The 288,358-nt window shown below is 40.2% G+C and overlaps 1 protein-coding gene, 1 long non-coding RNA gene and 1 other non-coding gene across 4 annotated transcripts; 1 reads left to right on the top strand and 2 right to left on the bottom strand.

Moving 5' to 3' along the window:
* Positions 1-13,807: 13,807 nt before the first annotated feature.
* On the bottom strand, positions 13,808-210,362 carry LOC132538571 (uncharacterized). 2 transcript variants are annotated; one of them, XR_009549908.1, is made up of 8 exons: positions 209,831-210,362; positions 209,403-209,454; positions 208,379-208,440; positions 162,345-162,464; positions 143,350-143,463; positions 61,114-61,377; positions 16,132-16,284; positions 13,808-15,886 (listed from the first exon to the last, which is right to left on the bottom strand). It is a non-coding gene; the product is annotated as an uncharacterized LOC132538571 (long non-coding RNA). The 2 variants fall into 2 exon arrangements; XR_009549909.1 differs by lacking the exons at positions 13,808-15,886; positions 16,132-16,284; positions 61,114-61,377 and adding an exon at positions 93,058-93,523.
* Positions 156,298-156,404, bottom strand: LOC132538803 (U6 spliceosomal RNA). The gene has a single exon (XR_009550126.1). It is a non-coding gene; the product is annotated as a U6 spliceosomal RNA (small nuclear RNA).
* Positions 210,355-219,919, top strand: MRPS30 (mitochondrial ribosomal protein S30). The gene is made up of 5 exons (XM_007517646.3): positions 210,355-210,934; positions 213,509-213,654; positions 215,216-215,321; positions 217,160-217,336; positions 219,476-219,919. Exons 1-5 carry the CDS (start codon positions 210,355-210,357, stop codon positions 219,784-219,786), a joined length of 1,320 nt encoding a protein of 439 aa, XP_007517708.1. The 3' UTR covers positions 219,787-219,919.
* The last annotated feature ends 68,439 nt before the right edge of the window (positions 219,920-288,358 follow it).

Here is a 288,358-nt window from a genome sequence, read left to right on the forward strand (position 1 = left end):
CTCTGGGCAGACGACCTCAACCAATGAGTCCTGGACCCTCACCTCTCCAGAGCTCTGGTCCACAAGGGAAAGACAGAAACAGGCTGGGGGTATGGATCCACCTGTCAACATCCATTATCAGTGGAGAAGCAATTACAGAAGCCAGAACTCCTACCTTCTGTACCCCCAAAACAACCCTGATCCACACTTCCAGTGGGGGAGAAGTGATAGGATGAAGATAAGAGGACTCTGCACTCCAATCCCACCAGCACCCAGAGAGAGAGGAGGAAAAGGAGAGGGACATATGGAGGTAGTTATGAGTGGCTAGGAGGGGAAGAGAGGATTGGATCAGGGAAAAAAGGGGACAATTATATATAAATGTGGACAGATATTTGTAGAGATGACAGTTGGCCCATGTCTACAACCTGAGGGGGAACTGTGGTGAATTGCAGTGGGGAGACTGAAGATTCAGAACTCTGGTGGTGGGAATGCTGCGAATTTAAATTAAACCCCTGTTGACATGTAATTTTATAAAATAAAAAACTAAAAAAGAAGAAGAAAACAAAGCAGTGAGGTTTCCCTTGATTAGCAATAATTCTCTATTTTAATGATTACAAAAGAACTCATCTAAATTATTTAACTCTCCCCATTTTACATGACTACACAATTTGGAAGCTCTAACTCTTCTTAATTAACTCTTCAAGTGCATTTTAAAATAAACCTTTGACAATTATCTTAAAAATGGATCATTTATTTAAAATTGATGCAGGCCAGTGAAATAGCTCACCAGGGAATATGCCTGGTTCGCCATTTCTGGGACCAAAGTTCAAGGTCCCAGCTCCCATGGCACTAGGGAAAGCTTCAGGCTTGTACTATCTCCACCTCTTTCTGTCTCTGTATTTATATTTTAAAAAGTCATCCTAGAGAGGCAGTCTCCTGGAGACAGATAAAAAATGGTAGTGAGGGCAACTTATTTGCTGAGGAATTTCTGTAAGTCTGACCATGAGCAAAGTTCTGTGTAAACATTACCTCTTAATATTTCACAAGTACCTATGAGGTAAATGTTAATCTCCTGTTTTATATGCTCAGGGGTATAATAACTGATACTAGGCAGAGTTTGAACACTGGACTGACCTATTCAGAGCCTGTGTTCTTCACTTAGATATTAGTGATATGTGAAAGAATGTTTTACAATTTTATTTTAATTTTTTCTTTTTCTTTTATTGAGGGATTAATGTTTTGTATTCAACAGTAGATACAATAGTTAGTACATGCATAACATTTCCCAGTTTTCCACAGAACAATGCAACTCCCACTGGGTCCTTTGCCATCATGTTCCAGGACCTGAATCCTTCCCCCTACCCACCCCAGAGTCTTTTACTTTGGTGCAATACACCAACTCCAGTCCAGGTTCTGCTTAGTGTTTTCCCTTCTGATTTTGTTTTTCAACTTTTGTCTATGAGTGATATCATCCCATATTCATTCTTCTGTTTCTGACTTATGTCACTTAACAGGGTTTCTTTAAGCTCTATCCAAGATGGGCTGAAAAGGGTGAAATCACCATTTTCAATAGCTTAGGAGTATTCCATTGTGTATCTAGACCACAACTTCCTCAGCCTCTCCTCTGTTGTTGGACACCTGGGTTGCTTCCAGGTTTTGGCTATTACAAATTGTGCTGCTATGAACATAGGTCAACATGAATCTTTTTGGATGGATGTGTTGGGTTCCTTAGGATCTATCCCCAGGAGGGGAATTGCAGGGTCATAGGGTAGGTCCATTTCTAGCCTTCTGAGAGTCTCCAGACTATTCTCCACAGAGGTTGGACCAATTGACATTCCCACCAGCAGTGCAGGAGGGTTCCTTTGTCCCCACAACAATTCTAAAGTAGTTGCCAAGTTGCTGTACAGACAGGTTGAGCCAATTTGTATACTCTGTGTGTATCGCCACCACTGTTAATTTATGTCATAGGAAAAAAAATCAGGGACTCTAGAAGTGGAATGGACTTAAAAGCATGTGATCTCGAGTCTTGTTCATTGCTCATGTATCCACAGCACTTTGTAACTGGGTTGTGTGTGTGGAGGGGAGGGAGTCTCCCATTGTGGCATTTTGGAATCTGTTATTTTTAATGATCTTTTGGATTTACAGAACAATTATTTTATGAAACTAGCAACTCTTGATTTTTATCTGTAGTTGATAGATCTTATGTTTAGTAGACACTTCCCCTCCCAAAATGCACCCTAAATTATATTTTTGTTTTTCACTTTTCACATTTGAGTCTTTATCCACTACGTATTTTGATATGTAAATACTGAATGACAAGTATTAATTTCTTTCTTTTATTCATTCATAAGTTTGTGGACTTATTGTAAAGCATCTGCTCTGGGAGCCAGGTGGTGGTGCACCTGGTAAAGCCCCCTGGCCCAGGAATTTGGTTCCTGTCCCTAGTTCCCACCTGCAGGGGGAAATCTTTGCAAGTGGTGAGGTAGGGCTGGAGGTGTCTCTCTGTCTCTCTCCCTGTCACCCTCATCTCTCAACTTTTGGCTGTCTCTATCCATTAAATTAATCAGTATAATACAAAGAATAATAATAATAAAGAAACTTTAAAAAATAATAAAACATCTACTCTGCGAATAGCATTTTATGTCCTCCTTTCCAAGATTTTAATAGATCTTTCTTTCTTCTTTTTTTCTGTGCCTCCAGGGTTATCTCTGGGGCTTGGTGCCTGTCCACTGCTCCTGTGCCCATCTTTTTCCCATTGTTGTTGGATAGGACTGAGATAAACTGAGAGAGGAGGGCAACACAGAGACAGGGAGAGAAAACAGATACCTGCGGATCTGCTTCACTGCTTGTGAAGCGACCCCCCTGCAAGTGGGGAGCTAAGGGCTGGAACTGGGATCTGTGGGTCTTTAGCTCAATGTGTGCTTAACACTGTGCCTTCCCTTCCTCCCTTCCTTCCTCCTTCCTCCTTTCCTCTCCTCCCCCCTCCCCTCCCCTCCCCTCCCCTCCCCTCCCCTCCCCTCCCCTCCCCTCCCCTCCCCTCCCCTCCCCTCCCCTCCCCTCCCGGGTTATTGCTGGGACTCAGTGCCTGCACTATGAATCCACTGCTCCTGGAAGCCATTTTTTCCCTTTTTTGTTGTCCTTGTTGAGTATCGTCGTCGTTGTTATTATTATTGTTATTCCTGACATTGCTGGATAGGACAGAGAGAAATAGAGAGTGGAGGAGAAGACAGAGAGGGAGAGAAAGACAGACACCTGCAGACCTGCTTCACCGCCTGTGAAGCGACTCCCCTGTAGGTGGGGAGCCGGGGGCTCGAACCGGGATCCTTACGCTGGTTTTTGAGCTTGGCGCCCTGTGCGCTTAACCTGCTGCGCTACTGCCCGGCCCTCTATATTTGCATTTCTAATTGTACTTGGTAAGACTTGCTAGATAGAGCATAACTGAAATACTGCTAGTGTCTCCACCTTGCTCCTCAATTTACTACTTCTCACGAGGGGAGGGAGAGTTCTAACAGCCACAGACTCCACAAATATTTATTTATAAGTATTTAGTGAACACCAGTAGTTGCCAGGTCCCTATATGTGACAGGAATATGACTACATATAAAATAAAATTCTTATCCAGCAAGAATTCACTGTTGTTGATTACAGATTTTTTTTTTTTTGCCAGGTAAAGTAGAAATTATATTCAATTAATCCAAAGTTTACTAAGTGGTTTTTTTTTTATGGGCAAGATGAAATTTGTTAATTTGTTTTTTTCTTTCTAAGTCTTAGAGATGGTCTTGTTTTCTTGTCTTAATTTTTTTCTATTTTTATCCTGTATTACTTTTATATTTATTTTTTAAAAATCCTGGGGTAAAGAATAAATAAACAAAGCTGAGGATTTTGGGGGCAGTAATTATGCTAGAACCAGGCCTTAATTACTCTGGGGTAAGCTTCAGTGCTGGGATTTTTTTCCTTTTTTCCTCTCTCTCTTCTCATATCTGGAAAAAAAAAACCCAAAATACTTGGCAATAGTGAAGCCCTAGAAACCACAATTAAATAAAGTAAAATAAAATGTCTGTACCAAATTACTATGTGTACAGTATATTCTAAAAGTTATCTGGGGGGCGGCTAGCTGGTGTTGCACCTGGTTAAGGGCACAAGTTACCATGTACAAGGACTGGGTTTGAGCCCTGGCTCCCTCCTAAAGAGGGGGATTTTCAAGAGCAGGGAAGCAAGTACTGCAGGTCTCTCTCTCTATATATATGTCTCTCCCTCTCTGTAAGCCTCTCTCTTCTCAATTTCTCTCTTCTGCATCAAATAAATAGAAAAAGAAAGAAAATAGTGAAAAGACAATGACTTGGAGTGGTGGTTTTGTCATGCAGGCAATAACCCCAGTGAAATAAATAAATAAATAAAAGATAGAAGGAGAGAGCAAGCGAGGGAAGGAGGAAGGAAGGAAGGGAGGAAGTTATCTGGGAGGTGGTCCAGTCAAGCATGAGTTCCTGAGTTTGACCCCTGGCATTGCACATGCAAGAGTGACTCTCAGACTTCCGGAGGCGGAGCTACGAGCAGCAGATCGCTTTCTCTCCTCTCCTCTCCTCTCCTGGATCAACTAGGAATACCAAAGGAGACCACCCGGACCGAAACAAGACAGGACTAGAATGACCACAGGAACCCAGTAAATCACCCGTGAGTACAAACACGCGTGGCTGGTGACAGAGAGGAGAGAGGGGCCTAAGGAGAGATTAAGTGGCTGCTAACAGTTCAACAGTTTATCAGTGGAGACACCACCTCCAGTCTGCTCCACAACAAGGGGACAGCTGAAGGGAGGAGGGGACTCCCCAGAGACTCACCAAGTGCAACTCTGAGTCTCCATTGCTACTACCCTCAGAATCTGGAACAGCAACAGGGAGGGACACCAGGGGACAGAGATCTAACCGGGAAACTCAGGAGAAGACCTATACCTCGGTGGCATAGCTGAGGGGCTGTGAAAGTCTCTTTGCATAACCACTAGATTATCTCTGCCACACCCTGCTCTATCTCTTGGTCAGGAGTCAGTGATTAAGCTAAGAAGCCTATTGATAGTTTAAAAGCCCTCAGGCTCCCATAGCCTACAGGGAAGAAAAAAAAAGAGGCTTTTACACCACTGAGCTCCAACTCAGGGATTGAAAAAACTGTTAACATATATAAAATGGTTAAAACAATAAGAAAAAATATTGGAGACTCGAACCAGGACAAGAGTCCAGCTAAAAGTCCTCCAGAGGGTGAAGCACAAAACAACGAGTTCAACATCCAAACATTAGCTAAGGAAATAATAATGGGAGTGAGTAAAGAATTTGAAAAAATTGTAATCAGAAATGCAGGAACAACAAATGAGAAAATGGAAGAAAATTCTAATTATCTCATGGTTATTAGAGAGCTGAAAGCTGAAATTGCTGAGCTAAGAAGGCAACTAGCTGAACAAGCTAAAACAGTATCAGAGCAGGGCAACAAAATAGATGAACTCCAGAAAGCAGTAGAGGGCAGAGAGAATAGAATCTATGAGGCTGAAAACAGAATTAGCAAGATTGAGGATGAATTAGAGACAACTAAAAAAGAAGTAAGAGATCTCAAAAAGAGATTAAGAGATGCTGAAAACAACAACAGAGTCCTATGGGATGACTTCAAAAGAAACAATATACGCATTATTGGCTTACCAGAGGAAGAAAGAGAAGGAGAGGAAGAAAGCATTCTCCAGGCCATAATAGCTGAAAATTTCTCTAGTCTAGACAACACCAAAGACATAAAGATTCAAGAAGCCCAGAGGGTGCCAAACAGAATTAACCCAGACTTAAAGACACGAAGACATGTCATACTTAGATTGGAAAGGAATAAGGATAAAGAAAGGATCCTCAAGGCTGCAAGAGAAAAACAAAGAGTCACCTACAAAGGAAAACCCATAAGATTAGCAGCAGACTTCTCCATACAAACACTACAGGTCAGAAGAGAATGGCAAGATATCTATCGAGTGCTCAATGAGAAAGGCTTTCAGCCAAGAATACTATATCCTGCTAGACTGTCATTCAGACTAGATGGAAGCATCAAAACCTTCTCAGAAAAGCAACAGTTGAAGGAAGCAACCATCACCAAGCCTGCCCTGAAAGAAGTTCTGAAAGTTCTCCTATAAACAACCAGACCACCACAAATAGGACATATATCAAAACACTCTAAAACTCTTCAAGAATGGAGTTAAAATATCTTCAATCTTTGATATCAATAAATGTCAATGGCCTGAATTCACCTATTAAAAGATACAGAGTAGGAAGATGGATCAGAAAACACAACCCAACAATATGCTCTCTACAGGAAACTCACCTAACTCAACAAGACAAACACAGACTTAAAGTGAAAGGATGGAAAACTGTCACACAAGCCAATGGCCCACAAAAAAGGGCAGGAACAGCTATTCTCATATCTGACATGATAGACTTTAAAATAGATAAGATTAAAAAAGATAGGAATGGACAGTACTTAATGCTCAGAGGATCAGTCAATCAAGAGGACTTAACAATTATTAATATCTATGCACCCAATGAGAAGCCATCTAAATACATCAAACTTCTACTGAAAGAACTACAGCAATATATTAACAGTAACAATCATAGTAGGGGACTTCAACACCCCACCATCTCAACTTGACAGATCATCCAGGAAGAAAATCAGTAAAGACATAAGGGAGCTAAATGAAGAGATAGATAAACTAGAACTATTGCACATTTTCAGAGTCATTCATCCCAAGAAACTGGAATACATATTTTACTCAAATCCACATGGATCATTCTCAAGGATAGACCATATGTTAGGCCACAAAGACAGCATCAGCCAATTCAAGAGCACTGAAATCATTCCAAGCATCTTCTCAGACCACAGTGGAATTAAACTAACACTTAATAATCAACAAAAGATTAGTAACAGTCCCAAAATGTGGAAGCTCAACAGTACACTTCTTAACAACTTCTGGGTCAAAGAGGAAATCAAGGAAGAAATCAAAATGTTTTGAGAGTTCAATGAAAATGAAGACACAAGCTATCAAAATATTTGGGACACAGCTAAAGCAGTCCTAAGAGGGAAGTTCATAGCTATACAAGCATACATTAGGAAACAAGAAAAGGCACAAATAAACAGCCTGATTGCACATCTTAAAGACCTAGAAGAAGAACAACAAAGGAATCCTAAAGCAACCAGAAGGACAGAAATCACTAAAGTTAGGGCAGAAATAAATAACATTGAGAATAGGAAAACCATACAAAAGATCAATGAAAGTAAATGTTGGTTCTTCGAAAGAGTAAACAAAATCGACAAACCTTTAGCCAGACTCACAAAACAAAAAAGGGAGAAGACCCAAATAAATCGGATAGTAAATGAAAGAGGAGATATCACAACAGACACTGCAGAAATTCAACATATCATGCGAGGCTTCTATGAACAACTATATGCCACCAAACTAGAGAACCTGGAAGAAATGAATGATTTCCTAGATATCTACCAACTTCCAAAACTAAGTAAAGAGGAAGTGGATAACATGAACAGGCTCATCACAGCTAATGAAATTGAAACAGTTATCAAAAATCTTCCCAAAAGTAAAAGTCCTGGACCAGATGGTTTTACAAATGAATTCTACAAAACTTTCAAAGAAGAACTAATACCTCTACTTTTAAAAGTCTTCCAGAAGATTGAAGACACTGGAATACTCCCTGCCAGCTTCTATGAAGCCAACATCACCCTGATACCAAAAGCAGACAGGGACACGACCAAAAAAGAAAATTACAGACCAATATCTCTGATAAACATAGATGCGAAAATATTGAACAAAATTCTAGCCAACCGGATACAGCAGTATATCAAAAAGATTGTTCATCATGACCAAGTGGGGTTTATCCCAGGCATGCAAGGTTGGTTTAATATACGTAAATCAATCAATGTGATCCACCATATCAACAAAAGCAAGACCAAAAACCACATGGTCATATCAATAGATGCAGAGAAAGCCTTTGACAAAATACAACATCCCTTTATGATCAAAACACTACAAAAAATGGGAATAGATGGAAAATTCCTCAAGATAGTGGAGTCTATATATAGCAAACCTACAGCCAACATCATACTCAATGGTGAAAAACTGGAAGCATTTCCCCTCAGATCAGGTACTAGACAGGGCTGCCCACTATCACCATTACTATTCAACATAGTGTTGGAAGTTCTTGCCATAGCAATCAGGCAGGAGCAAGGAATTAAAGGCATCCAGATTGGAAGAGAAGAAGTCAAACTCTCCTTATTTGCAGATGACATGATAGTATACATGGAAAAACCTAAGGAATCCAGCAAGAAGCTTTTGGAAATCATCAGGCAATACAGTAAGGTGTCAGGCTATAAAATTAACATTCAAAAGTCAGTGGCATTCCTCTATGCAAACACTAAGTTAGAAGAAATTGAAATCCAGAAATCAGTTCCTTTTTCTATAGCAACAAAAACAATAAAATATCTAGGAGTAAACCTAACCAAAGAAGTGAAAGACTTGTATACTGAAAATTATGAGTCACTACTCAAAGAAATTGAAAAAGACACAAAAAAGTGGAAAGATATTCCATGTTCATGGGCTGGAAGAATTAACATCATCAAAATGAATATATTACCCAGAGCCATCTACAAATTTAATGCTATCCCCATCAAGATCCCAAGCACATTTTTTAGGAGAATAGAAAGAATGCTACAAATGTTTATCTGGAACCAGAAAAGACCTAGAATTGCCAAAACAATCTTGAGAAAAAAGAACAGAACCAGAGGCATCACACTGCCAGATCTCAAACTGTATTATAGAGCCATTGTCATCAAAACTGCTTGGTACTGGAACATGAACAGACACACTGACCAGTGGAATAGAATTGAGAGCCCAGAAATGAGGCCCCACACGTATGGACATCTAATCTTTGACAAAGTGGCCCAGACTATTACATGGGGAAAGCAGAGTCTCTTTAACAAATGGTGTTGGAAACAATGGGTTGAAACATGCAGAAGAATGAAACTGAATCACTGTATTTCACCAAATACAAAAGTAAATTCCAAGTGGATCAAGGACTTGGATGTTAGACCAGAAACTATCAGATACTTAGAGGAAAATATTGGCAGAACTTTTTTCCGCATAAATTTTAAAGACATTTTCAATGAAATGAATCCAATTACAACGAAGACTAAGGCAAGTATAAACCTATGGGACTACATCAAATTAAAAAGCTTCTTCACAGCAAAAGAAACCATTACCCAAACCAAGAGACCCCTCACAGAATGGGAGAAGATCTTTACATGCCATACATCAGATAAGAGTTTAATAACCAACATATATAAAGAGCTTGCCAGACTCAACAACAAGACAACAAATAACCCCATCCAAAAATGGGGGGAGGACTTGGACAGAATATTCACCACAGAAGAGATCCAAAAGGCCGAGAAACACATGAAAAAATGCTCCAAGTCTCTGATTGTCAGAGAAATGCAAATCAAGACAACAATGAGATATCACTTCACTCCTGTGAGAATGTCATACATCAGAAAAGGTAACAGCAGCAAATGCTGGAGAGGGTGTGGGGTCAAAGGAACCCTCCTGCACTGCTGGTGGGAATGTCAATTGGTCCAACCTCTGTGGAGAACAGTCTGGAGAACTCTCAGAAGGCTAGAAATGGACCTACCCTATGACCCTGCAATTCCCCTCCTGGGGATATATCCTAAGGAACCCAACACATCCATCCAAAAAGATCTGTGTACACATATGTTCTTGGCAGCACAATTTGTAATAGCCAAAACCTGGAAGCAACCCAGGTGTCCAACAACAGATGAGTGGCTGAGCAAGTTGTGGTATATATACACAATGGAATACTACTCAGCTGTAAAAAATGGTGTCTTCACCGTTTTCAGCCGATCTTGGATGGACCTTGAAAAAATCATGTTGAGTGAAATAAGTCAGAAACAGAAGGATGAATGTGGGATGACCTCACTCTCAGGCCGAAGTTGAAAAACAAGATTAGAAAAGAAAACACAAGTCGAACCTGAAATGGAATTGGAGTATTACACCAAAGTAAAAGACTCTGGGGTGGGTGGGTGGGTGGGTGGGGAGAATACAGGTCCATGAAAAATGATGAATGAAACAGTGGGGGTTGTATTGTTAAATGGGAATCTGGGGAATGTTATGCATGTACAAACTATTATATTTACTATTGAATGTAAAGCATTAATTCCCCAATTAAAAAAAAACTGTAGACTGAACACTGAAAACAGATATCACCAACATTTGTACTGCATCATCTCTTTTTATTCTGGAAGGAGGAGAGCTGGAGGGAGTGGGATTTAACAATTTAGCAGCTTCAAAGCACTTTAAATTTGGAAACAGTTGCCTAGCATTTTGCTTTCACGGTTAGTGTTCAATTTACCTAGTTTTTCTGGTAAGTGCTTCAACCAAATGTAAATGCTTTATGAATACAACTCATAAGATGTACGGGAGAGTGGGGGTGCTCTATATTAAAATAACCTCAACTGGAAAGGGTTCTAAAAGCAAAGGATATTCCTTTCAATTTGATTGGTTTCATAGAAAAATAAAATACAAGCAGCTGTGAATAATTCCAATCACTAAATGGCACGAATGGATTAATCTTTTAAGGTTACAGTTACCTTTTATCCATACACAACTATGATGATAATAAATTAAGTTTTAGAAATGAAATTCTTGAAATTCTGTTTTTTTTAGGTATGTATAATTAAATTTATCTTTGAAGGCTCCTGAAGGTTGCAGAGGGCAGAAGAAATGTATTTCTATGAAAATAAGTCAATCTGTGGGAGGCCTGTACAGTTTCCTACACTGAAACTTAAAGGGAGATTTGAGGAAGCAAAAGCACTAAAACTAGGTTACCAAAAGAGAAAACTATTGTGAATAAGAAAATTCCTCCTATAAGATACCAGAAGAGAAGGAAATGTTGAGGCAAATGACAAGCATCTGGTGTTCTTCCCTTTATGTCCTCCTCCAGTTTTTCATAGATAAATCAGATTATATATCACCCATATCCCCCCCCCCCAAAAAAAAGAGTGACTCTCAGGTTCTTTTGTGCTTCCTCTTTTCTACATTCTCTTCCATAAATCAATCAATTAATTAATCCTTAAAAAAATATCTAGCCTTGGAGGCTGGGCAGTAGCGCAGCGGGTTAAGTGCACATGGCGCCAAGAGCAAAATCCAGTGTAAGGATCCCGGTTCAAGCCTCTGGCTCCCCACCTGCAGGGGTTCACTTCACAAGCGGTGAAGCAGGTCTGCAGGTGTCTGTCTTTCTCTCCCCCTCTCCTCCTCTCTCCATTTCTCTGATATATATATATATATATATATTTATATACATACATACATACATACATACATTCTCTGGGTTACTACATGAATTGCTTTCAGGCTTTTTAAAATATTATAGTGAGCAGAATCAAAATTGAAGAATTATAAGTAATAAAGTATTAGCCTTTTAGAATCTTGTATTTACAAAGTTCTTCATGGGATGCAGTGGGTGAGCAGGTAAGTAACTCTGACCACCACATAAAGGAGGAAGTTAAGTTTCAGGAAGAGAGGGAATTGGATAAGGTAACGGAATTATATGGCTCTGAAACGTATTTTTTTCTTTTTAACTAAACAGCATTTCTCCCTTTAAAACACAGCCATGTTATGTTTAGTCTAAAGTGAGTTTAGAAATTTGTTTATGGGGGGAGCAGGAGTAGATAGCATAATCTTTATGCAAAGAGGCTCTCATGCCTGTGGCTCTGAAGTCCCAGGTTCAATCTCCCACATTCCAGATCTTTTCACTAAAAGAACACGTTATTAAAATGTCCCAAAGTCTGACTTTTATGCCACCATTCACATTTATTTGTTAAGTAGCCTAAGTCTGTGATAAAGTTTATTGTTTTAATGGTACTTAATAATCACATAAATACAAGGATTGTGTTTTCACTATAATTGTTGAAAAATTTAGAAAGCTTTTCTTAGTTGTTACCTTGCAGTTGGTAGTGAACCAGATAATTTCTACCCTTGATCTCTCTCTGCTCCTCTTCCTCTTTGCCCCTTTCCTCTGATACTCTTGCTCAAAAACCTTTCATGCCTTGATATGATTATTCGCTTAAGCCCAAGATCCAGCACTCATGGTTCCGTGCAATCCAAGCCTATCCTGCCCATTTAACAGGATGCCAGTATTCTCTATGACATCTGACTAACCAGTTTTCTCAGTGTTCTTTTCTGTATGTAGTAGTTATTAATGGTGAATGAGCCATCTTACCCTCAAGAGTGGAGTTTTCGTGTAATAACAAGTGATCGGCACAGCGCTAGAAGTGTAAGCACAATGTCTGCCACAGGCTTGGCACAGGATACACGTGTGTCTTCTAAATTGGTAACTAGTATTTACAGAAAGGAAAAATTGAGGTAACTGGTTTGTTAATGGCAGAAGCTTTTTATCCATTCTTTTCTGTGCTATTTTTATCTCAATATAAATTAAAATATAAAGAGTAAAAATCCCAAAGGCACTTCTTAGCACATGTAAACCAATCACCACACATTTCCAAATATACAAAATATACAAAAATCTCTGGTGAGATATAGAATGGGTTAAAAGGGAGGTCGGGCGGTGGCACAGCGGGTTAGGCACATGTGGCGCAAAGCACAAGGACCGGCATAAGGATCCCGGTTCGAGTCCCGGCTCCCCACCTGTAGGGGAGTCGCTTCACAGGCGGTGAAGCAGGTCTGCAGGTGTCTGTCTTTCTCTCCCCCTCTCTGTCTTCCCCTCCTCTCTCCATTTCTCTCTGTCAACAACGAACAGCATCAACAATGGCAATGATAATAACCACAAAGAGGCTACAACAACAAGGGCAACAAAAGGGGGAAATAATGGCCTCCAGGAGCAGTGGATTCATGGTGCAGGCACCGAGCCCAGCAATAACCCTGGAGGAAAAAAAAAAAAAAAGAATGGGTTAAAAGAATTAGGATCTAGCTTTTTTATTTTATATGTTTATTTATTTTCCCATTTGTTGCCCTTGTTTTTTTTTACTGTTGTTGTAGCTATTATTGTTGTTATTGATATTGTCATTGTTAGGACAGAGAGAAATGGAGAGAGGAGGGGAAGACAGAGAGGGGGAGAGAAAGACAGACACCTGCAGACCTGCTTCACCGCCTGTGAAGCAACTTCCCTGCAGGTGGAGAACCGGGAGCTCAAACCAGGATCCTTATGTCAGTCCTTGCGCTTCGCGCCATCTGCGTTTAACCCGCTGCGCTACCGACTCCCAGGATCTAGTTTCTTCACTTGTAGTCGTGTCTGCTCAAGGTCCTAAGATAGATTTAATAATTTTTTATTATCTTTATTTATGTATTAGACAGAGACAGCCAGGAAACAAGGAAGAGATAGAGAGAGTAGAGACAGAGAGACACCTGCAGCCCTGCTTCACCATTCGCAAAGATTTCCCCCTGCAGGTGGTGGGGGCTTGAACCCGGGTCCTTGAATGTTGTAGTGTGTGTGCTCAACCAAGTGTGCCACCACCTGGGCCCCCTAAGATAGATTTACAGAGAAAAGGTAACACAAGGAATATCAGCCATCTAGCTTGGTTTACCCCCTAAAAAAGCAGATCCTATTATTAGGACTTGAATGCAGTTAACTTTTTTTTTTTCCCTCCAGGGTTATTGCTGGGCTCGGTGTCTACACCATGAATCCACCGCTACTGGAGGCCATTTTTTCCCCCTTCTGTTGCCCTTGTTGTAGCCTCGTTGTGGTTATTATTATTGCCATTGTTGCTGTTGTTCGTTGTTGGATAGGACAGAGAGAAATGGAGAGCGGAGGGGAAGACAGAGAGGGGGAGAGAAAGACAGACACCTGCAGACCTGCTTCACCGCCTGTGAAGCGACTTCCCTGCAGGTGGGGAGCCGGGGGCTCCAACCGGGATTCTTACACTGGTCCTTGCGCTTTGAGCCACATGCGCTTAACCCGCTGCGCCACCGCCCGACTCCCTAATTCTTTATAATTCTTCTAGTGCCTGATCTAAGCATGATCACTCACACCAATGCATAGGTCATCACTGACTTCTTACTCCTTGTCTGGACAAATTACTCTAGCGTAAGAGCCATTAGAGAGAGACTCAGTGAAATGTGTGGATGACTTTTAGAAAGACTTATAGCAGTTGTCCTTATCCAAGTGCATTTCACTCAGGAACATTTTTACTTATGTCTCCCCACCATCACCACCACCACGTTTTGTTTAAAATTTTTGTACTTTGGACTATTTGACTAACTTGGACTACAGTTTTATTTTTTTCCACCTTAAGTAATCACTTCGTTGGCTCTAGTCTCTTTGAGGAGACTGAAGGAGGGTGACATTTACAGGGTTAATAATCTACTAGAGTTCAGTTACTGGTTGTTCCAGTAAGTGTCCAAGAATTCAGAAACAGATCTAAGTTTCTTTGGTGCCTGAATTGTTGCTGTATTTGGGCTGATAACTTGAGCGTGAAGTCCTCTGAGGACTATTATGTTTGCCTAGTATTTTTGGTTGTTTGTTTGATTTTTATTTGTTGTTAGACCATATTTTGATCCTTTGAACTTGTGGTTTGGATAGAATCCATTAAATTAGGAGGATTGTTGGTGTTTTTTTTGTTTGTGAAAGTCATCTGGAGTATTTGAAATATGATTTGTGTTGATGATTCTTGCACTGTGTGTTAATATAATGGTTTCTGATTATCTGCTTTCCGCTTTTTCATATGTGTTCAAAAAAGATACAGATGATTCTAGTAATGGTTGTGTTTTTCAAACTTATTGCATGCATACAGATTTGAAAGTCACTAAAGCAGAAGTCAGAAATTCAGCCAGTTCTTCACTGGGCTCTCGCTCTTTGTGCTTAACTGCACACAAATAAAAGGGAAATGAACTTTTTAAAATCTCAGTTTCTTCATTTCTTAAACATGCAAATATAGCACTAGTTGACCTCACGGAGCCTTTTATTACTCCCACCTCTGTGAACATTTTCATGTTGATGATTTTCTGTGTTTCATGTTTAAAAACATGCTTTCATGCTGATGAGGGCAGATCCTGAATGAATCTAACGTCTAATGAGCAAGATAAGGTCAGACACTCTTGTGATCTCATTGTAGAGATGCGACCTTGGACATCTCGACTTGAAGAGCAGTTAATCTCATGGCAATGCAAAGGCTGAGACTGACTCCTGTTTTGCAGCTAAGACATCTGCAACTCCAAGTCTTCTGTGGGTAAGAGGAGAAAGAAAGGAATGAAAGGCAGGAACTGCAAGAAAATATGTTCCCACTACTCTCCTCATCCGGGAATATATATAATTTGTCACAGCAGAAACTCATCTATTTGTGCCAAGGTGGAGAGGGGTCAGGCTTGAACCTGAGTCGTGTCATATAGCACAGTAGGTACACTGTCACATTGATTTATTCTGCCTGCTGCTGTTCCAGGAAACTGAGCCCAGGAAGTAGAGATTATTAGCGTAGTGAAGCTACTGACCCTGTTTTAGCCTCAGTGACCACAGGAACCAGACTATATAGATGAACTCCGGATATGGAAAGTGTTAGATAATGGCCGCCAGGTGGCCCTGACTGCATTTAAGAGCCGGGTAAATTTGAATCATTTATTCTTTTTATATCATGTAGTCCATTCCATTAGTGAAACTTGCAGTCGGTAGACATGGTAATTCTTGGAAACTTTTCATTTAAACTGCCAATCCACTACAAATAAACACTGATAGCTTTAGAAATTCTTCCTCGTTGCACATAGACGTAAAGGAGAGATTTCCAGTATCGCCTAAAACAAAGTCTGTCTTCTTTTCCATTGTCACCTCTTTCCTCTTTCCCGACTCTTCAGGTAACAGGATCTAGTTGCCTGCGAACAGAAAACATTGACTAAGCTTCCAGTTCCCCGCACCTGTGCAAATGCTGTCTGCCTGTGACGTCCTTCCATCATGCTCTGTGCAGTAGAAATAGACACTTTGCTCTGGAAAGAGTCAAACCTGAACTTACCCACAGGGGCTGCAGGCTGTCCTCTTCCTCCAAGTCTCTTAGGTGACTCCCATCCCTTAAAAAGGTAGGCCAGCTGGAGACCCCACATTTCATCTGCTCTATTCTTACCTTTAGGTTTCTGATTATTAAACTATCTGTTCTGCATTATATCTTAATGCTTTTTCAGCCAGGTTGCAGATGCTACGACGCCAACATGACTTCCCTGGGCAGACGACCTCACCAATGTGTCCTGGAACTCCACTTCTCCGGAGCCCTGCCCCACTAGGAAAAGATAGAAACAGGCTGGGAGTGTGGATCGATTTCCCGATGCTCATGTCCAGTGGAGAAGCAATTAGAGAAACCAACATTCCCACCTTCTGCACCCCATAATCATCCTGAGTCCATGCTCCCAGAGGGATAAAGAATAGGAAAGCTTCCAGTGGAAGGGATGGGATATGGAACTCTGGCATTGGGAATTGTACCCCTCTTATCCTATTGTCTTGTCAATCATTACTAAGTCAATTTAAAAAAAGGTAGCTGATTTCTAGCTCTCTGGTTTTCCAAAATTTTGCTAAGACTTGTTGCACTTTTTCTTTTCTTTTAAAATATTTTTATTTTATTTTAAATAGAAAGAGTAGACACAGAAGGAATGATACTGATGAAGAAAGAGACCAGAACACAGCTCAGTTCTGGCTTAGGGTGGTACTGAGGATTGAGCCTAGGACTTCAGAGCCTCAGGCTTGAAAGGCTTTTGCAGAATCATTATGCTGTCTCCCCAGCCTTCTTTTTAAATTTTTTTTATTATTTATTTTCCCTTTTGTTGCCCTTAGTGTTTTTTTTTAATTGTTGTTGTAGTTATTATCATTGTTGTTGATGTCCTTGTTGTTGGATAGGACAGAGAGAACTGGAGAGAGGAGGAGAAGACAGAGAGGGGGAGAGAAAGACAGACACCTGCAGGCCTGCTTCACCACCTGTGAAATGACTCCTCTGCAGGTGGGGAACCCCCGGGATCTTTATGCCGGTCCTTGCGCTTTGCGCCACATGTGCTTAACCAGCTGAGCTACTGCCTGACTCCCCCCAGCCCTCTTATACTTACTTTTCCTACACTAAAATATCACTGTTGGTGGGCCAGGCAGATACCTCAACCTCAGAGCAGAAGACCCCGGGTCTCTCTCTGGCAATACTGTTCACCAGATCTGAGTGGTGCTCTGACCATCCCCATCCCTTTTCATTGGTGAGAGTGTTTTGCAAACATCTGTCTTGGAAAGAAATTGCACCCATGTACCAACAACTGAACTGTAAACCATTAACCTCCCAATAAAGAAATGAGTATTTCATGGGTGAGGGCACACAGGCCCCTGATGGAGAACATGGTAACTCGCACACACCATGAATGTGCATGAAACTATTTCCCCATAATCTAATAACAATATTCTGACGATACTCATCAGCACTGGCCAGTTTGTTTCTTAGAATACGAATCAGCCAAACCCAGCGTTTCACGTTTGTGCCGTCAGCAACTACTACAACCTCTTAATTGTGTCTTGAGATTCAATTGTATACCGGTTTCTCTTATATGTGAAAGGAGAGCCTTCAATTTTCTGTGACTTGGGGGGGGGGGAGGTAGAAAAATGTTCAATTCATTTCCATGTAAATAGGATGGTTGTAGCATTCTCAGATGCCCCAAATTATTAAAAATCAGTCTTACCATGCTGGAGTCTTTTACTTTGAAGTGGGCATAGAGGGTGGAGCTTGTATCCGAGTCTATAAACTGGATTAAGTTTAAACTAAGAAAAGGGCAGCTGAGACTCTGAAGCAGCAACTAAATGGCGCTATCCCTTACAAACTAAACGCTTTTTATCTAATGTAAATGACGGCCCCATGGCTTGTTCCCTTGGCTCCTTTGCTATTTCTTTACAACAAAATACTCATGAGTTTTATTTTATTGATTTGTATTATTATTTTTCTGTTTGTTTTTCCAGAGCACTGCTCAGCTCTGGTTTATGGTGGTGCTGGGGATTGAACCTGGGATTTTTGCTGGCTCTTTCTGCATAGTCACTCTGCTATCTTCCCAGCCCTCCGGAGTTTTATATCATGCTATACTATTTGAAAAATGTTTTGTTCTTCCTGGAGTTCTTAGACTTATAAACACAATAAACTCACTTGATAATAGACAGTTTCTCTCATTGTGCTCTTACTGCAAAAGAGACTATCTTACACTAGCTCCCTAATTCTGGTTTGTGTTTTCCTTTCTGGTTCAAATCTTAGTTCTGATGATGACCATTAAATATCCAATGGCATAAAGTTACTTAATGACACTTAAAATTCTCCAGTGGCATTTAAGGTGGGAAGGGAGTCGAAGTCTAGAATCGGCAAAGATCTTTGTATATCTGCCACTTTGTCTTTTCTTACAGATGAAGGGATACACTAGAAGAGAGTCTGATGGATTTCTCTGCAAATTGCTGACAGGAGGGTAGCCACCAGAACCCCACTTCCTAAATGTTTTAAGTTTCTTTTCTCCAACTCTCAGAATTAACAGATCATGAGGAATTTTTTTTGTCTCCAGGGTTACTGCTGGGGCTCAGTGCCTGTGCTATGAATCCACTGCTCCTGGAGGCCATTTTTTTCCCCTTTGTTGCCCTTGTTGTTTATCGTTGTTATTGCTGTCATTATTGTTGGAGAGGACAGAGAAATGGAGAAAAGGGAAGACAGAGAGGGGAGAGAAAGACACCTGCAGATCTGCTTTACCACCTGTGAAGTGATACCCCCCCACCCCCCCACAGGTGAGGAGCTGGGCACTTGAACCGGGATCCGATTTTTTTTTTTTTTAGTGGACAGATGTCAGAAAAACAAGACAGGAAAAAAAAAAAAAAGTCCAGGAATAGCATATTCACTTACAAACTCTAAGCTAAGCCTTCTCTCAGCAGCCTTCCTGCTGGGAACCAATCTTATTGTCAACATTATTCCAGTGGTTTCCTTCGTGTGCTTTTTCTACTCCGTCTCTGCACTGAGAAGCATTTACAGAGACACTTGAATCCTTTCTACCTTTGGATCAGGTCGGAGGCTTTATTTTGGCACTTCAAGCAGCCATACTATCTCAAAAGGGGGTGTTTGCTTTCTTATCTCATCTTCAGTGCTTCTAGCAGCAGAGCAATCCAGCCCCTTTCACGGTTTCCCTCTGAAAGAAGAAGGTTGTTTAAGGATACACAGCAACTCCTGTCACTTTTATTGTGTGGTCAAGGAACTAATCTGTGGCATTTCCATCTTCTGACTACATCATGTATTTGTAATTTTCTTTTTACAGCTCTAGTTTGCTTCCTTGTTTTGGGACTAGGTTCCAGGTCAGAAGATCCCTGTGAATGTTTCCTGAAGAGGTGTGTTGGCCTTCCTTGGCTTGGGCAATACAGATTAAGGAGCCTGGAAAACGCGATTTGATGTTGTTTTCTGAATTCTCTGCTTGGAACAGCAGTTCGCTTGGCCCTAACTTTTCACCCGTTTCCTCTTTTTGGCTCTTTCCTGTGAATGGAGTAAGCAAGGATCCTATTTTCAAATTGTCTCCCCTCTTGGTCATACTGGAGGTGTTTCAGTGAAACCATAGGGCCCTGTGGTATGTGTCTGTGCCCCTGCGCGGCCCTCTATGTCTCCTTGAGACTCCGAAATGTGCATCAAGACTGATAACCGAATTTGGAACGAGGTTCAACCCTGGGGAGAATCCAATACCGTGAGTTCTTTCTTGGTAGCCCAGACTACCTGCTAGCAAACCAGAAACACACAGGGAGGGAGTTTACAATCACTAGTCAGAAAGAAAATAAAGCTGTGGATGCCAGGAGCTTCATAAATTATAGCTCAGTCTCAGGGAATGGGATTAAAAGGGGAGAAAGTGGTCAAGGCAGGAACACCTGAATCTAATAACACACTGGAGTGTATTCAACTGGCAGGCAACATGAACATGGGAAAAGAGTAACACTTCCATTTGCCTCTGGTGAGTGAATAAACGCTACTCTATGATGCTACTAATCAGAATTGGATCCTGACCTCTCCCCAGAGCCAAGAAGACTCTCTGACTCGTCCCAGTGACAGGACAGCAGGTGCCCAAGGGACCATGACTGTGCTGTGTGTGTCTGGCCCTTCTCTTCCATCTTCAAGGGTAGCTAATTCCTGGATGCAGACAGGGTGCAAATCCTCTTCGAGGAAGTTCTAGTGTTAGATGTTTTGTCAATCGGGTCAACTGGGAGACCTAATAAACCTGCCACAACCTTTCCTTGATTCTACGTAAACAATGCTGTTCCCGTGGGAAAAAAATGAGTTTTTTCTACTTTTATTTGCCATTTAAATGTCTGCTTCTTTGTGAAATGGTGGAGAAAGTTGAGAATCAATGATGAATTTTTTATTTAAATGTCCCTACTGGCAAACCTAAGTCATTTTTCAGAGTTTAGTGGTTCTAAAATAAAATAAAATAAGCCAAGGAATGGTTGCATTTCAGTTTAGTAGTTTAACTTAGCACGGCTGATCAAAGAGCTCAGATATTATGATCCCTTCTGCGCCAGCTTTGATTTGAATTCATAACCTCTGAGAAAGGGAAGGTGGGTTTTATTTTACCTTAGATGATTAAGGATAGCATCCCCGTTTCTGTAGTCTGTTTGTTTCTCCTTGCATGTCCTAATCCCTGAAATGAAGTGTGTTAAAATCTCTGTTCTCAGAATCCGCTACCTCCAGCTCTCACGTGTCCTTTCCTGTCACAAGCAGGAAACCAAGGACCAGTGCTGACTTGACCAAGATGCTAAGTCTGGCTGATCATGTGCCATATTGCTATTTCCACCTGCAGTTCTCCTCTGATTCTCTTTACCACCATCCACGCCCCAAGTGGTTTGCTATCTTTTAAGTCTGAAATTATTTTTTTCTTTTGCCACCAGAGTTTGATAGGGTTTTGGACATGGCACAGGACTCTACCCTATTTGGCAATACACACACACACACACACACACACACACACACACACACAGAGAGCGCAAGAGAAAGGAACAGAGAGAAAGAGAGACAGCTGCAGCACTACCCCCATCACTGGGCACAGGGGGCCTGATCCCATAACCTTGTATTTGCCAATGTCTGGGGTCCACAGGGTGTTTTACCACCTGGTCCCTATGTCTGAAACTCTAATTTCAATGCTAGCTGCTTGCGAATTCTCTACTGTGAAAGTCCCTCAAAGACCCGCCTTCGGTGCCCCACCAGAGAGCAGAGAGCAGACTACTCCTGAGTCTACTCTTCAGTAGACTTTTGGACCCATCTCTGTACCTAGAAACCCTGAAACCCAGCTTCTCATGATGGCCAGTGTCATGAAACAGGTCCCAGACTGGCGATAAACTAATTTCTAAGTATTCTAAGGAGCATTTGCTCATGGAGATATAGTTCCTAGACTGGGGAAAAATATATATAATTTGTTTTATTTTAATAATACAGAGAGAGAGAGACAACGAGAGAAGTATCATAATTACAAAATAAAATCAGCATCAGCTGAGCTGGAGGTTTAACAAAGTGGCAGTTCTAATACAACACAGGTTTGTTCAGGGACATAAAAATCACAATGGAAAACCGGCAAGTGGGGGCAGGGTAGTAGCATAAAGTTCTGCAAAGAGACTCTCATGCTTGAGGCTCCCAAGTCCCAGGTTCCCAATCCCTAGCACCACCATAAGCCAGAACTGAGCAGTGCTCTGGAAAAAGAGAGAGAGAGAGAGACAGAGAGAGAGAGAGAGAGAGAGAGAGAACATGGGCAAGCAGAAAAGTCTAACTAAGAGAAATGGAGGGAGCAATGAGTTCTTCACACAGGCTACCAGAGTACCAGGCACAAGGCAGTCAGGAAGTTCAATCAGGATGGGCACTAGTCCACAGGAAAATGCAACAGAGCCTTTCTCTCTCTCCTTCTCTGTCGCTATAAAATAAATTAATTAAATACGTGTATATACTTGCCACCAGGGTTATCACTGGGACTCAGTGCCAGCACAGCTCCAATATTTCTGGCAAACTGTATTTTCCTTTCGTTTTGATCAAGGGTGAAAAAAATGGGGTTGAGACTGGGAGACAGCAAGACAGAGTGGAGAGACACTTGCAGAAACGGTTCCACTGCTCCTGGAGCTGGTCCTCATGCAGGTGGGAATGAGGTGTGAAGGAATAAGACCCCCAAGCTGATTCAGCTAGAAATCCCCCATGCAGAAAGCTAGGTGATTTTAACGATTAAGAGCAAACCTTTAGAGGACTAGATTGTGACGGAATTTCCCCCCTTTCCCTACCCAAGGACAGCAGAGAATTTCTGACTAAGAATGTTCCTGAAACTCATCTGTCTTGTAACCCTTGTGCCGTGATGGTTGTCACTCCCCTGCCCGCTTGTTTCAGGGTGCCGCATGGTAGTTTCGGAACGTTTATTCTAGGGATGTACTCATGTGAGCCCCTTGAAGCCCCCCACTCGCTTTCCCTTTAAAAGGAGATGAGCTCCCAGCATCTGGGTCTCTCTCCCAAACAATGGGGCCACTGCTGGCACTCTGGCTTGCGGGAGGGGGGACCCCTCAGGTCTCCCGAGGTCCCCATGTTCTGTGTCTGTTCTGTGTCTGTACATGTGTATGTTTGTAATAATGGCTATGCTATGTGTTTGTGTGAATAAATAATTCAACTTCCCCTATTTCTTGTGTCAGCCTCAGTCTGTCTCAGTGTGTAGTGGGTACTACGGTCAGAAGCAAAATACTTAACAGAGGGTTTGAGCCATGCTTGGCACACACAGTAGTGTGTGTACTTTTCTAACTGTGCCAAATATTTAAGATTTCAAATACTATGAAATGACTGAGGCTGAAACCCAGTTTCTAGTTTCAGCTGTGTCACTATTTATGTAACAAGTTACTTAATTTCTCAAGATCTTTCTTATTTGTAAACTCTTAAGAGTCCAAATCTTTGGACTCTAAATGCACTGAGGACAATTTATTTCCTCCCATAATTAACATACTATCAGTCAATCAAGCATGAAGGGAAATGCTACAGGAATTAATCCTTTGATGAGGAATATTAGAAGACATTTAAAGAAAAGGAACGGTCTTAAGATCAATTACTGAACTAATAGCATTAAGGGGCTAGGTTGGAAATGGAACCAACCAAGTCCAGGTGAATGAAGTCAGCATGGATAGGCTTGTTGAGTTCTTTACTGTCTCCATCAAGGAACTGAATTGAACTGAACTGAAATGAATTGAATTGAATCATATTGAATCGAATTGAATTGCTTTGCCAGCTGTCTTGATATAGAAGCAGAGAGCTATGACCCTCACAGCAAGGGGAGATAGAGCGCGATGCATTACACAGGCAGGTAAGAGCACTCTGGTGTAAACATATTACACTAAAGGCCAAGAGAAGGCTGAGGGGTAATAGCAAATCTTCCCACTGGGATTTATACCTTCAAAAGTCTCTTTCCTAACACCAACAGCTACTAAGGTTTTCAGCCATGTATTGCTCTCTGCCTCACCACCATGTCATATAAACAAAGGCGAATCCCTTCACTTTGTCAGTTGGTGCGCTATCTCTCTCTCTCCCTCCCTTCCTCTGCTAGCCCCTCCCCCCCATACACACACACACACACACACACACACACACACACACACACCAGAATTACATACACATAGATGTGAAACTGAAATATTATACTTTTGTGGGATGCTGTTCAATCATTAATAATGATATTGAAATTTAAGTGTAAAGAAATGAATTAGGGGGGTCTGAGTGGCGCACACCTGGTTGAGTTCCCATAATACCATGCTCAAGGACTCTCAAGCCCCTACTCCCCACCTGTAGGGGGCAAGCTTCATGAATGGTGAAACTGGTCTGTAAGTGTCTCTCTATCTCTCTCCCCCCCTCACCTCTCAATTTAACTTTATCCAATAAAATTAAAATAAATGATATAGAAGCCAAAATGATGTGTGGAAAATCAATTCAGGGACTGGGTGGTGGCACACCTGGCAGCGTTACACGTTACCATAAATGAGAGATTGAGTTCAAACCCCCAGGCCCCAGCTGAAAAGAAGTTTCATGAATGGTGGAGCCGTTTTGCAGATGTTTCCCCTTTTCCTTCTAACTCATCTTTCTCTCTTTCTGACTTTCACCCCCCCATGAGGAAAAAAAAGGGGGTCACCTGAGACAACAGAGCCATCAGACGGGGTGACACAACACTAACTCTAGTAGTAAAACGGAAGGAAGAAGGAGATAAGAAAAAGTAGGAGGAGAAGAAAGGAGAAAGAGGGAGGGAAGGAGGGAGAGAGAGAGAGATAGGGAGAGAGAGAGAGAGAGAGAGAGATCATCCAGGCTGGAATGACTCGATTCAAGTCCGTATTCCCACCTATAGGGGAAAAAGCTCGAGGAACACTAAAGTCCTGCAGCAAGTCTGCCTGTCTGTCTGTCTGTCTGTCTATCATCTATAATCTATCTCTCCCCTCACTTGCAATTTCAGTCTCTGTCCAATAAACAAAAATATATTTAAAATTTATAAATAAATCAATTCAGCCAATAACTCTTTCACTGAAAATATAATTTAGGGAGATGAACTTCTTACTAATATCACCAAGAAAAAGATAGCAGATAAGGAAAACTTTTTTTTTTTTTTGCCTCCATGTTTATTGCTGGGGCTCAATGCCAGCACTATGAATCCACTGCTCCGAGAGGCCATTTTTTTCCATTTTATTGAATAGGACAGAAAAAATTTTGAGAGAGGGAGGGGAGATAGAGTCACAGAGAGAAAGATAGATACCTGCACCCTGTTTCATCATTTGTGAAGTGACCCTCCCCCCAGGTGGGGAGCTGGGGGCTCGAACTGGGATCCTTGTATGGGTCCTTACACCTTATACCATATGCACTTACAAAAACACTATACGTAATACATACGTATATATACATATATGTATGCACACATATAATTATATTTACCAATTTTATAACAAAGAAGAAAAGAGACACTTTCTTAGAATCATACAATCATACGATTGTCTAACACTGAACCAGAAAGAAATAAATAACTAGAGTGGGCCAGTTACAAATACAACCAAGTCACAGTGAAATGCCTCCCTAACAACAAAAGCTGAGGGACAGATAACTTCATGAGCGAATTATGTAAATCTTTTAAGGAAGAATCAGTGCCCTTCCTGCTCAAATGTTTCCAAATACTGAAGAAAAAAACATCCAAATGCATGAGTAAAGCCAGTATCACTTTAATCCCCAAAGCAGAAGAAGGCAACACAAAAAATAAAGAAAATTATACACTGATAACTTTGATGAATATTGATACAAAAATGCCTAACAATATCTTGGCAAAACAAATCCAACAACACATCAAGAGATTTATTCATGAGGAACAAGCAGAATCCATCCTGGGGGGACAGAATGTTTGAACACATGCAAAAAGCTAATGTAATACACATGTACGAATCAACCCAGCAATATACTATATCTACAAAAACAAAAGTAAAAAGCACAGAAACACATCACTAAGTACTGAAAATCAACACCCACTGATGATAAAAAAAAAAACCCTTTACTAACCTGTGATTAAAAAGAACCTACTTCAACATGATAAAGGTCATATATGATAATTCATGCACAATGGTGAAAAATGAAAATTTCCTTAAGGTCTGGAACAATACAGAAATGTTTGCTTTTACCACTACTGCCCTGCATGGTTTTGAAGTCTTCGATTAATTAGGCAATACAAAGATAGAAGGGGAGTCCAATGCCATTGGAAGAAAAACTATTGTGGTATCGCAGCGGGTTAAGGGTATGTGGCACAAAGCACAAGGAGCAGCGTAAGGATCCCGGTTCAAGCCCCCGGCTCCCCACCTGCAAGGGGGGCCGCTTCACAAGTGGTGAAACAGGTCTGTAGGTGTCTTTCGTTCCTCCTCTCTGTCTTTCCCATCTCTCTCCATTTCTCTCTGTTCTATGCAACAACAGCAATGACAACAATAACGATAAATACAACAACAAGGGCAACAAAATGGGGAAAAAAATGGCCTCCAAGAGCAGTGGATTCGTAGTGCAGGCACAGAACCCCAGCGATAACCCTGGTGGCAAAAGAAAAAAATAATTAAAAGGAGTAAAACTGTTATTTGTGGATAGCATGATTTGATACATGGAAAATCCTGAAGCCCCCCCCCCAAAAAAAAAAAAACTATAAGGAATTACTAATGACTACAGTATATTGGTGGCATTAAAGTTCTTAAATAGTTATCAGTTGCAGTTTTTTTTTTTTTTTCTTCTTTTCCTCCTCCAGGGTTATTGCTGGGCTCGGTGCCTGCACCATGAATCCACCGCTCCTGGAGGCCATTTTTCCCCCCCTTTTGTTGCCCTTGTTGTAGCTTCGTTGTGGTTATTATTATTGCCCTTGTTGACGCAATTCGTTGTTGGGCAGGACAGAGAGAAATGGAGAGAGGAGGGGAAGACAGAGAGGGGGAGAGAAAGACAGACGCCTGCAGACCTGCTTCACCGCCTGGGAAGCGACTCCCCTGCAGGTGGGGAGCCGGGGGCTCGAACCGGGATCCTTAACGCCGGTCCCTGCGCTTTGCGCCACATGCGCTTAACCCGCTGCGCCACCGCCCGACCCCCTCAGTTGCAGTTTTTTGAGAAGTCAATTTACAGACTAGTTTTTGTGTTTTCAAGGACACAGAGCTGCAGTTTCATGATGCACCAGGACTCTCAAGTTCTCCCTCCCGACCCTCCCCAGAGGCATAGGCTTGGGTGGGATACACCTTACCTAGTGGTCCATGTTTCTCTTTGTGTGTTCCCTCCTTGCTTACCATTTGCTATTTGTCCTTCTTTGGGGCTTATTTCAGTTGACATGGTACCTTTCAGTTTCATCCAAGATGATGCAAAGCAGGTAAGTTCATCATGTTAACACCTGAGCAGGATTCCAGCAGCTGAGTAGCATTCCATCACAGTTCCTTTAGCCATGGGAGCAGGGTACAAGCTGATGGGATCCCAATGGAGATGACCACACAGCAATGGGAGCCCCTGGACAGTCCCCCAGCCACCCCCCCACCCCTGCCGCCCCAAGACAATATATTCTCGCCTGATACGGCCTGCAGGGCCTGGGGTCATGGAACAAGACAACCACAGAGCATTGAAGTCCTTCAATGACACCTGACTTTTCTGGTATGGTATTCGGGGGACGGGGTGGGGAGTGGAAGGAGAGGAGGGGGTGGGTACTTGCACTGGTACCTGCAGAGATGAGAGTCTCCAAATAGGCTCACAGAAATCAGTCTCTCCCCAAGCTGGCAGGGAACTATGCCTGTGAAGGAGTCCTGGCTTGAACTTAAAGCAGCAGTGCTATCTCCTGGCAGGGCCTGAGAACTGGTGGGTGTGCGATGGAGGACAGCAATGCTACAGAGCCTGGGCATTCTGGGCAGTGTCCTCAGGGTTGGAGAGCCATCAGGGCCTAGGGCTTCCTGAGGAGCTGCGGATCCAGGCTGTGGGGATCCAGCCCAGGCAACAGCAAAGACTTAATTGGTTTGGTTTTGCAAGCAGTTAAAATGGCTGCCTGTGTTTTTTGTAGCTCTTTGTTCTCAGTATAAGGCCCGCCAGAAACTGTGTGGGAGGGATCTGTATCTTAGTAGTCTTTGTCTCCTCTATGTCTATAAATGGAAAAAAAGAACAAGCTTATTCTGAAGTGCACCAAGATGAAATAGCCTGAGGTAAATAAACCTAACCAAAAAAAAAATAAATAAAAGAAGAAGTGAACCACAAATGAAAGCTACAAGGCATTGGTAAAAAGAAATAAAAGGAAAGAAGTGAAAACACACCTCATGCTCACGGACAAAAAATAAAAACTCTATTAAAGTGGTAGGCTTACCTAGAATCATTTCTAGAGTCAGTACAGTTCCGGTTGAAAACACCAGTGAAACTTCATGGAGAGTGAACTATTCTATAATTTTTTTCATATATATATATATATATATATATATATATATATATATATTTCCCCCTTTTGTTGCCCTTGTTTTTTATTGTTGTTGTAGTTATTGTTGTTGTTATTGATGTTTTCATTGTTAGGTAAGACAGAGAGAAATGGAGAGAGGAGGGGAAGACAGAGAGGGGGAGAGAAAGACAGACACCTGCAGACCTGCTTCACCGCCTATGAAGCAACTCCCCTGCAGGTGGGGAGCCAGGGCTTGAACCGGGATGCTTACTCTGGTCCTTGTGCTTTGCGCCATGTGTGCTTAACCCGTAGCACTACTGTCCAACTCCCTCTATAATTTGTATAGAACCCCAAAATACAATTCCAAGAGGAAAGAAAAGCAAAGAAGGGAAAGTTTCCTGAGTGGTGACGCAGTACTGAATGTGTCTCCCCATCCCTCCTGATTTTTCTGTCTCTATCCAAAAAAATGAAAAGTAAGTATGAAAAGTGGAAACATTATGCTCCCTATTTTCAAACTATGCTGCAAAGGAACAGTAATTGCATGATATAATATAGAAATGCATGCAGACACACAGCTAAGTGGAGTAGAATATGAAGCCAAGAATAAATCTACATGTATATGGACATCTGATCTATCATAAAGAAGTCAAGACCATACAAAGGAGAAAACCCATTGAACAAATCGTGATGGGGAAAACGAACCAGCCTATGAAATTAAAAATTAGAATAAAGGGGGCCGGGTGGTGGGGCACCTGGTTGAGCGCACATGTTACAATGTGCAAGGACCCAGGTTCAAGTCCCTGGTCCCCACCTGCAGGGGGAAAGCTTCATAAGTGGTGAAGCAGGGCTGCAGGTGTCTCTCTGCCTCTCTCTCTCTCTATCGCCCCCTCCCTCCTCAATTGCTGGCTGTCTCTGTCCAATAAAAAAAGTTTAAAAAATAGGATAAAATTTAACATTTGAGGCCTCAGTACCCCTATGGTGGAGGAAGGTAGCAAGTTGGTGGAAGCTGTGGCCTGGTGACACATACTATGGAAAGAGAAACAGAACACATGTCTCAACAGCCTTATTGCCCAATAGAGTAATTCAGGTCAAAATCCTTTCTGCATGGCAAAGAAAACTTTCCAAATATCAAAATGTAAACCACTGCATGACAGAAGACATTGTAAGTCGTCACCTGATAAGGGTTTCACAGTCACTATACATAAAGAACCCATGCAACTAAATGGCAAGAAAACTCTCCAGGATGAAGATAAGAGCCTAAGTAATCTGATTAAAAAATCTCTCCATCGACATTGTTCCAAGGAAGCCATGCGGACAGTCAACAATTACACGGAAAGATACGCAACATCGCTCATCACCAGGGAGACACAATGAGATACTGCTTCAGTCACATTAGAATTACTATTACCCAACATTCAGAAAAAATAGTATGTGTAAAGATAGGGTGAAAGGGACTTGTACTTGTGGGGATATAAATTACTTCAGCTTCTGCAGAAAATAGTATGAAATCTCCTCTAAACACTAAAAAATAGAAATATCAAATGACCCAGCTTCCCTATTCCTGGGTTTGTGTACAAAGGATGTACATATCCTAACTCAGAAAGTTAATATGCCACTCCATCTTCGTTGAAGCATCCTTTCCTATAAGCAAAACGTGAGGCAATAAACATGTCCGTTTGTACAGGAGTGGGTACTGAAAATGTGACATACGTGTGACATACGATGGAATATTAGTCATGAGAAGGGACCCTTGCCCTCTGTGACACAGATGACTCACTCCTGAGGGCGTTACAGGGAGCAAAAATGTTCTTGTATTCACAACCCCCCCCTCCTCCAAAACCAAGCCTAACAAAACAAAGAACCCTAAGCTTGTTGATCCAGATGAGATATTGATGGTTACTGAAGCAAAAGTTGGGGGAAAAAGCAGGAAAAATGAATGAAGAGGGAGATTTATGTGAGTTTCTGTCTGATTTTAGGATGCCTGCCTGCCTGCCTGCCTTTCTTCCTTTGCTTCCTTCCTTCCTTTTTTATTTTTGCCTCCAGGGTTATCTCTGGGGCTTGGTGCTTGTATTACAAATCCAATCCCCTGCTCCTGTGGCCATTTTTTCTTTTTTTTTGATAGGTCAGGGAAACTGAGAGGGGAGGGAGAGAGAGAGAGAGACGGGACACCTGCAGACTGGCTTCACAGCTTGTGAAGCGAGCCCCCTTCCCCTTGCAGGTCCCCCCCCCCCCCCCCGGGATCCCTTTCTCTCTCTCCCTCTGTCTCTCTTTTTCCCAGAGCACTGCTCAGCTCTGGTTTATGGTGGTGTGGGGGATTGAACCTGAGACTTTGGAGCCTCAGGCAAGAGAGCCTCTTTACATAACCATTATGCTGTCTACCTTCTGCACTGACCTCTTTCTCCAAGGTTCTTCTGAGGTACTTGATAAAGATAATTGACAAGGTCATGACTGAATTGAAATAAACAAGTTTACTTTATGTTTTTGTCTCTTCAGGTTTCTTTCCTTGATCCAAATGTCACTGTCTTGGTACTAAAAGCTTACCCAGCACAACTTACATTTCACCACGTTCCAGGATGTGGGTTTGAACCCGCCACCACGTAGGAGCAAGCATGGTGGGTACTCTGCTGCTTCATGTTCTTTTTCTGTCTTTCTATTATACTCAATTTCTCTCCCTTTCTGTATGTCCCTATCTTACTTTTTAAATATTTATTTATTCCCTTTTGTTGCCCTTGTTTTATTGTTGTAGTTATATTGTTGTTGATGATGATGTTGTTGTTGTTGGATAGGACAGAGAGAAATGGAGAGAGGAGGGGAAGACAGAGAGGGGGAGAGAAAGACAGACACCTGCAGACCTGCTTTACTGCCTGTGAAGCGACTCCCCTGCAGGTGGGGAGCTGGGGGCTCGAACCGGGATCCTTACGCCGGTCCTTGCGCTTTGCACTACCTGGCTTAACCAGCTGTGCTACCACCCGATTCCCATCCCTGTCTTACTTTTTTAAAAAATGAATTTAGCATAAACAGTGTAGTGACACAGATTCAAATTCCTTGTGTGTAAAAATAAATTAAGAAATAAATTCATTAATAAACAAACCATCATCTCTGTATTTTGCTTCTGTAGAATGGACTATGGTTAAGAAGGTCACTTATATTAGATCTATTATAAACATGTTCTACTTAATACGATATGGTAGGTGCTCTATTTGGAAGAGAATACTAAGGACCTGCCTTTTCAGTTGAACTTACAGTCTGTTGCTATCTAGTGGAGGATACTGCTATAAATTATTTGTTTATTTGCCTCCAGGATTATTGTCGGGGCTCATTGCCTGCACCACGAATTCATTCCTTCCGGAGACCATTTTTTTTCCCTTTTGTTGCCCTTGTTGTTTTATCATTGTTGTGGTTATTATTATTATTGTTGTTGCTGTCGTTGGATAGGACAGAGAGAAATTGAGAGAAGAGGGAAGACAGAGAGGGGGAGACAAAGAGAGACACCTGCAGACCTGCTTCACCGCCTGTGATGTGAATCCCCTACAGGTGGGGCTCTGGAGACGAACCGGATCCTCACTCTGGTCCTTGCGCTTCGCATCACGTGCGCTTAACCCGCTGCCAGACTCCCCACTCCTATAAATTATTAATGGAGAAAGAAATCAGATAACTCAAGGAGCTATGGCAGGTAAACATAGCCACAGTATTAAGACATGACAGAAGCTGTTACTGTTTTTTTGTTGTTGTTCTTTTCTTTTTACAACTATATATTGTGTGCTAATATCTAAGACTCAAGTTTGTAGGAAACAAGTGTTTGTGTAACAAATAAGTATTGTAACTATCTGTTCATCTGATTCCACGTTCTCTTTTTATTTATTTATTTATCTATCTATTTATTTATTCCACTGGCGTTATCCTTGGGGCTCTGTGCTGGCACTACAAATCCACCATTCAGGTGGCCTTTTTTTTTTTTTTCTTATTTTTATTTTTTTATAGACTAGAGAGAAACTGAGAGGGTAGAGGTAGGGAGTCAGGTGGTAGCACAGAGGCTACCAGGGAAGTGTCTTCACAGGCGGTGAAGCAGGTCTGCAGGTGTCTGTCTTTCTCTCCCCCTCTCTGTCTTCCCCTCCTCTTTCCATTTCTCTCTGTCCTATCCAACAACGACGACATCAGTAACAACAACAATAAAAAAACAAGGGCAACATTCTATTCTCTGAGAACAATGGTGCTTAGTAATCCATAGAAAAAACTGTACCCAAATATATCTACCCAAACTTTATAATCACTTCCCCCATTTCGAATTAAATTTATGCACAACTTTCACATCAATGGCACATAACAACTCTTCAGACAAACTTGAGTATACAGCATTGATAGTCTCTCAGGTGCGTTTGCTAGAGATTTTAGATATCTTGATCCTTCTTACCCTGAGAAGTATTCCTGTATTTTGAACAGTCTACTTGCTATCCTCTGGACGGGGAAACACTGTGCTGCAGAGTAAGGGTTTTCCATTAATAGCATACAACCATCAGAAACTAAATTTGGAAATTTTGGGTTAATCGATACTGCTTCTCTGAACTCTGTGGAAGTCTTCATTTATAGACACCTGCTTATCTCGACTGCAAGGAGACCACAGACGAGTGATTAAAGTTGAGATGTTTCAGTCATAGCATGAGATTTCTTCTTACTGTAAGAAAATAAGGAACATTTCTGAGTCATTGCAGTCTTGGAATGTAATACCAATAAATGAGAACCAGACCACAAACAGTGGGGCCAAGTACATCATTACTGAGTGAGTAATGTGAACAACTTACATAAACTGTGGCTGAGACTGAGTTTTTAGCAGACGACCATAACCTTTTGATTGCATCAAGAACAGTCAAAAGCTCTGTAATCGACATGTTGTCCTCCAGGAAAAGAAAAACTCATCAATCCAATTCAGAATCTCTCAGACCTGCAATTTTTCATTAAGATTTACCCTCGTTTCTTCTTTCTGATTCTTCTTCTAAACAGCAGCTGAGGAAGCTATAGAGAACTAGTTGGAGTCCAAATGTGTTGCCTATATTGAACAGGGAACCCTGTTTATCTAATCATCTTTCCTTATAGCACTACGGGTGACCTCCTTCAATAGTTTAACTAGTGGGGTATCTTGAGTCCTTTTTTTTTTTTCCCTTCCCCTATTTTATTCAACAAAACAAAGAGAACTTGAGAGGGAAGGGGAAGATAGAAAGGAGAAGACAGACACCTGCAGACCTGCTTCACTGCAGCAGTTAGAGATCCACACTGCAGTTGGGGAGCAGGGGCTTGAACCTGGGTCCTTGTGCTTGGTAATATGTGCGCTTAACCGGGTACACCACTGCCTGGCCTTTCTTTAGTAAATAGAATTTCTTTAGTAAATAGAATTCCTGTTTCTATTTCTATTCTAAATTTCTTTAGAATACCTATGTTGGATCCCAAGTTTCTTACCCTGCAGGAAATAAAGACTTGTATTGGTATCAATATCACTGACCTCTTTTTTCTTTTTTGGTGGTGGTGGTGGTGGGGGCAGTGTTTGCAGGAGCCTCATGCTTATGCAGTTGAATTATCTCAGATTGATTTTTGAATTTTTTCTTTCAGATAGTTAGAGAAAGGGGTAGAAAGCATAGCCTTGAAATGGCCCCCTGAGGCCATGGGGGTCACCATCTAGAGTGTGGGGGCTGGAACCTGGGCAGGCATCCTCACCAGCAAGCTAGCTCTCTTATCCCAGATCACCGATTCTTAGTCATGAGTAACCACATAACCCAACCATTTCATTTCCTTAAATCGATTTTTTGTCAGACAACCAAAAGGCAACACAACTTCTTAACAAATAATTTTTCATGAAAGTAAAGTTCACTCACTTTCGCTCACTTGAATTTTCTCAATGTATTTCCCACTCATTACGGTTTCCACTGGCACCAGATTTATTGCTGGGTCCAGCGCCTCAACAATGAATCCACTACTCCGGTAGCCATTTTTCCTTTCTAATTTCTTCTTCGTCTCCTCCTCCTCCTCTTCTCCTCATCCTTGTTCTTTTTTCTTTTTATTTAATGGGACAGAGAGAAATTGAAAGGGGAGGGAGCAATGGAGGAGAGAGAAATACAAGTACGCCCAGATCTGCTTTACCACTTGAGAAGCTTCCACCTTGTACATAGCGACTGGAGGCATAAGCCCAGTTACTTACGCTTGGCACTGTGTGTGCTCAGCTCTGGGGACCACCACCTGGTCCACATATGATTTTTTTTTAAAAAACAACCAGGGAAATAATCAGGTGTTACAGTGCAAGGATTGTATGCCCAAGGCTTCGAATGCAATCCCTGGCATGTCATGTACCAGAGAGATGCAATGACTTCTCTCTTTCTCACATGACACTCTTCATGTATATGAAAAAAATAAAATAAATATTTAAAATAAAAGAAAGAACATTTGCAAGGCCTCTTGGTAGGGATTAATTCCTTTCTTTTCTGGGTTGACTCTCTAAGTACAGTACTAATATAAAAAAATTAGACATATATTCAAAATACCTATTGATGTATCAGAATTCGCTAGTCACTATTTCATATCTGAGACTGTTTTAATCTTTTGATAATTTTCTTATTTTCTGTTCACATTTGAAATAAGAATTTGGTTTTTTTCTTTGTACTTGAAAAGGAAGGAAGAGGAGGGGAAAAAGGGAAGAAAACAAAAACCTAAGTTTCTCTGAAACATATTTGGCATTTTCTAAACTGACACCTTGGTCCAATCTCCCCTCCTTCCACTTCTTTTTCTAAGTGTGCGCCTGTCTCTCCTCTGTAATCCACATTCTTTACTATTGTTGAAGAATTTTAGCCCTGTATCCCAGAATAACTACATTTGAAAAATATTTTCAGTATGATTCCTAAGTGATGCATGGGTGCACTGTAATTAGTTAAGGCTGTTTTACAACTCATCGAATCTAAAGTTATGACTAAAGTTTAACATTCTCACCTAGAAACTCCTATTAAACTAGTTCACACACACTCCTCCTCTTTTTCCCTTTCCTCTACCTCCTCCTTCCCTTCCTCCTCCTCCTGTTCTCTGCTTTCTTGGCTAAATCATTAATTCACTTTTATTCACAGCTCTTGGGGGAAAAACTATGTAATTTCAACATTCATGCATTAAATCATTTCAACATTGTGCCTCTCCAGCTTTTCTCTTCTTGTCATCTTAGAAGTCTCCCTTTCTAACATTTCTCCCCATGATCTCAAGACTCCAAGTTCTTGCCTTCACAGAGAGCTGCTAATTCACCATAAAATCAGTTTTGTTCATTCCACTCATCAATTAGTATCCTTCAATTTTGTTTCCTCTGGTATTCAAACTTTAATAAAACTTTATCCCGCTAGGATATATACTCCATTTGGTTTTCTAACTCCTTCTTTGTCATTCTTCTTCTTATTATTATTATTGTTCTTCTTCTTATTATTATTATTTTGACACTATGGTTTATGCTGAGGCTCAGTCCCTGTGAGACTAGTTACTAAAGACCACAGTTATCCACCCCCTCCCTTTCTCTTTCCTTTTCTTCTTTTTTCCCTTTCTTCCTTTTTCTCTTCCTTTCTTTCTTTCTTTCTTTCTTTCTTTCTTTCTTTCTTTTTGCCTCCAGGGTGATCGCTGGGGCTTGGTATTTGCACTATGAATCCACTGTTCATGGAGGCCATTTTTTTTCTTTTACCATTTTTGTTGCCATTGTTGTTGTTATTATTGTTATTGCTGTTGTTGGATAGGAAGAGAGAAATCAAGAGGGGAGGAGAAGACAGAGAGGGGGAGAGAAAGACAGACACCTCCAGACCTGCTTCACTACTTGTGAAGTGACCTCCCTGCAGGTGGGGAGCCGGGGGCTCAAACCAGGATCCTTACGCAGGTCCTTGTGCTTTGCACCATGTGCACTTAACCTGCTACCATCTTCTTTCTTTCTTTCTTTCTTTCTTTCTTTCTTTCTTTCTTTCTTTCTTTCTTTCTTCCCTTCTCTCTCTTCCCCTCCTTCCCTCCTTCCTTCCTCTCATCATTTTGAAAGAGAGAGAAAGTGAAAGGAAAAGAAGGATGCTTCCAGTATTACTCCACTGCTCATGGTGCTCTCCCACCCCCACACATGGGTATCATGGGCTAGACCCTGGGTCCTTGCACATGGTAATCTGTGCACTCTACCCAATGAACCATTACTTGGGCTCTTTTTGTCACTATTCTCATTGGATTCTGATGTTCTACTTACTTGTCCTAAATTTCATGGCCCATCAATAACTGAATCTTTGAATCGACATTACCTTCTTACATTGCCTTGCTTTCTCATGTTTACCCTTCAGAAGCTTATCATTGGTTCAACTAAGCACTTTTCTTTTTTTCTTTTTCTTTTCTTAATTTCTTTATTGGAGAATTAATGTTTTACATTCGACAGTAAATACAGTCGTTTGTATATGCATAACATTCCTCAGTTTTCCACATAACAATACAACCCCCACTAGGTCCTCTGTCATCCTTCTTGAATCTGTATTTTCCCCCCACTCACCCACCCTAGAATCTTTTACTTTGGTGCAATACGCCAATTCCAGTTCAGGTTCTACTTGTGTTGTCTCTTTTGATCTTGTTTTTCAACTTCTGCCTGAGAGTGAGATCATCCCATATTCATTCTTCTGTTTCTGACTTATTTCACTTAACATGAATTTTTCAAGGTTCATCCAACTAAGCACTTTTCCTATTCCCTTTGAAACATCTAGGAAAAAAATATATATATCTCACCTCCGTACACATGTTAACTTAGAATTAGGTATCTCTTTGGTTCTTAGAAAATATGAACATTTTCAATACCAGTAAGACCAGCCTCTCTATTCAGTCAGATACCCTCTTTTAGCTCAGGAAGATCTCTTCTTTCACTCACGCCATCAATTTCTTCTCTGTACTATCAACAAGCACATGTGGATGGTTGTAATTTCTCTCATGAATATCCCTCCCATTTCCTTCTTGAGGCTCATGCCTTGAAAGCTACTGTCTTAATTTCTCCCCTTCACAGAAAAACACCAAAAGGGATTGTTTTGATATTTGCTTCCTCTATCTTTCCTGTTTTTACTAAATGCACTCTACAAAGCATTTGCCTCTAGATAGCCAGTAAAATTTGCTTGTGGTCAAAGCCATCTACTATTTTAGTGTTTCAAACTGTTCAAGGGAATATTCACTTTTTATTTTTCTTGGTCTCCCAGCAGCCTTTCACACTTGATAACTGAATGTCTCTTTCTTGAAGCAACTTCTTCAATGAACTTCCTAGAACCCTCTCTACCCTAGGCTTCTTAGCGGCTATTGTTTCTCAATATGCCTCACTGGCGTTTCATTTCCCCCTAGGTTTCTAAATAGTGTGTCCCGGGGCTCAGTCTTTGGTCCTTTCCTTGTCTGTGTTTCCTTTCTTGGCGATACCATTCACTCCTAATTTTCTATCTCCAGTCTTGAATCTTCCCTGAACTCTGTGCTCTTCTAGGGAACTGTTTAGTAGATGTCCATAGTTGAGTGCTGAATAGGCTTTTCATGCTTAATAGGCCCCAAGTGGAACACAGTCTTCTTCCCAAAACCTACTTCCTCCTCAACCTTCTGTATTTCAGTCAAGGGTAATTGCATTTGCCTACTTGCTCAAGCCAAAAAACCAAGTCATCCTTGACTCCCTCACCAGCAAATCTTGTCAACACTATCTTGAAACATGGCCTGAATCTAATCACCTTTTCACGACTACCTCCCACGCCCAAACCACCATTTCTCACTGGTGTTACTGAAAGTCCTCCTGTTCCATTTGCCTAATGTTAACCTTGGTTTATCCACCCACTACCGTTCCAGTGGCTACAAATTAAATCAGATCCTCTTTCAAAACCCTTTAACATATCTATGTAACTCAGAAAAAAGCCAAACTCAATACAGTGTGACCCCAAATGACCTACATATTGCTACCTTCCACCTCATTTCCACTGACCTTCTTTTTAAGCCTAATCTGGATACGGTGCTCTTGCCTCAGGATCTTTGTACTTGCTATTTCTTCTTGAAATGTTTTCCTCTCAAGTTGCATAACCTTTTTGGAGACCCCATTCTCTCTCTCTCTCTTAATTTTTTTGTATTATCTTTATTTATTTGATAGAGGTGGCCAGAAATCAAGAGGGAAGGAGGAGATAGAGAGGGAGAGAGATAGAGAGACACCTGCAGCCCTGCTTTACCACTTGTGAAGCTTTCCCTACAGGTGGAAACTGGGGGCTTGAACCCAGGTCCTTGGCATTGTAACATGTGGGCTCAACCAGGTGCACCATTACCAGGCCCTAAAGTTCCCATTTCTCTACTTTGCATGATTTCTCGTCACTTTATCATTTTGACGTCTTCATCTTCATGTATATCCATATATCATCTTTATCTACTTATTTATAATCTGTCTGTCTATCTCTCTAGATAGCTATCTACATCCATTTCAAGATTTATATCTTATCTAAAAATTATCTCTATTGACAGAATCCAACTTCCACAGAGGCTACAACTGTTGACATTAAAACATTTTATTTTTATTATCTTTATCTACTGGATAAAGACAGCCAGAAATCCAGAGGGGAGGGGAGGATAGAAAGGAAGAGAGACACCTTCAGTCCTGATTCAAACTTGTGAAGCTTCCCCCCACCACCACAGGTAGGGGTTAGGGGCTTGAACCCGGGTCCTTGTGCACTGTAATATGTGTGCTCAACCAAGTGTGCCACCACCCGGCCGGCCCCTAATTGTCAACGTTTCGTTCACTGCTCTACTCTCAGTGCTTAGTTCAGTGGTAGGTATGTATCTGGGTCTAGCTTACATTTTCTGGTTGCCTGAATAAGTAAATTTCCCATAAGCCAGTAATGAGTTGTAGGAATCAAATGTTGTTCATATTTTGAAAGTTATCCTAGAATTTCACCAAGTCATTTGCTGGGCTAGCGTCGCCAGAGAGAGAGAGAGAGAGACTCTGGAACTCGTGGCGGAGTGGGAACACAATGCAATGCCTTTATTGATCAGAGACAACGCCTTCATATTTTTAGAAATGGAAGTGGCAGGTCGGACAAGGAAATGGCTAAGAGAGGGGGTGGAGAAAAGAAAAGAGCGTCAAGGTGGAAAGCTTCCATAGCAGCTGTTGTGAAGGTTCTAACCAGTGGGGATGAAACCAATACCCTGCAGGCAGGGCGGGTCTCAGGCAAAACAGTGATTATGTAAATAGACCACAGCATCAAGCAATGCAGGGGAGCTGGCGTCATGACCAACAGTCATTGATGAACATATTTTAAATTTAAATTTAAAGTATCGAATGTGATCCCCTCTGCAGTAATGAACAGTGTCCAGGTCGATCTTTAACTACAAAGTGTCAGAGCCATTCAGTGGGTGCTCACTGGGGCTGTACTTTTGTGCCTGCACTCAGCACTGATAAGCCACAGGAAACCCTGTTTTTATTAAAAACTCCATTGCCAGTTGAATACCATTGTTGTGGAAAACATCTCTGTTATTAATATCCTTAGGGATTTTTAACAAGAACCCAGTGAACTGTTGTGTACAATGTGGGTGCTTAATAAATAGTTGAGTAGTTGTGACTGACTACAGTAATTGGATCCCCTTAAAATTAAATCATTTTTATCTTGATCACTTTTTTCCTGAGAGCCAGGCAAGTCTGTTGTGATTTGTTTTTGGTTGTATATAGGGGACCCCTGGAGATGCCACGTGCATGTTAATTGCTGATAAAGGGGGTCATCCCTTTGCTGGCATCTGTTCTGCATTTTCAGAGAAATCGCCTTAGTATATTATCATAAAATTTATTAAATCTAGAAATATTTCCAAAACATATGTTTATAGTTTTATATTTTAACTGTTCCAAGAATGAGTTTTCCTCACTGGTGCTCCAGCCTCCTGCCTGCCTCCCCTCTAACTCATCCTTACACCGATGTTAAGTTACATTCCCTAGTCACGACTCTGATCAAGCCATCTTCCCAGTGGAGCAGTGTTGATGGCTCCCTACTGAATTCCAAGTGAAGTCTAGATTCATCAAAATATATGTGAAGTGACAAGCCTAGTAGCTACTTCATTCTGTATAGCCAAGTGCTGAAACTGGGTTTTGTGAAACACTTGAATCACATGGGATATGAATAGTTATTCTGTGACACACACACACACACACACACACACACACACACCACTAGAAGTGAGATAAGTTAGAGGAATGCTAGGTTAACACAAAGCCAGTTTCTTGATTTTCATGTGTTTTCATAGCCTTTAAGATTTTCAATGTGAATATCTGAAAGGGAGATCATTTTGACGACAGAACTTCTTTTTTCCCAAGAAAATTGACTATACAGGATTCCAGTCTTCCCCTACAGTTTGGTTGATGTTAACTGTAACTTGATTCTCAGCTTGTTGTGACAGAAAATGCTATTCACAATCTGACTTGCTGGACCCAGTGCTTAGAACTAACTCACGGGCAGTGAAAGGAGACTGTGCCTCTCTCTGCTAGTGTGTCTTACTGAGGTGCATCCAGTTAACTTGTACTCATCTTCGAGAATGTGTCATGATGAATGAATTCACCACGGAAACCTTTCTTACACCAGTGTGTCCTAATACTACTAGTCAGACCATTTCCCATAATATTTGGACCTTACTTCATTAGGAATACTGCTTCTATTGTCTCAAGTGGACTCATTTTAGGGGCCTCTGGTCATCAGTATTTATTGCCCACTATGTCATCTAAAGAGTGTCAGGTACTTCATTTGTTTAGCTAGAGATGGCAAATGACTTACAATTGGGGAAGCAAGTCATTTTGAATTTACAAATATGTATTTTCGGTTTAGACTAACTCAACTCTCTGTGAAAATGGAGAAAGTCAAGATCAACTAAATCACTGCTAGAAAAATGTCATCCTTTGGAAGACAGGCAGACTGCACAGTAATTGTCTTCATTTCTGTCCTTTTTTGACATGCAGTCGGGACACGGATGACTGGAAAGTGTTTGAGCTGCTCCACAAACCCCATGGTCACTATTTTCAGGTTGCAGTTTCATCAAGTTTTTTTTTTTTTTGGCAGATGATAGTAGAGAGAAGACCAATGGTGATAGCTGATAACACTACTTGTTTATTGGCTGTGGAATTTAACTAATGTCAAGGAGGAACCTGGAGACAAGAGTTCCTCCAAATCCAACTCTTTTCTCCCTATCAGCCCTGGTGAAATGATTTGCAATATACCCAAGCCAAAGGTACCTGCTGTGTGTTAAAAGTAATTCTTGTATCCCAGGAAAGTATTATGTTTCCTATCAGAAAACCAAAAAGTCACTGCTTAACTTGATGCCAGTTGATTTCAGCTGTTATATTCCTGAAAAATTATTAGTTTCCATAATGCTTTCTAAGTGACCCTGTGCTTACTGATGTGGGAGAGTCTAATATGTGTCAAGTGTCTCTTGCCTCAAAGAACATATGATATAATTAGAGAAATAGGGTAAAAGCCCCAAAGAACTGCAAAGCAATGCAACATTCAAGATACCTGCATTTGGAATAATATAAAATGTTTAAGAATTCAGCACATAGGAATTATTTCCATATGTGCTTGTCTGGGAGGTCTTTGAGAGGGGACAAAGGTGCATTTGCACCAGATTGTGGTTCAGTTTGGTTACAGAACAGATTTGAAAACTAAGGAGAGAGTTCAATACAGAAGTAAATAGCAGACAATGGCATAGAGATGGTAACTGGTGGAACCTATCTAGAAAATGCTCCCGAATTCTCTTTGTCTGAACTGTGCATTTTAAATAGGAAGATAGTGAAAGGTCTGACTACATTGGATTAATACTGATTACACATTAGACTAAATCCATGTTTTTATTGTAAGTATGAAGTCATTAAAACTAGTAAGGGAAAATATGACTTAAAAACAGATATTTGAGTTTATATTAAGGTAAAATTTCCATTGCTTTTGAAAAGGCTCACAGACAGAACACATGCTGAAAATTCTACTTGTCACAGTTTATGTCAAAATGATGAATGTAATTGCTGGGGCTAGTGGGGTAGCAGCTGGTATAGCTAAGTAAACTAGTGCAAAAATTCTCCACACCTTTGAAAAGGAAATGTTGGAAATTTTTAGTATGTACTTTTAGAAGTGTATGTAGGGGCCTGGGTGATGGCACATCTGGTTGAGTACAAATGTTATAGTGTATAGGGACCCAGGTTCAAGCCCCCAGTCCCCACCTACAGGGGGAAAGCTTTGCAAGTGGTGAAGCAGGGCTACAGGTGTCTCTCTCCCTGTCTCCCCTCAATTTCTGGCTGTCTCTATCCAATAAATAAATAAGTATAAGTTTTAAAAATTTAAAAAAGAATATATATGATAATTAGTATCTGTAGATATTGGCTGGTAGAAAAAGAACTAGATTGGTGGAGGGAAGTGTGGTTAATTAGATGGAAATAATGAAATTCTGAATAAGGGCAACAGAATGATCTGTGCAGAACAATGTAAGCTAGTGGAGTAAGTTAAATGCAGAAATAATATATGTGCATATATATTTATACATCTCAGAGTAAACTCACTAGCTAAAGGTAAATTGAATTTTAAAAACGAAAACAGCTGAAAAGTTCTAAACAACTTACATAAATCAATGCATAAATGCCTGAACAGAAATTTAACAAGGAAAGACATTTTTGCAGCATTTGGATGACTATACTTGGTCTTGTTTCTGTTTACACACTTAAAATTTACCAAGAACCAAAACAAGCTTTTGTTTACATGGTTTGTATCTTATTAGCTTTAACCTTACTGAAATTAAAACAGAAAGTGAAGGGAAGTGATGGGAATATTTATCATTGCATTTGAAAATAATAGTAATCCGAGTATGTGTTGGCATATAGGTTTTTTGAAAGAGGACTCTATTTTCCCAAACATAAATTTCTGGTTTGAAAATCTCCAGTGTCTCACTTACTATAGCACAGCTCGATTCTCATTTCTGTGTCTAGATTTAATATGCTGTCATATCGCATGTCATGTAATCTCTGGAAAATGACAGTTACTTGTGAGACACTGAGAGTGAGAAAAACAAAGAAAATTCTAGTGTTATGAGCAAACCAGTTTTGCCCTCACAGAACCTCTGAGCCCTGGGAATCTTTGGATCACACTTTAGATACTAATTTTTAAAAAGCTGACATTGATATCAAGCAAAACAAATGGAATGTGGAAAAAACAACAACAATAACCAAAGGACATGGGGGGGAGCTTTCTTACATAAATAGTTAATCAAGAGGATGTAATCACTACAGGCATTCACGGACTTAACAACAACATTTGGAACTATGTCATATACAATTTGACAGGCTCACAGAGATTAGGCAATCTTAATAATTTTTCCAGGAAACTGTCACTTAATAGAGTTGGCAGATAAGAAACACTGACAGCAATGAGTAGTTCAATGATATAGCGAGTACAACTTGGAGCTAATATAATGACATGGATATTTTTAGGACCCAAACAGAGCACACACTGGTTGAAAACACACACAAGAAATATATATATATTATGTTTATATATTTGAAAACCTAGATGAAACTGACAATTCCCTTGAAATACGTGCATTTCAAAATTGATCAGCATACTTAGACATCAAAGGGGACACTGCATCAGGAAGTCTGAAGTTTTGACATGATAGAATTCTACAGATAACATTTTCTGAACATACTGCTCCACTATTCAATACTAACAGTGAAGAGATAGTACAAAATTTCTCCTGAATTTGGAAAATTAAAAATGGGCATTTTGTTGAGGGACAGGAGGTTCCTGGAGGAGTGATAGGTGTGGCTTGGCTAGGAAGAGGCAAGCCTTGGGTATTAAAAGGGAGACCTGTGGGCTTCTCTCACTCTGTCCAGGTCATCATGTAAGTATTAACTCTCTCTCTCTCTCTCTCTCTCTCTCTCTCTCTCTTTCTCCCTCTTCCTCCCCCCTCCCTCTCTCTCTCTCTTCCTTTCTCTCCTTCATGTCCTAACACGTGAATGTTTTCAATGTTCCCAAATAAAATTTAAAATCTCTGAAAAATCATGCTCTCTTAATTCTTTGTTGAAATAATGCATGACAAACTTTTTTTTTTCTGCCTCCAGGGTTATTGCTGGGGCTTGGTGCCAGCACTACAAATCCACTCACTGCTCCTGGAGGCCATTTTTTTCCCCATTCTTGTTGCCCTTGTTGTTATTGTTGGCATTGCTGTCAATGTTGATGGATAGGACAGAGAGAAATGGAGAGAGGAGGGGAAGACAGAGAGGGGGGAGAGAAAGACAGACACCTGCAGACCTGCTTCACCGCCTGGGAAGCGACTCCCCTGCAGGTGGGGAGCCGGGGGCTCGAACTTGGATTCTTGTGCTTCGAGCCATGTGTGCTTAACCTACTGCGCTACTGCCGACCCCACATAACAAACTTTTTAAATGTTGGGGAAACAATTGTTGGCCCCTTTTCCACAAAAAACAATTTTACTAGTGTGCAATACAAAGAAAATCATTGCAACAAATATCAATTTAGAATAAAATGACATGTTCTGGGAGGCAGCACAAATAAAGCACTGGGCTCTCAAGCATGAGGTCCAGAGTTCAGTCCTCAGCAGCACGTGTACCAGAGCAATGTCTGGTTCTTTTCCCCATCTCCTCCTATCTTTCTCATTGATAAATAAAATCTTAAAAAAAAAAGAACAAAATTACTACCTTAATTTTTTTCCTTAGGAATTAGAAACCACGATGAATCAACACTATAAACTAAAATAAATATTATCAAAAAAGAACACAAGAGGGGTGAACTCTTGTTAGGGGTCTGCTTAGAGAAGGCACCCCCTACCCCAGAACCCTGCAACTAGCCAGGAAGAGGAAGCCAAAAGGGTTTCCTACACCAGCTACCGGTGAGCGCTCCGTCCAGACCTGACCTCAAAGGTCATGAGATGCAGCTGCAGCAGATGTGAGCGCCTGAACACAAGGCTGGAGGACACCACCCCAGGACCGCTAGCATCTCCAGAAAGAACTGTAAAACCAGGAAGACCAGGGACCCTTTCACCACCCTTTGCCTCTGTGGTGTGCACTTTCCTCTCTTTCCCTATTCTTACTTTCTCTCAACTAAAGCTCATTGTTCTGAAACCTGGCTGTCTCTCCTGACTTGTCCATGTAGAGGAGAGGCAGATCTAAAACCTTTGCAAGGGAACTTGGAGGGAAGCTTTCCTGTCCCCTCTCACTCCCCTGCAACACAGCAGACAATGAACAAACTTGAAAACACACTAACAAGGGGCCAGAGGCTGCACACCAGGTAGAACAAATAATAGCAAGAGTAAAATGGGGGCGCGGGCGGAAGGTGAGTTGGGTGGTGGAGAACCTGGTTCTTCATCCATGTGACAATGACAAGGACTTGGGCTCAGTCTTTCCAGTTTCCATCTGCAGGAAGGAAGGTTAATGAGTGGTGAAGGGAGGCTGCTGGTATCTCTCTCTCCCCCCCCATCTCTTCTTTCCTTCTTGATTTCTCTCCATTTTTATCTAATCAATCAATCAATCCATCAATCAATAAGGGCCAGGATGTGAAGCACCCAATTTAGCATACTTGGCACTATGCTTAAAGACCCAGGTTCGAGCCTCCAGCCCCCACTCACAGGGGGGAAGCTTTATGAGAGCTGAAGCAGTCTTAAGGTGTCTCTCTTGTCCTTCTCTATCCCTCTTTCCCCTTTTAATTTCTCTCTGTCCTAAAAAAAAAAAAAAAAAGGGAGGGGGATGAGAATCACAGCTAGGGGGATATTTTTTGTGTGGCACTGAGCTCTGACAATAACCTTGATGACAAAGATAACTAAATAAACAAATAAAGCTTTTAAAAAGAATATAATGAGTTGCATATATGAAGGAAAAATTTATAGAGAATTTTACACACAGCTTTATATTTATGCATGTGAAAAGCTAGATGATAGAAACCATTTTTAAAAATATGTGCATTCACAACACTGGCAAACATATCTAACACATCTCAATGAACAAAATAACCTCAGAGAATTGAATCAGAAGAAAAGAAAAGAAAATGAAAAAACAAAACAAACAAAAATCCAAAAAACAACAAAACAAAAAAACCAAACAAACATGGTCCGGGAGGTGGCGTAGTAATGAATAAAGCATTGGACTCTCAAGTATGAGATCCTGAGTTTGATCCCCAGCAGCACATGTACCAGACGATGTCTGGTTCTTTCTTACTCTCTTATCTTTCTCATGAATAAATAAACAAATTCTAAAAGAGGAAGAAGAAGGAGAAAGAGGAGAAGGAAGAGGAGGAGGAGAAGGAGGAGAAGGAAGAGGAGGAGGAGGAAGAGGAGAAGAGGAGGAGGAGGAGGAGGAGGAGGAGGAGGAGGAGAAGACAGAGCTGCAGTATTTCTCCCAAATATGGATTGACTATTACTAAGGAAAAAAAAAAAACCCTTTCAATTCTGTGGCTGCCAATACCAAATGATATTCTGAGTATTTTTTGGTAAAATCTCAAAGAATGGAATTTCGCCTTTATATACATTTTGTCTTATAAGAAGAGTGATATGAGGGGCCAGGTGGTGGCGTACCTAGTTTAGTGCACACATCACAGTGCATAAAGACCCAGGTTCAAGCCCTTGGTCCCCACCTGCAAGGGGGGAAAGCTTTGCAAGTTGTGAAGCAGTGTTGCAGGTGTTTCTCTGTCTCTCTCCCTCTCTATCACCCCCTTCCCTCTTGATTTCTGGCTGTCTATCAAATAAAATAAAGATGATAAAAAAATTAAAAAAGAAGAGTGATATGAGAATTATAGATGAATCTAGCAAAAGAACCCTATTTTCAATCCAGGCAAAATTATTAGCTAATTTTATTTAAGAAAAACCCTAACTAAAATTTCATTAAATATCACTGTATGTTAACACATATATTCAGTAATAACACTACCTGTATGATAAATGTATATAGCCTCAGAATAAATGATTATATATTATAGAAATCTATCAACATAACTCAATACAAAGATTATCAGAAAAATTATCAGATTATCTAGCCTTAGATCATAACTTCAAAAAAATCAAACAATTACCTGTTAAATAAATTCATAACAGTTCAGAGTACTAAGCAGATTTTGTTAGCCTTATAAAAGGTGTCAAGAACAAGCCACATTTCCTGGTGAAACTTAAAAAGCATTTCCATTAAGGTGAGAAACAGAAGAGATTGGGGGAAAATTAAGCATATGAAAGAAATAGACAAAAATGATCTTGTTTTGGGGTAATACTATTTGCATAGAAAATAAGATTGTTAGTGAATAAGGCTTTACAAAGCACAAGAATGTTTAGGATTGAGCAACTGAAACATGAACATGAGAACAAAAACAAGGGGGAGGGGGGAGGTCTGTAAGGTAGCTTACCAGGGCTGAGGTTCAAGTTCTAGCACCACACGGAAACACCATCCATGGCACCAGCGAAGTTTTGTTTTTTTAATTTTTTATTCATAAAAAGGAAACACTGACAAGACCATAGGATAAGAGGGGTACAACTTCGCACAATTCCCACCACCAGAGCTCCGTCTCCCCTCCCCTCCCCTGACAGCTTTCCTATTCTTTATCCCTCTGGGAGCATGGACCCAGGGTCACTGTGGGATGCAGAAGGTGGAAGGTCTGGCTTCTGGAATTGCTTCCCCGCTGAACATGGGTGTTGACAGGTGGATCCATCCTCCCAGCCTGTCTCTCTCTTTCCCTAGTGGGGCGGGGCTCTGGAGAAGTGGAGCTCTAAGACACATTGGTGGGGTTGTCTGTGCAGGGAAGTCTGGTTGGCATCATGCTAGCATCTGGAACCTGGTGGTTGACAAGAGAGTTAACATACAAAGCCAAACAAGTTGTTGACCAGTCATGGACCTAAAGGCTGGAATAGTGCAGAGGAAGTGTTGGAGGGAAGCAGTCCCGGAACCCTTGGATAGGGCCGACTTTCCCGTATGCATCTCCCAATCCAAACCAAATAATATTGCATCCGCCGATCACAACTTAACCAACACAACGATTGCCACCTCAATATGCTTCACCTCAGACTGTATCCAGAGACTTCACGTGTGGAATGACAACCCTTCAACTTCATTACTCGGGTGAGACCTTTCCTTTTATAGTACACTCTAATTTCATCTCAGGTAGTTCACCTTCTAACAAAATCCCATAATCTAGATATACACCAGTTTCTGAGAGAGAGAGCTTATGTGCACACGTATCCATAAACTACTGCAAAATATATACCTGAAAGCAGAAGTACACTAGAGTTTGCAGTGAGTACCCCCCTAACACTTCCTCTCCACTATTCCAAGCTTGGCATCCATGATTGCTCAACAAATTGTTTGGCCTCATATGTTAACTCTCTTTTCAATCACCAGGTTCCAGATGCCACCAGGATGCTGGCCAGGCTTCCCTGGATTGAAGACCCCACCAATGTGTCCTGGAGCTCAGCTTCCCCAGAGACCCACCTTACTAGGGAAAGAGAGAGGCAGACTGGGAGTATGGACCGACCAGTCAACGCCCATGTTCAGCGGGGAAGCAATTACAGAAGCCAGACCTTCTACCTTCTGCAACCCACAATGACCCTGGGTCCATGCTCCCAGAGGGCTAGAGAATGGGAAAGCTACCATGGGAGGGGGTGGGTTATGGGGATTGGGTGGTGGGAATTGTGTGGAGTTGTACCCCTTCTACCTTATATTTTTGTTCACTAATCCTTTCTTAAATAAAAAATTAAAAAAAAAAAAGAATGATAGAGTCTCAAGCCCCCAGCTCCCCACTTGCAGGGGAGTCGCTTCACAAGCAGTGAAGCAGGTCTGCAGGTGTCTCTCTTTCTCTCCCCCTCTCTGTCTTCCCCTCCTCTCTCCATTTCTCTCTGTCCTATCCAACAACAACAGCTATGACAACAATAACTACAACAAAGGCAACAAAACGGGGAAAATGGCCTCCAGGAGTAATGGATTTGTAGTACAGGTACCTAGTCCCAGTGATAAGCCTGGAGACAAAAAAAAAAAAAAAAAAAGATGGAGTCATGTTATGTGTTTCTATTTGCCTCTTTCTACTGGTATGTCTGAAACTAAAAGGAATATGAACGTCTGCGGGGAGCAATGGCATGGCAGAGGTATGAAGCCACAGAGCTGGGTCCCAACCATAACCCTAAGAGTCATCATAGCAGCTCTTCCACATCGACATTATTCAAGCATAGTGCTGCTCCTTTCCATGCTGGGCAACAAAGAAGTTTACTTCCTTAACTTAATTACAGGTGAACAGAGAAATCTGGCTAGGTCTTCTGGATTATTTTACCTAGAAATATATTCTGGAAGGATTGGTTTTATTTCTGAAAGACAAATGTGGCATGCTACTGAATATTCCAACTCTGTCTTCAAGACGAGTTTCCCATACCTTGCTCAGCCCTTTAGGAATGGTTCTCTCTGGTTAAGGAACTTGGTCTGAAGCAAAAGAAATTATATATAGACTTTTAACTAGCTCACAAATTAAAATTCAGATAGACTTAATCCCAATAGTCGATATAGCTTGTTCCATCTACTAAACGTGATACCAACTTGTTTTTAATATTTCCACCTAAGTAAGAAAGACTCTAAATCAGACAAGAAATCCACAGTATGAGTGTTCCCTTCAATTAACTTTTCAGACACCAGGGCATACTTTTTTTTTTTTTTTGCAAAACTCAGTTATGAGGCTAGATATTGAGTAATTGTCCTCAAGTGACAAACACATGTTCACCTTCAATGACTACAAATGGCCATGGTGCAATGTGAATCAAAACCAAAAGTTTATTTTAAAATCCTGCCATTATTAAACGCAAATATTTATAACATTTGGTGTTGGTATGTTTTCTCTCTTCATTCTACAATTTTAGTCTACTTTTCCCTCTGTATTCTATAAATTCAAGGTGTTTAATTGCAATAGTTAATTGAAATTTCTTAATAAGTCCATGGCACAAAGTTTATTTTCTTAGCCATTACTTTTGATTGCTGGAAAGGGAAGACCATTTTTCCATATGGACAAGCCAGGCTTGAGCTCTTGGCACATCACCTGGGAGTGCTCTGACGTGGGGATGTGTCAGTGCTGTGGTGTCTCTCCCTCTTTCTCTATATCTTTTTATTTCATTTTTAAAAATTACCTTTATTTATTAGATAGGGATATCCAGAAATAGTGAGGTTGGAGGAGATAGGGAAGAAGAAAGTTAGACACCTGTAGCCACGCTTTACCACTTGAATCCTCACCCCCATCCCAAGCAAATGGGGACCAGGGACTTAAACTTGAGCCCTTGTGAATCATAGTATGTGCACTCAACCAGGTGCGCCACCACCTGGCCCCTCTCTGTATCTCTATCTGAAAATATCTCAGAGCTTCAAAACCCAGCTAATGTAAAGGAAAGAAAGAAAGAAAGAAAGGGAGGAAGGAAGGAAGGAAGGAATAAGGGAAGGAAGGAAGGATGGAATAAGGGAAGGAAGGAAGGATGGAAGGATGAAGGAAGGAAAAATGAGAGAGAGAGAGAGAGAGAGAGATAAAAGATATGTACTACTGCTATAAGTAAACCACACTGATGAACCATTAGTTAGCATGGTGGAGGCAGAGTAGTAACAGACTTCTACTTCCCAAGATTCCCGTCCACTGGTAACTGACTCAAAATCTAAATACGGCTAAGAAAACAGACTTTGATGATGTAGTTCAGGTTATACTAATCACAAGACTATGATAAAGAGCCTAAACTGGATTACCTGGTCATCTCAGTCATTTATAAGAGTCTGTAGAAGCATCAGCTGGGGGTGGAGGGAGGGGTGTGCAGTGGTGTGGTTTTGAACTTGCAGGCATGTGGTCCCAGGTTTGAGTCTCAGCATTGTGTGTGCCAGTGTAATAGGTCTCGGTCTCTCTCTCTCTCTCTCTCTCTCTCTCTCTCTCTCTCTCACACACACACACACACATTTATTTGTGAAATGAATAGAAACATCTTTTTATTTTTTTATATATTTTTAAATAGAAGATGAAGACAGTCAAAGAGATGTGTCTAGGGGAAAGTCAGAAAGTTTCCAAGGGCGAGAAGGAGCCGGTTTCTGGCTGTTGAATCGAAGGGGCCGTCTGCAAGACTGCAAGAATTGGAGAGAGGCCTCTTGTAGCTGAGGGTGGCCCCTAGCAGACAGCCAGCAGAAAAACAAGATGTTAGTTCCACACCTGGGAGAACTCAAGTTGGCCAGAAAGCTGAAGGAGCTTGGAAAGAGATTCTTTTCAGAACCTCTCAAAGGAGAGCCTAAACTGACAACTTGAAGACATCGCGGTGGGATCCAGAGGAGTGGAGCCCGGGAGCCAGCCCAGTTTTCTGACCCATGTAACAATGAGGTCATTAGTGGGTGGTGTTTAAGCCTCCTATGTTGATGGTAATTTATTACAGCAGCTGTAGGAAACTAATTCAATTAGCATGACATCATGAGACAAATGAAGTCACTTCAGGAGAACTATAACAAGCTTTTATTTTACTGAATAACATACAAGTGGGCTTGTAGTTGACAAATAACGTATGACTAAGTGCATAAATAGAACTCAACTTTGTGTATCATTTGAGTACGTCTCAATTTGATATTTAGAAGCCAGATACAAATAAAACTGTTCGAAAAGTATGGAGGTTTTATTTGATATAAGTTTAGTTAAGTATATATCAGTTAGTTTTTAAAATCAACTTTAATTCCCTGAGACCCCTTACAACATTTGATGTGATTCCCTGTACAGGGTTTCTATTTGTTCATAGCTCTCTGGAACACATCTATCACATATGGCTTGACAATATTTAGAGTACCTAGCTCGAATAGAATATCTATTTCTAAAAAAAATAAAAATAAAAAATAAACTCACAAGTTTTGAAAATTAGTTGCTTATTATTGCCAACTCCAAAACACATTATAAAGAAGCAAGTAAATCTATTCCTTTTCCTGATTTCTGAATCATGTGACACTCTACCTGGAGTTAGTCATTGAAACAAAGTTAAAATATTTGCATTATTATCTTAATACAACTCTTTTTACCTAAAGGGTAAAGGTCTGCTATACCTACATTTTTTTTAAGTATGAACTTCAAACGGACTGATTATAAAAACAGACTAGAGACACTATGTGAATCTCTCCTGATGAAAACGCAAATAAAGGAGGTTACTCAGACCATATAGCTTAGTGACTATTTCAGCTAGGTCCTTAAGTCAAGTGAAACAAATGCATGTGTCACTAAGAATTACATGGGTGGACTCCTTCAACTGTGTTGAACTACCCGGGGGAGTAATTGACAGACTTGTTTGTTGCCCTGTGGGATAACCTGCACTTTCTGACTTCCCTCCATTTCCTATACCTCAAAAGGAAATATGACCTGACGTGTTTGGAAACTCTGCCTACTGAATATGTCCTTGTATAATGTGAGTTTGCTGGGCCTGCTTTGAAGAGGTGGCCTGACTCTGAGCAGATACCCCTGACTTAAAAAAAGAAAGCTAATTGGGCACTAAGAAAAGTCCCATTCTTTTGAAACCGAAAGCACTCCATTTGGTTTGTCCACATTTAAAATGTGTGAAGAAAAAAAAAAGTTTCTCTTTTCCTTTTCTATTCTTCTCTTTCTTTACTTCTCTCTCTTTCTCTTTCTTTCTTTCCTTCTTTCTTCTTCCTCTTTTTCTTCTTCTCCTTCTTCTAATGTTTTATTGGAAACTAGTAAAGACCATTGTGCTTGTCTGGATTATTATTAGAAGTAATTTTTATTTCCTAGTAGAAACTCACATCTGTCAAGTCCACTATCCCAACATCAATCACTTTCTTAGTAAATGTGTCAGGTTTTTCTGCCTAAACTAATCTGTGAATGAATCACTGATTTAATTAATATGTGTAGCTTGACTTTGCTTTGCATCATTTAACATTGCTTAGAAAAAATAGGCAACATTCTCTATCTAATAGCCTGGGGGTAGAAGGCTTTTTCAGAAATTACCTTATAAAAGAGATTAGCAACAAAAAGTGTTCATGTTAACAATGACTTGTTTTTCTTCACAGGAACTTGACAGATTTCATAAGAAGAATCTTACTTAAAGTCCCTGTGAGCCTTTTAATAAGTAAAGGAAGACTACTTACATGTCATTCTAAAGGTATGAAAACTTAGATATTGAGTACTTTCTGTGATTTAAATTATACAATAGGTGCTTTCTTGACCCACTCTGAAGAGAGGAACTCTTGGTTCAATTGCAAATTGTAGCCTGTTTCTCCATGAGGTAACTTAGTGAAATCTGATCAAAGGTTTTCACTGGACCTGTTAGTATTCCCTTCCTCTACAGACTTCTGTTTACTTCAACTTAAAACTAATGTCAAGCTCTTCCTCTCTGAATACACAGATACCTCTGAAGATGAAGTCTCTGTTCTATTCTTCTTGGTGTGTTTCCCTGATTAGCTGTGGACCCTGGTTCTAATTACCAGAGTGGTGTTCTGTCTTTATCTACATCAGAGTTCGAGTGCCTAGAAAGACAAGCATAGGAAAAACCATTTTGACCTGCTGCATTTGTTTTCAATTTTCTATAGCAATTTTATTAGCATCATGTTTTTTCTTCCTTCCTTTGCATAAGTGGAAGCTCTATAGTCAGCCCTGTGAGCTTTTGTGACCTACAATGAACTAGAGCTAAACTAAGAATCACTTGGAGACATGACTTCTTAACACTTGGGAGCAGAAGCTGAACTGACTGCATGATGGCTTAAGTCAAGGTGTCAAATATCTTAGCTTATAGAAAGTTTCTGTATAGCATTAAGACCCTATGTAAATTGGCAGAGAACATTACGCTTCCTACAATCCCTTACTGAAGGGGCATGCTGCCAGCTGATCTCCCATACCAGAAGAACAGGTCCTGTCTTCTCTTCAAATCCAAGTGATAATATTATAACACAGAAACTCTAACTTGGAACAGGTTAATTCAAGATTTTCCGGGGCTATGTACTCTGTTCCTTAAAGACACCAGGACATAAGGAGTCGTTTTTCATTCTCCATACTGCTAACCTTATTTCTAAAGAACCATTTTCTTTTTCCAGATTTACTTTCCCTTTGAATTTCCCTATAATTTCAATAGTTCAGCTTTTTTCTGTAGCCTGTGCTCGGAATACAGTTGTTGTTGAAGTGTGGAGTGAAAACATGGTGGGGTCTAACAGATTAGGGTTCAGATTACAAAGAATAAGTGAAGTGAAAGCTTTTTAGGATGGTTTAACTGAGAACATGGCATCTAAAGACAACCTGACATTCAATGTTAAAACATTTACACCAGGCTTAACCTAACTATAAAAACTCATGTCTGGAACCTACAAAATAGCTCTCCTGGGAAGGTTTCCTCTTTGACACACTGGTAACCCAGGTTCAAATACAGTTCCCACCACACTGAGAGAAGCTTTGGATTTGTGGTGGTGTTTTTTTATTGTTGTTATTGATTGTTTTTGTTTATTCCTCTTTTTCTATTTCTTTTTCTTTTCTTTCTTTCTTTCTTTCTTTTCTTTTTTTTTTTTTTTGCTACCAGAGTTATCTCTGGGGTTTGGTGCCTACAAAATGTATCCAGTGGCCTTTCAGTTATTTATTTTTATTTGATAAGACAGAAATTGAGAGGGAGAGACAGAGAAATCGAGGGAGAGAGAAAGAAGAAAGAGAGGAGATAGGTAGCCATTTGTGTACTATGCCAACTTGATCATCTTCATTTTGGCCAAGAGAAAGCTATTCATTAGTGACAGTTCAAAATCTGTGTCTACCTTTAACCACCATCTTTCCTGAGATTATAAACACGCACAATAAAAGCCACCTTTAATTTTTGGACCTAGAGGTGACAGTCAAAACATTTAGTCCCCAGGAAGCCACAGCAACTCCACACTGGCTGGATACAAGCTTAACAAGAGGTGTCTCTCTTGTTGTTTCACTATTTTAATTTTCTTCCCAGGAAGTGAAACCAAAATTAAGGTCACATTTTGCTCTGAGATTCATTTCATTAGCGGTCAGAGCTAGGGAAATCTTCAGAGTGTGTCTATAAAAAGTGTCTTGATCTTCACATAACAGAGGACTGAGTTTGGCATCACGAGGTCTGATTCCCAACTTGACTAGACACTATTAGCAGCTGCCTGCTACCAGTCGTGGTGAATATTTGAGCGAGCGTCATAGGCAAGGCATCCTTCCAACAGATAAAATGATCCCCATTTCACAAATTCCAAAACCTTAAATGAAATCAAAGTGCTGGATAGTGAAGCCATTTCTGTTTGAAGCAGAGTATATTATAAAACTCTATGCCAGCTCTTATTAATAGAAACACACACACACACACACACACACACACACCTTTTTTCTTAAATGTCCTCCCCTCCCCTCCCCTCCCCTCCCCTCCCCTCCCCTCCCCTCTCCTCTCCTCTCCTCCCCTCCCCTCCCCTCCCCTCCCCTCCCCTCCCCTCCCCTCCCCTCCCCTCCCCTCCCCTCCCCTCCTCTCCTCTCCTCTCCTCTCCTCTCCTCTCCTCTCCTCTCCTCTCCTCTCCTCTCCTCTCCTCTCCTCTCCCACTAGGCTTGATTTTTAAAAATTGTTTCTCCAAAGGGCCAGGTGGTGGCATGCTAAGTAGAGGGCCAGTTACTATAACCAGAGACCTGGGTTGAAGTCCCTGATCCCCATGTACGGTAAGGAAGATTCAAGAGCAATGGAGCATTACTATAAGGCCTTCTCTCTCTCTCTCTCTCTCTCTCCCTCTCCATTCCTTTTCTGTCTCTATCAAGTAAAAAAATGGAGGAGAAATGAAACAAATGACTTCCAGGAGACAAATATTTTCTGTATGAACAGATGAATTTTTTGGTGACACTTAGAATTTTTTTTTAAATGGAGGACCCCCCCCAACTCTTTTTTCTTACTACTATCTTTATTTATTTATTGGATAGAGACAGTCAGAAATCGAGAGAAGGGGGAGACAGAGAGGGAAAGAGACAGAGAGACACCTGCAACTCTGCTTCACCACTCGCAAAGCTTTCCCCCTGCAGGTGGGGGCCGGGGGCTCGAACCTGGGTCCTCGTGCATTGCAACATGTGTGTTCAACCAGGTGCGCTACCACCCGGCTCCGGTAACACTTAAATTTTTGAACCTGAGCTAAGAGTCTCATCAACTTCATTCCTCTTACTCTTGTTTATTCCAGACTCTGTTACTGATTTAGACAGGAAGCTAGTCTTCCATAATGAAGATCACCTCAGCTCCTTCAACATGCTAATCTGTATGCTAATACACCCAGAAAGGGAAAGAATAAACAACAGCTCTCATACATGGTTTAATTTGGAGTCTTTCACTAGGGAAATTTTTGTGAAGCTTAGAAACATTTACCTTTCAAATGAGAAATCTCTGTTATTCTGTTCAAATTATAAGTCTTAAAAATATCTATAATGGGGAGTCGGGCCGTAGCGCAGCGGGTTAAGCGCAGGTGGCGCAAAGCACAAGGACTGGCATAAGGATCCCAGTTCAAGCCCCCGGCTCCCCACCTGCAGGGGAGTCGCTTCCCAGGCGGTGAAGCAGGTCTGCAGGTGTCTGTCTTTCTCTCCCCCTCTCTGTCTTCCCCTCCTCTCTCCATTTCTCTCTGTCCTATCCAACAACAACAACATCAGTAAAAACAAGGGCAACAAAAGAGAATATATATATGTGTGTGTGTGTGTGTGTGTGTGTGTGTGTGTGTGAGAGAGGCTGGACAGTGGTTCACTCAGTAGAGTGCGCACATTACCCTACACAAAGACCCAGGTTCAAGCCCACAGCTCCCACCTGCAGTGGTGGTGGGGCTGCTTCATGAGTAGTGAAGTGATTTTATAGGTGCGTCTCTTTCTCCCTCTCTATCTCCCTTCCCTCTCAATTTCTCTCTATCTTTATAGAGAACAAAAAGAAAAGAAAAAGAAGGTTGAAAGAGAGAGAAATGAAGAAATGAAGGGAAAAAGGAAAGAAGGAAGGAAAGGAGGGAGGGAGGAAGGAAGGAAAGAATATAGCTGCTGGGAGTAGTGGATTCTTCCTTCAGGCCAAGAGTTCCAAGGATAACCCTAGTAGCAATTAAAAAACACAAACAAAACTCAAGATATCATACATAAAGCTGAGTAGTAACAGATTCAGAAAAATGTAGAAGTAACACAAGCTCACTATTGAGAGTTTTGAAATATTTTTTTCAAAATTTCTTCCTAGCTGGAGCAAACCTCCATACTCCTGGGACTAGTGTCTTCTCCCTCGGCTCAGTACACAGCAGAGCAGCATTCAGATTACACAAATTATTCTGAAGCCCACACAGAAAGGAGCCTCTCGTACTCAACTGTAAACACACTTAGAAATGTGAAAGAGTGATAATATACAGAAGTGAAAGACACATTGGAAATTAGCTTTGGTGGCCCGGTGGTGGCACACCTGCTTAAGCACACACACTACAGTGTGAAATGACTTAGCTTCAAACCCCTGGTCCCCAACTGAAGGGGAAAGCTTCATAAGTGGTGAAGTAGAGCTGTGGGTGTCTCTCTGTTTTCCTGCCTCTCTATCTCCCCTCCGTCTCAATTTCTCTCTGTCTTTACTCACTAATAAGCAAATAAATAAGCAAATGAGAAAGGAGGACAATCAGCTTTTCTGCAAAGTAGAATGTTGCTGGGCTTCTAACCTGTGCAACTGTAAGGTGACTTCATCGGTGTTGCTTTAACATTTTCAGTTGATGAGAATAGCAACTGAATGCTAAGACACCAGGGTCTGCATCTGGCTTTACACTTAGTGCTACTCCATGGATTCTGAGCTGGCTCTTGCCCCAGCACTGAACACCTGTGAAGTTGGATAGTGTCTAACAATTGCTATCATCAAGGAAGCATTCATCATCCTACCCAATCCATATTATTCTTCAGGATGCTTGTCAGTAACTTGGAGTAACATTGAACGTATACATCTATTTGTTTTAAAGATTTCTTTATTCGTTTATTTATTTTATGAGAGAGAACACAGCATTATTCTAGCAGATGCAATGCAGCAGTTAAGCCAAGGGCTTTGCAATGGAAGGAATGCACTCTGCTTACTGAACCACTCCACAACAACGGTGCTATATTACCAAAAACAAACAGATGAAAAAAGCTTCATCACTCATGCTCTGGGTGGAACCGAAAACAATGCACAATTATTGATAATTCTGGATAGAGAGGTGATTCTGAGATTGGACTTGAAATGCAAACGTGCTATAGTGAAGACCTTAGTTCTTTCACATATATATTTTAGTAATTTTTATTCACTTTTAATTCAATTCAATTCATTTATTTATTTATTGAATAGAGATGAGGGGTTGAGAGGAAAGGGGAGGCAGAGAGAGAGAGAGAGAGAGAGAGGGACATCTGTAGCTCTGCTTCACTGTTGAAGAAGCTTCCCCCCTGGAAATAGAGAGCAGGAGGCTTGAACCTAGGTCCTTGCACATGATAATGTGCATGGTCTACCAGGCACGCCACCACCAGGCCCCACCCATGTATATTTCTAAAAATGTGCAAAGCACATCTATGTAAGTCTAAATGAACATTTTGCCAAGTATTAATTTAAGATCTTAAATATTCCAACATTTAAGTGTGTTTATATTTGATAGTTTTTGGTTTCTGTTAATAACTATAAAATTTATTCCCATAGTATGAGTTAAATTATGCCCCCATTCATATATAGAAGTTGTAATCCCTAATCTCAGAATGTGACCGTCTTTAGAAACAGACCAATGACAGAAGCATTTAAGCTAAGAGATTAGAATGGAGTGGAGTGGGTCCCTAATTCAGCCTGACTGACTTCCTTTTAAAAAGAGGGCATCTGACACACACACTGCTCTTCTCAAATCTTCTGTCTCTGTTCAATGTTACTCCAAGTCACTAACAAACATCCTGAAGACTGCTATAGATCTGGCAGGACGATTCAAATCATGAATCCTTCCCGAGGATAACAACTGTAAGACTCTATTCAGTTTTCAGAGCTGGGGGAAGAGCCATCTCAGCATGCATGAGAGGACCTACGTGTAAACTCAGAGGCGGACCCTGTGTCTTAGCTTTCAGTCGCTATCATTCTCTTACTGGTGGACCTAAGGGAACAAACTGAGAGTCCCCTTTTTCATCACCTGATGCAGAGAATACCAACTCCCATGTGTTCCTGGCCAAGTAGTGTCTCGTTGAATAGATTCTGTCCCTGTGCCAGCTAAGTATCACTTATGTAGTATACATGTAACTAAATGGGGTATTGCCAATGGGTTTTGACACACATAGAAAACGGAGTGCTATTTATGACCTTACTGATCATCTGTGCAGACCCTTCTGCACAGAGTGCAGAAGAAAGATAAATGCACCCACAGAATATAACCCAAGACAGAAATACATGGAAGGAACAAAGAGGTATGAATGAAGGAAGTGGGGGTGAACACTCATCTGGGGAAAGAAAGACAGAAGGTGACATTTGACACTAGAACAGTGACTGGAAAGTCTGACTGAGAAAAGGGGCTTGTGTTATCTAGAGTGATTGAAGAAAACACAAGATGTCATCAGAGACCACTTTGGACCACAACAAGACAGGACGAGAATGATTTCAGGAACCCACCCAATCACTGATGCGCTTCCATTTCATTGGTTGTATACAGGAACCCACCCAATCACCGATGCGCTTCCATTTCATTGGTTGTATAAAAACAAGATTCCTGTTGAAAAAAAGCTTCCTGGTGGCATGGAAGGTACAGATCCCTTTGGATTACTTCAGCTATAATTTGCCCCTCTGGGGAGTATGGACCAAAAATCTCTTTGGGGGTGCAGAAGGTGGGAATCCTGGTTTTTGTAATTGCTTCTCCACTGGACATGGGTGTTGGCAGATTGATCCACACCTCCAGCCTGTGTCTCTCTTTCTCTAGTGGAGTAGGGCTCTGGAGAGATGTGGGACCAGAAAGCACTGGTGAGGTCATTTGCATGGGGGATTCAGGATGGAATCATAGGAACAACTGGTTTATGGGATCTGGCCTCAAGTTAGGATAGAAAAAGACCTAGAGTTTTAGTGGGATCTTAGCCTTGAGTTTTTCTGCATTTACTTGTTTGATTATTTTAATAAAGGTTGTCATAAAGACAAAAAAAAAAAAGGATGTCATCGTGAACACACACAGCTCAGATGCAGTCAGCCATCTTCAGAGGTTATGAGAATTTATCTGTTGTGACGCAAACCTCAGATGAGTTAGAGTTGGCACAGGGCAGGAGAAAGCAGAAAGGCAAACCTAAGACATTTTAAGTATTTTAGAATAAGAAAAAACAACATTAAATTTATATTACAGCTAGAATGCTCTAGCAGCAATGGCTACTTGCAGGAGACAAGGGAAAGAGCCTTGTGTGAGAGACGCCCTAGTGCATTCGCTGCTGCTGACTTGCATATCATAACAGAGGTTATGATATATAACAACCTCCTCAGATTACTTGATTTATTTTAAAGTATTTTTAAAATATTTATTTATTTTTTCCCCTTTTGTTGTCCTTATTGTTCTATTGTGGTTATTATTATTGTTGTTATTGATGTTGTTGTTGGATAGGACAGAGAGAAATTGAAAGAGGAGGAGAAGAAAGAGAGGGGGAAGAGAAAGACACTTGCAGACGGGCCACAAAAGATCACTTTTAAGAAGAAAAATTACTGGGATATGGAATTCTGGTGGTGGGAATTGTGTGGGGTTGTACCCCTCTTATCCTATGGTTCTTGTCAGTGTTTCCTTGTTATAAATAAAATTATTAAAAAAATTAAAAAATAAAAAAAATTAAAAAGAAGAAAAACTACTTAAAGGACTGTACTGTGAGTGGATATGTTGAAATCCATGAAAACACTCAAAAAGTAGTTCAGTCTAGAGATAGTAAGGGTTTCTTTTCTCTCTTTTTTTTTTTTTTATTAATGACAATAATGATTCACAAGATGGTGGGCTAAGAGGGGTAGTTCCATACAATTCAATTCCCACCACCGGAGTTATCCCTCCCCCATAGGAAGTTATCCTACTCTTTGTCCCTCTGGGAGTAAGGACCAAAGATCTTTATGGGCTGCAGAAGGTGGGAGTTCTGGCATTTGTAATTGCTTCTCCTCTAGTCCTGGGTGTTGGCAGGTTGATTCTTACCCCCAGACCATTTCTATCTTTCCTTAGTAGGGGCAGGGCTCTAGGGAGGGGAGGTTCCTGGACACACTGCCGAGGTCGTCTTCCCAGGGAAGTCAGGTTGGCATCATGGTAGCACCTGCAACTTGGTGGCTGCATATTGGAGCTGGAGGGTTGACATCCCAGGCCTTGGGTCTCTGGACACAGTCCGAAGTGAAACATGTTGAGTTTCATGGGTTGCACTGATTTAGTTGAGACCAGTAGATGCCGTATCAAATGGCATAGATCAAGAGAAGCATGGAGGCAACAAGCAAAGTCCCAGAGGTTCCAGGGCTGGGAGAAATACAGGTTCTATCTGGGAGAGGATGAGACAGAAGCAGGTCAGGCCACACTGAGAAGGGAGATGGAGAAACAATGGGGATTTACATCTCTTGAACCTTAGAGCCCTAAGAATGTCCAGTCTTCAACAATGAAACAAGTAACTGTTGGGTTTAAAATTAACAACGACTGGTGAACTATTTATGGAGTGCTGACTCAAAAAATAGTTATTTAAATAAATATTGGCATATCCAACCCAACCATCAACTCTACTCTAGGAAATGTCAATACAGACCTACTGAAAGACGGGGTTGAGTCATGATCTTACGTAAACAGTCAATGTGGCTTATTTTGACCCATATCCCTACATCTTACTTTAACAGTGTAGACAGTTACAGGCAGTGGTTTGCCGTCTGAAGTACTCAGAGTTCTTTGCTTAGATGATGACTCTTCTGGAAACTATTCCAAATTCATCTACTTTAAACATAAGGAACCATTTCCAGGAAATGACGGTCTTTTTGGCAGGAATTTTTATCACCAGAAATGCAGACATTTTACAGAATGTAACAAATAAGTAGCATAAATATTGCATGCTTGGAGGGAATTATAATTTTAATTAAAGTCCATTCCCCATTGAAAAACAAAGCTTGTTAAAAATATCTCCTCCCTTCTAAGATGGTTGTACTTTTAGGGTGATGTCTTCTAACAAAAGCCAGAAGTAACTGTGATTCAGTGTGAAAGTACAGATAAAAAGAAAAATCCAATAAATAATAATATTTTAGAACTGAAAATGATCTAAAGAATTTTAGTGAATAGAGTTATTATTTTTTTTCTCTCTGAGAAATTAGTTGAAAAAGAATGTCCACAATATTCTTGGGGTTTTACTGAAATAAAGGAACAACACAACATGAAGTCATCTTGAACTTATTTGCACATCTGGATGAACTGGAGGAAATATAGTCTACCTTCTGTTTATAAACTCTGTCATCTCATTACCACGATCCACGCAGCTTTCCTTTTCCAGAACTTTTTGGAAGCTTAGGCATAAAATACCAATTTTTACTATTATTGTTCCCAAATTCATACTGAATATGCCTTCTTTGCTTTAGAAAATGTCTCCACAGCTATCGACAGGCACCCTGGATATCCCAGAAAGCTGCCAAAGAAACTTCTGCTAGTGTGTGTGGTCTCTCTGTCTTCCAGGTGGGAAGCATATCACCTCTCCTTGTGTCATATCCTGGGAATCTACATTTCAGTTTGGACATTGTGACTGCTGATTACATGTGTCTAATTAATCGGGCTCCAAGGACAGAATGTATGGAGCGCAATCAGCAGAATATGATTTCTAGATGTATCTGTGAGTATATTTTTGCATGAGATAAGCATGTGAGTAAGTAAAGCAGCGAAGATAACCCTCTCTCTTCATTGTAGGAGGTAAATGTCCAATCCATAAAACACAATAATAGAATGAAACAGAGAGAGAGGGAGAGAGGACAAATTCTGTTTTTTCTTCACCCGTCCACTCTCATATAGCTGGTTTCTCAGGTCCTCTGGTCTTCAGGACTTAATCTGGTGTCTTCCCAGATTTGAGGTCACTGGCCTCATATTTGGGGTTAAACCAGGTTTTTCAGCTTGCAAAAGCAGGATGTGGGCCTTCCCATCCACCATTACCATGGAATAAATTCTTATAATGAATATCCTTTCACATGTCTGTAGGCATACACCCGATTGCTTCTGATTCTCTGAAGACCCTGGATGCACCTTTAGTTAAACTATGAGATAATGTTTTCAATGTCACCTTTTTTGGGTGTCATGACACAGTCTAGAATGTCCTGCCCAGTGGCTGCCAAAACCTTATTTCCTCTTTATCCTCTCCAATGCCTTCTGGTTCTTTAGCTTTGTTGATTATTAAGGTTTGTTCCAACACCTCCCCCACTGTATATCTCTACAAAGTCTACAATTCAACAGCTACCAAAATACAATATATAATATACTTTTGTTGACTTATTCTGTTGGGCCCTCACAATGTTCATCATCCATCACCAGCCAAAACTACATCATTTCAAAAATATATGAGATAAGAAATGTCTAACTTTTTAATGTAGTTTTCAGCCAGTCAATTCCTTCTTGTATGCTTTGAATAGTTTATATTTTGTAGCACTGAAATGATAGATGTGTTACTGACAGATCCACTATAATAAAGCTTTAAAAAGTAATCTTGTTCTCATGGCTGGGTGGTGAAATATTCAGTTGAATACACAAGTGACCATGCTTAAGTACCTGAGTTCAAGTCCCCTGTCACCATTTGCCGGGGCGGGGGAGTTTCACCAGCAGCGCTCCAGGTGTTTCTTTTTCACTCCCTCTCTATCCGTTTTCTCTCAATTTCTGTCTACCTCAGAAGCAAAACAAAACAAAGAAAGAAAGGAAGGAAGGAAGAAGGAAAAAATAAATGAAAGAAAGGAGAAAGATAAAGAGGAACAGGAAGAGAAAAAAAGAAATAGCTTACAGGAGTAGTGGTTTTGTTGTGCAGGTGCTGAGAACTCCAGCAATAACACTGGTGGTAAATAAATAAATACACAGATAAAATTTGCTTGCCCCCTGTCTTTTAAAAGTATTTTTACTTCTGAGTACATTATCTAAATATATCCAAAGTATCATTTTTCTTGGAGAAATATTGCATCTTAGTTTTAATATTCCTTAGCTTGCATTAAAATTTACCACATAAACCACCCAATAAAACACTAACACTTTCCAAGATGCTTCATCATATATAGTTATTCTGTAGTTTTAGTAAACTTCCAGAACAAGAAATGGTTTCCTTTAAAAAAAAAAAAAAGATGTCTGAGACCTACGAGTTCCATCTGTCAATGATGATCAAACACAAAGGGAAAAATGTTTTGATGGCAGGAAGTACAAGAGTACTGTTGGGTCAAGGTGCATGGTAGTGGAAATGGACCTGACCTGAGGGTGGAAGCGTTTTACAGACATTTCTCAAGAGGAGATGAGAAACTGTACCTATAGTCAACAACTGCACTATAAACCATCAACAACCCCCTCAAAAAATGGACTTAAAAAAAGGAAGTGAAGGAATGCTGGCAGATTCATTATGTCATTGAGACCAACTGAAGACTGTAAGTTGTACTTTAACAAAAGTTATTGATGTTATTACATGTACATGTTGTTTCTTTTACATGTGCTGGTTCAAGGATCTTTTAGCTTTTCCCTTCAGGCCTAACATGCTCTGCTTTGTTTGAAGTACGATTACCCCAAAATTCTCCTGCAGTTTCACTTACATAGTCCTGAATCACTCTTTGCTATGTATTGTCAAAATGTTCATATATTACATGGTGCTGTAATATGAAACAGGAAAGAGGCTAAAGGATATTTTTTTGCTACAGAAGGCAGAGACTTTGGCATGTCTTTGTAATCTCAGATGTTATATGTTTGTTTAGAGATTATTATCTTTTAATGGTTTGTAGGGCAAGTCATTGGAATTCCATTGGCTTTTCTACTTTAATTTACCACTTTGAATGTGGGCAATTACACATAAGAACATTGCGCTTAATCTCATTTCTACTTTCAGTGTTTAGGCAATATCACTTTTAGTGCTTAGGGCAAATCACTTAGCATCTCTAAACTTCAGTTATCTTATTTGTCAACTGAGACAAACCCTCCTAAACAGGCCTATTAGTTTTAAAAAATCATTCATGCAGTTTACATTGATGACCAAAACAGTAAAAAACTAAGGTCAAAAATCACTTTCAAGATTTTCTTAAAAAGAACAACAAAATAGGAATGGGGTGGGGGGGGGGTGGACAGAACAGTACTAACAAATACAATTAGTCCAAGAGACTTAGAAAAGCCTTTTTAAGATACAAAATTAATTACTACCCTGATGGTAACCACAATTTTGTATTGACAAAACAAGGACCAGAAAGCAACAGAAAGTACTAGGGAAATTAATGAGGAAATCACCAGAGAAAGCCATTCACACAAACTGACAGAAGCAAAGAGGAAAAGAAAAAACAACCTGAAAACAAAAAACCAGAACGGACAAAAGTAAACCATATATACCAATAATCACCATCAGGAAAATTAATGAAAGAGCTGGTTCTTTGGAACGATAAATAAAACAGATAACCAAATTGTTTCACTCATTAAGAGAAAAAGGGAGAAAGCTTTGGTAAAATCACTCAGAAATGAAGAAAGAAATATTAAAACAGATGAAGCAGAGTTCAAAGGGTCATGTAAGACTATTATGGACACCTGCATTGGATCGACCTTCCCGTGGTGCATCCCGTGAGTACCCATTCATTGGGGAAACTGACGATCCTTCCTAGCTGACTGAATCCACATGGATCCCAGTCACTTTCAAAGCCAGCAACAAGCAGCTCCTGACGCTGTTGACTGGCTACGGAAGAAGGGCAAACGCTCGAAGAAGAAGAATGGACACCTGCATGGAAATAAATTGGGCAACTTAGGAGAAATGGACACATTCTTAGAGTCATACCAACTGCCAAACCTGACACAAGAGAAAGTAAATAAACTTAAACAGGCCCATCACTAGTGATGAAATGGAAAGAATAATCAAAATCCTTCCCATGAACAAAAAGCCCAGGTCCAGTTGGCTATACAAAAGAATTCTATAAAACATTCACAGAACTAGCACCCATTCTCCTCAAACTCTTCCAGAAAATAGAGAAGAAAGAAGACTCCCCAACACATTCTAGGGGGGGAATATCACTCTGGTCCCAAAGCAGGAAAGGAATCCACCAAAAAAGAAAAGTGTAGACCTATATCCCTGATGGACACTGATGCAAAGATCCTCAGCAAAATCTTGGCTAATTAAATCCAACAATATATTAGGGGGATAATCCACCAAAACTAAGTGGGATTCATCCCTGGGGAAGCAGGGATGGCTCAACACTCACAAGTCAACCAATGTAATCTATCATATTGATAAAAGCAAAGATGAAAATTACATCATCTTATCCATTGATGCAGAAAAAGCATTTAATTTGCTCCAATGCCTATTTATGATAAAGACCCTCAAAATTGGGATTGGAAGGAAAATTCCTCAACAAAATAAAGGTAATATATGACAAACCCATGGCTAACATCATATGTAATGAGGAAAAATTGAAACCTTTTCCCTGAAAATCAGGAACTAGGCAAAAATGTCCACTCTCACCACTTCTATTCAATGTAGTCCTAGAATGTAGTCCTTACCATTGCAATCAGGCAGGAAAGAGATCTCAAAGAAATTCAAGCTGGAAAGTAGGAGCTTAAACTATCATCATTTGTAGATAATGTGTTACTATACCTAGAGAACCCCCAACACTGCCAAAAAACTACTGGAAATTATCAATAAATTCAGTAAGTAGCAGGCTACAAAATCGGCACTCACAAATATGTGGCATTTCTATGTACAAAAGATGGGCCAGAGGAAAGGGAACTCAAGGAAGCAAGCCTATTTGTAAATGAATCCAAAAAAAATAAAATGCCTAGGAATAAGCCTAAGAAAGGAGGTGAAGGACCTTTTTAAGGAAAAAATACAAGACATTATTAAAAGAAATAGAGGCGGGGCTGGGCGGTAGCACAGCGGGTTAAGCGTACATGGTGCAAAGCGGCAAAGCACCAGGATCCTGGTTTGGACCCCTGGTTTGCCACCTGCAGGGGGGTTGCTTCACTGGTGGTGAAGCAGATCTGTAAGTGTCTGTCTTTCTTTCCCCTTCTCTGTCTTCCCCATCTCTCTCAATTTCTCTCTGTCCTATCCAACAACAACAACAACAACAACAACAATGGCAACAATAACAATAAGGACAACAAAATGGGGGGAAAATGGCCTCCAGAAGCAGTAGATTCATAGTTTAGGCATTGAACCCAGTGATAACCCCTGGAAGCAATAATAATAATAATAATAATAAATAATAATCCCATCAAAAGCAATCTATAGATTTAATGCAGCCCCTGGTAAATTCCCAGTGACATGAACAACTTATTCAGAAATTTCTGTGGAACTATAAGAAGAAGGAATAGCAGGGACACCCCTGGGAACAAAGGAGAAAAAATGGAAGCATCACCATGCCTGACTTCAGTTTCTATTACAAAGCAATAGTAGTTAAACTTGTGTGATATCAGAATCAAAAAAGGACCAGTGGAATAGGATAGAGAGGCCGGAACTACACCCACACATGTACAGACATACTATATACTAGGCAAACGAGCCCGCAAACTTCCCAATGGGATAAAGAAAGTCTCTTTAACAAATGATGTTGGGTTAATAGGACAACCACATGTAGCACAATGAAATCAGACCATCACCTAACACCATGCACCAAATTTAACTCAAAATGGATCAAAGATCTGGATATGAGGCGTGAAACTACGAAACACTTTGCAGCGCTTTCTGCTGCTGTTGCTGATTGGTCCTAGTGGTTCCCCAGGACAAGGAGGATTTGGCAGCTGCCAGGCAGATTTTCTGTATGGTTTCAACAGCTGGTTGACAAGGGGCTGGGAATGGACTTCTAGTAATGTGACTGAGAGGACTAAACTGTCAACATGTATGACTGACTGCTCATGGCTGATTTACCAAAACCTGGCACCAAATGAAAGACTTCCTCATCTCTCAAAATGCCAGCTAGCCACAAGTCCAGGTTTGGTGCATGGAAAACAAGTAAACTTCAGGCCACTAGCAGAAACCCAAAAGTAATAAACATGTATTTTTTTCTTGCTTACAGGGTTATCGCTGGAGCTCGGTGCCTGCAATATGCAAAATCCACTGCTTCTGGAGGCCATTTTCCCCATTTTGTTATTACCCTCGTTGTTGTTATTACTATTGTTGTCATTGCTGTTGTTGGATAGGACAGAGAGAAGGGCTGACAAAGAGGAGGAGAGAAAGACAGACACCTGCAGACCTGTTTCACAGCCTATGAAGTGACCTCCCCTGCAGGTGGGGAGCCGGGGGCTGGAAGTGGGAACCCTACGCCTGGTCCTTGCGCTTCGCGCCATGTGCACTACCGCCCAACCCCCTAAACTTATATCTTAAAGAACCATTTCATTCTGAGGCTAGTCAAGTAAAAACAAAAACAAAACAAACAAACAAAAAAGAACCATAATCTTAGTTCTAGCTTACCAAGATTGACTATATCTAACAATTGACTATGTATAAATATATTTTCCAAATAACTGAAACTTAACAGAACCTTAACCTTGTGTAACAAGGACCCAGGTTCAAGCCCCTAGTCCCCACCTGCAGGGGGATAGCTTTACAAGTGAAGCAGGTCTGCAGGTATCTTTCTCCTTACCGTCCCTTTCCTCTCAAATTCTGGCTGCTCTATCTAATAAATAAATTCTGGCTGCTCTATCTAATAAATAAATAAAGCTAAAAAAAAGCTAAAACGAGAGAAAATGATGAAGTGAAAGCATAATATATATTTCTTAAAATGAATCATCTATCTTACAATACATGCTGTGGCATAAATGCAGGCTTTTGCCAGGCTGATGAAATAAAATAATTCAAAGAGAGCTGAGGCAGTCAAAAACCTCAGTCCGTAGACTTTCACTTAAGACAAGAGCAAGTCAAAGGGATGGAAAGCTAATTGCCAGTCGCATTAATTAAGAATGTTAATTAGAGGCAGTCAGGCCCTAGCGCAGCGGGTTAAGCGCACATGGCACAAAGCGCAAGGACCTGCTTAAGGATCCTGGTTTGAGCCCCCGACTCCCCACCTGCAGGGGAGTCGCTTCCCAGGTGGTGAAGCAGGTCTGCAGGTGTCTGTTTTTCTCTCCCCCTCTCTGTCTTCCCCTCCTCTCTCCATTTCTCTCTGTTCTACCCAACGACAGCAGCAGCAACAATAATAATAATAACTACAACAATGATATATATATATATATATATATATATATATATATATATATATATATATATATACAAAAGGGGAAAAAATGGCCTCCAGGAGCCGTGGATTCGTGGTGCAGGCACCGAGCCCAGCAATAACCCTGGAGGCAAAAAAAAAAAAAAAAAAAGGAAAAGAAAAAGAATGTTAATAGAGATGTTTCCCGCCCTTAGCCCAGCTAGTAGACCTAAGGAAACTTCTGCCTCTGCATCTAATAACTGAACAAAAGGACCTATTAGCAAGTGACAACCTTGCCCTTTGCTTCATAACAGGTACTTGAGAGGTAGTTTTAATAATTTTCTGTTGAAGTCAGTCACTTGAATTAAGAGTGCCTGTAGAGAAAGTCCCTGCCCTTTCTTCAGATGAAAAGCTAGCACTGGACACAACTCGCCTCTGTACTTTCTGTACCCCGTAATGATCCTGGGCTCATGCTCCCAGAGGGATAAAGAATAAGGGGGCCCGGTGATAGCGCAACGGGTTAATCAAGGATAGCGAAGCGGAAGGATTGGCATAAGGATCCGGGTTCGAGCCCCGGGATCCCCGGCTCCCCACCTGCAGGGGGTGGGTGGGGTGGAGTCACTGCAGGGGCAGTGAAACAGGTCTGCAGGTGTCTTTCTCTCTCCCCGTCTTTCCTTCTTCTCTCTGTCCTATTCAACAACAACAACAATGGTAACAATAATAATAATGGTAACCAAAAGGGCAACAAAATGGGAAAAATAGCCTCCAGGAGCAATGGATTCATAGTGCAGGCACTGAGCCCCAGAAAATAAAAAATAAAAAAGAATAGGAAAGCGGAGGGGAGGAGAGGGGAGGAGAGGGGAGGAGAGGGGAGGAGAGGGGAGGAGAGGGGAGGGGACACAGAACTCTGCTGGTGGGAACTGTACCCTTCTTTTCCTATGGTCTTGTCGATCATTATGAAATCACTAATTTTAAAAAAGTGGGCAGTCGGCTTCCTCTTTGATTTCACTTCTTTACAATCTCCCTGTCATCTATCTCTCCTAGCAACTAGCTCTTCATGTGTCCATTGTAATAAACCTTACCCTTTTCTGAAATGTTGATGCCTGCTGATTTATTCTTTCGGATGCTCAACACAGGCCAAGGACTGCCCAAAGTAGATTTTCAACACATCTCCAGGGAATGGCTCTCACAGGAAATGCTCACGGCTCATGGTACAGTGACCTTATACCACAAAACAATAATAGATTATAGACACTTGTAGTCTCTGCTCTCAGGCGACCTGCCCAAACTCTTCATATCATCTTTCCAGAAATTTTTCTGAGAGTTTTGCATCGTGCCTTTATAAAGCTAATGCTTACGAATCATTGGAGAAAATGTTAGCAACCAGGATGATTTGGACTAATTAAAATTCAAGATTTCCCCAGATGTTCCAGTATCAGAAAACTGATTGAGTTAATAAATAATTCTGGTAATTTGAACACAACTAGGTGGTTAATCATTTCTTCTTTTTTAAAAAATTATTTTTACTTATTTATTAGATACAGAGAGAAATTGAGAAGGCAGAGGGAAATAGAGAGGGAAAGAGACAGAGAGATACCTGCAGCCCTACTTCACCACTCAAGAAGCTTTCCCCGTGTAGGTGGGGACCAGGGACTTGAACCTGGGTCCTTGTGCACTGTAATGTACGTGATTAACCAGGTGTGCCACTGCCTGGCCCCTGGTGGTTAATAATTTCTAACTGCCTCTATCAGTGCAGGTGATTGCAGGATAGATGTATGCCTTTTAGTTGTCATTAATTACTAGTTTAACATTGTTTTACTGGCTAATGTTTCTCATAGACAACTTTTTAATTACCTCCTGTTAAGAATTAGCCCTTGTTGCAGGATTCTGATACACATTAAACATCATGTGCATTTTCTTACAGTATTTAATTTCTTTTTTTAATGCTTTTTTATTGTTGTAGTTATAGTTGTTGTTATGGATGCCGTTGTTGTTGGATAGGACAGAGAGAAATGGAGAGAGGAAGGGAAGACAGAGAAGGGGAGAGAAAGACAGACACCTGCAGACCTGCTTCACCGCCTGTGAAGCGAGTCCCCTGCCAGTGGGGAGCCGGGGACTCAAACCCGGATCCTTATGCCGGTCCTTGCGCTTTGCGCCACCTGCACTTAACTCGCTGTGCTACCACCCAACTCCCCATTATTTAACTTCTACAAAGACTATCAAATAGTGCCTTATGCATGACATTTATGTAGCTGTCTTCAAATGACAGGAAAGCTACAAGAAATTCAAATTGATTAAAGTTTGATTACATACTCTTCTGTACCTTTTAAAATAAAATTAGCTGAATGAAAATTAAATAACACCGATGACTATTCATTACTAAACTTTTAGCTTTTTTTTCTCTTTATTTGATAAGACAGAGAAGAATTAAGAAACCAGAGAGAGAAAGACAGATGGAGAAAGACAAGAGACACCTACAGTACTTGCTTGACTGCTTGTGAGGCTTCCCCCTTGCAGGGCACCCTGTGTGTGGGCTTGAACCCAGTACCTTGTGCTTGGTAACAAGTGAGCTTAGCTAGGTGCACCACTACCTGGCCCATCCCTCCATTTATAAACTTTTAAGTAGTAGGATTTGGGTCTTTTATGTTTTTCTGCATCATTCCTTTATGTAAGATTGTTAGCATTGCTTTACCTGGTGCCATTAGGCCTGCTTCATGCATTATGAACAAACAAAAAAAAAAAAAAAGGAAGAAACTCTTTCAGCATAAGTAATAGAAAAAATAAAAACAAACCACTGGGACTAAACCAAACATAAATGTTTCTTCATAGCAAAAGGAACCATTACCAAAACAGAGAGACAGCTTAGAGAGTAAGAAAATAATAATATATCCTATGTCACACAAAAGGCTAATAACCAAGATATCAAAAGAATTCACAAAACTCAGCTATAACAAAAGCTACTAAAATGAAGGAAATAATTGAACAGATTTTTCACCAAAGAAGACATTCATATGGTTAACAGGTATATGGGAAAAAAATGTTCAAAATCACTGATAGAGATGCAAATCAAGAAACAATGAGATATTTTTTTATCTCACCCTAAGTGGTCAGAAAAGTAACATGCTGGAGTAGATGTGGAAAAAAGGGAACCCTTCTATACTGTTAGTGGAAATTCAAGGTGATGCATTGATGAGGAAAACAATTTGGAAATTCCTAAAAACATAAAAAACACATCTACTATATATAACTCAGCAATTCTTGTCTTTGGCTTTTATCCAGACAACATGGAAAGACCTATCTGAAAAGATATGTGCACACCCATGTTAAAAACAATGCTATTTGTAATAACTAATACTTGGAAACAACCCAAATATCCAACAACAGATGAGTTTAAGGATGTTGTGGCATCTATACTCAAAGAAATACTGCATAGCTACAAGAAGCAATCTCATATTCTCCTCTGCTACAACATGGAAGAGATTATAGGGAATCATGTTGAGTAAAATATGCCAGGAGAAGGATTATCTCATTCACCAATTGTATCTAAGAGACAAAATAAAAGACAATCTCAAGCAAATCCTCCACGGACTGTAATCTATCAAGGCAGACTTGAGGACTCAGAAGGAGAGAGCAAGGAGCCCTCCGGCAAGGTTGGGGCATAAACTCCAATTTTATTTCTTTTAAAGTCTATCGTGTCAGATATGAGAATAGCTGTTCCTGCCCTTTTTTTGTGGGCCATTGACTTGTATGATAGTTTTCCATCCTTTCACTTTGAGTTTGTGTTTGTCTTATTGAGTTAGATGGGTTTCCTGCAGACAGCATATAGTTGAGTTATGTTTTCTGATCCATCTTCCTACTCTGTGCCTTTTAATAGGTGAATTCAGGCCACTGACATTTATTGATATCATAGATTGGAGATATTTTAACTCCATTATTGTAGATTTTTAGAGTGTTCTGATATATGGCATATTTATGGTGGTCTGTTTATAGGAAAACTTTCAGAACTTCTTTCAAGGCAGGCTTGGTGATGGTTGATTCTTTCAACTGTTGTTTGTCTGAGAAGGTTTTTATGACAGTCTAGCAGGATATAGTAGTTTTGGTTGAAAGTCTTTCTCATTGAGTACTCGATAGATATCCTGCCATTCTCTTCTGGCCTGTAGTGTTTGTGTGGAGAAGTCTGCTGCTTATCTTATGGGTTTTCCTCTGTAGGTGACTCTTTGTTTTTTTCTTGCAGCCTTCAGGATCCTTTTTTTATCCTTATTCCTTTCTATTCTAAATATTATGTGTCTTGGTGTCTTTAAGTCTGGGTTAATTCTGCTAGGGACCCTCTGGGCTTCTTGAACCTTTATGTCTTTGATGTTGTCTAGACTGGGGAAGTTCTCAGCTATTATGTCCTGTAGAATGCTTTCTTGTCCTCCCTCTCTTCCTCTGGTAAGCCAATAATGCATATATTATTCCTTTTGATGTCATCCCATATGTCTCTGTTGTTGTTTTCAGTATCTCTTAATCTCTTTTTGAGATTTCTTACTTCTTTTTTAGTTGCCGCCAATTTTTCCTCCATCCTGCTAATTCTGTCATCTGCCTTATTTATTCTATTCTCTCTCCCCTCTACTGTTTTTCTGTAGATCTTCTATTTTGCTACCCTGTTGTGGTACTGTATTAGCTTGTTCATCTAGTTGTGTTCTTAGCTCAGCTATTTCATCTTTCAGCTCTCTAATAACCTTGAGATAATTAGTGCTGTCTTCAGAGTCTGATTTGTTGTTTCTGCATTCTGCTGACAATTCTCTCAAAATATTTACTCACTCCTGTGACTATTTCCTTAACTAGCATTTGGATGTTGACCTCATTATTTTGTGCTTCAACCTTTGGGGGGGCTTTTAGCTGGACTTTTGTCCTAGTTCATTTCTTCAATATTTTTTCTTGTTGGTTTAACCATTCTATATAGAATATTATGAGGTCCCTCTCTCAGTACTTTTCAAATTACTGATCACTTGTGCCTGGATTGAGTTGTACTTAAATAGTTCATAGCACCAGAGTAAAAGATTCTGGGGTGGGTGGGGTGTCCAAAAAGGATGACAGAGGACCTAGTGGGGGTTGTTTTGTTATGGGGAAAACTTAGAAATGTTATGCATGTACAAACTATTGTATTTACTGTCAAATGTAAAGCATTAATCCTCTAATAAAGAAATTTTAAAAAAAGAGTTCACAATTGTAGAAATTAACAGTTGTTTCAATATTATTTCAATTCCTGAGTTGGAACACAGTGGCTGTTTAAGCCTCCTTTGTTCTTTTTCTTCCCTGTAGGTTATGACAGCCTGAGGGCTTTTAAATTGTAAGTAGGCTTCTTGGGTTAATCACTCACCCCTGACCAAGAGATCAAGCAGGATGGGAGAGAGATAGCACAGTTATTATGCAAAGAGACTCTCACACCCCAAGGATCCAAAGCTACAGGCTCAATTCAGCTTCTCTGCCAAGCTGGGCAGCACTGCTGAGCCTTGTGAGTTTCTAAAAAAGTTATGTTTATTGTCCATAGGTTCTGAGGCAATTATTAACCATGTTCTCATCAGGAGAACAATATGGAGTGGCTCCCACTATACAGACCCACTGCTAGGCCACTGAGGTGAAGCTCCTCTCCTGAGGTTCCTAGTCAGTTCTGTGTCCCCAGATGTCAGCACAGGGTCTCCCCACTGCTGCTCCAGCCTCTGAGGGAAGTAGAAATGGAGATTCACAGTGGCATCTGGTGAGTCTTAGGGGAGTCCTCTCCTCCCTTCAGCAGTCTTTTTGTTGGTAAAAGAGACTGGAGGTGGTGACTCAACTGGTAAACTGCCGGAATGTTACCAGCTGCTCAATCTCTCCTTAGGCTCCTCTCTGTCCACGAGCCACATGTGTTTTCACTCACCATTGGTTTGGTGGGTTCCTGATGTCATTCTAGTCCTGCCTTGTTGTGGTTCCAGGTGATCTCCCTGGGCCTAAATTCTTATTGGTGGAACAAGATGATGGTTTGGTTGAGGGTGAAATGTACTAATACTTATCTTGGTGAAATGTACCCTTGTTACAACAACAATCCTGTCAATAAATTACTTCCTTAATAAGGCAACACTGGCGAGAGATAGCCAGAAATTGAGAGGAAGGGGGAGATAGACAGACAGATAGGTAGATAGATACACCATCAGCACTGCTTCACCACTTGCAAAGTTCCCCCCTGTAGTTGGGGACTGGGAGCTTGAACCCTCATCCTTGCACATTGTAATGTGTGCTCAACCAGGTGTGCCACCACCTGGCCACCTCATATTGTCTTTAATCATCTATATTTACTGAAGTCATTAGCATTCCTACATCATGAAACCAATAAAAGTGGAAATAAATTTCAAGTTCTTTAAATTCAAATGAAGAGTCATTGATATTACTGTTAATGCTTATTCGCTATCTTGAGATGCTCTAGGTAGGGATAAGCCTTAAGCTTTCTCTTCTCTCAGTACATAAAACTTTCAATAGTTATGCAGAACCACACCCTTTATATAAAACACACATTCTATAGTCCTTAGACAGAGATTATAAAAGCATATAGCACAAATTTGATTTAGATAAGCCAAGGCATTCTCACATTATCCAATAGTTTGGGAGGGCCATGATAAAAACCTGAACTAGGTTTATGCACCTAAAATCTGTGTCTGCCTGTCCTTTGCTATTACCACAGGGGATTAGGGATGGGTGAACCCGGCCATGTTTTGGGTTCGTCAAACATCTTGAACTACTTTTCCAATGTTCTGGGTTAGGCAAAACCCAAAATGTGTTTTGCCAAGCACATTTTCTCTTAATTCTTAAACCCAAGAGTATTTTAAGGTAAATTTAATCCATATGCTTCTGATTCATTTATACTAAACTCATCAAAATGTTCTGTCTTAAGAACTATTTGATGTTCAAGAAGTTTTTTTGAATATTTTATAAGCCTTTTAGAGTCTAACTCATTGGGCTTTTACATTCAGCTAGGCCAAGAGCAAGTGAACTTGAACCCCAGATTGATCAACGCTAGATGCAAAGTCCTAATAGCAATGTTTGTGGAAGTTGTGAACTGAGTTGCATGTAGTCCAACGCTTGGTAAGAATATATATTGACATTATTTTTGCAAAATGTAGATTGTGTAACACAATAAGTAGTGAACAAAATGCAAAATAGGGCATGGAAATATAAAGAGGCCAAGTGACAAGTAATTCAAAGCAGACTGAATGTCTGTTCTTTAGCGAGAACCAGGCACGAGCTAACATAATGGAGGATGACACTGCATCTGTTTTCATTTTTCTTTCTTTTGAGAAGACTTTCTTCTTTTTGGACTGCATTTAGATTTCTCTACAAGTTCTCTCCCATTTCTATCTTTTGGACATTCACAGAATATGCAACTAGCATTGTAACACTCATGAAATACAAAGAAATTATGTTAATGGCATACAAAAGGGTTATTTTTGTTATGAAAAAAACTGAAGTATACTACAGCTTGCTAAGATATCACCATAACTTTTAGGTTTACTAAGGAGATTTACTATAAAATTCTTTATCAATTTTCAACTCATAAAGTTAGGTTGGATAATACTTATTAAAATTTATAATAAATAGTATTCCATTTGACTATATTTGAAAGCTTTGTTTTATTTCTCTCACTGTTATTTTTATATGACTGAAAAGATAAGGCTATGTGTAAGGTAGGCTTAAATATCTAATATAATGGTAGTCAAGTTTATAGAAATAAAAAAAGCTCAGTAGTAAGGCAGAGGAGAGAAAGTAGAAATATTTTAATGTCACAGAGAAAATATTTATCACATACTAAACAATGAAATACTGCTTTTACTTTTCAGCTCTGAAAATAAATTAAAAACCAAACCCAAACACTAAATAAAGTAAAAATCAATAATAATTTTAGCACAAGCTTTGACAGTTACACATGAAAAAAAAAGTTTGTTTTCCCTACTGTTGTTAGTTTAAAAAGCACTTTACTGGCTTTCAAAAACAGACTGTTGAAATAAGACACGGATGATAATAAAATGTCTTTAGAATCATTATCTGAATTTTTCTATATTCTTTTTCAATACATTTTTCAATGAACATACCCAGGAAAATGAGGAGGCAGAAACAAGTGTATAGCAATTGAAGTTTTTGCTAAAATGACATGCTTGAAAATTTCCCCTTTTTCTTTTACCTTCTTTTACCTTCTTCTCAATTTCTGCTTACGAATGTCAGCATAGGATTTGAGTCTTTAAGAATTAAGACTTCAGGGGGACACAAAACAGCTTACTCTGATAGTTTGCTGCTTTGCTCTGTTGCATTACTTAGCCTTGAGCCTGGCCCTCACCACACTGAAGGAATATTTGGTCTCTCTCTCCTCTCTCTCCCCTTTTCTGTTTCTAAGTAAAATAAATGAATATGTAAATAAGAGTTAAGATTTCAGAGTTAATGTATTTTAGTTTTTTTAAATATTTATTTATTCCATTTTGTTGTTCTTGTTTTATTGTTGTAGTTATTATTGTTGTTGTTGTTATTGATGTTGTTGTTGGATACGGCACAGAGAAATGGAGAGAGGAGGGGAAGACAGAGAGGGGGAAAGATAGACACCTGCAGACCTGCTTCACCACTTGTGAAGTGACTTCCTTGCAGGTGGGGAGCCAGGGGCTCGAACCAGGATCTTTATGCCGGTCCTTGTGCTTTGCGCCACATGTGCTTTGTATTTTAGTTTTTAACCCTGTTAGCCCTATTGAGTTGCATGATTTTGTCATTTAATCTTTCTTTGATCTCAAGTTTCTCCTCTGTAAAATGAGAACAAAATACAGAAAAATTGAACAGAATTAATAATAATAAAAATATATGAAAAACATTAAATCAATTGGACTATAAGACATGGTAAGTGCCAAATAAGCCTGCTTCTGCTTATATTGTCAGCAATGGATTATTCACCACAAGAAAAAGCAAAGCATGCTTTACTGCCTCAGGTTCTGGTTGTTGCATCAAACCCACAATTTTTCAATCAAACATTAATTAAGGAGTTTCCGTGAAGTCACTTTATAGACGTGATGGAGGTTCATATTCTGTTTGTTGTGTTAGGTAAAACAAATCATCGTAAATAATCTGAATGACCCTGATTCGGTCTGTTGGAAGACTTAAAGAGATGTGTTATTATTCCCTTAAAGAAGAATTTCTGCTCTGAACACTAGCTCCTGACCAAGAGTTGTAGTGTTCTCTTCTTAACACCCTGAACTCTGGATTTTGGACAGGCCAAGACACTCCCCATAAGTACACAGGTCAATTTCTTGCAGTGAATCTCATAATAAAAACCTCTGGATTTTGCTTCTCTGTTTGAACTCTGGCTGAAAACAAGACTCGAATAAATTCATTCAGAAAATACTCACCAAGGATATTCAATATTATTAAAGAATTGATCTAGATGCCAAGGCCTCTATAGAGAAAATACTAAAATAGTGTCCCAGTCATTACTGAACCAATATAGAATATTTCCTAAAACAATAAAGTGCATAATTCCTAAATGAACTGAAATACATACAAACCCAACTGAAGTAAAAGTCAAATGAGGCTGAACATTAGATTTAAATTTTCTAGATTTCATATGGGAACAGCTACATTTTTAACCAAATTTCAGTCAGATACATGTTGATGTAGTGAATGCTTTCTTTTTTTTCTGTTAGCTTCCGCAGTATTGAGAATACAGATTCTGTCATTTTATCTAGTGAAAACCACACAGTAACCACACAGTGCACTTCCTTAGTTCTTTGTATTCATTCAACAAGTAGAGATTCACTGCTTTGCCTTTAGGTACATAAACTGGGAGGAAGCAGGCACAAAAGGGCCATTTTACCTGATTTCTGGCCTCTTGTATTGTGCAAATGAGTACTACTGACAATGCAGATTGCTTGGTTATGTATGTAGCTCCTCATTCACGTGACGAACATAAATAGTTCACATACTTGGTGGAAGTGTTTAATCACTAGTTGCGCTTATCAGAACAAGAATCATACGCTTTAAAAGCTTTTTTTTTAATTAAGTTTTTATTTATTTATTTATTTATTTTCCTTTTGGTTGCCCTTGTTGTTTAACATTGTTGTGGTTATTAATGTCGTCGTTGTTGGATAGGACAGAGAGAAATGGAGAGAGGAGGGGAAGACAGAGAGGAGGAGAGAAAGACAGACACCTGCAGACCTGCTTCACCGCCTGTGAAGCGACTCCCCTGCAGGTGGGGAGCTGGGGGCTCGAACTGGGATCCTTACGCAGGTCCTGGAGATTTGGGCCAAGTGCGCTTAACCCGCTGTGCCACCGCCCGACTCCCTTTTTTTTTTTTTTTTTTTTTTACCAAGGAACATTTAAAAGAAGTGCTAAAATGTTGGGACCGATGACACCCTTTTGTGTATGTTTTAAAATTTTAAATCCTGAAGGAAATTAGCATTAAGTGGGCACATCTGAAAAGGACATACCCTTCCAAATTGAAAATGCTGCCACAGTTTATTCTATTAAAACTATTACTGTCTGTTTGTTCTGCCTTATTCCAGTAGTAGACTGTAGTCAACCTTTAAATGATGAGTATTTAAATTCACAAAAGTTTGTTCTGATTTCTCATTTGTAATTTAAAATTCTCTAAGAATTGGCTCTTGGATTGGAAAGAAATCAGATGAGCTTTTCCATGACTTTGTCTCCTCAAGTCCACTCCTTTCCCCACAAGCAATTTATAGAACCATTTCACACATGTCTGGTTGCCAGCTCTTTGGCAGTCAGTACTCTCCTGGAATTTGATAAAGGATTAATTAGATTTTTTCAGTAAGAGTTTCCTTCAATTATAAATGGGAATGCCCTTTTACTGAATTGCGTCAGGACAAGACAAAAAATATCTTTGCTTTAATTTTTTAAGTTGTCATTTAGGTGACAGAAGGTCTGCAGGAGCCTTTTAAACATGAATGCTATCTATATTTCCATACACTTAAAAAAAAAGAAAACTTGTAAAAACAATTTTGATAACATTAAGCAGAAAGTGGATTATGAAATCCTTAATATCTCAGACTTTAATAATTTGAAAGCTTGAAAACAATTGCTGTTTTGTGGATTTCCTTTCTTTTTTTAAATCTTTTTGTTTTCATTGTATTTATTTATCGGATAGTCAGAAATAGAGAGGGATCGAAGGAAAGAGGGGGTGGGAGGAAAGGAGGGAGAGAGAGAGAAGAGAGAGAGCGAGAGAGAGAGAGGAGAGACCTGCAGTCCTGCTTCACCACTTGTGAAGCTTCCTCCTGCAGGTGCGGACTGGGGACTTGAACCCGGGTCCTTGAGCAATGCAACATGTGCACTCAACCAGGTGCGCTACCATCTGCCCCCTAGATTTCCTTTCTTTTTAAAGAAAAATACGTTTGTAGAATGATTGGCAAATATAAATAGATATCCAGGGAAGATACTACAGGAAACTTTTCTACATTTTAATAGTATCCATGTAAAATCGAAGGACACAGGAAGCGAGCCAATCCTCAATCTGATACCATCAAAACAACTGTTTGTTGCAGAACTTAGTATTACTTTCCACAAATGGAATGCTGGCGTGTACCAAAAAGCCTTTTTAAGACTGGATTTTCCCGGCTCCCCACCTGCAGGGGCGTCGCTTCACAGGCGGTGAAGCAGGTCTGCAGGTGTCTATTTTTCTCTCCCCCTCTCTGTCTTCCCCTCCTCTCTCCATTTCTCTCTGTCCTATTCAACAACAACATCAATAATAACTACAACAATAAAACAAGGGCAACAAAAGGGAATAAATAAAATACGGATCTTCTACTGTTAGTTTAATGTTACAGTCACTGAAATGATTTTCAACACTAAAGCATCCACATTGAGTTTTATATTATAGTAAATGTTAAGAATTTAGAGTTAGGCCCTGCAAACTACCTCACTCAGGAGTCAAGCCCCGCCCCCACCACACTGAAAGAAACTTAGGTACTATAATCTCTTTCGCTCTCTCTTTGCCAGTCTCACTTCCTCTTTGTCTCTATTGGAAAGAAAGAAAGAAAAAAAAAAGAATAATTGTTATCACGTTTCCTGGGCATTCTTTTTCTCTTCAATTAGTCCACTGTAGCTAAGTGTAGGCACTTAGCTCATTTTTTGAGTCATAATGGAACACTCTGTCTTATTGCTTGAACTCCATAAACACCCTTCACTAATTAGTCTAGTTTTATTATGCTGAGAAAATAGAAGTACCACAAGTTAATCACGTCTTATGACTTATCATGGAAAGGATTCATGTAAAACTAAAGAAGCATAAAGAAAAGACAAAAGATCTTGATATCACCTCATTTAAAAAGTTACATAGTTTGCAAAAAAAAAAAAAAAGTCAAATAGAATGAATCTTCAATGTAGTTTTCTCTAGGTTTCCACTGGGAAAAGTGTTCAGAGGAATAGAATGTTTACACACAACCAAACAATAGGTCAATTCAAAGTTAGGTACAGCGGAAAATATTGAAGGACAATCTGTAAGCAGTTAGAAGACAATGGAACTTTGAACTGTAAGCAGTTATGTGCTATCGTGAACGAGTCATGCCAGACTACGATAATGGACTCGTTTGATAGTTCCACAACTAACTGGATGAAGAAGAGGGGACCAACGTCATATAGCTGGGCTCCAGTGAAGCATTTGAAACAGTGGATCATGAACTTTTACTTGCGAATTAATTATAGTTGCTTTGCATGAGAACAGAGACACATGTACTAGCAGCTGGCTGAAAGATCATAAACAAAAGTAAGAATCGATGGTGTCAAATCCAGCAGGAGGCTGACTGTAGTGGGATTTCCCAGCGGTCAGAGTTTTGTAACACTCTACGCAGTCGCGAGGAAACAGTTTTCCCTCCATGCATTTGCAGTCCAAGTGTTTTCAGAGGTACAAAGAAAGTAATTAGACCTGAAAATAATATATCAATTGAATCCATACGCAGTTTAGAATTTGTAAACCTGATTTAAGCTAACTTTAAAAATGTTATACAAGGACTCTGGTGGTAGTGCAGCGGGCTAAGCGCACGTGAGCAAAGCGCAAGGTAATGTTAGGATTCTGGTTTGAGCCCCGGGCTCCCCACCTGCAGGGGAGTCGCTTCACAGGCGGTGAAGCAGGTCTGCAGGTGTCTCTCTTCCTCTCTGTCTTACCCTCCTCTTTCAATTTCTCTCTGTCTCTACCCAATAACTAATAAATGAATAAATAAAAATGTTATACAAAAGTGTATGCGCATATAATAGGGAGCAGAGACACAATAGATCAGTTACTTTTTTAAAAAAGATTTTAAAAAATATTTATTTGTTTATTCAATTATTTCCTTTTGTTGCCCTTGTTGTTTTTATAGTAATTATTGTTGTTGTTATTGATATCGTCATTGTTGGATAGGACAGAGAGAAATGGAGAGAGGAGGGGAAGACAGAGAGGGGGAGAGAAAGACACCTGGACTACTTTAGGTGTTCAGTGTTGGAAGAGAAGAAGTTAAACTGTCCCAATCTGTGGACAACATGAAAAAATATTTATACATATAATATCCTTGAGTGTCCAGTAGAGAAGTCCTGGATATTACTGAACAATATAGCAAAATGGCAGGCTACAAATAAGTATACAAAAATCAATGGCATTCCTCTATGCAAACACTGGATTATCATCAGAAGAAATAAAGACATCAATCCCCTTTACCACAGCAGCAAAAATAATAAAATATTTGGTAATGAAAGTTAACGAAGGAAGTGAAGGACTTATACAGTGAAAATTACGAATCACTCCTCAAAGAAATAGGAAGAGACAAAAAAATGGAAACACCCCATGCTCATGACTTGGCTGACTCAACATTATAATACAGATTTTTAACAGGAGTAGTTCTCAAAATTAATCTTATATAAAAGAGTGATTTTATATATAAATTCACAATGGAATATGCTAAGTCTATTTTCCAAAATGTGGCTTACGTGTTTTAGGAGGTATGCAATTATATTTATGTTTTTGTATATACTGGTGGAAAGAAGCTATTAAGTCCATAACATAAATATGATCTATAATATTTTTACTTAGCTTATAGTAAGTAAGTCATCTAAAGAATAAGATTCAGAAAAAATAAAGCTTCACATTTCAGGTATATGTAAGTATTACACAAGGAAAAAACATACTGTTTGCCATTGAAACTATGATATTTTAAATTATATTACAGAGTGACCTATTTAGATAACACAGGTAAGAGTTTTAAGGAAAAGATTAAAACTGTAAGCGAACAATCAAACAGAAATAACTTTTGGGAGTCAGGTGGTTAGCTCAGCAGGTTAAGCGCAGGTGGCGCAAAGTGCAAGGACCTGAGTAAGGATCCTGGTTCATGCCCCCGGCTCCCCACCTGCAGGGGAGTCGCTTCACAGGCGGTGAAGCAGGTCTGCAGGTGTCTATCTTTCTCTTCCCCTCTCTGTCTTCCCCTCCTCTCTCCATTTCTCTCTGTCCTATCCAACAGCAACGACATCAATAACAACAACAATAATAACTACAACAATAAAACAAGGGCAACAAAAGGGAAGAAATAAGTAAATATTAAAAAATAAATAATTTTTGTGGTTTCCTGTATAGTCCCCAAATTTCTGAACTCTAGAAAGTAGCTCTTGAACATTTCTTTTCTCCTGTCCCTTCCCCTCTCCTCCCCCCGCTTCCCTTCCTTTTTCTCCCTTTTGTTTCCTTTACTCTCTCATTTCTTTCTTCCATTCTTTTTCTTTCTCTTACTTTCTTTTTTCTTTATTTCTTCCTTTTTTTTTTCTTTCTTCTTCTTCCTCCTCCTCCTCCTTCATTGAGTGAAAGAGACCACAGTACATTACTGTGGCACTGGGCTTGAACTTGGGTTACCCACATGGCCAAGCAGCGTGCTAGCCAAGTGAACTATTTTGGCAGTCCAGCACTTTAAACTTCACCAAAAACCAAAATTGTAACATAGCAAAATAAACTGAAGAATATCTTGGTTTATTCCACAAAATTTAACTTTATAAAATGATGTATCTCAACTTATGTATCCCTTCCAATTTTTAAACATTGATAGTATAAAGTAAAAAACACTATACTTACAGTGGAAAAAATTATTCTTCTTTTTTTTTTTTCCTCCAGGGTCATTGCTGGGCTCGGTGCCTGCACCATGAATCCACCGCTCCTGGAGGCCACTTTCCCCCCTTTTGTTGCCCTTGTTGTTGTAGCCTCCTTGTGGTTATTATTATTACCATTGTTGATGTTGTTCGTTGTTGGATAGGACAGAGAGAAATGGAGAGGAGGGGAAGACAGAGAGGGGGAGAGAAAGACAGACACCTGCAGACCTGCTTCACCACCTGTGAAGCGACTCCCCTGCAGGTGGGGAGCTGGGAACTTGAACCAGGATCCTTACGCAGGTCCTTGCGCTTTGTGCCACGTGTGCCTAACCCAGTGCACCACCGCCTGACCCCCAAAATTATTGTTCTTATAAGACATGGGAACTATAGCTATATCACAAATATAGTTTGATATATTATAGAAAGCAGGTATATAAAGAGCACATTTTCTGCTTAAAGCATGACTCATTCAGAAGCAAGTTGCTGTTCTAAGATGACACCACCTTTTACTTTGATTTATAGAAGCTAAAGAAATAAAGTCATCAGATAGGACGGCGCTATAGTAAAATGCACACATTAAGAAAAGGCAGATTTAAAAACTATTTATCCAAGAAATTTTGGGATTGCACAACAACCTCCCAAGGGTAAAGGGGGGATTTACATCAATGGTTGCACTGAAAATTCACCCTGATGAGAACTGAGGCCAATAGTTAAGAGAGTATTCTCACAGGAGAAATTAGATGACCTGCCATGCCCTTTCCGGTTCTTATTTATACGATTCTGTTGTCCTCATAATCATGATTCTGGAAAACAAACTGCTGGCAACTTAACTGTTTTTAGTTATATCCTTGGGAGTTGCCTGGCTGTGTTCAGCTAGTGTTAAGTTGAACTGTCATTTCCAAACATGGTGAAATAAGGAACTAGAATGCCCGGATCCTAGCCTTTCCTTGAATATTTCTTCGCATTGAGGCAGCGTTACTAATTCTCAAACTTTTTTTTTTTAGTAAAGAATAAATAAGCACTACCGTTAGCATTCTAGATGGAATTATAATAACAACAATAACTCTGTCTACAAATAGCAGCTTTGCCGTAATTTTCAGTTTGAATAAGGATCATAAGACCCTCACCTTATATTACCAACCATAATTGCAGCACGCTTTTACTCATTGATCCATTAATCCTTTCATGTGAGGACAAGAAAGGAGAACACAATGTGAAATGAGGACTAGACAACATGTACTGCCATCAAAGCAAAAGTCTCTGGGGAATGTAGGGCAGGAAGAAGTGCAGGAGAAGGAGGGATCCTGACTCTTAGTGAGACGGTGCCCATGTGGCAACAGACACACTGTAAACCATTAACCCCCCACTTAAAAAAAAATGACGACATTAAAGAGAAAGAAACATTTCCTAAATGTCTGATCCTACTGTGGGAATGATAATGAATAACAAAAATGTCATATTGCTGACAAGTGCTAAAATTATGAATGTGGTTATTATATCCTGAGTAAGTGATAACTATTGACTTTGAATTTCTATTGCTTTGGGTACCCTGGAAAAGTGGGTACCCAAGAAAGAGTGACTTGAGTAGGCATATTGTTCTACATAACAGATTGCTATGAACAATACAATGTGGTCTTGTTCCTTACCCTGAAGTTAAAGCTGATGCCTTTTTTTTATCACTAGCATATGGCTATGTATATAAAAATCCAAAACAAGTAAAGCAATCAGCCCATCAATTGGTTATTTTGTTTATACAAAATCAAGAGTCAATTGGACTGACCCCCCCCCCCATCTTGGATGTTTAGGCATCAAATATGTAACCCAGATGCCGGCTGGGTCAACTGTCCTGCTTGCCATCAAGATAATGTTGCCCTGAAGCTTGATACCCACCTTGTGAAAGGCTGAAACAAATCAGACTGTCATGGAGATTCAGGTAGTTTGAACTCTAGTGGTCATTCCTGCTGTGAACACTTTCTGGGTTTCTGTCCTTTTTTTCTACCTTGTCCTTCCAGATTTGGATTTCAGAATTTTATTTTTCCTTCACACAACTAAAATGCAGCCCATTTGCATGAAGCATTCATGCATATAGAGAATATTTTAGGAAGACTGTAAAAAGTGAGGATTAAGAGGGAGAAATGTCTATCTATTGCAGAAGGAATAGCTTCACATTTATTCAGCGGCCACATGATTCTCTCAGACCGACTTCTGGATGTATTTTGCACCATCTTTCTGCTGCTCTGGAACTGCGCTTTTGGCAAAAATTTGTAATTTATATGCAGATCACAGGATTTAAATAATAAGGTTGTTCATAGTAGGAAAATTAATGAAGAAAAAAACCCCAAAGTTTCTTAATGTGCATGATTACATCAATAAGGATTGTCTATATGATACTGAACAGTGTTGAATATATATACTTGAAAGGAAAGGTCTCTCATAAAGTCAAAGAAGTAAACAAAGCATACCAAAATGCTATCTGTGGTTCGAGCCCTCGGCTCCCCACCTGCAGGGGGGATCTCTTCACAGGCGGTGAAGCAGGTCTGCAGGTGTCTGTCTTCCTCTCCCCCCTCTGTCTTCCCTTCCTCTCTCAGTGTCTCTCTGTCCTATTCAACAATGACAACAATGACAATCACAACAACAACAATAAGACAACAAGGGCAACAAAAGGGGGAAAAATAGCCTCCTTTGCTGTATCATACACACCGTCACCATATTTTATGTTCTTTGACGTATTTGCATATAGCTATGCCACCGGTTGCTTTTGTTCTCCCTGGACTATGGAGGACCCTCCAACAATTCAGCTGCACTATTCCAGCCCTTAGGTCCATGACTGTTCAACAATTTCTTCGGCTTTGTATGTTAACTCTCTTTTCAGCCACCAAGTTCTACATGCTAGCAGGACGCCAACCAGACTTCCCTAGATAGAGAACCCCACCAATATGCCTTGGAGCTCCGCTTCCCCAGAGCCCTTCCCCACTAGGGAAAGAGAGAGGCAGGCTGGGAGTATGGATCCACCTGTCAACGCCCATGTTCAGCAGGGAAGTCATTATAGAAGCCGGACCTTCCACCTTCTGCATCCCACAGTGACCTTGGGTCCATACTCCCAGAGGGATAAAGAATAGGAAAACTATCAGGGGAGGGGATGGGATACGGAGATCTGGTGGTGGGAATTATGCGAAGTTGTACCCCTCTTATCCTATGCTTTTGTCAATGCTTCCTTTTGATAAATAAAAAATTTAAAAAAGAAAAAAATAAAAATAGCCTCCGGGAGCAATGAATTTGTGGTATGGGCACTGACCTCAGTGATAACCCTGGAGGCAAAATAAATAATTAAAATAAATAAAAATTCAAAAATGATATCTGTGATATGTGTCCATTTTGGGAAGTAAATAAATATATTTTGAACTGGGTGTATACTGCAAAATGATGACACCAGTTCTTTTTTAGAGCAAGGTCAGACTAGTGGGGAAGTTTTCCGTTTTAGTTTTATAGTTTAGTAATTTAGATGTCTAAAGAAATGTCTAGTGACCAGCTGAGCCGCCGTGTATTTAGTATTTAGAAGTTCTTACTATACTTTCCTCCTTTATGCTTCAGGTTCTGTCACCGAAGAACCCGTCTATGCTCTTGCCACACGCCAAGCGGGGTTCCCAGTGAGACCCTTTCCGCTTCCCGCCGCTGCAGCTGCTTTTCCTGTTGCCTCACTTGAGTCTTGATTGGGACACCACCTCTTCAAAGATGCCTCCTGTGGCCACTTTACAAAATCAAGCTAACCCGCCTAGCCGCTCTGTCTCTGATGTCCTGTTTTATGTGCTTCACGGCACAGAACAGTCTGGAATTAGGTGTGTGGGGGTGTCCACTAGAACAGTCGCTTTATGAGAACAATTTTTTTTTTTTAATGTATGAATGAAAGACTGAACTCCTTTAGGTGATCCGTGCTGTCCTCTTGGTTTGCAACAATCCATGAATTTATAAAGAGGAATGCACTTCTTTCCTTTCCTACATTTTTGTTTCTTTACTTTTCTTATCTTTATTATTATACATAGTACCTTGACTTCCTTTGATTTGGTATTTATTCTTTAAATTATTTTGTCCTGGTTTTGTACTTCTTTACAGAACTGTACCTCCAGTGTTAAGGGTAGGCTGACCCAGTTTCCCTTCAGGAACTAGGGGCAGTCCCTGCCATTGCTACTTTATAGTGAGAGCAAGGTCCTGGAGAGGCCCTTGAAAGGGATTATGGAGACATCACTGGAAGTGACCAGTGATGGTGGACAGAGGAGTCTGTCAGAGGTCTCAGCCCACAGTCTATACAGGAGAATCCCAGGGTACCTTGACTTGGGCCCCAGGTGATGGGGTGGCCTTGTAGTGACCAAAGAGGCCGTCCTTAAGTAAGCCGGTCTCTTGCTCTTTTCCAGTTTTTGTACTCCCTTACTTATCTGGCGAGCTCAGTATTCTCTCAGCTTTTAAAACACTAAGGATCATTTGTTGTAAACAAACTGCTCTATGTGGTCTGGCCTCAAGGTGAGGACAAAATACCCCTAGGATTTTAGAGGGGTCTAAGTTAGCGATGTTATTACATTTACCTATTTGATGATTCTAATAAAGGTTGTCACAGAGACAATTATTGTCCTTTAGTGTGATATATATATATATATGTCATTGGCCACTATAGCTCTTGGCAAACTGTATACTTTTTTACTTGTAAATATTATAAAGGGGTGGCAATCAGGCTGATGCTATCAGAGAGATTAGTAGCTGCATGGATGCATTGGATCGACCTTCTCGTGGTGCATCCCATGAGTACCCATTCATTGGGGAAACTGACGATCCTTCCTAGCCGACTGAATCCACATGGATCCCAGTCACTTTCAAAGCCAGCGACAAGCAGCTCCTGACAGCTTTCAACCTGACCTGTTGACTGGCTACGGAAGAAGGGCAAATGCTAGAAGAAGAAGTAGCTACATCTTACTTTCTTTTGTATAGTTAGTTGAGTGGATAGGTTGAGGGGTATGAGGTAAGGGTTATGAAAAGAGAAGGTCTAGACCTAAGTAGTAAATGTCTGACAAAAAATTTACAGTGCCTTCTTTGAGCCATACTAGCAGGTTGCCAAGCTTCTTATGTCTAAGTGTAATCACAGAGCACTATCAAGCACTTTTACTTTGGGGTAAAAAATAGTCGCCCCTAACTTAGGTAGACATGTACCCCCTGAGGCCTTACCCTATATTTAGGATCTGTAACTTTGTTAGAGAGTGTGATAGACTTTAAAAAAAAAAAACTGAATTGTTTTCTTTCAACATGACATTTCAATTGCTGAGTCTGTAAAACTGTTTAGCCAAATTTTTATTGTGTAAAAGGTGAATCCCAAATGAATTACTAGTACTACTTTTTGTTATCTAATTTTTAGAAATTAGCCTAGTATTCTGACTAGGCAAAGTAATTTGTGATGTTAAAGCCTACTCCTTCAAGATCTGGCTCACTGCCTGTGCTTAGGTGGTTGTTCAACCCTGTTGCACTTCAATTTCCTTCTCTATAGAATAGAAAACAAAAGTATCCACCACTATTACCACTGTAAGACTTCACCTACATGTGAACTACTGACATCTTCAGAAAATGGAACAAAAATTCAAAGATACACATAGCATATTTTAAATTTTTTTAGAATTACTAAAGTAATAATAAACTATGAAATAAAAATGTCTTCTTTTCTACATTACAAATGTATTTAAAGTTAAAATTCTGAAATTCTTTATGTTCTGTTCTGGTGCATGTGGACACCAGAAAAAGTATAGACCATCTTTTCCACCCATCTTTTTTTTTTTTTCCCCCACCCATCCTTGATCCCACTCCATACCCTGGGGGGTTTTCAAGAATGTGTGAAGCTACTTCAGTTACATTCCTAAGCTGGATAGACACTCAGTAGATAATCATCACTGGGCCATTCCTCCTCAGTCAAATGAATTTATAGGCCAGAAGCACAAGATTATTTCAGAAGGATGGACCCAGGGACAATCCCCGTGTAGATACTGAAAGTAAGCTGGAAGATAAAGGATTCTAGAAATGTGGACAGGCTGAAAAAAATTACAGGTGAAATCTTACTCTCTGTAACAACATGAGTGAAACTGGGGAGGGGAAAGTTAAATGAAATGAGAACAAGAAAGTCAAATATCAGGTGATCTTATTCATGTGTGAGATATAGAGAAATAAAAGAAATGACTGGCAAATCCAAACCAGAATTCTTACTATGGAGAACTAATTTTACCATAAAGAGACATAGGATTTGAAGCAAAATGGCGTATGTGAAGGAGGGAAATCTTATGGATTATGGTGGAAAGATATCGGTATTTTTGGTGGTGGGTTTGACAGACTCACATAGATCTGAAGAGGAATAAACCTGTTTCATCAAAACATATAAAGTGTAGGAGTTGTGTGGTGATGTGCCTGGTGGAATGCAGCTGTCACCATGTGGCTCTTTCTTCCCTCTCAATTTGCCTCTGTCTCTTATCAAAAACCAAAAATAAATAAATAAAGTGAAAAAAAACAAACATAGAAAACAGTGAAGTAAAGTCATTCCAAAATAGAAATATTATTTAAAAATCAATAGAAAGTATTTTCACTTGATTGTGAATGATTCAAATAGTGGTAATTATTAACAGAAGATTGTAATGGGTTTACTTTGGTGATTTCCTGTAATAGACCCTGATGTGCAGAGTAAGACAGTCTTTACCTCTTAGCAAGCACCTATGATACTGTCGACAATACCTTACTATTTTTTGCTAAGAAAAAAAAAAAAAAAGGATGTTGCAATTTTCTTCAATAGTGTGGGGAAAGCTCATAAAACTCATGCCTTGCTTAATAAAGAAAAGCTGTGGGGATTCATGAGTCTTTTGGGAATACAAAGTTAGCAACTACTGTTGTCTGATTTGAACAGTTCTTTTTCTCACCTATCTGGAACACCATCATGGATTTTTAGAGGATTTAAAAGGATACCTATGACAATGCATGTATATCACACAGAGTAATGGTTCACTTTTTAAAAGATCTTTATTATTTGATCAAGTTCATCAAAATGTATTCCAAATCTTAAACCCGAGAAATTATGTAGTATAAGTTAACATATACTGCAAACAAAATAAGTTTAATTTACCTGATTTTTAAATTCTTCTTAGGAAATACACCAATACTTACATTATTTTCATGAGTAATTCAATAATTATTTACAAGATACAAAGGTTATAGGAGTCGAGTTACACATACCCCCACCATACATAGCTCTGTGCCCTCCCCACCTCCTCTCCTAGTTCTTCCCCCTCTCCATCAAGGACAGCCCTCATAGTCCTCATAAAGTCTTAGCAGAAGTTTGACTAATTTTTTCAGACATTCATTTTTCACTTCTTTATATTATATTCTGAGTGAATGATACCCTCTTATAGCTGTTCTTCAGAGAAATGGAAGTTACTTAGTAACAGATATAAACAATAGCAATAATAGAACTTGAACACAAAAATCTGAAGAATAAAATACCTTGATTTTTACCTTACCCACATATTTTTTAAAAAAAAAAAAATGCAGAGTCAGAGGATGGAAGTTAACAGAGTCAATATGTAAAAGACTTCCACACCTGAGGCTCCAGGATTTCATTTTAAATCTAGGCACCACTATAAACCAGAATTGAAGAGTGCGCCAGTGAAAAGAAGAAAAGTAAAAGGAAGAAAGAAAGGAGAAAGACAGGAAGAAAGAAAGAAAGAAAGAAAGAAAGAAAGAAAGAAAGAAAGAAAGAAAGAAAGAGGGAAAGACAAAGGCAAAGAGGATTAGGGAGTGAACAAGGCCTCTTGATACAGGATACCATTGCACTGTCTTACGGACGCTCCAACTTTTCTTTTTCCTTTCTTTCTTTCTTTCTTTCTTTCTTTCTTTCTTTCTTTCTTTCTTTCTTTCTTTCTTTCTTTCTTTCCTTTTTTCCCCTTTTTTAAAGAAAAAGGTAGAGAGAAGAAGAGGGGGCCAACAGACACCACAGCACTGCTCCACAATCCACCTAAAATCCCTATTCTCACCTGCTCTGTTCAAACTTCCTGGTTCCTACTTACTAATTATTTTGCCATGCCACATAACTTTGTCAGGGAATAAGTTGAAGTTCTCTATCCATCTGGGTTATTCTTGGAAAAGAAAAAGATAAAAAAAAAAAATAACAACATTATACAATGTTATAGACATTAGCCCTCCAGTCTAAGATTTTGACCCAGAACTGATTCATAATCCCCTGGAGGGGAAAAAAAAAATCACCAGACAACTTTTAATTTGTAAAGTCAGGTAAGGTATTTTCTTTAAGAAAGACTCCCTCCCATTCAAGAATGGTAGGGAGGGGCAGACAGTGGTGCCCTCGTTAGGGTGCACACATTGCCATGCACAGGTCCTGTTCTCCAGTGTCTGGTCTCCAACTGCAGCAGGGAAAGCTTCACAAGCAGATGAAGCAGTGCTGCAGGTATCTCTCTTTCTCCAACCTTCTCTTCCTCCGCATCCCCTTGTAGTTTATGTCTCTATCCATAAGAGAAAGAAAAATGTGGTAGTCAGAAGCAAGCAGTGGCTTAGTGTGCAGGCACTGAGTCCCAGAAATAACCCTGGTTAAAAAGAAAGAAAGAGAAAAAGGGAGAGAGAGAGAGAGAGAGAGAGAGAGAGAGAGAAGAAAGAAAGAAAGAAAGAAAGAAAGAAAGGAAAAAGGGAGAAAAGGGGGGGCCTTGGAGGTAACACACGAGGTTGAACTGTGGTTCTTGAGTACAAGAACCACAGTCCCCACCAGCATAGCAAAAGCTTTGTGAGTATGAAGCATTGTTTCAAGTCACTCTCTCTCCCTCTCCCTCTCCCTCTCTCTCCCCCTTCCCTCATTATTTCTGGCTATCTCCATCCAATAAGTAAACATAATTTTTTTTAAAAGCATGACAGAGAGTGAGGACTCAGTCTGTATGAGAAAATAAAATTGCTCTCTGAACAACCTGCATGTGCAGCTTTTACAGAAAAAAAAGAAAGAAGCATTCTTAAGGAAGCAAAAGAAACATATGATGATTGATCGATGGAGGAAGAATCTACAGGAGAGCTAAGGTCTTGCACCAGGAACCCACCAGTTTGGAGTCAGGAGTTAACTAAAAGAAAGGACTGAGTCTTCTTGCTTGCTTCACAGACCTTGGTCTTCTGTGCTGAGAGGCGAATGTAGTTTCAGTGACAACATTACCTCAATCTGGTTACCTGAAACTGTAACAGATGATTTGCTAACTGGTGTTTCATTCTTGGTTCACTAGCTTTGTAAGTTAGCCTGCCAATCTTTCACTTGCTTTGTTGTCCTTCTGAGGTCTCTGAAACCTCCTGCATAGGAAGTCAGTTCAATGACCCTTATCTTGAACAATCACGGAGAGAATTACCACGTTCACGGGAACACCAAGTAGCATATACATTAGACATACATTCCAGTGCCCAACAATTAGAACGTTGTAGAATTACAGCAAGGGAAACAGGCTCATTGTCACTTTGATGACCAGAGATGTCTGTTACTATCATGTCTTCATTTATCTTTCTTTTTATAATTTTTATTTTTATACCTCTATTACCCTGCATGATTTCCAATACTTGCCCTTTTTTCCCTTTCACCTTTTTCCCCACCCCCACCTCTTCCACTGACAAATACTAGTCTGTTTTCTGTGAGTTTATTTTCATTTTGTTTGGAGATTTAAAACAGAAAAGATATTTTAGGGTATTTTTTTTTCTGTCTGACTTATCTCTAGCACAAAACATTTAAAATTCCATCCATGTCTTCAGAAATAGCAAAATTTTGTTTTTCTCCTGGCCGAATAATGGCATTTTGTATAGCCTCTGCTTCACCTGCTCTACACAGTCAAGCACTGGTGAATATTCATGTCTAAGTCTGCCATGCCTTGGCCATTGTAACTATGTTACAGTGAACGCTGAGGTGCATATTTTTTTTAGTTAGTTCTTTTGTTTCCTTCAGGTAAACAGTGAAATTCACGAGGCATATAGTAACTCTCTTCTTCATGTTTGAGGAAATTGCATATTGTTTTCCATAATGTCTGTACCAACTTACATACCACCAACGATGTATAAGGATGTACTTTTGGGAGTTGGGCAGTAGCACAGCAAGTTAAGTGCACTTGGCACAAAGACCAGGGCAAGGACCCCAGTTCGAGCCCCTGGGTCCCCACTTGCAGGGGAGTCGCTTTACAGGTGGTCAAGCAGGTCTGCAGGTGTCTATCTTTCTCTCCACCTCTGTCTTCCCCTCTTCTCTCCATTTCTCTCTATCTAACAACGATGACATCAATAACAACAATAATAACTACAATAACAATAAAAAACAAGGGCAACAAAAAGGAAAATAAATACATATAAAAAATTAAAAATAAAAAGAATGTACTTTTTTTCACAGCCTTGTCAACAGTTCCAGTATTTTTTGTTATTGGCTTGGTCATTAGTGCATGATCACCACATAGGTAAAGTGACATCTGATTGTAGCTTTGATTTGAATTTCTTTGTTGATTATACTGAGCATCTCCGTGTACTAGTTTGTCATTGTACCTACGTATTTGGAAAGAGGTCTATGCAGATCTTCTGTCCATTTTTAGTCAGAATTTTTGCTATTATGCTGTCTGGATCCTTTATATAGTTTGGCTATAAGTCTCTATAATATATATGATTTTCAAATAATTTATATTTAATAAGTAATCTTTTATTATGTTGCTATCTTTAGGTGCAGGATTATTTTAGTTTAATATAATTTCACTTGTTTTATTTTTACTTCTGTTTGTTATTCCCTTAAAGTTAGATCAGAAGATCATCACTGCAACCTGTCTCAGAGTTGTCACATATTCTTTCTTCTAGGAGTTTCATGTTTTGCATTCCAAGTTTTTAATCTATTTTGAATGAATTTTATATGGGCAAGATAATGGATTATTCTTTTTTTTCTCTCTTTTGCATTTTGCTGCACATTTTTTCCAAATGTCATTGGTTGATTAAACTATTCTTTCCTTATTGTGCATTTTTTATTCCTTTGCTGTAAATTCATGGACTATATATGAGTTTATTACTATTTAGTAATTTTCAGCATGCATGTTTATTCTTACCACCTTAGTAAGCCGATTCCTAGATGATCTGGATGCTGATGTAAATGGGATTATTTTCTTAATTTCTATTTCTGATAACTCCTTACTAGAACACAGAGAGAGGTGCAGTAGGTTATTATATGTTGACTTCTTTTTAAAATTTCTTTTAAAATTTATCTTTATTATTGGATACAGTCAGAAATTGAGAGAGGTAGGGGGAGATAGAGAGGGAGAGATAAAGAGAGACACCTACAGCCCTGCTTCACCACTTGCAAGCTTTCCCCCTGTAGGTGGGGACCAGTGGCTCGAACCTGGGTCTTTACACATTGTAACACGTGCACTTAACCAGGTGCGCCACCAACTGGCCCATATGTTAACTTTTTTGTTCTTTAACTTTACTGAATTTATGATTGGGCCCTCCTCAATCGCTATCGAACAGGCCATGGCCGGTGCGCCGCTGTGTTCCATCGCTGGGGAGCCAGAGACGACCCGAACTGCCCCTGCGGCTCCAGACAGACTATGACCCACATAGTCAACGACTGCCACCTCTCCAGATTCAAAGGAGGTCTCGAAACTTGACATCAGGCTCAACCTGACGCTGTTGACTGGCTACGGAAGAAGGGCAAACGCTAGAAGAAGAACTGAATTTATAAGTTACTTGTAACAATTTTTTATGATCTTTCAAGGTTTTCTAGATAATATGTCTGTCTGTAAACAATGAATTTTACTTCTTGCTTCTAACTTGAATACATTTTATTTCTTAATTGTGTTGGCTAGCACTTCAATCTTAAATTGAGTAAAAGCAACAAGGACAGGTATCCTTTTCTAGTTCCCCGTTTTGGAGGGAAAGTCCGGAGTAAGGATCCCGGTTCGAGCCCCCAGTTCCCCACCTGCAGGGGAGTCGCTTCACAGGCGGTGAACCAGTGCTGCAGGTGTCTGTCTTTCTCTCCTCCTCTCTGTCTTCCCCTTCTCTCTCCATTTCTGTCTGTCCTATCTGGCAGCAACAACATCAATAACAACATCAATAACAACCATAATAATAACCACACAAATGATAAAAACAACATGGGTAACAAAAGAGAAAAATAAATAAATAAAATATTTAAAACAAAAAAGTAAAAGACAATTACATATGTATTCAACACTTGCACATCAAGCAAGCTGCTCTCTTTTCTACATTAATAGAGAGGGTGCAAATATCCAACAAAGATACTGTTCTGAAGATTTAAAATGAAAGAAAAAGGCATTGTTCCTATGGCTTCATACCTCCAGATTTATATGATCACTGACTCCAGCTATTTCCCATGAGGACAGTGCCCTTGTGCTCAATCCGTAGCAAATTGTCAGCATCACTAAGCATCCCATTTTCATTTTGATAAGAATGAAAGCCAGGGGCTGGGGTTGGGGTTGGGGTTGGGGCCAGGGGGCTGGCTGCCTTTCCTCGGCTTTTACTCTGGTTACATCTACATACAGGATGTGAAGCAGAAAGCTGAAATGGTGTTTTGATAATCTTACAATCCCACTTTGCCTGACTTTCAAAAATAATTAACCAAAGGTGGTGGAGGACAACATTTAGCCAGGTAAAAAATTATGATGATGATTATCTGTTTATTTACTTACAGATGGCCTTTGTGGATCACAGCACAGAGCATATACATCTTCATTTTTACAGATGGGTTTATTGATCAGCCTTTTGCGGATCTTATTTTCCTGCCTTAGGAAGTGAGGTATTACCTGGGGCAAAGCAGCTTAAAGAATGTTTATTCACCAGATGGGAAAGATAAGGCAGCCAGGACCCCATCCCTAAATTGACATGAGTAGTGTGTGCTGTGCTCTTTCCTTTGGTACTCTGGCAGCTACTAAATCCTCCTTCGCTTCCTATTGCTGGCTGACAAGAAACAGAAGCTTCTTTCCACAAGTGACTGGTGGCAGATGGATACGTCGCTGAAATGTCACAGCTCAGACTTTCATCTGCCCAGCTGAACTGAATCATTCTGGAGTGTGCTTTCACACATCACTTCTCTTCAGGCTGCAATTTATGTGTGGTGTGGGCACTGGTTTAATTGAGCAAGTCTGTGTGAAACGTTTACTACATATGCCTGGAAGTGGGCTGTTTCCTAAAGGTTAAGAAAGATATTCGACTACCCATTAGCAAAGTGGACTTCAGTTTTTAAGAGAATGCTGAATGCAAGGCAAGGCAGTGACAGCACTAAAATCAGTCAAGATCACTTGATTTGTAACCTTCCTGTAGGTTAATAGTCTTACGACTAGTGATATGAAAAGACAAGTGAATGAAATGAAAAGAAGTAGCACCATGGTTGAGGGACAGAATAATACATTTTTATTTTATTTTATTTATTTATTTTCCCTTTTGTTGCCCTTGTTGAGTATAATACATTTTTATTTTATTTTATTTATTTATTTTCCCTTTTGTTGCCCTTGTTGAGTATAATACATTTTTATTTTATTTTATTTATTTATTTTCCCTTTTGTTGCCCTTGTTGAGAATAATACATTTTTAAGTCTTGAAACTTTTGAATGAACATCTTGAAATATAAATAATAGATAATGTTTATGTTATGGGCTTTGACAGTCTATCATACAGACAGTTTTTTTTATTTCATCTAAGTTTATTTATACGCACCTTCCCAGCATTTATCCCTCCATATAGCTACATAGGTCACAATCCTGATTTCTCCCTGTCTTTATCCAATAAATAAGTAATAAATACTATTTTTTCACCTAAATTCGATGGTCTTAAAAAATATCTCCAAATCGAGCATATGGTTTAACATTTCTATTCTAGGGGAATCTCCAGGGCTGGGGAGACATCCTAATGGGCCATGCAAATAGCTCTCATGTGTGAGGTCTGAGGTCCCAGGTTCCAGGTTCAATCCCCAGCACTAACCTTAGCCAGAGCTGATCAGAGTTCTGGTTTCTCTCTCTCTGTATCTTTCTCTCTCTTATTAAAATAAATAACATGTTAAAAGAAAGAAAATCTATGGAGGTTGGAGGAGGTAGTGAAAACACAGCAGAGCACAGGGGACCTGCATGTGAGAGGTCCCAGGTGTAATATCCGGAACCAATATTTGGTGGACTTAAGCAGTCTCTGGTCAAAACAACAAGAACAGACGAGCAAACAACAAAATTCAGCAGCTAGAGAGGCTGTGCAGTGACAGAGCCCAAGACTTGTCAGTGTGAGATCTGAGGTTCAATCCTAGCCTCAATATATGTGCGTGTGCGTGTGCTGATTCCCTCTTTATCTCTCTCTCATTAATAACCTTATTTAAAAAAAAGAAATAAAACCTTCTGACAGGCATCACTGTCTCAAAAGAATACTGGCAAAGAGTACCTAAAATACCAAAGAAAAACTTATTCTGCAACTTTCATGAGTGCTTGAAGTGTTTTTTCTATTTAAAAAGAATGTTCGAAAAAAAAAAAAAAAAGCCAGGAGGTGGCGCACCTGGTTGAGTGCGCATGTTAAAAAGAATGTTCACTTACGTGTTACGGTGGTCTTTTCCTCAAGCACTTGGGGGGCATGGACTGGGAAGAATGATTTTATTTCGGGTTTCACCATAGCTTAAGGAAAGAAGAAATGTGGAAACAGCTCTGTGGACCAATTTTCCAGACTCAAGTGGGAACCACATGCTACATCCAACCCAGAGTTAGCTGAGAGTATTTATTTCAGAAAACCCAACAAATGGATAAATTAGGTGGACAAATGGAGTGAAACTCAGGCTGTGTTTACTATTTCACAGATCATTACCTGTTCAAATACTCAGCGACCAAATAAATGGTCTGTCTTCTTAGTTTTAGAATAAAGACACACAAGGCCAGTCTACTTGAAACTTACTATAAATATATGCCAAGTGCCATTCATTTGAAGATGGGCACAGACTTTAATTAATATGTAAGTATGCGTTTCCAAAAATCCAATACACTGACAGAGTTTTGTAAAAAAATAAAGCAAGCAAGCAAACAAACAAACAAAAAAACAACCCAGAATGAATATAGGCAGGGACATTTAAAATACAAATTTTAAAATTATCTTTATTTATTGGATAGAGACAGCCAGAAATTGAGAGGAAGAAGGAGAGAAGGAGAGAGACAAAACACCTACAGCCCCACATCACCACTTCGGAAGTTTTTCCACTGCAGTTGGGGACTGGGAGCTTGAACCCCAGCCCTTGCGCACTGTAACATGGGCGCTCAACCAGGTGCGCTGCCAACTGGCCCCTCAGTGGGCACATCTGGCTCAGCTGTGCATTTTGTTTCCAAGTTAGTAATTTTTTAAGTTGTAGTTATTATTTTTTATTGAGGGATTAGTGGTTCACAGTAAATACAGTTGTTGGTACATGTGTAAAACTCCCACCTGCAGGGGAGTCGCTTCACAGGCGGTGAAGCAGGTCTGCAGGTGTCTGTCTTCTCTCCCCCTCTCTGTCTTCCCCTCCTTTACATTTCTTTCGGTCCTATCCAACAACAACAACATAAATAATAACTACAACAACAATTTAAAATAAAATCACAGGCAACAAAAGGGAATATATATATATAGAGAGAGAAGAAGATGGTGATGGGGACCCACTTTCATTCTTTTAAAAAAATATTTATTGATTGATTCCCTTTTGTTGCCCATGTTGTTTTATTATTGTAGTTATTGTTGTTGTTGATATCATCATTGTTGGATAGGACAGAAAGAATTGGAGAGGGGAGGGGAAGACAGAGGGGGGAGAGAAAGATAGACACCTGCAGATCTGCTTCACCGCCTGTGAAGTGACTCCCCTGCAGGTGGGGACCCGGGGGCTCGAACCAGGATCCTTACACCGCTCCTTGCGCTTTGTTTCACCTGCACTTAACCCTTTGTGTTACCTCCCGACTCCCCCCACATTCATTCTGACACCACTTTCAGTGGAGTGTTACTTTGGCCTACCATAAATAGCGATTTACTTATTAAGACACTTTATTTATTTATCTATCTATTTATGTATTTGTATACAGACAGAGAGAAACCAAGTGGGGAAGGGGGGGTAGAGAGGGAAAGAAAGAGAGAGGCGCTGGCAGGAATTCTTCCCTGCTCCTGAAGCTTCACCTCTGCACGTGGTGACCAGGTGCTTGAACCCTACTCCTTGACCATGGGCCATGTATGTTCTACCAGGTATGCTACCAACAAGCCCCAGTAATTTACTTTTTTATGATAGATATAGTGAATGGCAGAGAGAGAGAGAGAGAGAGAGAGAGAGAGAGGCTCCTGACAGAACACTGTTCAGCTCTGGCCTATGGAAATTCCAGGGATTGAACCTGGGGGTCACTAGCGTCTCATGCTCTGATGCTGAGAAGGCTTCCTGGCCCTTTTTTTTTCCCAAAAAATGTTGTAATAGTCATAGATTGGTTTTTAAAATTCTTGTGTTTAGTGACGTAGCGCTGACAAAATATATTTCTATTAGAAATGGATGGACAATTCCTTAACTTGTTTGCACTGGGAAGTATATTGATTTTTGGAATCTTAAGATTTCACCCAGGTATTTGGTCTCAGAGAATCCGGCATGAAGCCCAGCCAGTCTATCTTGGCGTTACTCTCCATCGCACCCTGTCATTTCACGAACATCTCATAAAAACTGCAGCAAAGGTGGGCGCGAGAAACAACATCATTGCAAGACTGGCCAGCTCCTCATGGGGCGCGAGCGCTTCCACACTACGATCATCCTCTCTGGCATTATGCTATTCCACTGCAGAATACTGTGCCCCAGGATGGTTCCGTAGCCCCCATGTCCACTTGGTCGATTCCAAATTATATTCCTCCATGAGGATCATTTCTGGAAGCATCCGTTCCACCCCAGTTCCATGGCTGCCAGTTCTTAGCAGCATCGCCCCGCCAGATATTCGTCGGGATGCGGCATCATCTAAGTTCATTTCCCACGTCTACGCTCGACCGGACCTGCCAATATACGCGGAGATCTTCGCCCACCCTGTCCAACGCTTGACGTCTCGTCACCCAATCTGGTCCCCTACGCCTACACTGAACTTCTCTGTTCCAGACTCTTGGAAACAGAGCTGGCAGTCAGCTGAGGTCAAGAACAAACACCTCATCACAGACCCCTGCAAGCGTCAACCCGGCTTTGACCTGGCACATTATGATTGGGCCCTCCTCAATCGCTATTGAACAGGCCATGGCCGGTGCGCCGCGTGCGCCGCTATGTTCCATCGCTGGGGAGCCAGAGACGACCCGAACTGCCCCTGCGGCTCCAGACAGACTATGACCCACATAGTCAACGACTGCCACCTCTCCAGATTCAAAGGAGGTCTCGAAACTTTACATCAGGCTCAACCTGATGCTGTTGACTGGCTACGGAAGAAGGGCAAACGCTAGAAGAAGAAGTGGATCTGACAGTGTCTGAGAATCTATGTTGTTAAGAGCTGTAGATGTCTGGGATGTTTCTGGGATGTATATGTGATTTGAGGCTAGTTTGTGAATTGAAACATGATTGTTTTTATGTACAGACCCGGTTTCCTTAAGGTTTTGACATCTCCTCACATTCAAGTCTTAGTGCCTGTTTTAAAAAAAAATACTGATGGGACGGGGGTAGACAGCATAATAATTATGCAAAGAGACTCTCGTGCCTGAGGCTCCAAGTCCCAGGTTCAATCCCCTGCACCATCATAAGCCACAGCTGAGCAGTGCTCTGGTAAAAAGAAAAAAAAGACAAAAACTAACTAGGGCCAGAAAGATAATTCACCTGAATAGTGTACCTGCTTTGCCACACCCATGACCCAGGTTGGAGTCCAGCCCCCAACACAGAAGAGAAGGCTTTGATGCCATGATGGCTTTCTCTGTCTCCCTGTCTCTGGCTCAGGAAAGTCAGCTTGACGTAGTCATGATCCAGTGAGGAATATATATATATATCTATCTCCTCTAAGGACAATTTGTTTCTTCCTTATACCATACACTTCTAGAAACCTATGTGTGCTTTGGGAGTAACCCAAATTCTGCACGTTAGGGGACCTTTCCTGATCATCACATTTAAAAGTAACCTCTTCATACACTGACAAGAAGTATCCTTTGATATATGATTTTTCACTACGCTTTCTTGTGCGCTCTGAGTGTCTTTTTGAAAGACATCTTTCAAATCACTGTAGCATCTACTATAAGGATTTACTTCAACAACATTAAGATAACATCATCACAAGATAAAGAACATTTTTTTCCATATGAAAAATTACATTTTCTTCTTCAGGTGGTATAGAAGAGCAATTAAGGACAGGGACCTTGAAAGAGAGATTGCATTTATTAATACTACAACATCCTTCTTTACAAGCTATGTGGTCATAGATGTGTTATTTAATCTCTTGTCTATCAATATATTCATCTAGAAAGTGGACATAGACATCATGCTTACCTAGGAGGGCTCTGCACAACACAATAATACCTGGCATTTTACAGCTGCTATTCTAGACATTTTCGACTATGTTTTTGAACTTATGAGTTCTGAAAATCAGTTGTGTGTGTTCTCTCTTGGCACTGACACATTAGTCAAATCTGCAGCCTAAATTAATAAGGGAGGGAGTATTTTTCAGCCCTTTGAGGCTCTTCTGTTTTTTTTTTTTTCCTCCAGGGTTATTGCTGGGCTCGGTGCCTGCACCATGAATCCACCGCTCCTGGAGGCCATTTTCCCCCCTTTTGTTGCCCTTGTTGTTGTAGCCTCCTTGTGGTCATTATTATTAACATTGTTGATGTTGTTCGTTGTTGGATAGGACAGAGAGAAACGGAGAGAGGAGGGGAAGACAGAGAGGGGGAGAGAAAGACAGACACCTGCAGACCTGCTTCACCGCCTGTGAAGCGACTCCCCTGCAGGTGGGGAGCCGGGGGCTCAAACCAGGATCCTTACGCCCATCCCTGAGCTTTGCGCCACATGCGCTTAACCCACTGCACCACCGCGCGACCCCCCAGGCTCTTCTGTTTAATTATTTATCTATTTGCTTACTTATTTTTTATTATTGGCATATGAATTACCACTGGGGCTGGGTGATAACAAAGAAGCCACTGATATTGTTGCCATTTTTCCTCCCCCTCCCTTTCTTTTATTTGATAGGGAGAAATGGGGGGGGGATAGAAAGTAAGACAGAAAGAGAGACCTGTATCACTGTCTCACTGTATCACTGTGATACAGAGACCTGTATCACTGTTGAGATGGGGACCAGGGATTTGAACTCAGGTCTTTGTGCATGATAATTTGTATGTTCAACTGGATATGCCATCACTCAGCCCCTTCATTTATTATTTTAAAAAACTGCTAGTTTTATAATAAACCAGAGCCCTGTACTCTGTCATATACGGGGCTTGGAATTGAATCCAGGTCCTCACATGTACAATTCCTGCATTCTGCCACTGAATCACATCCCCAGCTGTTCTATTATGCATTTCATTTCCTATTCGATGTACACAATCTTATATAATTGCATGAAAACTTGGCATTCTTTCTGGAAAATGGTAAGTCATATAAAAATAAATATTCACATATTTTTCTTCATCCTGTAAGTTGAGCTCTATAAAGATTTTAAAAAATTAAAGGCTGGCCTTATTCTAGAACATAGTAAAACACAGAAAGTTGTCATCTAAACCAAAAAGTTTGAGGGGGATATATATATATATATATATATATATATATATATATCACTCCTAGAAGGAAGATTGTTCTATGGCAATAAACAATTTTCTTCTCAATTTGCTTTGTTGCCATTTGGAGAAATACATAACGCAGCTATCGAATGTGAATTTTCCATACCATTTCCAGTGAGTGCATGTTCCTTTTGTGACAGGGAATGAGATGTCAGCATCCTTAAATGACATTGTGCTAAGCTAACCTGACAGTCTGATGGTCTCATGCCATAATATTCAAAGAGCCTCTGGGCATTTACAACACAGCTATGTATAAAAAAAAAGGATTATTTTTAAATTTAAGTGCCTTTTGTAAACTGCTGTCTTATGGTGAAAATTTCAACCATAAGAACAACAAAAACAATCCTCTCAGGCCCATTTATAAATAGCACTGGGTGGATGCTGAGGGTTAGATTTCCAAGCCTTGAGATCTCTCAAAGACGCAAAATGGTTTTGAAAACCGCAAGGGCATTGCTTCTCCACAAGAGCATTATGTCTGTGGTTTATAATGTCATCTAGATGTCTTGATTGATTTATAGCAGTTATCCAGACATTTCAATTCATTAAGCTAAGTATTTTTCTCGGCTTAGACCATGTGCTCAGTCAAATGAACACTCTTCAGTTCCCAGTAATGACCTGTTGCTAGAATCCAGCAAAATGCAGATTAGGGAAAGATTTCTCAACTCCAGTGAGTCACTTCTCTAACTTTCATTGAACAAAACTATTTACCTAGGAGACATTCATTGTGTGGAAAGAGGTTAAGAGCAGAAGGCTATCAGACACGCAAAGATCAACTACCTGAACTGAGTGCAACAAGTTAGCTCCACACAGAGATAACTTGTATGTCTGGAACCTCAGAGATGCAGTGAGAACATCACAGAAAACTTCACCTGCTTACTATGTAACTCTACTAACATTGTGTTTTTTACATGTTGACCCTATGTTTTCTGGCCATTAGAAACCAATAAAGCCCACCAGTTTAAAATGTGTTACTATTAAATAATAGATTGCAAGCGGTAGAAGAAACTTCGTAACTTTTATTCTGGCCCACAGATAAGTAGATCAAGATAACTGTGCATAATAAGCAATGCAGTGCAACAAAGACGCTGGCGCTTGGAGTGAAAATTCCAGCAAAGCATCAGCAGTGTTCCTAGAGGCTCACGGTAGACACTGACATAAATGTGTAGAACAGCAATGACAACAACTACAGAACAAGGGTCCTGGGTCCCGCAGTATCGCACATAGTGAAATGCTAGTTACTGTACCATTTCATCCTATGTTTTAATTTCATGACCTTTTATACTTTTTTATTTGCATCAGGGTTCTTCTGTGATTTGATGCCTGTGTGATACCACTGTTCCCTGCTGGCCTATTTTTTCCCCTTTTTCTTTTATTATTTACTTATTTGTTTATTTATTTTTATTATCTTTCTTGGATAGAGACATCCAGAAATTGAGAGAGAAAGAGGTGACAGAAAGGGAGAGGTGAGGGGGGCCTGGAAGTGGCACACCAGGCGAAGTGCACATAGTACAAAGTGCAAGGATTCACACAAGGATTCCAGTTCGAGTCCCAGCTCCCCACCTGTGTGTGAGTAGGGGGTCAGTTCACAAGCAGTGAAACAGGTCTGTAGTTCTGCTGTTCTGCATGTGTCTATCTTTCTCTCTTCTCTTCCTCTCTTCTTAATTTCTCTGTGTCCTATCCAATAAATTTAAAGAAAAAAAGGAAAGAGTGGCCACGAGGAGCAGTGTATTCATAGTATAGGCACCAAACCCCAGTGGTTTTCCCCCCGGAGGGGGAAAGAAAAAAAGAAAAAGAAAGGGAGACAGAGAAGCATTTGCAACACTGCTTCCCCACTCCTATAACTCACCACAAAGCTTCCCCTCTTATAGGTGGGGACCAGGGCCTCGAACCTGGGTCCTTGAACGTTGTAACCAGGTGTGCTATTGACCAGCCTCCTGTTTTCACTTTTTCTCCCCTCCCCCATTATTTGATAGAGAGAGACAAACAGAGAGATAGAGAGAGTGAAAGGGGGGGCTGCACCTGGTTAAGTGTTCACATTACAGTATGCAAGGACCCAGGTTCAAGCCCCTGCTCCCCACCTGCAGGGGGAAAGCTTAAGGAGTGGTAAAGCAGGGCTGCAAGTGTCTCTCTTCCTCTCTACCTCCCCCTCCCCTCTCAGTTTCTCTCTGTATCTGTCCAATAATAAATAAATGAATGAAGTATTTTTTGTGAAAGCGGGTGTAGAGGAGAGATATCTTCATACTGTTCCACTGGTTTTGAAACTTAGCCCCTGCCCAGTGACTGATGGTTTGAACCTGGGTCTTCATTAATGGTAATGTATGTTCTCAAATAGGTGTGTCATGGCCTAGGACGTTAGATAAATTATATTAACAAGCATGCATAAATCTTACACATATACTCTTTCTTAGAAGAATAGCTTGTAAACAAAAAAAACCTACAGTTATGCTATAGGGAGGAAAGATATCTTGGTCAGAAAACCAGTGACTGTCTTTTGATTTTACGTCAGAACCTAAACATGCTCCCTCTGAAATCTGGGAGAGAATTATTATCTGCAAATGTCAGTGGGATTGTGATATATCTTACTGTGTATATAAATTTCGGTCTTCTGCCCTGTGTTTTGCTGAGCAAGTGTAATAAATGCAGACTCTTGAAAAAAATGTTTTCCAAGATTAAAATTTGGAGAAAAATAAGTCATACTTGCCATTCTTCCCAGTGTTCATACATGAAGATATTTCTTTGATTCCTGCCATCATTTTCTCAAAGAACTGATGGAAATACATATGCTATTTATTTCTTAATTTCAGATAGAGATACAGAGGGAGAGAGATAAAGGAAAGAGTGAGAGGACACATCCCTAAAGCACTGCACTGGGGCTGAAGCCTCAGATTAGCCAGATATGTCTTCTAACAAAGTGTTATTTTCCCTCCTCTGTTTTTAAATTACTTATTTATTTATTCGTCTCTGGCTCCCCAGCGATGGAACATAGCGGCACACCGGCCATGGCCTGTTCCATAGCGATTGAGGAGGGCCCAGTCATAATGTGCTAGGTCAAAGCCGGGTTGACGCTTGCAGGGGTCTGTGATGAGGTGTTTGTTCTTTACCTCGGCTGACTGCCAACTCTGTTTCCAAGAGTTTGGACCAGAGAAGTTCAGTGTAGGACTAAATCGAATCCACTGAAGGTGAATCGAGCAGCTTCATCGACTGCTATAAGTGTTTCTTGTAGGCAAATGACATCTGCCTGATGCTGTATCGCCAATTGACCAATAAGAATGCGTTTGGCAAAGCACAGCCCCTCAACATTAAGTTGGAGGACTCCAAGAGCAGGACCAACAGCTTGAAAGCTGTCAGGAGCTGCTTGTTTCTGGCTTTGAAAGTGACTGGGATCCATGTGGATTCAGTCGGCTAGGAAGGATCCTCAGTTTCCCCAATGAATGGGTACTCACGGGATGCACCACGGGAAGGTCGATCCAATGCATCCCAGGAGTAATGGGATATCAGGAGTAATGAATTCTCTTTGTCGTCATGGGTGCTTCACTGATCTGGCCTGACTCTTCTCAGATGAAAGAAAAACAGAGATGGGGTTGGGTAGAGACCCACAGTACTAGCTGCTCTTCCAATGTGGAGGGGGCCAGGCTAAAATTGATGTATTATAAAGATGTATATATCAGATTATAGTAACCTTTAGCTTTCCTCCCCAAGTTATCCATCTAATAATTGCAGACCTGTTGTATATAGATTATATGTGGCTTCCAAATAGGAGATACTCTTAAATATCATTTTGTTTTCTCACAGAAAGTGGTGGGTTTTTTTTTTTTTTTTTTTGCCTCCAGGGTTATTGCTGGGCTCAGTGCCTGCACCATGAATCCACTGCTCCTGGAAGCCATTTTACCCCCTTTTGTTGTCCTTGTTGTTGTAGCCTTGTTGTGATTATTATTGTTACTGCTGATGTCATTCCTTGTTGGATAGGACAGAGAGAAATGGAGAGAGGAGGGGAAGACAGAGAGGAGGAGAGAAAGACACCTGCAGACCTGCTTCACTGCCTGTGAAGCGATTCCCCTGCAGGTGGGGAGCCAGGGGCCTCGAACCGGGATTCTTAAGCCGGTCCTTGTGCTTTGCACCATGTGCGCTTAACCCGCTGCGCTACCGCCTGACTCCCTGAAAGTGTTTTTTTATCCACTCGACTTCAAAATGTAGTATACACATTATCCATTAACAAGGCCAGGAATGGTAAGTGTATATTGCAATCTATTAATAATAAGAAAATTCATAGAAGACAACTTTTGTAATTGGTTTTATGTCTGCCAATAGTATTGTTAAAAGTTAGTGTAAACTTCAGGGTCAGACTTGCCTATGACATGTTGGAAAGAGGACTCTGGAACATTTCAAAGGTAAAAGAAAATCAAACTTGACAGACTAAAGGGCCCCTAAATTGTGCTCCCCTTCTTCAAATTGCCTTTTATCAGATGGATTAATGAATTCCTACCACTGGGAAAGACAGACTGCTACCTATTATAGTAACCAAAGATCTTGTTGAGTATGGCCTGACATTAGTTGAGGAAGAGTGGAAAATGTTTATTTCTCCTGTCACCATACTGGGGGAAAAATAGACAGCTTTTGAGCAGTGGTGTATCTTGAAAAGCTTCATTACACAAAGAGCAAAGTTGGAAAATAACAAAGAAACTGGAAACTAAATCTTTGAAAAGGGGTAACTCTCACCCAAGGTTACATTTACTGGATAAGTGTGAATGACTTTGAATTTTTGTAGTATTTGCATCTTCTTTATTTTTATTAGAACATTATTCAGTATAATGTCCCAAAAGTATCAGGAGTTTTGAAAAAAAACATGAAAACAGATGAGAAATAGGAGAATTCTAGATTGGGCTAAGATTGATTTCATCTTTTTTATCATTACTACTTTTGGTTTCTTATTAATATATATTTCCTTACTCTGAAACTACAAGTATTTTTTGCTATGTTTACTTCTAGAATGCCTATAGTTTTAGGATCTGCATTTAAATGAAGGATAGAGTTAAAGTTAAATTTTGCATATGTTTCAATATAGATTTGAGTTTAATTCATTTTTCTTTGACATTATTTTGGTATTTTCTGTTTAAAAAAAAACTATCCTTTAAAAATTAGGCCTACTATGCCATTATTTAAACAATAATCTACTGACTACTATGAAATTCTTTATCTGGGATGTCTCTTTTACCTTTCCATTGTAAACTTTATGACATAGATTTAAATAAGGCAGTGGAATTTCCCTAAACTTGTACTTCTGAAGCAGGCTGTTCTGTCTTTTGCATTTCTATATAATTTTTGCAACTCTGTTTCGACTTCTATAACAGCAACCTGATGACACTATGATGGGCACGTGTTGAATTTGAGAAGAACTGAGTTTAAAAATGTTAACTAAATTATTTCACTTGGTATACTATTCCAATGTGATCTTATTTATTTCTTAGTTTAACATATTAGGAATGGGTTTTTCAATGGCTTTAATTCTAATTCTCTACTATCTATCATGTATCCAAATTCATTTTTTCCCCTTTCCTTACTGCACTAGCAAGGAACTAGTAAAGTACTGAGTGATAATGGAAACTATAGACAGCCTTGTTTTATTACTAATCTTAGAGAATCTAATCATTTCACCATTAATTACACACCATAAATATCTGGGGTTTTTTTTGATATTTTATATTTATGAGAAAGATAGGAGGAGAGAGAAAGAACCAGGCATCACTCTGGCACATGTGCTGCCGGGGGATCGAACTTGGGACCTCATGCTTGAGAGTCCAAAGCTTTACCACTGCGCCACCTCCCGGACCACACGTACCATAAATATATGTAATTTATATTCTACATATATCATTATGATCACATGTTGTTTGATAATTTTGCTAATATAGAGAATTGCTTTGATCATCAAATGCAAGGGTCAACCATCCCTAGATTTCTGTGATAACTCCATTTTGCACTTTAAATATAAAAATAGAATCAATTTGTTAGTGTTTTCTTAGGAGCCTACATGATCAATGTAGTGAGGACTGTTTGTAATTTTCTTCTCTTGTCATCTCTTTTCTGACTCTGATTTCAAGACAATTTTGAATTCATAATGTGAATTTGGAAGAATCTCAGCTTTATTTATATTTGGCAAGGATCTTTAGAAAATTAGAATTTTTATAGTAAATATTTGATAGAATTTTCCATGTCAATACAGTCCTTTTTTTTTTTTTTTTTTTTTTTTTTTTTACCCAAGCACCGCTTATCTCTGGTTTATGGAGATTGAACTTGGGACCTTGGAGTCTCAGACAGTCCTGTCTCTTTGCATAATCATTATGCTATCTACCCCCACCTGAGAATTTTCTTGGAGAGATTTTTCTTTGTAAAATCTGTTTCTGTCAATATAAAGCTATTCATTTTTGAAATACTGCATGCTTGCTTGAAAATTAGTGTCTCAAGGAATTTGTCCACTCCAACTTGAAATTCTTGATATAATTTATTATAAGCCCTCATTACTTTAACCATGTTTGAAATATGTATTAGTAATCATGTTTTCATTCCTGATACTCAAAACTTGGACTTCTCTTTCTGTTCTAGTTCCATATTTAAAATGTTAAGTGATTTTAAAGAATCAGCTCATGGTTTAACTTATTTTCTCTTTTGTTTATTTTTAAACTTTCTTGAGTTCCACTCTTTTCTTCGTCCTCCCTCGCATTTATTTTGTTTTTAATCCTCCCTTTATGTAATAATTCTGTGACTTGTTTTACTTGTGAATTATTCAAGGTATATTGTTTAATTTAGAAGTATTTTAGGATTTTCGATTTGTATTGATTTCTCAATAGATTCATGATAGTAAAAGAACACACTCAGTATTCTAGCCCGAGACAGAAATCAGGAAATCATTACAGGTAGAGGATTGCTTGAAGTTTGTTACAAGGAAAAATAAAAAAATCTCTAGGTTCAATTCTCAGCACTACATATGCTGCTGGGGTATGCTCCGTGTTCAGTCTCTTGCTCTCTCATAATTTAACACAGAAATCTTTTTTTTTTTTTATAGGACAGAGACAGCTACAGCACATGAAGTTCCACCCTCCCAGCCCCAGCCACCCACACCCAGCCTCAGGTGGGGACCTGGGCTTAAAGCCGGGTCCTTTCATATGCAACATGTGTGCTAAACTGGGTGTGTTTCCACCTGGCCCCCATCATCTTTCCTTTCTTAGTAGCCCCTGTGACCTGTTTGAAGACAAAACTGCTTAAAGGCTCAAGTCACTGCCAACTATATTGGAGGGAAAAAAAGGAAATGTGAAGCATCATAATAATTATTATTCTTTTTTAAATAAAGGGATCATCTTATAAAGCATGGGTGGCGATGCACCCAGTAGAGTGCACCTAGAGTGAGTCACCATGCTTGAGGACACAGGTTAAAGCCCCTCCTCCACCTGCTAGTGGTAAGATTCAACATTGGTAGAGTAAGGCTTCACGTACCTCCCCCTTTGTTTCTATCAAGAAGGGAAAGGAAAAATAAAACAAGCCAATAATAATAATAATAATAAGGCTGTCAGAAAGAAAAGAGAAAGCCTCTTGTAGTGTAGAACAATGTCTTTTATTTAGTATTCAAAGGTTAACTAAGGTCAAATAACATTCAGGTATAAAAAGATCCTAGTGGCTACTTTGGAAATGTCTCTATATATTCATTTTCTCTTCCTCAGAATATTCAGTCCATTTTCATTTTTTCAAATAGAATTTTGTCTCTTGACCAAAGAAATAAATAAGATTCTGATTTCTTCATCCTGACCACTGTGATGTCAGGTTATTGAAGTTGTTCCTGTAGGTGCAATTGTATGTGTTCGTGTGCTCAGTGGAACAATTACCAAGTCCTGGGCTTGGGTAAGGTGAGGCAAAATGCTTTAACTGACCCATAAAGTAGCTGCAGAACAACAGCAGCGTGCATTCCAAGACGTTAATTAGAGGGAAAGACTAGGCAAGAAAGACTGTTTTGGACAAGTATTACTTGTTTTGAAGTTACATCCATTAAACCAGTATAGCGTGGTCTCCCCAGCATAACTTCATAGTCAAGGAAGAGGAATGTAAAAAAGAAAAAAAAAAAAAGGGCAACATCTCATCACCAATCTTTGCTTCACTGATTCTCTCCCCCTTTTGCATCTCATAAGAATGGAAAAGATCCCTTTCTAGTATGAGAACGGCATGCCTAGTCGCCACTGTGCAATGTTTAGTGCTTAAGGATATTATTCAGAGTTATTCAATTGTCCAGACTTTTACTAAGAAAATAATCAAGAAAATGTAGGAGGTCTAGATATTTCAGGTGAGAGCTCTGCCACAAAATCCCAACATATTTCTCATGAAATTGCTCAGTGAAGTCGTACTGTTTTACTCCAGACAGCTCTGAATGAACTCTCACTAATTACTTCAAAGAGTCAAGCTGCATTTCATTGTGATTCCTTACACAGAGCCTCTACTTGTTATATAACATTTGAAATTTGCCTCTGTAAGAAATCTTGGACTGAATCTACTTCTCTACTATGAACTATTCAATATTTTTGCAGCCTCAAGCAAGTTCAATTTCCCAGTTCTTTGGGGCTTGACTTTTATAAAGATTAAATAGCATTTGCCTGAGGGAAAGTCCATTATCTTTTCTGATATCAATGACTGAGCACTGATTATAACCACTTTTTATTTAGGGATTAAGTCGTGATTATATTCTAGGAACTGTGCTAAGCAGTGTTCATCTCTATGAAATCGAAATCATAAAAAGAGCAACTCTTGAGATGAAACTATAATCAAAAGGTATGAAAAGTAAACAGCCAAGCTACAGAGTCAATCTAGGCTAAAAATAAAACACTAGAAACAAGACTCTAATTAGAAAATACGAGAACTGTAACAGATGCTATGAACATTTGAATAATGTCAAGTTTGAATGCAGAGGAAAGAATAGAGTAAGTATATCAATGAAGACCACAGGTGTGTGACAAAGAGAAAATTGTAAATGATCCTTAAGAAGAACTGTAAAGATATAGTGGTAGATCACACAGTTTGTCTGCCAACAGCTCAGGCCCCAGAGCTGGCCTCTGGCACCACCAGTAGCCAGAGATGAGCAATGCTTTGGTCAAAATAAGATAAAATGAAAAACAAGGAAGAGGAGGAAGAGGAAGGGGGGTGGGGAAAAGGAGAGGGAGGAAGAGGGAGAGAAGGAGGGAGAGAAAGGAGACTAAAAGTTGGAAGAAAATTAATGATCAAAATAATTAAAACAAAACTGTCTCAATTTAAACATGGTTCTGTTTTTAAGACTTGAAAAAGTGAATATAGATTCGCATGTCAACAGATATTTGCAACTATTTTCATTTCCGGCACAAGTAAATATGCAGTAAGAATAAATAAACAACCAAGCAATGTTCAGGTTAAAAATCCAGAATGTTTTTGTAATATTTAAAGTCAAAATAAGAATCCGTGAACTTTTGAAGTTAAGCTTGAATAAAGAGTGTTCTCCTTGAACAAATCATGGTTTATGTTAAACACACACACACACACCATCTAACTGGTAGTCGTTTTCTCCCTAAAATAATCACTCCACTTGGATTTTGAAATTAACTAGACCTCAGTGACAAAAGCTACTGAACAGACGCAGGCCTGCGCATTGCACAGATGCTGCATCCGTCCAAACTCATGTTGGTGAACTGGCCACATGTCGGCTTTGTTTACTGTCACAATTTTACTGGAACGTCATACCTGCATGAGTTTACTACTTACAGCAGAGTCTTTATTTCCTTTTGCTCCAGTTAGTGGTGAAGGACAAGGAGGCAAGGAAGGAGAGACAGAGGAGGACACACACCATACCATGGCTTCATACAAGTCTCCCATTGGCTTCATGCTCCTTTTTGGTAGTTTAGAACAGAAGCCGGGACGTACACCCATAAGAATGTGTGCCTGCTGTCAGAGGAGTCATCTCTCACCCCCTAAGTATTGTTCTAGAAACACCTGATCACCAACTTATTCATCTGAAAAAAGGACAGTTTCTCAGACCTATCCATTCATACCATGTTTACTCACCTTTCATTTCATTACACCTCTCATTGCGGTCCAGGTGGACTAGCAGATCAGTAAACAGATAGCAGTTCCATGGTGGTGCTCTGATGGAGGGAGGCAAGGGTGAGCAAGAAGGCATCACAGGCTTCAACCTGGAAACCAGGGAGGCTTACTGGGGCACATAAGCTAAGAGCATCCAAGAGAGGAGTTATGAAAAACCTCAGTCGGGAGATTTTTTTGTTGCTAGAGCACACAGCAAATGAAGGCCTGGTAACAAGGCAAAGACTGCCATGTTTCTGGGGCACATACATCCACAGTGAGTGAAGGTGGTGAGTCAAGGGATGAGGAAAGATGTGGCTTCTCTTCCTGGGCCCTGCAGGATCCTTGGATGACTGAGATGGTTTAAACTCACATCTGAGTATTCCAGTGACTGGAAAAAGCCTTCTATTAAGGATGAGAAAAAGGAACACACACACACACACACACACACACACACACACACACACACACACACACACACACCAAAAAGATAAAAACAAAATCACCATGGAAAATTGAAAAAGAAACAGCAGAGATCCTCTATATGTTTTTTAGCCCAGAAACGAGCTACCATTTCATGCCGCTCAGTACCTCAGGACCAAAAGCAAACATACAAGCAAACTAACTGGCAAAGCAGGGGTGGGCAGGCCTTTGGATCTGCTGCTTCTAAGAGTGACACTGGGGAACCTGGATTTTCTGTGCTTCTCCACTGTTACCATTTTTCAGATGGTGCTGCTGCTATTCTAGTTTTATCAGGGCGTCTGACTGTCCCGAGGATAGCCACTCCAATTAATTCTTCTTCTTCTAGCGTTTGCCCTTCTTCTGTAGCCAGTCAACAGCGTCAGGTTGAGCCTGATGTCAAGTTTCGAGACCTCCTTTGAATCTGGAGAGGTGGCAGTCGTGGACTATGTGGGTCATAGTCTGTCTGGAGCCGCAGGGGCAGTTCGGGTCGTCTCTGGCTCCCCAGCGATGGAACATAGCGGCGCACCGGCCATGGCCTGTTCGATAGCGATTGAGGAGGGCCCGATCCTAACGTGCTAGGTCAAAGCCGGGTTGACACTTGCAGGGGTCTGTGATGAGGTGTTTGTTCTTTACCTCAGCTGACTGCCAGCTCTGTTTCCAAGAGACTGGAACAGAGAAGTTCAGTGTAGGCGTAGGGGACCAGATTGGGTGACGAGACGTCAAGCATTGAACAGGGTGGGCGAAGATCTCCGCGTATATTGGCAGGTCCGGTCGAGCGTAGACGTGGGAAATGAACTTAGATGATGCCACATCCCGACGAATATCTGGCGGGGTGATGTTGCTAAGAACTGGCAGCCATGGGACCGGGGTGGAACGGATGGTTCCAGAAATGATCCTCATGGAGGAATATAATTTGGAATCGACCAAGTGGACATGGGGGCTATGGAACCATCCTGGGGCACAGTATTCTGCAGTGGAATAGCATAACGCCAGAGAGGATGATCGTAGTGTGGAAGCACTCGCGCCCCATGAGGAGCTGGCCAGTCTTGCAATGATGTGATTCCTCGCGCCCACCTTTGCTGCATTGGATCGACCTTCCCGTGGTGCATCTCGTGAGTACCCATTCATTGGGGAAACTGACGATCCTTCCTAGCTGACTGAATCCACATGGATCCCAGTCACTTTCAAAACCAGCAACAAGCAGCTCCTGCCAGCTTTCAAGCTGTTGGTCCTGCTCTTCGAGTCCTCCAACTTAATGTTGAGGGGCTGTCCTTTGCCAAACGCGTTCTTATTGGTCAATTGGCGATTCAGCATCAGGCAGATAACATCTGCCTACAAGAAACACATACAGCAGTCGATGAAGCTGCTCGATTCCAATTAATTAATGTTATTTTTCCAACTTCCAGTGATCTTATTGGTCTGATAATCTTATCCTAGACTGCAAAAGCTCTCCTATGGCAATTTCTGTTGATTCACAGACTTCATGTGCTTTCTTTCTCAGCAATGTAGGAGCTACTTAGAAAAGAACCTTCCCAAATTATTTCTTTTCGTCACTGTTGGAGTTTAAACATTCTAAGTCAGTATTTTTAGGTAGAAAGAAAGAGACAGAGATAGAGGCAGAGGGAGGGAAGGAAAGATGCCACGTCATAGAAATTTTCCTCTGTGCAGTGGGTAGGTTAGAAGCAAAGTTGAGCACATGAAAAAACAGAAGCACTAGCCAGGTGAACTATCTTGCCAGTTGCTCAAATTATTTGAAGACATTCTAACACTGCTGTAATAAACAAAAGGGATACGTGTTCTCTGGCAAATGTGATGTTCTGGAGTGCTCACTGAAGTTAGACAGCTGTGATAGAGTTCTTTGCTTCCTTCAAGTCCCAGCCTCAATGAAGAGGCTACCTGTTTCATATGTTGCAAATGGGAAGCTAGATGTAGGTAGGATGTCTGTCACCTAGTATCAGATGAGTAAAAAGCTATCTGCATTAGTGTGAAAAGTGAGCTTGGGCTAAGACTAAACCATTTGAGGAACTCATGGGTTACTGACTGTGAGTTTCTTCCCAGAACATCAGCTGCTATTCAGAGACTGGAATCTCCAGAGGAATAAATAGTCTTGGAAAGGCATCAGTGATGAAACTGTAGAGAGACCCAATTCCAACTCTATATAACTGGCAAGATGTCCATGTATTAAATCACCTCTAAGGGTGATTTAATAAAAGAGGAGTAATGAAAACGTCATTTTCTGATTAGAGTTTTGGAGGAGAAAATTATGCTAGAGTGATTTGATTTGGAAAACGAAAGTAAAAACAGATAAAATACAAGTCAGAATTTGAACTTTGACTGAATTTTTTTTCCTTCAGTACCATGTTGTTGAGGGAATGTTAATTTACAGGACAATTATTGTGAGGTCATATTTCCACATCCCCCCCTAAGATAGATATTAACATTTTTTCACCCTCCACTACACCATCATCTTGTTCCAGCTTTGGGACTTAGGGCCCCAGCCTCACCTTTGTACTCCTTTCTTCCCACAGCCGAGTCCCCAGATCTGTTCCAGTAAGCTACAGGGATTCACTCTGTATTATCCTTTGCTCTGTTGTTTTAGTATGAGCACTTATTATTTATTTATTGCCTCCAGGGTTATTGTTGGGGCTCGGTGCCACTACCACGAATCCACTGCTGCTGGAAGCCATTTTTTCCCCAATTTATTGGATAGGATTGAGAGAGGAGGGGAGATAGAGAGGGAAGGAGACAGAGAGACATCTGCAAGACCAGCTTCACTGCTTGTGAAGTGACCCCCATGCAGGTGGGGAGCCTGGGGTTCGATCCCAGATCCTTGCACAGGTCCTTATGCTTAACCCAGTGTACCGCTGCCAAACCCTGCTCTGCTTTTTAGATATTATCTGAGTAAGGTCATCCAGTATTATTCTTTATTCTGGATTTAGTTCAATGTGATTCCCTCCAGTTCCATCCATGATGATGTAGCAAGAGAATATTTTGACATTTCTTTTTTTAAAATTAAAAAAAAACATATTTATTTATTTTCCCTTTTGTTGCCCTTGTTGTCTTTGTATTGTTGTTGTAGTTATTATTATTGTTACTGATGTCATTGTTGTTGGTTAGGGCAGAGAGAAATGGAGAGAGGAGGGGAAGACAGAGAGGGGGAGAGAAAGACAGACACCTGCAGACCTGCTTCACCGCCTGTGAAGCGACTCCCCTGCAAGTGGGGAGCTGGGGGCTCGAACCGGGATCCTGATGCCGGTCCTTGTGCTTTGCGCCACCTGCGCTTAACCTGCTGCGCTACTGCCTGACTCCCTATTTTGTCATTTCTTATAGCTCTGTAGTCTTTCTTTCTTTTTTTTTTTGTATATATGCCACTACTTACTTCTTCAATAATTCTTGTTGTTGGACACTGAATTTATTTCCAAATGTTAGCTATTACAAACAGCACTGCCACCAAGATGGGAGTACATAGATTATTTCAAATAAGCGGTGTGTGTTGTGTATGTGTGTTTCTTTGAATAGATGCCTTGGAGAGGAACTACTATGTTACATGGCTCTGACTAAAATTTTAAATAAATATCCTCGTTCTATGAAATGATTGGTGAGGAACACTTTTCATAAAGGATGGTATGTAGAATCTTCTTCTTCTTCTAGCGTTTGCCCTTCTTCCGTAGCCAGTCAACAGCGCATGTAGAATAAAACCCTGTTATGACTCTGTATTGCTCCCAACTAATAGGCTTACCCGACCACCGGTGAATTCCGTGGCATGTAAGTGTGGTGGCCTAAGTTCTGAGCACGTCTGAACTGCAAGAGGCAACAGCCAGCTCCAACAAGGATTATAGATGGTCTTGGCGTGATTCCTCCCCATCTTCTAGCTTTCTGTCACAGCTAATACTGTCAGGCCTTACCTCCTGGTTTTTCTTGTAACAGAACAGGCAACTCAAGCCTTGCAAGACGTGCACTCACTTAAGTTTGCTCTGCCTTTTTTTTTTTAACATTTCTTTTTTTATTTATTATTGGATAGAGGCAGAGAGACTCTGAGAGGAGGACTATATAGAGGGAGATAGAGATGGAAAGGCACCTGCAGCCCTGCTTCACCACTTGAGAAGCTTTCCCCCTGCAGGTGAGGACCAGGGACTTGAACCCTGGTCCTTGTACACTGTAACTTGTGCGCTTAACCAGGTTTGCCACGGCCTGAACCTGAGTTTGCTCTGTCTTAACCATCTTTGAACCCGACACACCTTACAACTTTCTCCATCCTCTAAGCCACCTTTTCTGTGTCTCCTGAAATACCACGTAGGACCCACCGTGTGGAGTTTCCTGCCTTTTCATTCTCTTCCGTATCTTTATCTTTACTCCTGTCCCTCCATCCCCCACCCCTGCCTTGGACTGAAACCAACTGAAGCTACCTCCTTTAAATGGAGATCATCTGATCTGTGTCCTTGTTGCTTTGGCCAGAAGTAGGGATCTTGTACAGTCATCACTTGCTGCCCCTGGTTGTTTTGAAACCGCTTTATCTGCATCCTCCCTCTTTTGGAATGCTCAGTTTGGGGAGGCCATGCCTTATCCTTCAGTTTGTCCAAGGCTCTCCACAGGGCTCATTTCCTGACCTCTTACTCACGAGTGTTTATTCTCTATGCCTCTGACCCCATGGCATTGCTGACTTTAGCATTCAGGGAGGGTCACATGAAACACGAGTCAATTGTTTCTTTACTTGTTTCACACGTTGCAATCGTTAATTCCAGCAAGTAAAACCACGTTTCCCCATAGCCATGACCTGAATCATTAGGAACTGAGGCACATCTAAGACCTTAGCCTCTAGTGTCTTCCCATTTGAACATTATTATTGTTGTTGTTAAAAATATTTTAGGGGCCAGACGGTGGTACAAAGTACACATATCACCATGCACAAGGATGCAAGTTCTAACCCCCATTCCCCACCTGCAGGGAGGACACTTCATGAGCAGTGAAGTAGGCCTGCAGGTGTATATCTTTCTCTTTTCCTCTCTATCTCCATACCCTCTCAGTTTCTCTCTGTCCTGCCTAATAAAAAAAAAATAGAAAGAAAAAAATGGGGGGAAATGGCTGCCAAAAAGAAAAAAAAAAAAAGCAAAGATTTTATTTTATTTTATTTATTTTCAGGAGAGAGAGAGAGAAGCGGGCACTGTTCAGCTCTGGCATGCGTTGGTGCTAGGAACTGAACTTTGGAATTCTGGGGCCTCCGGGATGAAAGTCTGATGCCTACCTCTGTGCTGATTCCCCAACCACTGACTGCTTCTTTCTTTTCTTTTGTCTGACTGCAATAATTTTCCACTGCATTAAGACCTCAAATCTAATTGTCTCATTTCACTACTTTTCCATTATCCATCACTCCCTCCTGTCTTCACATTCATCCATTTTCCTGATTCACTGCTGTGACATTCAGTAGTGTACACACTAAGGTCCCTTACTGAGATCACTCTAACTCTTTTTTGGATCCAATTTCCTTCCTTATTTTTGTTGTGAATATCAGGGAATAAAATGACCAAAATGGCTTGACTGATTTTATTTTAAATTTTCACTTACAAGTTTGAAAGACTACTTTTAAATTTTTCATTTCTTAGTAAATCTCTTCTCCCTTCCCAAGTAAACAACTTCATACCTATTTGCTTCATCAAATTCCTTCCCAGAAACCCACGTACAAACCCAACTAATAATCTTCACACTCCTTTGCTTCACTGAAAAACTAGAAATTACCATTTACTTGATATGAATTCAACAACTTTCATCAGAGGGGAAACTACACTGTTTTCATGGCACTAAATTTATCTTCTTATTCTAACAGAAAAAAAATACTTGTTCCTGATCGATGGAACCTTTACTGTTGTTGCTATGAATCTTGGCCCGTCTCACTCTTTAGTAAAAGAATTTTATTCTCTACACATTTATTATATTGTCTGTATGATCAACATTGCTTTCTTTTTTGTTGGGTTATTCCTATAAGTTTTTAAAAACATTTTATATTCTCTATCCTTAAAAAAATTAATCTGGGGCCAGGCTATATAGCTCACCTGCTCACTGTACCATGAGTGAAAACTCGGGCCTCAATTCCCATCACGGCCTGGGACTACCATGCACAACACAGTTCCCATCACTGCCTGGGAGTACCATGCACAACACAGTTCCCATCACTGCCTGGGACTACCATGCACAACACAGTTCCCATCACTGCCTGGGACTACCATGCACAACACAGTTCCCATCACGGCCTGGGACTACCATGCACAACACAGTTCCCATCACTGCCTGGGACTACCATGCACAACACAGTTCCCATCACTGCCTGGGACTACCATGCACAACACAGTTCCCATCACTGCCTGGGAGTACCATGCACAACACAGTTCCCATCACTGCCTGGGACTACCATGCACAACACAGTTCCCATCACTGCCTGGGACTACCATGCACAACACAGTTCCCATCACTGCCTGGGAGTACCATGCACAACACAGTTCCCATCACTGCCTGGGACTACCATGCACAACACAGTTCCCATCACTGCCTGGGACTACCATGCACAACACAGTTCCCATCACTGCCTGGGAGTACCATGCACAACACAGTTCCCATCACGGCCTGGGACTACCATGCACAACACAGTTCCCATCACGGCCTGGGACTACCATGCACAACACAGTTCCCATCACGGCCTGGGAGTACCATGCACAACACAGTTCCCATCACTGCCTGGGAGTACCATGCACAACACAGTTCCCATCACGGCCTGGGAGTACCATGCACAACACAGTTCCCATCACTGCCTGGGACTACCATGCACAACACAGTTCCCATCACGGCCTGGGACTACCATGCACAACACAGTTCCCATCACTGCCTGGGAGTACCATGCACAACACAGTTCCCATCACTGCCTGGGAGTACCATGCACAACACAGTTCCCATCACTGCCTGGGAGTACCATGCACAACACAGAGGGGCGCTCCAGGAATATTGTAGCAGTGCTGTGGTGTCTTTCCTTCTCTCTCTGATTCTCTTTCTATATCTCTCTGTCTGAAATTTAAAGAAAAAAAAATGTTTGGAATCAGTACGATCATGTAGGTATTAAGAATGGGAAGCAAAAAAAATAATGCAAAATAAACCTACTGTTAATGCTATTTTCTCCTCTAGTCCCTACTTGTTCATCTGCTGACTTCAGCAAAGTCTCTTAATAAAGGATCAATGCTTGCAATATCTACATCCATCCTCTGCTCCCATTTACATTTGGATCCAAGATGAATTCATATCTGTCCTGACTACCACTGAAACTTTTCTTCTTCTTCTCTTCCTCCTCCTCCTTCTTCCTTTTCTTCTTCTCTTCCTACTTCTCCTCCTCCCCCTTTCTCCTCCTCTTTGTTCTTATATATATTCAATTTCTTGTTACCACACTGACTTTTCATTCTTTTTTGTTACCACACTTATTTTTCATTCTTTCTTATTTCAGATGGAGAGAGAGGGAGGGAAAGAGGGAGGAAGGGAGAGAGAGAGAAAAAGAGAGAGAGGAGAGAGAGAGAGAAGAAGAGAGGAGAGGAGAGGAGAGGAGAGGAGAGGAGAGGAGAGGAGAGGAGAGGAGAGGAGAGGAGAGAGAGAGAGAGAGAGATGTCAGCACCATTAGTTGAATATCCCTGGTGCAGTGTCACCCCTATGGCATCAGGGCTCAAAGCTGGGTATGGAAAGATATGCACACTGCCACATAAGCTAGTTCTGACTACACAGCTTCTCTTTTCCAGATCACCAAAACCATCTATTACCAACTGCAGTGAATATGTATTGGGCTTTGTATCACTTGAGTGAAGGTACATACTGTCAACTACCTAAGGTCAATTCCTTAAGGCATTCTCTTACCAACATTGGCACCACTGAGTCCTGTTTCTCTTCTTTCTTATAGCCCAAGTGTCTCCTTTTAATCTCTTTTACAACTAATCTTAATCTTCCTTTATCTAAATACACTTCTGCTTCCTTTTTTTATGTTAAAGTCCTTCAATTTTCTTTCCTGAGCTCTTTTTTTCATCTATATTCTTTCCCTAGGTGATATCATCCAGTTTCTTGACTCTAAACACAATCTAACACTGGTAACTTCCTGCTTTATGCTGATAATTCTAAACCAGATCATTCATTCATATATATATATATGAATATATATATATATTTATATATATATATATATGACTCAAAGTTATCTTGACTAAAATGTGCTAACCTACAAACTTTGTCCCTTATTCAATTACCCTCACCTCACTTAATGACATCTCCATCTATCCAAGTGAACAAGCCAGAAAGTTTAGAGTCCTCCTTCTCCTCTTATAATCTTTCATCAACAGCATTTGACTTTTAGTAAGTACTTTGGTGTCTACATTCAGAATATATCTGAAATCCTTCTCCAGTTATTTCCACTGTCATCAATATAACCAAGTCACTGGTACCTCTCATTTGAACAACTGATATGCACATTGTCCTGGTTATAAGCACACCTTTGGCATCTCCATCAAGCCTGAAGAATAAAACAACTCATACTGAAGAAGGGGAAGAAACTAATAGATTTAGAAAAAAAATGAAACAACTCTATGAAAAATGATCCGATCCCATTGAAAAGTACATTCAGAGTGTGGGATTGTGGGGAGTCCAGAAAGGGGAGAGAGAACAAGGGAGCTGAGATCATACTTAATAATATAAGAGATTAAAAAAACATCTTAACACCAAGAAACAGTTAGTTTCTAAGGATCATGAAATCTCCCAAGACTAGTTATAAGAAATCTATATAGGACCTTGCCCTCAACTTGGATCAACAATGGTAGAGAATCCTCCAAAGGGAGGATGGACAACATACTCTATGCTACACCTGAGGAAGATGGGTCCTGATATGGGGGCAGCTTAGAATGTTCCTACTTATGACCACAGAATGTGAGCTCAGATCTACAGGGATGCAGAGGTCACATAGGCTCCTAAGCTGAATGTGGGCTTCAGATCAGACCAAATTGATGGGGGTTACAGTTAACAATATTTATATACCTTTCCCATATTTGGGAGCTACTCTATTCCCTGACCCAGCTTTCTGGTCTTTCTTCCAGCCATGACATCATCTCTCCAGACAATAATTAGGATCCATCTGCATATTAGATTTCAGGCTCAGGGAGAAAAAAAAAAAACACTAGTATAGCCACAGGCCCTTTGGAATATAACTAAAATATGCCTACTAGCTATCTACAAAATGGAGAACCCCTCCCCCAACTCTTCATCTGCACTATTCCAGCCTTTAGGTTCATGATTGGTCAACAATTTGTTTGTTAACTCTCTTTTCAACCATCGGGTTCCAGATGCCAGCATTATGCCGACCAGACTTCCCTGGAAAGACAACCCCACCAATGTGTCCTGGAGTTCCGCTTCCCCAGAGCCTTTCCCCACTAGGGATAGAGAGAGACAGGCTGGGAGTATGAATCAACCTGTCAATGCCCACGTTCAGCGGGGAAGCAATTACAGAAGCCAGACCTTCTACCTTCTGTATCCCACAATGACCTTGGATCCATACTCCCAGAGGGATAAAGAATAGGAAAGCTATCAGGGGAGGGGATAAGATACACAGTTCTAGTGGTGGGAATTGTGTGGAGTTGTACCCCTCTTATCCTATGGTTTAGTAAATGTTTCCTTTTTATAAATAAACAATTTTTAAAAAAGAACTGGTATATTGAGTCCCAACCCCAAAGGGGAGCCACGTTGTCTAAGCAGATACTTTCAGAGAGAAGTAAAGAACAGGAAAGTGTGACTTGTTACTGAAAACCATACTTCAGGCTTTCAGCTACAGTGAGTCTGGCATTTCTTCTATTGAGACAATAACTCATAATTACTATAGTGATATATGTGAATAAAGTCATAATTTGGAGAGGTGTTCCACTGTTCTTTGAAGTAAGGTATCGTCTATTCAAAGAGCTAAAATCTGTCGATTCAGTGAGAACTACAAACTTTTCAACAGCATCAAGGATATCTGGAAAGTTCTCCACTAGGAATAGGAGAAGGCTCCAGTGGAACGAGCGTTGTCTGAAATCACCAGGTCAAGGAAGGACAGGGCATGTGAGTTTGTGGAGGCCAAGGGAGAGGGGGAGCAACAGTATCATAAATGATGAAAAGCCAACATTTCCCAGAAAGCAAATGCTGACAGAGGGAGAGGGCAGTGGAGTTAGTACCACGTATTTGACTGGGATTCCAAGAAGTCTGGGAACTTTCACATACAGTTGCAGGTCTGATGCATCCGTTACATTGGATAGCTGAGCTGCTTTACGAGTCTTATAATTTTTTATGGTATTATGTAGAGAAGAAACGAACTACTGGTTGCCAAACATTTTTAAGCTCTTACGATGGAGCTCAAAAGACTAAATTGTTCCATTTCCTCTAACATAAAATGTACCTACGTGTGTAGGTGATTTTCATATCAGCATAGGAATTGAAGTAAGTAGAAACAATGAAAATCAACTTTTAGAAATGATTTTAAGAAGGTTACGTTGAGATTTTCATTCAGAAAAAGAAAATAAAAAAGAAAAACTCTTTGGAGATCTGACATCATTGAAGAGCTGAGAGGAGATTGGAGTAAGAAAAGCTATGAAAGGGTCAGTTTGTGTTAGATTTAGAGTATTTTAAGTTTCCAAGGAAATAAGAATATATAGAAATTAAAAGCAGATGTGACTAGATTGATATTTTGGAAACATAAGGCTTGATCCTCAGCATGGTGATGCTGCCTGCCCTCCAATTTCATTTGCCAGTTTCTTTTTAGTGTGAATTTTGACAAGTGCACTATTTTCAGGAGAAGTGGACGTGTGAACATTACTATGTCTTAGTTTCCTGGTTATTGCTGCCACTCACATGGGTGAATTGTCTGCCACCACTGTTTCACTGCCAAGCACAAAAAGCCCAATTGTAATATTTTTTTCATAAGAAACTAAGCCAAACTCAATAACTGGCAATGTCACAAGTAAACAGATAGGCCAATTTACTATTAATTTCATGTTGGCTTGGGTTAAATTAAAATACATCCATTATTTCTCAACTGGAGTTATTTTATCATTGCAAAATCATTGGGTGGTAAACATAGGCGAGTCAATAATTTCCTGTGATTCGGAATTCCACAGTAAGTTTGGAATTCTAGACTAATATAGTGGTGAGTAATCAATTCGAACTGCTTTCCTGGGGCAACTGAATGTCACCTTGCATGGTACACTGGTGAGACAGTCATGGAAACACATTCATTTCTTTCGCCATTGAGATATTATTTGACATATAATAAACATTTTAAAACCCTCAATGTTTTTGTTTAGACACACTGCTAAAGGTGCCTCTCTCTCTCTCTCTCTCTCTCTCTCTCTCTCTCTCTGTGTGGTTGTGTGTGTGTGTTTGAGAGAGAGAGAGAGAGAGGTCTCTAAGTATGTGATTGTAAAGTCAAACTGAGAGATTTCTCTGGGCTTTGATTATGAGAAATATACCCCTTAATCCCTATTGCCTGTCAGTGTGCTTCTGCCCCTGCCTTCAAGACTATATGAACTTATCCTAAAGAATAAAATTGATGTAGAAGTTCTGGGTTTGAGGACCTAGCATATGGACTACTGGACAGTGATAAATAGTTCTGAGTAAGTAGCTAAAATTTCCACATTATCTGAGGGCACAATTCATAGACATGTAGATTAGCCATTGACATGTTTATCTATTACAACCCAGCAATTCTTCTCTTAGGGATACATCCAAAGGAAACAGACACCTATGTTCATAGTAGCACAGTCTGCAATAGCCAAAAAAATGGAAGTAATCCAGATACCCACTAAGAGATGAGAGACTTAGAAAGCTGTGGCCTGTGTACATTATGGAATACAACAAAGCTGTTGACGAAGTTGTCTCCTTGGCCGTATCTTGGATGGAGCTTGAAGGAATCATGTTGAGAATGCTGAAAAGAGAAGGACCAAATACCACTTGTTCTCACTAACAGGCAGAACTTAAGAAACAGGGACAGGGAAATAAAACACAAAATAAAATGTGGGCTTGGATGTGAACTGTTGCACCAAAGCAAAGGATTCTGGAGAAGGCGGGAAAGGCCTTCTTCAAGAGGTCATGAACGAGGCTTGGTTGTTCTGGTGCAGGACAGTGGAAGAGGACTCAAGTTAGGGGCTAGTGGGAAATATTTATTAAGCTGGTGCTATGTGTTAAGCACAGTGTTTATTGCCACAGATATTCAGACTGGCCATGCATTTGAGTGGCTTGCAATCTGGCAGGGGGATTAGAGAAGGAAACAATTATAGTCATGTATAAACTGCAGGTGAACTTGAACCAGCTGAGTCAGAGTGAAAGGGAAAGACTGTAACAAGAAAGGCTTCCCAAAAGATTGGCCTTTCTGCTGAGGGTCAAACAAGAGTTTATCTTATTTGGAAAGGTGTGGGTCAGACATTGTACTTATAGAAACAGCAGATACAAGGTCCTTATAGGCAACAGGTGCAGAAATGTGTAGTGGTTGTGTTTGTGTATTTCTGAATCTCTCGCTCTGTGTGTGTGTGTGTGTGTGTGTGTGTGTGAGAGAGAGAGAGAGAGCAGGGAGACAATGTGAGAGAATGGTGTCTTTAGAGAAATGAAGGTATTTAATGAAAAAGTAGTGAAGAGAATGATTAAGAAGTCGAGGAGAAATGCTGCATCCTAGAAATTAGTTTAGGTTTCTTTTGTGAGGACACAGGAAGGACTGCAATAACTGGAAAGTTATTGGCTGGGAAGAGGGAGATTGTGCAGGAGTAGCATATAAGACTTGCATTATGAGGGCGCAGGTTTGATCCCTGGCACCACTTATGCTGAAGTTGAGGGCTACTCTTTTGCTCTTTTATAAAAATAAAATAAAGTTTTTGTTAAAGAATGACATGATAAAACGGGTGTTTTGTAAAGCTAACTGTAGTGTAGTAAAGAAAAGATGTTACGGGCCGGCTGGTGACATACCTGGTTAAGAGCATCTTACCAAGCACCAGGTTCAAGGCCCTGGCTCCCCACCTGTGGGGTTGGGGGGGGACACTTCATACGTGGTGAAGCAGGTCTGCTGGTGTCTAACTTTCTCTCTAGCTCTCTCTCTCTCCCCTATCCCCTCTCTACTGTTCTCTGTGCATCCAACAGAATGGAAAAAATGGCCACCAGGAGCAGTGGATTCGTAGTGCGAGCACTGAGCTCCAGTGGTAACCATGGAGGCGAAAAAAAAATAGTCTGTCCAGTGTTCCTGTGACACTTTCAGTACTACAATAAATATTTCTTTATAAACGTTTCTTTTCTTTTTTATATTTATTTATTATATTTTTGAGAGAGATACAGAAAGAGAAACACCAGCTCTGGTTTATGGTAGTGTGGGGGATTGAACCTGGGACTTTGAAGCCTCAGGCATGAGTCTGTTTGCATAACCATTATGCTATTTCCCCTGCCCTACAATAAGTATTTTATGACACTGTCCTCCTATACCTGGCTGCAGGCATTGTTGTCATTTATTTTTTCTCTTTTCCTGTAGTGGGATTTTTTTCTCAGTATACAGAATGTTTTCTAACTGGTTTGGGCAACTGGGATCTTTTGTTAGTCCATTGATTGCTAGAAGTAGAGTCTAAAACCTGTTGTTAATTTCTGATCTATTTGTCTTTGACCTTATTGTAAATACTTTCTTTTAGACTCTTGTAAGTAAATAGTCTCTTCTGTTGTCCCAGCAAGACCTACATGTAGTCCCGTCTCTTCTAGATCAAGCAGGTAGAGACTTTTGGTCGCCAAGATAATCAGAGAAGAAACAGCACTGACGCCCTGCCTCGGATAGCTCAAAGAAACTAGAAAAAGAGTAAATTCTGTTGAATTTCATGTTACTATATTAGGCAACAGGTTAATACAGGCAAAACAGTAGGCAAATGCCCCAGGTGTTAGAAACAAGTGCATAAAAAGGAGACACTGGGAGCTGGGCACTGGCGCACTGGGTTAAGCGCACACAGTACAAAAAGGAGACATGCAGGTCGGCCTGTTCTTCTTCTTCTAGCGTTGGCCCTTCTTCCGTAGCCAGTCAACAGCGTCAGGTTGAAAGCTGTCAGGAGCTGCTTGTTGCTGGCTTTGAAAGTGACTGGAATCCATGTGGATTCAGTCGGCTAGGAAGGATCGTCAGTTTCCCCAATGAATGGGTGCTCACAGGATGCACCAAGAGAAGGTCGATCCAATGCATCCCAGGTCGTCGGCCTATTATCAGCAGGCAGACCAAGGTGTTTCCCAGAGCCTAGGTCAGTTAGGGAGAGTCAACAGAGTGAGGCAACCTGACCAACTGTGCAGGATAAGGGGAGGGGACTGAAAAGGACAAGAGATCTAAAAGTGGTCTGCCACTCACACTTCTTTTTCCAGGACCCTCTACCTCAGCATGCTTTGTACTCTTTCCTCAATAAATTTGCCACTATGGTCTTAGTACCTTATTTGTTTATTTTGGAAAGAGAGACAACTTTAGAGGAAAGGAGGGGCTAGAGAGGAGGAGAGAAGGAATGACAACTGTAGCACTGTCTCCCTGTGTGTGAGCCTTCCCCCACAGACGGGGACTGGAGACTAGAACCCGGGTCCTTGTGCAATGCAGTGTGTGTGCTCTGCCAGATACAGCACTTTTTACCTCCCTTTAATTATTTTCTTACTCTTAATTCTTCTTTTAGTAGATTCCCTTGACAATCTGAAAGAGAGAGAGAGAGAGAGAGAGAGAGATCATTCTTATCCTTAGTCACAAACGTTGTAGACCTCAAGATCCACTATTTCATGTGGCTAAAATGTTTGCCCATTTAAAACTAGGCTCCAAAGTCCAGTACACTGACAACTTTGGACAATAGGCTTAGTAACAAGCAGGTTGCCTAACTGGATTTCCTCATTTTTCACAATCGAAATTCTAGAAGATGACAAAAGAAATATGTTTTAATTCCTTTTATAGCTAATGCTTATAAGAATATTTTTATTTAGAAATATGGGTAATAGTAATTCAGCCAATTGTTTTGTTAGGGAGATGTATTTTACTGTTGCAATGTGCAGAAGTGGACCAATATGCTCATAGAACAAAAAGCCTAGCATGTAGCTTTTCACTCATTTGCAAGTCCCTATAGATTTCATTTTTTAAATCCTATTAGGCATGTACATAGGTATATCTGTGTGTGTTTATTAAAGTTCTGTTAAAGAGTAATACAGATTACAACTGGAAGTAAAGCCCTAAATGTAATATTCCCATTTACTCTTCCTTCCTCTGGCCACAAGTCTGATTCTACCCCTCTGCATCACGGATCTTGTAAGGGGTATGATAGGAACGTATTAACGTAGGAATTTTATATAGTAATACCAATAGCTCAAGATAAGCATGTTGCTTATTAATATGTGATTCACTTGGAATGATTTCCTCACCCTATTTAAGAGTGAGGTTCTCTGGAAGATGATTTTTTAATATTTATTTATTATTTATTCCCTTTTGTTGCCCTTGTTGTTTTATTGTTGTAGTTATTATTGATGTTGTTATTGTTGGATAAGACAGAGAGAAATGGAGAGAGGAGGGGAAGACAGAGAGCGGGGAGAGAAAGACACCTGCAGATCTGAAGAAGAAAAGACCTGAAGAGAAAGACAGACACCTGTAGACCTGCTGCACCGCCTGTGAAGCAACTCCTCTGCAGGTGGGGAGCCAAGGGCTTACAACGGGATCCTTATGCTGGTCCTTGCGCTTTGTACCACATGTGCTTATCCCGCCGCACTACTGCCCGACTCCCCTAGAAGATGATTTTAAAAAGGCAAAAGAAGATATATATATTCAAATCATCGCTGCTGGGGTGGAGCCAAGATGGCAACTTGGAGACAACCCCTGAAGATTTAACAACTATTAACATCTGTGCAGCCAATGAGGGCTCATCTAAATACGTTAAACACCTACTGAAAGAAGTACAAAAATACATCAATAGTAATACAGTAAAAATGGGAGACTTCAACACCCCACTCTCACACTTAGATGAACTAAGCAGAGAATCAACAAAGAAACAAGAGAATTAAATAAAGAAATGGATAGACTAGACCTCCTGGACATTTTCAGAGTTCTTCACCCCTCCAAAATTGGAATACATATTCTTTTCAAATCCAAACAGCACGTCCTCAAGGATAGACCAAATATTAGGCCACAAAGACAACATCAACAAATTCAAGAGCATGGAAATCATCCCAAATATCTTCTCAGATCACAGTGGGGTAAAGCTAACATTTAACAACAAATGGAAAATTACTAAAAGTCACAAAATTTGGAAACTCAACAACATGCTGCTTAATAACCGCTGGGTCAGAGAGTCACTCAAGCAAGAAATTCAAATGTTCCTGGAAACAAATGAAAATGAAGACACAAACTATCAAAACATTTGGGACACAGCTAAAACTGAGAGGGAAACTCATAGCCACACAATCATACATTAGAGAACAAGAAGAAGCTCAAATAAACAACCTTACTGCACACCTTAAGGACTTAGAGGAAGAGGAACAAAGGAACCCTACAGCAACCAGATGGACAGAAATCACTAAAATTAGAGCAGAAATAAACAACATCGAAAATAAGAGAACTATACAAAAGATCAATGAAGCCAAATGTTGATTCTTAGAAAAATTAAACAAAATTAACAAACCCCTAGCCAGACTCACTAAAAAAAAAAGGGGGGGGGAGAAAACTCAAATAAATAAATTGTAAACAATAGAGGAGCTATCACAACTGACACTATAGAAATCCAGAAAATCATGTGAAACTTTTACGAAGAACTATAAGCCACCAAGCTAGAGAATCTGGAAGAAATGGAAAAATTCAAATCATTGCTGCAGGAAATGAAATTCCTGCTATTGTGAGTGGTGACTCAAGACTCATTTGGTTTTTAAGGTGGTCTTGGGATATAACATAATCTTTATCTGAAAAAAGGGGAGGGGGAAAGAGCAGGCAAGGTGAAACAGCATTCCCCCATTCTCAAAAAATGAGTTTTTAGAGAGACTTTACTATGTCATTTTCAGCACTACCTAGGCTGTATTTGAGAAGTATGCACACAGTAATTGTAGTCAAGGTGACCATAAACTACTCTAGTAGAAAGTGATATTAGCTTCTAATGTCCTGTAATGGTTGACAGCAAAATCACCATTTGGAAAGACCAGGGGGCTGTGAATCACGCATGAAGATCTTGTAATGCATATACAGTCCATGGGACATGTGCCTCCACATAGTTTTTTTGTCTTGGTGACAGCTTTGAACTTCGTCATCTGCACTTTCTCACCCAGTTAGCCTTTGTGATCAAGGGCACAAGCTTTGAGGACAGCTGGCTGAGGAGATAAGTGAGATCTATGGTGATAGAACAGAGGAATTCAAACTGGCCAAACCCACAGTGTTGGCCTCATCGTTCTGTTTTCCAACCAAGTAAGCTGACTGGCAGTAGCTGCTTTGTGTTGCAGACATTTCGAGAGAGTTCCAGAGTGGCCCATCAGATACCAACTGGACACAAATGAATCCTTATTCATATTGAGACCAACAAATCTACTATTAGTGCTTTGGCTCTTCTGAACCATCCATCAGAGCTGCCTGTCATTTCCCATGTTTATGGCTAAATGAGGCTCAAGTCATTACGCCCCAATTCTGACATGAGGTTTTTATCAGTAGAAAAATGAAAGCAGATGATTCTGTCATTTTTTTTTTTAAGTAGTGACATGGGGTGATACTGACATCATGTGAAATCTGTGTTGAAATCACCATACCACCCACCAATTATTTCTTGAAAAATAATAATAGCATTGAAACTTTATAGACAGTTTGCTAAAAGGGTCTATTCTATAGTACTTAGCTGGGAACATTCCCCCCCACCCCCCTGCCTTTTAAAATTTTACTTGGGTTTCTCAGAAATGTTAGTCCACATGCTTATAATAAAATTGGTTTGAGGTAAAAAAGGTAGAAAAAAAAAAAACGAACCTACCTTAAGACAGGGCTTCACAGTCTTAGCTACACATTGAAATCATTTGAGAACTTAACTAAATCCACTCCAAGTGGACTCAGGTGTGGTCTACTCTGGAGAGGGTCATAAATTCCAAAGCGACTTTAGTGTCCAGTCCCAGTGGAGAATGATGCCTCTAAACTAAGGGGCCGGGGTAATCTGAACTGTGCTAGTACTCAGTAGTTTGCACTTGGCATAACGCTTTCTGACTTCTCATGAATTAAACTGCTTAGCACTATTTTCATATGTGCATTCCTCAAGAAATTATATTACTCTCAGAGGGTGTGGAATTTCTCTAAAATTAGATTTCTTTTTCCCCTCAGAGGAAAAGGTTAAATATTCATGGAGTAAATGCAATTGCCTGTGAGATTTCTCAGGCTTTTAATTTTCAATGTATGACTCTACTATGATCATATATAGAAGCATGGCACTAGATATTATAGTTAGAGTAATATATCACCAGTGATTCCTGCTTCATGTATCCTAATGCTTTTTTTTTTTAGGGTGTAAGTTAACTGAATTTTCTTTTTATTCTTTATCAGTTATTTAATATTGATTTACAAAATTAAATGTCAACAATGGTATAATTCCACACCATTCCCACCACCAGAGTTCGGAATCCCCAATCTCTACATTGTAAAACACCATGGCTCTCCCAAGGTTGCAGACATGGGTTAACTATCATATCTACAATTATCTGTCTATATTTATACCTAATTGTCCCCTTTTTCTTCCAAATTCAGTCCTCTCTTCCCCTCCAGGCCACTCATGACACTATAACTATACCCAGATATTCTTTCCTTTTTCCACCTCTCTTTCCGGGTCCTGATGGGGCTGGAGGTGAATTGAATTTTCCAGGTAAAAATGTATACTCTGTTGACAGGACTATCTACTGGGCAGCATGGCAGTTATACAAACACATCATCTCTGTCAGGAAGGTAAGGAGATTCACACAACATTATTTAAAACAATAATAATAATAATAATAATAAGGTGACCAAGAGGTCACCCGACAGAGTATGCCTTGTGCCTGAGTGAGGTTCTGGATCTGGGCTCCAGAATTAAACGAAAGCACCATGGACAGTATTAAAGGAATGTCTGGAGAGTGGAACCAAGGTGTCTCGCTACTTCTCTCTCTCTCTCTCTCTCTCTCTATATATATATATATATATATATATATATATATCCTCCAGGTTTATTGCTGGGGCTTGGTGCCTGCACTACAAACCCACTGCTCTTGGAGGCTATTTTTCCCTTTTGTTGCCCTTGTTGTTTATTTTTATTGTTATTGCTGGATAGGACAGAGAAAAATTGAGAGAGGAAGGAAAGACAGAGAGGGGGAGAGAAAGATAGACACCTTCAGACCTACTTCACCACTAGTGAAGAGACACCCCTGCAGGTGGGAAGCCAGGGGCTTGAACTGGGATCCTTGCGCTTTGCGCCAAGTGCATTTAACCCGCTTAACCTGCTATGCTACAGCACAGCCCCCTATTTCCATATTTTTGTGTATATTAAATAAACATATTGGGTCAGGGAGGTCATAGTGGTATTGCATATGTATACAGACCTCTGTTTATTCTCTGGTGGTCCATAAAAAAATAATAAAAAAAGATATATAGGACTTCCAGAGTCATGGCCATGGAGTGATAGCAGTGGCATACATAATCATTGTCCCAACAACTAGATAAGTCAATGTAAAAATCACATGAAACCCCATCAAATCACAGCTGGGACTCCTGAAAAGACATACTTAGCCACAGGTGGGTACAGGTGTGAGTGGCAGTGGCAGTGGCAGGTGGGGATGGGGAGGGCAAGAGACGACCACTATGCAGGTCACGCTGTGGGCCAGGAGGTTGGTGCAGTAGTCAACGTACTGGACTCTCAGGAGTGTGGTTCTAAGTTAAGTCCCTGGCACTTCATGCAGCACAGTATTGCTCTGGTTTTCTCTTCCTTTCTTCTCCTAATCTTCTCATTAATAAATTAAATCAAGAATAAGAAGGAGAAGGAGGAGAAAGAAGAGAAGGAGGGAAGAGATCGTACTTGCTGGCAGCTGATGCCATCTTAGAAGCTATGCAGTAGAGCACACTGCAGACAGTAAGAAGGTAGAGGGTTTCTGAATGCTTATCTTGTGAACACAGGAGCATTAGGATATTGAAATGCTTGCAAGGACCCACTAGTATTTCAGGCAAAAACCTGGTCTTGAACTAAAGCCATATGGTTTGTCCTTACCCCTAGGGAGGACTCCTGGGAGGCTCAACAGACCCCTGGAAAGTGGCTAGGAAAATTAAGTCCTACTCCTTTGAGCATGCAGAAGAAAATGTTCTCCCACACTGTTAACTGTCTGTCTGAGTATAGACTGAAACACTGATGTGGAGCCATTTACATCACAGGCACAAACTGACCCAGTGAGACATAGGAGAATCCCCCGCACCCTCCTGAACTCCATCAAGATATATAAATAGCAAAACCCAGCACTGCAGCCACTGTGCCACTGGCCGGCTCAGCAACAGAAAACATGCTCAGTGCACTAGTTAAGAGGGACTCAAGCTACAGTCATGACAGAGATTATATAAGAACTACAGGAAGATACAGAACTGGAGGACATCTCAGATAAAGATCTTAGAAAACATATAATAGGGATATTTCAAGAACTTAAACTTAACTTGCGGAAATGTACTCAATAACTGACCAAGAAGTTCACCAAGAAGTTACAAAATACAAGAGAATTCCAAACAGAATTCACAGAAAAGTTGGACATTATGAAAGGACAACTCAGTTCACTAAGAGGCTACAAAGCATGACAGAAGAACTTCAGTTCTTCTCACATATCAGGCCTAGGAAGTAGACCCTTCTCTACATGAGTAGCAGAAGAAATATCAAGGCTGGATGATGCAATAAACACAATTTGTGCATTCAAAGACAATGGAGAGGAAAAGTTTGAGGAAAATGAAGACATTCTCAGTGAAACAGCAGATTCCATTAAAAAGATGAGCATGAAAGCTACTAACATCCCTAACGAATAAGAGAGGGAGAGAGAAGCAAAGAGCATATTAAAAGAAAGTATAGCAGAAAACTTGGGTCAACATGCAAAACACACACATACATACACACACATACATACATACACACACACACACACACACACACACACACACACACACGAAACTGAGAAAATACCCAAGTCCCTAAATTGAAAGTGGGTACACCAAGACACATTATAGTAAAACAATAAAAAAAAACCAAGGATGGGGTTGTACGGTAGCACAGCGGGTTAAGTGCAGGTGGCACGAAGCACAAGGACCGGCCAAAGGATCCCGGTTTGAGCCCCGGCTCCCCACTTTCAGGGGAGTCACTTCACAGGCAGTGAAGCAGGTCTGCAGGTGTCTGTCTTTCTCTCCCCCTCTCTATCTTCCCCATCTCTCTCCATTTCTCTCTGTCCTATCCAACAATGATGATATCAATAACAATAACTACAACAATAAAACAACAAGGGCAACAAAAGGGAAAATAAATAAATATTTTTAAAAGGATAATTTTCTAATTAAAAAAAAGACTGTTGTGGATATTGTATATCAGACTTACCGCTGACAGTAACCACAAAACAAAAGATAGAACAGAGACCCATAGAAAGCATTAATGTGGGAGTCGGGAGGTAGCGCAGTGGATTAAGCACAGGTGGCACAAAGTGCAAGATTAAGAATCTCAGTTTGAGCCCCTGGCTCCCCACCTGCAGGGGTGTCGCTTCACAAGCGGTGAAACAGGTCTGCAGGTGTCTTTCTCTCCCTCTCTTTGTCTTCCCCTCCTCTCACCATTTCTTTCTGTCCTATCTAACAATGACAACATCATAACAACAACAATAACTACAACAGTAAAAAAAAAAGGGCAAAACAAGGGAATAAGTACATATTAAAAAGGAAAGCATTAGTGCAGTCGATAATACCCTCATAAAGTCATGTATACGAAGTGATAGAGTAAATAGGAAAAGTGTCAGTAAGGCATCGTATGAAGTTCCCCAAATCATTCTGCTTTTGACCTAACTCAGTTCTAGGTATGCAACTCAAAGCCATTCGTAGGTCAGATTCTCCTGAATCCATTTGAGAATCAAGCAATTGTTTTTGTTTGTTTGTTATTGCTTGACTCTAGCAATAGATTAACCCTGAGAGCAAGTTCCCTTCCTTCTTGTCTTGGTTAAATGCATCCTGCACTTAAAACGCATGCCTCTGGTTCTAGAATCTGGTGCTGCCTGTCAGTGTTAAGCATCTGGTCTTTTAGGCTTTTCAGAATGCTGTAGATTTAAGGCAGGTCAGTACTTTGTAACAATTTCCCAAAGAAAACAGTCTTTGTTTCCATAACCTTCTTGTATAACCAAGTTCACAGAGGCTGGAAGCATTTTGTAATTGTATTGAAACAGCAAAAACTGCCCTGGGGGACCACCCAAGGGACAGAGATGAATTGGTTGCCTCCATTAAGTGATGTTTAAGCATCAAATTTTAGTAGATATGCTGAGGGAGTAAATGATGGCTCAAGAGAGAGATTGCCTGAGGTCTGAGAGTGCAAGCTGGCCTATATTTAATAACTGCAAGGTCACTGCATGAAATCAGTAAAAGGGAGCAGAGAGAAGCGGCTATCTTATTTCCATAGTGTGCTCTGATGGTTTATGATGTCAGCAGACCTTCAAAATAAAATGGCTGCCTTAAAAAATATAACTTCCTGTTAATGAGAAAAGACATCAAAGAATTTACTCCAATATCCAATCCTGACACTGTAATTTGAAAGTGTTTGCAGTGATTCCCATCCCAGGACCTCAAATTCTTTGCTTTAATTGATTTCATTCACTGAACATACTCTAAGGGCTCAAGATTGTTACGGATCTTTTGCAGAAAAGTCAGGTTACATGGAGGGAACTCTTAATTTTGCATGTTCATAATGAATGTGCTTTGGAGTGATTAACTCCAGTGCTGGATAATACAAAAATCCTCTGTGCATTACTTGCTGTTGCTACTTTTTCGCTGTTTTTCTTTTAATATTTATTTTATTTATTTTCCCCTTTGTTGCCCTTGTTGTTTAACACTGTTGTGGTTATTGATGTTGTTGTTGGGTAGGACAGAGAGAAATGGAGAGAGGAGGGGAAGACAGAGAGGGGGAGAGAAAGACAGACACCTCAGACCTGCTTGACCACTTGTGAAGTGACTCCCCTGAGGTGGGGAGCTCTGGCACTGTTTTTGTTTTAAATCACTGAACAGAACAATAACAGGACACCACAGTGCCCAGGTGACAGGATGCTGGTAAGAAATGTAGTTTGGGAACATCTTGTAGGACAACAAAAACTTCATACAGACACTGCTATCGACTGAAGAAAAAAACAAAAACCTATGAATTTTAAACTGTGTAGCCATGAAGAAAAAGTAATTGGTACATTTAAAAGGGAGAGGGCAACCTTACTTATACATGAGGCTAAATATTAAGAAACAGAAATCTTCCATTATAGCATTCAGAGGAAAAATAAGCAAAACAAATATGTAAGTAATGAATGTGGAATTGAACTAGATGAATGAATATCACTATGCCCTTTTTTTTTTTTTTTGTACTCATAACCTTGCAAACCACTGAGCTTAAATTTCTTTATCCTCTAGTCAAGGTACCTCAAGGATGGTTAAAAAGTCCAAATTAAGGACAGGTGGTCACATACCTGGTTGAGTGCACATGCTACAAGTTGAAGGCACATGTTCAAGCCCCTGGCTCCCACCTGCCAGGGGAAAGCTTCACAAGTGGTCAAGCAGTGTTGCAGGTGTCTCCCTGTCTCTCTCCCTCTCTCTCCCTCCATCCTCCTTTCAATTTCTCTCTAGCCTACCTACCTAAATAAATAAATAGTCCAAATTACTAGCCTTCTGCAGAGAGCTCTCCAAAGGGGCTGGACCAATTTACACTCCCACCAGCAGTGCAGGGGAGCTATGAAGAATGATGAACTAAGTTTCTGCACCTCATCCAAGAGAGAACTTGAAAGAATCCTGTGAAATGAGATAAGTCAGAAAGAGAAAGATGAACATGGGATGGTTTCACTCATGGAAAGAAGTTGAGAAATAAGAACAGGAAGGAGAAACACAAAGCAGAACCTGCACTGGGCTTGGTGTTACTGCGCCAAAGTAAGGGCCTCTGGTGGCCGTGTACAGGCGGGGGGGGGGGGGGGGGAGGGGGGAGGCTTCAGGTCTTGCTGCATGATGGATGGCGGTGGAAGACTGAAGACGGACTAAGGGTATTTTTCAGAAAATTGAGAAATTTTACACATGTACCAACATTTATTTACATTACTTACTGTAAACCGCTAAATCACCCAGTAAAAAAGTTCAAATTATATACTCTCTATTAAAATGTTTAAAAACGTTGACAGAAAACTAATTGTCTTAATCAATGGCAAATGCCTTTAATGCCTCCCCCCCCACCCCCACCAGGTTATTATTGTTGGGACTTGTTGTAGACACTAGAAACCTACTGATTATGGAGGCCACTTTCCCCATTTCTCCCCCCTTTCTATTTTATTGGATAGAACAAAGACTAATTAAGAGGGGAGAGAAGATAGAGAAGGAGAAAGATAGACACTTGCAGGCCTGTTTCACATCTTCTGAAACATCCCCCCTGCAAGTGGGGAGTAGGGTCTGGAACCCAGATCCTTGTACTTGGTAGTATATGCTCTTAACCAGGTGCACCACTGCTTGGCTCATTAGAGCATATTTTTAAACCCCAATTAAGTTCCCTTCTTCTTCTAGCATTTGCCATTAAGTTCCCTAAGTCAAACAGTTGTAAGATAAGATTGGTCTGCCTCATTTTAGATAGTAAGCAGCTGATACCAGGGACTGGTCCATCAGTCGCAGCACTGAAATGGTCTTTACAAAATACCTGTGTCTAGATTACATGATGTAACTGTTAAAGAATGACGCTTCCATGTTTCTCTGTTGTCTCTTAAGCCTAAATTCCTAGGCCTCTACTATCCCACAGAAGACAATGAATTTGTATCTAATTACTCTGTTTGAAAAATGAATTAAAGGTAGTCAAGCAACTTATTGCACTATCAACAGTTGGTAAAGAAGTCATTAAGTGGGAGTCGGGAGGTAGCGCAGCGGTTAAGCGCATGTGGCGAGAAAAGTGTAAGGAGCGGCATAAGGATCCTAGTTCAAGCCCCCAGCTCCCCACCTGCAGGGGAGTCACTTCACAGTGAAGCAGGTCTGCAGGTGTCTATCTTTCTCTCCCCCTCTCTGTCTTCCCCTCCTCTTTCCATTTCTCTCTGTCCTATCCAACAACAATGATACAACAACAACGATTACTACAACAATAACACAAGGGCAACAAAAGGGAATAAATATTTTTAAAAAACCATTAAGTTTTGTTCTTAAAAATACCAATGATTTAGAAAACAATTCAATTCTTTTCTAGGCTTAGTAATTTTTGGCATAAAATTTGGCATCAAGTTTCCTTTGTTAGCTACAAATATGTCAAAAATCTTTTCATGTTTAAGCTTCCATAGCTACTCTCTATATGATGCAACATCAAAGGAATTCCTCTGGGAAAACTAGAGGATCAGGTTTGTGAAGGAAGAACGTTCATATGCCATCATTGTTACTCGCCAAATTATAGTAGAGTATACTTTTGTAAACCAGGAAGGATAAAATAAGATATGGCAGAAATGCTATTTAGCTGTGTTCTTAAAACTGATCCAAACAATGTTAGTTTTTTTTTTCTTCTGTGACAAATCAGGTGTCAAGGTGAATTTGGGTACCACTTCCATTTAATGAGCTTCTCAGTTAGGTGACAACAAAACGATATGCTTGGGCTGCTATAATTTAACAATATAGAAATAAAGGCCTTTAATCTCTCTTCCTTTCTACCACCAACTCGCCACTCCATTCAGCATGGCAGAAAGAAAAACTACTTGTCATGAATGCTTTTGAGAACAAAGCACCAGTCTTTTTTATTAGAGACTGGGAGTTTTACTTACTTATACATGCCTCAATGTCAAATAAAGCACTCACTTTTTTTCCTTTCTCTTTTATTCCTTTAGAACTTTGATGCTGACAATAGAATGTCACCATTAAACGAAAAGATTACCGCAGGTGCCAAACTGGTTAGGATGGAACTTGATCTCTATTGGGTGAGGATGCTTTTTCTAAAAAGTGAGATATTTTGTATTTTCAGACTGGAAGGTGATTTTTCTTACGAATCTCAACTATGCAGAGTCTACAAATGTCTGTACTTTCCCTTGACTTGAACAGAAATAGGTAATAGAAAAAATGTGAGACTTTTCCGACTTTAATACAAAAAGAACGGGCTTTTCTTTTTGGAGTTTTCACAAACCGTTCAACTATGTTAGGTGGTTCAGTAACATAACAATTTTGCTCTATAGTTAGAAACATGGTGCGGGGGCCAGGTGGTGGCACACCTGGTTGAGTGCACGTATTACAGTGCACAAGGACCCAGGCTCAAGTCCCTGGTCCCCACCTGCAGGGGAAAAGCTTTGCAAGTGGTGAAGCAGTATTGCAGGTGTCTCTCTGCCTCTCTCCCTCTCAACCACCCCCTTCCCTCTTGATTTCTGGCTGTTTCTATCAAACAAAATAAAGATAATAAAAAAATGACAAAAAGAAAAAGAAATATGGTTCAGAACAACAGCAAAAAGGAAAAGATCATATAAGTTTTAAAGGATTTCCCTAAGTCTTAAGGACAATAAATGTGGAGACATTATGAACAGAATTTAGAGTATCCACGATTTACATAAAATGTTTATAATTACTCATACCAACCGTGTTTTTTTCTTTTCCCTTTCTTTTTCCTTCCTTTCCTTCCTTCCTTCCTTCCTCCCTCCCTTCCTTCCCCTTCTTCTTCCCCTTCTCATCCTCCTAGTCCACCTCCTCTTCATCCTCCTCCTCCTTCTTCTTTGCCACTAAGGGTTTATCACTGGGGCTCAGTGCCTGTACAATTCCACCATGGTTGGTGGTTATTTTTTATAGAACTTGAGAGACAAAGAGGGAATGAGGGAGATGGGGGACACAGAGCCAGGGAAACACGTGTAGTACTGCTCTACTGATTGCAAAGCTTCCTTCTTGCAGGTGGGGACCAGGGGCTTGAACCTGAGTACTTTTGCATGGTACAGGTTGTACCCTACCAAAAGCACTATAACTTCTCTACTGTCAGCAGCTTCCTTAAATGAAAATAAAAACATCTACTTATTTTAAGAATTGACAGCTATTAGAGACACGGGTAGAATATGGTCTAAATTTACTTGTTCATCTTATTCCATATTCAGTGGCGACCATTTAAAATTGTTATTTTCAGTGGGTATCTCTATAAGCTACAGATCACAGAGAAGATCTCATTTTCATACATATTGTAGTTGTTTATTATTATTATTATTGGGAGGTCACCAGTGTTCATATATAATTACTTGGCATGAACTAGAACCTCAACAAATGTAGGTCAGGGGCCAGATTGTGGTGCAACTGGTTGCACCCACAAATTACAACTCTCAAGGACCTGGGTTCAAACCTCATTCCTCACCTGCAGAAGGGATACTTAGGGATACTTCATGATTCATGAGTAGTCAAACAAGTCTGCAGGACTTCTCTCTCTCTCATCCCTTCTCAATTTCTCTCTGTCCTATAAAATAAAATGGAAAAAAAACATTAGTGGCTGGAAGCGGTAGATTTGTACTACTGGCACTGAGTCCCTTTGATAATCTTGGTGGCAAAAGAGAGAGAGAGAGAGAGAGAGAGAGAGAGAGAGAGAGAGAGAGAGAGAATGGAGAGAGGGAGGGAGAGAGGGAGAAAGAGAGAGAGGAGAAAAAATTGGCTCAGGTCTAAAGGACACTGAGAATTAGACTCCTAAACGTAGGGTCATCAAATTGGCTCACTTATATGATTTGCTTGCCTTGCCAAATATACAACCCAGGTATGAGTCAAGCCCCTTACTGCAATGGAAGAAACTTTGGGGTTGTGGTATCTTTCCCTCTCTGTCTCTGTCTTACTGATGGAAGGGATGGGATATGGAACTCTGAATTGTATGGAATTGTACCCCTTATCCTACAATCTTGACAATCCTTATTAAATCAATTAAGAAGGAAAGAAAGAAAGAAAGAAAGAAAGAAAGAAAAAAGGAAGAAAGGAAGAAAAAAAAAAAAGAAAGGGTCAGCCTGAAGCAGTGAAGCCCTGGTGAAAAACAAAACAAGGAGACCTGATTTAAATGAAATAAGTACCTTAACACTGCTTGGACAAATGTAGAATGCAGTTGGAATAGGGCCAGCACAGTGGTACACAGAGATAGTAAGGGAAACAGTGGGAGGGGATTTTTTTTTTTTTTTAAGATATTGACTCCTTTCTAAATAATGTCTACGCTAATGAGAAGTGTCTTCAAATTCTCTCTTCCCAATTCCTGGGAAAATTCTTAACAGTTATTGAAAACTGGGAATAAGGCATTGTCAGGAGTCTAAGTTTATTTTGTACTCACCAAGCACAGACCATTTGTTCCAGTGGTTTATCCAGCTATGTGTAACATCATGAAGTTGTGGGTGAGAGGGAAAAGAATGATAAGGACAATAGTATGGATGGCATGAAAAAGCAAAATATAATAGAAGATGTGAAGTATGACAGTGGAAGAGAAAAACTGACCAGATGTGTTATTAACAGTAGTAAAACGGAGATCAGGTGTGTAATTACAAGCAGCAGCTGCAGCTTCATTCCCACTCACCAGTAGCTCATGGGTTGAGAACTGCTTTGTGTAATTCAGGCTTGAGCCTGGCCCTCACCACACTGTAGGCAATTTACGTGCTGTGATCTCTTTGACTCTTTTGTCTCTTCCTCTCTGAGGAAAAAAAAAAATCAATATTTGATTTGAGAGCACTTTTTTTTTTGTGGTCTTCTAACATCTCCTATTTATTTCTACTTTGTATTCTGCATTGAACCTTCATATGTGACCCAGTTTTTAGTCATTTAAGCCTTGCATGTAATGGTGTAGCTAACACTTTCTTTTTCTTCCCAACTGCTGTTTCTGTTGTTTGAAAAATGTGGCCCCACACTTCTGTTGGGACTAAGAAAGATCTCAAAGGATGTGATAGTTGCTGATGATTTTGACAAGTTGATTTTCCCAACGATTTTTTTATACCCCTGAGACCATTGTAGTATGTTTAGCCATAAATTATTACTGAACTCTCAAAACAATAGGTGGGAAGGGTTAAATACCTACAGTTCAGAAGAAAAAACAAACGAATACCATATGTAAATATAAACAAGTCTGAGATAATTAGCAACCTATTCAAATTATAGCTAGTCTCAACGAACATATTCAAGACGAAACTGAGGAGAATAGACTTATTTCTTCTCTGTCTTTACTAGGCTTTGAGATACTACTTGGAGAAAATACTAAAATGAACTAATACTTTATTTTATCATATTTATTTATTTATTTACTTACTTCCTTATTACCAGAGCACTGCTTAGTTTGGGTTTATAGTGCTGCATGGGACTGACTCTAGGATTCTGGAGCCCCATGCATGAGAGTCTCTTTGTATAAATATTATGCTATGTACCTCCTCCCAATAATTTATTTGAAAATGAACTGCTGGCAACACCTCATCATAAAAAAAATCTAAACTGAACATTATAGTGATGGACTATAATTACCAATAGATAGTATAAACTGGGTGAAAATAATTAAACTTCAGGAGGGTAGACCAATCACTGACCAAGCTTCTGTATGGCTGGAATGCAGAAGGCTCATCAATGTATAAGGAACAGACACTTTTGCAATGGGTGTTTGTCACAGTGCATCATTTAATTCATTCTATGTAGTTGTGAATTCACGCAGACACATGAATCATGAATATATGCATGGTTTACAAATAAAATATTTCACCTTTCTATACTTCATTACATTTTTTTCAGGTATGTAACTAGCACAGCTACAAAAGGTGTGGCTAGGAGCTGACTGGCTATCCTGGGAAGCTCTTAGACAACACCACCAGAGATCTTCAGGAAGCACTGAAAATGGCAGCAACAACTGAAATAGGATTGGAACACTAAGGGCCATCTGCTGGAAAAATCAGAACATCTGGTGATAAGCAGACACTAAGGTTCCTGAGGCTGGCAAGATCTTTCCTATGATGAACAGGTCTTGGACTTGGAAAGGATGATTTCATTTGAGGAAGAGTGTGAAACTTACAGAGAACACTTGCTAGCCACATTTCACATCACTGGTTCACAGTGCAGGTGCAGAACAAGTTGGCGACTGTCTCTGACCTCTGAGTAGGTCTGCACATTGTGGTAGACGTGACCAAACTGTCTTCTCTGGAAAACAGCCTGGGCAATCTCTGCTTGCCTATCTCGAAGACAGCCTGAGCCGTCTCTGCTTGCCTATCTGGAAGACAGCCTGAGCCGTCTCTGCTTGCCTATCTGGAAGACAGCCTGAGCCGTCTCTGCTTGCCTATCTGGAAGACAGCCTGAGCCGTCTCTGCTTGCCTATCTGGAAGACAGCCTGAGCCGTCTCTGCTTGCCTATCTGGAAGACAGCCTGAGCTATCTCTGCTTGCCTATCTGGAAGACAGCCTGGGCCATCTCTGCTTGCCTATCTGGAAGACAGCCTGCGCCGTCTCTGCTTGCCTATCTAGGAGACAGCCTGAGCCGTCTCTGCTTGCCTATCTGGAAGACAGCCTGAGCCGTCTCTGCTTGCCTATCTGGAAGACAGCCTGAGCCCTCTCTGCTTGCCTATCTGGAAGACAGCCTGAGCCGTCTCTGCTTGCCTATCTGGAAGACAGCCTGGGCCGTCTCTGCTTGCCTATCTAGGAGACAGCCTGGGCCGTCTCTGCTTGCCTATCTGGAAGACAGCCTGAGCCGTCTCTGCTTGCCTATCTGGAAGACAGCCTGAGCCGTCTCTGCTTGCCTATCTAGGAGACAGCTTGAGCCGTCTCTGCTTGCCTATCTAGGAGACAGCCTGGGCCGTCTCTGCTTGCCTATCTGGAAGACAGCCTGAGCCGTCTCTGCTTGCCTATCTGGAAGACAGCCTGAGCCGTCTCTGCTTACCTATCTGGAAGACAGCCTGAGCCGTCTCTGCTTGCCTATCTAGGAGACAGCCTGAGCCGTCTCTGCTTGCCTATCTGGAAGACAGCCTGAGCCATCTCTGCTTGCCTATCTGGAAGACAGCCTGAGCCGTCTCTGCTTGCCTATCTGGAAGACAGCCTGAGCTATCTCTGCTTGCCTATCTGGAAGACAGCCTGAGCTATCTCTGCTTGCCTATCTGGAAGACAGCCTGAGCTGTCTCTGCTTGCCTATCTGGAAGACAGCCTGAGCTGTCTCTGCTTGCCTATCTGGAAGACAGCCTGAGCCGTCTCTGCTTGCCTATCTAGGAGACAGCCTGAGCCGTCTCTGCTTGCCTATCTGGAAGACAGCCTGGGCCATCTCTGCTTGCCTATCTGGAAGACAGCCTGAGCCGTCTCTGCTTGCCTGTCTGGAAGACAGCCTGAGCTATCTCTGCTTGCCTATCTGGAAGACAGCCTGAGCTGTCTCTGCTTGCCTATCTGGAAGACAGCCTGAGCTGTCTCTGCTTGCCTATCTGGAAGACAGCCTGAGCCGTCTCTGCTTGCCTATCTAGGAGACAGCCTGAGCCGTCTCTGCTTGCCTATCTGGAAGACAGCCTGGGCCATCTCTGCTTGCCTATCTGGAAGACAGCCTGAGCCGTCTCTGCTTGCCTGTCTGGAAGACAGCCTGAGCTATCTCTGCTTGCCTATCTGGAAGACAGCCTGAGCTGTTTCTGCTTGCCTATCTGGAAGACAGCCTGAGCCGTCTCTGCTTGCCTATCTGGAAGACAGCCTGAGCCGTCTCTGCTTGCCTATCTAGGAGACAGCCTGAGCCATCTCTGCTTGCCTATCTGGAAGACAGCCTGAGCCGTCTCTGCTTGCCTATCTGGAAGACAGCCTGAGCCATCTCTGCTTGCCTATCTGGAAGACAGCCTGGGCCGTCTCTGCTTGCCTATCTGGAAGACAGCCTGGGCCGTCTCTGCTTGCCTATCTGGAAGACAGCCTGGGCCGTCTCTGCTTGCCTATCTGGAATACAGCCTGAGCCGTCTCTGCTTGCCTATCTAGGAGACAGCCTGAGCCGTCTCTGCTTGCCTATCTGGAAGACAGCCTGAGCCGTCTCTGCTTGCCTATCTGGAAGACAGCCTGAGCCATCTCTGCTTGCCTATCTGGAAGACAGCCTGGGCCATCTCTGCTTGCCTATCTAGGAGACAGCCTGGGCCGTCTCTGCTTGCCTATCTAGGAGACAGCCTGAGCCGTCTCTGCTTGCCTATCTGGAAGACAGCCTGAGCCGTCTCTGCTTGCCTATCTAGGAGACAGCCTGGGCCGTCTCTGCTTGCCTATCTAGGAGACAGCCTGAGCCGTCTCTGCTTGCCTATCTGGAAGACAGCCTGGGCCATCTCTGCTTGCCTATCTAGGAAGACAGCCTGGGCCATCTCTGCTTGCCTATCTGGAAGACAGCCTGAGCCGTCTCTGCTTGCCTATCTGGAAGACAGCCTGGGCCGTCTCTGCTTGCCTATCTGGAAGACAGCCTGGGCCATCTCTGCTTGCCTATCTAGGAGACAGCCTGTGCCGTCTCTGCTTGCCTATCTGGAAGACAGCCTGAGCCATCTCTGCTTGCCTATCTGGAAGACAGCCTGAGCAGTCTCTGCTTGCCTATCTGGAAGACAGCCTGAGCCGTCTCTGCTTGCCTATCTGGGAGACATGAATTGTTTCACACAACATAATTTTTACACAGCCTTTTTTCCTTATCTGTGTTTTCTCAGTTTCTAAGAACTGAATCAGTGGCTTGGGAAATAGCATAATGGTTATGCATAAAGACTTCCATGCCTGAGGCTCTGAGGTCTCCAATTTAATCCCCAGCACCACCATAAGTGAGAACTGAACAGTGCTCTGGTTAAAAACAAAAACAAACAAACTAGGATAACTACAGGCCCTTTGGAATATAACTAAAATATGCCTACTAGCTATCTACAAAATGGAGGGCCCCCCCCAACACTTCATCTGCACTATTCCAGCGTTTAGGTTCATGATTGGTCAACAATTTGTTTGGCTTTGTATGTTAACTCTCTTTTCAGCCACCAGGTTCCACATGCCAGCAGGATGCCAAAGACTTCCCTGGACAGACAATCCCACCAATGTGTCCTTGAGCCCCAATTCCCTGGAACCCTTCCCCACTAGGGAAAGAGAGAGACAGGCTGGGAGTATGGATGGACCTGTCAATGCCCACGTTCAGCAGGGAAACAATTACAGAAGCCAGACCTTCCACCGTCTGCATCCCACAATGACCTTGGGTCCATACTCCCAGAGGAATAGACTAGGAAAGCTATCAGGGGAGGGGAGGGGGTACAGAGATCTGGTGGTGGGAATTGTGTGGAGTTGTACCCCTCTTACCCTATGGTTTAGTCAGCGTTTCCTTTTTATAAATAAAATAATATTAATTAATTAATGACTTAAATAAGATCTGGACCCAGATTTGATAGTAAAAGCGGCATCCTTACACTTAAGGTAAAATTACATCTGTCCCTATAGGGTGAGAGAAATATAAAAACAGGGCCAGGTGGTAGTGCACCTGGTTGAGCGTACATGTTACAATGCTCAAGGATCTGGGATCTCCAAGCCCTCAAGTCCCCACCTGCAAGGGAGAAAGCTTTGCGAGTGGTGAAGCAGTGCTCCAGTTGTCTCTCTGTCTCTCTCCCTTTCTACCTCCCCCTTTTCTCTCAATTTCTGGCTGTCTCTTTCAAATAAATAAAGGTAATTTTTAAAAAAGAGAGAAATGTAAATACCTAACATTCAAGTCATAAGATAAATAATAACCGACTATTTTAAGTATTCTTTCCAAGATGTTTTATAGAACTTAAATTTATTTTCATCCTCTATTTTCTGTTTATATCGAGTGCTTTTTTTTTTTTTGAAACATATCATTACTCTACTTATTTATTTGTTCTTAGTAAATTGTCTAAGTGGACATAGAAGAGTGCTTGCAAATAGACTGTGGATTCTGCCAGGTTCAGAAGCATCCTTAAAGAAGAACTTCTGAGTAGCAAGACTTATTTTATATAATACACACCCTTCTTTCATTCTTAAAATGCAAGATCCGGCCTAAATTGTTTCCTTGTGCCATCCAAAGCACATTCTTGAGGTTCAAAGTCACTTGGCCTTGTCTTGAGTGAGTGGGGTCACTGATTCTTCCTTCCTTCATCTTTTCCCCAGCCCCAAAGTAAACAGACCTCTCACTGTGCAAAACCACTTCTTACTGTTTCAGGGGTAGAAATACAAATGGCAGCAAGTTACAAAAAGTCACAAGCGGTTACTTTGTTATTGAGAATTGCTTGACCTGAGACCAAGCAGTCGTAGAGCCACACAGAGAGACCAGCATGCTGTGGGATACTCAGTGACAGCCTCAGACACATCCTTAGCGAGTCTGTCAAAGAAGGGTTATCCCACTAGGCTGACCCAGGAACGGTTTGTCTCCGGGCTGCAGAGGCTGCAGAAACTATGGTTCCTTCAGAAGATGCCACTTTGGCATTTGAGAAAATGATTAAGAGGTAATATTGATAATATTGAGTGACATCTCAATATTATCTCTTTGACATCCTTCTCTAAAATATTGTCTCTTTATGTCATCTACAAATGTCTAATAATTATATCAACTTTACAACACGTATGTGGACTCTTCTAAATCAAGAAGGAATGAACAGTGTTTATGTTAAACTAAACCCTGTGAGTTATAAACTCAGTGAATCACCTGTCTCTCTCTTTCCCTAATGGGGCAGGGACCTGGGGAGGTGGGGCTCGGGGACATATTGGTGGGGTCGTCTGCCCAAGGAAGTCAGGTTGGCATCATGTTAGCATCTGGAACCTGGTGGCTGAAGAAGAGTTAAATATAAAGCAGGGAAAATTGTTGACTAATCATGAACTTTAAGGCAAGAATATATTGCAGATGAAGATTTGGGGGTCTCCATTTTGGAAAAAGCTAGGAGGTCTATTTTATAGGTATATTCCAAGGCTCCCTTGACTTTATTAATTTTTGCCTGAACCTGACAGCTAACATGTAGTGGACCTAAATATGGGAAAATTATATAAATATTGTTGACTGTAAACCCCATCGATTTGATCTGGGGCCCATAGTCAGCACAGGAGACTGTGTAACCTCTGCATCCCTGTAGCTCTGAGCTCACATTCTGTGGTCATGGCTAGGAACATTCCAGGCTGCACTAATTTCAGGACCCATCTTCCTCGGGTAGTAGGTAGAGTAAGTTGCCCAGCCTCCTTTTGGAGAATGGAACGTTGCCTACCATTGTTGATACACATTGAGGACAAGGTCTTATAGGGGCCCCCAAGGGGTCCATTATGTTGTTCCTGATGGAGATGACCAGTGACAGTGGTGCGAGAGATCTGTTAGAGGTTTAGTCCCATCATGTCTGTGTGGGAATCCCAGGACTCCCTAACTAGGGCCCCAGGTGATGGGGTGGCCTGGTAGTGACTAAAGAGTCATCATTAAAAGTATGTCAGTCCCTTGACCTTATTCAGCCTTTCGTAGTCCATACTTTGTCTGACAAGGTTAGCTTCAGGGTGATTGATGGAAGTGAAATAGGAGGAGGAAGTAGGTAAGGTCGGTGTCTAGGTCTAAGTAGAAACTATTCAAGTATGGTGCCTTATAAAATATAACAACTGCACTTTAGAATGTTCACAATTTTCCCTTTCTTTCCCTTCTCCTCCTCCTTTTTTTATTTTATTTTTTACCAGAGCACTGCTCAGCTCTGGTTTATGGTGGTGCAGGGGATTAAACCTGGGACTTTGGAGTCCTCTTATTTTTATGACTAAAATTGTGTTTTGAGAAGATAGTGTGGAATGACAATGTTTAGAAATGTCACTCAATATTATCAATATTACCTCTTAATCATTTTCTCAAATGCCAAAGTGGCATCTTCTGAAGGAAGATGTCAAAAGAGAGAGAAAGAAACAGTGGCCTTTTGTAGTCCTAGACATGGAATTACTTGGTATGCTAGAACATTTGGTCTGAGCACACAACATCTGGAAAGAGTCTGGAGATGAGGGGATAGATAGCCTGACCATAACTTGCCACTGAGTAAAGTTTGGGCTATATAAACTAGGCAGATGCCGCAGAAGGAAAAAAGCAAACTTTGGATTTATTATTTTTAAGTGTTTTCTCTCATGAGAGAAGAATAACTAGAAGGCGGCAGATTTCAGGCATGGATAACCACATGGCGAATATTTTTCATAGTGAAACCTGAAACCTATGGCTAGGTCTTCTTTGGGTTTCAGATCTATTTGCCTATTTAGTTCATCAGTGAGAGAGGTTAGAGCAGCAGTCACTACTGCCTTTCTCTGACCTAGAGAGAAAAAAAAAAAAAGTTTAGGAGACATCATTTAGATGCAGGCTTTTCTGTGACCTTGTTCTCTCTACCTGAGACAGTCGTTATTGTGCTTTCAAAATGAAGAATGCAGTCAGCTCTCTTTGCCCTGTGAAAATCTATTTCTCCTCATTCTAGAACCTCTCAACTCAAGCATTTCAGCCACGTTTCTCCCTGAGTTATACGGATGAGCAGCTGAAAAATAAAGGTAGTTCTTTCTCCTGTGCATTTCCTCACAATGCTCACCCCCAGTGCTCCATATCCTATCCCATCCCTTGAGAGCTTCTCTATTCTTTTTTTTAAATTTAATTAATTAATTTTTTATTTTTTAATATTTATTTATTTTCCCTTTTTTTTTGCCCTTGCTGTTTTTATTGTTGTAGTAGTTATTATTGTTGTTGTTGTCGTTGTTGGATAGGACAGAGAGAAATGGAGAGAGGAGGGGAAGACAGAGAGGGGGAGAGAAAGACAGACACCTGCAGACCTGCTTCACCGCCTGTGAAGCGACTCCCCTGCAGGTGGGGAGCCGGGGGCTCGAACCGGCATCCTCACGGCGGTCCTTGCGCTTTGCGCCACGTGCGCTTAACCTGATGCTGCTACTGCCCGACTCCCTTTTTTTTTAAATTTTTTTTTTATATTACAGAATTACATGTCAGCAGGGGTTTGAAGCCACACTATTCCCATCACCAGAGTTCTAAAGCTTCACTCTCCCCACTGCCATCCACCACAGTTTCTCTAAAGTTGTAGACCTGGGCCAACCATCTTCTCTACAACTATCTGTCCACATGTATACATAGTTGCCCCTACTTTTTCTGATTCACTCCTCTCTTCCCCTCCAAGCCACTCATGACATCATAGCTATCAACCTCCATATGTCCCTCTCTCTCCTTTTCCTTCTCTCTCTCTGAGTGCAAAGGGTTCTGCGCTCCAGCAAGAGAGCTTTAAAGTTTTTTCAGAGATAATGAAAATGACAGAGACCAGAATTTCAGCTTTACACAGAGGAAGGAGTGTCAGAAAGGAATGGAGGTGAAATATATGATACTTTTCAGATTCTTAATCCAAAAAAATTAACTTATTTGTAGAACTGTGATAGTGATGATCATATTTTATGGATGGTCAAATGAATGACAGTCATATTCTGAAACAGGAGAAAGCAATTAGGAAAATTTTGTTATAGGGTATTGCCGCTCCACTACTGCACGTGGAATAAAATGTCCCTGAAAGCGAGTTTAAATTAGTCCAACTAAGTACTTTCCAATTTAAGGTAACCACTAAAAATTCTAAAAAGATGTTTAATTGTTAGATAAAAGACATTTAAAAAAAACATTGAAGCATGTAAATGCCAAACACCAGAAAAAGGTAGAAAATAGAAGATACAGAAACAAAAGAATACATGCAGCAGATGTGAAACACCTGCTCTCACCCACACAGCACGTTCCGTAAGACACAGAGCAAGTTCAGAAGCCTGCTGGACACACACAGTGTGTTCTCGGGTCACACACACACACACGCTTCTAATTTTAAAATACTGGCTCAGATGCTTGTTCTAATGAGCTCAGTGATTAACTAATTGAAGAAATACCATTTTAAAAAATATAATTCCATCTTTAAAAAGAAGTACAAGGAATACTTTTTTTTCTTTTGGGAGCCTGAAAATACCCTAATACAAAAATCTGATTAGGTCATTGTAAGCAAGGAAGCTTGGAGAACAGTGTTTCTCATTTGAACCCCCGCAAAAATCCTCAGAAATATTAATGAACTGATAAATATGATATGAAAAAGATCAACACATTTTATCATTATATAAAACAAAGACGAAAGGATGAAATAGTCACCTAGTAAGGAACTGTGCTGGAAACAACATAGAAAAATCACTGGAATAATCACTCACAGATTAATAGAGGGACCAAATTCCTTTTTTGTAGATTAAAAATATTTATTTTATTTTAATAAGAAAGTGATAAAGAGGCCAGAGCCCTGTTCATCTCTGGCTTATGGTGGTGCTGGGGATTGAACCTGGGACTTCAGAGCCTCAGGCATGAGTTTTTTTGCACATCTACTATGCTATCATCCCAGCACCATGATTTATTTCTTATTGAAAATACAAAAAGCAAATTATTGGGATCAGGCAGTAGTGCAGTGGGTTAAGCACACATGGCACAAAGCACAAGGACCGGCGTAAGGATCAGTTTCTGATGCTAGGGGGATTGAACATGGTGCACCATCTTGGGAACAGTCTCAAGAGATTAGGCAGAGAGTTGCCATGGTGACCCAGTATGCCCACTCCCTGGTCTATATGTAAGGAAAAGAAGACATGGCCATGCAAAAGTTGCACATCAAAGCTTACAGCAGCATTTTAATGGGAATAAAAGGGGGGGTCGGGAGGCAGTGCAGCATATTAAGCGCACGTGTTGCAAAGTGCAAGGACGGTTTTGTAAGGATCGTCTAAGGATCCCGGTTCGAGTCCCCGGCTTCCCACCTGCAGGGGGTCACTTCACAAGCGGTGAAGCAGGTCTGCAGGTGTCTTATCTCCCCTCCCACCATCTGCCCCTCTCCATTTCTCTCTGTCCTATCCAACACCTACTATCAATAACGACAACAACAATAATAATTACAAGAACAATAAAACAACAAGGGCAACAAAAGGGGGAAAAAGCAAATTAAAAAAAAAGGAAAAAAGTAGAAAGAGTCCAATGTCCATCAACTAATACATAATTGAGTAAGATATATATTCATAAAATAATGTTCAGCAATAAATTTAAACCCTGAAGTATTACAATATGTATAAATATTGAGAGCTATCCTAATAAAGAAGTCAATCAGAAAAGATTTTGTACCAACTTCCCCACTTTGGGGGAGAAGCTTCATGAGTGGTTAAGCAGATCTACAGTTATCTCTCTGTCTCTCTATCTGCCCCTTCCTTATCAATTTCTCTCTGTCCTGCCAAATAAAGAAGAGAAGAAGAAGAAGAAACAGAAAAGGATAGGGGGAACAGAGGAGCACCAAACTCCAGTGACAACCCTGGTGGCCATAACAACAACAATTAATATTCGCAAATTGGACTAGCTGTATCTATTTTCTTTTTAACATATAGCATGTGTATAAGCTAGTAGGATGAGCAATCATTAATTCTCATATGTTAGTTTCCCCAGTAGAGAGTCCCATTGCATCAGATCTATCAAATAACTTCTAGAAAGCGAGGCTCAGATTTCTCCATCTCTGTGTCTCACCACCAAATCTTGCAGAAACACCAGGTATGTCTAGAGAGTATCTTGCCAAAGTGCAAAGTGGATGTCCTGAGAAGTTCACTAAAGTGTTGTCCAAAATGCTACCTTTCCACTGGGCAGTAACTCGATCTTCCGGTAATGTAAGGTCAGTCCACAGATAATGTGTCACCCTCACTCTTACTCAGCTGTAGACGCCATTAGAAGTGCTATCGCATTTTAGGAGGAGAGGGGAGGTTGCTTACACAGTATCAGACTTGCCATGTTATTTACCTCACCTCCACCAAGCCTTCTCCCATCCTCAGCCCCCAAACCTATTACAATTGGCAACTGTAATCTCAGCTCCTAAATTGTTAGAAAGAATTAAACGAATGAGCAAAAATATTTCACTCATTTTCATGTCTAAAAGACACCTAAAATATACCTGAAATACTAACTAGAAGTCTAAGATGAAACTTTGGAAGAGCAAACCATTCAACTATAGCTGCTATGTAAACACTTTCTTTTGTAAACCACGGAAACATTTCCCTTTAGGGATGATATTAGATTGCACTGGGCATTTCTCTCCACAACTCATAGAATACCCAGAACCGAACCTCCAGTATTTTTCTCCCCTCACTAGGTAAATGTATAAGAATTTAATTTATGACATCTTCATTTTCCAAATTAAAATGACCTTTAAGGAATTCCAGCCAGCCATGGAAGCGAAGAGTGCTATATTTTCTAAATATTGTTATTATTGTTATAAATAATTATAATGATTATTGTTATAAATAATTATTGTTATAAATAATATATTATTGTTATAAATAATGTTATTATTGTTATAAATAATGTTATTATTGTTATAAATAATGTTATTACAACATTCATTAAAGCCACAGCTATATTTAAATGGAAATGTCTTTTCAAAATAATAAAGCGAGATTCAGTAGGCTAGAAAGCTACTAGTCTCAGGTGTTTCCTATCAATAAGTTAAGATTAACTGAGGGCTGGACTTGGGAAATGATTTCAATTAATTAAAAAAAAAGGTGAGGGTTTATTTTCTTTTACCAAAGGTGAACTGAAAAGCTATGTCTTAATGAAAAAAAAAGAGTGAGGAAGCTCAAGTTAAAAGGGAAAAATGTGAGTAAGAAAAACTAAATTTAAGAGAGAGAGAGAGAGAGAGAGAAACTAAATTAAAAATTGAACAAAGATCATTGTCACAGTTGTGTGCACCTCCATTCTCAAAAGAAAAACTAATTTCCCTGATGACTTATAGCTAATCTCATCTCCCTGAACCATGACTGGTTCTCTTGTGATTCTTCTATGTAGAAGTCAATCTAGAACTCTCCACAGAGGGAACTGGGGAATGAGTCAACCATTTCTATGCTAAAACTGTTGTTTAAAAATATTACCATGCAGTAGTTAAATAAAACATGTGAAAAGGTTACTTCTGCTCTCATTTTTTCACCCAGGTAAAGGCTTAGAGCAATTGTTTTAAAAAAAATTTTATTATCTTTATTTATTTATTATATAGAAACAGCCAGAAATTGAAGTGGAAGGGGGAGATAGAAAGGAAGAGAGAGGAGTCAGGTGGTAACACAGCAGGTTAAGCGCAAAGCACAAGGACCAGCATAAAGAGCCCTGAGCCCCAGGCTCCCCACCTGCAGGGGAGTCGCTTCACAGGCGGTGAAGCAGGTCTGCAGGTGTCTGTCTTTCTCTCCCCCTCTCTGTCTTCCCCTCCTCTCTCCATTTCTCTGTCCTATCTAACAAGGTTGGCATCAATAACAACAACAATAATAACTATAACAACAATAAAAAGACAAGGGCAACAAAAGGGAAAATAAATTAAAAAAATATATTAAAAATATTTAAAAAAAAGAGAGAGAGCGAGAAACTTGCAGGCCTGTTTTACCACTCATGATGCTTTCCCCCTGCAGGTGGGGACCAGGGGCTTGAACCTGGGTCCTTGAGTACTGTAATGTGTGCGCTTAACTAGGTGCACCAACACCTGGCCCATAGAGCAACTGTTTATTTATTTATTTTTTTAAAATATGGAATGCTTCACAAATTTGTGTGTCATCTTTGCGCAGGGGCCATGCTAATCTTCTCTGTAACGTTCCAGTTTTAGTGTTTGTGCTGCTGAAGTGAGCTCAGAGCAATTCTTTTTAAAGAATAAAGTAGGTTTTCTTTTTCTGGCAGGAAACACAATTATAATATTCTAATTCCCTCTTAAAATGTTTTATTAGTGACAATAACTATTAACAAGTTTGTAAGATAACAGTAGTACAATTCCACACAGTTCCCACCACCGGAGTTCTATGTCCCATCCCTCCCACTGAAAGCTTCCCTATTCTTTATCCCCCAGGGAGTATAGACAAAAATTCTTTATAGGGTGCAGAAGGTGGAAGGTCTGGCTTCTGTAATTGCTTCTCTGTTGGACATGAATGTTGGCAGGTAGATCCATACCCCAGCCTGTTTCTCTTGCTCTAGTGGGGTGGGGTCTGGAGAGGTGAGGTTCTGGGCTCTTAGCCAGTGACTGGTTTCACCTAGAAGGCTGAAAGGGAATGCATCTCATCCTATCATCTTTCATTCTTCCTCTCGAGTTAAGGTTATAGCTAGGCAAACTGAAGAAGGAGAGAGAGAGAGAAAGAGAGAGAGAGAGAGAGAAAGTCAGTCAGTCTAGCTGTTCAAGCCAGCATAGTGATTCAGTTAGGAAACAGTCTACACTGACAAATTCAACCTGAATCCTTCTTCTTTCTTTAGGTCTAGAAGGGTAGGACCATAGTTTCATACATATTCTCCACATCTACATTTACATACAGCATATAAATTTATTAGACTCATAAGATTTCCTTCCCTCTGACTCTTTTTTTTTAAATATTTTATTTTATTTGTTTATTCCCTTTTGTTGCCCTTGTTGTTTTATTGTTGTAGTTATTATTGTTGTTGTCGTCGTTGTTGGATAGGACCACCTGTGAAGCGACTCCCCTGCAGGTGGGGAGCCGGGGTTGGAACCGGGATCCTTATGCCGGTCCTAGTGCTTTGCGCCACCTGCGCTTAACCCGCTGCACTACAGCCCGACTCCCCCCTCTGACTCTTTTTGTCTCTCTGCCCAAATACTGTTGCCCGAGTCTAGTGATAGGTCTGGAAGTGTGTAAGATGGTGTGACAGCCTGGCATGACCTTCCCAAGGAAGTCAGTGTTGTCTAGTAAGACCTATCCACTGGGAGAAAGAGAGGAGTCCCAGGGTCTGTGAAAGTCCATATTCCTCCTATATCATATTCCCACTCCAACTTTCATCATTTCAGTTTTCTCTAAGTCAAAGACTTGATGAATTCAATTAACGTGACTGTGTGGCAAGTTGCATCAAAAATTTTAAATGTGACTGTGAGAGCTGCTACCAAGCAGACATCACCTTTCTCACTGCATACTCTAGAGGCCAGCAGAGAATGGAATGATGCAGTCAACATACTAAAAGGTAAGACTTGCCTGACATGAATATTCCAATCCACCATTCTCCTTCAAATAGGATTAAGAAGTGAAGGTGTTCTCAAACACAAGGAAAAAAAAATCTGAAGAAATTTACCACCAACAGATCAGCTTCCTTTTAAGAAAAACTGAAGAACACGACAACAAAAATGCAACTAGACCACCACTTAATGCATATAGAAAACATTACCTCAAAATGGGTAAACGATCTGAATATTAGATCAGAAACTATAAAATATGAAGGAGAAAACACTGGTGAACCATGTCAGAACCTTAACATCAAAGATGCATTTGGAGATTTGACCCTATGAACAAGTGAAACTAAAGCACACACACACAAAAAAGGACACATCAAAGACAAATACATATAGGAATATGTGGAAAGAAAATTCAACCAGGGTAAAAAAAGCCACCCAGCAAATGGGAGGAGATATTTGCACATCACACATCTGATAAGAGATTGACATAAAAAAATCTACAAAATAAATCACATAAGTTATCAACAACAAGCCTATTAAAAAGTAGGCAAAAAATTGAAAAGAAAAAACAGTTTTCTAAGAAAGATACACAGATGGCTGGTTCACAGACATAAAAAAAAAATGCGAGAGTTGGATGGTAGCACAGTGGGTTAAGCGCACATGGCACAAAGCGCAAGGACCGGCGTAAAGGATCCCGGTTCGAGCCCCCGGCTCCCCACCTGCAGGGGAGTCGCTTCACAGGCGGTGAAGCAGGTTTGCAGGTGTCTGTCTTTCTTTCTCTGTCTTCCCCTCCTCTCTCCATTTCTCTCTGTCCTACCCATTGACGACGACATCAGTAACAACGATAACTACAACAATAATACAAGGGCAGCAAAAGGGAATAAATAAATAAATATTTTAAAATATATATTTATTTATTTGTTCAGAGTTGAAAGATAGAGGGCATAAAAGACCAAGAGGAAGAGAGATTCACAGAGAGAGGAGAGACACTGCAGACTTACTTCACTGTTGATGAAGATTCTCTTTGCTTGGTGCCCCATTCTCTTCGCTTAGGGGGCTCCAGTCCTCAATTAGCATGCCTGGGAGCGATCTCCCAGTCTCCTAGAGTTTGCTTTGAGGTGGTACATTATTTGAGTCTGTACACGTGTATATATTTGTCCCAAATTCAAATAAGCTTTATGGGTATTTTCACTGTTCCTAAAACTCTCATTTACTTTGCCTGTTCACTTCCTTCTTGACTCTAACTCTTGGCAATCACAGATGTGTCTTGATACTCTTGGATTCTGAAGAGGGAATATATATTCTAAGACTGTGACAAATAGCCCAATTGTGTAGGTGTGGACATTTCCTAGTAAGACTTTGACTGTGTGAACTTCTGAACTAAATCTCAGATTTCTTTTTGGGGTGGCTATTATAAAAAATTCGCAATAATCTATTTGATATTATATTTAGAAACATCGAATACAGTTGTTTCTACTCAGAATAACCCTCAAATATTTACAGTTATTTTTTTCCTAGTAGAATTACCAGAAGATTTTTTTTTCCTTATTGGTTGGCTAGTTTAGCTAATATAAGAGCTAGCAACACCCTCCAAAACTCTGAAGCTGACTACTAGCCTCACAAAAGGAGAAGCTGACTTCCATGAAGGGAGTTTTACTTTACTTTATTAACAATTTGATGTAAATGTAATGTCTTACCTTGTATGCAGGGAGTAATTCAATATCTAGTGATTTCCTAGAACCCAAAGTTTATCAAATAACAAAGTAATTTTCACTTATTGAAAGGTTACCAACTGCCTGGACAGCCCAGCTGAATAGCTTTTAAGTCACAGTAGAAGACAGCAACAGGCATAAAGTAGTGAGAGTCACTTCTCAAACGATATAATACTGGGAGTTGGGTAGTAGCGTAGCGGGTTAAGCACACAAGGACAGGGTAAGGATCCCGGTTCCAGCCCCCGGCTCCCCACCTGCAGGGGAGTCGCTTCACAGGGGGTGAAGCAGGTCTGCCTGTATCTTTCTCTCCTCCTCTCTGTCTTCCCCTCTGTCCCATCCAATGATGATGACCACAATAACAACAATAAAACAACAAGAGCAACAAAAGAGAATAAATAAATAAATACTGATTCAAAATGTTTAGAGCTAAGAACTAGGATTTTCACAACAGTTGTGTATCCATTATATGGAAAATGTTACAATGCCCTAACTGTCCATACAGTTTTTAATACAATTCCCATCAAATCCATCTAGTGAATCATAAACTTTCAAACACAGCTCATAATTTTGTGGAAAATTTTAAGCTGCTTAAAATGAAAATTAATCTAAGTTCATTTTCAGTGGCGACAAACACTGGCAAGAAATAATAATGAAAAATGTCTAAAGTGAAACAAACCAAAATTAAATAACAGTCTAAAGTGTAAATTCTCAAAACAAAACATGAAGATGATGGGGAGAAATGAAAAGGAAGCTTACGACTAAAACTTAAAGAAAGCTAGCAAAATGGGATTCGTGGAACACAAAACCACAGTTAACTGAAATAAGAAAACTGTGACGGACATAAAATTTTTCCTAGTTAGCAAACATTTATTTAAGTACTTTTATGCATCTGGTATTGATTTTGGCCAAAGCAAAATCACAGATATGACAAAGAAGCTATGGACGCATATTGATATGTTTAGAGTTTCTAAGATGTCTTCCATGGCTTCATGTGTTTGTCACACACGACTTAGGAAACAATCTGTTTAGGGAAACTTTTAAAGCATTATTATATTAACGCGCAAATTCTCTTAAACATTTTACACAAATGCGTTTAAGTATTTTCCACAAAACACATTCCTCTGACAGCTTCCAGTGACCACACACCAGCCCGATTTGACAACGCCCCTCTGTGCTTATTGAACTTGTTCCCATAAGCTCTTCAATTAATGGGACAAGATGCCTACATCAACAAGAAAGGGGATGCTTCCAAAGCTCTCCAGTGCCCAGTAAAGGGAACTTCTTTAAAATGAAGTTGACACTTCACTCTGACTGACAGTACAGACAGCGCCTCTCCGCTTCCATGTACCCCACTCCCCACCATGACACCCACCTCACCAGGCTCTGAGAGTTTTCATACATAGACAGTTAAAGTTATTTGGCCTTTGACCTGGTGCCTTCAGGGGTGAAAGGCATTGACTTAGGAAGAAAGATTAAATTAACCATAGCTAGACCAAAGAATAACTAAACAAAATAAAAAGGCAAAGAGATGAAGGAATGAGGAAGCACATTAGATGGTGAAATGAGGAAGTCATTAAGCAAATGAAACCTTAGATTGAATAATTGGCAAAATTTCCTGAAACAAAGAGCCCTTAAACTTTAAAAGTACTGTTGTCCTATGATCAAAATGACTGAGCCTTTGCTAGGTCAGGTAACACTAGCTGTCAGCTCATGACAAGCCTAGTTGTACTAACAACACAAGTCATGCCAGGGAAATTCCCTCAATTCTTTAACACCCAGCTGTGTTTGTGGAACATCAAACCAGTATTATTTCTTTCTTACTCTCAGAAAAGAACAAAAATAGCACAGGTAAATGTACCAACAATAAATCCTTACTTTCCACCAAGACAGACTTTATTTTTACATTTCTGACTCATGTAGATTAACATCAAGTATAGGACAAGATATTTCTCATCTTTAATATATCTGACATACGATCCTGTGAAAACTAGTAGTGAATGAATATCTCTTACAAATGAGCTTAGAAATATGCTACAGCAAATAACTTTCACAGTATCCTGAACATTGTCCCATTTCTGATTCTAGAGCTTTTTGATTCTGTTGTGTAAGTTGCTGAAAGAATGACTCAAAGGGATCTGTTCAACAGATACATTAAGTTTCACTCTGTCTCACCACTTAGGATGTTTTACTTGCTAGGGAAAAAAAATCTAATGAGATACAGGGATGCTTGTTTTTATTTTCAACCTCACTGAGGTGAGACTTTTTGAGTTCTGTGTTGAACACTAAAGTTCCCTAATAAATAAGTCCAGATGGAATGTGGATGAGAGACGGGCTGTGCATGTGACATGCAGACCACAAGTAGCATTATACCCAATCACTCCGTGAGATGCCACATGGCCTAAGGTAATTTTCCATGGCAGAATCTAAATAACATTGTTCATTTGTTAATGGTCTAAATGTCATAATTAGGATATGTTGCTGCTATAGGACTCTAATTACTGATAAAAAGTAACTTTCATCATGACCTTCTCCTGTTTAGGGGAAATGATCATTATGCCTAACTCCAGCCTTGCAACTCCTTGATCATTCCAATAAAGCATTTCTGAAAATGCCAAACACATTGCTTGGTTTAGAATGGCTGTTCTAACAGGGAAGTAATGATTTACGTGGTTTTTTTTTTTTTCTTTCTGTCATACCTTTGGAATCATTACCAGGTGAGAAACAAAGATAGAAAAGTATGTATCAGCGATCATAGGATCCCTGCCTCTCATCTCATCACTGTACATTCATCCATTAAAGAAGAAAAAGAAAAAGCATTGACTGATGATTGCAAGATGACCAGTAAGCCAACAACCAGCACATATGTACCACCCCCACCCCCCAAACTGAACTTGTTTGGAAATCAAACACATACCTTACTCTTCTATGCCTAGGCAGCCTTATTTGTGAAGTGGTAGGTGGCATCCTCAGTCCTCGTTTCTTGGTGAGCTTTCCCTCCTTTCATTAGGCTAGGGCTTGGTACTTTGTCCAGGCTCTGTGTAAGACAAAAAAACAATGACTGTTTTTTTTTGTTTTTTTTCTTTCCCCCAGCTTCTAAAGAATAAGCAAATGGTATGTGAACACTCATGGTGAATTTTCCTTCACCATTTTACAATGCAGGGACTGGTCTAAGAAACCTCATTTTCGTGCCATTGGTTTTCTTTGTGGTTTTATGTGTGAGGAAGCATGGGATTGTATGTATACTTGTGTGTGAGACCAAAGCATCATTCTATCGCTTATGAGGTTCTCTCCTTGCCTTCTTTTCTATGTGCTAAAAGAGACGGAAGCCAGATACTTAGAGTGCAAGGCAGGTGCTCTGTGGTTGGATCACTTTCTACTTGACCATGTAGTATGGTAACAACTAAATTTCTCTTTTGACCATAGTTTGTCATAGTTACCACTGCATTTTAATTTGTTTTCCTCTGGAAATGTACTTCCCTTAGAATATTACATAAAGGCAGGAAATCTATTAAAACAACAGTGAAAAAAAACAAACCCTACAGTTAATGTTCATTACAGAGTACAATGTAGTTAAAACTTGAAATAGAGAATGCAGTTACAAACTTCTTGAATTTTTTTTCAGCAGGCTTTTATTAATTTAGGCCACATTTTTTAAAGACCAAAGTTAGAAGAATAATCTTATTAACAATTGATTATATCCATATTTGTGGAAAGTGTCTTGTCTAAATTATTAAGCTTTGAAAATAATGAATCAAATTTCCAAAGGAAATACTTTAATAAAAAAAAATGCCAGTGTTCAAAGCCCATTCAAAGCGTATTTTCTTGCATTTAAGTATTTTTTTAAATAATGAGAATAAATAAAATGAATTATGTTCCCTTGCCTGTAGAGCTGTTTATAGTCATCTTGTAAGAATGAAATTATAAATCTAAAGAAAAAGCACATCAATAAGTTCCAGGTTAGTAAAAGCTTATGCATACAACACATTCTCCATAGGATTTTTTTAGTCTAAGCCAAACATCATAACTCACAAATAGTATTGAGAGGTGTGATCCAGAATTCAGGGAGTGTCATGAGGAACAACACAACATCAAGAAAACAGGAGAATGATCCCAGAAGAAGGAAATTACTGGCCAAGGAAAATACTTCAAGTGGTAAAAACCAACTGATCCATTTGGAATAGGAGCCTATGGCTTTGAGACAATCAGGTCTCTTTTATAAATGTGTAGTAAGAATTGTTTGATAGATAAGTGCTCTTAGAAGGTTCTAATCTGAAAGCCAAAGCTTTACCCCTGCAAGTGAGGACTGGGTGCTCGAACCCAGGTCCTTGCTGACTATAACATGTGGCTCAACCAGCCAGCCTCACTGCTTTTCAAAATAATAAGATTCTAGGTTTTTCTCTCAGCATTTGTTTGTGGAGAAAACTATGCTGGGGGCTGGGAGGTGGTGAACCTGGCTGAGTGCACATTACCTGTGTTTGAGCCCCAAGGCCTCATCTATGAAGGAAAACTTTGCAAGTGGTGAAGCAGGACTTCAGGTCTCTCTCTCTTTCCCTCCCTCCCTCCCTCCCTTCCTTTCTTTCTTTCTTTCTTTCTTTCTTTCTTTCTTTCTTTCTTTCTTTCTTTCTTTCTTTCTACCTATCTATCTACCCTCTTCATTTCTGGTCCCTACCCTCTTCATTCCTGGCTGATTCTATCAAATAAATAAAGATAATTAAAATTAAAGAAAGAGAAACCTATGCTGTGTATAAAAGTATGAATACCAAGTTCTTCTTTAAAATTTTAGATATATTACATGATACTCTAAAGATAAAATGTGGACAAATATAGGACTTGTTATGAAGTTAATTTTAAAAAGCAAATTAGAATGATGTCAGCCATTGCTTTCCTCACAAATCTGTTCTTTTAAACCATAATATAGGAGCCAGGTGGTCTTGGGCCTGGTTGAGCACACATGTTATAATGAACAAGGTCCTGGGTTCAAGTCCTGAGTCTCCACCAGCAGGGGGAAAGCTTTGCACGTGGTGAAGCAGTGCTGCAGATGTCTTTCTGTTTCTCTCTCCCTCCCTATCCTCCCCTTCCTCTCAGTTTCTGGCTTTCTCTATCAAATAAATAAATAACTATAATAAAATTTTTAAAACATATTTTATAACAATCTGGATGCAATGGTCTTTATGAGTCATAAACTGATGAAGAAGGCCATGAGTAAGCTAGCTTCCCTAGTTTATTGAATTTGTAAAAAAAAAAAAAAAAGTCTTCCAGCAAAGAACATTTTTCTCATCATTGATGATCATCCTACAATGTCTAACTTCTTTCTGTCCTGACTTAAAAAAAAAAAAAAAAGGAATAAGACTCATGACTAATTGTAAAAAATAAACTGGGGGTGGTGGTGTCAGGTGGTGGCATACCTGGTTAGGTGGTTAAGTGCACATGTTACAACTTGTGGTCAAGCCCTGGCCCCCACCTACAGGGGGAGAGCTTTGCGAGTGGTGAATCAGGGCTGCAGGTGCCTCTCTGTCTCTCTCCCTCTCTATCTCCCCCTTCCTTTCTCAATTTCTGGCTGTCTTTATCCAATAAATTAAGATAATAAGCGAAAATTAAAAAATAAAAAGAAAGGGAGGGAGGGAGGGAGGGAGGGAAAGGCAGAAAATAAACATTTAGATCGACGCAGTTCCTTGTTGTGGACAACAGAGCTTCAGTGAGTCAGAGAATCACCCGAGTTACCTGCAAAAAATCGAAAAATCTAAACTGAAAGTTTAGGGCTATTGGGCAGACGGCCTCACCACTGTGAGGAGCCTCCCCTTCCCAGAGCCCTGCCTCACGAGGAAAAGACAGACACAGGCTGGGGGTGTGGATCCACCTGCCCAACACCCATATCCAGTGGAGAAGCAATGACAGAAGCCAGGCCTCCCACCTTCTGCTCCCCATAAAAAAATGTTTGGTCCATACTCCCAGAGGGGTAAAGAATAGGGAAGCTTCCACTGAAGGGGATGGGATGCAGAACTCTGGTGGTGGGAACTGTGTGGATTTGTATCCCTCTTACCCAGCAGACCTGAGTTCATAATTAAATCAATAATAATAATAATAAACTTTAGGGTTAAAAAGAGGAAAATAAACAGATAAAGAAGTCTCAGAAATCTGGGGAGACAATATGATTACACAAAAGACTTTCTTTTTAAAAAAAATATTTTTATATTTATTTATTCCCTTTTGTTGCCCTTGTTTTATTGTTGTAGTTCTTATTGTTGTTATTGATGTCATTATTGTTGGATAGGACAGAGAGAAATGGAGAGAGGAGGGGAAGACAGAGTGGGGGAGAGAAAGACACCTGCAGACCTGCTTCACTATGAAGATGCCGGTTCGAGCCGGGGCTTGAACCGGCATCCTTACGCTGGTCCTTGCGCTTAACCCTCTGCACTACCGCCCGACTCCCGCAAAAGGCTTTCATGTCTGAGGCTCTGTGGTTTCAGGTTCAATCCCCTGTATCTCCATACACAGAGCTAATCAGTGCTTTGGTCTCTTTCTCTATGCATATATACTCTATGTTTCTCATTAAAATATTAAGAAAGAAGTGTTAAAAATGTCAAAGAAATCCAAATATATTTTGTGCAAGCTTATACAATTTTTACAACATGGTGATCACACAGCTTATTCTAGCAAACGTGGAATTTTGTCATAGGGATTTATAAAATTCAAGCTGACCAATGACAGAAAAGAGCTGAGACCATTCATCCCTGATTAAAAAATAAAACTTAGATGAAATGAGTATGTGATTATTGTTAAGCTTTAGAAGATTTCAAAATAAATCCAGAATCAAATAGGAATGAACACTCACTATATTAGTAAATATGTCGAGTTAGTTATCCACCTCTCTACAACAAATTATTCCCAAATTTAGAAGCTATAAAACCGTGCTTATTACCTCAGACCTTAGGCGGGATGGGAAAAGTGTTGAACTGGGTGCTGCTGACTCAAGACTTTTTTACGAGTTTAGAATCAAGGGATTGAGTCTGCAGTCATTCTCAGACTCATTTGAGGAGGATCTTTACCTTACTACTTCTGTCAAGATTAAAGAAGAAAGATTATTTTTTTATTTTATTTGTGATTCAATATTGATTTACAAAACTATGAGATAATAGGGTATAACTACACACCGTTCAAACTCCCAGAGCTCTGTGTCCCATTCCCTCCACTGGAAACTGCAGTAGTTCTCCCAAGGTCACAGATATGGGTTGACTACCATAAATATATATGCCCATTTTTTCCTATAGTCCTTCTCTTCCTTTCTAAGTTACACTACATCTGTTACTATTTCCTTCTTTTCTCTTCTCTCTCCAGGTCCTTGATGGAACTGGAGCTCAGATCATATTCCCCTAATATTTCTCCTCCTCTGGGAGTACGGATCAAAATTCTTTAAGGGGTACAGAAGCTGGGAGGTCTTGCTTCTATAAACTGCTTCTCCACTGGACATGGCAGGCCAATCCATACCCCCAGCATGCTTCTATCTTTCCCTAGAGGAGTAGGGCTCTGGAGAAGTGAGACTTTGGGACACAATGACGAGGTCATCTGCCCAGGGAAGTCAGGATGGAATCCTAGTAGCATCTGCATCTTGGTGCCTGAAAGGCAGTAAGATATAAACCAGGACAAAATGTCTAATAAGCAGGATCCAAAAAGTAGGAACAGAGGAGAGAGATGAGTATAGGGATCTTAGGGTAGTAAGAAGCTAGGAAGTCTATTTTAGGTATGTCTCTAGAGGGCCATGACTTAAGTAAATTTTCTTTAGCCTGATAGTGAACATGCAGGGTGAACAAAAAATATTGTCTGAGAAGACGGTGTCAGTGTTAACAATAGGGCTAGAAAGCTGTATTACAGCAGAGAGAAGACCCTAAACTTAAAGAAGACATATAAATATATAAAAAAGATATATAAATCCACCCTGTCAGAGTGACCCAGGGCCCATATATATCTTCACATTTAGCACAGAAGCCCGTGTAACATCTGCAGTTTGTGGTCACAGCTGAGAACATTCTAGGCTGCACTCATTTCAGGACCAGTCTGCTGCATGTAGCAGGATAGGATGACCCAGTCTCCCTTTGGAGAGTGGGGCAAACCCTATCATTACCACTCCAAGGCAATCTCCTGGAGAGACCCACAAGAGGGCTTAAGATGACGTTCCTGATGGAAGTGACCAGTGATGGTGAAGAGAAGAGATGTATTAGCTATCAATGATAGGCCCATCATATCTATATGGGAATCCGAGGATTCACTGACACGGAGTCCAGATGATGGGGTGGCCTGGTCTTGACCAAAAAGGCCATCATTAAGTGAGCCAGTCTCTTATCTTTATCCTGCTTTTGTAGTCCTTTATTTTCTTTCTTTCTTTCATTCTTTCTTCCTTTTCCTTCCTTATCTAAGGAACTGAAGAATTTCTCCCAGTTGTTAAGTAGTTGAGTGTCATACACACACACACACACACACACACACACACACAATGTTTTTCCTTTATAAAGAAGTCTTTGCTTTTATAACAAACACGTTGTTTTTTTGTTTGTTTGTTTGTTTTTGTCTTAACATTATGTCCTGGTGCATGATGATGGAAAAGGAGCCAAGCTGAAGGTAAGAGTGTTTTGCGGGCACCTATCATGGTGATGAGATGAGAAACGTTTCCCATGGGACAATAGCTATACTGTAAGCCATCACACACCCACCTCAATAAAATTATTTTTTAAAGCAATTCTCTATCTCAGTTATTCCCTTCCATTAGTCTGGGACATAACAATGTCAACAGATACAGCATCACAATCAGTCAGGATCATTTTGTATTAATAAAAGAACTCAAAGCCACAAAACCATAAAAATAGATTTGACTCATAAAGATGGTATTTTTTTTATAAAGATGCTATTCACAAACTTAAACAACACAGGAAAAGAAGCAAATGTATTTGGAAAATATTTTCAATATGCAACTGGGTAAAAAAAGCTGGTTTCACAAATAAATGTGAAAGTCTAAAATTGTATCAGAAAAATATGTACAATAAATAGAGTTCACAATTAAAGAACTGAAAATGGCTTATTATGATAGTCTTACTCATCATTTTCACAGTTTCATCATTTCCATATTTCTATGGGTCATTTTAGCAAACATTTTAAAATGTGAAAATTCTAGAATATGAGAAGAAATAAAAACACAATCTCTTGGAATTAGTGAAAGTTTAGATTGCTATTTTTTTTTCCTGTGGAGACCAATTTTAAAGTATAGTTGATATTTTTTGTTTACTTATTTATTTTTACTTGTTTTTCATTGAGAGGTTAATAGTCTAAAGTAGTCTTTTCTCCCCTCACTACTCCTGTCACTGAAGATCTATGTCCCATCCCCACCCCCACAGATAACAACTATAGTTCTCCTATAGGTAGACATTGTTTTTCCTCAGTATAGTAGATATCTCACATATCTGTTTCCTTACTAGGAATATGTATATATCATAAAGTTTAATGACCAGGCAGTGGTGCACCTGGTAAAGGCTGTGTTACTGGGCTGGGGGCTGGGTCGTGGTGCACCTGGTAGAGTGCACATGTTACAATGCACAGTGCCTGGTACAGTGCACAGGGACCCAGGTTCTCTCTCTCTACTGTCACTGGTCATACCCATTTGGAACATGATGATAAGCCCTTTTGTAGGCTTAAGACTGTACCTTCACTATGAAGTAGCAATGATAGGGGATGCCCTACTCTCCAAAGAGAGGCTGAGTCATCCTACTCTGTCACTTAAGAAAGACTAGCTCTGAAGTGAGTGCTGCCTAGAATATTTCCAGCTGTGACTATGAACAGTGAGCTGTCTGACAGGGACTCAGAGGTCGTACAGGTTCCTGTGCTAAATATGATGTGGATATGGTCCCTGAGTTAGATCAGGTACTAAACAGTTCATTGCATTTATACATCTTCTTCAGGTTTGCGAGCAACTCCTAGCCATAGTCCTGCTTCCTAGTTATACTCTCAACTCTCACACCATCTCCCCAGACAATATTTCTAGTCCAGTCTTATTACCTATCAAGATCCAGCAAAGATTACTAAGACATAGGCTCCTAGGAACAGACTTCCTAGCTTCCTTCCACCCTAAGGCTCCTACTTTCATCTGCTCTATTCCTACTTTATGGTCCCTGTTTATTAAACATTTTGTTCTGCTTTCCATCTTATTGCATTTTAGCCACCAAGTTCCAGATGCTACTATGACTCCAACTTGCTTCCCTGGCAGATGACCTCACCAATGCTTCCTGGCACCTCACCTCTCCAGAGCCCTATCCAACTAAGGAAAGATAGACACAGGTTGTGGTTACAGATAGACCTGCGAATGCTCATGTCCAGCAAAGAAACAATTACAGAAGCCAGACCTTCCATCTTCTGCACTCCATAAAGAATTCTGATCCATAGTCCCAAAGGGGTAAACAATAGGGAACTTGCCAGTGGGGATGGGACACAGAACTCTGGTGGTGGCAACCCCTTTTAGACTTATACCCCCTACAATATTGTAAACCAATATTAAATTACTAATAAAAATATAAAACATTAAAAAAGAATTGGAAACTACAGAATCTAATAAAATACGTATCAATGTCTTTCTGAAATCTAACTATGAATAGAGGTGACAGATCATTTAAATAATAACCACCAAGAATTTAATAAAGGCATCTAATAAATTAAAGAATGGTGCAAGATTAGATAACTTTCAATGTTGTTATTTTAGTGGATTAAAATGAAAATAATACCCCCTCCATGGATTTAGAGAAAGCAATAAAAATATTTCATCATTCATTTTTTCCTTAATGTTCTCATAAAACTAGAAACAAGAAACTTTCCTGACTTTATCATATATTAATATATTATATATTAGTTCCTTGGAGGATGTCACTGAATATATTTAATGAAATCGAGAAGTTTAGGGAGTCCGGCGGTAATGTAGTGGGTTAAGCGCAGGTGCTGCAAGGCGCAAGGACCGGCCAAAGAATCCCAGTTTGAGCCCCGGCTCCTCACCTGCAGGGGGTCGGTTCACAAGTGGTGAAGCAGGTTTGCAGGTGTCTGTCTTTCTCTCCCCTGTCTTTCCTCCTCTCTCCATTTCTCTCTGTCCTATCCAACAATGATGACATCAATAATAACTACAATAATAAAACAAGGGCAACAAAAGGGAATAAATATTTTTTAAAAAAATTTAAAAAAAGAAAACATTTCAGTGTTGGGTTGAAAGATATCTCACCAGGTATGGTTTTTGCACTGCCAATGCATGAGGCCCAGGTCTAAGGCCGCCACACCATGTGGTCAAAACAGTGGATTAAATTTCAGTGTAGTGGTTTTTCTAGCTCTCTCTGTGCATTAATGTCTGAGTCAAAAAGCCCTGAGATGTGAAGTCACTCTTTCATGAGACACAAGATACACACACATATACACACACTTATATAAATCTATACACACACACACACATACACACACATTCTTTCTAGTAAAATTTAAAAATATTACTAGTACCTACATTATCCAAAAATACCCTATTATATTGAGAAATCTGTTTAAATGAATCTTTTTAAAATTTTATTTATGCATTGGATAATGGGGGGAGAAAGAGAGAGAGAGAAATGAGGATAGGAGGAGGAGAAAGAGAAGGAAAGAATAAAAGAGAGGCCTGCAGCTGTGCTTCACCACTCGTGATGCTTCCCCCCTGCAGGTGGGGACCAGGGACTTGAACCAGGTCCTTGCACATCATGACATCTACAACTGACTGGGTATGCCACTGCCCAGCCCCAAGCACAATAGTTTAGTTACGTATATAAACACACAAATACCTACTAAATACTTATTTTAGCAAGTATTGTATTCATTACTCAGAAAAAAATGATGGTTTGTATACTAAATGGCACAAATCTATCAATACGTTGATCACTACATATATCAAAACAGATGTGGTGGCCAAGGCGGCAGAGAAATAAATAAATAAAAATTAAGGGTCACTTATATCAAGTCTTCTACTCAAATAAGACCTAGACTTTATTTTTACAACTTTATTAATATAAAATGCCACTACTTGCTGATAATAATAATTTTCACTTGTTGTGAATGAACCACAAAGATTCTCCCCCAAAACTACTAAAAACCATCAGTAAATTCAGTAGGGTAACAGGATACAAAAACAATATAAATCTGTGACATTTCTATACACAACTGATGGGTGAGAGAAGAAGCAATCCCATTTACAATTGAACTGAAAAAGATAAAATAACTTGAAATTAATTTAACAGATGAGGTATAGGTGCTTTAAATGGGAAACAATGGGACATTATTATGAGAAATAGAAGGTGACACAAAGAATTGAAAGAAGACCCTTTGCTCATGAGTTGGAAGAATAAATATTACTAAAAAGGCCATCCTAACTCCCCGTTAGCAAAGATTTAACACTTGAAAATTCTGGCTAATGGGCAGGTGAGACAGCTCCACACCTGGTAGCACTCTGTCCTGTCATGTGTGAAGAAAAGATTCAAGTGCCCAGCACACCACATGCCAGCTTGGAAGCACTGAGGGTAGCTTAGGTGCTGTGGTGTGCGCTCTCATATTCTTTCTCTCTTAAAAAGTTGACCTGAAGTGATAAATTTGCATATGTGTGAGACCTCATGAGTGTCAAAAAGAACGACTAATAAAGAGGACTACAGCTAGTGTTGCAGTGGTAGAAAAAAGAAAAAATAATAATAACATATGAGCATCTTTACCTACTCACAAAAACTCATTTAACATAGCTCAACATCACACATTTCCGTGTGTGAACAAAGGAAAAATTAAAAAAAAAAAATACCCTAAACTAGCAAAGTACTAACCTTGGATGGAGAATGAGTAAGATATCATAGAATGCTAAATGGAGCATCTAGTGCAGATGGGCAAGAAAAAGAATAAAATGCGTGTTTTGAAAAAAGAAGACATAAAACTGTTCTTATTATTGGCCAATATATTGCACATATGGAAAATCTTTGTAAAATTCAGAAATGAACTAGAAGGATTAAAACATCAGTCTAACAGTATCAGTGGATGCAGCGTGAATATTAAAAGTCAACAGTATCTTGGGCAGAGTAGACAGCTTAATGGTTATGCAAAGAGATTCTCATGCCTGAGGTTCCCAAGTCCCCCCCCCCCACCACCACCACCAAAAAGCTGACAGGATTTCTAAGTGCCAGGAGCAAGTACAGACAGGGAAAACATGATTGTTGTACTGTATACTTGTGGATCATACGAATTTTCCAAATCGATCTCTATTTTTGAAGTAATTTTATTCAAAATCTTAGCATTCCTTATGTTGTGTGCTAACTAGGAACAAATAGTAAATCATCTAAGTTCATGTGAAAGACCTGCAGTAGCAGAGAGCATAGTAAGAGGCACTGAGGAGGAAGATTTAGCCTACCAGTTATTAAGACCAATAGCCTACAGTTACTAATAGGGAATCCTCACAAGAATGCAGGATGACCAAGGAGCTCAGTAGGAGAGAGTCAAACAAGACCTACAATCATTCACTTATTTCCTGGTTGTCTCTTAACCCTTTTTTTTTTCTTCTTCTTTTTTTATTACCTTTATTAGATAGAGACAGCCAGAAATCCAGAGAGAAGGTGATAGAGAGAGATAGAGGGAACTGCAGCCCTTTACCACTCACAAACTTTCCCTCTACAGGTCAGGACTGGAAGTTCAAAGGTGGATCCTTGTGCATTGTAACATGTGCACTCAACTAGACAGCCACCAGCACTCTTTATAAGTCTGGGGGGGGGGGGAGGAGAAAGAATGAGCTGAAACACTAAAAAATAAAAATTAATGCAACCAAATAAAATCAGGCTGAACAAAATGGCTATGATGATCACTTTCTGGGCAAACAGGAATACAAACTTCATACCATAACTTCATTTGGAACTGAACTCTTGTGTAGTTAGACATTTTCTAGATTCTATTATAGATGTGATAAAAAAAAAAAAAAAGAATGCCTTGGAATAAGTTTGTTTTCTGTGACTCACTGGTGCTCTTCTGCATGACTAATGTAGACATTTGGAATTGATAGATTTTGTTATCTGGAAAAAAAAAAGGCATATTTTGAAGAACGCTTTTCCTAACTGTTGAGTCTTTCTGATAACAGTTTTACTCTATTTGGCAAGCCCTGTGCCGTGTCTTTTTTCACATATTTTAAAGCTACTTTTTAATGAACATCTTTAAACACTTTCTTAAACTTTCTCAATTTCAGAATGGCTCACCCAGAAAGAGCACTTCTCTGAAAGTGTGATCAGACAGTGATGTAAGCACCAAGTCTTGATGAACTCGACCTTTCATCCCATGGAAGCAGTGTTGACCTGAGGAACCAATCACATGCATGACTTGTCCATTTTAAATGAAAGCCATCTTCTCATGTGGCCTCAGTGACATTTCCTCCTTTTGAAAAATAGGTTTTGGGTGGAGGGTAGATAGCATAATGGTTATGCAAACAGATTCTCATGCCTGAGGCTCCAAAGTCCCAGGTTCAATCCCCCACACCACCGTAAGTCAGAGCTGAACAGTGCTCTGGTTAAAAAAAAAAAGAAAGAAAGAAAAAGAAAGAAAAAAGAAAAGAAAAATAGATTTTGTGTTTGCATCAACTACATCTCCTTCACTTAACAATGACAATAATAGATGTTGGGTTGATAATATGGAGATATTGAACATATATATTTCCTCATTGGGCAGCAAGAAAATACACTACTAATCTTCATTTTGTCAACATGTGTAAAATGATTTTCTTGAATTGAAACAGATTTGCATTTCCCAGATGGCTTTTGTAACAGACATGTTTCACATTCGCATTTTAAGAAACAAAAACTAGTTCAGGTGTTTTGGTGTCTTAACTCTGATTTGAAGATGTGTTTCAAAGTATCTTCCATAATCGATTAGAAGATGAGATACCCCCAGGAAATAAGCTTTCTTTAGCTTTGATTTCTTTCCATCTACATTATCTGTTGTGTTACAACAATATATATATTTTTTCTTTCTTTTTTTTTTTTTTTTGCCACCAGGGTTATTGCTAAAGTTTGGTGCCTGCATGATGACTTTACCACTCATGGTGGCTGTTTTTTCTTTTGTCCTTTCAAAGAGAGAGACAAAGACAGACAGAGAGAGAGAGAGAGAGAAGCCTGCAACACTGCTCTACTGCTCAGAATTCTCTCTCTGTTCTTTTTTCCTTTCAAAGAGAGAGACAGAGACAGAGGGGGGGAGGGAGAGAGAGAGAAGCCTGCAACACTGCCTTACTGCTCAGAATTCTCTCCCTGCTGGTGGGGAACAGAGACTTGAACTCAGGTCCTTGCAAGCACATGCTAATGTGAGCACTCTACCAGCTACTTCACCACCTGGCCCCCATCTGTGCTGTTATCCTCATTATTGTTATCCTCAAATTTCATGGCAAGAAACAACTTTCCATTTATTTAACTGCTGCAATGTTTACTATGATGGCAGGGTCCTTTAAAATATTTTATTTATGGTTTGCTCTCTTTCAAAGGGATCTCTGTCCTATCTAATAAAAAAATAAAAATAAAAAAAGGAAAAAATGGCTGCCAGAAGCCATGTAGTTCTGGCACAAAGCCCCACTGAGAACCTTGGTGGAAACTTAAAGAGAAAGAAAACTAAATTGTCACTAAGATATTATGAAAAATATTGTTATCATGGAGGCAGGAAGGCAGGAGCACAAAACTGTGGTGGTGGGTGCATTGTGAAGGTGTACTGTGATTTTTGTAAACCATTATTATTAAATAATAAAAATGGACTTAAAAAAACTGTGAGAACCATGATGGTTATAACTTCAGGGAACTAGAAAACGCTGGTGGATGCAAAATCAAATTATATCCCTGTAATCTAATAATCCTGGAGACTATTATCAAATCACTAATAAAAAACTTCTTTATTAAGTGAAAAAGAACTAAAACTATTTTAAAACTTGACAATGCATACTTACTGGAGTATAATTAAATACTGAGATACATACTAGTAGCAAAATTGCACATACACCCTTTGTGAGTAAAAGGCAAATATCAGTGATGTATGGCTTACTATTTTATTGGTGATTTATGAACATGCAAATGGTTGAATAGAAGATAATAAATACTTGTGAGTCTAAGAAGTTTGTCTAATCCCTATGGAACACAGTATTCTCATACAAGGACTTCTCAGTCTGTGAACAATACCCACTACATTAACAAGTAATTTACCACTTTAGGGTATTTTAAGTATGAACAGACTAAACTCAACATACTTAGAGCTTGTTGATAACGTGACTGATTAATCAATAATATCTAATAAAGGGGGTTTTCCAGTGTCTATACCCTATAAAAATAGTTGTTGCTGGTAAGCACTTAAGGTTTCAGCTTTTACCATATTTATTTTCAAATATTTCCTTTACTTATGTAGATTTTTTTTTGGACAGAGAAATCAAGGGGGAAGAGAGAGATCAAGAGGGTGATGAAAGGAGACGCCATCAGCACTGCTTCCCCACTGGTGAGACTGTCCCATGGAGGTGGGATGGAGGTTTGAAACTGGGTCCTCGCACCTTGTATCCTTCACTGTACCAGGTATTGTTGGAGCAGATTTTGTTTATTTATTTATTTTATTTTGTTGCTGTTAAGGTTATCTCTGGGGCTCAGTGCCTTCACAACAAATCTTTCCTGAAGACCTCTTTCTTTCTTTCTTTCTTTCTTTCTTTCTTTCTTTTTCTTTCTTTCTTTCCTTTCTTTTTTCCCTTCTTTCTCCTCCACTTTTTCTTCTTCTCCTTCCTCTTCACCTTCACTTTCTTCTTCATTGTTCTTGTCTTTTTTATTTTAAGAAACTTAATTTTTTTTAATTTTTGCCCTTTTGTTTCCCTTGTTTATCGTTGTTGTTATTGTTATTATTATTGCTGTCACTGTTGTTGGACAGGAAAGAGAGAAATCCAGAGAGGACAGGAAGACAGAGAGGGGGAGAGAGAGTCACCTGCAAACCTGCTTCACAGCCTGTGAAGTGAACCCCCTGTAGGTGGGGAGCCCGGGGGCTGGAACCAGGATCCTCATGCTGATCTGTGCATTTTCTGTCATGTGTGCTTAACTCACAGAGCCACTTCCCGCTCCTATTTTTTGTCTTTTTTAATAGAGAAAGTGAGAGAAAAGGGTGGAGAGAGAGAGACAGAGAGAGAGGGAGAGGGAGAGGGAGAGGGAGAGACAGAGAGAGAGGGGCAGGGAGAGGGAGAGGGAGAGGGAGAGGGAGAGGGGCAGGGAGAGGGAGAGGGAGAGGGAGAGGGAGAGGGAGAGGGAGAGGGAGAGGGAGAGGGACAGGGAGAGGGAGAGGGAGAGGGGCAGGGAGAGGGAGAGGGAGAGGGAGGGAGAGGGAGGGAGAGGGAGAGGGAGAGGGAGGGAGAGGGAGAGGGAGAGGGAGAGGGAGAGGGAGAGGGAGAGGGAGAGGGAGAGGGAGAGGGAGAGGGAGGGAGAGGAGAGGAGAGGGAGAGGGAGAGGGAGAGGGAGAGGGGCAGGGAGAGGGAGCGGGAGAGGGAGAGGGAGAGGGAGAGGGAGAGGGAGAGGGAGAGGGAGGGAGAGGGAGAGGGAGAGGGAGAGGGAGAGGGAGAGGGAGAGGGAGAGGGAGAGAGACTTGCAGCACTGTTTTGCCACTCATGAAGTTTCCCACCCATGGGTGGGGTCAAGGTGCTTGAATGTGGGTCCTTATACATGCTGGGACACGGGCTCAACTGGATAAATCACCACCTCATATTTTGGCCAGACCACTGCTAAGCTTTAGTTCATAGTGGTGCTGGGGATTGAACCCGGGCCCTTTGGTGCCTCGAGCTTGAAAGACATTTTACATAACAACTACACTACACCCACCATTCAACTAACTTCTCATAGACAACTCTGAATTTCAACCTCATTTTCAGTTTCACCACTCTGCTTTTTTTCTCCAATCCTTTTTTAAAAGATTTTTAAAAAAATATTTATTTACTTACTGCCTTTCATTGCCCTTGTTTTATTGTTGTTGTTATTGATGTCACTGTTGTTGGATAGGACAGAGAGAAATTGAGAGTAGAGGGGAAGACAGGAAGAGTGAAAGACAGACACCTGCAGACCTACTTCACTGCCTGTGAAGCGACTCCCCTGTGGGTGGGGAGCCAGGGACTCAAACTGGGATCCTTACGCCGGTCCTTGCTGCCTAGAGTCACGTGCGCACCTAATCCACTGTATTCTCCAATCTTTAACCAACATATGTTCCCTGCTGCTATCTGTTCGTCTTGTACACTCTGGACAGCCTCTCTTCAACACACATGGATTTCCCAAAGACAGCATCACAGTCAACTACCAGTGCAACCAAGAAGAAAACAAAAGTTGGCCTGTTGCATTCTCTGACACAGAGACATTTCTAAAAGAAAAAGGCTGTCAGAAAAATAATAATAATAATAATGATTTGCAGTATAGGTTAAAATCTAGGTTATATAAACACATAAAATCAATTAAAAATTAGATGTCTGTAAATAAAACAAGAAAGTTCATTATGCCATGTAGCATGTTAGATTCAAAGACACTTAATCATCGAAATTGTATTGACCTCATATTCCAAATAACGTGAAGAAGATTTTTGTTTCAAGTGAAAAGAATTAAAGATGTTAAATGCCTTAATGATGATAAATATGATATGTGGTAAAGGAATTAAATGATAACTCAAAAATCTGCAACATGATTATCTCATGATTTCTTCATCCAAAAAGGATTTTGAAATCAAATGGGTAAAGAAATGTTTGTCCTCTAGAAAGATGAATAATACACACATTAAATTACATTATCGTAAAAATGTAAAGTCTTAGATAGGAGATAAACAGAGAATGTATCGCTAGGATATTGAAAGTCGCGGCGTCATTATTCATGGAGCAGATACTTCTGAATTTTGGCCTCCAAATCATTTTTGTTATTCTTTCAGCTGCCAACAATAGCAGCTAATTTGTTATGCTTTGTTTTAATAACTAGATAATAGCTTTATGGAATTAATATTTAAGCAGTCTACTTAAAGGTCTATGATGAAGTCATTTCAAATGCACTAATACTTCCTCATTTATAAACTTCTCCAACGTTTGGGCAAGAATAGCAAATATGTCAAAGAGTTTATTTATTCCCATCTCTGACTCCAAAAAGATTAAGAAAGATGAAAATTAATACAAGTCAGCCTGCTGAGCATGAATTCATCCTGTGAACTGGCTTAGTTTCATTAGATTAAGTTTACATTATTGCAGTAGGCCTAAGGCTTCTAGATCTCAGCTCATTAATTTTTAGTGACATAATACTTCATAGTTTTGTTTCAGCTCTCCATGTAACTATCTTATGTGTATTTTTATTGTATTGGTTTCCTTTTAAAAATGTATTTTTATTTAATTACTATTTGATACAGACAAAGAGAAACTGGGAGGAGATGGGGAGATAAAGAGGAAGAGAGAAAGAGAGACACTTGCAGCACTGCCTCAACACTTGTGAAACCTTCCCTCTGCAGGTGGCGACCAGGGGCCTGAACCTGGGTCCTTGTGAACTGTAATGTGTGCACTTAACCTGGTGCATCGCCACCTGGCCCCTTGTATTTGTTTCCTAAGCAAAGGGATACCCTCTAGCAACCTAGACCTTACTAAGACTCTTATCTAAATAAGTAAGTTTCTGCTTAGTGCACACCAGGGAGTAAATTGTCTTTAATGATGACGTTCTGTGGATTGTACATAGAATATTAATAAATACACAATAATACTCATACCCCAGAAAAATCCATCGTAAACAAGGACTCTATGAGAATGGCGTTATTACAGTGACCATTGCTACCTTACTTTTGGTTGTGATTCTGGCGGCAAGTTCATCTGATGTTTATATGAGTCCAAAAGATGGATTGGAAGCAAGTTGTGAGGTGAGGAAGAAGTCATCAGCAACAAAAGAAAGGACCAAAATACATTGGTATGTGCAGAAACTAAGTCCAGGAGCTTGGAAAGGGATATTCACCGAATCGAGTAGGTATAGAGCAGATGTGCAAATTGAATTGACGAGCCAAAAATCCAGGAAATCAGAAGATGGGAGTAATTGCAAGCAGGTCCAGTGGGAAAAGCACTTTCTGGTACAAAATGGCATCTGGCTCACAGCCTATGAGGCAGCTGGTCTCAGCTCTGCACAAAGGACTTGTGAAGGCAGGAGAAAATCAGAACTCTCTAAATCAGAACTGACAATAAACCTGTTACCAGCATCTCTGAGGAATTTTCATAAACCACAAAGCTAAAATAACTAGGTTGAAAATAGCAATGGGGGGGGGGGGCAGGCGGAGGCCCACCTGATTAAGTGCACACATTACAGGGCACAAGGACACAGATTCAAGTGCCTGGCCCCACCTGCAGGGGGAAAGCTTCACAAGTGGTGAAGCAGGGCTGCAGGTATCTCTCTGTCTCTCTCCTTCTCTTCCTCTCCCTCCCCTCTCAATTTCTCTCTGTCTCTATCCAATAAATAAATAAATAAATAGAAATACACACACACACACACACACACACACAGAGGGGGAGGGAGAGAGAGAGAGAGAAAAAGAGAGAGGGGGGGGAGTCCGGTGGTATTGCAGCGGGTTATGGGCACGTGGTGCCAAAGTGCAAGGACTGGCTTAAGGATCCCGGTTCAACCACCGGGCTCCCCACCTGCAGAGGAGTCACTTCACAAGCGGTGAAGCAGGTCTGCAGGAGTCTGTCTTCTCTCCCCCTCTGTCTTCCCCTCCTCTCTCCATTTCTCTCTGTCCTATCCAACAACAATGACATCAATAACAACAACAACAGCAATAATAATAACTACAAGAATAAAACAAGGGCAACAAAAGGGAATATTTTTTAAAAAGAAATATATATATATACACACACAAAGAAAATAGCAATAAGTATTTTGAATTTACTTTCTTCAATTAAAATAAACTATTCCTTCTGTTAGTTTCCCTCATCCATAAATGTTTTTTTCCTTTTATTTATTTATTATTGGATAGAGACAGAAAACTTGACAAGGCAGGAGGAGATAGAGAGGGGAAGAGACAGAGAGATACCTGCAGCCCTGCTTCACCACTCATGAAGCTTTCTCCTGCAGGTGTTGGCTGGGGCTTTGAACCTGGCTCCTTGCGCACTGTAAATTAAGCAATTCACCAGGTGCACCACCGCCTGGCCCCTCATAAAAGATTCTGCATGATGTATGGAAACGGGTAAGCCTCCTTTCTTCGATATGAGTGCTATACTCTGACATTTTATCTTCCCTTCCTGCAACTGCCTTATTAATACTACCAGTGGCAAGTCATGGGAATGGCTACTGTTTCTACAACTATTCAGGGACTATCGAGTAACATGGGAACAATAAGCATGTCTGTTTGTGTTGTAGTGGGATTGTCTAGTGATGTACATGCTAGATAGAAAGTATGACTCTTACAAATGAAATTTTCTGGAAAGGCATGAATGCTTTCAATATTTTAGGACTTGGCTTATTTCGAGTATTATAAAGTCAGGTATCAGGATGATTCTATCCTGGTTCAGTAGCCTGTGACTGGCATTTCATCAGTAGGTCTTGGACCAAGAATTATATGCACAACATGCATTCTGTAGACCAAGGAAAGGATTCTCCCACACTAGTAGGATATGAAAGGTAAATGCTAGGCCAATCAGTAGAATGTAGGGTTTCCAAGATAAAATCGTGAGAACTATGTTGTTTTTTAAGTAAAATATTCACTGGGTTTATTTAAGCATCATGAATAAAATATAGTCTCACATCGACTTATGTTCCTATCAGCAACTTTCTAATACTCATTGAGAATGAGCTGATGAGATAACTCGTGCCCAGAATCCTTCTGCACAAGAAGACCACTGTTAGCAATCTGGAGACGTAGACACAACAGTCATTCCACAGTTTTACTTAAAAATATATGACAGCTGGGAGTCAGGTGCTAGTGTAGCGGGTTAAGCACAGGTGGCTCAAGGACCGGCTTAAGGATCCCGGTTCCAGCCCCCGGCTCCCCACCTGCAGGGGAGTCGCTTCACAGGCGGTGAAGCAGGTCTGCAGGTGTCTGTCTTTCTCTTCCTCTCTCTGTCTTCCCCTCCTCTCTCCATTTCTCTCTGTCCTTTCCAACAATGACATCAATAACTACAACAATAAAACAACAGGGTTGGAAGAATTAACATAATCAAAATGAATATATTACCCAGAGCCATCTACAAATTTAATGCTATCCCCATCAAGATCCCAAGCACATTTTTTAGGAAAATAGAACAAATGCTACAAATGTTTATCTGGAACCAAAAAAGACCTAGAATTGCCAAAACAATCTTGGGAAAAAAGAACAGAACCGGAGGCATCACACTCCCAGATCTCAAACTGTATTATAGGGCCATTGTCATCAAAACTGGTTGGTACTGGAACATGAACAGACACACTGACCAGTGGAATAGAATTGAGAGAGCCCAGAAATGAGGCCCCACACGTATGGACATCTAATCTTTGACAAAGGGGCCCAGACTACTACATGGGGAAAGCAGAGTCTCTTCAACAAATGGTGTTGGAAACAATGGGTTGAAACATGCAGAAGAATGAAACTGAATCACTGTATTTCACCAAATACAAAAGTAAATTCCAAGTGGATCAAGGACTTGGATGTTAGACCAGAAACTATCAGATACTTAGAGGAAAATATTGGCAGAACTTTTTTCCGCATAAATTTTAAAGACATTTTCAATGAAACGAATCCAATTACAAGGAAGACTAAGGCAAGTATAAACCTATGGGACTACATCAAATTAAAAAGCTTCTTCACAGCAAAAGAAACCACTACCCAAACCAAGAGACCCCTCACAGAATGGGAGAAGATCTTTACATGCCATACATCAGATAAGAGTTTAATAACCAATATATATAAAGAGCTTGCCAGACTCAACAACAAGACAACAAATAACCCCATCCAAAAATGGGGGGAGGACTTGGACAGAATATTCACCACAGAAGAGATCCAAAAGGTCAAGAAACACATGAAAAAATGCTCCAAGTCTCTGATTGTCAGAGAAATGCAAATCAAGACAACAATGAGATATCACTTCACTCCTGTGAGAATGTCATACATCAGAAAAGGTAACAGCAGCAAATGCTGGAGAGGGTGTGGGGTCAAAGGAACCCTCCTGCACTGCTGGTGGGAATGTCAATTGGTCCAACCTCTGTGGAGAACAGTCTGGAGAACTCTCAGAAGGCTAGAAATGGACCTACCCTATGACCCTGCAATTCCCCTCCTGGGGATATATCCTAAGGAACCCAACACATCCATCCAAAAAGATCTGTGTACACATATGTTCTTGGCAGCACAATTTGTAATAGCCAAAACCTGGAAGCAACCCAGGTGTCCAACAACAGATGAGTGGCTGAGCAAGTTGTGGTATATATACACAATGGAATACTACTCAACTGTAAAAAATGGTGACTTCACCGTTTTCAGCCGATCTTGGATGGACCTTGAAAAAATCATGTTGAGTGAAATAAGTCAGAAACAGAAGGATGAATGTGGGATGACCTCACTCTCAGGCCGAAGTTGAAAAACAAGACCAGAAAAGAAAACACAAGTCGAACCTGAAATGGAATTGGAGTATTACACCAAAGTAAAAGACTCTGGGGTGGGTGGGTGGGTGGGGAGAATACAGATCCATGAAAGATGATGAATGACATAGTGGGGGTTGTATTGTTAAATTGGAAACTGGGGAATGTTATGCATGTACAAACTATTGTATTTACTGTTGAATGTAAAACATTAATTCCCCAATAAAGAAATAAATTATAAAAAAATAAAATAAATAAAACAACAAGGGCAACCAAAGGGAATCAATAAATAAAATATTGTATATATGTGACAGCCACGGTAGATAATAACTAGCTAGGGCAACCAAAGGGAATCAGTAAATAAAATATTGTATATATGTGACAGCCATGGTAGATAATAACTAGCTATAGCTCTTTTTCTTGAACTATTGGAAAACACTGGGATAAAATTTTGGCAAGAGAGCAAGCAGATGGAAAAAAAGGCACAAAAATTCTGCTCACAGACCTCACGGGTACAGCATCACCAGTCTCATACTGAGGCTTTTAAGTAGGCTACGAAAATAGTTTGAACAGGAACTCCAAACCTGAATGTAGGAATAGCGGCTCAGCACTGGGATGTTTGTGCTTCATGCTCAAGGTGATGCACATCTGAATGCCTGCATGTCGAGATACTTGCTGAAATACCAGACACACCGATATTTTCTGCTGATATTTCATAGCCAGTTTTTAAATATAAAAAAAGGAAGAAGAAGCCTTTGTCAGACACACCTGATTTTGCTTTGTGTCACCTTCCTTTTTGTTCTGGTCTCTCAAGTCTTGATACCCAGCTGTCTTCTAATAACCTGAATCTATTGTAGCTTCTGTGTTTTGTTTGTTTATTTTAGTTATCAAAATGCTTATCTAACTTTCATAGACAGAAGTTAAAAGAGAAGGGCTATCTTTAGGGATTCAACATCAAAAAGGCAACCTGCTAAGATATTCCAAGATCAGACATCTGGTGAAGGATTAAAGTCCATTCAGATAGAGAATTTACACAGCAACAACAAATGCAAATAAAACAAACATGCCAGTAATGAACCAGAAAGAAGGTCCTCACCGAAACAGTTATGTTAGAGACTTGAAAAGGACCGAAATTGGGTTGAGAGTGAAACATACTCATGTACCAACAATGGCACTATAAACTATCACCCCCCACACACACACACACACATAGTAAAATGATCTGCGAAATGAAAAAATATATCACAGTTCTGAAAACCATTAGGTCCAGCTGCTATCTCTTTTGGCCACTTCCCTATCCTTGGTCCTCCAACCCAGTCGCCTAGAGAGTCTCCTAGAGAGTCTCCTAGGAGTCTTCCTAGACTTGCCCCTTTAGCATCTGCCAGGAACTTTTTATCTTAGTTGAATTTTTGGATGAGATCTTTGGGCCCAGATATCTACTAGTCCCCTTTCCTTTTCTTCTCTCTCTCCATATATATATATATATATATATATATATATATATATATATCCCTCACTCACTCACTTTCTTTAACTCTTTTTAATTTTGTCAACTCTATCTCCTCACTTGCCCTGCCCTATGTGTCAGTTCAAGTCCCAACATCATCTTTCTCTCACTCAGTTCAAATGAAGCAATTTCTGGCGTTTACAGAATTAAGTGGAGCATTATGTAGGCAAATCCACAAAGACAAAACAAGTTGATAAACAGACACTTTTCAGGTTATGTTGTTGCTTTGCTTGATTTCCACACTGAAAAATCTGACGTTCTTGCATTTCGCGCCACGTGCTTAACCCACTACGCTACCACCCAACTCCCTAAAATCTGATGTCAATAGACACTGAGGCTAAAAAGCGAGGACAGCACGAAGTTCTCTTTTGGGAGCAGATAAAAATTTAAACAGATGTCATCAAAAAATTGCGAAAACCCTGTTAGAAGTGTAAGCAGACAATGGGTCATGAAAATAATCATCAGGCTCTCCTATTGCCTGAAGTACTCAAAGGTTATTTACTTGGGAATACTTAAGATGGGTGTCTCTTAAATGTGGGAAGAAAAATGCTGTATGTTCTGGAAAACAACATGACTTTCTGTCTTTGTATACTGGGATTTCAAGGGATGTGTTGCTGTTTATGTCTGAATTCAAATCCTCTCACTTAAGACTTCACATCTGGACAAGTTTACATTGAAAAGACCTGTCTTCTAACAGCCTTCCAACCAAACTCATTGCACATTGTATATCACTCTGCTTGTGGGACCTGACTCTTCTTTCGCCAGCATTGCATATGGTTCAGGTAAAGTCTAAGTTCAAAAAGAGTAAGGAGGCTGATTCTTCAAACTCTTAAAATAAAAACTTCTAGGTTTAAATTCATACTGAATTTCAAAGTTTGTGGATGGTTAGTTTACTGTTCTATCTGTCTTGATGCTGGACGGATGTTTTTGTTTGTTTAATGTGAGGGGTCTTTCTAATCCCATTAAGTGGAAACAAAGTTTACAAACGTAAATCCATTTTACTTTGATTTAGTACTTTGGCAAGACCAGGCTTCACAAATCAGGCTTGAACTTTGACAGCAGGGGTACTTTGAAAAGGTGTTTTTCCCCCTATCTTTAAAGAATACTGAGACCTTTTCTAAGGGATTCCGTTTTCCTCTTCCAAAGATAAACTCTCAGTGTGGGAGTTCAGAGGATCAAGAATTTAGCAGAATCCTTTTGTCCTCAAGTAACTGGTCTAAAAGCCTGGGGTCCTACAAGTGGAATTCAGTCTCTGGGATTATTCCAATTTTTTTTTTCTATTATTCAAGCAATCCTCATGCTTTGAAGGGAAAATTTATCTGAGAATCTCCATGAGGCACTAAGGTTGAACCTTTGGATTATGAGTCAAAAAGAGTTAGAGCAAAACGATAATCACTTGGAGACTAACTTGCCACATGCACTAGATAATAGTAGCCCTGCCTATTACTTGCTAGACAATTAGAATGTATTAAAATCATCTACTTTCCTTTTCCAATCCACACAATAGTCCACATTAGTTTCTGAAGGAATTATCTTAGTTTATATGGAAATGCCTGCCTTGCTATCTAATGTTCTTGTGAAAATCATGTGATGTAATTTACAGAAAAAAAAAAAAAAACATCTGAGAAATGAAGTTATTATTCCCACTGGAAAGGACTCTTAGCCACCTTTATTGAAATCAATTTCAGAGCTATTTTTCATCATCCAGCTGCTCTCTGAGGGAGAAATATGTGCAAAGACCATAATACTTAGTAAGCAATAAGTCAAAATAAGAACATAAGGGTATACATATTTCCCTGGAGTATCAACTTGGAACAAGTCAACATAGTTCTTTAGATGGATATTATTAACAGGAAATTATGGAATTAAGATACTTAAAGTCTAGGCTTCTAAAACGAGGACAATTTTACATTTGTGTTTGGGAACTCAATAGACACATTAGTGCTTATAAACATGAAAACAGCAATTAACAGGATTAAAAGACTGTTTTCTTTTTTTTTTTTTTAGTATTTATTTTATTTTTGAGAGAGATGCAGAGAGAGAAAGACACTAAGAGAAATACCAGAGCACCGCTCAGCTCTGGCTTATGGTGGTGCGGGGGATAGAACCTGCGACTTTGGAGCCTCAGGCATGACAGGCTCTTTCCATAACCACTATGCTATCTACCCCCACCCATTAAAGATTATTTTCAATAAACGGATGATAAATGTTTTTCTCAGAGTATGTCTATCCATATGAACTTGAAAAATAAAGTCAGCTTATATCTAAGACCTTGGGAGAACAACAATGGTTATTGTTGGAGGGCCAGGGCACAGAAATTTGGTGGTGGGAGTGATGTGGAACTATATCTTGTAAGCTTCAAAAAACTGATTAGTAGGAGTCGGGCGGTAGCGCAGCGGGATAAGTGCAGGTGGCGCAAAGCACAAGGACCCGCTAAGGATCCTGGTTCCAGCCCCCTCCCCCCACCTGCAGGGGAGTCGCTTCACAAACGAAGCAGGTCGGCAGGTGTCTGTCTTTCTCTGCCCCTCTCTCCATTTCTCTCTGTCCTATCTAACAATAGTCACTACAACAATAAAAGAAACAAAGACAACAAAAGGGAATAAAGAAAGAATTTTAAAAAATCATTAGTGATTTAATATTAATCTACAAAATTCTATGGTAATGGGTATAATTCCATACCTCTCCCACCACCAGAGTTCCGTATTCCCATTCATTAGTTCTCTGAAGATCACAGCTATGAGTTAGCGATTATTTCTATAAACACACACACACACACACACACATTCTATGGTCCTGCCACCTCTTCCTTTCTAAGTAACACCTACGACTTCTAGTGCTCCCTCCTTTTTTCTTCCCCCTCTTTTCTCTCCAGGTCCTGATAGAATTGAACCCTTTAGTCATCTTTCCATAATGTTATCCTGTACTCTTTCAAATAACTATTAAATCAATCATAAAAATTAAAAAAGTAAAAGAGAGTATCATTTTTTTCTAGAAAAGCTTTTGAAGCACAATGATAATATTCCTTTCAATATGTAACACTTAAGCGATGATATTTGCATATATTTGATACAAATTAAATTTATATTCACACAGTAGAAAAAAGTTTAGTTCTCAAACTCAGATATGTAAAATAAGTTTTTTTATTGTCTACAATTTAATTCCTGTCAATAAGATTTTGTTTTTTTAAATTAAAAAAAAAATTTTAAATGCCCCACTTAACTCTCAAGTTCTTATCCAGAGCCAAGATTTTGGTGTGTGTGTGTTTGGCTGAGGGGCATTCCTTGGCATTATTATTGTTATCCATTCTTTGATTTGCAAAACTCCTATAATATCTGTTTCTTCTATGGCAGGTTTGAAAGAGAGGATTTTGGGACTTCTGGAGGTGTGGCTATAAAGTAAAAGCCGTTTCACATCACTCTCCTTATAAACTAGGAAGAACTATGAAGAATCACCTGAAAACTCAACAAAACTAGGTTTTCTTAAGAAACTCACTAAGCCACAGGTGAGTAAAGACTGTGGCCAGTGGATGGAAATTCGGTGAGGAAGAGATTCTCAAAACTCAAGAGACCATCCTGGTGAGAGCTGGCCCTAAATTAGAAGCGCAATAGCCCAATACTTTATTGGGGCAGGAGAAGGCCACCGGTAGCATTCTGGCTCTTCGTTGCAGCCCATCTCTCTGACACTAGCGGCCATCAATCCAATGGGTGGCAGAATCTATGTTTAGTGACTGTATAGCAGGGGAGAGAATTTTGAGGTCCAACCCCAATTTGTGTAACCAAAACATATCCCTTTCTGAGTTTCTGTTTTCTTTTCTTATCTCTGTTAACTCTCTTATCACTATCATCTTCTCTTTCTTCCCTTATCTTTGTTTTATCTTTTAATCATGATGAGTGATTAAGCAAAAAAAAAAATCTACTTATAATTAAAAAAGCCTTCTGACTGGGTCAGGCTCCTATAGCCCACAGGCAAGCTAAATCGCAGCCCTGGCATAATAACAAGAGATTAACAGCCACTGTGCTTCATATCAGGGATTGAAGTGAAAAAAAAAACTGCTAAAATTTATAACTGTGAACTCTTAAATTCCTTATTTAGACACAAGTTAATCCAGGCAAGTGTAATGAGTAGATTGAAAAGTAGTGTGTGTGTGTGAGGGGGAGGGGGGGACCTTCAAGACTGTGGAAGCTGTACTCAGCATAAGAAGGTGCCACCTTGCTGTTGCAATCATTCACTTCTCTCTTCAGTTTGAACACAAGAGACCCCACCTCCCATCTTCCAAAAGCACCTGTGTCAACATTAGACTAACAGCTCCAGCCATTCCTGAAACACACCAAAGGCCAAAGGCAACCAGCTATAGGGACTCAAGAACCAACCAACCAGAAACCACCTCATATCATATATAAAGAGCAACACCCAGGACACAAATTTCAAAAGACACCAAGTAATGGTCAAACAGAAAGAGAAACATTGCAGAAATGAACCACAACAAAAGCCTAGGGGAAAAAAATCCCAAGGGGCTGAGCAGTGGCACATTTGGTTAAGCGCACATAGCAAAAGGACCTGGGTTTGAACTGAATCCCCACCTGAAGGGGGAATGTTTCACAAGTGGTCAAGTACGTCTGCAAGTGTCTCTCTCCCTCTCTATCTCCACCTCCCCTCTCAATTTTTCTCTGTTCTATCCAATAAAATGGAAAAAACAACAACAACAAAAAAAAAAAGGTTTAGCAGGAACAGTGAATTTGAAGTTCCGGCACCAAACCCCAGCAGTAACCCTGGAGGAAAAAAAGAAAGAGAGGTGGGGGAGAAAGAAAGGAAAGAAGGAAGGAAGGAAAGAAGGAAGGAAAAAAAGAAAGAGAAAAAGAGAAAAAAAATCCCAGGAAACTAGAAGCGAGTAAGAATGAGACAATATCCAAAGACTAACTGATGCAATAATCACAGGAATGAGGAAAGCTTTTAAAGGCAATATCATCAGAAATTGGGAAACAACAAAGATCTGTCAATTTTGCTCACCCTTTCAAAGAACCAACACTTAGCTTCATTGATCTTTTCTCTGGTTCCTAATATTTCTGCTCTAATTTGTATTCTGTCAATCCATTTGGCTGCTTTAGGGTTCCTTTGTTCTTCTTCTAAATCTTTAAGGTATATAGTCATATTGTTTGCTTGAGCTTTTTCTTGTTTCCTATGTGTGCCTCTACGGCTATGAATTTCCCTTCTTCTTTCAGCGTTTGCCCTTCTTCTGTAGCCAGTCAACAGCGTCAGGTTGAGCCTGATGTCAAGGTTCGAGACCTCCTTTGAGTCTGGAGAGGTGGCAGTCGTTGACTATGTGGGTCATAGTCTGTCTGGAGCCGCAGGGGCAGTTCGGGTCGTCTCTGGCTCCCCAGCGATGGAACATAGCAGCGCACCGGCCATGGCCTGTTCAATAGCGATTGAGGAGGGCCCGATCATAACGTGCTAGGTCAAAGCCGGGTTGACGCTCGCAGGGGTCTGTGATGAGGTGTTTGTTCTTTACCTCGGCTGACTGCCAGCTCTGTTTCCAAGAGTCTGGAACAGAGAAGTTCAGTGTAGGCGTAGGGGACCAGATGGGGTGACGAGACGTCAAGCGTTGGACAGGGTGGGCGAAGATATCCGCGTATATTGGCAGGTCCGGTCGAGCGGAGACGTGGGAAATGAACTTAGATGATGCCGCCTCCCATCGAATATCTGGCGGGGCGATGTTGCTGAGAACTGGCAGCCATGGAACCGGAGTGGAACGGATGGTTCCAGAAATTATCCTCATGGAGGAATATAATTTGGAATCGACCAAGTGGACATGGGGGCTACGGAACCATACTGGGACACAGTATTCTGCAGTGGAATAGCATAATGCCAGAGATGATCGCAGTGTGGAAGCGCTCGCGCCCCATGAGGAGCTGGCCAGTCTTGGAATGATTCCTTGCGCCCACCTTTGCTGCATTTCCCTCATAACCGCTCGCTACCTTAGCTCTTAACTGTGTCCCAACTACGTTGATAGCTCCTCTCTTCATTTTCATTTCATCCCAGGAATAATTTAATTTCTTCATTGATCTCCTCTTTGTCCCAACAGTTGCTGAGTAGTATACTGTTGAGTTTCTATATCTGGGGACTTTTACTAATTTTCTACTTGTTGTTAAGTGAGTTTAATTCCACTGTGGTCTGAGAATATGCTTGAGATGATTTCAGTGCTCTTGAATTCGCTGACACGGTCCTGTCTTTGTAGCCAACTATAAAGTCTGTCCTTGAGAATATTCCATGTGGACTTGAAAAGAATGTGTGTTCTAGTTTCCTGGGGTGAAGGACCATATCTGATGATGTCCCACAGTTTATCTCTTCATTTAATTCTCTTGTTTTTTTGTTGACTTTCTGTCTAGATGATCTGTCAATGTGAAAGAGTGGGGGTGCTGAAGTCAGTCTCTTATAGTCTATTATTGTGTTCCTATTGATGTGTTTTTATAGCTCCTTCAGTAATGTTTGACGTATTTAGATGGCTTTAAACTATACTCCTATTAATTTATAATCTTAAAAACCACTATCTATTTACTATGTTGGGGGGAGGATTGATTGAATGTCTCTAGTTTGTTACTGCCTAGATATTCAATTCTAAGTATATACTCCTTTAGTATACACACTTTTTTTTAAATATTAAGTTACCTATAAGCTTAGACCAGATAGATCAGAATCATCTGGTCCTGTCAGCATCCAAGATACAGGCATTAGTAGACATCATTAAATGACGTAAATCATGGTAAGGTCAAGTATAGTAAGGTAAATTCTAACCATGGGATTTTCGAAGTACAGCAAGCTCCCAAGTAACTTGGTTATACTAATACTTATCTAGTGCTTTCTTATATTCTAATACTGTAAGGAACCTTCCCTATTCTCTTTAAAATCCATTTTTCTCCCAGTCCAGGAGCCTTATATGTGTGCTTATATATCTTGATGCTATAATGTGCCTGCTGACCTCAATTAAATCAATGCAACCAGTGCCCCCATGCCAAGTTATGCTGATACTCCCTTTTTGTGCAGGGTATACAAAAATGATGCGTTTTCTTCCTAATAGATGCTAACCCAAAGTCTAAACTGTTATTCCTTTCTTAGCACTAATAGGTATAAAATCCCTTTCTTAACAGTACTAGATGTCAACCAAAGTCTCTATCTTAACAATGAAGTAGGAAAACTACAGACCAAGAAATGAGGAAAAGGGTATAAGTCATAGTACAACTCCTTACAGAACCTTTTATTTGCTACATAGACTGTCAAATGATTGATGAATCGCTTAATAAACCCAACTAGACTCTAAATTTATTTTCATAGACTTTTTCCTTGTTTGTTTAGATTTATTATTTATTTGTTGGATGAAGTCAGAAATCAAGAAGGAACAGAGAAATGAAGAGAGATACCTGCAGCACTGTATAACTACTCCTGAAGCTTCTCCCTGAGCGCTGTGCACTCAGCCAAGTTACCACCACCACCACCCACCTATGGATTTTGTTTTATTTATTTATTTACTCCCTTTTTTTGCCCTTGTTTTATTGTTGTAGTTACTATTGTTGTTATTGATGTCGTCATTGTTGGATAGGACAGAGAGCAATGGAGAGAGGAGGGGCAGACAGAGAGGGGGAAAGAAAGACAGACACCTGCAGACCTGCTTCACCACCTGTGAAGCGACTTCCCTGCAGGTGGGGAGCCGGGGGCTCAAACCGGGATCCTTAGGCTGGTCCTTGCGCTTTGAGCCACGTGCGCTTAACCTGCTGCGCTACCGCCCGACTCCCGGATTTTGTTTTTTAACAGGTAACTAGAATTTAAATATTTAAAAAAATACGTATCATATGTAAAATGAAAAATTTCTTCAAGGGTTGCCTTTCATCTTCTCCACTTGCGGTCTGTACCCTTGCCCCATGACACTCACCAAGTGCTGAAGATCAAACAGTAAAATACATAGATCAAAAAGTAAAAGTAAGATCTGGAACTAAATTTTACTCTATGTGTACATTCTTTTTTATTTTTTTAATCTTTATTTATTTTGAATAGAGACAGAGAGAAATTGTCAGGGGAGGGGGAAACAGTGCGGGAGAGAGACAGAGAGACACCTGCAGACCTGCTTCACCGCTCATGAAACGTTCTCCCTGCAGGTGAGGACCAGGGGCTTGAACCCAGATCTTTGCACACTGTACTGTGTGCTTAACCTGGTGTGCCACCGCCTGGCCCTGTATGTGTATTGTGCTCTAGCTTGTAATTTATCTAAAATATCTACAAACTGTTTTTTTCTTAGATGATGGCACAGTAAAATGAAAATGTGTGGGACAATGCATGCTTCTAGAGTGAGTCTTTCAAAATAGAAAATTAATTATGGCGTTCTAACTGTTGTGTACAGCATGCAGACAAGCATCTGGTGAGATTCTCAATCAAGGGAGAAAAGATGAGTCAAGCCAAAAAAAATAACAAGTTTCTAAAGAAAAATAAATATACAGCAGAACAGCTCTATATTGTGACTTAAATCTACGAGTGGCATTATTATTCTGGGGTTGTTATTTCTGACTTTGCAGACGCTCCATTTTGAGGCCACACTGATACCACATCTGATTTTTTAAGGTCTAATTCAAAGTGAAATATAGCATTCCCTTTGTTTTCTATATTTAATGGTAAGATCACAGACTCAAATTATCCAAGTAAATACAAATTACCCTAATTCTAACTTGTCTGAACAATTTTAAGTGACTCTAGGCAGTACATATTTACTGATATGTGGGATATGAAAAGTTTTAGCTTCAAATCATAAATTTTTAAAACATGTTACACACTGAATATATGGAGGAGTACGGAAAACGCTTAATCACCTTAATTATAGGTGAAAAGCCACTAATGCTATAATGAGACTTTTAACTTTTTTTCCTAAGCCACCAAACCATGTGTAAACATTAAACCCATATCTCTTTAAAGTAGCACTACTTTTGCTGCTCACCCCCACCCCGGATATCATTTCAGATTGAGAAAAACAGAACACAAAGTAAATATTTTCCCAGAGGCAGGTATAGACCCTTCACACCAGGGTAGGAACCACAATTCCCGCCACCCTGATATTTGACTTCTCTTTATATAGCTTTTAATTATAACAATGAAATGTTATTCTTAAAGAACAACCTTGGCCTGCTACTTTATCAGTAATTGTTTCTCTTTATTTCCATGATTATTATGAGGATGAAATGATTTTCTTGGACCCTCGATGTTATTTTCAGTAACAGATTGTTTTCTGTTACTTGACAGTATTCTGGGATCCACCTTCTCATTCAGCTTTCATGTGGTCTGACCACTGTGGTGAGCTAAAGACCATCATTATTGCTTGTTTAGTGTTTACATTTTGTTTAGCAGGGTTTTCATATTAGTGACTAGTTTGGAGACATACTCCAGGTAATTGAGGCAGAAAAATGGTGAAGTGGAAGTGAACTAGCCCTCACCTGGATGTCTCATTCTTGTCTCCCAGAACAAGTAGGTTTTCACCACAAGTAGGTTTTGACATTATTCTCATTTTATTATCATTGTATCTCTGAAGCACAAAGCATTGGATTCTTCCCCAGCTTGGGACCTTTTCCAGCCTCATACACCACAAGCCCAGGGCACTTCCGTCTCATCTCATTCAATCCTTCCTCAGACTCCCCTGCTCTGGTGCATATACACCAAACCCAGTCCTGGCTCCTCCTATGAGTGAGATCATTGGATATTTGTCCTTCTCTTATCTGTGTCTTAAAGATACCTCTTATGGGGAAATGACAGCTTGGACCTATATGTCAATACTGATATTATAAGCCATTACACCCTTCCAATAAAGTGGGAGCAAAAAACTGCACACAGACAAACAGAAAGCAATGTTAAACATTTAGCTCCATTTGCTATCTGTCATTAAGATTTTTGTCGCAAAAAAACCATTCCATTTCTATGTAAAAACGCTGATGTATATACAGTGCCTCTGTATTCATATAGCGGTCAACATTTGTTTACTATTTCCTAACTCATCTAGCAGTGTTCCATGGGATCACACTACGTGTCTTCCTTATAGAGAAAATGAAAGTAATAAATGATCTCTAATTTATCTGCACACACACACGCGCACGCACACCTACACATTGTTTTATACATAAAAACATGCCTTTGATCTTTAGAGATTTGCTTTGTCTTTACACCTTGTAGAAATATCTTGCCTAAAGGCTTACTTATATTATTCTTAGATTCCGCTCATTTGCAGCTTTCACTCATTTATATATTGTTCTGTAGGATATTTAATACAGACAAAGGTACTTTGGCTATGGCCTAAGATGCTCAGACCTGTTGTCCTGTTAAACTTATCTGTTCTGTTTGTGATGTGAGAGCTTAGCAGAACACAGTAGGCCATTAGGAAAATAAGCAAATTCTTCTCTGGAAGTCATTAACTAGAATCACTCATTCTCTTTTTTTCTTTAGTCTGGAAGTTTTTCTTTTCTCTTCCTGGAAAAATATTTGGATAGAGAAGTAAGTACTGGTGAAAGGTGAGTAAGTGGCAGATGGACTGGTAGGGAGAGGAAACTAAAAGATAACATTCATCATCGTAATCAGTAGAAGGGGGAGGCAACACAGACAAGGTCACTGGCTAGCTGTTGACATTGTCATAGCTCAGCTCTTAAGTTCTGACTTAGAAATAGCAGGCCATAACTATCTATTCTGCCTCACCAAAGATGTTGCCAACCCATGTCAGGTAATAAGATATTTTGAGGGATCAGAGTTTTAACACAGGGCTCCTGTCGATGATTCATGGACATCACCTAGGACTGCTGCAAATCATTCCTGCTTGTTGCTACAAAAGCAGTGGGTCACCTGGATTTCGGGAACAGCTGAAAATTACATTCCTAGTTCACATATGAATTTCACAGAGGCATCCTGACCCAAGGGTATTAACAGCAGGCCAAGTTAGCAGTTGAGACAGACTCCCTTCAGCAGATTTCCTGCTGTTTTTCCCAGTGCATGAATGAGCAAAGTCTGGAAGGTGTTCTCAGAGGAGGAAAAATGTGGTTTTCTTTGGAAAACCAGGTCATTTTGGTAACATTATAGAGGTATGTACACATAAGGAAATTAATCATCATAACTCTGGGCCTTCCAGCCAATTTGTCATTTACAATTAAACTGACATATAAATAATCCACTTCATATCCATATGTCATAATTTATGGTTCTTTTGTTTAGCTATCTTATACAGAACAAATATGAAGTCCAACTAGACACTTCAAACACAAAGTAAAACTAAGTTAGCATGCCACTCCTGATTTTCATTGGCCAAGTTTAAAAACCAAGTTAACATCACAATATAAATTGCTTAGTGATTCATTGCATTGCAAAGGCATCCTGTTTTAGAACTCATATTATTTCATTATGCCAACAAGGACTGATTGAGAGTCTGGGGCCATTTAGTCAATGGGCCCAGTACTCTGCGATATTTTCCTGGAACATGTGTCATCTATGAGCACACTAGTCCACCAGCCCCCACAAAGATTCTGTCCCCGTGCCCAGATTGTGCTGAGCTCCAGAAGAAGACACACAGTTTCAGAGCCAGCAACTGCGCTGGCGGATCCTTTCCCTCACGTGTCCAAGATATGAGAAGACAAGGGAAGGGGACAGTAGAAAAGTAGAGGACCTTTTGCTCTCCTTCCTGACGCTGTCCTGAAGCTGCATCATGACTGACCTTATCGTCCTGTAGCAGAAAAGGTCAGGCAAGTGGGAGTTTGTAGTAATTTGTGCTCAGGGCTGTGGATCAGAAAAATCAAGCATAATGTGTCCTTCAGATAAAATTAATGTCACTGAAATTAAATTACAACAAACATAATGAGATTTTATAAACGCCCTCTCAGCTAATGTACTGATTTCTTTTAAATGGAGAAATTGCTTCCACAACCTAAAGAGAAAGGGTCTGGGAATCTAAGACTGGGAGTCCCCAACTTGAAAAAAATAGCTCTCAGTGCAAATTATCAAAGCAAACACTAAACTAAACTAAAATAGCCTCTAGATGATAAGACAATCTGCAAAAGAAAAATGGGGTAACCCTACAGAGCTGGGAAATTACGAGGAGAAAATACTGATTTGGACAGGCATACTAAAGTCTTGGCAAAACAGCCCATTTAGTTAGTATGCTGCTTTGGCCAGGTGTGCAGTTAAGGTCTGAGTCTGGCCCCAACACACTGAAGGAAGCTTCTGTGCTGTGTGATCTCGATCTCTCTCTCTCTCTCTCTCTCTCTCTCTCTCTCTCTCCATATATATATGCTATATTAAATCCTGATGAATATGTGCTGGGCTAGCTTCGCGGATGGGAGACAGACGGCAGGGATTCATGGCTGAGCTGGGAACGCAGTTCAATCTTTATTGATGAGTGGGAATGCAGTGCAATCAATCTAATCTCTCTTCATTAGAAAATCCTGTCCTTTATATCTCCTGAGGCGGAAGTGTCAGGTTGGAAAAGGAAGTACAAAGGATGGGGGTGGGGAGAAGGAAAAAGTATCAAGCTTGCATCTAACCAGTGGGGATTAAACTAATGCCCTGTAGGCAGGGTGGGTCTCAGGTAAATCAGTGATTATGTAAATAGACCACAGCGTTAAACAATGCAAGGGAACCTAACATGATGACCAAAACAGAAGGGGTCTTAGAAGCAGAATTAGAAGCAGACCAACAAATATGAAGCCTTCAGCAAATTTGCTGAATGCAGTGCCTCATGAGCATAGTAAGCATTGCATGAATCTTATTATATGAAAGAATCTATATGCTGGCAAAAACTGCCCAATTAACATTGCTCATGGAATCTGAGCATGAATACAGCTCAGTCTACTTTGTGATAACATCAGCAACGTACATAATTTATGGGGGGCTACTCGGGGGGGGGGGCGTCCAGCAGAGTGCACATGCTATAAGCACAAGGACCTGTGTCCAAACCCAGAGTCCTCATCTGCTGGGGTGGGGGGAGCTTCAGGACCAGTGGAGCAATGCGGCAATTCCTCTCTATCTTCCCTTTCCCTCTTAAATCATCTCTGCTTCTCTTCAAAATAAACAAATGAGTCAAGCAAAATACATAATTTGTATGAGCACATCTGTATCGTAACTATGATATATTTTAGTATCACCATTTTGACAAAGCTCCGAGGGAACAAATTACTAGTCAAAAAAGAAAAAGAATCCTCACTGTGCCACAGTGAGAATTTTGTATTTGGGCAAAATAATGTAAGGCCCGAGCCCAGCTGATGACTTCCTGTGGAAAAAAGCACTAAGTGGGAATCCTGGACATGGGAGGAATGTCAGTGGATCTTTAATTTATAACACAGTAATGAGAGACTCCTCATCTGATTTCCTGTTGGACTGGCAACTTAACTGCACCCAAGAGATGAAAATGAGGTAATTGTAAAATCTTCTAAAATTCCTCAAATGCTCCTCATTTAGATGAACAAATCAGCAACTCTGATTTCCATATAACCGTTTTCTAAAATCTCAGAAGAATATATTGTAATATATTACAGAGGGGGGTTTATTTTCTTGCAGAATGTGCTGGCTTTTTTTTTTTTTAATTTATTTTCTCTTTTGTTGCCCTTGCTGTTTTTTTTATTTTTACTGTTGTTGTATTGATGTTGTCATTGTTAGACAGGACAGAGAGAAATGGAAAGAGGAGGGAAAGACAGAGAGGGAGAGAGAAAGATAAGACACCTACAGACCTGCTTCAGCGCCTGTGAAGCGACTCCCCTACAGGTGGGGAGCCGGGGCTCGAACTGGGATCCTTACACCGCTCCTTGTGCGGGTCCTTTATTTTATTTTTTTGTTTTTATTATTTTTTTTTAAGTTTGAGACATACAATCAATTTTCCCCTCTCATATTAATTAGTGATTTCTATGACTACAAGTTAATAGGAATGTACATAAACACCATTCCCACCACCAAAAGACTGTATCCTATCCCATCCTCTTATTATTATTATTTTTTAATTTATGGGTCCTTTATTTTTAACTCTGAGTTAGGAAAGGACATCTAGGGTCCAAGAGATGGTGCACTGAGTAGGGTGCTGAACTTGGAAGTACTAGGTCTGGTGTCAGTCCTTAGAGTTTCATATGTCAGAGGGATACTCCTCTCTCTTCCTCTCTCTCTCTCTCTCTCTCTCTCTCTCATCTTAATAGGTAAAATATTTTTTAAAAGAAGAAAATCAAAAATTTCCTTTACAAAATTAATGGAGAAACAAAAAGGACTCAAAAGTTTAATGCGGACTAGAATTTGACGGTTAGACAAATAAGAGCCAATTACTATTATGGCCACACTAAGTAAGGAGGCAGACCAGTTAGATTCCTGTCGATAACGAGTCTCTACTGGAAATTACTCCTGTGTGAGACAGTTCTATTCCATGTCGAAAAACGACATTTCTTTTTAATTCTTATTTATACAATGGGAATACTGACAAGACCATTGGAGAAGAGGGTACAATTCCCACGCCCAGAACTCCATATGCCATCCCCTTCCCTGATAGCATGTCTAATTATTCATGGCTTTTCTCTAAGCACTGACAGAAGATCAGAGAAGGGTCCAGGTATCCTGGTATCACTGTAGATCCATCAACATATGTCAATTCTAAGTACACAGAAAGTATAGATGTACTGGAGAGCTGTTTGTGATTAGTCATCATAGCAATGGTTCACGGAGGGAGCTCTAGGGACCAGGCCTATGCTAGATGCTTCCTCTTAATGAACCCTTGCGTTAACACTGGGAGTAGACAGCAAAACAAGTATGTGAGGTGCTTAGAGTTGGGAAGTTGGGACACAAGATTTGAAGCTGGTCTGACTGCACTACCCTTACATTCTAAGTCACTCCATTTAACTAGTATTCCGATTTTGTTTGTTTGTTTGTTTCTACGTAGTCATTCAAGACTAGGTGATGGATTCTAAAAAGGTTTTGTGATTCATGGGTTAATTTAGGATCTAGATTTTTCAATTTAGATCATTATTAAAGCATTTGGGATCTTCATTCCAAGTATAATTAGCCTGGTCTGACTACAAGAAATCTAGTAAACAGAATTTTCCTTTTTTTTTTCTGTGTTTTTGATAATTACTAGGGTAATTTCTGTATGAATTACACTGAGCTCATTGGATAAAGAGTGGGTGTGTGTGTTTATCTTACATCTTAGCTTCTGTGATATCTTAGTCCATGCTGCTAAAAGAGAAAATGAAGCTGAGAAATCAAACTCCTTTTTCTGCTTAGATGTCAGAAGACTTAGGCTAAGGAGATAACAGGCTGTACATGCACACACACACACACACACACACACACACACACACAGTCAGGCCAGTAGGAACTTAGGCGGTAATATTGTACAAGCAGAGGATTTACATAAATGATTAGTAAAGTGAGTAATATCATTAACCTGCCTAAATAATTACATTTTTTATCTTTTCATTTATTTATTTGATAGAGACAGCCAGAAATCGAAAAGGAAGAGGCTGATAGGGAGAGAGGGAGAGAGACAGAGAGACAAATTACATTTTTTATCTTTTCATTTATTTATTTGATAGAGACAGCCAGAAATCGAAAAGGAAGAGGCTGATAGGGAGAGAGGGAGAGAGACAGAGAGACACCTGCAGCACAGCTTCAGCACTTGGAAAACTTTCCCCCTGCAAGTGGGGGCCAGAGGCTTGAACTGGGGTCCTTGCGCACTGTATCATGTGCGCTCAACCAGGTGTGCCACCACCCGGCCCTCTAAATATTTCACTTTTAAGCTGTTGTTTGAGGATAAGACAAATTCAACACAGGAAGCACTGTGTACGATGCTCTCTTTTCAACTTCTACTAAATCTCTTATGCGGGAATTTCCCATTAGTTCAACTAAAGCTATTGTTACTTATTAAAAGAATTAATAAAGTCAGAGTTATTTTTGCTTATTTGTTTTCTATTTTAAAATATAATATTTCATTTCACTATCAGACAGTATTGTTTTAAATCAAATTTCCGAATAAGTATATTTGGGTGTGAATTCAAGGGAAACTGCTTCACAAAACTCAAGGAAAATAAAAATTTAACATCCCAAACTTAAAAGCATTCCAATGGCTGTATAAAAGTGTAACGTGAGTCATTTTATTTTATTGGTGAATAATGGTGTTTTGTTGTTGTTACTATTGTTCAGGACATAATAATGATTTCTGGCTACATACTAAGCAAAATCCAATTTCTCAAAGCAAGCTTCCTGTATATACACAAGCTAATAGTGACACCTTGTGGTCAGTTTTTACTTTCTAAATGACCTCTACTACCTATCATCTCTATTTCTTCCGTATCTACAGGGTGTGTGTGTGTGTGTGTGTGTGTGTGTGTGTGTGTGTCTTTCTTTCTATCATCTGTCTATCTCTATCTAGCCATATAGACATGTATTGATCTATGCATGTGCAGATATAGATAAATACATATACGCAAAGTAAAGTTTTTTTTTGCTATAACACCCTCAAAATATATTTTTCTCCATAAACTTCCAAATACATTTGTGGTGCCTATTCAACTAATTAAATCTTCTCAAAATGTTAATTCAGTTGTTAAAATTGTGAGAGAGCATGATTTGTATCTATGGCCTGCATGCTGGCTATGCTGTGATGAGAATGACACTTACCATTCTGTTCTTTTCCCCAAATTCCATAACTCCAGTTTAGCCATGAGGAAAATACTTTTTAAAAATACAAACAAAATTTAGGAACTACTCTCTTCCCGGATCCAGCCATGACATCATCTCCCCAGACAATAACAACTCGGGCCCACCTGCATATCAGATGTCAGGCTCAGGTAAAAACTAGTGTAGTCATGGGCCCTCTGGAATATGCTTAAAATAGACCCACTAGCTTTTTCCAAAATGGAGGCCTCAAATCTTCATCTGCAATATTCGTGGCTTTAGGTTCATGATAAGTCAACAATTTATTTCGCTTTATATGTTAACTCTCTTTTCAGCCACCAGGTTCCAGATGCTAGCATGATGTCAACCAGACTTCCCTGAGCAGAGGACCCCACCAATATGTCCTGGAGCTCCGCTTCTCCAGAGCCCTGCCCCACTAGGGAAAGAGAGAGACGAGATGGGCTGGGAGTATGGATCCACCTGTCAAAGCGCATGCTCAGCGGGGAAGCAGTTACAGAAGCCAGACCTTCCACCTTCTGCATCCCATTAATGACCCTGGGCCCATACTCCCAGAGGGATAAAGAATAGGAAAGCTGTCAGGGGAGGGGATGGGATACGGAGTTCTGATGGTGGGAAGTGTGTGGAGTTGTACCCCTCTTATCCTATGGTTTTTGTCAGTGTTTCCATTTTATAAATAAAAATTTAAACACACACACACACACACACACACACACACACACACACACACACACACACACACACACACACACACACGGCGTAAAGGCAGTTTCCAAATGATCTGGTCATTAGTCCTTAAAACTGTTGGGGAGGTTATCACAAATGAGAACACTGGAGAAGTGGTCATAAGGTGGTGCTGGTGATGAAACCTGCAGCCTCTGTGGTCTCAGGCCTTCAGAGGATGCTCAACAAGGCTAAATTATCTCCCTACTCCTGTTACTACCCATTTCAAAGAGAGGACAGCAGGTAGAGAATTAGCATAGTGGTTACGCAAAAGACTTTCACACCTGAGGCTCTGAGGTGGTTCTATCTCCAGTACCATCATAGGCCAAAGTTGATCAGTGCTTTAGTTAAAAAATAAAAAGCAGTACAGAGGGGAGTCAGGCGGTAGCGCAGTGTGTTGAGTGCACGTGGTGCAAAGCGCAAGGACTGGCATAAGATCCCGGTTCGAGCCCCCGGCTCCCCACCTGCCAGGGAGTTGCCTCACAAGTGGTGAAGCAGGTGTCTGTCTTTCTCTTCCCCTCTCTGTCTTCCCCTCCTCTCTCCATTTCTCTCTGTCCTGTCCAACAATGACAACACCAATAAGAACAACAATAACTATAACAACAATAAAACAAGGGCAAGAAAAGGGTAAAAAAAAAAAAAAAGCAAATTTAATTGCCCATGTTGTGAAGTTTTTAGAACTACAGAAGTGGGGCACTAGGAGTCTAGTGCAACCTGCCCCATCTGTCAGATTACAACTGCATATTTTATAGATCTTCTTCCAGTTACAGACAGTTGTCCTGCAGAGGGAATTTTTTCTGTGTGTCCCCACTACTTAGATGGTAATATTTATTCCTTTGTTGTGGAAGATCCATTTCTGTGCAGGTTTTTCCAAACCCTGCTAGGAATTTGTTGCTGATGTGAAGAGAGGGAAACCAAATCCTCTCTGTTGAGTCATCTTGCCCCAAACATCCTCCTCACCTTCTCCCTTTACAGATGCTCGAAGGTCACTTCCCCACAGCTCCAGGGCACTGTGGTGAGGTGCCAAGTGAGTGAGCCATAGATGGAGATAGCAAGAAGGCACTATGGAAATACATTACCTAATATACTGTGAAATTAATGAGGCTGTTTTTTTTTTTAAAATCTTAGCTTTTAAATGTATTTCAAAAGTGTTTTACTATTTTATGAACTGTATAATGATTTAAAATGTTTAATATACATATTTTTTATTTTAATGAGAAAGATAGAAAGACACAGAAAAACCAAAGCATCAGCTCTAGCTTATGGTGATACTGGGGACTGAACCTAGGGCCTCAAAGCCTCGGGCATAAGAGTCATGTGCAAAACCATTATGTTGTCTCTCTAGCCCAATAATACTTCTAAATGCATGTGTTTTTCAATTTATCGTAACAGTTCCTTATTATTAGGTATTAGTTATGTGTACATTAGTGGCTAATACAGATACTTGTCATCACAAATATTTGCTATTTATTATTAAATTATTTTATTACAAATGCAGTGAGAATGTGTGGCCTTCTGTTATTCAAGCTATTTTGGATGTCTTTCTCTCTTCCCCTCCCTCACTTTTACAGTGATGACATTTTCTCTACCTCAGATGAAGTGAAGAGCAAACAGTTGTTCTTATAGCTCTGAACTAAAACACATGGTTTTTTAGAGCTATATTCTCTCCCACACAAAGACCGGGTGGTGATGCACCTGGCTGAGTGCATGTATTACAATGTGCAAGGACCCGGGGGAAAGCTTTACGAGTGGTGAAGCAGGGCTGCAGGTGTCTCTCTGTCTCTCTTCCTCTCTATCACCCCCTCCCTATTAATTTCTGTCTCTATCCAATAAATAAAGATTAAATAAAAAAGTATAAAAATCTAAAAAAAAAAAGACTATATCAATAAGTCTACAGATGATGTGGTCATCCCAAGCAAGATAGACTAAGGAACAGAGGTTCTATTAACTGAGAAGAGTAAGAGAGTGCTGTTCTTGATATAGGGTCAGAATCCTTACCGGGAATTCAATGACGAAGGAGTCCTGGAAAGAACACTACAACCAAATGCAGTTCAGCAGTCCTGAGGGAGAGTACACTAGGTCACAACGGATGAGACTGTCTTGACCAGGCTAAAGTAAACTTTTACCTGAGAGGGAGACAGTAGCTGACTCACTGTCATATCAAAGCTATGCGGATTTTTAAACATTGAGTTGGAGGGGCTGGGTGGTGGCATACCTGGTTGAGTACGCACCCTACCACGTTCAAGGACCTGGGTTCAAGCCTGAGGTCCCCACTAGCTGTAAAGAAGGACTATGGGGGAAGTGTCTGTCTATCTCTCTCTCTCTCTCTCTCTCTCTCTCTCTCTCTCTCCCCATTCTCCCGGCCCCTGCAATTTGTTTCTGTCCTATAGGGGGAAAAAAAAGGAAGAAGGGGGAGTAGGGCTGTAGCGCAGCGGGTTAAGCACAGGTGGCGCAAAGCGCAAGGACCGGCATAAGAATCCCCGGTTCGAACCCCGGCTCCCCACCTGCAGGGAAGTCGCTTCACAGGCGGTGAAGCAGGTCTGCAGGTGTCTGTTTTTCTCTCCCTCTCTCAGTCTTCCCCTTCTCTCTCCGTTTCTCTCTGTCCTATCCAACAACGACGACAACAACAATAATAACTACAACAATAAAACAACAAGGGCAACAAAAGGGAATAAATAAAATAAAATAAAATAAATAAAAAAGAAAGGAAGGAAGGAAGGAAGGAAGAAGGCCTAATTAACGTGTGTGTGTGTGTGTGTGTGTGTGTGTGTGTGTGTAATATATCCAGGGACAGTGAAATCACACATATGTGATATTCCTCCAAATATAATTATAGACTTCACTCCCCCCCAATAATTATAAATTACAAGTATATTTATAACTGGTATGGCATACGCAAGGTTAATGATACAAATATTAATAAAAGACAAAGAACTTTAAAAAAAATGTTCCCAAAATGGACCATACCTTATCATAGCAAAAAGAAAGGCATATATGGTTGGTAAACATATGAAAAAGTTCTCAGGTCCTCTCTGTGTGGAAGCGTTTAAAAGAAGTCATTAGACAGTGGTGATTCTAGTGATTCTAGTGACTTGGTAGCCTAGTGAGCAAACCAAATTCTATGCCACAGTCAGATTAAGTGGAAAAAATTTGAAAATGTGTCCTAGACTTTCTTCAGAATGCAGGAAAGAAGTAATTCTTTAAAAATAGGTTTGAATAACTGGCCTAAGCCTTTCCTTCACTAACAGAAGCCTTCCACATCCTTTGGAGTTGTGCACATGCATGCAGACATGCTTATAAGAGGCGGAATTCTTTAGAAGGATATTCCACTGAGTGAGAATGTGATTGTCTCTGGAGGAGGAAGAAAAGACTGTGTGTTAGGATGGAGAAGAACTCGTAGCCAGAGGTGAGAGAATTCTGAACTAGCATTTTCCTTTAAACTTAAACTACCTATTTTTATAGAAATAGTCATTAGGGAAGTTAAAAGGATAGAAGCTTTCTTTGACACTTTGTTCTCTGGTTGGAATTTGCCCATGAATATAGCCTAATACATAGACTCTGTTATAACAGAGTTATATATTTATATTTGTACTAATTTAATGAACTACTCTCGTCATTATCAAAAATAAGCAAGCCCCCTCCTGCTATCGTATAGTATTGCAAGCTAATGATAAAACCACACACATTTTAAAATAAATACATTGTGATCCCCATAGGTTCTGTGGTTCAATAAATCTAAAACTCTGTCTTATTATCTATGTAACTTTGCTAATTTTAAGAACCAAAGAATATATTAATTTCCATTAGGCTACTTAATTTTTAGTAAGGAAAAACTAAAAACACATGAAGCTGGCACATTACACATAGGAGATTCTGAAAAAAATAATCTCACATATAAAAGTTATACATGAATTTATTACTATTCCATTTATAACAATATGCATCCAATTTCAGGAGTTGGTTTTTACTAGCTCTTAAGAATTTCTGACTCCCAAGAAGAGTCACTGAAGGTAGTAATAGAAAAAGTAAGAGTAACATACTGAGGGAAATCCATAAGGCATTCTCAACAGAAGCCCTAGAAGCCAGAAGGTGATGGCGAGGCATCTATAGAGGGCTAAACAAGAGAACCTCCAAACAAAAAATACTGTAGCCTGCTAGACTCTCATTTAGATTGGAAGGAGAAATAAGGACATTCCCAGAAAAGGAGCAGTTAAAACATTCAATTACAACCAAACCAGACTTTCAGGAAGCTGAAAAGGTACTCTTTTTTATTATTATTATTTATAAAAAGGAAACATTGACAAAACCATAGGATAAGAGGGGTACAACTCCACACAATTCCCACCACCAGAACTCCGCATCCCATCCCCTCTGCTGATAGCTTTCCTATTCTTTATCCCTCTGGTAAAAGAACAAACACACACACACAATCAAGAACTATATAAAATAATGGCACTGACATCTCAATTCTGTAATCTCATTAAAAGTTAATGGTCTGGCAGGTTAAGCGCAGGTGGCGCAAAGCACAAGGACCGGCATAAGGATCCTGGTTCAAGCCCCCAGCTCCCCACCTGCAGGGGAGTCGCTTCACAGGCGGTGAAGCAGGTCTGCAGGTGTCTATCTTTCTCTCCCCTCTCTGTCTTTCCCTCCTCTCTCCATTTCTCTCTGTCCTACCCAACAACAATGACATCAATAACAACAACAACAATAACTACAACAATAAAACAGCAAGGGCAACAAAAGGGAATAAATATATATTTTTTAAAGTTAATGGTCTGAACTTATCAAAAGGCACAGGGTAGGAATGTGAGTCAAGAAACATGACCCATCTATATGCTGTCTACAGGAGACACACTTGACCCAACAGAACAAGAACAGGCTCAAAGTGAAAGGATGGAAAACAATCATACAAGCCAATAGACTTCAAAAAAATAAATAAATAAAAGTACATTTGAAAAGTCAGGGACAGCCATACTAATATCTGATAGAATGAGCTTTAAACTAGAGTAAAAAAAGACAAGAATGGTCACTACATGATGGCCAGGGGATCAGTCAACCAAGAAGAACTCACGATAATCAACATCCACGTCCTGAGCAAGGGGCAGCGAAATATATAAACCAGTTACTGAGACACTGATACAACACACTGATATCAGCACAATAATGAGACAGAAAGCAGACACTCAGAAATGGAAAGATAAGCCAGGCTCTTGGATAAGGAGAATTCGCATCATCAAAGTGGCCATCCTACCCAGAGCCATATACAGACTTAACACCATCCCCTGTAAGATACAACCAAATTTATTTAAAAGAATCGAACAGAAGTTACAAAAATTTATTTGGAGCCAAAAGTCCTTAGGATCGCCAAAGTGATCTTAGAAAAACAAAAACAAAATAGAACGAGCAAAGGACAAAACTGGAAGCATCACACTTCCTGATCTCACACTACCGGGTTACAGTAAACACACCTCACACAAAGGGCTAATAATAAATACATACAGAGCTCAGTATAGAGCTTAGCACAAACAAACAAACACCAAGCAGCTCCATTAAAAAAATGGAGAGAAATTTCACCAAGGAAGAGATCCAGAGGGCCAAAAGATATGTGAGCAGATGCTCAGAGTCACTGATTATAAGGGAAATATAAATAAAGACAATAATGAGATACCACTTTACACCTGTGAGAACGTCAGACATCAGAAAGGACAGTACCAACAAATGCTGGAGATGACATGGGGAGGAAAGGGGCACTTCTGCACTGCTGGTGGGAACGTACATTGGTCCAACCTTTATGGAAAACAGTCTGGAGATTTTTCAGAACACTAGAAATAGACCAACTCTAGGACCCAGCAATTTCTCTCCTGGAGATTTACCCAAACAAAACCAAAGCACCTATCAGAAGAGACCCATGAGTGTCTATGTTCATAGCAGCACCATTTGTAGGAGTCTGATTTTCTTTTGGTGCTGTCATTTATTTTAGTCACTGGAATATGTGTGCAGCTAAATATTTTTGGTTTTAATTTATATTTACTTACAACTAATGATCTGAACATTTTTTTCATGTACATATTTCCCATCTGTATTTCTAATGATCTATACAACTTTTGTCCTTTTTCTAATTTTTCTTACTATGTCGTATTTCAATATTATGTCTTCTAGATACATAAGTTGTTTAGAAAATTTCATTTTGATGTTGGTCAATTTATCAACTTTACTCCTTTTGTAATGGCTTATGCCTAGCCCTGGAACCTCAGATATTTTCCTAAGAATCCATGTCCGCATTTAAATATGGGATTCATTTTGAGTTTTATTTCCCAAGACAAATGTTGAAATTTTGTTTTAATGGGGACTTATGGGTGCTCAACTACACCAGTAGCATTAGTCCAAAAGTACACATTTCTTCTATTGATTACTAGTCATACACTTCCTCTTAAAATAAAAGACTGATTCTCCTACCTTAGTCTCCTTTTTCAAATTAGTTTTAGCTATTCTTTATCTGCTGAACAGTAGCTCTATGACTGCAAGAAAAAGAGGGGGGAGGTGATATAATAATACATTTAGAGTGTGACATAGCGAATGATATAGAAAGTAACTGAAATTTGGGGTATGAGAATGTCTAGGCCTGACCACATGCAAGGCCTTTGCCACATGTAGAGGCCTTTGCTCTCCTCCCCCAATGCTGCATAAAATAGGATAAATACATAAGTAAATAAAAATGATGTATTTCAAATAGTATCTGCCATTTGATAGAGGCACACATTGTCCTTCCTGTTGATTCCAACTATGAGAAATTCTCAAATACACACCCTTTCTCTTTCAGTAGCTTTTAATATTATGTTCTTGATTTTGTGTAGATGCAACCAAGCACAAAATATGCCTTCAGTAAGAACTCTATGTAAAGGAAGTAGCTCACAAAAAACCAACTACCATCCTGTCTTCATTTCTTTCCCAAATTCTCAATTTAAGTCATAAAAATTTGATGGGAGCAGACCCCAACTGGTAGAGCATGCCTCTCCCTCCATTCCTCCTCCCACCCTCCCTTCCTTCCTTGCTTTCTTTCTTCCTTCTGGATAGAGACAGAGAGAATACCTACTACTGCATAAGTACTGGTTGGCTGCTGGGCATTCATAAATTAGTGATTTTAAAAACCTCGCAGATAACTAGGGCAAGATAGAAACAGGCTGGAGTTATGGGTACACCCGCCAATGTCCATGTCCAGTGGAGAAGCAATTACAGAAGCCAGACCGTAAAGAATTTTGGTCCACACTCCCAGAAGGGTAAATGTTAGAGGAAGATGACCAGAGAGCGCTGAACTCCAAATCCATCAGTACCCAGGACCCAAAAAGAGAGAAGAGGGGTAAAAGGGGGTTGGGGGAGGGACACTCAGAAGTAGTAGGTGTGACTTAGCAAGGAAGAGAATGCAGGGCCATAGAAAAAGATGGGCACAGATAGATAGACATAGGAATAATAGTCAACGCACACCTGCAATCTTGGGACAACTAACGCAGTTTCCAGTGGAAGTACACAGAACTCTGGTGGTGGGAAAAGTGTGGAATCATACCCTTGTTATCTTAGGATTTTGTAAATCAATACTAAATCAATAATTAAATAAAAAAAGAAAACTTCACCGATTAGGCCATTCCTATTCATGTTAAAATGATAGTGGACTGTATTTCACACACTAAATTTTAATGTACAAGACTTAAGCACATTTTTTCCGTATTTCATTTATGTCCTTTTTCTTAAATCCAACAAGACATGTACTATATATATATATATATATATATATATTTTTTTTTTAATGCTACTTTATTTTCAGTGATAACTTTCAGCCCCTCAGAAATTAAACCCCTGGTCGAGTGCACGTTACAATGCACAAGGACCCAGGTTCAAACCCCTAGTCCCCACCTGCAGAAGGAAAGCTTTGCGAGTGGTGAAGCAGGGCTGCAGATGTCTCACCGTCTCTCTCCCTCGCTCCCCCACCCCCTCCTCAATTTCCGGCTGTCTCTATTCAAAGATAATATAAAATTTTTTTAAAGAAATTAAACCCAAAAGAATAGCGTTAACATACACAACGAACTAATAAATTAACCGAAGGGCTAGGTGTTAGTGTATGCTATTTCCAAATCAATCTCGGGCAAGGCTATGTAGAATCGGGAAAGCAGCCCAGAGGGCAGGACTCCAACTTAAAGCTCTACTGCTCCCCGCCACACAGGCAGGAAGCCTATTGGTTCAGTAAAGCGCATGGCCAGCGACCCTAGGTTGGATGTGATAGATGATTGGCTGGGAGGTGGATGACGCAAAGGAGCCCATGTCCACTGAGAATCCAGCTCTTTACCCCCAGCTCCCCTCTCGCTTTCTGATTGGATCGGACGACAAGTGGGCAGGGACCCTTGCCGACGTTGACGCCCGGGTCAGTAGCGGAGCCAAAGATGGCGGCGCCCAGGTGCGGGAGGCTGGTGCTCCGCCGGCAGGGCCTGTCGCTGCACACGGCGGCCGGGACCTCCACGCGGGCTCCACAGGTCGCCCTGGCAGAGGTCGCGGCGGCCCCCGTCGCCAAGTATCCGCCGATCGTGGCCTCCCTCACGGCTGACAGCAAAGCGGCCCGGCAGAGGCGGGTGGAGCGATGGCAGGCGAGCGTCCACGCGGCCGAGTCGGCGGACGCGAAGATGCGCATCCTCACCAAGATGCAGTTCATGAAGTACGTGGTCTACCCGCAGACCTTCTCCCTGAACGCCGACCGCTGGTATCAGGGCTTCACCAAGACCGTGTTCCTGTCGGGCCTGCCGCCGGCCGCGCAGCCGCGCCCGCGCCCGGGCCTGGACGTGGCGGGCCTGCGCTCCGCCGTGTGCGACGCCCTCCTGCAGGAGCGCTTCTTCCTGCGGCGCAGGGGCCGCGCGCCGCTCTACCGCGAGCAGGAGGCGCTCGCCTCGCCCTTCCTGGACCAGCTGGTCGCCGCCCTCGTGGGTCTGCTCGGGCCGCACAACCCCGCCCTGGCCGCTGCCGCCCTAGGTGAGCCGCGGGCCCGCCCTGCCTGCTCTGCCCGGCCCTGCCCTCCCCGGCCCTGCCCCGCCCGGCCCTGCCCTGCCCGGCCCTGCCTGCTCTGCCCGGCCCTGCCCTCCCCGGCTCTGCCCCGCCCTGCCCTCCCCGGCCCTGCCCCGCCCGGCCCTGCCCCGCCCGGCCCTGCCTGCTCTGCCCGGCCCTGCCCTGTCCTGCCTCTGCCCCTCCCTGCCCTGTCATGCCTCTGCCCTGCACCTGCCCCGCCCTGCCCTGCCCCTGTCCTGCCTCTGCCCTGCCTCTGCCCCGCCCCGCCCTGTCCTGCCTCTGCCAGGCCCTGCCCTCCCCGGCCCTGCCCTGCCCTGGCCTGCCTGTCCTGCCTCTGCCCCTCCCTGCCCTGCCCTACCCTGCCCTGCCTGGCCCTGCCCTGCCCTGTCCTGCCTCTGCCCTGCCTCTGCCCCGCCCTGCCCTGCCTCTGCCCCGCCCTGCCCTGCCCTGTCCTGCCCTGCCCCTCCCTGCCCTGTCCTGCCTCTGCCCTGCACCTGCCCCGCCCTGTCCTGCCTCTGCCCTGCACCTGCCCCGCCCTGCCCTGCCCCTGTTCTGCCTCTGCCCCGCCCTGCCCTGCCCTGCCCCTCCCTGCCCTGCCCTGCCCTGTCCTGCCTCTGCCCTGCCCTGCACCTGCCCTGTCCCGCCCTTCCCCGCCCTGCCCTGCACCTGCCCTGCCCCTGTCCTGCCTCTGCCCCGCCCTGCCCTGCCCTGCCTTGCCTCTGCCCCTCCCTGCCCTGCCCTGTCCAGCTCTGCCCCTGCCCCGCCCCGTCCTGGCTCGCCCCTGCCCTCCCCTCCCCTCCTGCCTGGCTATGCAGTGGGGGGGGCTTGCAAGCATGCATGCCCTAGCCACTCAGCCCTTTGAGCATGTCAGCATTTCTCCCTTCCCTTTTCCCTGCACTTTCTCCTCCCCCTTCTCCCTCCTCCTCCCCCTTCTCTCTCCTCCTCCCCCTTCTCCCTCCTCCTCCCCATTCTCTCTCCTCCTCCCCCTTCTCCCTCCTCTCCTCCTCCTCCCCTTCTCTTTCCTTTTCTTCCTCCCCTTCTCCCTCCTCCTACCCCTTCAACCTCCTCCTCTCCCTCCTCCCCCACCCTCCCCCTTCTCTCCTCCCTCCTCCTCTCCCCCTTTTTTAAATTTTTGTATCTTTATTTGCTTGTTGAACAGGTAGAAATATGAGAAGGAAGGGGGAGAGAGAGACCAGGTGGTGGTGCATCCCTGGTTGAGGGTACAAGTTACAATGCATGAAGACCTGGGTTCGAGCCCCCTGGTCCCCACCTGCAGAGGGAAAGCTTTATGAGGTGTGAAGCAGGGCTGTAAGTGTCTCTCTTTCCATCTCCCCCCCCCCCCCACCCTTCTCGCTTGATTTCTAGCTGGCCCTGGCCAACAGATAAATAAAGATAAATTTTAAAAAGTTAAAAAGAGGGAGATAGGCAGAGGGAAAGAGAGACACCTGCGGCCCTGCTTCACCACTCTCAAAGCTTTCCTCTTGCAGGTGGGGACTAGGGACTCTAACCCGTGTCCATGTGCATAGTAACATGTGTGCTCAACCAGGTGCGCCACTAGCACCCCGACACCCCGCATTTTTTCTTTCTATTTGTGTTTCTAGTTTTTCCATTTCTGGCCTGGGAGAAGGAGAGGGGGGACTGTTACAGTCTAGCAGCAGTCACTGTCTGGGAAGCCGCGCTGCGGTGGAGGTCCAGCCAGTGAGGACAACACTGTTGGTTAAGAGAGAACTGACTTGGGGTTGACTTTTAGCTCCTTGCACCAAGACTTTAAATGACTGTATGTCCATTCATTCACTTCCTTTAGCATGGTTTCTCTCACTTTCAGAATACGAATTACATGGCTGGTGGCGTCACACCTGATTAGGGGCATGTATTACCGTGCATGAGGACCCAGGTTCAAGCCCCCCCCCCCACACACACACACCCTCCCTGCAGGGGGAAAGCTTCACAAGTGGTGAAGCAGTGCAGCCGGTGTCTCTCCCTTTCTATCTCCCCTCCCTCTCATTTTCTCTCTATCAAATAAAGTTTAAAAGAATTACAAAAATAGTAAGTCAGAAGGATTATAAATAAGTATGCTATCTCTCCTATTAGACTTTTTTGTTTGTTTCAGATAATACTATCGCTGGTTAGTTTTCTGTTATATGTATTAACTTCTGTAGTTTAACAATGATAGCAGAAGTAAACAGTGAATCAGTGTTTTATTTAAGTCATGCTTATTTATTTTACTTTTTTTTCCCAGAGCACTGCTCAACACTGGCATATGGTGGTGCGGGGATTGAACCTGGGACTTTGGAGCCTCAGGCATGAGAGCCTCTTGGCTTAGCCATTATGCTGTCCATCCCCGCCCTAAATCATGTTTATTGAGTTAAGTTTTAACATAGCCCAGACTCTTGAGAGCATATCAAAGTAATTATTGATACCTTTCAAATTGGACACAATCGTTCTGAAACTCTCTGTTGCTGTGTTATATTCTTTCGTCTCCTAGTAACATCTAAATGTATCTAAATGGACAAATGAAAACATTTTAAATCCCTTTCATAGATTATAAACGTCCAGTTCACTTCTACTGGTTGCGAGGTGAAGAAATTATCACTCACGGTCATCGGAAAGGCCGAGTTGATGCTCTGCGATACCAAATAAACGATAAGCCACACAACCAGATCCGGGTATCCAGACAGCTCCCCGAGGTAAGGACTTATTGTGCCACTTATCTTTGGACATTTAGTGCGGAAATATCATAGTAGGCAGACTAAGTAAAAGAACTTGATACGTTAGAAGGTTTGGGATGGATTTTTTTTTTCCCCTTCCGGTACTTTTCAAAGACACCTCATCTTGTTACTGGGTAAAGCATCTCGGGAACCACAGCTATACTACTTCAGTCCTTCTGGCAATCAGAAAAAGAACTGAAGGTTGACACAAAGCAGTTTGAAGCAAAGAGTTCCACTGCAGTGGTAGTAAGCCAGGCTGCTCTCACGGGAGGAGAGGGCTCACTCCTCAGAAAGGAGACGCGCCCAGAAGTCCAATCTAGTGCGTTTCAAAATAAAAGCTTGGGAGGAGACTGTGATTACATCTTTGATGGACAAGTTTGGGCTTACATAATCAATAGTAGTCCGCACATGTGATTACTCGTAGCACGTACAGAAGACCCAGCAAGAAGGCGGGTTTCCCTAATGCTAATTGATTTCACTGACATTAGCATGAAGCAGGGAGTCCTCTCTGGCCACCTGTCTTTTCTCTCTCGAGCCTGCTCCACCTGCAGTAATTGCAACTTGGCTTTGTTCTCCATCAGTAAGCCAGGTGACATTTCCTTCTGGCTTGCCTGCGAATGACAGGTGTTAGACAGTTTGCTTGTATCGGCACAACATCGCCGGCCATGAGTCCCAGCACTTTGGTCACTACCTCAGAGTCTGCGGGCTGATTTAGGGTGGTTTCACACCAAGCTAGACTACTTGTAGCTGGCGGCATTTTGCTATTTGTAAGATGGGCTTGATGGACTTGGAACCCTCCAGCCCACCCCCACGCCCCTACAGGCACTTCCATGGAAATAATCTGTATTTTTCCTACGGGTCAGCCTGCCGCAACAATCTGGAATTCTTGAACACAGCCTGCTGTGGTATATTCAGCAAAGGTCAAGTGATCTTTTGTCAGTTGTATTTGAGGGCCATACAAATCTTTGTTTCTTAATGTGAAAATATGGGTACTAGTTTATGATGGTAGTGTACAGTAGACTAATTAAAAAAAATCAAGGCTTTGTGATTATAAACTCGGCATTTGGCATTTTTGTAATTCTTGTAGACTAAAACAAGCATATTTTAAATGTTGGCTAATGTCCATCTCAGAAGTTGGCACTTACTTATATCTAGATAATAAATATTTTAGGGTATGAGAGAGGGGAAGAAGAGGGAGCTTGTGTAAATGAGTGTGTTTGGGGGCTGAGGAGATAGTCCAGCCTCTTAGAATACCAGCTTACATGCCTGATGACCGTGGTTCAGCCACCAAACCACTGTATGCCAGTGCTGAGTAGTGCCCTGTTTTCTGTCTCTCCTCTCATAACAAGTAAGTAAATAAATAGGCCTTTAAAATATGAGCGCACGTGACTGTGTTTCAGTAAAACTTGTAAAGCTATGTGCCTGGCTGGATTTGGGCCACCTTTAGGTAAAATCAAATCATTTTATATATATATATATATATGCGCAAAATGGGCACTAGTGTTCTGTGAATTCATCTCTAATTTATTTTTCTTTTAAGTTTGTGCCACTGGATTATTCTGTTCCTGTAGAAATCCCCGTTATGAATTGTAAACCAGATAAACTCCCATTATTCAAGCGACAATATGAAAACACAATATTTATTGGTGAGTTTCCTTTTTACCTCTTGTACCATAATTGTGTTACAAAGAGTCCCATGTAAATTTGCATATTAAACATGGATGACCAAGAGGTCCGGATGTTGACTGTTTTGCTGTTACTTACTGTCATGCATGTGCAAACTGTTGCACTTACTGGTGACTGTAAAATATTAATCCCCCAATAAAGGAAAACAAAACATTTTTTTAAAAGAGTATATTGAATGTGGGAATCAAATCCCACATCTTGTGTATTTGAGAAATGCATTCTGCCACTAAGCTAACACGACCCTAGTCGTATTTAACTTTCAAATGAGTTATACTAAAGTTGTATTTCATAAGTGTTGTTTTTTTTTAATATATATAAAGATAAAGCAGTGTTGTCTTTGATTTAGGCTAAAGTGTTCTTACAAAGCCAGAGAGAGAGAGAGACAGGGAAAGAAAGACACTGCAGCACTGAGGGCCTGGCTTGAACCTAGGTCAGTTCCACATGAACTGTCTTGCTGGTATATGTTTTTCACTTTTTGGCAGCCTCTCTCTCTCTCTCTCTCTTCTTCCATAGAGGGTGGGAAGGAAAGAGACGGGGGAGGGAGGGAGAAGTGGAGGAGGCTGCTGCAAGGGGGTCATGACAGCACACCTCTCATGAAGCTTCTGGGTGCTTCTGTTTAGAGGCCGAGATCCGGGCTGTCACTCGTAGGTAAAGTGTACACTGCTCAAGCTATCTCTCAGCACTGTGTGCTTTTTGTTTGTGTGTGTGTGTGTGTGTGTTTTTGTTTGTTTGTTTAACAGTCTAGAACTAGACTTGAGCTAGTCAATAGTTTTTGTTTTTAATGTTTTATTAGAGTATTAATGGTTTATAGTAAAATTGTTGACACACAGGTACACCCTTTTATCTCTCCATGATAAATGTTTACAAGGCAAACGCTAGAAAAAGAAGAAGAATGTTTACAAGACACTTGCTTCCCCAACCTAAGTCCTCTTCCCCCATTATACACCGGGACATCGATGTCTCTCCATCCCATCCTTTTTCTCCTTTCTCAGAGACTTAAGTGGAGAGAGAGAGAGAGAGGAAATAGGCCTGATATCTGGCCTAATACAGTGTTCTTTTGCTGTTTTTCCATTTGTTGACTGAAAGAAGATTTCAAGAAAACTTTATAGTAACCCTCCAGACATATGATCAGTCTTCTCTGTCGCAGGGTATTAAAGTAAGTGAAGTTGTGGGTTGAAAAGACTACTGTAACAGTCAAGATCAACATCTCAGGGCCAGGCAGTGGCTTACCTGGTAGAAGAGTGCTCACATTACCAGGTGCAAGGACCCAGCTTCAAGCTTCTAGTCTCCTCTGCCCCTGCCCCCTTACAGGAGGGACCCCTGTGAGCAGTGAAGCAATGTGGCAGGTGTCTTTCTCTCTCGTTGTCCCCCTCTTTCCTCTCTAATTCTTTCTGATTCTTTGAAACCACACACATACACAGGGGAAAAGATTGCTCCTGGGAGTCATGGATTCATTGTGTAAGCATCAAGCACCAGTGATAACGTTGGTGGTCAGTCAGTAAATTCCACTTAAATAATAAGTGAGGTATTTGATTATGAGAAGGAGAGTAATGATGCTCTTTTGCCAAAAAGGTTTGAGAAAACTGAAATAATACGAGGCTTTTTAGCTACTGCATTCATTTGATTTGTCTTATATCAAATATGTGAAATTGAACTTGATGAAAAATTAAACCACCTTTTTCCTTTGTGTATTTTGAATCCTGATCAGCTGACATGTACAGGAGAAAGAGGAGTTTGAAGATGGTAAAGGCATTTCTCCCTGTGCATCTCATCAGTTGTATTTTATTTTGCTCTTCAGGCTCAAAGACAGCAGATCCTAACTGTTACGGCCATACCCAGCTTCATTTGCTATCTGACAAATTTAAAAGGGAGAGACTTTTGAAAAAAAACTGTGCTGATCAGGTAGAAGTTGTCTTTAGAGCAAATGCTATTGCAAGCCTCTTTGCTTGGACTGGAGCACAAGCTATGTATCAAGGTAAAACTGATTTGATTTGTGGCTTTATTTCTCCTGATAAATATTTATTTATAGCTGTTACTCACTGTATTCTTTGGGTGAAAGGTTCGGGTTGGATCTTAACATCGTAAACTTGCCTGGGCACAAAGTAACCATTGTTTAAAAGTTCACTCTTATATTTGAAACTAGCAAGTGACACTGCTTAGTTTGATGTTTTATTCTGGTGTTTTTCTTTGTTTCTTTTTCTTAAGCATTTTAAGTAATGTTGCTATTTGAGTCTATTCTATACATAATTGCAGTTTTCTAAAACTAGAGAAGAAGATAATTTGCTAGACTACGTTTTAGATTAATTTCTAGCTATTCTGTATGTTTTTTTTTTTTCAAATACTGTATTAGGATGTAGACTCAGACTCTCTTTGATTCAGCTAAGCAATGCTCTCTACATGTTTCTTCTGTGTTGTTACAAATAAACGATACAAATTCTAAGAAAAGGAAAGACATTTCAGTGGACCAGAATGATGCCTAGTTACATGTGCACCGATTAGGAATGATGCTTCCAGAGTATAGACATGACGTAAAAAAAATCTCTGAAGAAGAAACAAATTTGAGGTGTTTAGGGACCAGTATGGGGACTGGTGAACAGGAGAGGGAGAAGGATGGGGAGATCCAAGGAAGTCAGACCACATCACCTAGGATACCTGAGAGCCTGTTCTGTGCCACTTGAATACGACTGTACAACCTGAGGTGATATGGTGTGTAACTAGATGAAGTTTCCCTACATATCTTAGGGGAGTTTTAATAGATTGAGTTTGATAGCATAACTTTTTCCTCTTTAACTTCATACTTAAAAAGTATTGGCTTACATTTCTACAATAATAGAGAAGATAGGAGTAGAATCAGAAAGAGCGGCCACTCATGAAGATGGTCGATGGCTCTGTCTTAGCATGAAAGATAAGTACTTTTTTTTTTTTTTTACTCTAGAATTAGAGCTTATATTTAGCAAGGTCACTCGTCGATTGTTTCTTCTAAGGTAGAAATGAAATATGATATTGTGCAGCCCTGGTAGTTGGATCTGAACATATTAAAATGAGTCTGCCCAGATCAGGAAGCAGCCTGAAAATGAGGATGTATTAAAGACATGATGGCATTGGAGCCAGGCTGTGGCACACCTCGTTGAGTATACACACTACAGTGCACAAGGACCGGGGTTCAAGCCCCTGGTCCCCATCTGCAGGGAGAAAGCTTCATGAGTGGTGAAGCAGGGCTGCAGGGGTCTCTCTGGCTCTCTCCCTGTCTATCTCCCCCTCCCTTCTCCATTTCTCTCTGGCTCTAGTCAATAATAAAGAAATTAAAGAAAAAGACATGATGACATCTCGGCATCTTATGATAGTATAAGACGTGCTAGGCAAAATGACAGTGGTTCATAGGAATGATTTTGAAATGTGTAATGAAAGACAGAGTTCATGTGAGAGAACATCTGAAGTTCTGAAAGGTGGTCTCTCCTTACCCTGACACACACAAAAGAAGTTCCTAGATTTGGTGAAGTGGCCAGAGTGGTTATTGGCTGTGTGTGTGTGTGTGTGTGTGTGTGTGTGTGTGTGTGTGTGTGTGTGTGTGTGGGTGGAGTGCACATGCTTGAGACTGGTGAGTAATAATAGAAACAGCACAAGATGTGCAAATGCTCAGCGTAAGTAGAACCTCCTAGTCGTCTGGAATGGAGTGACTTGAGAAAGAAGGGGAAAACGGACTGGGAGATACAGGAAAGTCTTCCCCATCCTGACGCTTTTGAGTTCCCGTGTTCCATGCCAGACAGCACCGCACGTCAGAGCTGCTCTGGTAAAGACAAACAATAATAAAAGCTGTACGATAAAAGTTGTTGAAAAAGATGTGTCATGGGTTCAAGGATCCTACAAGTGAGGAAGTGATTTTTCACGCAGAAACGGAATGCAGAGGATGAGGAAAGCTTCAGTGTCTTTGCCGATAAAACACTGGGTTGTCTTGACAGTCATGCTGAGTTTTCTTTTCTTTTTTTTTTTTCTATGTGAGAAAATAGTGAGCCATGACTTTCTGAAAACCTATCACTTAGGCTTTAGGAAGCATTTGATGCCAATCAGCTATGTTGATTCTAGTACATGTAATGTGTGTCACTTTCTTCCACAGGCTTCTGGAGTGAAGCAGATGTTACCCGACCTTTTGTATCCCAGGGCATAATCACCGATGGAAAATACTTTTCCTTTTTCTGTTACCAGTTAAATACTGTGGCACTTACTGCACAGGCTGATCAAAATAACCCTCGGAAAAACATATGCTGGGGAACACAAAGTAAACCTCTGTATGAGGCCATCGAAGGTGACGATGTCAAAGGTTTTGACGATGACGTTCTGCTTCAGATAGTTCACTTTCTGCTGAACAGACCAGGAGAAGACCGGCCGTTACTGTCGGGGAGCCAGGAGAAAGCACTTGCTTCGTGACGTTGGCGGCGGTGAAATTTCAGTAGAAGGAATTTTGATGAGGCCTGTTAAGTACTTTGGTTTTGAGAAAGAATTTTCCTCAATCTGTAACGAAAGCTCCCGTTCTGTTAAAATAAACACTTCATTTATAAAAGTAAGAGTTAGTTATTGTGGGCAGAGGGTAGATAGCATAATGGTTATGCAAACAAACTCTCATGCCTGAGACTCTAAAGTCCCAGGTTCAGTCCCCTGCACCACCATAAACCAGAGCTCAACAGTGCTGTGGTTGAAAAAAAAAAAAAAAGAATTAGTTATTGTAAATGACCCATTGATAAGACTCAATGAGCAATCTTCACTGCCTGGCATATGACTTTAAAGACACACAAAAGTAACCCAGTACTTGAGTTTTGCAGCTAAAAAGTGGTAGACTAGATGAGCCATCTAATCCTTCTGCTGAGACATCTGATTATATGCAGCAAACATCCATTTCAAGGGAGTTTGGCGGTAGTGCAGCAGGTTAAGCGCACGTAGCGCGAAGCGCAAGGATCTGCATCATGGTCATGGTTCGAGCCCCGGTTCCCCACCAGCAGGGGAGTCACTTCACATGCAGTGAAGCAGGTGTGCAGGTGTCTGTCTTTCTCCCTCTCTGTCTTCCCCTCCTCTCTCCATTTCTCTCTGTCCTATCCAACAACAACAATAGTAATCACTAGCAATAAAACAACAAGGCCAACAAAAGGGAATAAATAAATATTTTTTTTAAAAATCCATTTCAATGGTCTTTGGGAGTTCACTGAATAATTTCCAGGCTGATAAAATATGAAGTATTTCAGTCTAGTTTGGGAAACCATAAGAGAGAAAATTGCAGACTTTAAAAAGAAACAGATTTTTGAAGCAGAGAAAATAGTAGAAATAGAACTCAACATTGTTTTGGTTTTCTGCCTTGCATAGCTTCACTAAGAAAATATGTGGCTTAGATTTTTTTTTTTTAATTATCTTTATTTATTGAGTAGAAGCATCCAGAAATTGAGAGGGAAAGAGCTGATAGGGAGAGAGATACCTACAGTACTGCTTCACCACTCTCAAAGCTTCCTGCCCCCCCACCCCCGCAGGTGGCAGCAGGGTACTCAAACCCAGGTCCTTAAGCAATGCACATGTGAGCTCAACCATCCCCTGCCTTAGATTTTTGTAGTTGCTAGCAGTGTGTTGACAGCCAGTTAAAGGCATCTTCCCATTTCTTGTCACATGGATCTTTTTGTTAGAACATTTACAGCAAGGCAGCTTGTCGAGTCTTTAGTGTTCTAGTAAGACTTACAGAACCTATGTCTTTTATTATTATTATTGGATAGAGAAATTAAAAGGGGGAGGAGATAGGGAGAGCAACAGAGACACCTGCAACCCTGCTCCACAATTTGTGAAACTTTCTCTCTGCAGGTGGAGACCAGGGACTTGAACCTGGGTCCTTGTGCATTGTAATATGAGCGCTTAACCAGGTGTACCTGGCCCCCAGAACCTGTCTTTGTGTCTAGTCCATAACCAAGAAGAAAGGCTTACAAAAGAGCATGAATACAAGGTATAAGAATCATTTTAAGCTCTTCCCACCAAAAGTATAAATAGAACTGAACAGATAGTTACTAAATGTATATTAGAATAAAATATCCCTGGTGAATCTTATTTTCATGGTTTTTATTGTCCTATCTCTGTTGCTCTCCATATCTCCCGCCATCCTATCCAACAAAGTCAACATCAATAACAACAGTAAAACTACAAGAGCAATAAAAAGAAAATAAATATTTTAAAAAATTCCAGGGTGATTAGCCCTAACAGATTAAAAAAAAAAAAAACCTACTATGTTATCACCATCCAATCTTTCAAATGAGCATATCACTATGGCAACATTATCCAATCCACAGCTCTCATTCAAAGTTTACCCCCGTCACATTGATGTGACATCTTTTCTTCCTGAGTCTTGATCCAGTTCAGAAACGAATGTTACGGACAGTTGTCTGCCAGGCAGCATCACCCATCAGTGTGAAGCAGCCCCTCACCCTTTTTCTGCCTCCGATGCCTTTCACAGTCTCAAGAGTCTTGAGCTTTTATTTTAGACAGCCACACTCAGCCCGTACAAAATGGAGTCCAGTATGCATCTTCATGTTCTTGACACATATCCGCCATCTTGCTTTCTTAATAAAAAGCAACTGGGAAAGATTCAACCTGCTATATGTACATGTGAATTTGAGAATCTCAGTTCATGTTCTCTCTGTTTATTCCTGAGACCTAGCCCCTTCTCATTTATATGAAGCAACTGTGATTATAATTTAAATAAATTGTCGGTGTTACTTTGCCACAGCACAATAAGCATGCTTAAATGACTTTAACAGCAACAACACCTACATAACCATTCTTCCAGGAAAGTAATTTAAAAAATTATAGTCAGCTATGGCAGATATTTTTAGCCTTTGATATAAAATACGCATTAAAGTGTAAAGTGAAGCCTGTGTGGTGGGGCAGCAAGTAGAGCACAGATAGTACCAGGCGTGAAGACCAGCATTCAAGTGGCAGGTCCCCACCCGTAAGGAGGAAGCTTTTATAATCAGAAGAGCACTGCTGCAGGTCTACCACCTTCTCTGCCTCCTCTTCTTTCTACCTTTCTCTAGCTCCATCTTAACATGTTTCAAAAGGAAAAAAAAAAGTAAAGAAAAATAGAAAACAAAAAGGCCACCGGGGTGGTGGAGTCCTTGTATAGGCACTGAGTCTCATCAATAACACTGATGAATAAAACCGACTTAAAATAAAATGCTTTAGTAGTGCAAATTAACTACACGAATATATGTGAACATAAGAAAATTCATATGACAAAACAAGGTCTTGAGTTCTTTTTTTTTTTTTTTTTTGCGCTTCCAGGGTTATTACTGGGGCTTGGTGCCTACACTATGAATTCACTGCTCCTGGAGGCCACTTTTTCCCATTTTCGTTGCCCTTGTTATTATTGTTATTGCTGTTGTTATTGTTGCATAGGGCAGAGAAATCAAGAGAGGAGGGGAAGACACAGAAGGGGAGAAAAAGATAGAAACCTGCAGACCTGCTTCATTGCTTGTGAAGAGACTCCCCTGCAGGTGGGGAGCTGGGGGCTCAAACTGGGATCCCTCTGCTGAACCCGCTGTGCTACAGCCCAACCCCCAAGGTCTTGAATCCTTCCCATCCATAGAAATCATATTCTTAAAATGCCTTTAGTAAAATTATAAGGGTTTATGGTCTTGAAAAACAAAATTTTATAATGGATTTTATTTTCTGTGAGCTGTGGCATAAACATCATCACTGCCAATTTTTTTGCTGAAAGACAGACAATTTTGAAACAAACAGTGTTTTGTGATTAATACATAAGTGTTGTCAAATATCCAGTTTCTTGATGTCTTGAGCTTGAATAAAAACATAAAACTAGACATCCACAGGAAAGCCTATAATTTTATCTTGCTGAAATATTTGCTTAGTAACGTATACAGCGACATGACTTGTTTTGTATCAGTGATTTCTGAATAGAGGCAAACTGATCTGGGAGTCCTCTCTGCTCTTCTGTCTGTCTCCACAGGGTTTTGAGACGACCTCATCTCTGAGCTTGTCTGTAAGACTGAAAGGTTTGCTGTGCTGAAATTCTGGTCCTGGGATGAGTGTTTCATGTTTCCCAGATGTTTTGGAGCAGAAAGCAAAAGTTTATGAAATACTATTTTCAACAGATTCTCATAATAATTAAAAAAAAAATTTAGACAATAGGCAGCCTTGTTAAGATATCCCATTTCTCTTAAGACTCTGATGGCCATGTGTAACCAATGGCATTATAACCATCTTTCTTCTACCAGAAATTTACTCCCCAGTACCAAACTCCAGACATCATGGCCTGAGTGTTCCAAATGTGCTCAAAAGTCAACATGTCCCAAACTGACCTCACCAGTTCCCTTCCCCTTTTTGTGTTTCTAAGTCTGTTTTCACTTGCTGTCTATACAACTTTCTTTCAATAACCATAGGATTTTAAAGTAAACCACTCTCCCAAATAACTTGGTTATAATAATAGCTATCTACTCCTTCCTTTTTTCCTTCCTTCCTTCCTTCCTTCCTTCCTTCCTTCCTTCCTTCCTTCCTTCCTTCCTTTTTTTCTTTTATTTGCCTCCAGGGTTATTGCTGGGGCTCAGTGCCTGCACCATGAATCCACTGCTCCTGGAAGCCATTATTTCCATTTTTGTTGCCCTTGTTGTTGTTGGATAGGACAGAGAGAAATCAAGAGAGATGGGGAGGATAGAGAGGAGGGAGAGAAAGACAGACACCTGTAGACCTGCTTCTCAGCCTGTGAAGCAACTCCTCTGCAGGTGGGGAGCCGAGGGCTGGAACTGGGATCCTTACTCCAGTCCTTGCGCTTTGTGCCACGTGCCTTTAACCCGCTGCGCTGCTCACCTACCCCTGTCCTTCTGTTACCTTCTTAAACTAAGACAGCTGCAACCTTCCCCGTTCTCTGGAAAGCCCGTATTTCTCCCAGTCCTAGAACCTCTGGGGCATGACTCATTTTCTTTCCTCCTCCCCTCAAACATGCCATCTGATACTGAATCAGCCAAACTCAACCAGGTTGACGCAGCCAGTGCCACCTTAACATGCTTCACCTGGGACCGTGTCACCCTCATGCGTGCAAGTCCTCTTCTCTATAACTCAGCCACTACCCAATCCATCGTTTCAGACTGAATCTGTTTTTTCCAACTGAACACACAAAAATGAGTGTGTAGCTAAATCACTTCCAACAGCCGTTTTTCTGAGTCTGAGAAGGGCTGGAAGAGACCAAAACGTCCTTACATAATTGTAGGAACATATGCACCCCCTGTGATAACACTTTTATTGTTCACAGTAGCCAAAGAGTGGAAGCAACTTCAATCCCCACTGACAAATGACTGGATAAAGAAGTTATAGGATATATACTTCGTAGAATACTACTATGCAATCAAAATGATATGTGCTTTGGGACAAAATGGGTGGACTTGGAAGCAATTATGTTGAATTAAATAAGCAAAAAGGATAAAAAAATGTGAGCTTGGACTGACAGACTCAGAGGTTATACAAGCTCCTGTGCTGAATATGAATAGACATGGGCCCTAGGTCAGATGGTTGGGGTTAACAGTTAGTGGTATTTATATACTTTCCTCATATTTGGGAGCTACTCTCTGCCCTCATCCAGCTGTCTAGTCCAATTCTCGACTCTGACACCATCTTCCCAGATAATACTTTTAGTTCATCTACATGTTAGTTATCAGACTCAAGAAAAAATTACTAAAGTCATGAGTCACATGGAACATACCTAAAAAAAACAAACAACAAAAAAAAAACTTCCTATCTTTTTTCACAGGAAGATCCCTAGTTTCATTTGCTCTATTCCTAACTTTGGGTTCCTGTTTATTGAATAATTTGCTTTATATCGTACTGCCTTTCAGTCACCAAGTTGCAGATGCTACCATGACACCATCCTGACCTCCCTAGGCAGACGACCTCACCATTGTGTCCTGGAACCTCCCCTCTCCAGAGCCCTGCCCCACTAGGGAAAGATAGAAACAGGCTGGGGGTATGGATCTACCTGCCAACGTCTATGTCAGAAGGAGAAGCAATTACAGAAGCCAGACCTTCCACCTTCTGCACCTCATAAAGAATGTTGGTTCATTCTCCCATAGAGGGATACAGAGAAGTTTCCAATGGAGGGGATGGAATTGTACTCCTTACAATTGTTATCTTACAATCTTGTTAATCATTATTAAATAACCAAAAAAAAAAAACCCAAAAAACTACAGGATTGTTTCACTCACATATGCAACCTAGAGAACTGAAACGCATGAACTTGAGAAATAATAATAATAATAAAAAACCAGAAGTAAACCAACAGTTTCTTTTTTTAATATTTATTCCCTTTTGTTGCCCGTGCTTTATTGTTGTAGTTATTATTGTGGTTGTTATTGATGTCGTTGTTGTTGGATAGGACAGAGAGAAATGGAGAGAGGAGGGGAAGACAAAGGGGGAGAGAAAGACAGACACCTGCAGACCTGCTTCACCGCCTGTGAAACGACTCCCCTGCAGGTGGGGATCCAGGGGCTCGAACCGGGATACTTATGCCGGTCCTTGCGCTTTGCGCCACGTGCGCTTAACCCACTGTGCTACCACCTGACTCCCAAACCAACAGTTTCAAAGGCTCTGTGAGACCTATGGAGGACATCCTGGGCGCAGGGGAACAGAACTTTGGTGTTGGATGAGGTGTGGAACTATTCTCAGTAATCACACAATCTTGTAAAAAAATACTGTTGATCACAAATTTTGAAAAATGACCAAAAAGAATAGAAGGAAAGGAAAAGACAAAGAAACAACCAGCAGGAAAGGTGTGGAATCACGCAGGCAGCCTATCCCAGCCATAACTCTGGTGGCGAGCGCCAACATCATCATCATCACAGAATTACATAAATTCACAAACTTTTTAAATATAAATATTGATAAATCAAATGCAAGCATGGGACAAGACATTAAGTGCTAGTTACAGACATGACTAACAATACTGGAGAAATCATTATTCTTTTTTTTTAATATTTATTTTATTTATTTATTCTCTTTTTTTGCCCTTGTTGTTTTATTGTTGTAGTTATTATTGTTGTTGTTGTTGTTGGATAGGACAGAGAGAAACGGAGAGAGGAGGGGAAGACAGGGGGAGAGAAAGATAGACACCTGCAGACCTGCTTCACCGCCTGTGAAGCGACTCCCCTGCAGGTGGGGAGCCGGGGTTCGAACCGGGATCCTTATGCCGGTCCTTGCGCTTTGCGCCACCTGCGCTTAACCCGCAGCGCTACAGCCCGACTCCCTCATTATTCTGTTAGGAAAGATATGTCACTTTTATATGTCCTTGAAGATGTAGGACATGAAATTTGCCTGAGGAGTAATTTCAAGAAGCAAGAGATGCAAACAAATTTTCAGGAGGTCAGAGGAGAGTGAGGGAAGAAAAATGCCCACAGAAATGTTCATAGAAAAAGCTGGACTAAATCTGTGAATCAGTCTTTCAATAGAAGTTTTCTTTTTACTTGGTCTCTTTAACGACCATGGTTTTAAAAACTTCTATTGAATATCAGTCTCAAATCATACTGAATTGACATTGTCTCAACCACTAGCTAAATTTCATCTGGGCAGCACTGCAATTTGACATCTACATACACATTACCATCATCATGACGAGACCAGTTTCCACTCTTTATCTTTAATTCTCTCACACACAAGATATTTTTTGTCAATTTCTCCTGTGTCTTTTAAAAAAAAAAAGTATTGTCTTTATTTATTATTGCATGGAGACAGAGAAATTCAGAGGGGAAGGAGAGATAGAGAGGGAGAGAGACTCCTGTAGCCCTGCTTCATCACTTGTGAAGCTTCCTCCCTGCAGGTGGGGACGAGGGGTTTGAACTTGTGTAATATGTGTGCTTAACCAGGTGCACCACCACCTGTATTGTATTTAACTTCATAAGGGGCTTTGGGGTTGGGGGCTGCTGCTGCACGTAAAAGGATCCACAGTGGGAGCTGGGAACTGGTTTAAACAATACAAGGTTTATTAAGGTGAAACAGGTAAAAGGCAAAATAAGCACTTAGCATCAAGGGTTAAGTGTACTCTAGGTCTATAAAGTTGGAATATAGTTATCAAAAGTTTAAGTAGTTACAGGCTTATTTAAGTCAGACACAGATCAACACATTATATATATTTTTATATTTGTAGCCCACCAAATTATATTAATGATGATGTCTTGCAGAAGACAAGAATTTCACTTACTTTTGCTAAATTTGAGATTTGTTTTGTCTTCGCCTGTTTCTTTAAAGGGTGAAAGTGACCAAATGCTGTGATGTATTTGCATCCACTATTTCCAGAAGGGTAGTTTCTGGCTTGTGTCCAGCTCTTGCATTCAGCACCTGACTTTCCCAAGGGGACTGTTCTACTTTGCAATCATGCTGTTATGGGCAAGCACATTAGCCAGGTGCAGTGGAAATTTTTTATTCCTTGCACGAATGCGATGCCCGCCACCCCCTCATGCATGAGGTTGCAAGTGATCTGTGACTGCCGGCTTGCAGCTATACCTTCAGAGTTTGTCCTTGACCTTTTATGTCTACTTATGTTATTGATCCTCTGGTTTACTTGCCTTCTTCCTATGGCTTATTGTACTATATCTTTATATGCCTCCAAATGCTCAATTTAAAATTCTGAAGTGTATCTCTGTCCTGCACACTAAATAAAATTAGCCAGGTACAGTGGAAATTTTTTATTCCTTGCATGAATGCGATGCCAGCCACCCCCTCATGCGTGAGGTTGCATGTGTTTATATAACTAAATGCCCCTATATATTTTATTCTGCAGCTAGTAGATAGCTGTGACATTGCAATTTGTAAGACGAAAATATATTCACAAACATCATATAACATATATGAATATATAATTGCATATGACTGTAAATAAGACAAATATATATTGCCTGCCTCCTAGTTCCTGAAACAGAGATCCTAATCTCTTGGAATTTCCCAAGTGAAGAGAGTTGACAGGTGTTTTTTAACATGCCATGCTATGACTTTTTAAAGCTCCTTAAGAGTATAAAAATGACTTACGGTTGTGCAGACAACTGACCATGTGATTAGAGAACCTGACTTTCAGCTCTTCCATATTTCCTCTGAGGAGAGAGTAGCTTGAGATTGAATTCTTTAACTAATGGTTAATAATTTAGTAAACCGTATCTACAAATAATGGAGTACCCATTAAAAAAAAAGAACAGGGTTCAGAAATCTCTAGCAGAGTGGTGGAGTGGAGTGGTAGTGACCTAGGGAGAGTACTATACTCAGCAGGACATGGACTCAGGGCACACTTTCCCGATATGATGGTTTATGTATCTGTTTAATCCGACTCTCATCTGTATTCTTTATAATGAACTGATAGTCCAGTAAGTCAGTGTTTCTGGTGAGCTCTGCACAATAACAGCAAACGAATCAGGCCTGAGGAGGGCTTCACTGAAAAGAGTCTGTTCCTCAAATCACAAGTGATAACCTGCACCTGTAGCTGGTAACTGACGTTGGAGAGGAGTTAGGAGATGGTGGTGGAGGGAAAGGCCTGGTGGGACTGAACCATTAGTTTGGGAATCTGATGACTCATTCCAAAAAGACTGGGTCAGAATTAAGGTACATTTGTGGGACACCAAGTCAATATCCACAAAAAGTGAGGCCACCAAGTTGCAGATGCTACTATGATTCCATCCTGACTTCCCTGGGCAGATGACCTCACCAGTGTGTCCGGGATCCTCAGCTCCCCAGAGCCCTGCTCCACTCCACTCGGGAAAGACAGAAACAGCCTTGGGGTGTGGCTTCACCTGCCAATGCCCATGTCCAGTGGAGAAGCAATGACAGAAGCCAGAACTCCCACCTTCTGCTCCCCATAAAGAGTTTTGGTCCAGACTCCCAGAGTGGTAAATGACAGTGGAAGATGACCAGTGGGCTCTGTACCCCTATTCCACTAAGACAAAGAATAAACCAGCACATTACCATAATATTTAAAATGGAGCCACTTATGACACATTTCCCCAAGTATATAAACGCCTTAAACTCAGACTCGAAGCACAACTTCACAATGAATTAACATCAAGAGAAGATAATTTCTTTGTTTTGGTTCTTGCTCAAGGGCCTACTTTCACATTAGATCAAAACTTCTTTTCTTGAGTATCACCTTCAAATACACTCTTTTATCTGCCTAGCTTCCAAAAGTGTCCTAAAATTCAAATATTTCCACTTGTTAATCATCAATTTCTTCCTTTTTAAGTGAGGAGGCATAAGATTTCCCTATGTATAAAGAAAGTCACTGTAAAGGAGAAATAATAGCAAATCACTTTAATACAACAGATAAAAATATCAATTTTGGGGGCTAGGCAGTGGCACACCTGATTAAGTACACATATTACTGTGTGCAAGGACCCAGGTCCAAGCCCCTGGTCCCCACCTACAGGGAGAAAGCTTCATGAGTGGTAAAGTAGGGCTGGAGATCTCTCTCTCTCTCTCTCTCTCTCTCTCTCTATTTCCCCTCCCCCTCAACTTCTTTCTGTCTCTATGCAATAATAAATAAGTGAAAATATTGTTAAAGTATCAATTTCACAGTAATATAAATGTTATGTGTCAAGTTGCAGGGAATATTTAAGTGAATAGGGTTCAGTACTTATTGTAGTAATTTATTTATTTATTTTTTTACATTTTCAGATAGAAAAAGCAAGGCAGACAAGAAGAAAGAGCAAAAGATGTCACAACACTGAAGCTTCCCTCCATCAGTGCTGTAGGGGTCAGGCTGGACTGGTGGTGCACGTAGGGCAAAGCACTGAACCAGCCAAGTGAGCTACCTGCTGGCCCATTAATTACAGTTTAGAAGTAGGTGGGAATGGGTTCCATAGATTAGAGCCTGCAACTCATTCTTGCCTCTGACATTAAGATGAAGATGAACTCAAACATTATACTTGAGAGTCAATTTCCTTTCATGCAAAGTTTGACAAAATTCATTGGTGATGAAAGGAATATATCCAAATCAGTCCTTAAATTTTATATTCCGCAACTCTACAAAGATTGTTGACTCTAGCCAGAGACCAAAGAAACCCTATGTATACAATCTTCAGATGATTCTTACCATCAGGAAAATGTTGAACACATAAATCTCATGATATATACATCTTTATATATTTTGAATACAGACAGAAAATGAAAGAGGATATATATATATATATATATATATATATATATATAGAGAGAGAGAGAGAGAGAGAGAGAGAGAGATTCCTTGCACATTGTAACATGTGCACTCAACCAGGTGTGCCACCACCCGAAAATTTGTGTTTTTATGTCTTTCCATCAAATGTCTAGGATTGGTGTTGCTGGATCATAAAGTTGCATTGGATCAACCTTCTCGTGGTACATCCCGTGAGTACCTATTCATTGGGGAAACTGACGATCCTTCCTAGCCGACTGAATCCATATGGATCCCAGTCACTTTCAAAGCCAGCAACAAGCAGCTCCTGACAGCTTTCAACCTGATGCTGTTCACTGGCTACGGAAGAAGGGCAAACGCTAGAAGAAGAAGAAAGTATTTATGTTTTGTTTTGTTTAAGGGATTCTCTGTTTCCCATAGGAGCTCTACCAGCTTGCATTCCCATCAGTGGTGTAACAGAATTCCTCGTTCTCCACATCCTGGCCACCAATTGTCATTTTATGTTATTTATGTTGTTTATTTATTTATTTATAAAAAGGAAACACTGACAAAAACCGTAGGATAAGAGGGGTACAACTCCACACAATTCCCACCACCAGAACTCCACATCCCATCATTCTGGATGTAGGTTGGTCTCACAGATATGAGGTAGCATCTCAATGTGGTTTCAATTTACATTTCTCTAATGGTCAGTGAAATGGAAATTTCTTCCGATGTCTGTCATGTGTACCTTTTAAATGTTGCCTGAATCGCTAGCTGTGTTAACCGAGTGACTCTATTTACTCACTTACACAATAGTTGTATCATCAATCTCCAGATATATTTGTGGGTTCAATCAATTTCTTCCAATTATTTATTATGAGTCGTGTCGGTAGTAGAAGGTTTTTGATGTCCTTGTCACTAGGCGTACACTGCTCCAGGCCAATATTTTTTGGAGACAGAGGAAGAGAAAAACATCACAGTACTAAACCTTCCTTCACTTCAGTTGAAGCCCAGCTCCAGCTTGGGTCAGTCACATAACAAAGAAAATACACTCCTAGGTGAACTATCTTGTAGGTCCTATTCCTTGTGATTCTGTCGTTATCTGACATATTTGAAAGCAATGTTGTATATGCTTGTTTATAAATGATTATTGTCTCTTCTTAGTTTGGTTTTATCATTTCATTATATGAGTTTCTTCATTATTAGTAATTCTTACTTGCAATTCCACTTTTGGAATGTTGCTTAATGTCGGTTATTCTATTCCTAAAGAATATTTACCAACCTTTACTATTCAACCTTTCCATGCCGTTTTTAATATGCACTCACTAGAGTGAACATCTACATAGATTTTATTATTCTTACACATTTTATTTGAAACATATACAGTTAATTATTATTTATTATTACTATTGCTATTATTGTTGTCGTTATCCTGGAATTGCTGACACAGGTGTGCTGAGACTTCACAAGTTTGATTGATTAAAGCTGAGCTTAGCTGGTTATTATCCACATTCTCATCCAATCTGCAAGAAAAGGTCAGGGTTCCTGTGAATGCTTTCCTTCTAGTTAGGAAAGATTGTGGCTAGGACAAAAAACACAACTACTGTGCTTTGTGAATTTTACAAATATCTCTCTATGATTTATTTATTTATTTTTGCCTTCAGGGTTATTGCTGGGACTTGGTGCCTACACCACAAATCCACTGCTCTTGGTGGCTATTTTTTCCCCTTTGTGACCCTTGTTGTTATCGTTGTTGTGGTTATTATTATTATAGTTGTCATCGATGTTGTTTCTGGATAGGACAGAGAGAAATGGAGAGAGGAGGGGAAGACAGAGAGGAGGAGAGAAAGACAGACACCTGCAGACCTGCTTCACTGCTTGTGAGGCGACCCCCCTGCAGGTGGGGGGCCGGGGGCTGCGACCAGAATCCTTATACTTACTGGTCCTTGCTCTTCGTGCCATGTGTGCTTAACCCGCTGCGCTACTGCAAGGCTATTATTATTTTTATCATTATCATTTGTCATTGGGCTTCATTGCTCTAGGCTGGCCGTTAAAATTTCTGTATTATATAAAAAAATTTCACACACACACACATATCATAGCGCTAAAGTTTCTTCCAATGCTGGAGAAGCCAGGTTTAAGCCTGAATCACATGGACAGCAAAGCAGGTACACTGTTCAGCTGTGCTAGTCTGCTGTTTTCACTTTTACAGAAGTTCGTGAGAGTCGGCATGCTTATTACAAATGAGGAAATGGAAGCTCAAGAAACTACTTTTCTATAATTGACTTTTGACTCCGGATCCACTCTAAAATTGTGGATTTCCTGTAATCGTGGCTCAAGACAGAGTTCTAATGTCAATGTTCAGTATCACCTCAGAGTGAAGATTTTCAATGCTTACATTCATTGATTTCTTTTATTAACCTTTTTAATGGAATATATTGTATTCTTTGTTAAGATGACATTGAACATGTCTGAAAACCATCTTATGCATATTTATAGTTGCTCAGAAGGTGCAAACATTCCCTTTTAAAGTAACCAATGACCCTTTCTTGATTATACTTCATTTTCTTTTGTATTTCAAGTTACAATTTTGTCTTAGTTTGTATTACATAATTGTTCATCACTAATGGTATTTGTATAATAAACTTGTGAAAAACTATAAAAATATCATTTAATATTAGATTGACAAAGAATTTCCAGTAAATAATAGTGGGATGAAAAACAAAAATCCAAATTTGTAGCCTGGGAGATGTCTCACTGTGTTGAGTATCTGCTTTGCTTGTTTGAGGCCCAGGGTTTATATATCATATGACTGAGTGATGGCCTGGTGTCTGTCTCTCTCTCTCTTTCTCCTTCACCCATAAAATAAATAATTTTTAAAATATTTATTTATTTTCCCTTTTGTTGCCCTTGTTTTATTGTTATAGTTATTATTGTTGTAGTTATTATTGTTGTTATTGATGTTGTTGTTGTTGGCTAGGAAAGAGTGAAATGGAGAGAGGAAGGGAAGACAGAGAAGGGGAGAGAAAGACAGACACCTGCAGGCCTGCTTCAATGCCTGTGAAGCAACTCCCCTGCAGGTGGGGAGCCAGGGGCTGGAACCTGGATCCTTACAGGAGGGGAGTTGGGGGCTGGAACTGGGATCCTTACAGCGACTCCCCTGCAGGTGGGGAGCCAGTGGCTGGAACCAGGATCCTTATAGGGACTCCCCTGCAGGTGGGGAGCCAGAGGCTGGAACTGGGATCCTTATAGTGGTCTTTGTGCTTTCACCACATGCAGGGGATTGAACCTGGGGCTTTGGAGCCTCAGGCATGAGCGTCACTTTGCATAACCATTATGCTATCTACCCACTGCCCTGGAAAGACTTTTCTTTCTTTCTTTCTTTCTTTCTTTCTTTCTTTCTTTCTTTCTTTCTTTCTTTCTTTCCTTCTTTCTTTTTTTCTTTCTTTTTTAATGTTTTTATTATTAATTTTCTTTTTTGTTGCCCTTGTTGTTTTTATTGTTGTAGTTATATTGTTGTTGTTGTTGTTGGATAGGACAGATAAAAATGGAGAGAGGAGGGGAAGACAGACAGGGGGAGAGAAAGAGAGACACCTGCAGACCTGCTTCACTGCCTGTGAAGCGACTCCCCTGCAGGTGGGGAGCCGGTGTCGCGAACCAGGATCCTTATGCAGGTCCTTGCACTTCACGCCACATGCACTTAACCCTCTGTGCTACTGCCCAACCCCCTGGAAAGACTTTTCTAAAGGTTATCTCTTGGAGTTCTTTTATCTTCTTTTCCCAGCTGGACCCTTTAATGTGGACATTTTAAAACGACTAGGTAAGAAAGCACACAGTGTTGTGCTATCATCTCTCCTAAGCTTATATGGTAAGGTTTGCTCTATTTTAAATTGATCTGAAGCCTGCTAAATGCAGCTCTAGGTGGTGAGAGCAGCAGGAAAGCTTGAAACTACATCATGCCAGTAGAGATGAGGAATTTTAACTAACTCATAGAATCAAGCAATCTTCTAAACATTTGGAAAGATGTGAAACTAAAAAAAAAGAGAACACTTTTGTTCTAGTAGCTACTGATGGAGATGAATACAAATTTTAGGAAGACATATTTCATTGATCTTAAGAGTGTTTCCCAAATTCATTGCTACTATTTTGGAAGAAATTGCAACACTAGAGAGATGTTTGGGTTCAGAGATATCTCTCCCACTGTATTGAAACAAACCAACAAAGCACTGCTCAACTCTAGCTCATGGTGGTTCCTGGAATTGAACCTGGTATCTCCAAATTTCAGGCATGAATATCTGCTGTATAAACCACAGTGATATCTCCCTGGTCTCTATATTCTATTTTTTTTCCTTTTTGGTTTTTCCTAGTATGTGTTTCTATTTGCCTATCTAATACATATGTACCTACATATATATCTACGTAGCTACAATTTGACTTCAGCAGTGGATGTGGGAGGCAATGCTTCCTTTTCACCACCAGAGGTCTTCAAAGGACTTACAATGACTACCACTCCACCAGCTGAAAAGGCAAAAATCTCTAAAAAGGAGCTGGGGGACATTCTCAGCAATTTACTCAAGAGCTTAAGTGATTATTAGCATTCTGTATTGAAGCTCAACATTGCTGCTAGGTCAAGGCAGGCCAAGAAAACAGAAAGCAGACATTCAAATGCACAACAGTCAAATATATCATGTTACAGTTTATCTTAGCTAGTTACCCAATTGTTTTAGTATGTGCGGAGACAGCACCTTCCCTTACTAAAGCTGACAATGTATTATCAATAGTATGCAAAAGTGGAAAGCCACTCTAATGGAAACATCATAAACATTAGTTTGTCAAATCTGATTTCACTTTTTAAATTTAAAGTGTAAGAGACTGGTTAGTTCTGTAAGTTTATTTTAAGTCATGGGGGTAGGTGGAATGTCAGGTAAAGTTTTCACATCTATGTAGAAAAAAATGATTTCCTTTTTTGGAATATTTAAAAATACTTATTTTTCTCTTTTGTTGCCATTGTTGTTGTAGTTATTGTTATTATTGTTGTTGTTATTGATGTCGTTGTTGGATAGGATAGAGAGAAATGGAGGGAGGAGGGGAAGACAGAGAGGGGGAGAGAAAGAGAGACACCTGCAGACCTGCTTCACTGCCTGTGAAGCGACTCCCCTGCAGGTGGGGAGCCGGGGGTTCGAACCAGATTCGCGTCACGTGTGTTTAACCCGCGCTGCGCTATCGCCAACTCCCTTTTCTGGATTTTTTTTTATATGACTCTGAATGAACTGTTTTGGAACTAACATATAATTTTGTATCCTATAATATAGAATCCTATAATAATAACAACTTTAAAAGATTAGCTAAGTTCATTGACAATCTCTGTTTTTTATCTTAATTGTTTAGTTTGGGCTTTTTGAGGGTTATGAAGGGTCTACCATATTGCTAAGTGGCTTAGATGGGCTATCAAAGTTAGATTTAGACTGGACTCACACATGATGGCTGTTCTCAGCAGAAAAGGCAGATAATTAAATGTCATAAATGCCAAGTAGCAAGACGATGTTCACATAGGCAATGGGGAACCCTGGCAGTAGTAACTGACTCAGAAAGTTTTTTTTTTTTCACCAGAAAGCTGATTTACTAGGTAGATCTTGAAAGAGATAAAAGCATTATCATGGTAAAGAGGTGGTAGTATTATGGAAAAATAAATAGGATGTGAGCAAGGTAAGAAAAGGTGATACAGAGAATCATGGGTAGTGTATGAGAAATAGAAATGCTATTTTTAAACATTTATTATTTATTTTCCTTTTTGTTGCCCTTGTTGTTTTATTGTTGTTATAGTTTTTATTGTTGTTGATGTTGTCTTTGTTGGATAGGACAGAGAGAGGAGGGGAAGACAGAGAGGGGGAGAGAAAGACAGACACCTGCAGACCTGCTTCACCATCTGTGAAGCGACTCCCCAGCAGGTGGGGGGCCGGGGGCTCGAACTGGGATCCTTAGGCCGGTCCTTGAGCTTTGCGCCACCCGCTATGCTACCGCCAGACTCCCATATAAATGCTACTTTAAAAATGAAATTAGGAAATAAATCCTAGTTATTATTATTATTATTATTAATTATTATATGCCACCAGGGTTACTGCTGGGAATGCTGCTTGCACTATTAATCCACTGCTCCTGGAAGCCATTTTTACCATTTTATAATGGTAAGAAAGGATAGAACAGAGAGAAATTGAGAGAGGAGGGGGAGAGAGAGATAGATACCTGAGATCAGGGGCTTGAACCCTATCCGGGTGCTGATCCTTGTACTTCATACTATGGTGCACCATCTCCAGCCCCCTCCCGATTATCTATCTATCTATTTATTTATTTTTATAGAAAGGCTAAGCCTTAAACAGACTCAATTCTAATCATTTCAGTCACTGGTAACATGAAAACATGAAAATAGAGGTCCCCTTATCAGAGAGGATGGAAGTAAATGGTTAACACAGTGATCTGAAAAGCGATTGATGCAGTTTCATTTTATTATGTATTTCCATCATTTGTGTTTTTCAGCGGACAGTTCTATTCCCCTCCTTTTGCTGTAGGTTGGCTGTGGAGAATGGGACATATCTGACCTTACAGAAAGTCTGGGGGGGGGGGGGGAAACACTTATTCATCTGGGTGTGCTCACTTAAATGTGTGTGTTTATTGTTTTTGTGAAGGCAGGAAACAAGAAGGTATTACAAAATCATTCCACACAGAGCAAAAACAATACATCTTAATTATATCTGATGGCCCTCACAGTATTGCCCCGAAGCATTTATACAATGCAACCATTATGACTCTGGACACTGGCCAGTCTTCAGCACAGCTACTGTGTTGGTCTTTGGTTTTGATAGTGCTTAAGAAAAGAAGTGCTGGACTTGAGAGCTTGAGATTAGGCTCCTGCTGATTTCAATGTTCAGTGTGAGCCTATATTGAACTCTGAACAGGGAGGTAAGGAAAGAGGAGACACCCTTCCCTGCTTCATTTAATTTTCCTCCACCTATTCAACCACTGATTTGCCTTTTCCATCTCACTGCTCATCCGAATCTCCGTCTCCCTGGCTTGGCCCCTTACTCCTTCCTTCTCCCTCCCTTGGCCCCTTACTCATTCCTTGCTGGCGCTCTGATCAGTCGTACCAAACCTCTTTCATTCCTCCCTCATCGTTGTCACAAGTTGTTTCCTTGGTCTGGACAGCATCCTCTTGTTTTCTGATTTTGCACCTAGCCTGCCTATTCAGTGCAGTGATCACACTGAAGAAACTACAGCGTAATATAAAAAAAACAAACACCATTTTTTTTTCTTTTTCCTTTTCATTCAATAGAACAGAAAAAAAGAGGGGGGGTAGAGAGGAAGAGAGAAAGATAGACACCTGCAGACCAGCTTTACCACTTGTGAAACCTCCCTACCACAAGTGGGGGCTTGACCTCAGGCCCTAGTGTTTATCTCTGTGCTTAGTACTATGTGAGTTTAACCAGGTGGGCCATCAGCTGGCCCCCTTGTCCACTGAATTCTTCAATAGGCCGTAAATGGCAGGATCCAGATGTTTTCATTATGATATACTCTGTTTCTGGGGTGGTGAATATATTTGTGTTAACTGAATGAAACTGAGGAGGCAACTCAGAGGTAAGATAACACCTTACATGTGTGAGACCTGGCTTCTATCCCTGACACAACATGGTACAGTGAAAAAAAAAAAAAAAGCTCTAGTATTTGTGTCAAATAAAATGAGTTTTAGAAAAATAATTGAAGAGCGGGAAGAGTTCTTGGGAGAAATAAGAATATTGAAATAATGACATAAATGCTGGGACTATTTGTCCAGTCTTAAACTTATGGCAAGCAGGTAAACTTTAAGATATTTTATAAAACTAATCCTTGAATCATTAAATCACTGTTATACATTTTTCATTTTATTTTATTTTTTGGGAGAGTAACGGTTTACTGTCAAAGTATAATACAATAGTTCGTATACATATAACATTTCCACATAAGGATACGACTCCCCCTCCAGCTCCTCCTCTGCCACCATGAACCCTTCCTTCCCCCAGAGTCTTTTACTTTGGTGCATTACACCAACTCCAGTCCAAGTTCTTATTTTGCATCTTATGATTTCAGAGTGATTGATTTCTCATTCGTTCCAGCTTATCTGATGGTATAGTATTCAAATTAAAAAATTTTCATTATCATTTACTTAAGAAAATTGGTTTTATCTTTGTATTCTCATCTAGAGTTTTTTTTTTTCTAAAGGGAAATATTTCTTGTTTTGTACTGCCAAATACCTGTTGAAAGAAGACTGAATATTTATGGCATATTTTGTGTGTGTGTGTATGTGTGTGTGTGTGTGTGTGTGTGTGTGTGTGTGTACACATTATTTTATTTTGGAACAAGCAAATAAAAATTATGGCATATTTTTGAGTGTTGTTAGTACTGGAAAATCAGGGCAACAGCATGCTTTAATGTCACCACAATACAAACAGAGCTGTGCACAGGGACTCATCTTCCCTTGCCCTCACTCTGAGGAATTTAACCCTTTTGTTATTTGGGGCACAGCAGTGAGTGGTCTACACAGCCAGTAGAGAGGCTAAGGATGTCACTGCTGTCAGGACATTTTACTAGAATACAGCTACTTTCACTTATTGTCCCTGGCTGTGTGATAGCAACAGAGAATGTAAGAATCACAAAGTCTATATTCAGTATCTTATTTTGTCTAGAAAAAATATTCAGCCTGATAATGATGATACTTAGAGCAAACTTATCAAACTATATATTGATGTTATGGTTATATTAGTCATATTTTTCTTACACTATAATTATATTTATAATAATATATAAGATTATTTATATTTCCCATCATGTATAATGTACTATAAATACTGTTCTTTTTCATGCTTTATTTTTTTAGGTACTGTTTCAAGGTTTATGTGATACATTAAAACTTAAGATAGCATAATGGTTATGCAAAAAGATTTTCATGCCTGAAGCACCAAAGCTCACAGGTTCAATCCCCAGCATTACGATAAACCAGATCTGAGCAGTGCTCTGGTACAGACAACAACATGAGCCCCTACCCCACCCCACACAAAATGGAGTTAGAAATTTTAAGAGTTAGTTAATTAAGAAAGACCAAATAGTGCTGGGGAAATACAATAGTGCTTATGAAAAAGACTTTCATGCCTGAGGCTCTGAATTCCCAGATTCAATTCCCCTTTACCACTCACTCTAAGCGGGAACTGAGCAATGCTCAAGTTAAAAAGGAAGAGGAGGAAGAAGGAGGGGGACGGTAGGGAAGGGGACGAGGAAGGGTAGTGGGAATGAGAAAGGGAGGAAGAAGAGGAAGAAAGAGGAGAAGAAGATGAAAGAGGAGAAATAAAATATATATTCATAAGAATATTATAAACTAAAAAAAAGAATATTACAAACTAAAGTCAAAGCTAATAAAGTATAAATGAAAGAAAGGAAATAGTGAGTAGAATGAATAGAAACACCTAAATAGTTCTACTGATCTGAACATCATTGTTTTTAATCATTCTAATCAGGACATTGTTGACTATCAATTTATCAGGAAAAGAAATTTTCTAATTAGAATAGAGTTAATACTTGTTATGATTGATACACTTCATCTATTTAAGGATAGAAACATTCTACCAAGGTCATTTAAGATAATTTTCTTCTTAAACTATAACATCCTGTTATTTGTGTCATTTGTACTGCAGTTCCCAGTAATTAAAACAGCAGGTTACAGATGGACTGTTTCAGCATGGGTAAACTTCTTTTTCTGCCCTCAAGTTAGATGGACATTGTCTTCTGTGGGCATTACCCATTGTTCCTGGGCATGACTCCCTCACATTGTCCTTGGAGGAGGAAATTAGCCTAAATAGATCTCTTTTATTTGTCTCTTAAGTCTTTCAAACAAACTACATCAGTGAGATGACCAGTTGAGTTGTTCTAAACAGGGAAAAAAAGTCAACAGTCTTAGGCTTTTGATGTCAACCTGACAAAGTTAAAAATAAAACGGATTCTGTTATTTTAGAGATTTTTAAGCGTTTCTTTGAAGTGCTTATTTATTTGTCAAGAAGACTTTTATCTTAAGTTGGCTGACAGAAATAAAATACTTCTGAAAATTCTCTAGTTATATTACTCCATGAATTTACTTGTTTAGAGTGTAATAGATTAGGAGATAAAATTAAAAAGGGGAGAAAAAAAAAGACCAGAAAGTTTTACAATATGTTAATTTGTTTGGGGGATGAGAAGGCTTATTGTTGGCAGAGTATCCAATGCTTTTTAAGCCATTAATCTAAGATTATGCAGAATTGGTGGAAAGTTCTTAACACATATTTCAGATCTGCCTGAGATGACCTAATGCATATTATATCATTATGCATATCATTGTGTTTGAATTCTCACATGTACTTGGTATTGTCCCAGTTCTCCAGAGGCCCAGGTCCCTTATGATAGTCCCAGAAGGCTGAATTCATAAGCTGTTCTGGTTTTAGATGAAAATGTGTTTCATAATTTATGGTTCTCTACATAGTCATAAAATCGCTCCTGCAATTTCATTTACCTGAATTGCTTGCCATTTCCCCTCCTCATAATCTGTCAAGCTCTACCTAACATTTATTTAGGCCAAGTTCAAGCCCTATCACGTCTGTGAATACTTTCAATCACAGTCTGACAGGATCTCCTTTTCTTTTTGATCTCTTATATCCTTCATTTCCGGTTTGCTCAGACTGTCTTGTCCTGCTCTCAACTTCAGTAAGTGCCTTATTTATCCTACAGGATGCTAAGAGCTTGGTCAACTAATTTGATTTTATGCTTTTGTGTCTCTTTCATGGCACCTTTAACATATTATCTATTCAAAAACGACTGTAAAAAACTTTCTCATACACAATGAGATATCTTAGATAGTAATCTTTTATTTTACTGTGTGTAGAGGTGTGTGTGTGTGTGTGTGTGTGTGTGTGTGTGTGTGTGTGTGTGTGTGAGAGAGAGAGAGAGAGAGAGAGAGAGAGATAGACAGAGAGACCTCATAAATGTGATTTTACTGCTCTTAGTACAGCATAGCAACCTCTCCAAGAGATATGGCACTTGCATATTTGGAAATTTCAGATTCTTAAATTATTTTTAAGAACCTAAATTAGTCCTCATCTAAAGAAAAGAGTTATTTCTAATCTAGACTGGAAGCTAATATAGAGCCATGGAAACACATCATGCAGATAACACTCTGAAGAGCAAAGTACTTAGTGTGTATTAAATGCTTACTCTGCCAGGTGTGCCTTAATGTAATTCATAGACTACGTCAGGTATTCCTTTACTTTAATGCAAGGGCTCATGGGTCATATGTAAATTGGTCTAGACCTTCCAAGGTGTTTGCAGGTGGGACTTGAAATTCAATAAATCTAGAAACTTTATTCATAATAACGTAAAGTGTAAGTTTTAAAGTTGATAATGTTGTATGTTCCTTAAATTAATAATATCCAAATGGATCTTGGCAGACACTGCTTTAATTGATGGTGGTTTAAATATTTTCATTTTTGCCTATCAAGGATTTGAGAACTACAAAGAGGGTGTAGTTTGTGCTCAAGGCCATTCAGTTGAGAACTCATAAGAGTCAGCATAGAAAGACAGTTAAATCTGATTGTGAAAACCAATGCCCTTCCTCTGTCTTTTATAAAAATAAGTTATTAGCATTTGGGAAACCTGTTTATTTAAATCCTGTAAATAGAGTTCAAAGGTTAAAAGGAAACTATGTAAATATACTTCTAGTTACCTTCAAAGAAATTTCTACATGTAGATGATTTTAGAAGAAGCATGATTTAACATTTTACAGCAATACTTAACTTTTCTAGGAGTATGGATGGCATTCCCAACTCATATTCAGTGTGCTCTCTGTTTGACCTCTGAGTTCTTTGCCTTTGTATTTTTGCTTAATATGTCTTTCTCTACTTTAGAAAACAATTTTACTCTAATGGATTTTCTTTTAGGGTTGAAACTCAGTTCAATAGGAATCAGACTCATAGTGCTGTAAGAGACCTTAAGGCAAAATTGAATTTCAAACCAGCATTTTACTGCTAAGTGAAAGCTGGCATTTAGTGAAGTGAAATGATTTATCTCGTCTATAGGCAGGACCTAGATCTCTTAATTTTCATCTCAGTCAAATTTTTGATGAGATGTGAGAGATCAAGCAGTTCCAAAGTAGATCAACCAATTTATCTATCTATTTATTTTTCAATTTAGTGGCCAGGCTGACGTGGAGTCATCATAAGTTATTCATTACCTAAAACAATATCTCAAAAATAAGGTTTATGGTACATAATGTGAGAAAGTAGATATTACTTTTTATTATTAGTATTATTTTATGCTTCTAGGGTTATTTCTGGAGCTCAGTGTCTGTACTACAAATACACTGCTCCTGGAGGCCATTCCCCCCCCCCCCTTTATTGCCCTTGTTGTAGCCTTGTTGTGGTTATTATTGTTGTTGTTGATGTCATTCGTTGTTGGATAGGACAGAGAGAAATGGAGAGTGACAGAGAGGGGAAGACAGGGGCATTTGTAGACCAGCTTTACAGCTTGTGAAGCAACCCCCTGCAGGTAGGGAGTTGGGGGCTTGAACCTGGATCCTTATGCATGTCCTTCCACTTAGTACTATGTGTGCTTAACCCAGTGTGCCACCTCCTGGCCTCAGATATGACCATACTTACTATAAGATTCAGTCTTAAAGTTCAGCCTTATCTTTTACCTAAGTTCCTTATATTGTCCAATAATTGTCAATATACTTCCCACTTCTGTGATTTTTTAACCTCTTATCTGGAATTCCCTTTCACATTTTGACAATCTAAGACATACCTTTCCTTGACCTTGACAGAAATAATTTCCCATTTTTTTGTTTTATCACAGTAATCTGTCCCTTTATTGAAGTATATATTTCACCTTATTTTCATGATTTCTTCACTTTTGGGTTAAAGGTTCCTTGAGGGTAGGATTTTATGTTAGGTAAGAGAGTGACTATCACTTTGCCACCACCGTCTGCCACCGTCATGCCAATTTTAAGTCTAGGCACACAGTGGGGGTATCAAAAATAGTTCTCTTGAGTGGTTTACTTGAATGTCATGGTCGTTCGTGGGCAGTGTTGTAAGAGAAAACTAAGTCTAGAAGCTAGCGCTATAACAGATATATGTTCAGATAATATAAAATTTGCTGCTAGTCTTAAAAGTTGAATATTGTTTCACTACAAAGTTGGAAGGTATAATTTCTTTTTTCTGTTTCATTGTGATTTGATGTTGATTTACAAGATTTTAAGATAACAGTAGAATAATTCCATGCATTTCCTAACACTACATTTCTGTGTCCCATTCCTTCCACTGGAAACTTTCCTATTGTTTAGCTTTCTGAGAGAATGGACCAAAATTGTTTTTGGGGTGCAGAAAGTGGGAGTTCTGGCTTCTGTAATTGCTTCTCCACTGGACATGGGTATTGGCAGGTGGATCTATACCCCCTAGCCTGTTTCTATCTTTCCCTAGTGGGGTAGGGCTCTGGGGAGGTGGGATTCCAGGAAGCATTGGTGAGGTCGTCTGCCCAAAGAATTCGGGATGGAATCCTAGCAGCGTCTGCAACTTGGTGGCTAAAATGCAGTAAGATGGAAAGCAGAACAATATGTTTAATAAAGAGGACGCACAACGTGGGAAGAAAGTAGATGCACGTAGGGACCTTGGGGCCAAATGGTTTCGATCTACCTGGCATAAGGTTGAAGGTTACTTAGGTATTTAAAATACATAAATACAAATATATTTTTAGAGCCAAGCACAGTGTCAGAATTTGATCATTGTACAAAATCTAAGCCTAAAGAAGGTGCACATACTCAAAGCGATGGTCTAGGCAGTTAGAGAACTTGAAGTATTAAATTTCATTTTCTTTTTTTTTAATATTTATTTATTTCCTTTTGTTGTCCTTGTTGTTTTATTGTTGTAGTTATTATTGATGTCGCCGTTGTTGGATAGGACAGAGGGGGAGAGAAAGATAGACACCTGCAGACCTGCTTCACCATCTGTGAAGCGACTCCCCTGCAGGTGGGGAGCGGGGGCTCAAACCGTTAAATTTCATTTTCTGCCTGAGGCTACAGAGCTTCTGCTGTTGTCTCAGGTGTAGTTGGTAAGGTTTGTTCTGATGGATAGTTGTAGATATTTTTGTCTGGGGGCAGAATCTGTTCTGTTTGCCCTTACACCATGACCAGGCCTCCCAGAATGGGAATAAATAATAATAAATAATAAAATAATAAAAATAATACATAAATCAATAAATATTTTTAAATGAAAAAGAAAAAGGAGGGTAATATACATATTGAAATTATTTATTCCCATTTGTTGCCTTGTTTTATTGTTGTAGTTATTATTGTTGTTATTGATGTTGTCGTTGTTGGATAGGACAGAGAGAAATGGAGAGAGGAGGGGAAGACAGAGAGGGGGAGAGAAAGACAGACACCTGTAGACCTGCTTCACCGCTTGTGAAGTGACTCCCAGACTCCCATGCAGGTGGGGAGCCAGGGACTTGAACCGGGATCCTTCTGTTGGTACTTGTGCTTTGTGCCACCTGAGCTTAACCGGCTGCACTACCGCCTGACTCCCTCCTTTTTCTTTTTAAAAGATGAAGATTGACTTACATGCCCTCCCTCAGTTATTATTATTTTTTTGTCTGTCTTTCCTTATGGCCTACACCATTGGTTTGGCTCTCTACTGACTCGAAGATAGTATCTGGTTACCCTTAATTTGATATAAAAATTAAGTAAGTGACAAGCATATGGAATCGGCCTTTAGATGACTTCAATTTTGTAGATGATCTGAACTTCACTATAGGACTACAGCTACTGACACTCCAAATCTATTAAATATAACTGCTCATTATAGTGATAAAATTCATATACACATAATTTTCATAAAGCTCTGATTTTTCTTTTACTACCAATGGAATACAAGAAAGACAAATTTCACTGATAGAATATTAAGTAGATCATATTTGTTTATCAGTATAAATATGTTGTTCATTAGTTTGCTTCCAAAACTTAAGCATGGTTAGTAACTTCTCTGGGCTACCAGATATGATGTTATCTGGTGCATATGTGAATTTATGTCACACATACTGTGTAAGATTACTCGTAGTTTGTAATGGCTAGTGAATTTATTCTGTAATATCCTTAGAATGATAAAAATACAGTGCGTTTTTTTTTTAAGATTGTGTGTGATCTGAATAAATTTTGGACACATGTAATGCTGATTAATCCATTTCCAACTTAGCACCCAGGAGTTTGCTTTTTCAATGACTAAAATCAGTGAAACATCTTTAAGTATGTCTGTATTGAACTTGATGGAGCTTGCTTGTATAAATCATGATTGCATAACCTAGGTCTGGAACAATGCTTAGATGGCATAAATTAAGCTTCCTCCTGGGAGATTCGCAAGTTGTTCAAGAGGCAGTTGCTGAGTTGCTCCAGAATTCAGAATTCTCTTTGTGGTATCTGCTATTTTATTTGCCATTTCAGCAAGTACAAAAATGTCTGCCATTTCAGCCATCGTGGTAGCGTCCTAGAGTGGACTACATCTAACTCTCTTTATCTTCATCCTTCCTTCACTGCCAGAGTCAACACTTTGATGGCTTCGTGCATTTTCACATTGGTAGCACTCCACACTAAATGTTTGGACGAATAGACTTCACATGGCATTGCCTGTGTCCTTTCTGTAGTGGTGATAAAGTGCTGAACTAACCATCACCTTTCTTAGGGGATATGGATTCAGAAAGCTAACTACTGCTAAAATAATGTACTATTTTCCTTTCCAATTAGTCGGAAGTGTTGCTACATTCCTATAGTTGAGTTTCCACACTCCATATTGAAGAAACACACTTATTGGTCTGTTTCTAAAATAGAATTCTGTCGATAACTGAAAGGGTTTTTGGATGTCTCCTGTTTACCAGGGTGCAGTACCTGGGTCCTTCAGTTATTTCTTTCCTATTACTCCTATTTACTGTGACTTTCTTCAAGCATCAACCGAGCATAGGCTGTTGCGTTGCTTTTGTACGTGCTGTAAGTCAGGAGGAATCGGGGTGCTATCATGCAGCTCCCTTATACAAGAGACCCTGACACTGTGAGATGTGCATGCGGGAAGTGGACTGGGGACAGCTCTGGAGAGCAAAACCGGATGGTGGCCAAAGCAATATTGAATGGAGTCGACCTATGACGCAGTTGCAGCAGTAGCTACAGATAGTCCCATTGGGAATCCCTCCATCTGGCATGACTTGTCAGTCTTTGGGGTTGGACAAAAGAAGTCAGGCTTTTATATACTGATAATTACAAGTCAGTGGGTGCAGAATCCCTGACGGTGGGGTAGAATGTTGACTATGGGCCACTCGATGCGGCTTAAGATCCAGCCCTGAAGAGGGAATCGGGTGACAACTGTTGACCAGCAGTGCTCCCAGAAACAGACAAAAGCAACGCCCTCATCCAAGCAGGACTTCTGGAGGGAATGCTGCCGTTTCCACAGAGTGAGGTAGATAGCACCCAAGTCTCTGTACAGTATTTGAAATACGAGTTATGAGTGTGCACTACCTTGTGTTATTTTTATGTGCTTTTAAAAATATTTACTAGAAGAGGGAAAGAGAGAGCAAGAGAGAAAGAGAGAGAGCAGAGTACTATGTTTCTCTGGCATATGTTGGTCTAGTGGTTGAACCTAGGGCATTTGGGACCTCAGACATGCAAATCTGTCATTCCACTGCTCAATATCTCCCAGGCCCAAGTTGTGTGTTACACAGAGCATCAAAATCATTTAAGTTAACTGTGGTTTATAAGTAGTGGGAAATAGCCAAATCAGTCTATAATGGGCTTATCTTCATCTTTAAATAATTTTGGAAATGCCAGTCTCTAATTTCCCACTGAGAACTCAGGGAAGATACAGTCAAGGTTATCAATGAGCTTTAATGACAATAATGTGGTTCTTGGGCAGAATACATGAGTCAGTGGAAAGATAAAGGCAATTCTACATGTTACGCTTTGAATATCCCTTTGTTTATTTCAGTCTTGAAACAAACTTGCTTTGCTTGCAGAAATATTATTGAAATGGCTTTAAATAATTTTCATATTTTGTCTTATATTTTTACTCCAAATATATTTTTCATCGATTTGAGTACCAAGGATGGGTATTTAAAAATACTTATAGTTTAAAAATATATAATCATAATTAAAAGTTATAAAGAAGAAAATCATTCTGACAATTTCATAATATGGTTTAATTCTAAGGCTCTGTTTAAAACTTGTAAGTGAAGTGAAGGGTCACTGAGAATGTCATGTTTATTGTAGTAGTAAAAAAATTCATGTTTATCAATACATTTTCTCTCATGTCAGAAATCCAGATGTGTGGCGAATATAAAAGGATGACAAAATGCATGATTTAATTAAGCACATCAAAGCTGCTAGTTGAATGAGCAGGTCAATTTACATTTAACAGTAAGGGGTCACTGGTATTTGGAATGAGTGCTCGTGACAGATGGCATAGTCCCTATAGTTCCATTTCAGTCAATTAACAAGTCACGGACAGATGTATTCATAGCACCAAGCAATTATTTGAATAAAAATGTTTAGGACTGGGAGTCGGGCGGTAGCGCAGCGGGTTAAACACAGGTGGCGCAAAGCACAAGGACCGGCATAAGGATCCCGGTTCGAACCCCGGCTCCCCACCTGCAGGGGAGTCGCTTCACAGGTGGTGAAGCAGGTCTGCAGGTGTCTATCTTTCTCTCCTCCTCTCTGTCTTCCCCTCCTCTCTCCATTTCTCTCTGTCCTATCCAACAATGACAACAACAATAATAACTACAACAATAAAACAACAAGGGCAACAAAAGGGAATAAATAAATAAAATAAATATTAAAAAAATGTTTAGGACTGTACCCTAAACTTTAAGGTTTACCAAATAAGATTATAGCTAAATTGGTATATAAATTGCACTAAATGAGCACATTATTCTAATTCAGAATGTCAGTAATATTTAGCTATATAATTAACCCATCTTTATGATTTGATCTGATCCTGGTCTGTATGTCGCTGCTTCTTAGACCATCAAAATAATGACCCTAACAAAATGAAGACTTTTATAAAATAAATGTCAATTTTATCTAGTAAGAAACCCAGGTACATAAGACACTACTAAATAAAGAGAAATGACAAAGAAAATTATGTACATTAGTTTTTGATAAGCACTAGACAGTTCTTAAAACATTTTTCACTAGTGTGGATAGATTAATTACTCTTTAAAATCAGGATAAAACAGTCCATCTACTTTGTTATCTTGAGAAAGATGGTTTCTCTATATAATTTTAAAAAAATTAATTATTTATGTGATAGAGACCGTCAGAAATCGAGAGGGAAGGGGGTGGTAGAGAGGGAGAGGGAGACAGAGAGACACCTGCAGCCCTGCTTCCCCATTTGCAAAGCTTTTCCTCTGCAGGTGGGGACCGGGGCTCGAACCTGGGTCCTTGAATATTGTAACACGTGTGCTCAACCAGGTGTGCCACCACCGGACCCTCTCTATATGAATTGGATATGTTATACACCTGTACTCAGGTTAGGATCCAAGTGGTAACATTATGTTGACAACTGCATGCTATGACAAAATATGAGCAATAAATCACCAAAAATAATCTTGAAATATGTGGGAAATTATTCGCTGTATTTAGCGGACATAACATCAGACTATGCTAGTATTGCTCCACTCAACTGACACATAGAAAAGTTGAATTAAATGGAAACAAATGAATACTGGGGGTGCTGATAATCGAATAAGTGAGTTGTACACAAACTGTTTCAGCCCATTGGGTTATTAAACACATATTCCCAAGAAATGGTTGGCATTTAAATGTCAGTGAACATTGGCTGCTGTTAGGGTCACAGGCCTGAAAACATTGACTCTTCTAAAATGAGAAGTGTGCAAAAAAGAAAAGACAAAAAAAGTTACAGAAATAATATATGTATTCTTGTGTCCACAAAATGAACATCTTAAAACATGGTGAACAATACACAGCTGGAGAAAATACTAGTGAAGTACAAGACAAATCTGGGGAGTCACACAGGAGAGAAGAAATACACAGTGCTCTCCAGCATTTGTCAGAATCAAACTTGGACAAGAGAGAACTGAGAAAGGGTGCCATCATAAGAAATACTAATGAAAAATAATTTCAATTTAAAGTGAAATGTGTTGGATTGGGAAGACAGAAAAAAAACAGTAACACAGCAGACTTTCCTGTCTGAGGCTAAGAGATTGTCTACATCACCATAAGTCAGACCTGAGCAGTATCCTGATCATTTTCTCTTTCATTAAAGTAAATCAATCAATACATTAATTAATTAATTAATTAGTTAATTAATTTATTGGGTAGAGACAGAGAGAAATTGAGAGGGGAGGGTTAATAGAGAGGGAAAGAGACAGAAACACACCTGCAGCTCTGCTTCACCACTTGTGAAGATTTCCCCCTGCAGGTGGGGAAAAGGGTCCTTGTGTGCTTAACCAGGAGTGTCACTACCTGGCCCTAAATAAACCAATTCTTTAAAATAAATAAATAAAATAAATAAATAAATAAAAATATAAAAAAAATTTTTTTTTCCGGACTGGAAGAAAGCATATCAAGTTTCTCTCACTAGGCATACTGCTATAAAATTGTAGGCTATCAAAGATATTCTTAAACTATAAAGATGCCAGAAAGAAATTATAAGACACAGCTAGATATCTATCCGATGATTTATATGAGAAGCAGTAAATGCATCAAACAATGAGAAGTCATTTTCAAATTATGCCTAACTAAATTATTTTTTAAAGTAAGGGTTAAAGGCACTCCGTGGATAAACGTCAATGTCCAGAAACCCTCAACAACGAAATATAGCCCAAAGGATATGTTTAAAGAAGAAAAAACTTGAATTGATAAAAATCTGGAAAGCAAGGACAAATGGTAAATAACACAGCTAGCATACTCGTGGAGACTGTCCACATCTCTTGTACAAGAAGATATTGTTTACAGTCCTCATACATATAGGACATTAAAGAAGAAGTTGGGGTTATCTGTCTTGGACAAATGTGAGTCTGTATAAGCAGACTTTTAGGACTAAGATAGAACGTGTAGATCTTGAATTTATCTTTTTTAAATCTGGGTATTTGATTTAAAAAAACCATTGTATTAATTTTAACGAAAGCCACAAAGAGAAAGATAGATAGATGACAGATCGCTTGGTAAAAGGAAGGAACAGAACACTGTTCAGAACTGGCTTATGATGGTGTTACGGATTGAACATGAGTTTTCAGAGTCCCAGGCATGAAACTTTTTTTTTACATTAACCATTATGCTACCTCTCCAGCCCTGTATTTGATTACATGAAAAATAGTTAATTAATCGTGCTTGATCTGACTTTCCAGAAGTGGGCGGACAGAGTAGGTATTCATAAGAGCCTCGCTTGGTACCCTCAACATGTAGATACACTGTGAAAATATTGCCTGTCATTATTTTATATAAATAGAAATAATCACCAATAGGTAGGGCAAGTTACTTCATCTAAAGGTCAGATTGTCCTACTTTTATGTTGCTAGGTGCCTTGCCTGAAACCTGAAATGGTACATTAAAATTTTTAATATTTCTTTTACTACCTTAACCCTTTTCATTTCTACACGTTGCAAAGAGATGAAACCTCACTTTCGTAGACACATGGAAGAAGAAGTGAATTTACTAGGGTTGTCTTTGTGTAAATATTCTGAAACACTTTCAAATCTAACATTTTTGTCTTTACTTCAACGATACACCCCAGAAGCTTGTTTGGACATCCAGATAACAACTTCAACATCTTAAAAATAAGGACAAAGAAGGAAAACTGGGGACTGAAATAGAACATAAAGAGGTCACGTTTCACTGGGAGGAACTGCAGACACTTGTGTGGAAAAACTTTGAAGACCTTACCATAGGTGGCAGGAGGACCAGAGAGCAATTTCAGGGACAGGGCGGTAATGCAGCGGGTTAAGTGCAGGTGGCACAAAGCACAAGGACCGGTGTAAGGATCCCAGTTCGAGACCCTGGCTCCCTGCCTGCAGGGGAGTCCCTTCACAAGCAGTGAAGCAGGTCTGCAGGTGTCTGTCTTTCTCTCCCCCTCTCTGTCTTCCCCTCCTCTCTCCATTTCTCTCTGTCCTGTCCAACAATGATGACGACAATAATAGTAACAACAATACTGATAAAGAACAAGGAAGGGCAACAAAAGGGAAAAAATGGCCTCCAGGAGCAGTGGATTCATAGTGCAGGCACCAACCCCCAGCGATAACCCTGGAAGCAAAAAAAAAAAAGAAAAAAAATTGTGTTTTACTCTTGGATTAGTTGCTTGAGGAGCTCATACTAGCAGATTTGAAAGAACTAAGAAGGACTTCTTGATACACGCACAAAGGATCATTAAAAATGTGGAACCCCAGAGGGAGTGGCTGGTAGGAGGGGCAGCGGGTAGAGAGCACAGGTGTTAAGACTCGCTCGCAAAGACCCCAGGTCAAGCCCCTGGCCCTTACCTGCAGAGAGCCTTCACAAGTGGTAGAGCAGTATAGCAGTCAGTGTCACGGGATTCTTTTATTTTCCCTCAGGATTCTCAAAAATATAAACCTTTCTACCCATTGCTTAACATCTAGTTGCTTTATTTTGTTGTGTTTTGAGGCACTTGTTTAGAAGCATACCATTAAAAATATTTTCCCGTGAGGTTTGTGTCCCCCAGAGAAATAATCAACTTATTACGCCATTCGCTGACTGCTTGCTTTCCGTCTGCCATATCATATTTAACGAAAGCAAATAAAAAGCTTTCCTCAGTTGTTATTTGGGAATCATTGACATAAAGATGATGATCATCGTTATATTTTTGCAGATTATTTAGCTAACCCTATGCAGTTAAAGATCTCAGGATTGCCATCACTAATTTTTAAACCAATAATTTTCTTAAACTGTTGTGGAACTAAAGCAGGGGTCCGAGGCAGAATGTGAATATTCCTTCAGGTCTGTACTGTTAATAACACTTAATGTAGAAATCTAATAGCATTTCACGAAGGCTACAGGATCCTTGTATCACTGATGTCCCAAGGAAGGCCTAGAATTTCTCCTGACTCATGAAATTTGCCAAAAGTATCTACTGACTTGAAAGATTCATGAATAAAAATTCTCATCTCAGAAAGATATTTTTGCTAAACACCCTCACCTTACTTTAAGTCATTTTCCACAACCATGAACCAGGAATCCCAAGGTCCAGCCCCAGTCTGCCTCCCCCAGAGTCCTTTGCTCCCAATAAAATAATAAACAAAGTAAAGAAAATGTCGGAAAAAAAAAAGATTAGTGATAAGACAGACAATGGTCAGGTAGATAAAAAAAGAAAAGAAGGGACCAGGCGGTGGTGTGCTTGGTTAAGCACACACATTAGAATGCACAAGGACCCCAGGTTCAAGCTTCCAGTCCCCTCCCACAGGGGGAAAGCTTCACAAGCAATGAAGCAGGGCTGCAGGTGTCTCGGAGTCTCTCTGTCTTGCGCCCACTTTTTTTTTTAAGCTGTCTCTGTTGAGATTTCCTTAGATGTGTTCAAGTCCAAGTTGTACTTTTATTTATTCATTTGTTTTGCTTCCAGGATTATTGCTGAGGCTTGGTGCCTGCACCATAAATACATTGCTCCTGCAGGCCTCCCCCCCCCCCATTTTTGTTGCCCTTGTTGTTGTTATTGTTATTGTTGATGGTTAGGACAAAGAGAAATAGGGAGGAGGGGAAGAAAGAGGAGGGGAGAGAAAGATACCTGCTTCACCGCTTGTGAAGCGACTCCCCTGCAGGTGGGGAGCCGGGGGCTCGAACCAAGATCCTACCGCGGATCTTTGCACTTCGCCTCACATGCGCTTGAACCCGCTGCGCCACCTCCTGGCCCCATGTCTCTTTCGCCTCTTAAATTCCCCCTCCCCTTTCAATTTTTCTCTATCTCTATCCAGAATAAATAAATATGTTTTTTTAAGGGAATTTATAGTGAAAGATAAAGTCGGAAAAGAGATGGCTAAATACGTCATTTCTGGATTATCAGAAGACGGATCACTCACAGGAGCAAACATTCTGTTCCTGGTATTTATTCTTGTCTCTAATTGACGGAATCTATGTCTATGCGCAAAGGATGTCAGAAATGTTGTGATTTATGACTATCACAGTCTTTTTTTATTAAAACTCAATAGTAATGGAGGCACTGGGTGAAGTGACTAACCCATTATGACAAAGAAGGCTGGAATTTCGAGAGACTGTTCCAACAGCCGTGACTTTATTCCTGGTGACTTGTAACATTTCTCCTGCAACTCACAGCCATAACTACAAAGCATTTGCCCTGCGACTACAACCTACACTGACAAATGTAAGATATATTAGACAGTATGATTTCAACTTGTTTTTGTTTTTTGCTAGTGTAACTTAATTATAGAGCTGCATAGGACCTGGACCCTGTACAAGGGTGTGAGAGTGTCTCCTTAACTTTTGCTCAGAGGCATCTTTCTTTCTTCTCCTTAGTTCTAACTTAGTTTAATTATTACCCATTAACTAATGAAAATAAGAGACTCTCAGGTGATATAGTTTCTTACTACATTACATATTCACTGATTAAGCCTCTTGACAAGCAAGTATGCATAATGAGAAAACTAAGACCTCAGGATATCACTTGACACAATGCGACTGACTTCTGTGTCCCTAGACAAAAGTTAGATCTCACAATTTTTATCCAGTTAACTTCCTCCAACACAGGTTAATCAGCTTCCCTGGGAATACCTAGAATGATGATTACTGTTCCTGGGAGTTTATTTACTTTAGCCAGACTCCCGGTCATAGCAAATATGTACAGTGCTTTTTATTCACTTCAAAATGTGACTAAGTCGAATTTTTAAAAACGTTTTGAAACTCTTTTAAAATGAGAAAACTTTTCAAGGTTTGTGCCCTCTACCGCACTGACCAGAAAATGGGTGTGCCTTGGAAGCTCACTGAGAAAACCTGCAGTTTTATTTCAACAGCGAGTGATGTCAGGTAGACAGAACTCATCTTGGTGGATGTAGGCTGGTGAGGGACCTGATTTTAAAACTAGAAATGTCTGATTTATCTGTTAGGTTGGCAACAAATCCCAAGACTCTAGACTGATAGATGTGCGGATCTAAGAAAACAAAGACAAGCAAAGACGGATTCTCTTTCACCCTGGTGGTGAAGATAAAAACTTCATTCAGTGAGTACTGTAGAGAAATTTCATTTAGATCTTAACTTCTTGATGTATAATCCATGAAAGAACTAGTCTTCAGAAGTCACTCTTTGACCATCAAACAATAGGATAAATGTTTTTTTGTTTTTTTTTACAGTGAGAAAAATCATTTTGAGATTTTTCTGACAATGCCCCTTGTTCTAGTGGGAAACAACAACAACAATAGTAACAATAATAACCACCACTGATTTTCTTGAGTGCTCCTTGCACATCTCTATGTAAATAGTTGAATTATTATGGGCAATTTTGCCATGTGTTCAGAAACGACATTTTAAAAAAAGTTTAGATTACATATTTCTATTTTTTCATTAATCTTTAGTGTGGCCTAGTTTCACACCAAAATGTTTAAATTGTTGTTGAAATGACAGAACTATTATACAATTTTACATTCTGGATGGAAAAAAAAGACAACTAGGCACAGTGTGCTTAATTATTTGACCTTATCAAATGTAGATAAGGAAAAAAAAACAAAGGCACTATAACTTAATGTAGGTTTTCACATACTTTGCATTTAAGTCCAAGGGGACTCTGCAGGAGGCAATGATTCAAATGTTGAGAGAGAAGAAAAGGGGAAAGGAAGCGGAAATAAAGGAAAGAGGGAAGGAAAGGAAGATAAATGAGTTGCTTTCATTTAATATTTGGACTTAGGGGAGTTGGGCGGTAGCGCAGCAGGTTAAGTGCAGGTGGTGCAAAGCACAAGAACCGGCGTAAGGATCCTGGTTCGAGCCCCCGGCTCCCCACCTGCAGGGGAGTCGCTTCACAGGCGGTGAAGCAGGTCTGCAGGTGTCTGTCTTTCTCTCCCCCTCTGTCTTCCCTTTCTCTCTCCATTTCTCTCTGTCCTGTCCAGCAACGACTACAACAATAAAACAACAAGGGCAACAAAAAGGGAATAATTAAATAAATATTTTAAAAAATTGTTGGACTCAGATTTGAAGAATCTCAGTGACGTGCTGCAGCTGACTGATCCCAGCACTAGAATAATGAGTGTACCTCTCTTCTGGGTTCTGGGTTCTGTGATGCCTTCCAGGTATTTTCAAATGGAGCATAGTAGAAGGCAATATTATACTGCACAACAAGCGAGCATTATACACGAGCCACTTCTTCCAAACTTCATCATTCAGTTTATTTCTGCTTACTACTGGGCTTAGAAGAAGCTCTCAATGGCCACCGTTGCATATATATAATTATTAGAGAACACTAATGATCTAAGAGGAAGGGATCAAAGGAGGAAGGAAGAGAAGAATCACTAGGGTCATGAAGAAAATAATGAAGTCACCTATGTAGTAATTCACCGGAAGCCCACCAGAGTCGAGCCTGGAGCCTGATTATTGAGATGACTGGAGAGAGACACCTGTTGCTTCTTCAGGGGATGACAGTGCTATAAAGCAGCGCTAGGCAGACACTGGAGGGAAGCCAGAGAGGTTTCCTGTGCTTTCTGGGATTAGCAGGAGACTGGTCATTTCTAAGGTGCTCTGATCAGGAGGTAAAAACATTATTAAAAATAGATTGGGAGAATAGTGAGAGAAATGCTGGCTTTTTCCTGGAGAATTGAAGGGTGAGAAAGCTTTTTAATCTCTAATTACAATGCGTTTGATAGAGGTTCGGGCAATGGCACATCAGGTTAATGAAATACAAAGCCCAGAGGATCCGTGCAAGGGTCTGGGTCTGAGCCCTTTGCTTCATAAGCTTCACAAGTGGTGAAGAAGGTCTGCAGGTGTCTTTCTTCCTCTCTGTCTTACCCTTCCCTCTCCATTACTCTCTGTCCTATCAAATATATCTTCACAGGAGCAGTGGATTTGTAGTGCAGGCACCGAGCCCTAGGAATAACCCTGGAGGCAAAAAAAAAAGTTTGAGTTTGATATATCCTGTTATTAGTCCTGCTCCTAATGTTTTACTTCTTCCAAGAGTATGTCAGGTCCTGGGTTAATGGATGAATATGCCTTCTCAGATTTGAGAATCTTGACAATTATATTAAGTATACTCTTAATATCCTCATTTGACAGATGCATACTTGCGGGGTCATCCCAGGAGACCCGGGCAGCCCGTGAGAGTTCTAAGGGGCCCTGGTGAGGAGGGAGGGTGATGTGTACGGAAGCAACCAGCTCTTGGCCGACTCATTTATTGGCGGTACAAACAAGTAGATGTATGTATAATGAACTCATAGTTCAGAGAGAAGGTTGAGAGACACACTAGATCTAGCAGGTCTGTTATTAACATATACCTTTGACATGCTTTAGTAAATTGAAAATATTTAGGAATTGAAAACACTAGTACTGAAAGCAAAAGCTAGGGAGAAATGCAGGAAAGAGATATTTTACAGTTAACCTTTTAACTAAAGCATAGATTTTAGATCACCCTAGTTCCAATTTAACATATTCTTTTAAGTATTTCCAATTATATATTACTAAATAAAAGCAAAACATGTTAAGAATATTCAATTCCTGGAGGCCTGCTGTTGGGAGTTTTCCATCACATGAAGTAACACAGTCTTTTCATGCTTTTTAGAAGTTGTAAAAACAGGACTGATGAAAAACATTTGCCCTTTATTTAAAACTCAGTTTTAGTAATGTTTTTCATTGAGTATTAAAAAAAAACATTTAAAGATAGTTATACATAATTTAGTGATTTGGACATGCTACAGTTATACAGTTATGCCTCCAATTTCTTTAGTGATGTATCTTAGAAAATTACAGTTATATGTAATATTTTAGTTTGTAACTTAGCATGATATGATTTGATATTTATTACTCTTTGGTATAGGAAACATTAAAATGTAGCATAGTTTTGAGTGAATTTATATTTTTAAAGAGCGTTTCCAGTGATCTAATTATTCTCTAGATCCGAAGTCAATATCATTTAATAATCAGAATATTTTGTAGAGTGCTTTCTTATCATTGGCGTTCCTTACCTACTCTTTTCATAGAATTACACTAAGTTTCACTATCTAAAAAAAAAGATTAAACACCTAGTAAAATACAAAGACTGATCCTGGCAATTTAAAAATGACTCTTAAATGTCATCAAGAAAATAAATCTATTAACTGTCTTATCACTTTTTAATTTGTGTAAAGGATAACTTTATTATATATGCACTACTTCTTTATCTACTCATCTTTCACTGGACATGTGGGTTGCTTCCAAGTTTTGGCTATTATGAATTAATGCTGCCTGGAAATTATGTAAAGTTGTCTTTGCCTTATCTTGAAAGGAACTTGAAGTTGTCATGCTAAGTGAAATAAGTCAAAAGGAGAAGGACAAATATTGAATGATATCACTTAAGAAAATGCATATCAGATGTCATGCTCAGGCAAAAACTAGTAAGGTCATGGGCCCTTTGGATTATATCTAAAATAGACCTACTAGCTATTTCTAAAACAGAGACCACAACTCTTTATCTGCAATATTTTAGCCTTTAGGTTCATGATTAGTCAATAATTTGTTTGGCTTTATATGTTAATTCTTCTTTCAGCCACCAGGTTCCAAATGCTACCATGAGGCCAACCGGAATTCCCTGGGCAAACGACCCCACCAATGTGTCCTGGAGCCCTGCTTCCCCAGAGCCCTGCCCCACTAGGGAAAGAGAGAGTCAGGCTGGGAGTGTGGAGCCACCTGCCAACACCCATGTTCAGCGGGGAAGCCAGACCCTCCACCTTCTGCATCCCACAATGATCCTGGGTAGGAAAGCTATCAGGGAGGGGATGGGATATGGAGTTCTGGTGCTGGAATTGTGCCCTTCTTATTCTATGGTTTTGTCAGTGTTTCCATTTTATAAATACAAAATTTAAAAATATATATTAAAAGAGAACTTAAGAAACAAAGACAGAGAGGGAAAACACAGTTATATTTGGATCAGTTGGGATGTTTTGCATCAAAGCAAAGGACTTTGAGGAAGGAGGAAGAGGAAGGAGGTGGATGGAATCTTGGGGGTCTGGTATTTGATGTTGGGACAGGACTGGAGTTGGGCTACGAGTGTTCTGCAAAGACCTTTCACTGGAGGAGGAGAACTTGTACCCACGTGTAAACAATTGTACTGTAAACTAGCCACCCCCTCATAAAAATGCAAAAAAATAATTAAGAGAATGAGAAATAAGAACATGAAAAAAAGGCAAAGAAATTATCACAGTGATTCTTAAATCCTAACTTTTACTTTTTATGCTTTCCCAGGTGTGTGGGGTGATTTGTGTCTGTAATGCCCACTCAGTTCATAAAGTCATAATTCCCTGGTACCTTAGAATGTCACAGAATTTGGAGAGGTTTTTAAGTTAAAATGAGATAATTATTGTTCTCATTAATCCAATATGAGTTAGTGGCCGTTTTAAGTGAAATCTGAAAAAAGAGTTAATATATAAAGCTGTACAAATTGTTGATTAATCATGAACCTGTCGTGCTATGACACAGAGGAGAGAGAGAGAGAGGAGAGGCAACACAATTCTTTATTCGAGTGAGCACCTCAGAGTTGGGTGAGAGCGCAATGGTTTGGGCCACGTGGAACTAGCCAAAAAGGCCGCCTCACGCAGCACCCTTTTCTGCGTCTAACCACTGAGGTGAAAACCAGGCAAGAGAGAGAGGGGTGAAAGAAGAAGGGCTTTATAGGGCAACAACCAGGAGTGAAGAGCTGGGACAGGACTGGTTGGGAAGGGCACTTCAAGAATATCATATTAACTCTTGCGGGAACTGGCACTAGCCTGAGGGGACATCTGCATAGCATGAACCTAAAGGTTGGAATATTGCAGATGAAGATTTGTGGTCTCCGTTTTGGAAATAGCTAGTAGGTCTATTTTAGGTATATTCCAAAGGGCCCATGAATTTTTTTAGCCACCAAGTTCCAGATGCTACCATGATGTCAACTGGACTTCCCTGGACACACAACCCCATCAGTGTGTACTGGAGCTCCGCTTCCCCAGAGCCCTGTCCCAATAGGGAAAGAGAGAGGCAGGCTGAGAGTATGGATCAACCTGTCAACATCCATGTTCAGCGGGGAAGCAATTACAGAAGCCAAACCTCCCACCTTGTGCATCCCACAACGACCCTGGGTCCATACTCCCAGAGGGTTAAATAATAGGAAAGCTGTCAGGGAATGGGATATGGAGCTTTGGTGGTGGGAATTGTTTGGAGTTGTACCCCTCTTATCCTATGGTCTTGTCAGTGTTTCCATTTTATAAATAAATAAATAAAAGAAAGTGAAATCTGGACACAGACACAAACAGAGAAAAATGTTGTGGAGATAACTGGGCAAAGAAGTTCATTTACAAGTTAAGAAAGAAACCAACCCTGGTGACACCTATCTCCTGACTGCCAGCTTCTAGAACTGTGAGAAAATAAAGAGAATCCTCTTAGTCTGTGGCACTTGGCGATGCAACTCCTAGCACTCTACTGATAAGAGCCTGGGTTTGCATCTATGACACAATTCCTCGTAAAGTAGAGATCCGTAGTTATTACCTGCTGGGAAATTGTGCAGATGCAGTCACATCTGCCATGTTGTCCCTTCAGGCTACTGCTAGTTCCCTGGAGAGTTGGGACATTCTCGGAGTGCCTGTTCAGCCATGTTTGCCCTCAGGACATTGTCTATATCCCCGTGATATCTGGAGTGCTCTGGTTACTCCTCCCCCCTCCCATTCTCACAAGAGTTATCATCCTATCCTGGAGTGCTATGGTTACTCCTCCCCCTTCCCATTCTCGCGAAAGCTGCTCCTATAAAAACCCTTTGTTTTCCGCATCTCGCTCTCTTGCCAGCGCTCCACTCTGGTGTTCAGATGCAGGAAAGGTTACTGCGTGAGGTGGCCATTTTCTCTACCTCCATGTGGCCCAACCTGCTTCTCTAACACCCAACTCTGAGGTGCCAGCGTGAATAAAGATTTGTGTTTCCTCTTCGCTCCGGACCCTCACTCTCTCTTCTCTGCAGCCCGCGCACTACAACATCTGGCTCTACAACAATTACCCTTCCCTTTGTTTGCTATTTTTTTCATCTTCATTTTTATATAACTGTCTTTTAGCTAGATTGAAGGAGCTGCTACTGTGTACATGACTGTGTACACTAATGGATTCTGAAAACAATGACTGAATATTCTGCTCATGCCTCTGTCTTCAAAGGTTGGTCTATAGCCTGGCATATACTTGGCACAGACATTCTACATGGATGAATAATGAGAGCATGGGAAATAACTTTATTAAGCAGATTTACCGATGCAGTCACAGTCCCTTCTACATTTATAAAGTGGCTTAATGAAGAGGTTGAGACCATTTTTATTTCACTACTCACCTACGCCAGTTACTAGTAAGAGTTATTATTTAAAATACACACCACAGTATACTGCTGGTAAAAAAAAAAAAAAAAGAAGTCATTTTATTCCTTAGATGCCAGGCTGAAAACAATCTCAGTCTCTCATCAGACCATTTTCCATTTTTCTGTTCCAAGTAACACAACTGAACAGCTTCCTAACAGAAACTCTACACAGGTCATTCCTGCATTAATGATTCATGGCCATTATTGTGGAGACTACATCTTTTTCTCAACTTTAGATTGATTGCTTGATTTGAGAAGACATATTTCGGTTCATGTTTATTCTCTTTTCAAAGATCTGACTTTAATTGAAGTGATAGGTGGATTTTTTTTCTTTAGAGAACACTTGGAATAAACATAACCTAAAATCATCTTCCAAACTAATTTTCTTACTTGAATATATGCATCCTTTAAAAACTTCTTAACACTGAGCTATAAAAGAGAAATCCGAGAGGAACCTGGCAAGATATTCCCCTGTCAATACATTTTGTTCTCAGTGTGCAGTTACTTGTTCTGGAATAATTTTTAACTGTAAAACATTTATTTTCTTTCTTTTTAAAATTTATTTATTTCCTTTTTGTTGCCCTTGTTGTTTTTATTGTTGTTGATGTCGTTGTTGTTGGATAGGACAGAGAGAAATGGAGAGAGGAGGGGAAGACAGAGAGGAGGAGAGAAAGACAGACACCTGCAGACCTGTTTTACCACCTGTGAAGCGACTCCCCTGCAGGTGGGGAGCCGGGGGCTCCTACCGGGATTCTTGGGCAGGTCCTTGCGCTTTGCGCCATGTGCGCTTAAACCGCTGCGCTACTGCCCGACCCCCAAAACATTTATTTTCATATGACTTTTGACAAGTTCCATTCAAGATGAGACAATGAAGATGACTTCGTCATTTTTAATAGCTGAATAGTATTCCCTTGTGAATATATACCAACATCTTTTTGTTTGTTTGTTTGTTTCCAGGATTATTGCTGGGGCTTGGTGTTAGCACTATGAATCTACTGCTTTTGAAAACCTTTTTTTTTTTTTCATTTTATTGGATAAGATAGAGAGAAATTGAGGGAGGAGGAGAGATAATGAAGGAGAGAGACAGAGAAACACCTGCAGACCTGCTACACTACTTGTGAAGCAACACCCCTGCAGATGGGGAGAAAGGGATGCTCAAACCAGGATCCTTGTGTGGGTCCTTGCTTTCTACTATGTGGCTTAACCAGGTGCACCACTGCCCGTCTCCACCATATTGTTGTTATTATTATTATTATCACTGTCACTCATCTGTCATTGGACATCTAGGTTGCTTATAAGCTTGAGATATTACAAATTGTGCTAATAAGGAACATAGATGGATATAGATCTTGTCTGATAGAGGTTTTTGTTTCTTTTGGTAAATCTTCAGGTCAGATTGCTAGGTCATAGGGTAGGCCCATTTCTAGTGCATGAGAAATCTCCAGATTGTTATTTCACAGAAGTTGGGCCAATTTAAACTCTCCTGAGCAGTGCAGAAGTGTCTTTTTCTCCCCATAGCCTCTCCAACATTTGCTGTTACTATCCTTTTCTAATGTATGATAGGGAACACATTTTTACATTTTTATGGTATGCAGTAATCATTTTTTCCTGGCTAAATTGAAAAGATTATCATTGCAAATAATTTACATGCCAGTAGTAGTTCCATTTGGATTGTTATTAATTTTGTGTGTGTGTGTACGTAGTTTTTAGTTCCTACTTAGAATTAACAGAATGCTGGACAGAGTTGGAAATTTGAAAATATTTCTAGAAAATTTTATATAGGGATATTGAACTATTTGATTAATAAACTGTCTTACGTTATCTGAGCTTGAAAATATAATGTTAATTACTCTCATTTTTCTTTTTTCCTTGTGTTGTGATGCATTTGAGGTGGCATAAAATAGTCCAAAGAAATCAAATGTATAAGTATCTGCTACTGTACCACCATGTATTATAAGAGGGGCAGGGAGAAAGAAACTGTCTATGTGACAAGAACTGTCTAATAAATCATTATTTCCTTCAATAAGGAGATTAAAGTCAAAAGTATGCATGATAATCGAGTGGGAAATTATAAACTGGATTGGAAGTAAGGAGTACAAATAGGCTTCAGAATTACAGAAATTTGCTCAATTTTACTAATAATTTTAAATTTAAGATTTGTAATAACGAAGGTTAAAATTAAACACTGTCATATAGTTATTTATCATAAGAAATGTACCAAATAATCAAAGAAAGTAATTTTTCCAGACATACATTTTTCACATGGGATTTTATAAAAGCCATCAAACAATACTGTAGACAAACAGAAAGCAAACAACATATCAGCTTTTATTAAAGTCAATAATTAACTTTACAAAAATATCTCCTAGGATAGATTTTTGAAGGAAAAAGAGTTTTTGTCCATCTTTAAATTACTGTTATTTCGCTTTTGAAACACATAGAAATGATTTCCAAACAGTTATATTTATGTCTGTCTTTGTATTGTTTTTTATTTCTTAGCAATGAAAACATCATCTACGGTTTTCATTTTTATGACCCACAAGGAATGTTTTAGAGACCACTTTGAAACATGTATCTCTACTTCTGTGAAAGTAAAGTGTTGTCCAATGTTTTAGAAGTCTTAATATTTGTTACAGAGGTGTCTTCAATAATAACACACAGAGTCTGTAGTATTGCCACAAAAGTGCATTCTGTCTTTCTGTAGTTTAATAAAATCATTCATTTTTGAACCACTTTGATACACCTTGCTTCATGGGAAATTTGTGTATGTATATATCTTATCCTGTAGATATTATTTTGACCAGATAAGGTTCTGATAATGAAAATACAGTTCTGATAATGGAAATGCAACATAGTTTTAAAGAATGAATTCCTAGTCTTTTCATTTATTTATTTATGAAAAGAAAACATTGACTAAACCATAAGATAAAAGGGGTACAACTCCACACAATTCCCATCACCAGAACACCATATCCCCTCCCCTCCCTGATAGCTTTCCAGTCCTCTGGGAGTATGGACCCAAGGTCACTGTGGGGTGCACAAGGTGGAAGGTCTGGCTTCTGTAATTCCATCCCTACTGAACATGGGTGTTGACAGATCGATCCATACTCCCAGCCTGTCTCTCTCTTTCCCTAGTGTGTCAGGGCTCTGGGGAAACGGGGCTATGTTTACAGTTCCAGAACATTATAATCAAGTTTCAAGATTTCCTTCTCATAAGATGGTTTGTCTGAAGGTGGGGGGCGGTGATAACTCATGCTTACTCTCCCTTGTCTAGTAGTAGAATTCAAATTCTCGGCATTATATGATTGTGTTCTCTGTTGTTTTACTGGATGGAGATCACTGTCCATAGGAGATCATGATTTCCTTTCCATATGGTCTTCCATAATATAATAGCTTACTTTTTCACTACAATTTGGTATGATGGAGTTCTTTCAACACCTTTATCATATAATGTAGCCTAAGCAAGGGAGTGACATGACATTCATGAATTTTACTAGATAATATTTTGCTAGGAGGAAACCACTGATCTCACTCATGTGAAAGGGAGACAACTGTACTAGGTACAAGACTGGGTAAGACTCTGGGGGCCATCTTCAATTCCTGTGTAGCATTTCTTCTACTGTATCAATCATCCATCTTATTCTAGTTACTTGGTCCTTCTTTTTTCAGGCATGAATCCTTAAGGCCTCTAAAAGTAGTGTAGCCTATGATATTCCTCTGCCACATAGCTTTTCTGTATCTTTCCGTGGGGGCTTGTTGGTATGCTTCTAAATTCTGCTTCTAAGACCCCTTCTGTTTCATTGGTTTGGTCCCCCCTGCTTGGCACTGTGTTCTATTTACATAACCACTATTAACTAAGCACCCCCCTGCCTCCGGGACATTGGTTTAATCCTCATTGGTTCGGGCTTTTTCCTTCTCCCCGCCCCCTATCCTAGGTACTTCCTTTCTCCCTGACTCTTCTTCCTCAGGAGAGAAGCAGGAGAGAATTGTGTTGTGATTAGAAGAGATTAGATTGTTGAACCGCATCCCCGCTGGTCAATAAAGAGATACTGCTTCCTAGCTCAGCCATGAGTCCCTGGTTGTCTCTCTCCCGCTGGCAAGGCTATCCCGGCAGGGGCTGACAGTGGGCTTGTCTGGTTAAGCACACAAATTACCATGCACAAGGACTCAGGTGGAAGTCCTAGGCCACCACATGGGGAGTCCATGCAGGGCACAGGGTTCATGAGTGGTAGAGGAGTGTTGTAGTGTCTCTCCTTTTCTGTCTGTCTCTATTTCCCTCTCTATATCTCTCTACCTCTCAGCCTTTACTTAGAGGAAAGAAAAAATGGCCATCAAGAACAATGGAGTCATACAGGCATTCAGCCTCAGTGATAACCCTTGTGAAAAACCCTGTAGAAAAAATGAGAGAGAGAAGGGCTGGGGAAATATTAGTGATAATTCTATTTAAAATATTTTTTTCTTCTTACATTTCCCTAAATTATTGTCTCTATTATGCCACTTTTTCTATCTATATAATACTTAAACCTGCCAAACTTATTATATACTTCCCTTTTTTGTAATTGTTGTGATCTATTCACCTTCACTGAAATGAATTTTTTATGAGACAAGGAATGTCTTTTTTTTTATTTTCTCAGTCACTTATAGTGGTTTTTTGTGCAAAATTGGACCGTGGATATTCACTGAAGATGAACAAGTGCTTTACTTTATAAGTATGACCTGCATGATTACATAAGAGAAAGAATTCAATGTTTAGAGAGACTTTTTTTAATTAATCAATTTTGTTTGAGAAAATATGATGATTAAGCTGGGAATTTTTCATTTATATTGCTTGTAACTGAACTCTTTTGCTATAATTTAATATCCTTTTAAGTGATTTTTCCTCTTCCTGACTGATTTTTTTCCAGTTCAGTATCACATCATTGAGACAGGTTGATTGATAGGATCATTGCTGTTACAAAGGTACATTTCACATTTCTCCAAGGTAGGTGTCAGTATGTCTCACCTTTCACCAAACTGTCATCCTCCTCCACCTTGGGCAGCAGACTTGGGTATTCAGGAGAGAGTGGAAATTCCTAAGTTCTGTCTTCTATAAAATACCTAAAATAAAGTATCTTTTTTTGAGTTCAAAAGGCTTCTGAAATAACACAGGCAAAGCATCTATTAAGTCATAAATAGAAAGTATCTATAATACTGACAAATAGAATTACTAGTGACTGTTTATTAATGCCCAACTTAAAAAATTTTTAAGCAATTAATTAGTGCTTTTCAAGATTATGAGTTTTTTTAGTTTTAATTTTTTACATTTTGGTACTAGAGTTATGGTGGGGGCTCAGGGCCGATGTGGTGAATACACCAGCCTCAGTAGTCATTTTTGTTTCCTTTTTATTTCCTTTTTCATAGAGACAGAGAGAAGTATAATGAGGGGAAGAGAGAGGGAGACAGAAAGAGAGATACCTGTGGTCTGCTCCACTGTCATGAGACTTTTCCCACTGGAGGTAGGGATCCAGAACTGAACCTGGGTCCTCCCGTATGGGACTGTGTGGGTCACTGCCTTGTGTCACATAATTATAAGATTGCAGGTGTGTAGTTTCAGTACCAAAATTCTGTGCCCTCCTCCCCACCACCACAATAACCACCATCATTCTCACAAAGTCTTAAATACAGTTTGGTTACTTGTTTGTTTGTTTATTTTTACAAGTTTATGTACTTCATTTCTCTAATTTCCACATATGAGTGAAACCATTTGGTAGTGTCTTTTTCTTTTTTTTTTAACCTCATTACTTTTTTCACTAAGAATAATCATCTCTAGGTGCATACATTTTGTTCTAAAGGACACATTGTATATTTTTTAAATTACAAAATAGTATTCCATTTTCCATACATTCCACCTTCTTTATCCAATCACCTGTTAGTGGGCTTTGATGATGTTGGGTAATCGGGATAAGGCATCTATCCTGCTGATGGCTAGGACTGATTGGACTGATCTGGCTGGCTAGGTAGGTGTCCCCTTCCTTCCTCACTGTATCACGTGCATTCCTCCCCTAAGCTGTGTGCTCAGTGTAAGAAGGCACTCTCCTTTGAATAGAAATGGACCAGTCTTTGGTTTGAGGGTATATTAGTAGCTTCTCTCCTATGGTAGAACTTCCAAACAGGCTCTCAAGGTCAGATCCAACTGCTATTTCTATTTCAAAATGTATGGGCATGACTGTTTCAGTGATCTCTTCCTGTGTACCACACTACCTCAAAACCTAGTACTTAAAGATTGCTATTTTAGGCAGCCAGAAGATAAATCACTCAGTAAAGTTACTTACTGTGTATGAAGCCCTAGGTCTGATACCACATGGCAACACAATAGCACAGGAGAAACTTTGTGGTTTGAAGTATTATTCTTTTGCTGGTCCTTGCACTTTGCACCGCCTGCACTTAAACTGCTTCGCTACCTCCTGACTCCCAGAAGCAGAAGTTTTAAGGATCAGTTTATTATTTTTTACCAGAGCATTGATCAGTTTTGGCTTCTGGTGGTGCTTGGACTTGACCTGGAACTTCCGTCGCCTAAGACATGAAAATCTGTTGCTGGCACTATCTCTTCTGCTCAAGAAGCAGGATATGTAAAATGTGTTCTAATTATAAGACTGGAGATTTCTCGGTTTCATTCATTTATGACTCTCTTGCTTTAAAAAGATAGAGCTGCAACTTGAAGATATGAAAACAGCATATAAATGCTAGCTGATAGCTACTTTGTGACGAGTTTTCATGGTATCTCAGGCTCAAGCTTTTATATCTCACTGAAATGGAGTTAAAAACCTATGGAAGGCACATTGACAATATATGGCTCTTTTTCTCCTCCTAAGAACATTTTGGAACATTCAACCTTAACAATTAGATGTAGAACATGTTTGATTAGCTATTTCTGTAGACAACAATAGCTGATATGTCAGTCAACTAATAGTATTTTCTTTTAGTTTTAATTTATATATTTACTTGAGAAACCCACATGTCCATGATGTAAAATTTCCTGCAGAGGAATATGACAAAAACTTACAGTGTTAGTGTTATTTCTTTTGACAGCTATGTCAACATCAGAAGAAAAATGAATTGTTTCCTTTCTATGAAATAATGCTTCGCCTTAAACTTGTATTTATTTAAAGAATTTAGAAATCAGGTAGGAAATTGAAGAAATTAATACAAATATTAAATCTGGAAATGTTTTGCATTTCTAAAGCAATTAATACTGATATTCTTCCTTCAGGCAAACCATTTCTGAATGTTGTGCAGTCGCACTGAAACTATCTCTCTTTTAGAACTCCAGGCCACTTTGGAGTGGCGTGATCAATTGGTGTGTAATTAAGTGGTGTAATTAATTCTATTTGTTGTGTTACTTTACAATGCTTTTGTTCTGGTGCCTCCAGGTTTTCTTAGAACTACTATTGCAGGATTTGTGGATTTCAAGGACTATGAGGCTTTAACAGAAAAATAATTTCATAAGTTGAAAAATTGTTGGGTAATATCAGCTTTCATAAATTCTCCAGGCTTATACAGAAGTTCTGTTTTAATTGAGAAATAAATTCATGGATATGTAAGTCAATTGAAACTAACTATTCCTAAATGACATCAGAATAATTTTAAAGCTGGCAGAATTCTTTGTAAGGCTAACTTTGATATTTGTGTTATTTTCCATTCTAGCAAGTTGGTTACGAGTCCTCTAAATTATTCACATAAACTAAAATACAAAAGCTTTTTTCTCTGGTTCTATCAAGGTAAGTTACACAGAATGTAGTGGCAGATAGAACCCAGTAAAGTCCTGTGTTATTAAAAGGTTGGACTCATGATGACCATTTCTATATTTGAACAAAGTCAGAGTCCTATTCTTTAGAAATAACTAAATTGACAATTTTTTAGAATGATCGGTGTTCTTTTTATAAGAGAAAATAATAGAGCCCACAGAAAGAAATCCGTGAGCTGTTTCTCACTTAAGGGACTACAGATGGTGGTCGCTCCAAGTTATCATGATGGTCACTGTCATCAGCATGATGGCTATATGCCATCACCAACTGTTAACAAGCAAAACACAGGTCTCTGCTTTAAAGGCCATTGGCTGTATCTTTCCAGGTTTCCTCTATTGTGAGAAAGTATTTGGCAGGGAAAAACAAACAAGCCTTCTACCTAAACTACTTCTGAAATTTATTAGCAGTATAAACTTAGGCATGATATTTAATTTTTGTGAGTTAATTTGGCTCTATAAAATAAGACTGACAATTTCTCTTAATAAAATTTAGTCTAAAAATTCTATCTCAGACCTACAGCAGGTGCTATGTGCTTTTAAAAAAATATTTATTTATTCCCTTTTGTTGCTATTATTGTCGTCATTGTTGGATAGGACAGAGAGAAATGGAGAGAGAAGTGGAAGACAGAGAGGGGGAGAGAAAGACACTTGCAGACTTGCTTCACTGCTTGTGAGGCAACTCCCCAGCAGGTGAGGAGCTGGGGGCTCGAACCAGGGTCCTTTCAAACCGGGATCCTTATGCCAGTCCTTGCGCTTTGCGCCGTGTGCACTTAACCCACTGTGCTTAACCCACTGCGCTTAACCCACTGCGCTACCGCCTGACTCCCCTCTGTACTACTTTTTATTTGTTAACTAAAGCACTGATCAACTTTGGCCTATGATGGTACTGGAGACAGAACTACCTCAGAGCCTCAGGTGTGAAAGTCTTTTGCATAACCACTATGCTAATTCTCTACCTGCTGTCCTCTCTTTGAAATGGGTAGTAACAGGAGTAGGGAGATAATTTAGCCTTGTTGAGCATCCTCTGAAGGCCTGAGACTGTTGTTTTCGCCGGGCTGGCTTCACGGGCGGGTAACAGACGACCAGGGATTCATGGTTGAGCTGTAGGCAGTATCTCTTTATTCATGCAGGACGCAGCACAATCTAAGACAAGCTAAGCTAAACTAAAGTACAGTACTCTAAAACTCACAATGCTGTCTTTATATATACTTGCCAAGTAAGGTGGAAACAGGATGTGACATAGAGAGGGTGGAGAGAAAAGTGACTGGTGAAAATCAGAGTGTGACAAAGAGGGGGCAGATTAGGCGAGAATCCTATCACTGAACCACAAATGCCCTGGAGGGAGGGTGGAACTTGTTAACAGTGGTTATGTAAATAGAATGAAGTGGTTATGTAAATAGAATAGTGTTAAGCAGGGGGGATTTAAACCAAATGAAACAGAAGGGTCTCATGCATACCAACATGAGACCACAGAGGCTGCAGGTTTAATCACCAGCACCACCTTATGCCAGAGCTGAACTTTGCCCTTCTCTCCCTCTCTTAATCTCTCTCTTTCTCTCTCTCTTCCACTCTCTCTCTCTCTCTCTTTCTCTCTCTCTCTCTCTCTCTCCCCTGTCTGTGTCATTATCTTCACCTCATAATAAATGTATATTTAAAATATGAAATGGATGGGGCCAGGCGGTAGCAAAGTGCAAGGACCGGTTTAAGAATCCTGGTTTGAGCCCCTGGTTCCCCACCTGCAGGGGAGTCACTTCACAGGCGGTGAAGCAGGTCTGCAGGTGTCTGTCTTTCTCTCCCCTCCTCTGTCTTCCCCTCCTCTCTCCATTTCTCTCTGTCCTATCCAACAACAATAATAATCATAACAACAATGATAAACAACAAGGGCAACAAAAATGGGGAAAATAGCCTCTAGGAGCAGTGGCCTCAACGATAACCCTGGAGGCAAAAAAAAAAAAAAAAAAAAAAGAAAGAAAGAAAGAAAGAAAGAAATGGATATAACATTAAAATGGATATAACATTAAAACACCCTTTCTGAAGGAGGATAACCCTAGTAGTACCATATTTTCACTCTCAGTTTGTTCTTAGTAGCTGAAAGTCTATTGTCTGACTATGTCGCTTTCCTGACTAGACTTCATTCCCCAGCTGCCTTTGCGGGAAAGTATGGGCATATAATTCTAACTGGTATGAAGGAGAAGGTAGATAAATACTAAGAAATATTCAACTTTCTGAAAGCATGTTAGATAGGGAGCTTCTCACTCCTTCCTTTTGCTAGTTCTTGCTGACTGGTGTCAACATAATTCCTGAAGCAACAGAAGACATTTTGAACTCCATGGAATCATCGGAAAACTTTGAAAAAGCCTTTAATGAAATATAGCTCAAGTTGAAGTGAAGATTAAAATCACACTGAGATACCAAGTAGTACCAGTGAGAATGGCCAATATAATCAAAACAAGGAGTGATAAGTGTTGGAAGCTCATTTTCCTATGGTGGAAGATGACAGGTTGGTGGAGGGTGTGATGTGAGGACACCTATAAGGAGGAGAAATGAAACTGTACAGCTGTTAACAATATTCTTGTAAAGTGGTATTCCCCCAGTTAAAGAAAAGCAAAGAATCCAGAAACCAGAGTAATTATGACCTAGCAAGCTGATTACACTACACAGGTTGCTCTGACCCTGGAATGTTCTTGCTACTTTTTTAAACTAGCAAGTAGGTAGGTAGCAATTAGTGTCACAGAGTCAGGCCCACTTAGTTTCATCATTATTTGATCTGTTTCTTGTGAGTTTAGGTGTGCATGTATTAAGCCAAAAGGAAAGCAACTGAGTCTCTATTCTCCCTCCACCCCTTCAATTTTTAAAAAAAAAATTTTATCTTTAAAAATGAAACACTGACAAAAACCATAGGAAAAGAGGGGTACAACTCCACACAATCCCCATCACCAGAACTCCTATTCCCATCCCCTCCCCTGATAGCTTTCCTATTCTTTATCCCTCTGGGAGTATGGACCCAGGGTCATTGTGGGATGCAGAAGGTGGAAGGTCTGGCTTCTGTAATTGCTTCCCCACTGAACATGGGCGTTGACAGGTAGATCCATACTCCCAGCCTGTCTTTCTCTTTCCCTAGTGGGGTGGGGCTCTGGGGAAGTGGGGCTCCAGGACACATTGGTGGGGTCATCAATTTTAGGGTCAAATGTCTTGACCTACTTTGGATTAAAGAGATTCTTTTGTATTTGGAATTGTAGAAACTTGATAGCACTGATGGGGCCAGTTGGTGATGCACATTATCAAGCTCACACATTACAGTGTGAAAGGTCTCAGGTTCAAGCCCCTGGCCCCCACTTGCAGGTGGGAAGCTTCAGGAGAGGTGAAGCAGGGCTGCAGGTGTCTCTGTGTCTCTCTTGCTCTCTATCCCCCTTCCCTCTCGATTTCTGGCTGTCTCTATAAAATAAACACATGTAACTTTAAAAAAATGTTAGAAACGTTATAGCATTGCTGTTGTTAGGTAGATTAGGATTGTTTCAAAATCCTTTATTACTAAAATTTAGCAATATAGCTGGTGTTTACATCTCCATAAGTTTTTACCATCAAAATATACTATTCCAGGCCATGATCTAAAAATTTCTTTCAGTGAGAAATCCAGAGGTTGTGGCTTAGAGAGTTTCAAGCTTCATTGTGTTTTCATTATAAAAGTTCTAATAATTACGTTGTCATTTCCATTTGTAATTGTAGACTTCTAAAACCCAACACTCACAGTGCCTCCAGAGCTGTTTATAACTAGTTGTTGCCCTGAAGTGTCCTTTCTTCTCTGCTCACATGACCTAGGCATTAGCTGAGCTGCCTCTCCATCTTCTCATCATCACCATCATACCCCTTTATGACATAGCACAAAGCACTCCAGCAGAGTAGCTGTCTGCGTTGTTTGGACTCGCCTCTGCTTTGGAGCAGTTATGATGAATCACAGATCGATGAGAGTTGGTTAGTAACCGAAGGGTTTCATTATAAGCCATCTTCTCTCCATGATCTTCGTGCCTGGAGAAATATGAATTGTAAACTGTCTACACTACCAAAGTACCAAGAAGCTTTTTGTTATAACTGTTATACTACCTAAAAGTTGTTTTAAAAATAAAAATATTAAATGTTAATCGATTCCAGAATTGGTACAGCAAATCATAGATGTGGGGGGAAAAAAAGACACAGTTGGCCGTTTTCTTTCTGCTTGTCATTCTTAGTGTGTTTGTGATGTTTATAATGGTCACATCAGGTATTAAGGTCTAGAGCCATTGTTTGAAACAGAGTAAGAAGCTATTCTTCTTTTTGACTTTATCACATACCTTCCCTGGAAATATATATATTTATATATAGATATATATGTATTTTAATTTCAATGACCAGAACTCAGATATAAAACCATTCAGAGGAGGGTGGCAGATGACATATTAGACAATTTTACTCTCTGTCCTGTAAAGTAGACTCCAGATGGTTAGAAAACTAGTAACTATTAGATACATATACCAGGTCATCTGTCACCCCTGCTCACTGGTTACTACTGCAAATTTACAAGGAGGGCCAGGCGGTGACACAGCCAGCAGAGCACACAAGGTAACATGCACAATGATGCCGGCCCACGTCCCTAGAGCCCTGAGAAAGAGGAGGCTTCGCTAGAGGCAAGGCAGTGCTCCCAGTGTCAGCATCTTTCTCTTTCTCCTGTTCTTTCTATCCCCATCTCTCAAAGAAGCCATTAAAAGGGAAAGATAAAAGAACCAAGCAGGTCCACTGAGTGTGGTGGAGTTGTACAGGCAGTGGTAACCCTGGTGGCAGAAGTTAATTAATAACTAGGAAAATTAAAATGCAAGAAGGAAATATATAAAAAATAAATATGGCACACATGACTGGCTTTTGTTGGAAGCTTACTGTGTGCTGACTACGATGCAGATTTTCTGCATGATTCTTTTCATTCATCTTTCACAGTTTGTCCCTGAGGATAGTTGATCTATTGCCTTGTAAGTGGTAAAGCTAAATTTAGAGAGCACCAGCAGCTTTCCCAAGGATATGCAGCTGCTGAGAGTGGGGAACAACGTGTTTGCTGACACTTCCTCTGGTCCTAGTTCATGTTCCTTAGTTCCGGATTAAATCTAAAAAAATGCCTGTGGAGTCTATACTATGATTTAAGAAAGACTTTTTTTTTTTTTTTTGCCTCCAGGGTTATTGCTGGGGCTCGGTGCCTGCACTATGAATCCACTGCTCCTGAAGGCCATTTTTTCCATTTTGTTGCCCTTGTTGTTACCCTTGTAGTTGTCATCATTATTATTGTTGTTGTCATTGCTGTTGTTGTTGTTGGATAGGACAGAGAGAAATGGAGAGAGGAGGGGAAGACGGAGAGGGGGAGAAAAAGATAGACACCTGCAGACCTGCTTCACCGCCTGTGAAGCGACTCCCCCAGAAGGTGGGGATCTGGGGGCTTGAACCAGGATCCTTATGCTGGTCCTTGTTCTTTGCTCCATGTGCACTTAACCTGCTGCACTACTGCCCAACCCCCTAAGAAATACATCTTACCAGACTAATTGTCTTAGTTATTTATTTTTTATTTTTACTATAGTTTCATGAATGTAAGACTTCACACATGCATGATTTCACTGCTCCTGGATCAGCTTTTTTTACTCAGATAAAGAGGCAGAGTGATATCTGGGAGTAAGGAGACCTCGCAGCACCAAGGCTTCCCAGGATGCTGTGACCCCTCCCAGTTTGTGTAGGGATAAACCTGCACTGTTTATGAATCCCAAGTGCTACTGACTCACGGCCTCCCAGACCAACAGTCTTATACAAACAAACAAAAAACACTTGACACCCTTTAAAAAAAAAACAATCAAAATCAGCATTTTTAGGGATGACTAGTAAGGGGCTTTCACCTGTCAAAGGCTACAAAACATATTTATAGAAAACAGCAAAGGGATTTAAATCACATTAGAATGTGTGTTCATATGTGTATTAGAGTTCTTCAAAGAGACAGAAACAATAGTGAATATAAATTATTGGCAAGTAGGGACTGGGGATTGGAACCTGGGTCCTTGTGCATTATAACATGTACATTCAAGCAGGTGCACCCCCACCTGGGACCAATACTGGGACTTCTAGTAAACCTTAACATGAAGTGATTGCTACCAGTTAATTCGTACATGTTAAGTTTATATTTGTTATAACCTGGTCTACACTTTTTCAGTACAAATTTTAGAATCAGTTTACACATGTCCACAAAACTTGTCTACCTGGGAAATCATCTTATCTCCATGAACTCAGAACTCTTCTTCACCATATTAACTTTTCAGTTGCAAGGCCATATGTTCATTTTTTTTAAGTAAATGTCTTTTATAGTTTATTCTTTTTTATTTATTTTTATTTATTTTATTTTTAGCCAGAGCACTGTTCAGCTCTGGCTTATGGTGGTGCGGGGGATTGAACCTGGGGCATTGGAGCCTCAGGTATGAGAGTCTGTTTGCATAACCATTATGCTATTTACCCTCTGCCCCAACAATATGTTCATTCTAAGAGAAGATAAATTAGGTGAAATATCAATATAGCTGCGCTAACTAAATACATGGACATTTATGGGCCACTCTTTATAGGAAGGGTCATGATGTGGGTTGGAAAAAGATCTTGGATGTTGCTTTGGCCATGTGGTGATCCAGGTTTGAGTCTGGCCCCAGCTGCGCTGAATGAATCTTCAGTTCTTCTTCTTCTAGCAATGTGATGTGGTTTCTCCCTTTTTCTCTCTGTGCCTCTCTGACTTTCTTCTCCTATTGAAAAATTTAGAAAAACAAAGTGCTGTAGTTTTGTTTCCAGTAGTCTAAGATAATTCATTTGAAACTAAATCCTTATCTGTATTCATAATCTTAGGGAAGCCTAAAGCTGACCTTTCACAATTGCTTATAAACAGTTCTATAGTTTGGGGTCTGCTCCGACCAGCGGGGCGGTGAACAGGGCCTAGAAACCTAAAGACCTGGAATGACAGGGACAAGAGACACAAAAGAACGACAGCAAGACAAGTTTCTGATCAAGCTGCAAATTTTTTATTGTGTTCACAGGCATTATAAGGCTTTGGGAAGGGGGGTGAGATGCTGGAGGAGGAGGAGGGGGAGCAAACTTCAAAGTGGAATGTTCCTTGCAACAAACAATGGCCGAAACCATGTTTATTACCACAACTGTGTGTTGTCTCACTTGATTACTGATAAATGGTTTACCTGAGGGGAAATGGCCTGCCCAGAGGGGAAATAAAACCTGTCTCGAGGGCTTCCATTGATTCAAAGCTTATCATCTATCAAGCAGAGAAATGGTTCCTGGCATCTCATCCCTTCATTATAATTTAACTTGAGGCAGGAAATTGGGGGTGAGGGGCAGAGACCTTAACAGCAGGTTTGGTGGGCATAACCAGAGGGGAAAAGTATTGAACCGATTCCTCCCGCAGGGTGAATGTAAAAACAATCTTCCCACATCTTATAAGGCTCTCAGTGTCTTTTTGGGGAGGGGAGGCAGAGCCACGATTTCTAGGGAAACAATTTTTGTTGCTGACACCAACCTCCATGCAAATCAGGTTTGCTTCACGGGGGACTCAGAGTCGGATGATAGGGTCCTCCCCCTGCAGTGTTTTGCCTTGCACCCCTTACTGGTGTCCTTACCCTGCCAAGGTTGGATGTCTCGATGCATAATTCTGAGTTTCATGCCATCTGAAAAGGAGGTCTGTCATCTTCAGATTCAGCCAGGCCTCTGTCAGCCAAATCAAGTCTGTGATAATGTATTTGCAAAGGTTTTGATGCCAAGGAGTCAATCTGCCATTTTATAAAATCAGTAATCTCATTAAAAATAAAAGGTCCTAAGGTAATCATTAACAAAAGACTAATAAGGGTCCCATAAGGGGCTTTGTAGTGACTCAAGACTATTTGTGGTGGAGTCTATAACCTGTTGTAATTTGTCAGAAAATTCATGGGAGGAATATATAGAGTGTCCTAGCATGCCACCAGCAAGTCTAAGGGAAGCAGTCAGTGGATATGATGTCCAGGGGAAGAAACACAGCACGTCTGGTCCTCTGGTAGTGAAATTTTTCTTCTTCATAGAGGGTCAGCTGTGGAACAAGCAAAACTAGGAGGCAAGGACCAGGTAGAGAAGAATTGACATGAAAATATAAGATGGTGTTGTACCAAAACACAGAGGAGGTGCATACACATTAGGTGAGGTTCCTTGAACATGAGGAATATTTTGAGAAAAGTGAACAGTCAATAAATATGCAAAGATGAAGTCAGCAGTGGTAGGTCAGCAGAAAGAGAAGACTTGGATAGGCTGGTGAGGTTAGCTGGAGTATATACTGCCATGGCGTCCTTTGTGGTAAGGACTTGCCAACAGGGACTCTGTGGATTTTGTAAGAGCAATAATGTCATCCACCATAATAAAAGGAAAACAAACATGGACATCCAGAATTGAAAAAGAGAAAAAGAATATGTCTCTGTGACTGGAAAAGTGGGTGGCTTTGTCAATGAGATACAATAAATGGACAATTTGACGTTTTGTAAATATTAAAAAGGTTTAGTATAGTTACTTCATTGACACTTTAGCCAACTGAATACTGGGGGGTGCATTCCCCTTCTTTATTTATTTATTTATTGAGCTTTTAATGTTCTAAAGGAAACAAAAATACATGGATTGGATGTCTATTGAAGCAAAACAGAGCATATGGCTCCTAAGGTTTTTGAGCTTTTTCTTGTTTGAGCTGTAGCCCACATAAATTTGGAAAAAATATCAACTGAGAAAAAAAAATGTTTTTGTTTACTAAACATGGGCAGGTGAATTAAATCAATCTGCCAGAGAGCATTGGCTTTTATCAGTGGAGATTAATCTTAAAAGTCTGAATAGCAAGATCTTAATTAAACATTGCAGGAGCCAGTAAAGTGCTCTCACTATGGCAGGTCAAGCATTAAAATTTTAAGAGGCTTGTAAAAAAATGAGAAAAATTTTAGGATATGAGTGACTTTAGGAGTCATCATACACCCATAAATAAAAAATGAAAAGTGTTTAGTTTTAAATCTTACCATACGAGCAGTCAGTTCTTCATGTGCAGATGCACCTATAATTATTTACTTAGGGAGAGAACTTGTACCAACTTAATTGATGATCTAATGGTTAGAATTGGCTTGAGTTCTTTCATATGATTTTAGAAGGCTCTTTACTAGAATATACCAATATGTTATAGAAATTCAATACCTAATGTGTTACATGATAAAATGTTTACAATTTTTTAGCATTATTTTAAACTGATTAGACAGTTTAAGCACACTATTATACCTTTAGTTTACTAAGATCTTTACTCATCACAAGGCTATCATGAGTAAGCATAGATATAAAACTCTTAATAGATTTTGCTCCTTAGAACTCTAATATGGCAACTTAAAAGGCTAAAATAAAACCTCATAGCTTAAATGTTCAAAATAATAATTTTGTTAAATCAGGATTTGCCAAAACAAATCTTCTATCAGACCAAAAACACCATTTGTCAAGAATAAATCTCTGACAGCATCTTAAAACAAACCAGATAATTTTTAAAAGCAGAAAGATATAAAGAGGAAAACCAGAGCAAAAGCCTCTGGAATGTAAATAATTAACATAACCATTGTGTTATTTTTTACTAACCCAAGCCAGTCTTAAACAATTTTAAGTAAAATGTTAAACTTTGTTTGTTAGGATCTTTGTTTATCACAAAGCTATCACACCCTTAGGGCAGCTATGAACAAGGGTGGATACACAACTTAATTGATCTTTCACGTTGATTTGGATAGGTAACTTAAAAAGCTAAAATAAACCTTATAGCTAAAATGTTAAAATAAATATTTACTATTAACATTTCTTTTAGATGACCATTTTACACTAAATAATTTTGTTGAATCACATCTGCCAAATGAAAATTTTTTATCAGGCCAGGAATAGCAGGTTTAACCCTTTTTTTCCTGGCAAGGCCACTGCTCTACACTGACTGGGTTATTAGAAAGCCAATTCAAGCATGGAATTAACAAATTAACAAACACTGGCAGTTGGTATTGGGGTGTTGGTAATATTTAGAATTTTTACAAGAGTGAGAGAGACTGTAGAGGCGTTTTATCACGCCTAGAGATCTCAGAAAATCTTTTAACTAATGAATTGATGCTGATATTAGCTATCAGAAGGACAAAACTGTCCTATATTTTACTCTGGTAAAGGTGTGCCAACTCTATGAGTCAGGATCTTTAAAACCACATTTAGCTTAACTAAATCTTATTTAAAACTTAAAACAAACTTTAGTTACTTAGGGGTTAACACACCTTAATGAAAACAAGGTTAGCAGACAGACTTAAAACAGACATTTTTGGTGAAAAGAAAAATTTCCCTTTGAAAAACTGCTTTGGTTTTTGGATTCCTAACTCACAGACTCTCTACCCCCCCCAGGAGGGGCATTAGTGGCTAGGGAATGATTGACTGGAGTCTTTGCCAATCTGTGGAGCAGTAGCTCTTTGCTGTGATTGGCTGCACACACAGAACAGGTGGGCTTAGTTTACTGCCACGCATGGAGAAAAATCTTTGGGAGTTCTTTTTCTGGGCTAAGGTACATTTTACAGTTTTAAAGAAACAAATCATTAAATTTCTATCAAAAGTGTGTACTGGTTCTCTGATTAATAGCTTTTAAGTTAAAGAGAAAGTCTTGTTTGATTGATTTCATTCTTTCTCTAAATAGCTGGCTAGCCAGATAAGATCTCACTCAGAATTGGTTTAACACTTTCTGAGAGCTCTGGGGTGAAGCCAGAGGGAAAAAGCTGGATTTTTTTTTTTTTTTTTTTGGCTTGCTAGTTTTAAGATAATGCCCAAAGTTCTTTAACTAATTGTAAATACTCTCATTTTCCTTCTATTAATTCTCTAAGGGAAACTGTTTTTTGTGCTAGTTGAGTTTTAGCCTTGGTGGTCTAATCAGTATTATCGGCCAAGTCAAGGACCGGAGCACAAGATGGAGGGGCGGTGGTGTAGGGAGGCAGTCTGGACAAGGAAGAGCGTAGGGGTTAGGGTTAGCCAGTTTGAGCCTGGCTCCAAGTAACAGGGAAAGCCAAAACCGGTTTTAATTTGGATAGTTTAGTTTTAGTTTTAGGGATTGGGCTTAGGTTTTTTGGTGAGGTTAAAAATGTAAGTTCTTCTGTAACTGCAGCTATTTCTTTCATTAACTGAAGCTGCTCTTTTTAGTCAGCAAGGACCTTACGGAGGGTGGAAATTTCTGTAAGGGCTCCTGAGCGTGCCCGCCTGACAGAAGGATTGTCAAGGAGAGGGTCAGGCTGGAGAGCAGGGGCATAAGTGTTGGGAGGGGGGTTAAATGGAGGAGGACACCAATCAGGATTGTGGTATATGGCAGCCTCTTTTTCTAGCAAAGCCTCATCCTCCGCTGGAAGTGCTTCAGGAGAGGGGGGGGGTTTTGTAAAACTGGATAGAGGCTGGGGAAAGAATGTTGGGTTTTATCCTCATGTGAATTAACAATAGGAGGGTCAATGGAGGGAACTATAGTGAGTGAAGTGTGTTGGGAACATGTGTGAGCCTGATAGAGCTTAGGGAGAACCACCCCCATCTTTGGATGGAGGTCTGAGAAGATAACCTCTTGGTAAGTCTCTCTCAACCGAGGTGAGCATAAGGGGGGAAACTCAGACTTGGTTCTTTCCTTCTTGACTCTCAGGCCCACAGATACCCCAGTACTTTCCTCCATTAACTGCAGGCCACATGGCTGCAGATTCACTTATTCAAAGTCACCTTCTGATCACAGAAGAACACACCTTATCACACACTTCATCACACACCTCAGAGCCCAGACAAGAGAAATTCCAAACTATATGGCCTTTTGATATCCATCTTCTCTCTGTCTCACCCTACGGGTTTAACCCCTATGCTTCTCTCAAATACCTTTGGATAATTAAGTCTGTCACCTGCCCATGAAGCCAGCCCGGTGAAAACAACATAACCCAGCGAAAACAACAGTGGACGGCCTTACACAGGCCTTTCAGACCCAAGACCCACTTGTCTGGGAAGATCCTGATGGGACTACCGGACTTTTCCGCCCTTTGATCGCTGACATCAGCGCTAACCTATTGGGCAGAGATTTATTAGAATCTTTAAATGTGATTATCTGTTCTGACCCCTCTACAGGGCGTCTCTCTCATGAGGGTGAAAATTCTAAATCTTACCAGCACCCCCAATTCTAAACGCCACTGTTCGTCACAAAACCCCTCACCTAGAATGGCTTTCTAATGACCCAGTCAGGGTAAAGCAGTGGCCTTGCCAGGAATAAAGGGTTAAACATGATATTCCTGGCCTGATAAATTTTTTTTTATTCGGCAGATGTGATTCAACAAAATTATTTAGTCTAATATTGTAATCTAAAATAAATGTAACAGTAAAAATTTATTTTTAAACATTTAAGCTATGAGGTTTATCTTAGCTTTTTAAGTGAAAGATCAATTAAGTTGTGTACCCACCCTTGTTTATAGCTACCCTAAGGGTGTGATAAGCTTTGTGATAAACAAAGATTCTTTTTTTTTTTTTAATTTTTATTTGTTTATTTTCCCTTTTGTTGCCCTTGTTGTCTTTTTTATTGTTGTTGTAGTTATTATTGTTGTTGTTATTGATGTGGTTGTTATTGGATAGGACAGAGAGAAATGGAGAGAGGAGGGGAAGACAGAGGGGGGAGAGAAAGATAGACACCTGCAGACCTGCTTCACCGCCTGTGAAGCGACTCCCCTGCAGGTGGGGAGCCAGGGGCTGGAACCCGGATCCTTACGCCGGTCCTTGCGCTTTGCGCCACCTGCGCTTAACCCACTGCGCTACTGCCCGATTCCCGATAAACAAAGATTCTAACAAACTAAGTTTAAAATTGTTTAAGTGATTAAAAAAAATAGTAAGCATTTTATCATGTCAACACATTAGGTATTGACTTTCTATAACATACTGGTATATTTTAATAAAGAGCCTTCTAAAATCATATGAAGGAACTCAAGCCAATTCTAACCATTAAACTTCTAACTTGGTACACATTATTTTCTCTTAAGTAAATAATTATAGGTACAATCTACAGATGAAGAACCGACTGCTCATATGGTAAAATTTAAAACTAAACATTTTTCTTTTTTATTTATGTGTGTGTGATGACTCCTAAAGTCACTCATATGCTAAAATTTTTTTTTTCATTTTTTTACGAGCGTCTTAAATTTTAACGCTTGACCTGCCATAGTGAGAGCACTTTACTGGCTCCTGCTTTGTTTAATTAAGATCCTGCTATTCAGAATTTGAAGATTAATCTCCATTGATAAAAGCCAGTGCTCTCTGGCAGATTAATGTAACTCACCTGCCCATGTTTGGTAAACAATTTTTTTCTCAATTGGTACTTTTTCTAAATTTATGTGGGCTACAGCTCAAACAAGAAAAACTATAACCCTTAAGCTCAATTAATAAAAAAAGAAGGGGAATGCACCCCCCCAGTATTCAGTTGGCTAAAGTATCAATGAAGTAACTTTACTAAACCTTCTTAATATTTACAGAAATTCGAATTGTCCATTTATTATATCTCATTGACAAAGCCACCCAATTTATAGAGACACATAGTCATAGAGACACATTTTTTTTCTTTTTTCTTTTTTCAATGCTGGAATGTTCGTTTTCCTTTTATTATGGTGGATGACATTACTGCTCTTGGAAAATCCACAGAGTCCCTGTTGGCAAGTCCTTACCATTAAAGGACACCATTCCAGTATATACTCCAGCTAACCTCACCAGCCTACCCAATTCTCTTTCTGCTGACCTAATTTTCGTGTCAGTTCTTCTCTACCTGGTCCTTGCCTCCTAGTTTTTCTTATTCCACAGCTGACCCTCTATGAAGAAGAAGAATTTCATCAGCTGGTGCTGACCCACCAGAGGACCAGACATGCTGTTTCTTCCCCTGGACATCACATCAACTGACTGCATGCCTTAAACTTGCTGGTGGACTTTGGGACAATCTCTCTATGCTGCTGGACACACTGAAAATCAACTTCAACAGTCCATTTGACTTCACCTCGGACAGCTTGGAGCCTCTCCAGAGACAGATGAACTCCCTTGCCAAGGTGGTACTCCAGAATTGCCATGGTTTGGACTTGATTTATGCTAAATAGTGTGATCTTTGTCTAGAAAAATGTTGTTTCTTTTGTAAATGAAATTAGATTTGTAAAACTGAAATGTTAATATCTTGCACAAACTTAGCTGTGATATTAAGAATTCCTTTTCCTCTTTCGGTACTAACTCCTGGTTCTCTTCTCCTTTAACTGCTCTACCTCTCCTAGGCCCTTTGCTAGCTATGGTAGCTCTATTGCTGATTATTCCTTGCCTCATTCAATTCCTCAAGAAACGCATACATGACATAATTAATGTTACAGTACAGAGAGTCTCAGTTCACCATTACATTCGTATTCCTTTAGAGGAAAGAAATGCTCTAACTGACATTGATCCATAAACACTGTTCATTAATTAAAGAAATTAGGAGGAGATGTTGGGAACATGTGTGAGCCTGATAGAGCTTAGGGAGAACCACCCCCATCTTTGGATGGAGGTCTGAGAAGATAACCTCTTGGTAAGTCTCTCTCAATCGAGGTGAGCATAAGGGGGGAAACTCAGACTTGGTTCTTTCCTTCTTGACTCTCAGGCCCACAGATACCCCAGTACTTCCCTCCATTAACTGCAGGCCACATGGCTGCAGATTCACTTATTCAAAGTCACCTTCTGATCACAGAAGAACACACCTTATCACACACTTCATCACACACCTCAGAGCCCAGACAAGAGAAATTCCAAACTATATGGCCTTTTGATATCCATCTTCTCTCTGTCTTACCCTATGGGTTTAACCCCTATGCTTCTCTCAAATACCTTTGGATAATTAAGTTGCTTGTGTTATGGAAAATAACTGTCTTGTATCTCATCAGTTCCTGTCATACCAGCCCCCTACCTTGGGGGCATGCTGACTGTTAAGAAACCTGTAATTTCTGTCATATTGCAACAATAATTACCTCCACTGCTTTTCTATTTAATTCATGTCCACTTTGCCAATAAACGGACTCTAGGATTCTGGGACTCAAGGACTCAGATTCTAGATTCACGCTAAGAGTCCCCTGGTGTCTTTTACTTCGTGTCACCCCTGTTGTGAGCGAGAAAGAACCAGCCCATTACCTTTCCCCTGGAGGACACCCTGCCGGAGAAGGAGAGAGACACCCCGAAAGAGGTGGAACCTGTAGGGAGGGGGACAGGGCTTTTACTTTCATTGGGTGCTGGGAGGCTTTTATTTTGACTGGGTACTGGGGGATCAAGATCAATAATCACAGAAGGGCATGGGGATGGGGTCTTTGTCCTGGACGGCGGACAAGAAAGTTGCTGGAGGACCTTTTCACCCTCTGTAATAAGGTTTTTAATATCAGGGTGGTTATTATAAATTTTTAAGATATCATTAATTAAATTCCAGTAACAAAAGGCAGAAACAGGTACACGTTCAGGACCAAAAGACTAATAGTGATCGTTAAGACAGTCACCAATTCTCCTCCAATGTTTCTCATCTATAGTGCCTTCCTGGGGGAACCAGGGGCAAATATTTCCAATATAGTCTAAAAACTTCTTTAATTCTTTCTTTTTAACCCTAGTTCCTTGTGTCTTGAGTGACTCCTTGAGTCCTTTAATGAATAAATCTTGTTTGCTAAATTCATGTCCCATGGTATTGCTTACCTCAGCCGCTGTGACACTCCTCCAGATGCGACTCACGGTCGGGTAGTTCTGTGGCGATCTCTGCGAGTCTTTGCATTACTCCCTCGGCCGCGGTGACTCAGTGAATTCGGATAGGCCTATCCTCTTGATCAGCGGAGTTCCTAGGTCCAGAAGGCTTCTTCGCCCCACGTTGGGCGCCAGATGCCCCGACCAGTGGGGCAGTGAACAGGGGCTAGGAACCTAAATACCTGGAATGACAGGGACAAGAGACACAAAAGAACGACAGCAAGACAAGTTTCTGATCAAGCTGCAAAATTTTATTGTGTTCACAGGCATTATAAGGCTTTGGGAAGGGGGGGAGATGCTGGAGGAGGAAGAGGGGGAGCAAACTTCAAAGTGGAATGTTCCTTGCAACAAACAATGGCCAAAACCATGTTTATTACCACACCTGTGTGTTATCTCACTTGATTACTGGTTAAATGGTTTACCTGAGGGGAAATGGCCTGCCCAGAGGGGAAATAAAACCTGTCTTGAGGGCTTCCATTGTTTCAAAGCTTATCATCTATCAAGCAGAGAAATGGTTCCTGGCAGGGGTCATCAAAATGATGATCAGGTATTATTTACATGGTGAAATGCCAACGCACCGCTTAATAGATAACTTCAGAACTTTTGAGCGTTAAATGGAATCACAGTTCCTTAACATATGCCCTTCATAAAGACAGTATCTACATTCAATAGTCTAAGAGTGATATAAACTAACTGGGAGATAAGATGGATAATTGCAAAGCATTGAAAATAAAACTTTAGGTTACGCATGATTCATTGGTACCCAGTGTCTATTTTTAACCCCTTTCTTGAGGACCTTCTGGTGTTTTATGGCCTGGAGAGGTAAAGGCTGCATCTCATCTCGTTGTCATTATCATTCTAGATATAATCTCTGCCTAGAAGCGCCCTGTGTGAGATGAGACTTAAGAGGATAGACTTGATCTACCACTGACGGCTTCCTGCTGTAACCAATGGGGTGAAATAATTATTTTGTTTTCATTTTCTGTAGCAGAATTTTGTGTGTAGTCACCACTGCCTTGGTGTTGAGAAGGGATTAGAGTGGAGGTACCAGCAATTTCTCAGTTTTGGTTTTTTGATATTCACTTTGATAGAAGATAAAAATGACTTTTTTTTTGCCTTCAGCGTTATCACTGGGGCTCAGTGCCTGCAGCACGAATCCACTGCTCCTGGAGGCCATTTCCCCCAATTTTGTTGCCCTTGTTGTTATTATTGTTATTCTTGTTGGACAGAAAAGAGAGAAATTGAAAGGAAAGACAGAGAGGGGAAGAGAAAGACAGCACCTGCAGACCTGCTTCACCACTTGTGAGGCAACCCCCCCCCTTGCAGGTGGGGAGCCGGGGGCTCGAACTGAGATCTTTGCACCGGTCCTTGCGCTTCGCACCATGTGTGCTTAATCGATAAATATATTTCTAACACTAAACTTTCCGTTAGTTGTGGTCTTATTCCTAAATCTGATGGAGAGTGGGAGAGGTAGTAGTTACTGTGGTGGTCTATGCTGCTTTCAGTTGTACCTCTTTACTCTTGTACCTGAAAGAAATGAGTCCCTATCCATTTTCACTCTCAATGTTCTTTCACTGAAAAAACTTGGAGGGCTTTTTTACAGAATAGAATCCAAAGCGATACATACACAGTCTCTGCAGAGCTGTTATTGAAATAAGCAACAATTAATGTCAAGTTAACTGAGGAATTACTTAGCCATTAATTTTTCACAAGAGGACAAAGAACAGCATTTCTGCATACACTGATCTTACTGATTCCTACAACTCTGTACTCCACCAGCAACATTAACTGTGAAGGTACTAGAAGTCCTGTTGATCTGCTTTTTAAATTTTTTTTTAACACTGCAATCTTACGATCTTGTAACATACTGTAAATAATGACTACAACTATATATAAAATACCGTTTTTCATGAGAGATCAAAATAGCATTTCATCATCCATGATGCTCTATTTATTTTGCAAGAGTGGAAATAAGCTGTATACTATATTCCTGTGTTCTTGAGAGAGTGACAAATAACCAAACACCAAGTAGAATGCTGAAATAAAAAATAAGGAGAAACTTCTTTACTTTTTTAAAAAAAATTTATTTATTTATAAAATGAGAACACTGACAAAAGTATAGGATAAAAGGGGTACAATTCCCACCACCAAAGCTCCGTATCCCATTCCCCTCCCCTGACAGCTTTCCTATTCTTTATCCCTCTGGGAGTGTGGACCCAGGGTCATTGTGGGATGCATAAGGTAGAAGGTCTGGCTTCTGTAATTGCTTCCCTGCTGAACATGGGTGTTGGCAGGTGGATCTATACTCCCAGCCTGTCTCTCTCTTTCTCTAGTGGGGCAGGACTCTGAGGAAACAGAGCTCCAGGACACTTTAGTGAAGTCGTCTGTCCAGGGAAGTCCGGTTGGCATCATGGTATCATCTGGAACCTGGTAGCCCAGGCAAGATGAAGCCCTCGGAGAAACTTATTAATAGCAAGTATACTCCTGTCGACATGGAAGAGACTCATATATTCTGAATAACTTACCATCTGGTCCTAGACTTCCTCTCTATATAACTTAGCTACTGGAGAGGACTTTGGGGACTTTGGGGAGAAGGGAAGAAAGGTTGGTTACTAAGGTTACCCAAATTAGGGGCCACAAGATGGGGCAGAGAGTTGACATACTTGGTAAAGCACACACATTATCATATGCAAGGATTCTGGTTCAAGTCCCTGTTTCTCATCTGTGGGGCAAGGGAGAAACTTCACTAGTGACAGAGCAATGGTACAAGTGTCTCTCCTCCTTCCCTCCTAATTTTCCTCTTTATCAACAACAACAAAAAAAGTAGAGGGGAAAAAAGAGGGGGGGGGGAACAAAATGGTCCCTAGGAACAGTGAATTTATCACTTTGGCACTGAACATCAGTGATATCCTTGGTGGTAATTAAAAAAAAATAAAGCAAACAAAGAAATATGATCAGAGATGCTTAAGTCCAGCCAACACAAAGGAAAATACACTTTTATATAGAGAGGGTTTTGCCTGCGTATATAAATGTCTTGTTCAAATTCATCTTCCACCTAGACATCATAGCCCCCCCAGGAAGTCAGTCTCTAGTCTAAAACATATTTTAAGGTAACCTATTTTTTGTTTCACTACAGTTTATATTTTTCTGGTTTCACTCAGTACCTTTGATGTACCAGGCCCTTATAAGGCATATGCTTCACAAGTCAGCCACCTCCGCAATCACCAAATATAGAAACACAAAGAAAAATCACTTTGGGACTCAGCCCAGCTGAAACACTCTAAGAGCTCATGTGTAAATGGCACTTATCAGATAGAATATGAGAAAAACACACTCTTTTTATTGAAAGAGCGAATATTTCCCAATTTTGCATGATGAAATGTATCTGGGGACTCATGCCTGTGAAGTGCTTTTAATCACCACTCTGTACCTGACACTGAGAAAGAGAGCAATTAAGTATCTTGTTCAGTGTCTCAGATTAGGAAGTTCTGGTTTCAGATTCTTTTTGGAGATTCTGTTTCTAGAACTGACACTGTCCATAATTAGACAAAACAAATCAAACAACAACAAAACAAAACTCGTAAACTCACATTCTAGCCAAAGAAAGTCAGCATTCTCGAGTACGAATTGAGTTGATGTCTATAGCTCACA

Source organism: Erinaceus europaeus, chromosome 5 (assembly GCF_950295315.1).
Source record: "Erinaceus europaeus chromosome 5, mEriEur2.1, whole genome shotgun sequence".
Classification (NCBI taxonomy): Eukaryota; Metazoa; Chordata; class Mammalia; order Eulipotyphla; family Erinaceidae; genus Erinaceus; species Erinaceus europaeus.

Bases quoted from the DNA above. Each gene is read 5' to 3' on its own strand.
- MRPS30 (XM_007517646.3), top strand. From the start codon at position 210,355: ATGGCGGCGCCCAGGTGCGGGAGGCTGGTGCTCCGCCGGCAGGGCCTG. The intron at 210,935-213,508 runs GTGAGCCGCGGG...TCCCTTTCATAG, and splicing joins CCTGGCCGCTGCCGCCCTAG to ATTATAAACGTCCAGTTCAC. The intron at 213,655-215,215 runs GTAAGGACTTAT...TTTTCTTTTAAG, and splicing joins TATCCAGACAGCTCCCCGAG to TTTGTGCCACTGGATTATTC.